The sequence below is a fragment of the Aspergillus brasiliensis genome (assembly GCF_001889945.1).
Source record: "Aspergillus brasiliensis CBS 101740 unplaced genomic scaffold ASPBRscaffold_20, whole genome shotgun sequence".
Lineage (NCBI taxonomy): Eukaryota > Fungi > Ascomycota > Eurotiomycetes > Eurotiales > Aspergillaceae > Aspergillus > Aspergillus brasiliensis.
In genome coordinates this window covers 1-258062 of record NW_027137461.1, presented here as the reverse complement: position 1 = coordinate 258062, position 258062 = coordinate 1, and the positions used below count along the sequence as shown (strand labels likewise).

Here is a 258062-nt window from a genome sequence, read left to right as displayed (position 1 = left end):
AGAAGGTGGCCCCGCACCAACAAGTCAAGAAGATCAAAGCCTCTGGGCTCAACGGGAAGCACGCGAAGCGGTCCTCCAGCGCAAGCGGTCGTCTCAAAGTCAGCGGGACAAAACAATCTCCATCCGCTGCTGGAGGAGACGAAGACGAGGACGACTCCATGCTCAGCAGTGCCGATGTCTCAGATTCCGAGAACGCTGACGAGGGTAGAAGAGACGAAGACATGGAGGACGAGGAAGAAGATGAAGGCAACGAAGATACCAAGGTGTATTGTACGTGTCGCAGTGTCAGCCATGGCGACATGGTTGCATGCGATAACGACAATTGCGAGTTTGAGTGGTTCCATTGGAAGTGTGTTGGTTTGACTCGAGAACCGGTTGGGAAATGGTTCTGTCCGCAGTGTTCGGCGAAATTGCAGGCTTAGTTCATATAGTTATACCCCCCTTTCCTTTTGTGTTTCTGTGTATTATAATGACTATATAGGATGTTATGACGGCGTTTGTCTTTCGGCTCTTGATTATGTGGAGTCAAAGCCTTTTCGGTCAATTCATGATGCATTTGACTTCTAGCTTATCAGTCTCACAGTACCATCTGATTATAGGCGCTGGGAAACAAGCAATACGTAGTACTAGTTGTTGTAAAAGTTTTTTTTTTTTTTTTTTTTTTTTTTTTTAATTGATGAGCCACAGCAGCCCATCCGAGTAATAGTAACTATATACTACACCAGGAGGACACAAGTTCAACCAAAAAAGCCAAAATACTAGTTAGTAGTAGTAAATAGCTATTTAGTAGCACCAGGCATTTGTCAAACCGTCATCCATCCAATCCCTTCCCACCACCGCCCTTCCGTTTTTTCTTAATCTTTTTCTTTCCCAGAAAAATAAAGCCCTAGAAAATTCTTTTGTTTTTGGTTGCCCACATTGAGAAAAGAAGACCGTTGTTCCATGGCCGATCCCAATATCAGACGTGAACGCCATCGCTATGCAAACAAACATCATCTGGTGCGCATGCTGCGCTAATTGTGTACAGGAATTGTGTGATATAAGGTGTATGAGTATGAGAGGTAAGAATGATGTGAGGTAGATGATAAGGTGGAAATTAATATATCTGGTCCCAAGAGGAAGTAGAATCAGAATCAGAATCCTAGGGCCTTTTCTAGCCAGGGGTCAAAGTATTCGCAGCTCTCGGGACTGACAGCCCCGCCGGGTGCACAGAGCTTGAAAACCGGACAGTTGCCGCAGGGCGCTTCGGTCATGCCGTTCTTGACTAGCCTGTCGTCGATGCCTGCGTCGTCGGTCCGGGGCTTGCGCGCTTGTTGAGATTTGACTTCTTCGGGGTTCTTGACGGATTTGTAAAATTCGCCGTTGTTCAAAGATACCAGTTTGTTGTCGTAGCAAAGCATCTCCAAGAGCTGCGTGATGCTCTCTTCGCCCAGGCGGACAGGTGTAATGCCACTCTCGTTCACAGCACCGGTCAGCATGGGTATAGTGGGATAGCCCTGATACCCGGCTGGGAAGGGGAGGTACTCCTTCGGAGCACCTTCTTGCTTGACAGCTAGGCTTCCGTCCGCGGTCTTCATGCGCTTGTTTCGAGGACCGTCCGAGGAGGGGACCTCGTACCAGCTCTTCCGGCTCACAGTGTACTCGATAAAACCGGCGACGCTGTTAATGAAGTTCTCGTCCAAGACACCGTCGGTAAACCAGGCTCCACCAGTCACGTCTTCACTTGGGGCGAGGTTCGCCAGCATGTACATCTTCCGGCTGGGGAATTTGACATTGTGGACGCTCTTGATGTAGCTTCTCGATTCCAGCGACTTCAGGCAGCGATCGAGAATGGACTTGTGGAGGTTGGTGCGGTTGCCGATTGCGCGGACCCAGATACCGGATCGTCCTGTCGAATGGATGACATTGTAGACCAAACTCTCGTCGGGGCTTAGGTCTCGAAGTCTAAACAGGAGGGTTAGTGGGTGGGGGTTCCTATAACAACTTCTCAAGAAGAAGAGTCCTACTTTTCAGCATCATCGCGCGAAATAATCTTCCAGGCCAATCGGTCATTCTTGCCCTGGAGGAGCCGAAAGAGCTTCTGGTCGACGAGCGACTGGGTGCAGTTCAAGAGAAGGGCGAGATCATTCTTAGGGACAATGTTCAGACCCAGGAGATCTTGCTGATAGAACAGATGATCGGAAGGGAACTGATTAAGACAGGCATCGTAAAGTCGGGAGGCCAATTCGTTGACCGAACTGCCTGACGGCCCCGCGGAGGCCATTTTCACCACGACGAGGGTAGTGGAGTCGTTAACAGGAAACTATCACCGGACAGGCTCGTGAAGGGGCATGATCAAGAACGCATCCCAGGTCGGACGGTCGCTGCAGAAGCCGGGACAAAGCGATGCCCGGGGAGTTGGCAGGGAAAGCAGGCGCAAAGTTGACGGTCGTCGGGAGGGAGAATCGAGTTTCGCAGGCCGAAAATGAAGATGTTTTTGGCGGCTTTTCTTTCTCTTTGGGTTAGCGGGCAGTCACTTTGGCCCGGAAGGGTTTAGGGCCAGTCAGAGCTTTGACAGCCTGGGTCTGCCTTGGCGCCTTGTTGCCTTGACACTCGGTTGTGGCCTTACTGCCTCACGACCTGTATTGTGGCCTCAGGCTGGAACACTGTCTCTCGGAAATTTCGAGAAGCTCCCGGCAAAAGAGAAGAAGCTCCGGTTTAACTAACTGATCTGCCCGGCCTAAGCTGCCCCCGTCTCTCACTTATTCCCCCAACTTACCACCACACTTCCATCCTCTCTTTTCTACATCATATACCCCTTGGAAGTTATTCAGCATGGCTGACGCTTTGAAAGCTGAGGGCAACAAGGCCTTCTCCGCAAAGGATTATCCTACTGCGATGTATGTATCTTTCTCCCCGGTTTACCCCGCTTGCAAAAAGGCCTGGGAGTGATTCCAGCCATGAACCGCCACTGATTGGTCTATAGTGAAAAGTTCACCCAGGCTATCGATCTCGAACCCTCCAACCACATCCTCTACTCCAACCGGTCGGCCGTCTACTCTGCGCAATCCCAATACGAGAAGGCTCTCGAGGATGCCAACAAGGCTACGGATCTGAAGGCGGACTGGTCCAAGGGATGGCTGCGCAAGGGTGCCGCTTACCGTGGCCTAGGCGACCTCTGTAAGTCGAAGAGGTGTAGTGCTGTGAGACTGGATCTGGGTTACTAACAGCTGTGTAGTGGCTGCCCACGATGCGTACGAAGAGGCCCTCAAGCTCGAGCCTACCAACGAACAGGCCAAGAGCGGTTTCAACGCCGTCAAGAGGGCTATCGAGGCCGAGGCTACGGCCGACGGTGTGACTGGTGACCCCATGGGAGGACTCGGCGGTATCTTCAACGACCCCCAGCTGTTCCAGAAGCTCGCCAGCAACCCCAAGACCTCCCCGCTTTTGGCCGACGCCGACTTCATGGCCAAGCTCCAGCGTATTCAGCAGAACCCGAACAGCGTTGGCCAGGAGATCCAGGACCCCCGCTTCTTGCAGGTTATGAGTGTGTTGCTGGGTATTGATATGAGCTTTGGCGCTCCCCCGGAGGGCGCCAGCTCTGCAGGTGCTGCCCCCGAGGCTGAGGAGGATGTGCCTATGCCCGATGCTCGCCCTGCTGCTGCCGAGAAGAAGCGGGAACCTGAACCGGCCCCCGAGCCCGAGCCCGAGGACGAGGAGACGATCGCAAAGAAGAAGGCACAGGAAGCTGCTGACGCCGAGAAGAAGATTGGTAACGACTTCTACAAGAAGAAACAGTTCGATGAGGCTATTGAGCACTACAACAAGGCCTGGGAGCTGCACAAGGATATCACATACCTCAACAACCTCGGTGCTGCCAAGTTCGAGAAGGGTGACCTTCAGGGCGCCATCGAGACCTGCCAGAAGGCCATCGAGGAGGGCCGTGAGCTCCGTGCCGATTTCAAGGCTCTTGCTAAGTAAGATACCTGCTATTGCGGTTGGCCGGCGCTGTTACTAATCCTTTTGTTTGCAGGGCTTTCGGAAGAATCGGTACTGCATACGAGAAGCTCGGTGACCTTGCCCAGGCCATCGAGTACTACCACAAGTCGCTCACTGAACACCGCACTCCCGATGTCCTGACTAAGCTGCGCAACGCCGAGAAGGCCAAGGTCAAGGCCGAGAAGGAGGCCTACATTGACCCCGCCGAGGCTGAGAAGGCCCGTGAACTGGGACAGAAGAAGTTCCAGGAGGCTGACTGGCCTGGTGCCGTCGAGGCCTTCTCTGAGATGGTCAAGCGGGCTCCCGAAGATCCCCGTGGTTACTCCAACCGGGCTGCCGCCCTCATCAAGCTGATGGCCTTCCCTCAGGCCGTGCAGGACTGCGACGAGGCCACCAAGCGTGACCCCAAGTTCATCCGCGCCTACATGCGCAAGGCTCAGGCCTTGATCGCCATGAAGGAGTACAACAAGGCTCTCGATGCCTGCACGGAAGCCTCCGAGCACGACGATGGTACTCACGCTCGTGAGATCGACCAGCAGCAGCAGAAGTGCCTGGAAGCTCAATTCAGCGCCCGTGCCGGCGAGACCGAGCAGCAGACCATGGAGAGAATCCAGAACGACCCCGAGGTGAGTTATGACCACCCATTTACAGAGCGTCAAGAATGTCTCGACTAACATCCATAGATCATGTCCATCCTCCAGGACCCTGTCATGCAGAGCATTCTGCAGCAGGCCAAGAGCGACCCTGCCGCTCTGCAGGAGCACATGAAGAACGCCCAGGTGCGGATGAAGATCCAGAAGCTGATGGCAGCCGGTGTGATCCGCCTGGGACGGTGAGAGCGAGCAGTATAAATGAAAGCCCACACATTCCTAGTAATGCAAATGAAAAAAAGCGGACCCGGATTGGCACGGCGATTTTCCATTGATTAATTGATGTTTTTGTTTTTTTTTTTACGGCGATTACGATGCATGTGTTTCTTAGTGACATGAGATGACATCCGAATTGATTATATATCAACATTGCAAGAGGATACTAATAGTAGCAATCTACGTAAGTAGAGGCTAAGCTCTCCCTAGCTTAGACGTTAGTTGTTAGTCTAGTAGTAGTAGCTGAAGACGGTGACGGCGATGACCGAGATAATCCAAAATAGCAGTCCTCCACGCCACATGCTTGCTCCCTCGCTTAACAGGACGGCGAAGCCACATCAGACTGCAGTGCAGTGCAATCGATGGATCCATCCAGATCTGGCTCTAGATCCGAATCGGATAGCCGATATCCGATCCAGTGATCCAATTCAATTCAACCTGTAGAGTAGATAGCAGACAGCAGTAGTGGTAGAAGTAGTGGGTAATCCCCGATCCCCGATGCGATCCTATTTCCTCCAGAATTTGTTCCTTTTTTCAGCGCATTCCAGCCACACCACACCACACCACACATCTAACTTGTCGAGACAGATACAATAATGCCGGATCAGTTCCGACTCTTCCGACAGAATCCATTCATAGTTTACTATGGAGCACTGTAGGTAAGATAAGATAGTAGTTACCTACCTTTCCTCCCAGCCACTTGCAAAAGTTCCAATGGTTACCCAAAGAGTAAAATTCCGCGGTAGGCGAAACCTCGGACATAAGTTACTAGTAGTTTGGTAGTTAGCTTCCCCCCACTGTTCGTTCCGGAGAAACCCAGCCTCAGTTCCAGTCGTCCCCAACCACTCGTGAATTTGAACCTCAATAAGGATAACTTAATCTTTCTTTTTTGAGTTCCGTGTTTGGGTTCAGCTCGTGCGTCGTCATCGGTTGGAGATAGCTTGCATTGATTCTATCAAAGGATGAAAAACTGGGTAGATATTTAGATATATAGTCTATATTTATAAAAGAGTTACTTATTCACCTACAGGATACTCTCTAATTTCTGTGTCCCATTTTATCTCCAATCGGATATAAAGGGAATTTCCTATCAGTTCGCTTTCCACTAATACGTAGGTGTGTAGGACTGTAGGTAGCACAATACGCCGTGAGATTGCATTGTGGCAAAATTCATTCGCATCTGAATTTTGTGTGGGTCCGTGCCGTTTGTTCGTTCCTGCTGTGGACTGTGCCAGGTAAGTAAGTAAGTACTTTTTAACTGGGCAGGGATCTATGATTGGTGGTACCGAAGGGTGAGAGTTGTGAGTGTGGCTGGTGAGGAAGAGAAGGATTTCTCCTGCTGGGCTGAGCTGTAGCTAGCACAAATTGGTTAGTTCAATTTTGTTTGTCTAGTTCTTAGGTAATTGTGGAAGTCATTTCCGGATTGTTTTTGTTTGTTTGTTTGTTCGTTGGTTGTGGATTAGGGTTGTTACTTCGTTTGGTTTTATTCATCGTGAGAGTGTTTGCTAAATAATCTCTCCAATTATTTACAAGTCCTAATTTATTAGGATATGATTACTGGGTGAGGGTGGTGAGATTCGCATTACAGCCAAGTAGATAGGTGGGTGGTGGATTCCCGACACGGGCTGACAACAGTTAAAGATACACAGTGACTGACTGCTTGAGAAAATTGCAGATCAGTTCAACCACTTTCATGTCAAAGTTTAACTAACCGACTGCCTTAAATCAGATTGGATCTACGATGATTGCGTAGACAGGGTACAGGGTTTGTTTCATTTTTTTTTTTTTCCATATTATTTCATATTCTCTGTTTTCTTCTGTCCCTGATTAATAATGTATTTTTAGTCTACTGTAATAGAAACAATTCAATCAGTGTGAATTGTGATGCAGTGTAGCATGCATGATGGTGTATACCTGCAGATTTGTTTTGTTGCAGCCTTGGAAATGGATGGGGGGACAGTTCACTGCATGCCACGTGTAACAACACCTTGCCACTCTTGCTGCATGGGATATCAATGTTGATGATAATGGATCCTTGGACTTTGGAGGTTATACTTAACTAGGAAGGGGTTACGCATGCAGTGTAAACTTAGAAGGATTTAATCCTAGTAGGACTAGAGACTACTGCCACTGCTAGTCTGCTACTGCTACTATCCTCGTTCTCTGGATGTTGGATATTAATTCTCCATAATACTAGTTACCAAAGGGGTGGTAGTCATATGGGTAAGTATGGACCTTAGGGCTACCAACCAAAGGTGCAGTTAATATTCTCTGGCCAGAATTGACAAATAAGATCGAGCATGACTCGTGGAAAACACCAATGCAATCAATGCTATCTAGTTAGTCCATATGTGCTGGACAGCACTAAGCCTTGGGAGGGTTGAAATTCCGGATCTAGGATGGCTAGCGAAGAAGCCAAACCAAAGCCCGAAAGAAACTGCGAACTACTAACCCGGAAATCAGAGGCAGAGAAATCCGCAATTGTGGCGGAAAACAGGAAGGGGGGAAAAGAGAGAAAATCCCCATCGGTGGCGGTGCAGGGCAACATCCACTTATCCAGAATGCCAAATTGCCAATAGATCGCAGACCGGCGCCCACTAGTCGATCGCACCGGGGATGGTCCGCTGCTTGACAGGATATCCATGGTAGATGGCGTTTCGGATCGTGCACTCGGCGGAGATACTTACTGTGTAGAATGTAGATACTTACTTGTTGCAATGGTTGTGATATTTTCTTTCTTTCTTTCCTTCTTTTTGATTGATTAGGAGCAAAGATGGAACAGACCACTTGGTAGATAGTGTGGGATCTCCTGATCGTTTGGGAATCTGGAAGGGGAGAGAAGTGGGTAATGCAGATTGCCAGATGGTGCCTCCACGAGAATTGGTCGCCTTGGAGGAGATCGGCGCCCGTTCCCTTCTCGAAGATCCTCTTTTTTTTTTTTTTGGTATTTTCTCTCTCTCCCTCTCTCTCTATGCTTTTTTTGGGAGCTCTTGATGTCATGGCCACATCTGCCGCACGGATATTAATTCTTTTATTAAATGAAAATGTCACCATGAATCCTGGTTTTCGCATCCCGAGTGGTACCGACATTAGGTCGTGCACCCGTCACCGTTTCGAGTCCCCTACAGGCAACTACTACTTAGTACTGAGACTCTTCGTATCTAACTGTAATATGCGATGATGATATTGAATTGTTTGATCAACCAAGAATAGCAAAGTGGCCCTCACCAGCCACGATTCTTTTCCCTTTTTTACCCTGACGCAAGTGGCTAGAGTTTTGCGAAACTCAATCCACTTCTCTTCTTCCCGATCGATCATCTTTCTCGTTTGGTGTCCTCGGTATTATCCCATCCCCTTCCCTTTCTCTTCCCCCCATTCCCCTCTCCTCACTACTAATTAATTAATCACTACTCCGGACGTATCTTTCTTTCCTCTTTCCCTCCCTTTCCCTAATCTCCTCCCCACCCATCATCACCATCACCTCCCGGCTTTAACCTTCAGGTAAGTGCTTCTCCCCTTAATTCACTCCTTTCCCCCATTCATTTACTCCTATCCCCAATCTGCCTATCCATTCTCCGACCATCCCCGACCTTTCTCCCAATTCCCGGAGCTGCCGTGCCTGAGCCACCTCCCCGCTGCGGAGGTCTTCCACTCGTCCCACGGCAAGGCAACCATCCAAAGACTAAGCGCCAGCAGTCTACTCCGTACCAACTAATCCACTCCTTCGGCGTGGTCCCTCGAGTCCTCTATCCTTATCCACTTTTTTTTCTTCTCTCCCTGTGTCCCTTTGTAGAACCTTTGTTTGTCTCACATTCTTATTATTTCTCGAACTTCCCCCTCCTCCTCCTTCCCCCCCCCCTCCCCCTTGATCTTTCCCCTCACCTACCCAACCCACCAAAATCGATTAGGGGAAAAAGCAGATTCCATTGACCGGATCATCCAGGTTGTACCGGTTGGGGATTTGTAGTAGGTGAATTCTTCACCCGAGGCTCGCACCCTCTCCCTCAACCCCCCTCAGAGCCATGGCGTCGCAAGACGTAGAGGGCAGCAAGGCCGAATTGAAGCAGCAGGGCGCCATTGAGGTCGCCCAGCAGGCTTCCCAGGACCCCCAGTCCAACCTTCAGCCCGACGTTATCGAAGAGGCTCTGGTCAAGGAGACCCGAAAGGCTGGCGTTCCGGCCTACCAATTCGATCCCGATGCGTCCCCGGAAGACAAAGGTGCCGCAGCATTAGCCGTACGTTCTTCCCCGAGGTGGACAGGTGTGTCGCGCGTGCATTTGTGAACTGACAGAGCTTCCGTGACATCTAGCGTCTCCCCCCGGGCTTTCATCATGACCATAAACCGAAGGGTGTGGCTGTCGTGACTGACAAGGTAAGCTTCACACCTCAAAAAACCCTGCATTTAGAGGACGACATCTAAGCTTTTTTTTGGTCTATTCTAGGACGACGGCACCCCTGATCAGTACGATTTACCCCCTCCGAGATCCGCCACCGACCTCCTGCAGGAAAAAGCCGATGAAGCCTCGGCTGCTCCAAATGGTGAAGCTCAAGTCGAGGAAGACATGCGCTGGGCACGCGACCGGACCGGTTGGGCCCCGCAGTTTGAACACCAGCCAACACAAGAAGAGAAGGAGGAAGGCACGCTGTTGGACCACCAGACATTCCTGGAGGGAAGACTGGACGACAAGTTCTTTGGAGGTGAGGGAATACCGCAGCTTTAGAGCCGCTCGAGGGAGAAACTGACATGACTGTTTAGATTGGTACCACAACGCCGGTGTCATCGTATTTGCCTGTCTCTCGTCATGGGTCATCGCCGTTCTAGGCGGAGGACTGGCCTGGATCTTCATTGTCATGGCCGCTTGTAGCACCTACTACCGGACGTCCATTCGCCGGGTTCGCCGCAACTTCCGAGACGATGTGAACCGTGAAATGGCCAAGCAGCGCCTGGAAACCGATACCGAGAGTCTGGAATGGATCAACAGCTTTTTGGTCAAGTTCTGGCCCATCTACGCCCCCGTCCTGTGTGATACCATTATCAACTCGGTCGACCAGGTCCTGAGTACCTCCACCCCGGCCATGATCGACAACCTGCGCCTGAAGACTTTCGTGCTCGGTTCGAAGCCGCCGCGCTTGGAGCATGTCAAGACATACCCCAAGACCGAAGTCGACACCGTCATCATGGATTGGAAGTTCAGTTTCACGCCCAACGACACTATGGATTTGACTGCCCGCCAGCTGAAGAACAAGATCAACCCCAAGGTTGTTCTGGAGGTCAGACTGGGTAAAGGTCTGGTCAGCAAGGGTCTCGATGTGATCGTCGAAGACATGGCTTGCACCGGTTTGATGCGCGTCAAGGTCAAGCTGCAAATCCCGTTCCCCCATATTGAGCGAGTGGATGTGTGCTTCTTGGAACCCCCCGAGATCGACTATGTCTGCAAACCCCTTGGTGGTGATACCCTCGGTTTCGACATCAACTTCATTCCTGGTCTGGAGACTTTCATCAAGGATCAGATTCACAACAATCTGCGCCCGATGATGTACGCTCCGAATGTCTTCCCCGTTGAGATCGCTAAGATGCTGGCTGGCAACGCGATGGACCAAGCGATTGGTGTTGTTGCTGTCACTCTGCATGGTGCTCGCCAGCTGAAGAACCCTGATGCGTTTGCCGGTACCCCTGATCCGTATGCAGTTGTCTCTCTGAACAATCGGGTTGAACTGGGTCGCACCAAGACCATCCACGATACCGATAGCCCGAGGTGGAACGAAACGATCTATGTTATCATTACGTCCTTTGCGGAGTCCCTGACGATTACCCCGTATGATTGGAACGAGTTCCGCAAGGACAAGGAATTGGGCGCTGCCACATTCCCCTTGGAGCGGCTCGAGCAGCAGGCGGAACATGAGGGTCTCTTCCTGGAAGTCATGGCAAGCGGAAGATCTCGCGGTGCTATTCATGCGGATATCCGGTTCTTCCCTGTCTTGGAGGGAACACCGCTTGAAAATGGTCAGACTCAACCGCCTCCGGAAATGAACACCGGTATCGCTCGTTTCGTCGTGGAGCAGGCCAAGGACTTGGACGCGTCGAAGAGTATGGTTGGCCAGCTCAACCCTTACGGTGTCCTCCTGTTGAACGGCAAGGAAATCCACATCACGAAGAAGCTGAAGCGCACGAACAATCCCATCTTCCAGAATGCCTCCAAGGAGTTCTTGGTCACTGACAGGAAGAGTGCGCGCCTCGGTCTTGTCATCAAGGATGATCGTGACCTTGGCCGGGACCCGGTGATCGGTACCTACCAGATCAAGATGAACGACATGCTGAAGATGATGGAGAAGGGCCAGCAATGGTTCCACCTGAACGGTGCCAAGTCGGGCCGCGCCAAGCTCATTCTGGACTGGAAACCGGTTGCACTTGCTGGCATTGCTGGAGGCTCCGGCTATGTTGATCCCATTGGTGTCATGCGTTTCCACTTCAAGAGCGCAAGTGATCTTCGCAACTTGGAAGCCTTCGGCATGTCTGATCCGTACGCAAGGGTGCTGCTCTCTGGTTACCAGAAAGCACGCACTGTTACTTTCCGGAATAACCTCAACCCCGAATGGGACGAGGTGGTCTACGTTCCCGTCCACAGCCCCCACGAGAAGATTACTCTGGAGGTCATGGATGAGGAATCTATTAACGACGACCGTCCGCTGGGTTCTGTCGACCTTCGTGTTTCCGACTACGTGCGAGAGAACGAGGAAGGCGGATATGATATTGACGATGAGAGGCAGCTCATTTCCAGTCCCCTGCGCAGCGGCCGCTCTCAGAAGGGTACCTTGAACTACACCGTTGCATTCTACCCCTCTATCCCCGTGGTCAACCCCGAGGATGAGGAGAAGGAGGACGAGAACCTCAATGGTGATGCCGAGGGAGCCGAGTTGTCCCGGAAGAGCACCGAGTCCAAGCGTGTGGGCGGCCACTCCAAGACTGCTAGCGTGGACTCCAAGGCGACCACTGCTCTTAACGGAACTTCTACGAATGGTGTTACTCCCGAGGCTCAGAGCAGTCGCGTCAGCTTGGACACGAACGGAACCCGGCCGCAAACTGCCAAGGACTCGGAAACCATGTCGGTCAAATCGATCAAGGAGGTTCCCAAGACCTACATCTCTGCGGAGGATCTTACCAAATACGGTGCGTTGTGCTTCGGTGTCCTGTCCATTCGGTTCCTCCATACTGACCTCATAATAGAATCTGGTTTCATCGTGTTCAACGTGCATGAAGTCCAGCTGTCTCGCCCCAACGTGCAGGTCGAAGTGCTCATGGATGATTACATGTTCCCTGCCTACTCGTCGCCCAAGGTCCGCACCAAGACGGCAAAGATTGACGATGGTATGTATTCGTTCTGGAATATTGGTAATACTCAGCTGATGAAACTATATAGTTGGCGATGCCTTTGTTCGTGAACTTGAATTTTCCAAGATCACTCTCCGCATTATCGACAAGAACAACACTAAAGATGAGAGCGATGACCACACGGTTGCTAAGCTGACGGGAGATACCCTTACCACCCTGCAGCGCATCTTGGTACACCCACCTTTCCTCTTGATTGAGTAGTCATTCAGCTAACACGAAGCAGTATACTCCCACGGAACTCACCCTCCGCTCTGCTCAGGGAGAAGTGAGCAAGGTCACCGTTAGTGCCCGGTATATCCCTGTTACCATGAAGCTCGACCCTACTGAGAGTATCAACAACATGGGAACCTTGGTGGTGCACTTCCTGGATGCTGCCGATCTGCCGTCCGCTGATCGGAACGGCTTCAGTGATCCGTACTGCAAGTTCCGCCTCAACGACAAGGAAGTTTTCAAGACCAAGGTGCAGAAGAAGACGCTTCATCCGGCGTGGAACGAGATGGTTGAGACCGATATCAAGTCTCGGATCAACAGCACTTGCCGGATTGATGTGTATGACTGGGATTTCGGTGACAAGGCCGACTACTTGGGTGGTACCCACTTCGACATTACCTCCCTGACTCCGTTCGAGAGCAAGGAGATTAGCCTCCCGCTTGACGGAAAGTCGGGTGCGATTCGCCTGAAGTTGCTCTTCAAGCCCTCGTACGTGGTCCGGTCACGTCAAGGATCATCCACGTTTGCGGGTACCTTCGCCACTCCCGGCAAGATTGTCGGTGCCCCCGTCAAGGGAGTGGGCTTCGTTGGTGGCAACGTGATCAAGGGTGCATCTTTCCTCAAGCACGAAGGGTCCTCTTTCTTGAAGAATGGTATCATGGGACGGTTCCGCGGAGACGATGGAGCCAGCCTGCAGGAGGCCGAGGAGGAAACTCCTGCTCCCCTCGCTCCTGCGGCCATCTTGGTCGAAGGAGAGACGCCGCCCGCTTCGGCGACGAGTAACAATCTGCAGCACTCCCGCAGCCGCAGTGTTGCATCTCACTACGGCGATCGACTTGGGGTTGCGGGTAAGGGCGAGACGGGAACGGCCACTATCTCGGTTGTTTCGGCCTCGGGATACCCTCCCAACGCCAACGTGCGAGTGTTCATCAAGGCCGTTGGTCCCAAGGGAGCCAAGGAGGTTCTGAAGAGTAAGGCTATCAAGTCTGGCGGAGGTCCTGTTTACTACGACCCGTCGCACGAGACGTGCCGCGTGCACAACACGACGGCAGATGCCCAATACCAAGTGCGGGTGGTTGATCATTCCACTTTTGGCTCGGACGGACAGCTGGGCGAGGCGCTCTTCTTTGTGGATGACCAGGGCTCTATGGCTGGTCAAGACAAGCAGGTCAAGATTGGCACTGGCACGGTTACTCTGCGCAGCAGCTTTGCGATGTCTGAGTCCAACCTTCGGCCCGGCACTGCTCACTCCAACAACGATGGAGCGTCGGAGGTGATGGACAGCCCGGACTCCAAGAAGACGGGTCGCCGCAGCTTCCTCAGCAAGCGGAGTGTCAGCGGCGCTTGATTGATCTCAGATTGATCCGCGATGACATGCCCATTGACGACTTTCACTGTATATTTTTATTTCCATCCTTTTTGACATTGTTACTCGGTGCTTCCTATTGTTGTCTCCATCCCTTCCCCCTTAACATCCACCCTACCCTTGTCTTTTTGATTAGCTTAACGTGACGAGATGAGATGTGATATCCATGGGGTTTGTTTTTTTTTTTTTTTTATTCGAGTTAGCGTAGTGTTGCTTGGATCCTCGCCGAATGGGGCGGGTGACAATCAGAAAAAATCTTGCTACGATGGGATGAGTGGTTTGTAGGGTTAGTGTAATGTAGGTAGATATTGTTGATCCGGATTTACCCTAGAGGCGTTTCCTGGCTTGTCTGTTTGTTCACTATTGTAGTGTGACTGACCTTAGACCGCCCACAGTCAAGAGGATCTAATCAGCGAGTCTAAACCATCAATGGTAATGTTGCATCGTGGCTGGATCGGCTATCAATACCCCCCCGTAGTCAGCAGGAATAATGAACTCATTTGACCGACACTCCCAGACAGTCATGCAGACGCCAGACGCCAAACACCCCTAGTAGAGAGAGGGGGAGGGGACAGAGGGGGAGAGCAGGTGCTTGAGCCTCCGAAACTCATTGGAGAGGGGCCGAACCGCCGACGATGTAAGACACCCGATGGGGGTCTCGACCTGAACCTGAACCTGAACCCAACTAACAAACTATTCCCTCCTAATACTTGATTTGAGGTGAATCAGTGAATGAATGAGTTGAGTGAGTCGAGTGAACTGGCAAGTGGCAAGATCCCCCCACTCGCTAATAAAAGTAACTTGCTATGTACCTAGATACTTGGTGTATACCTAGTTACCTACTACCTAGATAGCTTCCTTAGTGGGGGTGGGCTACTGATTAGTTTAGTATGGTTTCTAGTCGCTTCGATTGCGATCTGGCCAGTTACTAAATACTCTACTGTCACTCTGTGAATAGATACGTAGTAGTTACTTGCTTGCTAGACTAAAATAACCTGTCTTGTCTTCGTGTCTCGGCCTTCCTTACTTTACACTTAGCTACGGGCCTTTCCGAAAGGTGCTAGATAGTAGTGATGACGGGCGGATCTTTGCCGAGATTTGATTTCCACTCCTCTTTCTTTCTAGTTCGGAGGTGTAGGGATGAATGGTGAGTTTGCCAGGTGTTCATAATATTACTATCTAGTTATCTACTAAAGTTTTCAGTAGTAGTAGTAGGAGTAAGTTAACTTGTGTCGGGTTCAGTTGGACTGACATACATACATACATACATATACATGTATATGTATGTCTACATTCTGTAGACGGAGTTGAAGCTAGAGTTGGAAGGAATGAGAGGTAACTCCGTACTTGCATCAAGGAAGACAGACAGACAGACAGACATGGCATACATGCAGCTTGGGATTTTTAGTGTGGATGGTCTGAGCTTTCGTGGCGCGAGTCATCGGGGTTGCGTAGTCCGGAGAATACCCACTTAGTAGCTAGTTAGTAGCTATTAGCTAGATAGCTACTAAGTCACTAATCTGCTGGGAGCTGCTTTTTGAGGTGGGAGGTGATTAAGGGGGGTTTAGAACTAGTTATAGTAACTTCGGACAGTACTATCTTCTAGACTGGTGTATTTATTTAGGGGGAAGAAGGTAGTAGGCCGGAGAATATAGACAGTAAAAAAAGGAGGAGGGGTAAAATAGTTGAATTATAATTAGAAATGAACTGAGACTTATTGGGTGGAATACCGGACTATAGTCTGTGTAGTACGGAGTATGTGTGCCTAAGTCAAGTTTCTCAGTAGTTTCGTAGAGTTTCATTTTGGTAGGTAGTAGCTACTTAAGTATACTAGTTAATGTAGGTGGTAAATTGGGTGGCAACAAGAACACGAATAGCTGCATGACAGCCCTTCGTTGAGTGGATCGATGGGAATTCTGTCTGCTGTCTGAACTCTGAACCAGTATATACTTTGTAGCTACCAGGCATGACTGCTTTTGCAGGAAGATATGATGTGATCTGATATGTCGTATTCTAATAAGAAGTCATATTATTATTATTAGTATTATCCTCAGGCCAAGAAAGAGGAGCACATACCTACTTACATAGTTACTAACTAGTAGTTACCTACAAGGATTTATCTACAGAGTATCTATCTACTGCGTCCTCGGGAAGGCTTCTTCTCTCTGCGGATCTCGTGTAAAAAAAAAAAAAAGATATTTTCTGCAATTGTTTCAGGAGGTGGTTGTTTAATCTCCAACATGACGAGGACAGTGGGGCAGCGGTTTGGATTGGGATCCGTAGATTTACTATTGAACCCTGAAAAAGGGGGCACTGACTGACGGAGGGAGGGAGAGAGGTTCTAGACAGGAGACAGACAGCCTGTCAGATGATGAGCTGCATTGTGATCGGCCCGGGTTTGGCATGTTGCCATGCATTGCAGTTTTACTTACTACCTTGAAGGTAGATAACTGATGTTGTTTTGGGAATACAGAAGAATATCCAGAAGAGAAGTGAAGAAGAACAAGATTAATTTCATTCTTTCACTCTCCCTCTCTGTGTGTGTGTGTGGGAAAGATGACCATGGTTGTTTATCGAAAATAAAAAAAGAAAAGGAGGGATCGAAGGTCTCAGATATCAAGTAATTCATTGGCAACTTTGCTGGGCCAGACGGCGGATTCCGGGCCCAAAACGCTGCTAAGAATAACTTGGCTAAACCAAGGAATTTATGGGAATGTTGTTGGGCTGCCCTCTCCCCTTAAGTGGTCCCGACGCTGTGTCTTGTACGGTAATTTCTCTCTCATTCCTCCCCTCTTCATACCCGTTGGTCGTGGTTATGACACGGTATGGAACGGTACCTGACACACCACCCCTGCTGGGTTGGATGCTCCCCACTTTATTTTTGTCTGGTTTTATTATTTTTCCCAAGAGGGATGGCTGGATGGATTTCCATCGTCATCGTATTATTTATTCTCGTTTATCATTATGATTTAGGTGTCCAATCTGTCCCAGCTGTCCCCATCGTTTCCCAAGTAGAAGTATCCAGTAGTCATTAGATATATCTGGCAGGGATCCCCGTCGCGCTGCTTATCATCTGGCTGGCTTCTTCGCTTTCCTCTCTCCAATCTCTCCATCCCATTCTTCTTCCTCTTCTCAATACCCCCTCCATCTTCCCCTCCTCCATCCTCTCTCTCTCTCTCTCTCTACCACACTCTATCTCAACTACTGCTCCCATCTTGCCTGGTATGTATCTTCTCCCCTCCTCCTCTTCTTCTTCCCCTCTGATCCATTGTTTGCCCCCCTCTGTTGTCGTACCAATGGCCTGTCGCCGAAGCGTTGCCCATGACCGAAGCGATCGTCACTCGCTTGGACGTGGCAATTTGGCATACACACGTACCCCTCATTCCGATCCTCCCTCCCTCCTCCTCCCCCCCCAGCCAACGTTTAGAATTGTCCTGCTGGCCAATTTCACCCTCCCACCCTTCCCGTCCCCTATTTCTTCCCCCCCCTCCATTGACTTCCCGAGCAGCTGCTCCCTTTCCCTCAAGCTCCTTCTCGCAAGCTTGCTTAGCTCCGTGACTTTGACAGCGAAACTAACTTTGCTTCCCCGTCTCAAGTGAGCAGTTATCTAGCTACCCGCCGTCGCATCCCCCGTGTTTACATCCGGACACTTTCTCTCCCATAACCACTCCTCCATACAATGGCTGCAAAGGCTATCCCCAGTCACCTCAGAGCTCCCGCGAGCGACTCCGCGAGTGCTTCGTCCTTCGGCAAGCACCACGGAAAGTCCCAGTCTCACATGGTAAGTCTTGTCGCTGTGTGATCTTTCCTTCGTTGCACCGTTGCCCGCCGTCCACCCTGTCGCTGGCGCCTTCTACGAAACGGCTCCAACCCTGCCAGGAGCAGCTTGGAGGATGGCCTGAGGGAAGGAACGCGATTGCTTCAGGTCAGATCTAGACCCTCAAGAATCCACTGGCTTTTTGTTTCGCGCTCTTCGCTTGTCCATCTCCTCTGCCTCTGTCATTCCCGCACGTTGCAACTATCCACATCACAAATTATGGATGGGGTTTATTTTATCTTTATTCCTGGTGGAATTGCCGTCTCTTTGGCCAGCTTTTATCTGCCGCGTTATGCTGCCAATATACATAGCCTGGTGGGGGCCATATGCATGGTATTCGTCGTTCTCTATGTCTGCATATCAATAGGTTTGCAGGAGGGGACGGAAGCGAAGTTCAATCAATGCATGTCTCTCGTTACCCCACCGGCGTCTTTGGTGTCCTTGTCAATGTTCGTGTTATATGCCCGACTACTCAGCATCTCTGCCATGATTTTTGATCCTTTTCATGTCTCCCTTCCGGTGGCTGCGGGCGTGCTTTTCGAGTTACTGTACTTGGCGAAATCTCTTCCCCATCATGTTATTTCATGGGGTTGCCATCTTGTCTTTGTTCCGCCTGGCTTGGGCCGGGTGGTGTATCCACGTTATCTCATGGGGCTGCTCTGTCAGATGCTCATTTGGGACGATTATTATCGTTCCATATTTACAAGGTTGAGAGAAGAGGGTGTCCGCCTGCAGAGATCACCGTGGATACAGCGGCCACGGGGCACGGCAACTGCATTTCTTATGTTATCTTACTTTCTAACCTCCGTCATTATCCAGGCCTTCGAGAATGCCTCCACCAGCGTGGCTGCCTCTCAGATGCGCAATGCCCTGAACGCCCTCGCCGAGACCGTCCCCGATGCCGCCGAGCGCAAGCGCTTCGAGGCCGAGATGGACAACTTCTTCGCCCTCTTCCGCAGATTCCTCAACGACAAGGCCAAGGGCAACGAGGTCAACTGGGACCGCATCGCCCCTCCCCAGCCCTCTCAGGTCGTCAACTACGCGGATCTGGGCAGCGAGGCGTCCGTTGAGTTCTTGAACAAGCTGGCTGTCGTCAAGCTCAACGGTGGTCTCGGTACCTCCATGGGCTGTGTCGGCCCCAAGTCCGTCATCGAGGTCCGTGAGGGCATGTCGTTCTTGGATCTGTCCGTCCGCCAGATCGAGCACCTCAACCGCACCTTCAATGTCAACGTGCCCTTCGTCCTGATGAACTCCTTCAACACCGACCAGGACACCCAGTCGATCATCAAGAAGTACCAGGGTCACAACGTCGACATCATCACCTTCAACCAGTCCCGTTACCCCCGTATCATCAAGGACTCCCTCCTTCCCGCCCCCAAGTCCTTCGATGCCCCCCTGCAGGACTGGTACCCTCCCGGTCACGGTGACGTTTTCGAGTCCCTGTACAACTCGGGTACCCTCGACAAGCTCCTGGAGCGCGGTGTCGAGTACATCTTCCTGTCCAACGCCGACAACCTGGGTGCTGTCGTCGATCTCCGCATTCTGCAGCACATGGTTGACACCCAGGCTGAGTACATCATGGAGTTGACCGACAAGACCAAGGCCGACGTCAAGGGTGGTACCATCATTGACTATGAGGGCAAGGCCCGTCTGCTCGAAATTGCTCAGGTGCCCAAGGAGCACGTCAACGAGTTCAAGTCCATCAAGAAGTTCAAGTACTTCAACACCAACAACATCTGGATGAGCCTCCGTGCCATCAAGCGTGTGGTGGAGGAGAACGAGCTCGAGATGGAGATCATCGCCAACGAGAAGTCCATCCCGGCTGACAAGAAGGGTGAGGCCGACCAGGCTATCTACCAGCTGGAGACCGCCGTTGGTGCGGCCATCCGCCACTTCAAGAACGGCCACGGTGTTAACGTCCCTCGTCGCCGCTTCCTGCCCGTCAAGACCTGCTCCGACCTGATGCTGGTCAAGTCTGACCTGTACCGCCTGGAGCACGGTCAGCTCGTCATGGACCCCAACCGCTTCGGTGGTGTCCCCGTCATCAAGCTCGGTTCCGACTTCAAGAAGGTCTCTGACTTCCAGAAGCACATCCCCAGCATCCCTCGCATCGTTGAGCTGGACCACCTCACCATCACCGGTGCCGTCAACCTGGGCCGCAATGTGCAGCTCAAGGGCACTGTCATCATCGTGGCCACGGAAGGCAGCACCATTGACATCCCTCCGGGTTCCGTGCTTGAGAACTGCGTTGTGCAGGGAAGCCTGCGCATCCTGGAACACTAGATTGGTGCATCCACGGGCGGCCGCTTAATTCCTATTGCCGAAACAGGTCGTCGTTGCCCCTTTGTCTCATCTGGGATGATACCGAGGCACGAATTGGCTGGGTGGGCTTGATAGAGTTTCTGTTGTGAGCGGAGTCACTTTGTCTTCTGGGTTTCTGCTACTGCCTGGGATGTAGAAACCCCACTATTTTAGGCATCCTTCTTCGCCGAGGCCATTTTATTCTGGTCGTTTAGTGTTCTTTAATTGGAAGCATTCTGTGCCCTCTTTTCTCTCCTGGCCGCCGGAATGCTGGGTCAAAAAGGGGTCTCTCAGGAGGGATAAAAAAAGATAACTGCAGAGTGTGGGGGAGGGGGCCAGCGTTTAGCTAGGAGATATCACCGTACGTAATGTCCAATTCATATTATTCACCTTTGGATCCTTTGCATGGGTTGAGTTTTGGCCTAAATTGTAGGAGGAGGTAGATATTTGAGTGCAATGCGTGGTGGAATCACGTGCAGATGGCTCTCTCCATCCGCCGGAAGGAGCTTCCGCTATCTTGTTTCTAAGCTTGCCATCTGTTTTTGCCCCTGCAAACTTGCTTTGGCGGAGATCTAGTGACACGTTAGTTTCCGACTAGGTTGGCGTGCTTCAGTCGAGATCGCCGCGGCTGTAACGTTCATAGTTTCTATTCTGATGGCCATCATGATGGCTGCGGTTCCGGCCGCCGTCCAAGGCCTCGCCCCGTGTTCTACAGCTGCTCGGACATGGTTTCCTGACGCCTCTAACGTAGGTGGTGTCCGTATACTCTACGTCATAAGAAGGTAGATTATTTGAAGAATAACAATGGTACTACTCAACGGGCCTTTTCTTCCCCTGTTCATCCAACTATATTGGTTTCGCCACTCCGTTATCGTTGGTGTATGGCCACAACAGACTCTTTCTATCTAATCATCCACCCCCACACCCTCCTCAGGGGAGAAAAAACCATTTGATGACGTTCCACTGCTTCGTCTCTTTTTGAACATGCAACATGACTGAATTCGGCAGTCAACAGCACCGTCAGCTGGCGCCGGGTCCGTCGCCTACGACGAAGTCGGAAAGGTTCCCTCCGGGTGATAGTCCCCCTGGGGATAGCTTTCGGACCGCCTCGGATGCCACGAAGAAACGCGTGTCCATGGCTTGCTTGGCCTGCAAAAAGTCCAAGCGGAAGGTGAGCCTTGCTGACTCTTGGATTACCCTCCGGATGACAAAAAAACAGAAAGTGGCGAGCAGCCGTAGTTGATAGTTGCTGACTCTGACTGAAAGTGCTCTGGAACGGCACCATGTGACAATTGTCGCGCATTTAATCGACAATGCATATTCGATGAGACGCTGGATCAGCGTCGAAGAGTAGCGGCAAAGCGTACGGCTGATGAGCTTAGCTATCACCGGGATATGCTGAATGATCTCTTGAAAGTGATGCGTACAGAGGATCAGTCGCATGCTCTGAAACTGCTGGAATTCATCCGGAAGGATGCCACGGCCGAGGAGATTCGCACGTATATCGACGATACTCTGAGCCGGATTGAGGGATGCAGCAAGGTGAGTGACGCTGCGGGAAGGCAGCTACAGCAGGTTAGAGGCGTGATCGATGTCGAAGGAGCTGGGCCGTCATTTCGTCCCAAGGTTATGGATATCCATTACTTATGCAACGAAGTCCCTCACAGGGTCCCCGCAGAGCCCTGGACCACCGTGACCGGCGATGCTGACCTCGTCTCTCATCTGGTATCCCTCTACTTCACCTGGGATTATCCCTTTCATGCCTTTCTCGACCGCGACGTGTTCCTCAAGCATATGCGGAGGGGTAACATCAAGTCGGAGTTTTGCAGTCCATTCCTCGTGAACGCTCTGCTCACAAACGCATGCGTAGGTCTTCTAATCTCTTGTCCATGAAAAAATAAATTATCTCACATCTGTCGTCCAACCGGGTGTGTATACTGGTCTTCTTAGTGGAGGGTCATCGAAATGTCAGCTAAATGTCTGTTCACAGCACTTTTCGGACTACTCTGAAGCCTATGTCGAACCGGGAGATATAATGACGAAGGGGGCTGATTTCCTCGCGGAAGCAGAGCGGTTGCGGGAAGAAGAGCCCATGAAGCTCAGCCTGGCTAATCTGCAAGGCACGCTGTTGTTGCATGAAAGATATGCAATATCGGGCGAAGACGATCTCGGCTATCGGATGCTTCATCAAGCCATCTGGACCGGTGAATCTCTAGGTCTCATCGGCCCCAGGAAGTTTAGCTTGAATCCCGGACAGATCTCAGATGATATGGATATTTCGATCAAGCGGACGGCCTGGGGCTTGTTCCATATTGACACGTGAGCTTAAGCAAACACCAGCTATTGCTCAAGAAAAGGAACCACTGACGGTTTTTCTAATAGCGTCGTGCACGCCGATTTCCTACGGCCGAGCCTGATTGACAAGGTCAACCTCGAACGTCCCAATCGGTACAGCGCCGAGGACTCGAGTTTGTGGTACCCTTACCCCTCTCATCGATCTGTCCGGCCGTCCTACTTGAGCCATTACTTCAACGAGTCATGCAACTTGTGTGAAATTGCACGAGACGTATCACAGCGGCTCTTTGGGGTCGACGCTAATGCCACTTCTGCCGAGCACCTACGTCAGATCCAGGAATCCCTGTATGAAATGCTGCGTGGCTGGTATAGTAAGCTACCGGATATTTTCGATCCGTATCATAGGCCACCACCGTACATTATATTGCTGAGGTGAGTGACTTTACATGCTTCTTCCTTGTCCAGCAGATATCCCCGGATGCTCTGTGACAGCGGTGCGAGCAGCAGATTACTGACATGTGCAGAATGCGCTACCATACGTTAGTGATCAACATCTTCACCTTCAGGACTGAGCGGTCCAGAGATACTCCTGACTCCGAGGCCCCCAAAACACCCGAGAGCCCACCGGGACTCAGCCCGCTGCCCAAGTACAATACCGTAGGCATCGTGCAATCTGCAGCGCGCGCCATAGCGGCCCTGACAGTGCTCCATCGACAGGAATATGGCATCAGTCGGGCCCATCATTTTGCCATGTATGCCATTAACCTGGCACTATTCACGTTGCTGGAGTCCGGGACATTCGATGTGTTAGACCCCGACTTCCTTGCGCTCGCCAGCGCTTTCTCCAACATTGCCAGTCGATCTCCATTGGGGCGGTCCCTCCTCCACATCTTCCGACAGGCTGTTCATGCTAAGGGACAAGGCTGGCGGCTGCGAGAATCGAACGCGGTCTCGGATGATCTCAAGGCGATGTTCGACGAAGAATCGACCTCGGCATCCCGGTGGGATGGGTATGCCGCAGGATTACAGAAGCTGGAGATGGATGAACGCTATCGCGGAGTCTGGGATGGAGAGTACAGTCTCTTCGAAATGCTCGATCGCTACGAGAGCTTGAGCTTGGGCAAGGATGAAATTGCGCCTGAGCGGCCGCGCTGTTGACGGGAGAGTCGCTGCTCACGTCTCAAGCTCGATGTTGGAGCAAAATGAGTTTTGGTATCTTTTTACATGGCAATTACGAAGCGTATTGTGACATCTTGATTTTGTTGGTTTATGATTTTTTCTTGATTTTGGGCTTCCGTTGGACCAACGGTGATTTCCGTGGGCGAGAGACGCTCGGGCGTGCGTACGTTGTGCTGCCAGCAAATAATTTCCTATAACATAACGACAGGTGTTGACTTATCGCATGAACTCCCGTTCTCCGCCACAACTCTGGTCCGTGGAAAGTCTGTTACTCAGTCAGGTCAACTTAATAGTTTTTTGCCTTTTGAAGGGGACAAGCTCCACGTCAATGACGTCACAGCAGGTGACGCTCAACCGCCGCCCTGATTTTGTGGCTGCTTTGAACCAGCTTCTCTGCGATTTCTGTTCCTTTCCATCCCCCTGATGGGTCGCACTACTGTTTTCACCCCCTCAATTCGCGATGGACGACGCGCCTGGATCATATCCCTTCGGCGTCGCAGCCGCCGACGATACCCCCGTGCCAATTGATCCCGAGAACCCTGCCTTGAGGGGCATCAACGAGTGGCCATGGGGTCCGATGAGTCCAAATGGGATCCCCCCCGTGGCATTTCGTCCTTATTCCCTGCCCCAATTCATGGACCGCCCGGGCCCTTACTCCTATCAATCCTCATCGTCATCCTCCCGTGAAGTCTCGGGCTCAGCGGCCAAAGTCGCCATTCCCCGCACGACCAGCGCCAGTAGCCAGTCGCAGCGCCGACGGTCCGCGAGAGCCTGCGAGCCCTGTCGACAGCGGAAAATCAAATGCGATGGGAACAAGCCCGTGTGCCGACAGTGCATCGACCACAATGTCAGCTGCTTCTTCGTGGATGTCAAGCGGGTCCGTGACCAAAAACAGCTTGGGCTTCTAGGCAAGAAGGTGGAACAATATGAGCACCTGTTACAAGATTTGGAGAGGGAAGTCGACGAGAATGCGGCCCGGCGCATCCGAAAAGTTCTTAGGGTAAGTCTTGGTGCCTCGCGGTGTGGTCTGTGGATTTTCTAGGCCTCCTTGATCTTGACGTGGGTCATTTGATTAGGCAACATGCACATGCACATGCACATATCTAACTGCAATGGCTGATCCGAAAGGGCTCCGATATATCATCTCCCACCGATGATGACGGCGACTCCGATTCTACGAGTTCATCCATCGGTTCACTGGAGGCACTCGACCTAGTTGAAGAGGACTTGAATCGCAGCGAGAAAACGGTGGCTACGGGCTTCTTCGGGAAGAATTCGGAAGTCGCTTGGATGCAGAGACTCGAAGATGAAGCTGAAAGTCGCATCCGGAAGAAGGAGGATTCGGTCGATATGGAGGACGGGGTGGCTGGCGGGCATACACCGTTGCCGCAGAAGCAGGAAACAGCGATGGCGGCAATGAGTTATTATCTCGATGACATCGGTGTTCCCTTGCTGGACTCGGTTGATCCCTACGCTCTTCCCCCGAAGGACGTGGCTAACCGGTATTTCACTGCGTACATGGACTCGGTCCATCCGTCATTCAATGTCGTCCGGAAGACGGCCTTCGTGTCTCAGTATCGACAGTTCTTCAGCCAGCCGGCCCAGCCTCCACAGCGTTGGTTGGCTATCTTGAACATGATCTTCGCCATTGGATGTCGATACACCCGAGCCACGAGTAGCCGACCGGACGGTGACGATAATCAGGACCTGGTGTACTTAAACCGGGCGCGCAAATTGACTCTCGGCGAGAACAACATCTTTGAGCATGCCGATCTCCAGCAAATCCAGGTCGAGTTTCTGGTGGCCCTTTACTTTGTCAGCAGGTGTCAAATCAACAGGTGAGTCTAGCCCATGGAAAAGTAAAGAAGAGGTCTTGTTCCAATTTTTTGCTAAACCTTCGTTCTACATGTAGGGCATTCAAGTTCTCCAGTATGGCCTTTCGATCTGCCGTGTCCCTGGGAATCAACTTGCGCTTTGTCGATGACCGTACGCAATATCCCGCTAAAGAGGCTCGCGTTAGGCTGTGGTGGTCAATATTTCTCCTTGAGCATCTCCTCACTGCGATCACTGGTCGGGTCTCTTGCGTTGGTGAAAGCCTCAGCGCCACGCCACTACCGATCCCGTTCGAAGAGGAGGCGTTTGGCAGACCAGACGTTCTTCCTCTGCTGCAGGACTCCTCCCTGCGCATGAGTCGTCTGAAACTGACTCTCTTGCAGTCGGATGAGGAAGCACGCGCCGGTGTGACCTGGCTCGTGTCCTGTGAGCCCAGCCCATCACTATACTTCCACTGCATTGTGGACCTCGCCACCATCACCCAGGCCATTATCAACAAGATCTACAGTATTCAAGGCCTCCGAGAGCGTGGCAGTCAAGTTGAGCAGCGGATTCGGAAATTCAGCAGCATTCTAGACACGTGGCTCAGCAAGGTCCCCGAAGCCTATCGCTTTACCTCCGGGAATGGCGACCAGTTGGACCTACCCAGCGATGGCAACGGTTCATGGATGCGAGAACGCGTCTCCTTAGCCATGAGTTACTACAGCTCCCGTATCACCCTTTGCCGACCATGCCTCACACATACTGGACTGGGACCGAGTGGCTCATCCCCCGACCCAGCAGTTCCGCCGTCTACTACGCGTCACAGCTCGCGTCGCAACTCTAGCAGTCGCATGCACTTCAACTCCGCTATGGCTTTGACATGCGTCCGCTCAGCTCGATCTCTTCTCTGCTGTCTTCCAGAAACCCCAGACATCGCATGGCTAACAACCATGACCCCTTGGTGGTGCATCCTGCATTACATCATGCAAGCAACAACCGCCATCCTTCTTCACCTATCCAGCTGGCCCTCCAGGTCCAAAGACGACCCCCTACACCAAGTCACCGCCGACATCGAAGCCACAGCCCGCGAGACCAAGAAGTCCCTGCGCTGGCTGCATCACATGGCCTACAAGTATCCCGCCTCCCGACGTGCCTTTCGACAATGCCTCAGTATCGTACGACGAATTGCCCCAAGCCTAAGCATCGATACCAGTGATATCCCCGACGGGAAAGACCTACCTACTGACGAAGATGCGTATCATTTGCGAGATCTTGATGATACCCCGACTTCCCACAGTGAGATTATGGAGTTTGAACGATATCATAAATGATTAAACCTTTTCTTTTCTCCTTTCAGTCATTTTCCTTTTTTCCCTCTCAGTCTTTTTTCTCCTTCTTTTCCTATCCTGAATCCTAAACCTTGAAATCTGTGCACGGCGTCTCTTCGGGCTTATACCCCCCTTCGGCGGTCTTTACCTTATTCTGCGAATTTCTAGGATACCACCCTATCTTGTCGTCGTCGTCGTGCCCCTTTTCATTTTCAAGAGATTTTACGGCCGTGATGTGATATGATTCGATAATGGGTTCCACAGGTTTGTTTAAAATTGGCAAAGGAAACATGTATGACTAATGACTAGCTCTATCTATAGTACGTAGATCAAATTGATAATGTATTAGTATAGTAGTATATCTAATATTGATCCTGAAACATCGTGTCTCACTAGTATCGCCAACATAGTAGGAAGATAGAGAGAGGTAGCCTGCCCAACCTACTGACGTAGTTGGTTCATGACAGATTCAACAAGAACGAGAATCAAGTCCCGTTAAGTTCATCTCTTCGCCCCCCAAAACATGTAAGTCAAATACACAACACTCCCTAACTATGCTATATTAGTTATATACCACGTGCCGTAGTAAAGTCATCCCATGGTACATCCTAATTAACTTACATAAGTGCATCCATCAATCGATGAGAGAGTTTCATGGATGGATGAACTCTATAACTTATAGTATCTTTAGCATGTGATTATGCGTGCATGCATGTATGCATTTAGTGCCAACCAATTCATCATTTAATTATACCCGATTTCTATCTAAATCACAGAAATCCTGAGAGTAAGAGTTCTGTTGCACTTGCAAAAGTGGGTAACTAACAATTTGACCAAACCTGGCATATAATAGAATATAAACGTTGTGTTGTGTTGTGGATAGGTTTCAGTTAGTAATTCATATGTAGTAACTATTACAATGGAGTAGAGTGTAATTTAAATAGTCATATTAGCATTGAACGAACAAGGAAACCAGATCCATGGAATAGTATTATTATGAGTCAAGGGTAGTAATTATTGGTCTTAGTACATGCAGTAGACTAATTTGCTGAGGTAAACGTATTGTACGTACTTGTTATTTCATTGTCATCTACCTGTACTCACTACTTTACTTGCAAGGGGGAGGGCTCAAACGAGGAAAGAAAAAAAAATATAGAGCGGAAAAAGTATAAAGTAGATAACAAGACGCAAACAGTTCGGGAAAGAAAAAGACACATACAATGCAAGGGCTTAACATAACATGACTAAACTGAATTGGGGTTATTGGGTTACTTCAATCATTCATGATGGAAAATAGAAACAGACAACACACGCACAAGCTATTTGATGAAACGAGACTAAAAACTGATTGCCAGATAAGAGGAGAGAGACTCGCCAGAATAACGTCCACAGAAGCTGATAGATAATGTTGATTGATGATGATGATGGTGAAAAGCCAGAAATTAAACAGTAAACCATGGGAGTAACAAAGAATAATGGATAGAACGGCATCAGTGCGTTTTCGTAATATCTAGAGGGTAAAATCAAGGCAGCTCAACAGCAAAGCATGGTTCAGCTAAGAATCACATCTGCTGGGGCATCATGAAGGCCCGTTTGCGCGGGTCGTCGTCCACAGGCGCACCGCGCTTCTGGGGCGGGTTCAGAGTCATTGGCTCAGGATGTTGTTGTTGTGCGTGGGGATGGAGATGAGGGTGTAGCTGAAACTGGGCGTGGGCATGAGGGTGAGCCTGAGGATGATGAGGATGAGGATGACCCTGCGCTTGGGCGTGCAGCTGATGAGGCTGCAGTGGGTGGACTTGCGGGTGATGCATTGGTGCTTGTGGTTGGCCCGGGATGGGCATTTGACGGGGCTGTGGCTGTGGTTGCTGTTGCGCTTGTGTCTGTGGTTGAGGATGCATTTGACGGGGTTGTGCTTGCGCCTGGGACTGCGATTGAGCCTGCACTGACCGGGCCTGAGGCTGTGGCTGAGCCTGAGCTTGTATTTGACGTGGTTGAGGCTGGGTCGGTGTTTGAGCTTGGGCTTGAGCCTGCATTTGTCTAGGCTGCTGTGCCTGTGCCTGCTGTGCGGCCTGTCCGGAACGGGCCTGTGGTTGCGGTTGCGCCTGCTGTTGGTGATTGGCCTGGGTATTGGTGTGAGGTTGTGGTTGCGCTTGGAATTGATGTTGAAGTGCCTGGAATTGAGCCTGGCTCGAGGTATGCATCTGATTCGTGTGGGACTGCGCCTTAGACTGGCCTGGCATTTGCCCGTGTACCTGTTGAGGCTGCTGCGGGGTGACTTGGAATTGATGGAATGACTGGTATGGCTGTGACGGTTGTGCCGGTTGCGACTTGGGCTGAGGTGGATTTTGTGCCTGTGATTGAGGCGAAGACTGGGGCTGAACCTGCGAGTGCTGTGGCGGTTGTAGTGCCTGGCTCGGGCCTCCAGCTTGACCTTGATCGCCTTGAGGCTGACCACTTGCTGCTGCAGCGGCGGCGGCCGCTTCAGCAGCCTTTCGTGCTTCCACATCAGCCTTGCGTGGCCGTCCACGAGGCCGACCAGTGCCCGGCTTGGACGATGGCTTCTTTGGCGGTCTAGGCTTTGGAGGCACGTTACCCTGTTCTGACTTGCGAGGCCGCCCGCGACGTCGCTTCTGGGGAATGGGATTCCCGTCCGGCCCGATGATCGGTTGCGGAGGTGGTGCAGGGGCAGGAGCGGGAGCTGCAACCGCAGGTGTACCATCAGCATTCATTGTGGGAGCCGGGACTACCATCGTTGTGCCATCAGGTGCTGTTGTTGTTACCGTCTGGGCCTTCTTGGGCTTTTTCGGCCTGGGTTTCTTTTCTTCTCCTGGCACAACGGGTTTCCTCGGACGACCTCTCTTTTTCGGCGTCGGAGTCGCGGTATTTGTCGGAGCAGTGCCGGCCGTAGAAGGAGCGGCCCCTGTGGTGGCAGGTCCCTGGGCGGCACTGGATGTACCAGCGGGAGTGAAAGTAGGGCCTGAACCAACACCAGATCCTGGAGCCGGGGCGGCGGAAGAAGGGCCTGCAGCAGGTACAGGAGTAGCAGCTGGGTATCCAGCTTGAGCCTGCCCATTGACCTGTGTAGCCGACGCAGCCGGGGACGCAGAAGGCTTTGATGCCTTCTTCCGTTGCTTGGTTCCAGTACCCTCAGGCTTCTCCGGTACTGGAGCAAGGAGCTCAGGTCCGGACATGCTAGCGGAAGCGGAAGCATGTGGCTGATACTGCTGCTGAAGTTGTGCCTTTGCCTGTGCAGGTGATGGTTGCTGCTGCTGTACCTGATGTTGTTGTAACAGAGAAGGATGCTGCTGTGCTTGGGGTTGGTGCAAGGTGTGATGGTGTTGCAGGATGGGATGTTGTTGTTGTTGCTGCTGCGGCTGCGGCTGTTGAGCTTGTACCTGTGTTTGCGGTTGCGACTGTTGGTACTGGCGCTGATATGCATGATGAAACTGAAGCTGCTGTGGCTGAGGCTGGTACGGCGACCGTTGAGCCTGTTGCTGCTGGAATCTAGACTGTTGTTGCTGGTATGTTTGCTGGGCTTGCTGTTGCTGGGCTTGAGAATGAGCTGGTTGTTGGGTCTGTTGTACTGCTTGCTGCTGAGCCTGCTGTTGCGCCTGCTGCTGGGCCTGTTGCTGAGCTTGCTGCTGGGCCTGTTGCTGTGCCTGCTGCTGTGCCTTTTGCTGTGCTTGCTGTTGAGCTTGTTGCTGAGCCTGCTGTTGCGCCTGTTGCTGAGCTTGCTGCTGGGCTTGCTGGGCTTGCTGTGCTTTCTGTTGCGCCTGCTGCTGGGCTTGTTGTTGCGCCTGCTGCGCTTTCTGCTGAGCCTGCTGCTGAGCTTGCTGCTGGGCCTGTTGTTGCTGCTGCTGATACGTTTGATGGGCCTGTTGCTGATAAGGAGACTGCTGAGCCTGTGCCTGGTAGGGAGAAGGCTGATGCTGAGGCTGCTGATACTGGGCTTGCGGATACTGGGCCTGTTGCGCTTGGTACGGCGATGCTTGAGCTTGCTGGTACGGCGATGCCTGTTGTGTCTGTTGATACGCGGAATGATGGAAGGCATGCTGAGGTTGGGCGGTAGTCAGCATTGGCGACGCCGCAGCCGAGGTTTGCGTCGTCGGATGAGCGTGCGGCGTCTGCCGATGCTGGAGATGTTGCTGCTGCAGTCGGTCAAAGGACTGCTGGGGAGAAGCAAGACCCATTGCATGCGCATGCGGGGACATAGCAGCCTGCGCATTCATCGTGGGATGCGCACGGAAGTTGGCCATGGGGTTCATATTCCGCTGCAGGGTTTGTAAGGACAGATAGGGATCCTTCAGCTGGCCAACGGAGTCGGCATTGCGAGACAGCAGATCGGACGAGCCCTGTGGCGGGTAGTGTCCGGAGAACGGACTATAATGGCCGCCCGTGGGGAGGCCGACTACAGGGCCCGTGGAGGATGGGGTCATTTTGCGGAGATCTGGGGACTGAGCCGCCAATTCCACCTGCGATTGACCCCGAAACAGGGCGCCATTACTGGCCATTCCGGCAGCATGATGGGGATGGGCAGCAGCCGCGGCAGTCATGGACGGGGACTGCAGATGATGTTGCTGTTGGTGCTGCGGATGCGCATTTTGCTGGGGCGGGCGTTGTTGATGGAACGAATGCCCGTTATAGCCCATCATCTTGACGGGTGAGATGATGAGAGCGAGAAGAGAAAAAAATCACTCAATGGCTGACGTGGTGAATATTTTCAATGGCCTCTATTATTTATTATACTCTTTCCCTTTTCTTTTTCCCTGAATGAAGATTGATTGATTGTTAGGGAGACTTCAGATAGCGGGCATGTGACCACCACCACCGCGTCTGCACCAAACGAACGACACGCTTCCTTTTTTGGGGGAGGCGAGAGAGAGGGAGAGAAACAGCGAGGCAGGGAACACCAATTCCAAAGGGCAAAGAGCAGCAGCAGTCAGAAAAGACGCGCACTGAGGCGCGTATTTCTGAAACTGAAGAAGAGCCGTGCGACCGGCTGCTTTGCTACTGCTGCTGCTTTTGCTGCTTTGCTTGCTGTGATTTTGCTGGCGGTGGATAACACGAAATAATAATAATAATAAAATGAGTCGGATTCCCACCCCAAAGCGGAATCAGAGGGAAAGCGTGACTTGACCAGACGGGCAAAAAATGCGGGATTCGGTGCCTAGTTTTGCTGGCCTGAGGTATCCACCCACACGGAGAGAGAAAGGGAGAGAACAATACGGCGGACCCACAGCGACCAAGAGTGCAACTGTTGGGAGAGGCCGAAAATCCCAGGGGGACAGTCAGAGGGGGGCGCCCGACAGGCAATGCAAGGTTGACCAGGAGAACAGGAGCAAAGAAGACCGTAAATGCCGGGAAAAGACGCCTCAAACCACTCAGAAAGCGATGCCTGGATGGATCCTGAAGTCGTGAGATGGTCGCGCGCGATGATTTGTTTGGGATCTTGATGGAACTCCGTTCCTTTTTTCGTTATTATTATTTTTTATTTTTTAATTTTCGATTTTTTTAATTTTTTGCTTTGGGCTTTTCGGATTTTCGAATTTTGGATTTTATTTTCTGCCCTCCCGGAGCGCGCACGTGACTGCTCGCCCAGTGGACCACTCACAGCGTTTTTCACCAGGCTGGTCGGGCGGGGTTCATTATTTATTTGTGTGGAAGGCACCCATTGGGCACTCATGGCTACTTGACTAAGTGATGCAGCAGCACTGAACAGCTCTCGGTCAGTATCTAACTGACTTAATAGAGGAAAACGAAAGAAGAAGAGCAAGACACTCGAGAATACTCTCTCCAAGAGGAAGAGCGAATTAGGGTGGAAAGACAGAGAGCTGGAGCAACAGGGTACCTGACATTTCTGGCATTCTGCACTAAAGAGTAGTAGTCGAGTCCTACGTAACTAAACCAAAGTAACTTAATGAGGGGGTGTGGGTGGAAGACTAAAACGAGAATAAAAAAAAGAATGATGAAAATACAAAATAGAATAAAATAAAATCACCCATAATAATAAAAACCCATCCTATTCAAAGCCGAATACAGTAAGTCAAAATAAAAAATAATAATAATAAGATAACCCAAAATTCCTCGCCCCCTCCACCACACCCCCTTCCCACCACAAAAATTAAAAAAATCAAAATAGAAAAAATAATAAACCAAAAACCAAAAAATCCAAGTGAAAGTCCCCATCATCGAACAGCTAAAATCCACATTCCACCTATGATCATTAGCCCTTGCTGTTTAAGCTTACTTTTAGTCGACGATTCAGTCCGGATAGATCTGGCAGTTGCTGATGCAGTTGAGTAGTTACTCCGTACTTTTTCACTCTATGACGTCCCACACCCATTCTATCCCTCTGCAGAGTGGCTTGATTTAGATACTATGTAAAAGAGTAGTAATACCTCACAACCCTTTTTATCGTGTCATTTTTCGTATCGTTACCTCCCAAATATCGCTTCCCTTTCTGGATCAACCCATTACGGGTCATCATTATGGTTTGCCCGTGTTCAGAAAGATGTGTACACATCTGAAACAATTAAGACTACATTCATTCTAGAACTTTTCCCCGCACGAGCTCCAAAAGTACACTACACCCTTTCATTCAACTCAAGCTGCCTTGGTACCATCTTTATTCTCATCCTCCCGCGCCTTCAAATCCCCCAAACACGGTGCGAAGAATAACCGGCCTGACACCACTCCCCGCAATGTCCCAATACTCACCACAATCCATAAGACCACCACACAAAGGGAGAGAATCTGCCATGGATTAACATTCAATAATCAACAAAAGATCTTAAGAAGGAGAGAATATAACTCACCGTTCCCAACACCCGGAAAAACTCCGACGGCAACTCCTTGCCCATCTGGCACGTGCTCGTGGCGTACACCCCCAAAGGGAACGTGAATCCCCACCATCCGATATTAAAGGGGAAACTCTTACTTCTCGCAATCGATGCCAAGGCAAAGAATAGCCAGACCAGTCCAAAGGACCAGAGAATTAGAGCGATCATGAACCCCATGGTATAGAAGATCGGACCGGATGCTGCTTCGAGGGTCTGTGTCTTGGGGAAGATTTCCTGCGCTGCTTGACCCAGTTTCATAATACTAGTAGTATACTACTTAGTATGCAATGGTTATATCGGGAAACGGAAGCATAGGACTCACCCAAAGCCGCCCTGACCAAGTGGTCCTAGGGGGAGGAACACGCTCACAATTACCGCTTTAGGAGGTAATTTGTGCAGGGTCAGTCGCTGAAGGTAGATCACCATTACCATGAGTGCAAGCGGTAATCCGATTCCCCAGAGTACGTAGCCCACGAGCACGGTCCAGAGAGCGTGCTGTGGGTTGGGGAGCACATCCGCTACGATGGCACCTGACGAAGCTGCGACAATGCAGCTGACGATGGGGAGGAGCCATACGGCTGTCATGGACGAGAGTTGCATTTCGCTTCCATGGGCCATTCTGCGGTCATGTTAGTTGAATCCCATGCTTGAATTTTCTCAAGGAGTCTGAGAGAAAGGCTAGACGCACAGTAAGAAAGGTAAGGAGAGGGCGGTGATGACCGAAAAGATTGCATCAAAAATCCACAAGCCCCAGGCGAAGTTTCGCGTCCAGTCACCCCAGGCTGGAACACAGACGAAACAAAACATATTGATGATAGTCGCGAATCCCATTGGGAACGTGCCTATAAACATAGACTGGACTGGATGCTTGATCATGGCGAAGAAGATCTCCGGATACAGAGTATAGCGGAGGAAGGTGATGATACATCCTATGGCGAATAGAAGGACATTGAAGGCAAAGCAGACAACAGAGATCCAGTATAGCCACTGGCCATTGTAGGGGAGGGTGTTGAGTAGAATAGACACGATGCCTGTGCCCATGGTAACCGAAAACCAACTGTGCAGACATGTTAGCTAGTTCCACTTGGATGAGATCGAGTGCTGCGTACGACGGTGTAAAATGACGAACTACTCTTCGCCAACCCATGTCATGCTTGCAGACTTTGGGTTGGTTATTGGAGTCTTGTCCGTTCATCATGATGTTGTTGGCCCGAGTTTTAGTTCTTTCTGTCGCATGAACTCAGGCTGCTGGTAAGTTATACTACACAGCTATTGTTGTTTGTACTAGCTATGTTGACTTTTTATTTCCAAAACATAGAAGTTTACTAAGAAAACATTTTTTCTTCCATACATATTTATCCTTCGACGCATGAATTTGCATTCAAGTTTAATCGGCGACTCCTGTGAGTCAGTCGGCGACTGGATGCTTCCCGCCCGACCCGAAGAACAGTCATCTCGGCCGAATGCAACTGAACATGATTCCTCATAAGGATCAGGACTCTCCAGACCCTATATGTCTTGTCTGCAAAAGGCCTAGATGGTATTGACAGGATAGTAGAATCCAGTCATACTACTAAGGGAGGTGGGGGGTTCGCCAACATGCTGGCTAGGCATGGAACTGTATTGTTCCCCGGACGAACCGAAACTATCCGCTTATTGCACTGTCCTTCAAAAGCCAACGTTAGTAAGAGTATGGGAGCCATATACAATAGGCTATTCGTGCGTGCTTCTGATTTCACGAGACGTCGTCTTCGTTCCCGGCAGAGCTCTATTCCTCGAAGATACCATGATCAAGAGCAAAGTAAGCAAGTCATAGAGTGCCTGAAACAAATAGCTCATAGCTCTCCATGTATGCAGGAATCTTAGATCAAGAAGTATTCGGGACTGTTCTGGGCTGTGTGTGGCATGGTGACGAAGTACCCCTTCAAATGTAGCAGGATCTGACAACATTGAGCAGACTCGGTGGGATGTATAGGGCGAAAATATCGGCATTCCCAGTAAATCTAGCCCACGGCTTTAGCATAGTACATGGAGACCCAGTATCTGAGTGGAGAAAAGTCAGTCTCGCGGGTAGCTGCACAGCATCAGTAATTGATGGAGACAATTGAGGAAGTATATGGATTTGGGTAGAAGATGCTGAAGTGCTCTCTGCAGTGCCCTGTTTATTCATGCCATTTTATATCATCGATGGACCGGGGGTTGTATGATCTCGAGAGTGGTGTCATGTTCAGATCTGCAGAGGGAGGGTGTAGTAGTCATGGGGTGGTCATTGGTGATGTCTAGTGGCCGAGATCTGGTAGATGCCCTGTGCTCTTGCACAGGACTGTTAGCAGAGAAAGGATAGTGTTGGAGTACCTCTTGCCACATAGCAGGCTGGTCCTCACTCAATGGATGCTAGCTAGTTGCTGAAGTCCTGAGTCGACCGATCACACTGTCGGTGAAGCGTTGTGGAGGGTTGTCCGTTGTACGCAGTAAGGAGTGATATCTGATATGGCTGGGATTCGCCGTGCCGACTGAGCAGAGTCCCTATCAGCTTCATTCTCTGGATTCCAAGAGGCAAGTACTGATAAGAAGCGAGTTTGCAGGAGAAGGTCGATTCTCAGCGTTCGGGAAGAGTCACACCGAGAAAGGGAGCAGCTGATGAGCTCGGCGCTAACGAGTGCAGTGCTACCCCGCAACGGCTTAGAGCCTATCGCCGTGCCAGGAAAAAAAGAGACAATCTTTACACTGTAGTAGTAATTGGTTCGTCGATGATCAGTCTTCTACACGTATACTGCCTTTCTTAACATAAGTTGACCGGGACGACATCCATTCCGTGGGGACTTCCTCGCCCATGAGCAAGATGATATGATCTCAATACCGAATCACTCCAATCGTCATTCCCCAACTTTCCAATTTAATTGTAGGTTAGCCTTTCATCTTGCACATTTTGTGCCTTGGGGATAAGAGTAGTAGTAGAAATATCCGCAAATTGTAAGGGAACTAAATATACTGGTTTCTTGTAGTCGGGCATTAGCCGCTGCTGTCCACTCAGCTCTGGTTTGGGAGTATGTGAAATTCGTGACATAGACAACCAAAGAAGAACAATAATAATATAAAGTGTGCAGTTTGTTCGATAGAGAGAGAGGAAAGAAAAGGTTAAGTACTTGGTAAAGGAAAAAGAATGAAAAGAGCATGAAAGATATATTGCTCCGTATTGAGGTGACGTTGTGACATAAGTAAACATAGACATCGCATAAGGAAAACTTGGTGGATGGTACCATTCTTACCCCCGAGTCTTCGAAGGACGGCTCAGATAAAGGCGAAGAAATATGTTGATTGGCGCTCTTCTCCCATTTACAGCTGTATAGCGTTGATTGTCTTGGACCATACACGCAGTAGAGGTTCTTGTGTGGTGAGGAAGAAGAGAGGAGAAAAGAAGCACAGGCAAACATTCTTTATCAGGAAAACGTTACCAATATTATCTTCTGCCTTCACCATAATTATCCATAAGCCTCCACCTCTCTATCTCGGAATCTACCTTGCGCTGATTTGCACTGTATTCCATAAAAAGTATGAGGTTTTCAGAAATTAATTCATACTGCATCTTGTTCCACCCCTTTCTATAGTTCTATAAGCCTATCGCATGCTTAGCAGACAATCCTCACTGATTTAACGCTGTATAGAAGATGAATCGGGGATTCGGGACAGTGATAACCCCACAAGAACATGGACCAATCACCAGCCCAGGACGAGTAGACGATCTTTAGTCCGCAGTAATCAACTAATCTCCAATTCCTTTCATCTGCCTCAAACACACGATATACACTCTAAGCAAAGCAACTAGTTTGGACAAATTCAATGACTAGAAAACTTGCTACTTAGTTAGTCGGTTAGTCAATCAAATAGCCACAACAATGTCATCGTCATCCATCAACCCAGACGACATCAATCTGCTAGCGCAATTCCTGGCCCACGAACAAATCCCAGCATCATCCCACCCCGCCATCAACACAGACTGCATCGTGATATGCGTCTCGGCAGTGCTTTATCCCGCAGAAACCGTCTTCAAACACCTAGAACGCAACCCCCAATCAACTAAAACACTCGTTCTATGCGGCGGGATTGGTCATTCCACGCCTCATCTCTATGAGGCCGTATCCAAGCACCCGGACTACGCACACCTCGCTCCCGAAATCACAGGCAAGCCAGAATCTCACGTCCTTCATACCATCTTCACCCGGTGCTTTGATGCCACCTCCATCCAGAAGTCCGGCTGTACGGTTCTACTAGAAGATAAGTCCACGAATTGCGGACAGAATGCCACAGAGACACGGGCATTATTGGCAAGGAACGGTATCCCGGAACCTAAATCGATGATTATTGTGCAGGATCCGACCATGGCTCGGAGGACGGTTGCCTCATTTGAAAAGGCGTATGCGCCGAGTCCCCCGAACTTGCTCAGCTGGCCGATTATTGTGCCACGAGTCGAGGTCAAGGGGGGTGAGCTGGTGTATGATGAAGTGGATAGTATGCCAGGGGTGACTGGGGGTTTGTGGAGTATGTCACGCTTCTTGGGTCTGCTTCTGGGTGAGATCCCACGGCTGAGGGATGATGAGCATGGGTATGGGCCCATGGGGAAGGGTTTTATTGGTCATGTTGATATTCCTGACGAGGTTGAGGGCGCGTTTTCGAGGGTCCAACGGGGGGTAGGAGAAGATTTGGCGAAGAGATAGATTAATCTTTTCCAGGTCTTGTTGTGGCTGTGGTTTACTTTACTAAGGGGAGTCTTTGCGATCGGAACTGCCGAGATATCCACAATAGACCCATATCCTTGATACTATGCCGCGTGTATTGTACGCGTACTGACATATTGCGTGTAGCCGGCTTATAGCGTATAATGCTGTATATAACGGTATCAGCTTAGTAACATATTGTAATATATGATACAATACATAACCAGGTACGGCATCTCCCATCCGATGCACTTTCTTGTCTCTGCCAAATCTTCCATCGAACAACAAGCTTCAATGTCTGCAGGTACGTAAGCTTGACTTCGAACTCCGCGGTCCCGACTGAGGAGTGCACGTTCCAGCAATCATCAGACTCGCCAACGGTAGACCCTGACTCGTGGACTGCTTAGCGGTTCGACAGAACCGCTAAAGGAATTTAGTTCCTGCTCTTCGTCAGCTCAAACATGATCATCGCTGCAATATCCCCTTCGAAATAGCCGAGCACCCGTCAGCGTCATCTCGAAGCCGGCGGGGTTCCTGCTCCTGACTCGATTTCTCCGTGAATAAGGAATTGCTCTGAAGGGCCTGAGCTAAAGCTTGACCTCTTGATTCATGAAAAGACAATGATCGGCATCGGTCCAGGAACGGGAAACCAACGGGGCGAAACACCGATGCCAAAATTAATATCGAAGAACCGTGCCGTCTCTCACCGTCCTGTCAATCTCTGCAGCCACCTCATATGAGCTGAGCTTTTAGGAGTTATGGATTCTCCGGTGGGAGGAGCTGCGCACGGGGTATGTCGCATACTGGATGTCTATAAAAGACCGGCGGCAAGAGCTGCGATTCCTCAAGACCAAGCACAGAGAGACAGACTTGCAAGCTAGCTTCTCATCATGCCTGCTCTTCCCATCCTCGCTCTCGCCCTCGCCCCGTTGCTGGTCAACGGCCAGCTCTCCGGTAGCGTTGGTCCGCTCACTTCGGCACACTCCAAGGCTGCGACCAAGACGTGTAACGTGCTGGACTATGGTGCTGTGGCGGATAATTCCACCGACATTGGGTCCGCCATCTCAGAAGCCTGGGATGCGTGCTCGGATGGAGGTTTGATCTATATTCCTCCTGGTGACTATGCGATGGATACATGGGTCTCTCTCTCGGGAGGCAAGGCGACTGCGATCATATTGGACGGTACTATCTACCGCACTGGCAGCGACGGGGGTAATATGATCCTGGTCGAGAATTCTTCCGACTTTGAGCTGTACAGCAACTCATCCTCTGGTGCCGTCCAGGGGTTCGGTTATGAGTACCACCGGGACGGCGACCTCGATGGACCCCGGATTTTGCGACTCCAAGATGTTAGCAATTTCGCGGTACATGATATCATTCTCGTGGATGCACCGGCTTTCCACTTCGTCATGGACGACTGCTCCGATGGAGAGGTGTACAATTTGGCTATTCGTGGCGGTAACTCGGGCGGTTTGGATGGGATTGATGTCTGGGGTAGCAACATCTGGGTCCACGATGTATGATGTTCCACGCCATACCACAATGGAAAATCACTGCTAACCCAGGTATCCAGGTCGAGGTGACCAACAAGGATGAATGTGTCACGGTCAAGGTAAGGGTCCCTCTGTTATGATCATCCCTAGCTCGAATACTGACCATCCGCAGAGCCCTGCCAACAACATCCTAGTCGAAAGTATCTACTGCAACTGGAGCGGAGGTTGTGCCATGGGTTCTCTCGGCTCAGACACTGATATCTCGGATATTTTGTACCGCAACGTTTACACCTGGAGTTCTAACCAGATGTACATGATCAAGAGCAATGGCGGCAGTGGCACAGTCAAGAACGTCCTCCTGGAGAACTTCATTGGTATGTCTGACCCACTCGAACGAGGCATATACATGCTCCCCGCTAATATGTTACAGGGCACGGCAACGCCTATTCTCTGGACATTGACAGCTACTGGAGCAGCATGTCAGCCGTGGACGGCGATGGCGTGGAACTCAGCAACATCACATTTAGCAACTGGAAGGGCACGGAGGCGGATGGCGCCGAACGCGGCCCCATCAAGGTGGTATGCTCGGATACAGCCCCTTGCACCGACATCACCATCGAGGATTTTGCCATGTGGACCGAAAGCGGCGATGAACAGACCTACACCTGCGAGTCGGCATATGGTGATGGGTTCTGTCTTGAAGATAGCGATTCCACCACGTCGTATACGACCACCCAGACTGTCACCACGGCGCCCTCAGGATATTCGGCCACCACGATGGCAGCGGATCTCACCACGGACTTTGGCACGACCGCGTCCATCCCCATCCCTACCATCCCGACTTCCTTCTATCCCGGCGTGACGGCGATCAGTCCCTTGGCATCAGCTGCCACCACAGCTTGAAATCGAGCATGATTTGAATCCTCGCCTTGTTTGGCAGGAGTGGGAATAAGTACTGGGCAGGTGTGGACAGTGTGTAGATAGTTAACTAGTAAGTCGATGAGTAATTAGTAATATTTGACTGGCGGTGTATAACTACTACCTCTTCAGATGATTATCATTTCTTTTGCTTCACAGATCTGCATCCCACGGAAATCAAAGAATGCGCAATTTATGCAGATAAAGTGTGATTGGCTGGCAATGGGAAGAAATGAGACCATCGGCCCTGCAGATCCCGTCATCTTCTTAAAGTTCTTCCATTTCCTTTGATGCTCATCTCATCCTCGTGTCTTGTGTAATCATCCATCATTATTAAATTGACCGCACACATCCTCCGCATCCGGATATCTTGTCTCTTGTTCTATTCCCTTGTCTCTTCCCACGTCCCCCTTCAACTTTCATCCATTCACTTTCTTTAACTTCTGCATCATGACATCTTCTTGGCAGCCTCACTGAACGAGATTCTGCTCCCGATCGCACATTGAGATGCGACCAGAGAATTGCCGCCGATAAGCTTCACTGTTCGTCTGTCTCAGCCCCGCAATTCCCAACCCAACCGAACCAACGCCGAGGAATTCACTCTTGTCATCCTCCATCGTCGTGATCATGACGGGCGCATCCAAACCAGATGAGTCGGAGCCGGTATTATCGACGCTGGAAGGGGAGTCGAACCCGCCGACGCCCAATGCTGCTGCTGCTGCCTATCGCTACAAGGCCGATCTGCTCAACCGCGCCATCCAAGACATCGGAATGGGCAGGTATCAGTGGCAGCTGTTCGGCGTCATCGGATTCGGCTGGGCCAGTGACAACCTTTGGCCCATCGTCACCTCCCTCATCCTCGTCCCGGTGTCTTATGAATTCAACGTCGCCCAGCCGCCGTTACTTTCCCTGGCCCAGAACATCGGGCTGCTAGCCGGCTCGCTCTTCTGGGGCTTCACCTGCGATCTGTTCGGTCGGCGATGGGCCTTCAACCTGACCATTGCAATCACCGCCATTTTTGGCCTGGTCGCTGCTGGCTCACCGTCTTTCGCCGCGGTGGGAGTCTTCGCCGCATTATGGTCCTTCGGCGTTGGCGGCAACCTGCCCGTCGACTCTGCCATCTTCCTCGAGTTTCTCCCCGGGTCGCATCAGTACCTGCTAACGGTGCTGTCGATCAACTGGGCGCTGGCACAGCTCCTCGCCAACCTGGTCGCATGGCCTCTGATCGGAGAAATGACCTGCGCCTCCGCCGACCACTGCACCAAGGCCTCCAACATGGGATGGCGGTATTTTCTCATAGCGATGGGTGGTCTCGCCCTTTTCATGTGCCTAGCACGATGTCTATTCTTCACTCTCTACGAGTCCCCAAAGTACCTCATGGGCAAAGGCCTCCACGAAGAATCCGTCGCCGTAGTCCATGAAGTCGCGCGACGCAATGGCACCAGCTCCTCTCTATCCGTAGATGATCTCCAAGACGACGGACCCGTCTCCAGCACCGAAACAACCACCACCATCGCCATCCCAACAACAACAACAACAACAACAACAACAACAACAACAACAACAACAACAACACCCCATACCGGAGCCCTCAGCGCAATGGACAAGCTTCGCATGCGCTTAGAACCACTCTCTGCCCCCTACGTGCGCGCGCTCTTCCGCACCCCCCGCCGCGCCTGGTCCACCAGCCTCATGATCCTCATCTGGGCCCTCGTCGGCCTCGGCTTCCCCCTTTACAACAACTTCCTCCCCTACCTGCAACAAATGCGCGGGATCCAATTCGGTGACGGCTCGACATACATCACATACCGCAACTCGCTCATCATCGCCGCAGTCGGAGTCCCAGGTAGTCTGGTCGGCGGTGTGATGGTTGAGATGCCTCGCTTCGGACGCAAGGGCACGCTCTGTCTCGCCACACTATCCACAGGCGCGTTCTTGCTCGCATCCACGACGGCCAGCACCTCCGGTGCCTTGCTGGGGTGGAACTGTGCCTATAGTTTCACTAGTAGTTTGCTGTATGCGGTGCTGTATGCATACACGCCGGAGATCTTTGAGACGCAGTACCGCGGCACCGGGAACGCGTTGGTCGGGGGCGCGAATCGTATTGGAGGCATCTTGGCGCCGATTATTGCTCTTGTGACGAATATGGAGACTACTGTGCCGGTGTATATCAGTGGGGGGATGTTTGTGGTGGCGGGGTTGTTGGTCGTGTTGATTCCGTATGAGACCAGGGGGAAGATGAGTTTATAGTAGTTGGTGGGTGTGGGTACTACAGCAGAATGTATGTGCCAGGATTATAATTTGGTAGGGGGTTTATATGCTGTGCTTGTATGACGTGGCAGGGTTTATTGTAAGGGATGGATGAAGATACTTGTGACATTATTGATGTTGTCACTACTGGGTACAATCACTAATGATGTTACGCATGGATACGAAAATATAATATACATCGGACTTTGACATGGACCGGATCTAATGGTGTACTAGTAGTAACAACACAACACCATATGAAATGGGACAATGAACAGAGGCATTATCCCATCATTCTCACTCGCTCAGCTCTTGCTCTCGAATGATAGTATTGCACAGGAAAACGAGTGACAATCTACCATTCAAAGGGCTAGATCGAGATACTACTACTAAGAGACAGATGCATATAAAGACATAGTAGTAGTAAATATTTCCATGTGTATATGCAACATGCACATGCATACGCACATGAGCAACTATACTTACATACCAGCAATTAGAGTTTGCAGAAGAGGCAAGGCAAGGAATGTAAGGCATGTAAGGCTACTTATACTTCATATGCTTGTTCCCGCATGTCTGCTTATTAGCATAGTAGATGCATTCGAGGTAAAAAACTGACTAACTAGGTAGATGGAGATTACGCTTTAGAAGGATTAAGTAGTTGTTAGGTGCTAAAATGCTTTATTGAGTACTAAGTCATTAATGTTTTACTTGAGAGGGAGTACTAGTTACTAATGGAAGAGTCAGTTATCGTGTTTTATGTGATGTCGGCTTAAGCTCGTACTGGAGTGTTGCACAAAATGCCTTTAGCTGTACCACAACACGTCATGTCCTATATCAAATAGTAGTCTGTCCGTTAAAGGAGCACATATCAAGTCCGTTGAGATACTCCGGGATCCGTCCAATGTACCACCTGAGGATCCTATTTACTCTGGCGAGGTATGTAAAAACACGTAGATTCCCTAGATATTCCTGTCGTTGACCAACACCTCTCCAGGCCTAGTCCACAAGTGAAGAACACCGTAATGACCCGCTTCCGCTCACCAAATTATGCAGACCTCAGTCGATATGAAGATGTCCTAGGCCAGCTGCCCATGCTGCAGGTCTACACCCACATTCTACTCCTTTTCTCCATACACGAAGGCATAAGCCGTGACGACATCGTATCCGACTTGATATCGGCAGTAGCCATGATCCGCGAAAAAGTGCCATGGATGGCCGGGAAAGTGATTAACATTGATAAAAGTCCCGGTAACTCAGGGAAATATGTCGTTGTGCCTTGCCCGGCCCCTGATCGACTCATTGAAGTAAAGGATGTCTCGCGTGCGCTCCCACCATATCAGGAAATACAGCGATTGAAGGCCCCGAATCGCTTGCTGGACTCTGGTCTGCTAGCACCCACGACAGCATTTCCTCAGCGGTTCGAAGACTCCGATGAAGACCCCTCCCGTGTGATCCGCCTTCAGGCGAATTTTGTTGATGGGGGCGTGCTTATTGATTTTGTCACGCAACACAATATGACAGACGGCGGGGGAGTCTTTGGATTTGCCCGACTAGTTGCTCAGGCTATGCGCGGAGAGAGGTTCTCCGATGCTCTGCTGGAACAGGTGAACCGTGATCGACGCAATATTGTCTCTCTTCTCCGCCCAGAGGAGCAGATGCTAGACCACAGTCATTATCTGCGCCCTCCCATTGGGAATGAACTGCCTATGATGTTCCAAGAACCTGCCCAGTGGCATGTTACACGCATTGTTGCAGCCAAAGTAGCTTACCTCAAGACACAGGCCACTCCGCCGCCAGAGAAGTCAGATCCAGATGTGCCCTTTATCACAGCTGACGACGCCATTAGTGCATTTTTCTGGAAGAAGCTCACCATGGTGCGGCATCAGCGACGCAGTGCGCCAGAAGCCCGATCACGGTTCTCGAGGGCTATGGATGGCCGCAAGGTAATGGGAGTTTCAGCCGAGTATATGGGCGATCTTGTCCATAATGTAGCGACTTGGCTGACCTTCGGTGAACTGGTTGAGCTGCCACTTTACGCGATAGCACACCACCTTCGCCGGGAGTTGAACCATGCAAACACAGCGTATCATGTACGAAGCTTCGCAACTTTCGTTGCGCAGCAACCGGATAAATCGACAATCACATATGCTGGGGCCTTCAATCCTGACACAGATGTGGGAATGTCGTCGCTCTCGCGAGCGGATGTTATGCGCCATGAGTTTGGAATACTCGGCCGCCCCGACTTCGTACGACGGCCTAACTTCTCGGGAAACCTATTACCCGGCCTGCTGTATATCTTTCCAATGCGGCCGGAGGGAGATTTGGACATGCTGATTTGTTTGACTGATACTGACATGGGGATATTAAGACAGGATCCGGAATGGAATCAGGTGGTAGAGTATATTGGATGAGCTGGTGAGATCTCTGTGGTAGCTCAGCGGTTGAAAGGGCGATATCGAGACTTCTTTGGCCTGGGTTGTTCCACACCGATAAAGAGAAAGCACGAAAGAACCTCCGTAATGGTGTTCACAGGATCCTGTCCCTTACATAGGTCCAAGCAGCATCTGTATAAACCACTTGTCATGATTTCGTTATAGCTGTGGGTCTCGTGTTGAAGCTTGGGGATGAAGATGTAAATGCAGATGCTGTAGAAGATACTATATAACTATGTTGCTAGCTCGGTAAGTGACAGGCTGATTAAGGTTGCCGGATTGTGATGGTCCGATCCACCGAGTTCCTTAGTTGGCAGGAAGGGGGTACCGGATTGATTTGGTTAGGGTAATAGACTGTTAGCCTGTCTTCCTATGGATGGGCTGAACCGCGAGGTACAAGGGGCAGTGAGACTTATTGACTTAAGATTGGCCGCACTGTAGCTGGAGGTGGGCATGATCCTGCGAAATCCGTATAGGGTAAAATCGCCCGCCTGTCACTTCCCGCCGTTGACATTCATAAACTGATTGGACTGCTTCTCAATAAAAGACCTATGTAGCTAGTGAAAAAGTTAGCAGGATGCCCTGGCTGAGGGGTCAGATGGGCATTATTGGGACGTACTAGGGGCAGGATGTGTACCAAATGGCGGATGATATTGGGGTAATTGAGTTGAGTACTGCATGGTGACTGGCTGGAAATGAAGAGCGACGAATGCGAAATAGAGCAGTCCCAACTTACAAGTCTTGCTGTGCAGCTGGGAAGCAATAACTTGTTTGTAGCATAGCGTCCCACCAAAGAACGCAGCAAAGATACTTGAGCTGAATGGTTAAAGCAAGCCTGCTTCTCGGAAGGTTTAGGTTGAGCCTGTAGGCAATCCCTTCCGGAAAATGATCCGCAACTACCTTGCTCGTTTCAGTCGAACATGTCCAGGAGCTAACGACTGTATGACCGCGTCCACGTAACTGCCCAAGATGTAGCAATGAACCCATTATGAAGCCACCAGAAGCCACCAGATATAGTAACAGTAACAACCCACGGAAAGGCAGAGTCTGAGTGTACGTCAGCCCTGCTTTATCCCTGGTTGTCGTTGTCTGCTCCAATTTCAGGCGTACCAAGCCAACCATGCAGTTGGTGAACGCCCATGGTAATTGCTCGGAAGGTCCGAGATACGTCCTCCAGCGTTAACTGTAGCGGGTACGGCATGAGAAAGATCTAGGCGTCTGGCGTCAGTGGCGCTGTTGTTTATTCGAAACAGCAAATGAGACTCATAAAGCTTGGAAGGACGAGCAGGTGACAAGTTCCAGCCAGATACTCAGTGTTCGGTTCCAAACGCATTGGGAAGGTACCCCAGATCCCTGATGGCTAAACCACTATGATTAGCATGGTTAAAGCTTGCCCTGAAGCTTAAGCCTACAAAACCGGATTCGATTCAGCTGCCCACGGTTGTCTCTGAATCATGGAAAGTTTAAGTTCCAGATAGATCACTTGGCAAGCGGATATGGCAATGGTGTTTGGTTGAAGAGCGCACAATAGTCATGCTATGCTAGGAATCAATTCCGACTACTGCATGACACATTGGTTGATATTGTCCGTGCTGCGCACGCTCAGATCCCTCAATCATATATGGACCATGGCCGAGTGTCCTGAGGAATTGGCGCTTACGTTGACGTGCTTTTCAATAACCTGGGTAGTCTACCGTATCGGATGTAGATGATCCACTACATTCATTGTCATGGCCACAAAGTCATTGGATTTTATCCCTCAAATGACGCATTACTTTGGTCATTCTATTTTATCGGTTAAGATTGCCAACTAGGGTACGTGGTGCTTACAACGGGAATGCGCAGTCAATAATCACACACGGAGGCCATGGAATGGCAGGAAGGAAATGATCGTCAATATCTAAGTATGTAAGGCAGAATGGTGTCAGTAAATAGCCATATAGAACAGTACCATCGAAGTCATCATACAAAATGAGCATCGGAAGAGAACTTCTTTGTCAGAATCTTCAAGTCCTGCTGGACCGCCGTCGCGAGGAGGGGCGATTGTATGAGCCAGCCTCGCCGGACGAGTTTGAGGGGACAGTAGACTTTGGATCAAACGATACATTGTCTCTCTCAGCGTCTGGGATCTTAACCGAGGCCTTTCTGCATCAACTCGAAAGACATCCCCACTTCACCATTGGGGCCAATGCCTCGCGTGCCTTCGAGGGAACAAAGCAATATATAGTGGACATTGAACGTGACTTGGCTCATTTTCACAATGCTGAGGACGCTCTATTCTTTGGCTCTGGGTATGACGCCAACACCGCAATCTGGTCTGCAATCCCGCAGCCCGGAGACTTCATTGTCTTCGACGAACTAGTGCATTCTAGCATCCGTGAGGGGATGCGGCTGGGACGAGCTAAGAGCATTCCCTTCTGTCACAACGACAGCCTTTCCTTGCGAAAGCGCCTAGAAGAGCTCCGAGACCAGAATGTCGAAGTTGCAGAAGGTAGAAGCCTTGTGTTTATCCCAATCGAGTCAATCTATAGCATGGATGGTGATGTGGCTCCTCTTCACGAGATGGTAAATGTTGCTTATGACACTTTACCTCGCGGTAACTATATCCTTTCAATTGATGAGGCACATTCCAATGGCATCATTGGGCCAAGTGGCTCAGGAATGGTCCAATTATATGAACTCGAGAACGAATTTTCGATCAGGTTACATACCTGTGGAAAAGCGCTGGCCTCAGCGGGAGGTACGACGACCCCCCAATATCCATACGTTGGCGTTGCTAAATATAGTCGAATAGCGGTGGTATTGTGCAATTCGACAATTAAAGAGGCCTTAATCAACTATGGGCGGAACATCATATTCACCACTGCGCCATCTTTCACAACTGTGGCAGCTGTTCGCGCTGCCTACGAGATCCTGGCCACTCAGGAAGGACACATGGTTTGTCCTGTCACCTTTGTAAAATGTCAGCAATACTAATACCCACGTTGTAGCGCCAGGAACGTCTGCAGAAGAACATATGGTACTTCTATTGGACCTTAACGAAACACCCTCAGTGGGAGGATGTCAAAGAGCGAAACATCCTCTCACTGCCGATTGAGAAAACATGGTACACCAGGCCGTTCAAGTCCCCCATAGTTCCGATTATCACGAAGCCCAGACAAGCTCACAGTTTGTGCAAGAGGCTGCGGCGGGCCAGATATTGGGTAAATTCAGTTGATTACCCCACGGTGCCCAAGGGAACGGGTCGAGTACGGCTGATGATTCATGCGGACAATACTAGGGAGGAGATGGATGGAGTAATCCAATTGATCATGAACTGGGCTACAGAGCATTCTGAGCAAATAGAGCCAGTTCAAATCATGGCGAAAATGTGAGGTTGGTGTACATATCGGATGGATGAGGGAGGTGGTACTTAATTTTGGCAGGAGATGTGGGTCATGTGACGACTGCTTCCAGATAAACACTGAGAAGTGTAAAACTGCAATCAAGAATAAGATTACTATATGTCATCTCAAATCGAGCCCGCGAGATTTCCTGTTTCCGTAGCCGTCAATTAGAGTGTGGCGAGCGGCGAGGCCTTCAGGAGACCAGAGAGACATCATCGACAGCAGTATCAGGTGACGCTGTCTCCCTGCTTCTATCGTACCAGCGCTACATTATCTACACTCACTCATGCCCGGCTACATAGCTACACATATTATGACATGCTGAATCAAGGAACCCTCGCAGATCAGACAGCAACGGGAGAAGCTGATGCAAAGACCTTGTATAGCTTCACACCGAGTGTATTCATCATGCAATTATTTTCGGTCAATTACATAAAATCATGACTATGTCCGTGGCTATATATACATCTAGGTTCACCTAACTACTTCAACTAACCACCGCTAGCTGGCTCCTGACAGGCACGTTATGACGCATCTTGGGCGATGGGAATCCCTGGACATTGACTCCCTTCCGGAAGAGCAGACAATGTGTGGAACCACCGAAATGGAACATACCGATCTGATCACCCTTGGATACATGCTGGCCCTCGGAGACGGTGATCTCACAAGTTGAGACCTCGCACATGCCCACACCCAAGAACGCCATGAGCCCAATATCAGGGTTGTCGCACTCAATAAATATAACCGCCCGCGTTGCCGTGGCTGTCAGGTATTCCTGAGACATGACCTCACCAGCGCTGTCAATCTCATGTTGGTTGGATGGATCCGGGTCTCCGATACCCTCAAACAACGGCTCAGAATAGTACGTCCCATCCACAACATATGCCTTGACAATCTTTCCTGACACTGGTGCATGCCAGCGGTGATAGCTCAATGCACTCAAGAACGCCTGATAGACCGTTCCACCCTCGAACTGCTTTGCCAGCGGATCACATCCCACCATATCATACACCGAGTACGGCTGACTCTTGATCCAGAATTGGTCGCGCGCCTTGACATCGTATGCTACCTTGTATGGCTGCGACTCACAGGCATTTGCGATAACCTTGTCATCACTGGGGGAGGCAACGGGACGGATACCTTCCCGGAACAACCGAGTAAAGAAATGATCCCAAGAATTGAAACCATGATGCTCCGCAGAAGGATCGCAGACATACAGCTCTTCGAACGAATGATTCGTCTTCTGCACGTTGCCCACCTCTTCCAGATCAGATTTAGCTGTCTTCCCAAACCAGCCGTATTTCGAATCGTCCAACACCTTCGCCGACTCCGGTGACTTGAGGAAATCGCCCCATGCATTGAGCACCTTCTTGATCATACGGTTGACATCCGGATCCAGGAATGCCGCATATCCACTCGGAGTACCCATCGGCCAATCTAGGACCGCGTTGATGGGCAACCCGACCAGCCCTACACGGTGAGAAAAGTCATTCCATGAGGGCGCAGTGGTTATGAGATGGTTCAGTACACGCAGCATGTGCTTGTAGTCCTGCATCTGGGGACAACCGGTGGGATCAGTGGCGTACGTTCGGTTGCGTGGGAGTTCGTTAAACATGGCGGAGATGAGAAGGTATACGCGGGTGTTGTTCTCTATGAGGTCCTGGAATTCCTGGATCACTGGGTGAAGGTCGTGAGATTCCTTGCTGTCGACATGTGCGATGACACCGCCCAGCCACTCGTGATGGGCGTCGAGGGTAGAAGGCATCCATTTTCCAAGACTAACAGGACCATGTTAGCCAAAAACCTTCAGATATACTATACATCCACACTCAAGGGGGACAAAAACATACTGATGCAACCGAGGCGTATGATCCTTATACTTCGGCGCCATATTTGCAATTCAGATCAATTCAAATTAATATAATAAATAAACAATATAACCAAAATGGAGAGCCGATATCTTCTAACTCAATTCTTGGCGAAAGCTTGATTGCTATTTGCATCAACACCACAAGATTGGGCCTTTCCACCAACTTATAAAACAACCAGGATTCAATGTCCTAACTTGAATTGAACAACAATATGAGCAATTGCATCATGATGATGGCGGCGACAGGGGAGTGGAACCATAGTGGAGCCCGCATTTGGATCCGTCGTGAAGCTAAAGTCGAAGCCGATGCATCCATCCATTCATCCATCCTGGGGCCCGTGATGTCATACGAGGCCTAGGCTTAGCCGTCTCTCTCTCTCTCTCTGGTGCAGAACCATTGCCGATGGTGTATTGGCCTATATCTCGAAGTAAAAGGAATTGATAGTAGACGATTCAGAAAGATACAATCTGTTATCCCTTCAGGGATTACTGCATAGTTAGACAAGTAGACCACGAGCAATTCAGGCAAACTGCCTAAGCAAATAACCCGAGTCGCCTAACTAACTACTGAGTAGAATGATTCTGCTGCCCTCCGAAAGGCGGTAAAAAAGTGTCCAGTTTGCTGACTCATTTTTTCGGAGCTGTATAGAATGTATATCCGCTTATATCCGCTTATATCCGCACTTTTCTCAACGAGGTTCGCTAGGTTCTGCCGCTTCAAGCGGTCAGTGGAGCGGTCAGGCTACGGGTGTTCTGCCAGATTCTGCCAACAAAGGCGGTAAAAAGTGTACAGTTCGCTGACTCATTTTTTCGGAGGTGTATAGAATGTATATCCGTCTATATCCGTCTATATCCGCAACTTTTTGATCGAGGTCGACTAGGTTCTGCCGGGGAGGGCGGTCGGAAGGGCGGTCAAAGGATGCTCGGGTAGGCGGTTTGGGGGAGATCTATAGAGTATGGGGAATTGAGGCTAGTTATAGTAGTATATTGAAGGTCGCTACTAATACTATGCTAGGATGGTCTATGTATGTGCCTTTGTGCCTGCTTGAGAGGTAGTCTAGACTGCAACGAAGTCAAGTTAACCACGAGAGTATTTGTACGTTCTTGAGGGAATCTTTAGGTATTACATATCACCGATATGATGGATATAGCGATGCGCTTTCCTACTGATTGAGTATGGCTAGGATCAGCTGGTTCGGACACTCTTCCGAGTAGCTTGTACAGTACGGATTTGGTAGTATATCATTCCATGCTAACTACTATTTTATTAGATAAATGGTCATCTGAATGTCCTCAGAGCTAGTAGATGTACCTAGTTGATATGTCTGACTATACGTATAGGCTTCTGGCTCCGGGTGTTGTGTACCATGATTTTATTGACAACTGCTGTATGTTTCCCCCCGCAATTCAAGACGAAAATAAATTATTATATACAATCCAGGGTTCTACGCATCTAAAATGGCAGGTTAGTAGATCTCTACGTGGGGAATGATGCCTTGTCAATTCTCCGCTGTCGCTTGCTTATGTGGATATCCCAATCCATATATCGTTATCTGGTAAGTAGTCAGCTTTTCCTAAGTAAACTCGACCCAGACTGCCCATTTCACCGACTTACGGCTTGTTGTCTTGGAAGATCGATAGTCAATTCGTGATTGGTCAACCTGGACGTATCCTGCTCATAATGTTTACTGGCCACTCAGGAATTGCCCTCATCGTCCTATGTCTAGGCTGTCCCATGTTCATTCGTAGACTCTGGCTCGGATTCCTCATCTCCCTCATGATCATGATCATGATCGTCATCGTCATCATCATCCACATCTTCCCACTCCGCTTCAATGGCCTCCATCTCGTCCTGATCTTCATCGTCGAGCTCATCCCCGAGCAGGCTGACCAACTGCAAGAGCCCTGCCTGTGAGCGCCAGCTGTCCTCAGCCCGCTGTTGACGTGGTTCAGTGCCCCAGAGTCCTCCGCCTGTTGCCCGTTCGTCCTGGGGACCATCGATGGGGACCGACTTTCCGCCGGAGAGGTCGGGCGCTAGGCTGACAATGCGGATGGCTTTTGTGGGGAAAATGCGAGCAGGCCCCTCTTGTTGATTATCATCTGCTTCACCTGGAACATCGGAATGCTGTTGACGGAAGCCGAGAGTCTGTGATTACCTATTAGCTTGCTTGTGCCGTCTCAAACTTTGGCAAGGGGGCACATAGGACGCACGGTGTATGTAGTCATAATCGTATCATCATATAACGCCATGAAACTGACCGGCACGGCAAGCTGTGGCACCGAGCTAGTGAGCAGAGAGTAGGACGCCCGAGCAGGATTATTGACGTTTTGGATCTTGTTGTCGTCGTCGAGGGCGACAACATAGATACGATCCTGGATTTCAAACATCACGCGGTGGTTGCGCACCGACAACCAGCCGCCCAGATCAAAATTAGAACCATCCGATTCGCATTCGATGAGAGATCCATGCGTTGAAATGCCTCGTTCGGTCTGTAGAGCCTTCCGCCAGTTGGAGCATACGAAGACACGACCAGCGCGGGAGAAACCAACGAACAGATCCCCATGAAGCATACCAGCACCCCATTCGTCATCACCATGCCTTACGTGTTCAAAATCAGTCGGCGGTGGAAGAGGGCCTTTGAGAAGCTCGATTGGCACCAAGCAGTCTTTGCGAGGCTTGCTTAGCGCGACCATTTGCTGAGTCGGACCATGTCGCGCAGCAGCAGCTAGTGCAGCGATCGCAGACGGAGAGGTAGCGACCGGTGGAAGGATATGATACATGTCTGTGCAGCGGAATGGCTGCAGCGCGCCCAGGAACTCGCCGGTCGCCTTGTTGTAAATGTGATAGCCTCTGGGACCCATGGAGTAGATGACAGCGTCTGCGCTCTGATCCAAATGGCCGACGGCATCATTTTCGATAGAAATATGAGTGGTCAGCGTCGGAGGTCGCTGCGTCATATCATACACAAAGCCCTGTCCCTGTGTGGAGACCACACACAGCGTCCAGTACGACAGCTGGAAGCCTCTTGTCTGACAATTGTGGTCTAGGATCGCGATGCGCCGGAACTCTCCACGCTCAGCACCCTCCTGATCGGCCTGCCATACCTCAAGCGCATCTCCCTCACGGTCAAAGACCGCCATTCCGTCTTGATACTCCAAATGGGCATACGGGCGAACCGAATCCTCATCACGATCCAGCGTGGAGGGTAGCCGCCATAGAATTTTGCCCGTATCCATATCCGTAACATTCAGACCACCCGCATGTGATGTAGAAATGAAGAACCGGCGCTTGAAGTCTGCCCGGAATCGCCAAACAGGATTGTTGCCGACTTGAAGCACCGACTCGCGGGTCACTGGGCGCTCATCGGCCCAATTGCGGGCGAGCAGCTTCTGGCGCTTGCAGAGGTCTTTCCATGATGTAGTGTCATCGAATAGTTTCGTAAACGAGGTGGTGGTGTTGGACAGGAATGAAAAGTCGCGGGCGCCTCCCGGGGGTTGGGCGGTTTTAGATTCGGAACTGTAGATGGCTTCTCGATGGGTGATGTCGATAAATTGGTGCCAGGCCTTGGAGACGGCGGTCAGCGACGCTAAAGTGGAGACTGAGGTGAATTCCAAGACGCGCAAGACGATCTCGGGTGGTAGAACTGTAAGAGGGTCTGCCATGTATGAGGAGACAGACATTTTGGAAGAGAACGAACAGTTATGATAATAGAAGAAGGAAGTTGAAGAAGTTGCAGGCCTGCGGGGAAGAAGATTGTTGAAGCCCATCGTTCCATTCTGCCCCGCCGTACTGTTCACCGCCTTCGTTATCGCAATCGATTGGCGGTCGAGTTCAATTGGGCTTCAACTTTGCATTCTCGACCGAGAGAACTTCTGTCTGTTGAAAGGACAGCAATCTTACTCGTGCATGTGATTGTAAGGTGGACGTCGTCGGATGGCTGAGCCGACATGGATTTCTGTTCCTGAATTCGACGAAGTTGCAATGTTATTCTGATCATTTTTATTGAACTTGTCTACCTTGAGTGTCTAAGTATAAACTTGGCTTGGCAGGTGAGCCTTCCACGTCGTAAGAACTATACACCAACCATAGCATTCACAATACAATCGCCCTTCAATTTCTCATGTCCGCTCAGGCTACCCATAACTACCCATACCACCGGCTCACAACATCGCTCTCCTCGGTTGTAGACGCCACCCCCTCCTTCCGCGTAGCAAGTCGCTTTGCCACTTCATTCGCTTCGTTCAAGCTCACCAGCTTGCGTTTACGCGACTGGATACTGGCTCGCTCGCAGGCAATTCTATAAATTGCTTGCCGCTCACTCTCCGGTCTATCTGGATACCCAGGAAGGTATGACTCGGGTCTCCGGTCCAGAACGCATGCACTCCGCGTATGTTCCGCCTCGTACTGCCCTCTGTATGATAGAATCTGTGGCGGATTAGACGTGGCTTCGGTCACCCAATTGTCAGTAGCCAATTCTAATGGTGTGCTTCCAGTGGCGTTTTCGCGGTGCAGAAGATCAGGGCGATATCCGATCATAGCCTCGAACGTCCTGGGGTATTGATGCTTGACTGCTTCATGAACGGGGGTGTTTCCTGTACCGTCAAACATATCCAAATGCTTCTGGCCCGTTGACTGGGCAAACTGAAGGAAACATCGAATGATAGCCAACTTGCCATCCGTTTCTCGGCCACGGTCAAATTCCCATCCGCTCGATCCTCTTGACCATGCGCAATTACTCCGATGCATCCAACGAGCAAGTGGCGTCAGGGATCCCGGGTCATCAGAGGACCGCTCCGTCAGCAGCGATGGGGCCAACCGGGGGTCGAGCAGGGAAAGAAGCCTCTCTATATTGCCTAGCTCTTCTCGAGCGTTACCATTGATGTCACATAGCACTAGGTGAACCAAGTTGTTGCCTTGACGATCACGAGCTGTCTGATTGGCGCCGGCCTTGACAAGGATCTCGGCGAAGTCTATCTTGCCGAGGGAGAATGCTAGAGCTAAAGGCGTATGCCCTGAAGCTGATTTGGTCTCCATAAATTGTGGAAAGCGCTTGGCAAGGCTTTCAACTAGCTGGCATGATTCCGGCGTAGGCTTGGAGAGTACAGCACAGTGCAGAAGATAGTTGTCTGTTTGTGTCCGAGTTAGCATACGATTTCCAGAATATTTGGGTTGGTACGCACTCTTGCAATGAAGCCAGTTCAACACGGGCCTCTCCATATCTCTCACCGACTGTGAAAGGAGCTTCAACTTGTCTACCTGCTCATTGTTCTTGATAAATTCAACGTACGTTCTGGCCGAATCTGGGTTGAGAAACCATTCCATACTCGCCAATGAGCCTGAATGCGCCGCTGTGAGCAAAGGTATCTCTTGTTCTTCCCGTGAGTCAGGTAGTCCCCTTCCTGCAGCGGCCCAATCTGCCCTTTTCTTTCCCCGTATAGACAACCCTTGGTAATACTTCGGCTTCTCCTTAACATTGATGCCACACTTTCGGAGCAGATTGTCGACGGGAAGGTCCCCGCCAGTATACCTGATGATCACCTCCAGGCATTTTATGTGGCCCTTTGAGATTGCTAGTGGGAAAGCACTGGCGGCAAAGTTATGATCCCCGGGTTCGACCGTCTTGTCTCTTTCTGTCAGCTCTTGACCCAGCTCAAGCAGAAAGACCAGTAAATCCACGTTGTTCTGCCCGACGGCATAGTGTACCAGATCGATGTAATTGTCGGTCTTAGTCTCTCCGTCAAGGAACATGTGAGCTGGGCAGTACCGGGAGAATACTTGGAGGGGCGAAATCGAACATTCCACTTGTGTGGCTACCTCTCCTATGTTCTCAATGGTAAATCTGTCATCAACAATCTCCCTATATATGCAATTTTCTTCACCGTCATGGAAGGCATCGATGTCCATCTCAAATCTCTCACGAGCGTCAGAATCCTCGCGTTTGAATTGGGCCTGGACTATCTCTAGGATAGCCTTCGCCACATGGAGGTGCCCGCGAAGTACTGCGATGGAAAACGGGGAGAAATTGTCCTGGTCCCACACCGCAATCTGCAATGGCCCCTGTTGGTTTTCAGCATCAGATGCAACTAGCGTGAGGGCCTTGATGGTATCAAGGTCGCCGCGCCAGGCAGCCTCGAATCTACTTAACATTAGTGTTCTGAAAGCGATTTTGACGGGGCATTTAGTGGAAGATAACACTCACAGGTCAAAATATCTCTGCTTCTTTTCATCGGTAAGGTCTGGTACGCAGAAGTTTGTTTCGACCTTAAAAGGCTCCGGTTCTTGACTCTTGGAGTCGGAATGGCTCCTGGTTTCAGTTTTCTTCGACGGGTCCTCGAAGTCCGGATGAAGTTCGTAGAAGGACTTTGCACCTTTCTCCAGCAACACACTCTCCAGTGCCTTATAAGCGTCTAGCGTGGCTCGAGCTGCAAAGGCCTTCTCCTTCACACCTTCGCGCTTCCGGTTGGCATCGACTGTACTGTCATACCTTTTCTTGCCCTCTTCATACTGTTTCTTTGCTCGGCGTACTGCCCTTTCCACAGTCCAACGATGGTATGTGTCAGGCTGTAACCCATTCAGACAATGATCAGGTTTCACTAGTTGGCGAGGTGGGACACCTAATCCTTCGCCACGGTAGTTGTCCAATGCCCTGATTTTGTCTCGGACACAGTCGAGCACAGATTGTCCCACGGTATAGCCTCGAATATACTCGTTGCTCAATACCATATATCCTTCAGGGGTGAGAGTATTTGGGTCGACGCTATCGCTGCGGAGCAGCCGATCAGCAATTTTTGGTAGGTCGTTCTGGACTGCGAGAATGATAGGTTGGGTGAAATTATGCCGAAAGATCTCTTTGTTCCTCTCAGATGAGTTTGACTTGATTGCCCCATGGATACCCTGACCAGTACTCACGAACGATTGAAAGTCAATATGGGGCGTTGCACCAGCATCAATCAACTTGGTCGCAGCCGTGTCGTTTCTCATACTAAGGGCCAATGTAAGTGCAGAGTGAGCCTTGACATTCCAGGAATTAGACAAGGAGGAGAGTAAATTCATCGCTTTCATTGTTGCCGAACGGTTGTGAAGGAGATATGTTTCGAGGATTTCGGAAGAATCGGTGAAATCAGAAGCAACGACGTAGTGCAGTGGAGTGGTGCTGTTAATGTCTGCCTGTGTGGGAAGTGCACCAAGCTGCAGTAGCTTCTGTGTCATTGCGATTGACTTTTCAAGAGGCAGCCGAAGTGCCAGGACAAGGCATAGGATAGCAGCTCGCGGCTTATCCTGGCAGGGGTAGAGCAGCTTGACCGGAAGCGCCAAATCAGCTCCAAATGAGGTAACAAGCTCGTGAGCCACATCAATGTGGCCATGTAGAATGGCAAGATGAAGCGCTGATGTGGGTACATCCCAGGCGACTACATTGATGTCGTAGATGTCGGGTTCTTGCTCGTTTTCATTCATGGCCAAATCGATGCCATCCACACCAGCCTCTTTTTCAACATGAACGAATGAGTCGGAATCTATACATTGACTATCCGCATCAGACCGCTTTTCGAGCTGAGCCTGCTCTGCCTCATTCTGCTTGCTTTTGCGCAGAAGTACTCTAACCGTCTCCAAATCACCCCGAGCAGCAGCCAAATGCAGTGCTGTCCGACCGTCGGCCAGACGGGAGATCATTCTTGCGCCATGGTCGACAAGGCATTGTACAATGTCGCTTGTAGAGGTCAAGCAAGCCAAGTGCAATGGAGTCCTTCCAGTGTGGTCACGATGGTTAGGATCCATCATTTCTTCTGCGAGACACGCCTTCACGCTTTCGATATCGCCATCAACAATAGCATGGCACAGCCGCTCCGTGTTACCCACATATGCCATTTCTTCCGCAAAAAGTCAGCCTGCTCCTCGGTCTTTCACAAAGGATAAGGGGGCACAAACCAGTCCAGTCGGTCTCTGTGATCGGATTAAAGCTACCAATCTCTTGGCGACCTGGGTTGTCTCTGATGAAAGAGATCCTACCAGAAATATAGATTTTGCTTTCCTTCTCGGCTATCTCTTTCTCTTCAGGAGTCAGGGGCTGCGGGCAGCAGCCACAACAGTCTCCGATGACATCCGCGACATCGCCAAAGAACGCCGGATGTCGGTGAAGGTTAACTTCTCTGTCTTTGGGCTTATTCCACTCCGCATTGAGCAGGAGGTCCTTCGTATAAACAAGCTTTTCAACTTTTCGAGCTGTGAATCTGGGGCCGTAAGGAATAGTCTTGCCCGGGGAATTAGCCTTCGGACATGTGAATGGAGATCTCACAAGCTTACGAAGGTATGGTAGTCAGAGATTTCCTCTCCCTCTTCCCAGTCCGGGATCTCATCCACCCAGTCTTCCTTGATGTTACCGGACTGCTTCCACCTATAAGACCTTGAAGCTGGTCGTCCACGCTCCTGTCGTCTTTGCTCTATGTAAGACTCCCGGTCTGACGACTTTGGCAGCCTCTCCAGGACCAGGAGGCGCGCCAGGCCAACTGTCCTACTAAAGCTCCGCTCGAAAATTGTCTATGAATGGCATTAGTTAATAAAATAGTAAGATATAGAAAAGAAAGATACTGACGGGATCTATGTGCGACCGATCCAGCTGCGGCCAGTATATTTCGAACCCCCGATGAGAGTACTTTGAGAGGCGATTCTCGTAAGAAGGCGAGCGTCTAGACAAATCGATAGTGTTGATTTGGGTAATATAAGAAGCCAAAGCACGTGGGGAGACGAAGACTTGCTTCCCATCGAAAGCAGCACAAGAACAATCAACATCGAAACCAGTTAGAATCTCGGAGACAGACTTGTATATGCGAAGCACTATCTGCACGTGGCGTGTGGGATACTGCGAAACGATCGTGATGGCGTTCTTTGTTCGCACTGTGGTTGTCTCGTAAAGGATGGCGTTCTTGACCTTATCCTCAATCTGCTTAATTTTCTCAATTGCCTGCGCTTCGTCTAAGCCGTAGAGAAACAAATCAACATCCGAGGCCGGCGCAACTTTCTCATGATAGTACTCTCGCAACGACCGCTTCGAATCCCGATACTTTTCGGGGACTGGAAGCAGACAAGTGACTACTGCACTCCCTGCAACCACGACATTGCTCCAGTCCATGTCGCTCAATGCACCCTCGGAGAAGACGTTGAAGTTCTTTCGGAACTCGTCTAAGGTAGAAACCACTGCCGGAGAACCATTGGGACGCCGGTCCTCTTCCTTCAAGGGCATGATATACTGTTCCTTAGTCGTGGAAGACTCAGAAGATAAGTCTCGAGCCCGTACACGGATGTCCGTACTGCCGTTGGAGTCGTAGAGGGGCACGATGTTGAGGTGATTATCCTGAAGGGCTGCATGAGTGCCCTCTTGGGCAAACAGCTTGCGCGCCACCGCATCGTAGTCATTGTATGGTGCGATGATCTGCTCGAGAGGGGTGTTTGGGTGACTCTGGATCCAGGTCGGCAGGTCCCGATGCTTTGCGGGCAGTATCGGCAGGGTAAAGGTAGCCGCCATTGCTGTGATAGATCTATAAATCTGTTGATGAGAATGGGCGACAGCAACACATGGACAATTCAGAGATTGCAATGGTATGATTGGAGCAATAACTGAGGTAATCCTATACACTGGAGAGCTTTTCGAAAGATAAACCCCTCAGCATAGGAAAATTCGTCCAGTATTTAACTTTGTTTAGCAGTTGCACAGCAGCCTCCTGAAACGGCAAAGCGTAGGCCCCCGGGGGCAGAACTGCCCACCGCCCGCAGGCACGGGACCCACTGCCAGGCTCCGATCAGGCCCCAGGTGGGTGCCTGGGGCGCTAAAGCCTTTCTTGTTGGACCCTGAGTCGCCCATAGCGTGATCAAGTTCCCGCTTAATCGCCGATCAGGGGACTGCAGATAGGTTGCAGTTAGTCTACTTGCGCAACCTACATGATCTAACACTATCCAGGTCGGTGGCATCACAGAGCCATCAAGACTCATCACCAGCTTTCCGTTGAACACTAATTTCTAGTATCTAACGTCTAGCTAAGACAGCACAGAACTACGACTGCTTGAGTGTCGGACTGCGAAACATACTTTGAAATTAAAAACGAGACCATTATTGCCGAACTCATTTTTACTGTGGCTCGGCATACATATTATGCACTAATTACGTCCAATTGTGCACGCCAGAACCGATTAATAACCCACCCTTCGGTTCATCATACTTTTTGCCTCCTACCCAGCAAGCGGTATGACGACTCATTCCAATGGTGATAGATAGCTGTGGTCGGTGGCATCGATTCGAAACTTCCTTGATCCCGAGAGATCCCTAGCCTGAAAGCAAGGATTGGCGGTCATGAGAGACCCAGCTTTGGCTTAACAGCGTAGGTGGCTAATTAGAGTGGGACCTTACATTTGGGAATCCAGTGGATGCTGCTCCCCATGTTTCGGAGAACTCTTTCAGGGCAGATAGCTGGCTTGATATAATTCTCAGTACAGGTACAGCTACGTCAAATGTCCCAAGGTATCTAAGGATAGAGGAATCCTAACGTCGTTGCCACGTTTCTAGCTGTCGATAAGTCCGACCTAAACTATCTGTGTGACGCAACGGTGCCTTCCTGAAAAGTATAATAGAGGTGGGACACAATACGGGACAAAGGTCAAATGTAAATCGGATTCGTATCCGACAGGAGCGTAGGCATGCTTCAACTGAGTACAGTATCCACATTATATCATTTTAGCTGTGACCCGTGCCTGATTGGGCACTTCGCCTAGCTCACAGGCCTGGCGGGGATTTGATGTCATGTCGTGATTGGCCGTCATCTGCGCGGGGAGTTTGGTAGAGAACCCAGTCGTAGTAACAGAGCAGGTCTTAGCTTTATTCAGAAGAGGAGTGAGAACAGATAGACTCTATCTGTGGTTGCTTGATCCTGTCTTAAACTTTGCAAACCGGTTTAAGTCAATGGCTTTCTGTACTGTGATAGGTCAAAGCACGAATTAATGTCTGGTTGCAATGCGGGCTCGAGCCTTGGTTCAGACACTGGATAGGCTTCCAAGGATATGTATATAAGATAAGTGTATTTCGGAGTCCACCTCTCAGTCATACTCGCCTTCAAGGGACAGTCAATGTCAAAATCATGTCGAAAGCAGAAAGAAAACATCCGTATGCTCTTCTTCAGTCTCCAAGCAAACCTGCAACAAGCTAAGCATCATACATCAGATATCTAACGGGGAATTTCGCCCCCATCAGCATCCGACTTTCCTCCAAACCCTGTGACTTCGAGGGTACCATTCCCGAGGAGTTCCTGGGCGGCCAATATGTCCGAAATGGCACCAATCCAATCCAGCGCGACGAGTCACGCGGCTTCCACTGGTTTGACGGCGACGGCATGCTCACGGGTGTCTACTTCAATCGCATCTCTGGACCAGCCCATGTTCAACCCGTCTTTACCAATGAGTATGTTCTAACGGATATTTATTGCGCAACCGTGCAAGACCGCCGTCTCTACCCCATAATGCCTAGCGTTGCGGCGCTAACGAATCCCGTATCGTCCTCTCTACGGATTATATTTGAAATATTGCGGAGTCTTGGTTTGATCTTTGCGTCGATTTTTGGTTTGATTGCCCGGCCGATCAAGAGGGTGAGTAGTGCGAATACCAGCATTTTTCATCACGATGGCCGCGTCATGGCGACGAACGAGATCGGGCCTCCCATGCGCGTGTTCTTACCACTACTGAAAACGGTGGGCTGGTTTACTGGTAATATGGCGGAGGGCGAACCTGTTGGCACAGATGCGTGCAAGGAGGGTTTTGGCAGTCCCGGAGTGGAGGGAGCTTTGAAGGAAATGACAACAGCTCATGTGAGTTCATTGAAGGAGGGATATATATTTGTGACACTCCCATGACCCAGTACTGATCTGTCATAATGAACAGCCCCGAGTTGACCCCCAGACCGGAGAATTACTTCTCTTCCATTCGACATTTATCCCGCCATTTGTGAACTACTCCATCATACCTGCTAGAAGTACAGTGACACCGGAGTTCCGTCTCAACCGACCCGTGCCTGGCCTTGTTTCGGGGAAGATGATGCATGATTTTGGAGTATCTCACCGACATACCATTATCATCGACCTGCCTCTCGAGCTCGACCTGTCAAATATCATGCATGGAAAGCCAGTGGTTGAATACAATCCACGGGGCCAAACGAGGCTTGGTGTATTTCCCCGGCACGCCCCTGAGCTTATTCGATGGTTTACGACAGATCCCTGCGTGGTAATGCACACAGTAAATACTTGGGACGACATTACTCCAGGTGGAACATGGGTCAATATGCTCCTGTGTCGCATGAACAGTGTTGCGCCATTCTTCCATATGGGCAATATGGCTGCCCCAGAAGCCTTGAAGCAACCGGATCCCCAATGCCGCCTTTATTACTACGAGTTCCCGCCCAGCCATGAGGGTACAGCTTCGATCTCCCAGCAGTGGGCGCTATCAGCCATTCCGTTCGAATTTCCATGTGTACCCAAGCACCTTGAGATGGACCCCACAAGGTTTGTCTACGGCTGCTCCATGCGGAAGAGTAATTTTGCCGCCACTCACATCAGCTCCTTTAAGATTGACTGTCTCGTCAAGGTGGACGTGGAGCAGCTTCTCTCGCAGGGGAAGGCTAAACATCCGCCTTCAGTAGATGGCTGCGTGGACAAGCGCTCCATTGATGAAATTCTCGCTTCGGATAACCCCGACGACCATATCAAGGTGTTTGCGCTTCCCACGGGGTGGTATGCCCAGGAGTGTTCGTTTGTACCGCGGAAAGAGGGAAGGTATGAAGATGATGGCTGGCTCGTTACATATGTTTTTGACGAGTCACAACTGGATGGGAATGGCGAAGCCCCACCTGACTCTCGCAGTGAGCTTTGGGTCATCGATACTGCTAGTATGAGGGAGGTGGTCTGCCGAGTTATCCTGCCGCAGCGTGTGCCATATGGGATGCACGGTAATTGGTTCTCGGAAGAGCAGATTGTAAATCAGCGAGACGTGGAGACGTTTCGTAGCGAGTATTAGTCCCTGCCAAAGAGTGTTTCAATTCAACTTACTAAACGTGCTTTCCACGCGTTAGCCGGTATAGATACAGTCAGTATCACTTTCATCATAACAACATCTCTGGTGCTCCTCAATTCATCAAGGAGTCAAACTCAAGGTAACCTGCAAGACCTATCTCCTACACTACATTGCCACACTTATGAAGTAGGATACGCTGCTACTCTTCCCCAATGTAACATTCACGTAAGGTAGGTGCTAGTGAGTCATTCTCTGGATGATGACGTCCCTGGCTCCTACCGTCTGAGGCAACGAGGCAGCAAGCCCGGACCCCCGGCCTCACCAAGTCAAGATTAGCAGCAAATTCGAGGGGGAATCTTTTTCTGCACCTTTTTTCAAAAGCCTTTAGCAGCGCAACCAAGTAGGGGACATATTAATTAGAATAGAAAACAAAAAGCTCACCTCGTCTATGGGGTGCCAACCCATAGGAGGCTACGAAAACCGCTTAGTGGGTTTTTGCAGACGAGTTCTAGCCAGGCGAGAGCGCGTTCTTGAGCTTAGTGTCAAGGGCTGCTCGCAGCGGCGGGAATCGTACCCAGGACTCCCGAGCGTCCCTGGCTTACACGGCTAAGGGAGCAGAATCACGAGCCTGCTGTTAAGCCACTCGGTTACCCTGGGTTTGGTTACTGAATACTTCCCAGAACTTGCATTGTCTGCCCCTTTTGTCTTGTCTGAATGAGGTAACTCTGGCTGGCGTATTTGCCCAGGCATCGATTCTGGTGGTCAGGTTTCCCTTGGGGCGTGTGACTTGTTGGGCGTGGTGGGTTGTTGGGAAGATGAAGCTATTCGGGTCCTTCCCTTCTGGTCTATATCAGTCTTCCCGCTTCCGCACCCCATGAGACTCTCACCATACTATACCGGTCCTTGGATTTCCTCGATGCTATTCTCACTGCCTTTTCCTGTCACTGAATTTCTTTTCCTTCTACTAACTGTTCGAGTCTAATACTATAGTCCACCCGGGCGGACTAGCTGGACCCCCAATCCATCGGTGCTTACCAGTTCCTTCCGTGCTTCACTACCCCCATGAATGTTTGGAGTCATTGACGTGAATACGTTGCGCTACGTGCTGTCCACAAACCTTTCTTGTATATTGAAGCCTAATGTTCCCCGCCCTCTGCCTTTTCAACTGATAAGTCTGAGAAGCCTACCTACCTTATCTCTATCAACAGAGACAGATTCTACTGTGAGTATAACTCTGTACCTATTGATTTGGCGGAGAAGATAGAGTTCCACTACTAAAGCATCTCTATTGATCCTGGCTTGTGATACACTCGTTTCTTTACCTAACTCTTCATCCATCTGACTAACCGCACTCGCACCTTACAGTCATCATATTAAGACCTCAACCTTTCCTCTCCAAATAGCTCCTCTGGCTTCTTGAAAGGTTGGCTCTTTTCTAAGTATCCTTTCTCTAAGACTATTATTTTGCTTCTCCGAACAATATATACGTCACAAAGACGGTCACATTGGCCTGGGTGGTGCGATCAGCAGATATCTTACTATCACAGCCCCTGCTTACCACGTGCAGACGGCTGTCTGTATCCCACAACTCAAGTTGTTCAAAGATCAAAATTATTCAAACTACTAACACTAGCCTTCTACTCTAGTCCTCTTCATACTAGCAAATCGTCTTGGGTTCCTGTCGCCTGGAAGCCTTCGTTAAAGTAGTATCGCTTATACTTGGCTGCGCGATCGCTACGAGATCAGATCGGGATGTTTCGAAGACGCATTTGCGACTATGCACTTGCACCTGTGGATGGCAGCACAAAGAAGGCTTTCCGTAGCCCCAGATTTACTTACCTTGAGCCTTGCCAGCTAACAAAGTTGATGTGACTAGATATTCAATCCATTCAAAGCCCACCCGAGCACTTTATCAGAACGATCTGTCAAAGTTTTCGATTGACTTCGCGCTTCGAGTACCAGCGCCAATGTTTGGATCGCCACTATCATATAATGTGAAGGAACAATACTGGCTTAGGAGATGTACAACAATTTCAGGATCATTGTGGACTTACATGACACTACTTCCGATAAGCACAGTAGTGCCTTGACGCATACAATGCTAGAGTTTGTTAAATTATTAATTTGGTGGCACATCACGCATCCGGGTCCTTCATATCAGCTGCACACCAGAACATAGGGCTAGGACGTCCAGGAGCACTAAGCCGGATCTATGAGTAACGACGAAAATCGGTGGCCTGACTGATCGCTCGAAGCCAGTGAGCTCCTTTTCTCTTCTTTGTTTTTCTAGCCTCACCAAACGTTGATTTTCGCTGCCTCCACCTTCTAGTCGTCATCGTTGATCAACCGTTGGCATCCGCGTGCCGAGAAAGCAAGTTCCGGTCGTGGTTTGCCGAGAGAGCCATTCATATTGGCTGCCTCGGCTAGATAAATGGAATCTTTCTCTCAGGAACCACCGATGCCCCAGCTTCCGTAGTACTGGCGATTAAACAATTCAATGCACCCCAGCTTCCGCCAGTACCGATTTGGGTTGTATATGCTCCATCCATGGCAGTTTCCGTCTTTCGACTCAGACAGGATTGTTCTTCCGGCCATCCCGAATAACGAATTGCCCCAAGGCCGGATTTCTGGGCCTTCTCTTGGCAGCCACGAAGGTTTAAAAAGAGCTGCTGCCTTGCTGGGAGGGTTGTTCCTGCGTGCACTGGGTAGCCGACGTCTGTGACAATGCAGCTGCAATCCATCGTGGGTTCTTTGCTTCTCTTTGGCTCTGCTTTGGCGGCCCCAGCTCCGTCAGCAGACGTAAGGTCTCATCCCAGCATCGATTCTCTGGGTACCCTTCAGGCTCTAAAGTATAACAACTTGGGCCCAGGAAACAATGGCACCGCCGCAGTCCTAGTCTATGATCGGCTGCCATACCTTGGCGCAGAATCTCGGTGTGCATCCATCGGCGAAGCCCTCTATCCGCTGCAGGACGTATCCCAAGCCAACGCCACGGAACTAGGGTATCAGCTCGACTATCTGGTCTACACAAAGAATGTGGAGGGGAACAGCTCTTTTTGGATAGCCGGGAATTTACCAGATGGCTGTCAGGCATACTCTCAAAGTCGTAAGCAGGTCGTTTTCACTCCATGTGATCGACAACTGCCTGCCCTTTGCACCTCCAGTGTCCCTCCCACTACCGACAAGGACAGAGCAGCCGTGAACAAGTCAAAGATCTCTGTCTCATTCGACGACTACCACATGACTGGCTATCGTGACGGGCGCTCGTTCCGATTCCTAGGTATTCCCTTCGCAGATCCGCCTCTAAGAAACTTGCGATTCGCACCTCCACGCCCCTACTCCGGTCCTAAGACAATTGACGCGACTGAGATGGCAGACTCATGCATCCAATCGGTTTCGGGCTTTGGCACACTCGACAATGGTGGTATTTCGGAGGATTGTTTATATCTAAACGTCTATTCTCCTGTCCTGCCCTCTTCACATGACCGAAACTCTACCCGCAAGCCTGTCGCAGTATACTTCTACGGCGGTGCGTTCACTAGCGGAACCGCATCCATGGTCGACTACGATGGAGGAAATTTTGCTAGCCGTAATGACGTTGTTGTTGTCACGGTCAACTACCGAGTCGGTGCACTAGGATGGCTGACTACGGGCAACCTCACCACCGGCAACTATGGTACACGCGACCAAATTCTCGCACTGGAATGGGTCAACAAGTATATCGAAGCATTTGGTGGAGATCCAAATCATGTCACAATCTTTGGTCAATCCGCCGGAGGTCAGAGCGTGATTGCGTTGCTCTCCTCGACTGCAGCCCGTGGCCTATTCTCCGGTGCCATTGTGCAGTCCGCCCCCGTAGACCTTCCCTGGTTTACCCGTGAGGTGTATACCAAGATTGTTACTCCCAACATCGCCGGGGCCGTTGGCTGCAACGGCACGACATCGGAATCCGCCCTCATCTCCTGCCTTAGATCCGTTCCGGCAACCCGGTATTTGGACAACACTACTGAGTTCGAAGCTGCCATGACAGCTTCCACTGAGACCATCGCCAGCGACTGGCTTCATTCTTCCGAGATCCTCGCATCAATCGAGCCCCTGATGCCCATAGTAGATGACACTGGTAGCGGCGTCATTGATGACCAGTTCTACCGTCTTCTCGCTTCGGACAGGCTGCCCAACCGCGTCCCAACCATGTTCACAACAGTCACCACTGAGGCAGCTCTCTACGTTGATCAGTATGTCCCAAACCTTGGGGCAAGCGAAGCTGCCCTCGAGCTCGTCTACAGCTATGCCTACCCCACGTCTCTCATAAAGTCTCTCATCGCCACCAACGTGTTCCCTCTGAACGCCTCGGATCCTGACAGCGTCCGGAATACTGTTGCCGATGCACTTACCCACAGCGAGTGGAGCTGCCCACAGGCTTATCTCCTGCGCCACGGCGGCCGAGATGCATTCCCGCGCCTCTGGGAAGTTGAAGTCAGACACGGCCACGTCCAAACCACCGTGGACGTTCCCAGCATCTGCTCCCCCAACACTGATTTCAACGCCACGTGCCACTCCGCAGATGTGCTTCCCGCCTGGGGCACTCTCAACAGCAAGACTAAGAACGTATCCCCATACTACAACAAACGGGATATCCTGCACTCCCGTCTTCTCAATGACATCTTCGGTTCATTCTTCCGCACCCGCAATCCCAACCCCGATTTGGAGATGTTGAAGCTTCGTGGGCCCGCCTATGCATCGACGTACCAGATCTTCGGGCCTCGCGGATACTACATGCCTGAGTATGAAATCGCGGAGCGAAACGTGAGTGTTCTGGACATGCCGCCGTCAATTGTGGCGAATCCAGGTGTTACGCAGAAGTGCGCTGTATTCGAGGACTTTGGGTTCAGCTTCCAGAGGGCCAATCTTACGATCTAAGTGTACTAGATGCAGAATATATACGGAGATAGTTTCCAACACATGGAAGGGGAAGTCTGTGTAAATAACAAGTAGTAGTAATAGAAGGATATTATAGTCGAGGAGTGTAATGATCTGACTACTTGACAACATTGCATCTGCATCCACAGACCAGGAAAACGTATACGTCCCCATCAAAATAAGGTACTAATAGTAGGAAGATGAAAAGGACAGAACAGCACATAGAATTGTACTTCCCCCTTCAGTTACTTTCCCCTTCCCCCTTTGCGCACACAGATCGTAAATAGCCCAAGTAGCGAGTAAAACTACTAACCTCAGCAATACATACATGCAGATAAAACTACCTGCGAAATGAATTAGCAACCAGTGACAATTGCTATCAGGTAATATCAGACAGGAAAGGTCAACTTCACGTCATGTCATGTCATGTCATGTGCCACGCTACAATATCCCTTTGAAACAAATTCTAGTTAAGATAATCTAAACGCGTATCATAGGAGTATCATGTACCCATGTGACTCGCTAGTAGTAGGAATAACGGTGCATAGAAACCAAGTACTACTGCTAAAGTGAGTAGGTAACAAAATCCATCTGGCCAGGTGATGGAATAGATACTACCGTTCCGTTCTGTTTCACTTGATTATGGAGTACCTACTTTCTTTGATAACAGTAGTAGGAGCAGCAGTAGTAGTGTATAAGTGTATGTTGGGAGTAGAGAGTGTCTACTATGATATTAATATGGTGAATTGTCTTACCAGGTATTAGTTAGTATTCCTTGCTATGCTTGCCCCTGAGTCTCATATTGAATCAAACCGGGTGTGATCTGTGAGTTATGGAATAGGACCCCTCTTTGGTAGAGGGAAATATTTTAGTTTAGGTGATGGTATTCATGATATAGTGACTAGCGTTTACTAATAAAGAGAAGCTGAAATAGTACCCGTGAAATGGAATAAAATAATATAGGAAAACAGAGAGAAGAGTGAGACCCCGAAAGAAACAGCAGGACTCCAGCTAACTCTCTAAAAACACTCGTATCGTCGTTAATCGTAACATAGCTGATCGCCATTAGGGTCCGTCAGTTCATCATATCATATCATATCGTATCATGTGGCATTAACATCAGATGTGGGGGGTATTGGTCAGTCAGATAACCGCTTAAGCAAGCAGAACGCCGGTACTTCGTGTATTCCATATCCCGTTCCGTTTCCTGCTGTCCTCAACAATGGCTGTGCGGGGCGCGATTCTTCAGTGGTCGTCGCGCAGAGCGTGGTACTGTAGTCCGGGGTAGAATTTATTCATTAGGTAAGTAATGTGGTTTCCTGTCGCGCATAAAGGTGTAGTTTGAAGTGGGGTTGTCATTCTGGTTCGCAGATGTAGAAAGTTTGTTGTGTTTGTTCACCGGTCATACATGGTGGAGCGTCGGCTTCGTGAAGGATATTCCATGTCAGGCATACCTACTGGAATTCCTCGGGCTGGCGATGGCTGTACCGGATTAGCCCATCTCTGCGGGCGATAGCCACCTGAAGGGTAGCGAGAACGCTCCGGAGTGGCCGAGTTACTGTAACCAGTTGGGTTGGCGTTGAGATGAGGTCCCCTGTAACGTCGGCCGTCATCTCCTGCGCACAAGTCGACGTCAGGTGGGGGAGGCGGCCGGACTGGATAGGTGCCATTCCTGTTCACGTAGCGAGGGTGCATGTGCGTGTATACCGGCACTTCATGGCTGACTGGGACGGCTGCTGGGTCGCTAAATACGTGATCGCGGAATGTTGGGCCTGGGGTGCGGGGAGGGCGGACCGGCTCCTCGGCATATACCCTCGATGAACGTGCCCGACGAGGACCATCTGAGTCGTAGGGTCTGGCTGAGTTGGCGTTGTACATGTCCCGGTGCACGTATCGTCGCTGATCATCTGGAGAGGATGCTCGTTCGGGTCTCCTGGCGTAGGATTCATGCGAATGGCGGCGAGCGTGTGAATAGTGCGGAGTAACTGGACGCAGATGACGATGGTGTCGACTGGGAGAGGCACGGCGTACTGCACCTCCAGAATCCTCGGATGACGCATCGGATGCACTGTTTCCTGGTAAAGTACTGGGACTGATGGGGCGGGAATACGTCGGAGTGCGATCGCGGCCTCTTGGTTTGGGAGCAGACTTGGTCCACATTGGAGGTGAAGGAGCTCGACGAGGCGCCTCAACGTCTGGTGCGCGGGGGAAGTATGTGGACTGGACCCGACGGGTGGCTGACGGTGGGAACTCGCCGCTGCGGCGTCTCTGGTGCCTGCTGGGAGGGGAAAGTTCCTCTGGAACCAGGTGAGGGCGATGGGTTGTCGACCGACGACGCGCGGGGAGGCTGGTCTCTTCCTTCGTGAAGGGAATATCTTTGTTGGAGAAGTGAGATTGGTAGGTTCCAAAGTTCGGTGGAGATGCCCGCAGGATATTTCTCTTGATGTAGTCCAGCTCGAATCGTCGACTAACCGCCTCGTGCCATTCTATCATTTCTGGGTCTGGCCTATCTGGGAAAGCTTCCCGCGGAATTTGTTTGGGAAAGAACTCCCCGTTCGGGGTTTCAATGTCCCATAACTCGACCGCATTCTGGAGGTATCGACAATGCTCGTCCGGATCGAGAAGGAGCTGAATGGTCTGCCATCGCACGAAGCCATTTGGCTGCAGGGCGGGAATAGCTGGGGGTTTGTAGGGATCGGAGGTTGGCTGAATACTATGAAAGCATCCCAGGCGCTGGTAGATAAAGGAAAGTGCGGACGGCTTGGTCTCTAGGAAGAGGACGTCGTAATTGCCGCCCACCTTGCGATAAAAAGCTGCCAGTCGTTCTGGGGTGAGGTCGGTAGTAGCGTAGTCGTCAAAGGATGTCTTCGTAGGGGGAACAATTGGAGGTAAGCTTGGGGTTTCATCGTAGTCTCCACCATCTGGGGAAGAAGCTCCAACCATTCTCGACTTACGATTATGCGCGCAATTTCCAGACACAGCTGTTCCAGCAGCGGGGCAGGACTCTTGTCGGCATTGATCAACACTCCCCAGTAACTCGGGCCCTGATGATCATGGGCGGAAAACATGGCCGGGCTAGAATGGGGCCGGCAGGAGAGGCATTAGACAACAGCGAGAGCGGCCGGGACATCAATGGAAGCAGGAGGAGGTTAAAGAAGAGGGATTTAGGGGGAAAAAGCGAGGCTGGGGAGGAGGAGAAGGAGGAGGACGCGGTAGTTAGTTTTGGTGAGGTGCAGCACTGCAACTGCACGTTGGCCGCAGCACGTCTTGGTCCGTGTTGGTGAAGACCCGTGATTGCGGGCGGTTAGTGGCCTGTCAAGCGCAAGGCTTCGGCCTGGCGGTCAGGCACCCATCGGCACCAGCTCCACTGCGGGGGAGCCCAAAGGGATTCCGTTTGCTGGCAGCCAACTCAATCCGCCTCACTCCATCAGCTCCCGTTCATGTTATTGGTGTCGGACCATGCTGGCGCTGGACGCGACAGAAAGGAAAATAGAGCCCTGCACGAGGCCGCTTTTGGGTACCTGAAGGTTTCAAGGTTTCACAGTCTGAAGGTCTGAAGGTCTGAAGGTCTGACTTCCGTCGCCATCGCGGGAATCACCTGATGATGGTTGGGTTGGAGGGGTCCCCTCTCCATGCTCCATGAGAGATTATCTTCTACTGCTCTTTGATTTAACACACATCTTAAGACTGCCTAACCTATCCTTGATACAGCTCGCTCATTTCAAGCGACAGAGTTACAAACCATCGCCAGTAAGCCTCGGATGAGGTACTTGCTCCAGATCAGCGCCGCTCGTGACTCCAACCTCCAGCCCATATCTGAACGAGATGACATGAGCTAGCCCCCAGTTTAGCTGACCAACAAACGCTGATGGACGAAGAACATCTAATCCACCCAATAGTCCCGCACCGGGTTATCTTTCGAAGCTGCTCCAGGAAGACTGCCGAGGAACTGGTTTGGGTGTCGATTTTTCTGCCGGAACCGCTCACTGAAGTCCACGGACAACATCTTTGACATTAGCTATAGCCAGCTAGTGTTTGTTCAATACTGCCTTGCAACGTTTCCACCTCTGTCAATCTTTGCGGCCGATCGTTGGCGAGCAGTCCGGTTCTCGTAGGAGCTGTGATAAATTTCCCCCTGTAGCATACGCATAACTTTCTCTGTATTGTCTCGTCTCTTATTCATAAAATCACGCCTACCACCTTGAGATGAAGTCAAGCTCACACGCAACGATACCATCAACGAAGTACTGAGTACTTTCCCAGAGAGCTTGGTCTAGGGAGCTGAGCTGCTTGGGGCAAAAGGACTAGCTTCTGCGCCACCTGCTCGGTGAGAAGGCTTCGCCGGAGCTAGGACCGGCTGGAACGCAGGCGAGGCCCGCGCCACATGCCGTTGGAATTACTTCCGCTATGACCAGGGGCTCACCTAAAGGTGATGATCTCCGCCAGCCACCCCAAGGGATACTTCGAGTCTCTGAGAGACGAGGTCCCCTCGCGCTCCAGTGCCCTCCGGTACTAGGTGACGCCCATACCGAATCTCAGGATTCTCCCGGTGACAAAAATAGCGGTAAGAATGGTCTCTAGGTATTTCCAGATGATCTGATAAGATGAGTCGAAGCAATGCTTTATCATGTTAGAGGTAATTAGGTGTCGAGGCCACACTAATCTCTATGCAAGACTCTGGTGTCGTAAATGGGTAGTTCTAGCCGCAACAAACCGAAGCGCAATTACATGCATGAGTACTGCAGCAAGGATTAATGTGAGTGCATAGGGGTGGTTCGGTAGACCCAGTCTCTTCCAGGCCTTCATTATGAGCATGGTTCTGGTTGAAACGTCGATTCGAGCTGATGCCTTATGCCGTAGGGGAGTAGGGCACCAGAGAAACAAGGATCAGGCTACCTAAGGCCAGGTGGCCCAACTAATTCCGTAGTGAGTAAGCTCAATTCCGATAACCCAGTCCCAGCCAATGGCATCGACATAGCTGCCTGCCAGTGGTCTCTCACAGCAACCCCACGAAGGGCTGACAAGGTGAGGTTGAAACTGCTTATTCCCTTACTCGACTTGTGCTCCTCATTGCAGGTCTATTAATAGACAGGTAAATAAGGCTGTTGCTTGGCTGATCGGGGGTGGGGCATTTGCGCCTGGCCGCGCTTGCCAATATCTACTATGTACATATGGCCTCTGATGTGAGTCAAATCATGCATGCACCTGACTAGGGCGCATGAGGTCCTAGATGACTCAAACTTAGAAGTCGGTAGTGTACCTTCCTTCGCTATCGAAACAAACCCCAATAGCCATGGTATACGAAGAGGGTTGTTGCTTTCCAGTGTTCAGACACGGGATTGAAGGTACTTGGATAGACACAAGTCTAAGTACCCGTCCACGCCAGTACTTCGGCCATGGAGTAACTACCTTCAACAAAAGGTCTATCAGATCGATCCCTGAAGAGCCCAGTCAGATCGCACAGCATCCACGAGACGGACAGTCGAAGAATGTGAGCAAAATCAAGGTTTGGAGAGCGCATTCTCTCAAAGTACCCGGACAACCTTCGATATCGGGGACATACTTTGGGCTCGTTGGTCTCGCCGGGCCAAACGGCTGCGACGCGGTCGTCTACCGGACTTTGGGGGCTTTGTTTGTTGATAGCATTCAGAATACCTGGTCGCCATGCTTGTTGCTCGTGCCTGGCCAGATCAAGCCGACCGGCATGACCACGTACCTTAATCAATCGAACCGTGGGCCAAATATGCTCGTCTGATTGGGGCCAGGACGAGACCTGTCAGATTCCGGAGGTTGTGATTGGACGGCGTGCTGCCGATCCAGATTCCGCGCCGACCCTGGCCCGGGCCCGTCATTCCCGCCGAGCAGTATGGAATCCAAACATTTCGACGGCAGCATTGCAACGAATCCAGCTTCTGGGGCTGCTGGTATTCAGCAATAATGTCTTCGGCAGTCCATTCCTTAGCCACTCCCATGCTATATTTTGTTGTTTTATCTTTAATCCCCGTTATACCCGCGTTTGCGCTCCCTGTTGACGTCCCTCGTTATATGGTCGTTCGGGAGGTCGAAACTCGGTCCATTTTCTGAAGCCTTTATTTGTGAGGCTGATCATATCCTTCCTTCATTCTCTTTCGCTGGCGCTTCAGCCGTAAGCAAAAGTGACCCATTGCCTCTCATATATTGGTTGACTGTGTCAACGTAGCCGTGTCGATATTCCTAGTATTAACTATCCTTGACGCCGCCACGCTCCAGGCTGAGCCATAGTACGGCCCTCTTTTCAATCGATCTGGCAAAGACATCTTTTTATTCTGCAAACAGTGAACGGCGGCACCCCATGTCTCGCAACTAGTGGAGCAGCGTGATTATGGCACTTGTCCGGGACCCGGCGTTCTGGAGACGCTTCTCTGCCGCTATACACCTCGACGAAGAAGCAAAGACGGAAACAGGATCAAAGAAACCCACTATCTGGACGTACGTCAAGTTCCCTTGCATGTTTTCATAGTTCACTCGGCTAACCTCGAATGAAACTGGCACAGAGATCATTGGATTGAAGCCCAACGTCAAAAAAGAAGGCGGACTTTCATCTGTGGCATCCTAATCTTTCTCATAATAGCGATATTTGTTGCGGCCATAGTCATTGTTGTATTGTGGCTGAAGTCGAAAAACTGGCTCAGGCCTGAAACGGAAACAGTACCGATCTACGAGGGACAATAAGTGTCGATTTCATTGGCGCATACGAATCACCCACAAATACCCTGTCGCCCCGCAGTGTATAGATACCACAGTGGCCGCGATACTATCAACCCAAGGCTGAGACACGAAGCCTTCAACGGTACTGAAGATTCAATGCTCTCAAGGAATTTGTCGCCATCTCATCTCATATTAGCTGAAGGTGACGAGCGGAGACACTGGACCTCGAGGTCGAAGAGGCGTAAATTTGGAAAAACAGGCAACTCTGTGAATATCGACATCCGAGCTGGATATGGACGAGCAGGTCTCAGCAATGATAAATTAGTCTCTATACGGCGTTCAAGGTTGACTTTCGGGGAAGAATACCTGGCTTATGCTCGCGGACATTCTGGCATGTACTAGGCGCTGACTGAGTTTTTTAATGATCAACAATAATGCGGTTCACGTTGGCTCGAATCTCCCTAGCAGACGTTGGGGGAGCCTTGCCACGGTCCCAAATAATGAAACGGGTGAACATTCAGATGCACAGAATCTGGTGTCATAATGTTAGTAGCCGACTGACCCGACATACCATCACCGGGCTTATGATTGAACAAGACAAGCGGGTCGCTTGCAAGACTAGTAGCAACTGTCGAGCAGTAGATAGATAATTTGACGAGACTAGGAGATAAGAATTCTGTGTAGTGACAGTCTAAATCTCGTTTAACTACTTGGATGATACTAGGAAGCTTGTTATCCGCATGGACCTGCCGAATGGGGCAAAGCAAGCGCCGGCAGCCGGCCTTCGTATCAGTCACGTGTGGTACCTAGGATTATCAGTTATGAAGCTCTTGCATGGAATAACTATACTCGACAAGCTGCAACACCTTTGGATTAAGAGCAAGGCCGTCGGCTAGGTGCCAGATATATCTTGACATGGCCGTCATAGCTTATCGTGATGGGTTGGAAGCTCGCACAGCTCAGCGGGCGCAGCACCGGAAGGGAACAAGTCAGCTTGAGACAGTAGCGCTTATCAGCGGGTCTGGCTTATCGGGCTTCTCCGCACGTGTGGTGCTTCCCCCGCAATAAAAGGAAGGCGCCCCCTGCATTTTGCGACAGATCTCTTTTCCTGTGCGGAAAGTTGCTCTCGTCCTTTCTACCTTTCTCTGTCCCCTCGAGCTGCTCTTTTGCATAGGCTCTTAAGGTGGTGACACACGATGCTTCCCCCCTTTGATTACTTTACGTATCGTCGCATCCGGTAGGTTACCCCGGTGTGCCTCACACGCAGCAACCCAAGCAGTCATACATAGCCCGCATACAACCTATTAGGTAGCTGACTGACCACTTATAGGGACCTCAAGAGGAGGGAACGGGCGGCCCGATTCTCATCCTTATCTCCAGATTATCATGCGCCCTTCTCGGCTATCGACAGGGTTATCATTAACAAGCCAATCCAGGACTTGGTATATGAGGTTCAGAATGAGTCCCTGGCACCTTTAGATGTCCTCCGCACGTACGGCAAGGTTGCAGTCAAGGCCCACGAGAAGACCAATTGCGTGACTGAGCTTCTATTGCCTGAGGCAGAAGCATGGGCTCAATCCGAGGTAAACCTCAAGGGTCCCCTGGCGGGTGTACCTATCTCCCTGAAAGACTCGGTGCAAGTCAAGGGCTTCGATATTACTCTCGGATATACCAAATTTGCATGTAAACCGTATAAGGAGGATGGTCCCATGGCAAAGCTGCTGAAGGACGCTGGTAGGTGACCTAGACCACGAAAAGTCACAAAAGTATCCCTATGCTAAGCTTGGACTTCACTAGGTGCGGTCCCATATGCCAAAACGGCGCTGCCCGTGACGCTTCTGTCGTTCGAATCAGCAAACGCTCTTTGGGGTCACTGCCGTAATCCACATGTTCCAGAATACTCTCCTGGAGGCTCGACGGGTGGTGAAGGTGCTCTGCTGGCTCTCGGTGGTCGCATCGGTATCGGTTCTGATGTCGCTGGCTCGGTTCGCGTTCCCGCTGCCTGGAGCGGCATCTACTCCCTCCGCTGCAGTACTGGCCGTTGGCCCAAGGTGGGAGTCAACACTAGCATGGCTGGCCAGGAAGGTGTTGCTAGCGTTTTCAGCCCGATGGCCCGTACCTTGAACGACCTCACTTACTTCACAAAAGCCATTGTCGGCATGAAGCCTTGGAACTACGATCATACCGTCCACCCTATCTCCTGGAGAGAAGATGAGGAAATTGAAGCCCAGAATAAGAGGCTGAGAATCGGTCTCATGAGCAACGATGGTAAGTACTATGAGAGGGAAGACATGGGCGCTGCTTGGACTTTGCTGACCACGTGCAGGTGTCGTTCCCCCCACTCCCGCCATTGAGCGTGCTCTTTCCACCACAGTAGCTGCCCTCACCGCCGCTGGGCATACCGTGTCTGAGATTACACCTCCCGCTGCAGCTGACACGTTTAGCGGTCTCGCTCTTGCCTCGCAGCTGCTCAACTCTGACGGGTGCGTCACGTTTAACTCGCATCTGCACAGTTTTGAGCCATCGGACCCTGGTGCGGACCAGCTGACGCGGATTTGCAATCTGCCCCGTCCCCTGCGCTACCTCTACTATCTTTGGGTTCGGTACATCCGACGGGACGAGAAGTGGGCGACCCTGATCCGCGGGTTTGCCCCCAAGTCTGCGGCGGAGCTTTGGAAGCTCACTGCCCAGCGGGAAGCTTTCCGGGCGACCTGGCACAACTGGTGGGATGCTGAGACGCAGCAGTACGATTTCATCCTCTGCCCGGTCAATGCGACTCCGGCTCTGCCCCACAAGGCCATGCACGATGCGGTCTCCTCATGCGGCTACACCTTCCTCTGGAACCTGCTGGACTACACGGCCGGTGTGGTGCCAGTCTCTCATGTGGACGCCAAGAAGGATGCCCTGTCTGGTCCGTACAAGAAGGTGCTGAAGCAGCTGGGAGCCAGCAACGCGGTGGCACAGGGTGCCTGGAAGCACTACGACGCGGTGAAGATGGCGGGATTGCCTACAGCGGTGCAGGTGGTGGGACGCAGATGGCAGGAAGAGAAGGTGCTAGGATACATGGCGGCGGTTGAGGAGGCCTTGGAGCAGTACGAAGACCCGGTGACTGGGGACGGCGGAAAATACCCATTGATTGAGCTTGACTAAATTTTTTGTTTCCCCCCGAAGATTGATTGCCCAAAGGAGGAAAATGGACGAAGTATGTTACCAGTCTATAACTATTAGGTAGACAATTATCATCTGCATCGAGATTCAGATCGAACCATGGCCACACCCCCAGGTCACCCTCGAAGAACCAGGGGAATAGATCGAAGAGCGCTGCGTCCAATTACATCTAGCCCATCAATTAACTATTGGATGGAGGGATAAACGGAAGATGACAGGAATTTAGGTTATAAGCCGCCGAGCAGTGGTCTGAGTACGTCATGGGGGACCGTTGTTCATGTGATGGGGGTGCGGCCAGGCAGACGGTTTGCTGGGACGCCACCCATTCTCCCCAATTCTCCCAGGGGGCGAGGCGCATCGCCGCATTAACCTTAACAGGGGATGATGGCAATCAACAAGCTAACTAACTGAACACTCAAACACTGGCCGGGCCCCTGTCTGTGTCCGGCTCCCGGCTCCAGATGCCATCGTATAATTTAATTTAATTTACTGTATGTTATCTGCAGGTATTTCACTGTCTGTTGCTGGTGGTTGATCTGTCATGTCTAGAACGCTGATCTCGGACCAGTAATCAGCAAAGTCAGTCAGTCAATGAATGAATGCTGTCTGTCTGTCTCGGAAATCCAGCGAACGTCGCAGAACCTGCCTGATAAGAGAGAGAGAAGAAAATAAATGGGAAAGTACTAAAGGAAGTAAGGTGCATGCAGGATGATGACCTGTCAGGCCTGTGCAGCGGATGGGTCCGATAACTAGAGAGAGAGGGAGAGAGGGAGAGAGGCAAGCGAAGGGGATACTTTTATGGGATACTTTTACGGTCAACCCTGGGACTTTCCCCGCATTGACCGGCGGGTTGTTTGGCTAATTTGGCTGGTTGAGGATCCATGGATGGGGTCGGAATCACCGTGCGTTTCTTTGGGACTTGCTGTCAGTCAGAGAGAGACAGAGAGGGATTTTAGCCGGTGAGTGGGTAAGTGGGTGATTTGAGATAAGTGAGGGAAGAAGGGGGAGAGAGAGAGAGAGAGAGAGAGACATGGCGATAATGGTGTCAGTTCCCACGAGGGATAGATAGATAGAAGGGGGAAATGAAGAAAAAAAGAAAAGAAGAGAAATTGATTGATTGCAAAGGACTGAAAATAGGGAGAAAGATAGCATTCTTTTACGCCAACAGGAGGTGTGTTTGTGTGGAGGACTAGGGATATGATGGGAACTGCAGAGAGGATCGAGGGACTAGAGCAATTAGTGCCAATGTTAGTCGCAGAACTACGGAAGTACAAACGCATCTAAGTTCAGTCAGGATGGAGTAGTTGTTTGACAGGCACGAATTAATCGTTTGGCTCCTTCAATGGTTGGGGATTTTGCTTTTTTGGCTCTCTTCAGCGACGATCCGCGCCGCTTTTCCTGGACTTTTTTCCTGCTCTTGCCTGTCGCTTCTCCTTCTCTGTCTCTGTCTCTCTCTCTCTCTCTCTTGCTCGCTCTTTTTCTTCTCTTTTTAACTTAACTTTCTCGCCCCCGGACCTCTTGTCTATCTCTGTCTCGCTCCCTCTCTCTCTTTTTTCTCTCGCGGATAGTCTTCCTCCTCTCCCCCAAGTTTATCCGCGCCCCCCAATTTCTCCCCATCCTCTCCGTCATCCATCCTCGCCCCCTCCCCCCCCTTCTCTCTTCCGCCTGCTTCCTCTTCCTCTTCCTCTTCCTCTTCCTCTTCCTCTTCCTCTTCCTCTTTTCCTCGTCTCTCCCCCTCTTGCTTTTGCAGACACTTCCTCCGGCATCCAATTCCATTCAAACCCGCAGATCAGCGCCATACGTCGGTCCGATGATTCTCCCCTCCTCTCGCGTCTCGTCCGTCCCTCATTAATGCAGCCCAATCGAGCCGCCTCCGCCTTAACTACCACCACGACTACCCCTGCCATCCTCACCACCACCACCATCCTCGCCCCCCTGCTGCGCCTAAGCAACCTCCTCTCTTCGCTTTAATCTCGCCTCAGTCGGAAACAGAATGCTATCCGGGGTGTCCACCGTACTCAACCGTCCTCGTCGCATCCTGTGCTCTTGATCGGCAATGACCCTTAGCGGTGGGAGAAAGCGAAGCAGAAAAAGAAGAAGACAAAGCCCTCATGGCGTCTACCAAGAGTGTCGCCCCTGGGCGAAAGAAAGACGCCATTCACTTCGTCAATGCGCGCCCAGCATCCGAGACGGAGCGGATTAAAATCCAGCGGCTGGTCCGCGCCCACGTGGGCAAATGGATCTCCGACCAGACCAAAGACCGTTCGTCCGGCCCAGAATCGCCCGACAGCAATCTATCTCAGTCGTCTTCCTCGTCCCCGGATGCCACCAGTCAGTCTCCGCCGCAGGGTTCAGTTCCGCCCGGCCCAGGCCTCCATCTATTGACGCCCCCGAACGGCTCTCCCTCCCCCGCCGCTCTAACGCCTTCCGCCCTTCCCCTGGCCTTCCCCTCACACCACACGCCTCCATCCGGGACACGAACTTCATCGGATTCTTCCTCCCAATCTCCGGACTATGGATCGGCTGACTGTCCGCCCTCGGCGCACGGCGTGGCAGGCGAGTCGCATTTCTACTTTGACCCGGAAGAGCTGGAGTTATCCCCCGACACAGTCTGGCAGTTCCAGCAACAAACGCTCGATGACACACCCTATGACCAAAGCGAAACTACGAAAAGGGCTGCGACGACGTCTGATTCGTTCAGCGCGCCAGATCCCGCGTCAGCTACATCCATGGGGTTCATTGAGAATTTTGGCTGTGCTGCCGTCGACCCGTTTCATACACACCCAATGGATCTGGCGAGAACGGAAATTGCGGCGACAGAAGAATACTGTTCGTGCACATCTCCTTTTCGTTACCCTTTACATCCGTTTGCAGAGTACTGACATTTGGCGTTTCGTAGGTCTCTATGTCCTGTGGCCCGGTCTGACCCCCGTCTCTCCCGGTCAGGAGACACGACCATCCAGCACCAACTGGTTGCCCCTCGCGTTACAGGACCGCACCTTATTTACCGCTTTCGTGTTCGGATCTCTCTCACACAAGCGCCTTCGGTGGCTCAATGGCTGGATTGACCGGGAATCGTTCCTGCCAGAAGAGCAGCGGATCCTGCAGTGGTGTGAACTGGAAACCATCCAGAACGTTACACGGGAAGTCAGCAATCCCAATCGAGCGGTGTGCGATTCCGTGATTCTCGCTGTTATTTGCATGGCACATAATGTCGCCGAAGACCATGGGCGGGGCATCCATCGCACTCCGCCGTTCGATCCGCCGCTACCACGCTTGCAGTGGCTAGACGTATACGGGGCCCTTCCGCCAAACCTGGTTCATATCAAAGGTCTGATACAGATGGTGCGGTTACGGGGAGGTATCGAGAACCTGACTCTACCGGGGCTGGCTGCAACTCTGTCATTGTAAGTTCTTATTTACCTCGAGATTCCCCGACTCATGATGACTGACGATCCTGCTTCAATTCTCAGCTCCGACATCGTGACCTGCAGCACCTTCCTCATGCCACCCGTCTTCACCTTCATTCCCCTCTTCGACGAGCGGCGAAACTTCAGCCTGCAGAAAATGCTTGGCTTCACAACCATCGATGTGGAGCGCCGATACGCACCACTCCGGGACATCGGCCTCACGGCCGAACTGGTGGAAGTCCTATACGCCATGCATTTCTACATGAGACTCGTCGAGGAGCACCTCAAAGCCCACCTCGTCAACCCCGATTACTCCCTCATCTCCGACCAACGCAACCTCACCCAGTATACCCTCCTCTCGCTCCCGGCGGCCAGCCAACTCGACGGCTTTGCCGCCTACAAACCGCACGAAATCATCTACGACGCCTGCCGTCTCGCGGCGCTCATCTACGGCGTCGGCGTCGTCTTCCCCCTCCCTTATCAAAGTACGCCCCTGGGCCAACTCGCCAAGCTCATCCAAAACGTCCTCCAAATCTCCGACCTCGCCTCCACCTGGAGTCACCCGCAAGCCCGCATCGCCCTCTTCTGGGTCCTCGTCCTGGGCGGCATCGCCGCCTACGAGCGTCCCGAACGAGCCTGGTTCGTCCACGTTCTCAGCCAAGCCGCCGTCAGCCACGGCATCAGATCCTGGGTCGACGCCCGCAAACTTCTCGGTCTGATGGTCTGGTCTGATCGTGCCTGCGATCGACCGGGTAGTGATCTGTGGGCGGAGGTGAAACTAGCAATGGTCAGAATGGAGTGAAGTATCCCCCCACACACTCACTCCATGGCCATTCTAATGCATCTTTACCTTCTCTCTATCTACAATTGGTCTTTACACCCCCTATTAGGTGCCTTATCTAGTGGTCTATCCTCATTTTATTCTTCAATTTTTTTTTTTTATATTTGATATTTTAATTTGGCTTTCTATATACCCCGCTGGAAGGAAGTGTGGTAGATAAGTATGAGTTACGAGATTATGAAGCAGCAGCAGAAGCAGGGGAAAGGGTGTTTGTTTGTGAGGTGTTGCAGGGTTAACGGATACCTGCTTCGTGTGTTGGTCGTTCGTGCGGGCGGGCGTGCATTGTCGGTTGCTTGTTATCCAGTCCAGATGGTTTTCCAAGTGCAAAGTACATTAGATCGTTGCTTGAGCTGTGTAACTACAAGGAGTACATAAACGGTGGAAGGGAAGAGAACTGGAGGGAATATAGTAAGTAGGTAATGAATGAACATTATCATTTATCATGAATGATGCTCGTATTGGAATTGGTCGATCTGGACTGAGCTTGTTTGAGACTAAGTATATGATGAACATAAAAAAAGAATGAAAAAAACATCCTGGTGTTGTGGTGCGTCCCTAGGCATGACAAATCATCACATCCAAACAATAAAAATCCAAACTGCTGCAGCTATCTAGTATGCATCTATCTACAACAAAAGGAATGTATAGGCATGAACCAGAACCGCCGGGTATATGAAACCCAAACTGAATCAAAAAACCCTGTTCTCCGGGCAAGGCATTTTACAAAGACGGGCCCCCAGCTGCATAGGAAGATCGACGTAAGTCATCTATCACCCAGCAGCGGTGTCCTCTCATCCGCGAACCAGTCACGAGCATGTACCCGATCATCTTGGCCTGCCACGAGTCCACTCTCGGCGTTGGCCCCATCAGTGGCGTTTTCTGTGGCTAACTTGGCGGCGGCCAGCCTCTTGGCCTGCCATGAGACGTATGCGACCAAAATAAGACCAACGACGAATGTAAATCCTGTAAGTATCGCGTTGACGGGGATGGGATTGCGATGGAAGACGCGGAAGACAAGGGTGTCGAGGCCCGTCTGGGCGAAATTTCCCATTCCTGCAAGACAGATGATGAGGCCGTATACCTTGCCGAAGGTTTGAAAGCCGAAGACTTTAGAAGCGTAGTCAGAGACTGATGTATAGTAGAAGGGCCGGTAGATGACGAAGAGGATGATATTGGCGTAGCCGGCGAGGATGCTGGGGATGCAGCCAAGGAGGCCAATGACCGTGGCGGTCATAACGAGGATACCAAGCACGACTGGGGTGCTAGCGTTGTCGAGAATAGCGCCGGTGAAGGGGACGGAGATCAAACCGCCGAGAGGGAGTAAGACGTCGAAAGTGGAGTTCAGCGCTTTGGCACGCTCAGACGAGTGCAGAAGATACGCGTATTGTTGGCGAATGGTGGCGACAAAGTAGTTGATTCGAAGCATTTGAAGGACGGTAAAGAGAGTGATGAGCACGAACCATGGGGTGCGAATCTGCTGCAAGGCTGAGCGGCCATGCAGGGCACCCCAGACGCCGCCAGCTGTGTGAGGGATAGGCCCGGTCTGTTCTGCTTCGAGTGGTGACTGAGTGTCCTGCTCGGGCGCAGGTGTATGTAGCAAGTCCTCGATTTGATTGATGACAGTCTGCCGCTGAAGGCGACGGTCATTGCGCTGCCGTTCTCCTTCGTTACGGTCATCAATAGCTTCATCCACCCGGTCAGCTGCCTCCGCTACGATTTGGTCTTCCGCTTGCTGGACAAGCTCTCCTGCCGTCTTGTAGGATGTTGTGGGCATGACCGTTAGCTGAGCAGTCAAAATGAAGGCTGGTACAACAAGATAGATAAGGAAGAATCGAGATGAACTGAAGACGCCATCGGACTTTTCGTTTAACAGCCGAAACACGAGAAAGAGTGCGCTGGAAGCGTCGAAGGCACCTGTGAGGGTGGACAGGATAAGACCAGAATGGGTCGGAAAGGTGTTGGACAGTTGATATGACGGGACGAATATGAAGGGTCCTCCGAGGGATAGAAAGAGATATCCTGATAAATAAGCGTCAAAGGAAAGTTTATGGGCGAGCCCGAGTAAAAGACTGCCAACGGTTAAACAGATACTGCCGATGATGCCACACACCCGTGGGCCATGGGTGTCTAGTATCGCACCCACGGGCAAGGCTGACACATTTGTTGCAACGGCGGCTACCGTAAACATTAAGTTTAGCCTGGAAATAACCCGTTAGTATCTTATAGGTTAATAAGGATCGGTCTGCTGAAATGACGCACCTAAGGTCCTGACGATAGCATACATCTGAGCCGCTATCAAGCTCGTCCTTTGAGCACAGGTTGCGGTAGACTCCTTCTTTGACCAGGACAGGCTTGATTGCCGCAAATCCGAAGACGATTCCTGCAGAGAACAAGCAGTATACAACTGCGATACATACCTGCACTTTAGGACAATATCAGAGTTTGCATAGTCCCACTGAGACAGCCAACTTACAGATTCGTTTCGAGCGGCCAACCTCAAAGGCACCCGTAGTCTCTAGGCCCACCGATTGCTGTGGCCTCAATATATCACCTTCTTCTGGTTGATCTACGGGTTCGGCTTCCTCAGCCGGGGGGCGCCTGGGGGAGGAAGTCCTGTAGGGTCTATCGGGCTCATCCACGAAGGTCTCGTTCCAACCGGGTCCAGCATAAGGATTAAAGTTCAGTCGATCTCGGAAGGTAAGACGACTACTAATGTTGGACTGAAAGGATGATGACAGTGAAGGCTCCGGGAGATCATGATATGCATCATCATCTTCGGAGTCTTCTGGTCTCGGTTGCCGGCGGAATGCAGCAGGGTTCTGTTCCCAAGACTCTAAGAAAGAGATGCGATGGAGAGACATTTCTCTACTGGGTGCACTGAGAGGTTAGGCATGGCTAGACAGATATTTGCTTTGTTTCGGTTGGGTTACCTTGGACAATCCCCCTACCCCGTATTTCTGGTCCGCCGAGCGTCCAGATATATATAGTTCAGCTGTTACTAGAGTATATTGTGGTAGCAGATATGCGAGGTAGTATTCGTAAGGGACAAGCTATGACGATGTCTGGTTGGCTGTGGAGTCCGACCCGTTTTCGGCCCGTCGATCAGGAAAAGGAGGGGCGGAGAAGCTTCAAAAGCCGAAAGGATATGTGGAATGGGGTAGTAGATAGGGCAGATAAAGCGTTGAACGAGGATCCCTTGCTGCAGTGGAGGATCAATTGCATTTGGGCGCACAGAAAGAGTCAACGTCGGACAGTGATTGAATGCATCGCCGATCCGGGACTTCTGTGCTGCGCCGCCCAAAGAAGAAGCGGCGATGCGCTTGCCATCAATCACCTGACTGCTGCTTTCCCCGCGCCTGCTGTTTTCGGTCACGCCTTCGTTCCTTCCTTTTTCTCTTGTTTGTTTGTCTCTTTGTTGTCCCCAATTTTGGGGGGGGGGTTGGATGAAAAACTCTATTGCCTTTTGGCTTTTTGGCTTCAAGTTCCCCTGCTCGTCTTATTTTCTCTGATCATGGTTCTCTCCAGGTTTTTACTATTTCCTGCCATTTTTACTTTCCTCCGACCCGATTTGTGCCCGAATATATAATTGTTTGGAAAGCTTATCAGATGTCAATTGGCTCGCGTAGCTTTATGATCTACAAGCCCCCCAAGGCTTTAGACCCTCCAGTCTCCCTGAAGGCTCAGCTGCGCCAAAAGGTTGTATGACTACCCTATGTCATTGGCCTGAACCTCCTCCTTCGGATTTCGGATCTGAGTAGCGGCAGACTCGTGTGCTGGGTACTTGCGGGAACCCAAAAACTATCACAAAACGGGGTCCTACTTAGTGCCGCTGGATCGGTGGTGCCACCAGGGAGAGCTTTTTTCATCAGGAGACTACTACGTCTAGACCACCTTCTAACCATACAATGGGCAATTGCCATGTCCCCTACGCAGGCAGACCGCTGCCTCGATGGGTTGACGAGTCACTGAACGCCTCTCACCACCACTGATGCGCTGTCGTTTGCTTTTCTTGCCTAGTAACTCTGTCCTGAAAATATTCCGGCCCTTCTGATTGGCAGTGGCCACCATACCACACTAGATACAAGCGGAGAAACTGTGTTCACGGACCATCCGGAGGCTGGAGCTGCGGCACACCCCTCACCTTGGTGAATCAAACAATTCGCTCGACAGCAGCAATGTCAAAAGGGGAAATCAACGGACATAGGCCTAGGATCTGCGTGAGCAACAGATAGGTTCAACAGGGGGCCTCAGGTTCCCTCGCCAATGGCGCCGGCAGTCACAATCTAGGCCCGTCGAGTGGCAGGGGTAGGGGGACTTAGCAGTAAGCCTCTGTCGAATGGTCATTACCGGTCAATAGCGATGTATCCGAAATGCTCACTAACAACCCACAGGCTGGCTAGGATGATCAATACTAAGGTCACCGTGGCTGGTTGTTGGCAGCTGGAGCCCACCGGGGCCATGCACGGCTGACACCCTAAAAAAGTCCGTCACCTCGCAGACTTTTTTTTTGCCCTTCCCCCAGAGCTCCAAGAACATAGTTGCTGGTAGCTGAAAGTTGGATGGAGCTCCTGACGAAAGGTGCAATAAAAAGTGTCCATTGCTTTCCTCGCTAGGCTAGCTTGAACCGAAACGTTCCGGCGCTGGTGGACTTCCCATTTAGCTCGTGAGGATTTTCTGCTTCGGGCAGTGATCAGAGGCGGGCGTGTGTGTCCATCACCATGCGCTCGTCGGAGAGAAAAAGTAGCGACAATCGAAGCAGCAGCATCATTTCCCGAACCCTGGCTAGACTTTCCCCCCATATTGTATCCAGGGAAATTAAAAACGGGCGCGCTGGCTTGTTTTCCGGGTGTGATGGGGAACCGTTTTGCCGGCCATGTTTTGGGTTCGGTTTGGGCCCCTGAAAGGCTGAAACCTGGAGCGACTGGCAAAAAAAAGGTCGGGTCTGGTGTTCACGCTAAGGAAGAGATCGACTCGAGCCGTTCTCGTTTCTGTATAGGGTTCTTTTTCCCTTTTTCTCGCCCCCTCCAATCCTTATTTGCTCTGGGGGCTCCATGGCCATCACGCCGGCGCTCCACTCCGCATGAACCATCCTCCATTGGGCATTTAACCGTTGAACATTGTTCTGCCCATCCTAATCACCGTCGCTGAGGCGGTCGCTTTTAGCTGCAGCCGAGTAGTCAAACATCGACTCGGCCTGACTCCCCTTTCTTCTGCTGCTGCTGCTTCCTCTTTATCTTCGCACATCAATGGCTGCGTCCTGCCGTTGATGCCTCTGCCCCTCCATGGCTACTGTTGCGACTGCCTGTCGAGGACCGACCTGACAACAACGTGATGAGGGGGTGGTAAGTTCTGATGACCCCTGGTGCGAATCTTGTTTCTTTCTTTCTTTCTATCTTCATTATTGCCCAGTTCTTTGGGATGCCATTTGGGCGGCATGCGGCCGCTGCTTTTCGACCAAGCTAATGCAACCATTTACGTTCAGTCTCACCTGCCGTCAACGCCATCTCAAATGTAATTCGCTTTCTCCTGCAGCAAACCGGTTTATCGGATGGGCATGGCCGGCTTTCCAATCCAGCAGATCTAACTGTGAGATGTTTAGGTGACAAGACGGGGTCCTCGTGCTTGCGATGCCAGCGATCGGGACGACAGTGTATCCCGGCACCAACGAAGACAGAAGAGGTCACTTTCCGACACGGGCAAAATCCATCGCTGCGTCCAAAAGGCCCTCCTCGCTACGGCGAAAGCGACCTCGCGTTCCCTCCCGATCAAATATGGGTTGGAATGCCTGCGCAAGGTTGGTTCCTCGGCAAGAACGAAGGTTTAAGACACCGTACTGATGAAGGCTCCGTAGTCTCCTTCGAGGACGAAACAGATCGTACAGCGGCCGACTATCATGTTCTCCCGGTAAACCCTCCAACAGCATCTCGGAAAGACGCAATCAAGCGTCGGTCTCTAACTTCCATGGCAACTCCCACGTCATCGCATGCCCTTCAGCCTGTACTGTCTCCAAGTGTCACAACCCCTTCCACGGCCTTTCCGCCGCAGCGCCTGGAACCAGTCACTCTACCTTTTGCATTTGATGAACTCCGCGATCGACAGAAAGTAGCGAGTTTCAATGAGGCGTTCCTCCTTCGGCACTTCCGAAAAACGCTCGGCCCATGGGTGCTTTACCCCATTCTTCGATCACGATACGGTTGGATTAAGGCTAATCGTCGCTTTTTAGTTGGATGTTTGCGATCATGAGAGACATTTCTCCTTGGATGTGGTGGAACGGGCACCTACGAACCCCCTTCTACTCTACGCATGTTTGGCTATAGCAGCCCGTCATCTCTCCCATACAAATCATAATATTCCCCCGAATACCGCAGATGAGTATCATGAGCGGTGCATTGGGATTCTGTTGCCTGTTCTGGAAAACAAAGAGATTGAGATCAGTATTGATATCCTTCTTGCCTCTACCGTGATATTACGCTTCTTTGAGCAGATTTCCTGTATGTTACCGTTGGATCAGCCCTCTAATCCGATAGAAAACATCCTAATATCATTGACAGCCCACAGTCCGTCGAACGACCTCCAACGACATCTCCTGGCCGGTTCAGTCTATATCAGCTCTCAAGTCGAATGCGCTACTTCAGGGGGGCTCGCAGAAGCTTCGTTTTGGGTTTTTGTGATGCAAGATATTCAATTTGCATTGGCATATCAAAAGCCACTGCGGTTGACGCTGAGTCCATTCGGGGATAGACTGTACCTCTTGTGGCAGCACGACTCGTCTCGAAAGGATCTTGATTGGACGCATAGGGCCATTTGGCTTCTTGCAGAGACGATCAATCACTGCTACGGGGTAAATCCATCGCTGGAGATGGAAGTGGTGAGTAGGAGTACCCTGAAACGAAGGATCCATGCTTGGGATTTGGAGAAGCCGGATAGTTTTCGACCACTGCATTATTCCGCTGCAGATACAAGAATTGGCAGACCTTTTCCAGTGGTCTGGTTTACCAAGTCACTTCATGGTATGTCAAAGATCTTTGGGAGTATGGTTAACCCGACCGTTGACGCCCCTTCTAGCGATCGCAGTACAGCATATTTGTATGGCCAGAGCTTTGATCTTACAACACGAACTCAGGGCCCTCTATTCGGGCGCTAACCCACAAGATATCCAGATGACCGAGGTACGTTGCCACAGACTGCAACTCCGCAGGAAGTGACCTAATTAGTGCTGTTCAGGGAAATATGATGCAGAGTCTGAGCATTTTGTTTGGAATTGCACTGTCGGTTGATGACGAAATATCTCTGCGCATCATGGCGTGTCACGCACTGTGCGCCTGTAAGTGATAATTCCTGCCCTAGGCTATGGCCCACCTGCTGGATACGGAAGCCCACTAACTGGTGAATTGGTCCACCAGGCGGCTCTTGGATTCGTGACCCTCTAGCGCAGACATGTTTGTTGGACCTTCTTCGGAGGACCGAAGCTGAAAATGGCTGGCCATGGACATATATGGTTCAGAAGCTAAGCCAAGAGTGGCGCTTGACTGTCCGGTGAAAGCTAATGATTGATCGGCTAATTCAAGTCATTCTGCGCGTGCTTCTCAACCGCGCCGTGATGATCATTCACTTTGTGACAATCCACGATTGCTTGAACACCACCAAAATCCCCGAAAGGGTCTTTCTCGCACCTGACCGCTGTTTCTTTACTTTATCCGATGGCTCGCTACGAATCATGATCAGTAAGTGGGGAAGAGCTCCAGCCAATGCCGGAGTACACCGGCTTGCAGACTGGCAGTCTGGCACGCCGATCAGCAAGCCAGCTGTTTCCTCGCTAATGCAGCCTCGGCCGAATGGACTCGGCTCCTTTCGCACTTTATCACAATAGTGTGTGGGACCCGAGAGGAGGCTGTTGGGATTCTACCTCGCTAATTCGCCGTGGCGCGCTGAGTGAGGAAGTGGGGCTTATGACCATACCCACTAACTCCAATGATAAGCCTCTTGACTGGGTACCGCACGTGAACGGTTTGGTTGATGTTACCGGTCTGGACGTTTGGCGAGGAAGCCGATCCTCAGTGTTGGAGCGCGAGTCGAGGAACATATATCCGATCATCTACACCAGCGGACGAACACAAAAATAGCTTAGTTTCATGACATTTTCCTATGTATACAACTACTATACCCAGACCTGTACTCGAATAGTATAGATACTACACATCATAAAAAAATAATTGGCCAAGAAGAGTTGGGATATCATCAAGATATATATATACACAAATTCAACCACTATATTCAGTCATCCGCACCGCAAAACACAACCTAGCCCAACTCAATAAAATCCCATGCCCCCATCCGCCTGAAACGGCAGGTTGAGAATCTCATCCCCAAGCATATTCCCCAACATAAAAAGATTTTCTGGATCAAACCCCATCTGCATTCCCAGCTCAGGAACAAAAAGTCCCTGTATCGGACCTCCCCCTCCCCCTCCTTCTGCACCACCACCAGCACCACCAGAAGGCACCACCATTCCATTCCCACCACTCCCACTATTCGGATCAGCCCCGCCAAACCCCTGTAAATCCTGGTACCCGGGGCTGAAAGCAGGGTAGAACTGACGAGGTTGAGGAGGGGGATACTGGACCCAGTTGGACGACGAGGGTGGTGGTTCGGTGGTGGAGTCGGGACCGGAGCCGGGACTGGGGTTGAGAGAGTGAGGGGGACCGGTTAGGTCTGATGATGATGATGTTGTTGTTGTCGTGGAGTGTTGTGGTTGGTGTTGGGTTGTGAGGAGGTCGGGGTAGCTTGTTGATGTTGTGTTGGTGGGTGTGTAGGAGATGGGTCTGCTGGTTGTTGATGTTGTTGTTATTGATGCTGTTGTTTGGTTCGGAGATGGGTTGTTGGTGGTTGTGGTGCCAGCGGTAGAGCGAGATTGGGGCTCGCCCATAGCGACTTCGCTGAGGAGGTGGAGGGGGGTTTGGCCTGGTTTGGGAGGTGGCTGGTAATGGTGAGCGGGTGTGATCTGATAGTGGAGGATGAAAGGGGAAAGAAAGAAGGGGTAAACGAACCTGAGGTTTATCGTCATCAGAAGAGCATTTGTATAGTGACAATGCTTCCTTGAGGACGGGTCCCTGGTCTTTGCGTTTCATGAACCAGTTCCGGAGTAAGGTGAGGACGACGCTGAATTTGGCCGGGGTGCGGCCGCCCGGGGTTTCGCCGGCTTTGGTGTAATGACGAATGACTTTGTCCAGGTAGAATTCTGTTTTGAGGCTGCTTAGGTCGATGACTTGGGCCATGCGGGTGTCTGGGCTCGAGACGATGGAGTAGATCTTGATGAGGGCGACGATGGCGAAGGATGTTCGGGCCAGAGCGACGGTCGGTACTAAGACTAGATCTTTCGTTTCGATGGAGCAGAGGATGTCGATAGCGTCGTGGATGGAGGTGAGACAGGTGCTTAGGGCGTTGATGTGAGCTGGGCTGGTGGGGCTGGCGAGATCGTCGTTGGCTGATTTGGGATCATCCTTGTTGAATTCTACGTGCATTGCGTTTTCGTGTAAGAAGAGGTTGATGATGCACTCGGCTTGCCTCATGATGGCTGGAGACTGCGGTCAGTAAGTGGAGTCTACGCCTGGGGATGCGGGAATTCCAACGTACGGGAATGATGCTCCGGCGGAGTTTCTCGCCGCCATTGGTCGAGTTGTCTCTCGAGGACTCGGAGCGTATAGAGGAACTTCGGATCCGAGAAGGATGAGACGGTAGGGGCGTCGTCGCTAGTGAACTGGACGGCGATATCTTCCAGGATATGGGCCAGCTTCGCCCATTGAATCATGGCCTTGTCGGTTGGAAGCGCCTCTGGGGACTTCTCCAATAACTCCACACATTCGTCCATATAGGGCATCCATCGGACTAGATTCACACGCCTCAAAGAGACGGCGACCCTGTATGGATTGTTAGCGACCAATGAGCACAATCAGTAGGGGAAGACTGAGAGGCGTACTGTACGGCGATGAAATAACAAGCAAGCCAAGTCCGTCTTGCCTCGGGTGAATCCAGGTCTACGACGATAGATGACTTCTTCGAGATAAGCTCCTTGACTATAGCGAACGGCCGCGACTTGGGGATCGCCTTCCGATTGAGACCCAGATCCATTGCTATTGAGACAGCAATGTTTGACAACTGATAGAATTTCACCTCCTCGAAGTTGTCTGGTGGCGAGTACCAGTTGCAGCACACCAAGATCGCCTGGACTAAATCCAGAGACTTTTCACCTTTCACCATGACGCGTTCTGCAAGCACTTTGTAGAAATCATCCAGCAGAGACAGCTGCACCTGCGGTTGAATAGTACCGATTGCTGCCGCGACTATAGAGTGGAAGAGCACCGGCTTCTTCTGCCGCACCTCATCCATTGTTGTGCCTGGGGGGAAAACCACCATAGGTATGAGGTGGGCCATACGGTCTGTATATTTTGTGAATGCCTCCTGAGCCAGCGTCTCACTCACGAGGCCTCTGTCAATCAGATCACCCCCTCCCTCGCTGGCCGTATCCTTGGGTTGGGACTCCGGTCCATATCCCATAGCCCGCCATTGTTTGAGAGCCTTGTTATACAATGATTGGTCGTCGGAAGGGCTCGACGTGCGAGAAGACGCTCGAGCGGTCTCCTTGATCTCCCCACTGTGCCGCCGCTTGCTTCCCGCCGTGCTAGATGGTGACCTCAGGGGTATCGACCCGTTAGCAGAGGCGTGCGTCGTGGATGAAAGCCAGCGCCTTCCCGCATGTTCCTCGCGGGGCGGCTCAAGAGGGGCGGGTGGCGGAAGAGGGTGCGGTTCGTGGCCCTGGGAGGCCTGCAAGCTTGCCGTCAAGGCATCAATCTTTCTCTCCAGCTCCGCCACCCGACTATCGGTCTTCTTCTGGCGCTTGCGCGTGGGAAGGGTCACGACGCAGTTTCTGCCGGCCTTGGCGCACCGTTTACACGTCCCATTGGGATGGCTGAGATCGGGCTCGCATCGGACTTTGAGTTGTCGGCATGCTTCGCAGGCGCGCGGACGTCGTAGTTCGGCATACGGATCGCTTGGATCGACCGAATCGAGTCGAGAGGACGTGCTGGGCACAGAGCCAGGTTCAGGCGCGCTTCGGTATATAGATGGCGTCGACTGGGAGTGCGCGGCGCTGCCGTAGTAGCCGGGCCCACTTGCAGACGAGACGGCGGATCGCAGCTGGTCAGCGGGAGAGTAAGGGGACGGTGGCTCGGGGTAATCGCCGCTGCGTGCCAGAGCGGAGGGACCGCCGGCATTGGGGTCGGGATGATGTCTGGAGGCCGAGGGAGGGATATATGGACGACCGGCTGCGGTGCCGCCGGCAGGAGAGCTGTCACTGCCAGCACGCAGACGCGGATCGATCTCCATCGGTTTGCGGGGACTGGGTTATGTATGGCATGTCAGCCTGCGTTGCACGACGGGTGGATGGTCGCCATGGCCAACGGATTATAGCACGACCGGCAGGATTTTCCGGTCGCTTGGCCGCGTTAATCCTAGAAGGGATAGTAAGGAGACCGAACTGAACCTCAAGCTTACTTTTTTTTTTTAATTAAAAGAAAAGAAGATGATGGGATGGAAGGCAGAACGCCAGACTCGCTTTGGGAGGCTTGGAGTTGGGCGAAGGTCGGAGAAACGGACGGTCGGTGACCGACAGCCGACGTGGAGGCCTCAGGCGAGTGGGTGGGTGTTGCAAGCCTTAAAAAGGAGCCTCCAGGGGATTCTGGATCAGATGCATCAGATATCTGGAACCACGTTCGAAGGAAACGGAGCTCCACTGCCGGGTTTGATGCGACAGATCGTGCAAGGCGAAAGAGATGGTAAAGAAGAAAAAAAAGAGAAGAGAGTGAAAACGCGGAGACGCGAAAGACGAGCGAAGGAGCCTCAAGTGGAGGGGCGGCTTCTGTTCGCCTGCGATTTCTTGTTAACTGCGACTCTCGCCCAATCTGGGCCTTAAGGTATAATAGATATAACACTGCCTCAGATATCATTGATTTCAACTGCAAAAAGCACCCAAGGATTTAAGAATCCTCCTGTAACGCACTTCCATCCTTATCTGGTCTCTGGACAACTCGACATTCGCTCAGGCTGCCATTCCTATCGCTGCTTACGTGTGCACCAACTGCCATCCCATCCCCCTGTTTGTTTCTATCTATTACTTTCGACTCGTGTTTCTGATCGATGGGTATGTAAAAGGTGTAGAATTCGTGAATATCCAATGTGCTGTAAAAACAATAGTCGCTCTAGCTTAAATGGCCAAGAATCACTCACACGCCGAACTGTTGCATAAAAGCATGAGGGGGGGGGGAGAAAGAACATCCAGAACACACAGGGAGAGCCTCGTAACTCTTCAAGCAAGCACAAAAGCCCCGGGTTGCTCATCAGCGACAAAAAAATAAGAAACAACAAGGCCAGGACGCCGGCTCATGAAAAATGGTGTTTGGAAGGGACATTTGCCTCACCAAAAAGGAAAAAAAAAAAAAAAAGAAGCAAACCCACATCAAACGACAAGAAATAGGCGGGAATCCAGCCGCTACAAAACTTGCACAGTACAAAGGGCCGCTATGAAACGAGAAAACAACAACAAGAAGAAGACATCGGGCTCATTCAGGAGACTTTATGCACCGGGCACTCCTTCTTCCGCTCAAACCACTCAACGATGCATCGCTTGTGGAATTTGCAGAGACACTCCAGCCGCACCAGCGACTGGCCAACCTCGTATTCTTCCATGCAGATAGTACACTCCTGTAACCCGCCGTCCTGTCCAACACAGTCTTTCTCCGTCGCCTTGAACACGACAAGACGAACTGGAACGGGTGAGGACGCCGCTGGGCTACCGCTCTGTGGGGACAAGCGACCCTGTCGACCATGGCTCTCAATACAATCACGGATATGTGCCTCTCGACTAGCCTCGTCCCCATTATTACCCAAAGGTGGAAGCTCTTGGTCACAGATCGGACAAAGATCGCGCTCTTCGACCCGAGGCCGGCGCCACGGCGCTATTCCGAGGGATGAAGATCGGGCTGTCGACGACACGGGCAATGAACTGGCACTTCCCCCAGCTGGATACGGGAGCGGTCGAGAGGACGCACCGGAACCCGTTGAGACAGGATGGAAGCGGGAACTAGATAATGAGCCGTAATCAATGGGCCTGGGCCGTTCCTGCAGCCGTGGAGCAAAGGCGCCGCCCAGTCCTCCACCAAACGCCGGATAATCGCTTGAACCCACGGTCCGTCGTCCTGGCCGTGAGGGAAACGTACCCGACTGCTTCAAACAATCGCATTAGCGGGGGAAGATCACTGAGAGAAGGCATACGTTGAAACTCACCAAACCTCCACTGTGTGGATGTTGGTTAGCGGGCGATGACATGGAATGATAAGACCGATGTCCAGATTGATTATATGAAGTAGCGTAGGCCAAGCGTGATTCTGCTTCCCCGCGGCCCCGAACCGTTGCAAACCCTCGGGGCGGTTCTGGGTTGGGATCTGGGACGCACGGGTTACACAGCCGCACCTCCTCCCCGCCTCCCAGCGCCGGATTGAGGGCAGTTGGGGACATGGCCGCATCGTCACCTTCCAAGCTGACAATCGAGTCCACGCGCGGGGGGATCAAAGAGGAGGATGCATAGGAGCGATTGGGGTCACGCACGATGAACTGTCGGGGAATGGTGATCCGGTGGGGGGAACATGACGCACACACAACCCGGCCACATTTACGGCAGTGATGCTTCCTGTACCAAAAGCTGAAAGTCGTCCCGCAGATGGGACATTTCGTCACCTCCGCATCAGGCTGCCATTGCGGCCGTGTATACTCCACGTAATCACCCGTACCTGTACGTGACCACGATCCCCGACGATAGTGATCGGTCGAGCCAGACGAACCCTGCGGCCGAGACTGCTGCGGCGGGGAGGATGTTAGATCGATGGGATTGGCATAGGACGAAAGGGAATTCTGGCGCGTCTGTGCCTGAAAGGAGGAAAACCGGGGGATAGACCTGCTATCCATTGCTGCTGCTGCTGCTGCTCGACTGCTGCTCGGCCCGGGTTCCGTCAACGGCTCGGGAACTGCACGCCTCGACCACGCATCCGCTTCCAGACTGACTATCCGTCGCTTACGATCCGACCCGCTGAGAGTGGATCGCCGTCTCTCAGTACGTCTATCTAGTGCAGGACCGGCCTCACTTGTCCGTAAATGCTCCGAGCTCGCATGAGGCCGGAGACCAGCAGAAGGCGGTGGGGCGGCGAACGCGGCGGCGGCGGTCCCGGCAGCGGTTGATGAAGCAGATCTGGAAGACGCCGGACTCGACAGGGACGACATGAACTGAGGGAAAGGAGCAGGCGTAGAGAAGGTCGATGATGATGAAGCTGACAGTCTGCCGGACGCTGCAGAGGAGACTAATCTCCGCCGTTTGGACGACGGTCCGTCATTGACTGAGTGGCGCGACGAGGCCAGGATTGGGGGTCAAGGGACAGAGGCAGAACCGCGTTTCCGGATAGCGTGTAGAAGGCTGTATATGACGGGGGAAGACTGATGCTGGAGTGCAGTCTTTCTGAGAAGAAGACGAAGGGGGAAGAATTGGAAAAAGCAAAAAGCAGATAGATAGTGGACACAAAAGGTTTGGAAAGAAAAAAAAAGGAAAAGGGAGTCAATCGTTCGTTCGGACTTTTGGGCGTCGAAGGCAAATCTTCGGCCAGGAGGGGGGTCTCGTGACTCGGGCTGGATCTGGAGGAGAAGCACGCGCGCCCTGAAGAACACCAGCACCAGTGCCTCCCTGCTGACAAGCACTTTGATCAGGAAAGGGATGACCAACGCGGTTGCAAAAGGAGCAAGATACTTCCAGCCGCAAGAGGGTGTGAGGGCGTGATGATCAGGCGCTTTGGCGCTGGCTGACGTTCAACAAGCCGAGGATTGGCCGCGGGGCAAAATGGCGGTCCGAAAGATGAGCTTCTTCTGCCTTTGTCTCTCTCTGTGTGTGTCTGTGTGTCTGTGTGCCTCTCTTATCGTCAACCCACGAGGCTCGCACCCGATGATCCCGGTTCGAGAACGATCAGGCCAGCCAATACCACCTGGGAAAGCTACTATTTGTGTTACTGGTTAAGTGCCGGAGAATCTAGGGACACTCTGCATACGGACGACTGATCTGGTGGATCTGCCAGCTCTGACAGTCAGGCCACCAGGAAATCTTCTTTCTTCAGAAATGGGCTAGTGCTCGGATTATGCTGCCGTTAATAATTCACCTGTCTTACCCTTATCCTCGTGCTTCGTACTCGGTTTTATGTCATTGAGCTACAATCGCTGTGTTTACTGGGTATAGGTGTAACTCTTTCACTAGCATAATCGCTTATTGTAGCATTATTAGCACTCTCGTAAACGCCTGGCCGCCAATCTCCGTCCACTATAGTTAAATGAAATTATTGCCTAACAGTCCATACACGAAAAGAAACCGCCAACCTATACAAGATGCGACGCTGGGATTGCAGAACACAAAAAAAAGAAGGCCGTACCCTTGCCTGACTGGCTGGGCTACAGGAGCTGAAGGGGATCATCGAGACCGTGGCTGCGGTAACGGGGACCACGATGCAAGAGCAGAGGGAATTTAGACAGAGGAGGTAGATATAAGACAAAGATGGATACAAGAATGAAAACGAGGAGTGAAAAAGAAAGGAACAAAGACACACGCTGGCCAGCAGAATGCTGCAGAATCCGGAAATCCAAACCCATATATCACAAACTCCTTGCACATAATCCTTTTGTTGACGAGACAGTTGGGAAAAGAAATTTGTCCTCCCCACAGCAATGCCATTTGAAAACTAGCTTCGCTCATGCTTCCGATTGACAAAGCTGCCTTCAGTGTGCCTCGTCGTGGTGATGCGCTTCATCCACCAGTTCGGCGGCGCTGCCCGCAAATGATGGTTCATCCGGACTGGCTTCGTGGATATTGTCCTGAGTGCGGTACTGCGCAACGTAACCCATACTGGATGGACGCTCAACACGAGTACTTCCATCGTGTACTCGACGACTTGAAGTTGTGGATGCAGTCGTGGAGGCAATGGAAAAATTGCGATCTCGGGAGGTCGAGCTAGTAGCACTAAACGGTAACCGACTCGTGACTGAAGCTGAGGGATGGAGTTGACCAGGATTAGGAACAGATGGTTCCCCTCTCTGACCGGGTTCCATTGATTGCAGGGCGGCTGTATCCGTCACCACGGAGAGAGGGTTCTGCGACAAATCCAGCTCTTCCGGAGCCAGAGAGTTTATAGAGCCCTGGCGTCGGGCACCCGATTGAGATGGCGACTGGGAGCTATGCTGAGAACCCACACGACTCGGAAGCTCAATGTCGCCGCCCGTTTCGACCTTGGGCAGAACAGTCTGCGTCTCCGTAGACCGCTCGTTTCCTTCACCATCCGAATCACGGTATTGAGCACTGGCCTCCGAGGCCTCGCGGTTCTGCTCCGTGGCAGCCTGCTCGTCAGGTTCATCTCGATAGGGTTCATGTTGGTCATGGAACTCTTCACTTTCAGGGAAGAGTCCAGGCGGGGGTGCTCTGCTGCTGCGTACGACCTCGAAGCCCTTCCCCTTCTCCTTGGTTTTTCCGCGGAACAAACTACGGAAGAAGCCAGTGGCAGAAGAGACCGGACCAGTGGGGTCAGCTGGACCAGTCTTCAACTTGCGAGTACCCGACTGGGATAAGGGAGGCCCCCGTACTCGGTAGTAGAAGTCGACTTCACGAACCGCGTAGTCCTTACGTGACTGCCGGGGATCATCGAGGTCAAGGTCATCTTTTGGTGCCGGAATATACGCGGGGGTAGGCGTGCCCCTTCCAGAGACCGACGGCCCTTCAATGATGTCATCATCGATCTCTCCATAACTCAAGGACCTGTGCGTGTGCCGGGATGCTCTACCCTTCTCTCCGGCGGCTCCCATATCCACGACCTTCTTGCGAGGCCGCGGTGGTCGATAGTAAGGGTCATGCGGATGCACCGCAAAAACGGGACCGCTCTTTGGCGAGTTACTTCCTGGGGTATGATACCCGGCAGCAAAGCCACCCGGGGTTGAGGGCGTAAAGAAACCGCTACTGTTTGCCCGACTATGGTTTCCACCGTGCGCACTTCCTGAGTCGAAAATCGCGCTAGCCCGCCCTTCACTTGCACCGGCACGGTTCAAAAGCATGGCTGAGCTTCCTGATAGACTGCGAGGTCTCGACCCGTCGAACTGGGATGACAGTCTGTCATCGGTGTGCGCTAGCATAGCAGCTTCAGATCCCATGCTTTGACGAGTGGCGACGCTTTGTCTGGGCACACGCCGTGACAGTTGGCGCATACCGAAAACCTTGACAAGGCCACCCCGAGTGATGCCTCCTTCGTAGCCTCCCGCACCTGCAAGTCGTGCAATGACTTCGATAAGGGTTTGCAAAGCGTTCAGAAAGAAACCGAAGACCATCACAAGCGCATGAAGGAACAGAATAATATACCCGATCCAACCTCGAGCGGCCTGTGAGATGCGCAAGGAAGGAACGAAAACGACGCTGAGCAGGATCGTGAGGAATCGAACGATGGAGAAGCATGCATGGTAGAGATTCATCGAGGTTGGCGACGGAAATGGTTTGAAGGCAATCAGGGTCAAAATGAACACCACCTCGCAGATGGCCAGCAGCACGATCTGGGCAATGCCGGAGGGCTGTAGCGCTCCAATTGCAATACCACGAACGAACGTCAAGAATATTGGCACCAAAGCAAATGCCGCTGCATCGTCACAGAATGTGTTGTAAAGGGGGCCATAGAGCAGGACGGTTGAAAGATCGTCGAAAAGGTAAGACTTGGGACGAGTGGTTGCAATGAGCCGCACTGTCCACAGGGAGAAGGCGGCGAGTATCAAGATGACCACCACTGCTAGTGCGACAGAGTATGCTGGGGATTCGCTGGCAATGACCAATTGGAAAAAGGATATCGATATAACCGGGAGCAGTAGATAATTGAACACGACCCGGACAATATTCCCAACGGTAAAAGGCATGTTCTTGGATCGAAGGTCCTCCTCCGGGTTATTGGCGATCTTGCGAGTGATTGAACGCAAGCCGAAAACCACCTGAATCAATAGTGTGACGGCGACCAAGATAACCAGTAGCCAAACCATCATCCCCGGCCAGATGTCACGCGCTGTAGGCATGCCGACATATTGATCCAACCTATCCAATCCGTAGGTAGCATTAACGGCATAGACACCATCCTTGACGGGATTTTGCTCGTTCCCGGGGTCCAGGAAACTCTGATTGAACATTAGCACAGACCACGCAACCTGGCTGATAACGGGCTGATAGAAACCAGGGTAGTTCAGGGATAGAGAGCCGGTCAACACTGCAAATTGGATATACTGTAGGCAGTCTCCAAACCCGGGCGTCACTAGTCGGAGCACATCTTCGTCACGACCATAATTACTAGTCCAGTGGAAGGGATCTGTGGTACCCCATGGGCTATATATCGCAGCCGTTACCGTGGCAATTCCGACCAGGACAAGAATAACCAGGGGGATGTAAGACAAGGTGCTTCTCAAAGACGACCCGAGATCGGGGGTGACTGCGATAGATACACAACCGAGCTCCGTATCAGCAGCGTCGCCAGATCTGATCACGAACCTGGACGACAAGGTCGAGAAGTAGTATGAAGAAAGCATATCGTGTTCAATCGAAAAGGCGCGCAAAGCGGACAAGTCCGACCTATATGCCGAGAATATTATGTTAGCCAGTGCGCAAGACCAGAGGAAAACAGCGCCGAGGAAAACAGGGAGTGCCCTTACGAGTTGACGTAGAAAACAGGGCCCAGGGGACAAGACCCCTGGAAGACCGAGTCGCAGAATCTTGAGCGTTCATGGTAAGGCGAAAAGCTCAGAACGTCGATTGAAGAAAAAAGTGTCGAGTATACATTATTGGCAGTATTTAAATCCACGATCTTTCCGACAGTGTCATTCGGGTTCGACCACTGCGGGTCATCCGGCGATGGGTAAGACTCCCCGTTCGCGGTTCCTGAGACGTTGCCATACACCGATATGTTCAGAGGATGCAGGTCGTCATGCTGTTTGAAGACAACGGACACGTCCAATGGAACGAACTGCAGCTGTCGTGGGTTCGATTGAATTACAGCGGCATCCAGACAGTTCTCGAAGTCCAGCAATACCGCGGAGGCAGGAGGTATCCAAGATATCAACAGCACAACCAACATCAAGCCAATACCACTGACCCACGATCGATCTCTGCGCCATCGCCATCGCCGCGTCGTTTGCTGCTCCTGCACGACCCCGAAACTTTGGATCCCCTGTCTTCTGGGGACAGCAGCGGATGCCGCATCATGGTGCCATCTCGCGTCGCAACGGACAGACATTTCGGCCATCGATAGCGAACGGGATGACCTCCTCGGGGAGGTCAGTCCCCCCGTAAATGATTCAATCCACGTTGTCCAGGCGGTATCGGAGAATGCCAGCAATTCCAGGACCTCAGGTACCTGATCAGGCTCCAAGTCTAGCGAGTGACGGTTTCCCGGTCGAGCTTCAACGAATGAACGGACGGCAGGTAGGATAGAAAAACACACGGGCGAGACGGCGAGGGAAGGGGAAGCTGGATGGGAGGAAATGGCAGGGTGGCTTGTGGATGATGGGCTATCCGAGAACAGGAGTGGATTACTCCTCGATCTCCCCCAGGTTGGTGATGTAGGGGATGCGCACCATCACTTCGGGGGTTGGCGGGGAGGGGAATACCCAGGTCGGAAGGTGAGGCAGTAAACACGGGAAGTCAGCAGCAAGCAGCAGTTGGTTAGTTAGTGTTGAGAGAACGAGTGGGAAGCCCGATACGATGGGCGGTTTTAGACTTTGTGCAAGAAAAAAGAAAGCACCACACTTGTGAGAATCTGCGATAAGGCAAAGGGGAAGAAGGGAAAAAGGGTCAAAAAGAAAAAAATGAAATTGTAAAAGAAAAGAAAAAAGAAAAAAAAAAAGTTGGCATGAATGGTATGCGAGGCCCCCCAGCTCGGGCTGAGCGAAAAGGCCCATCGATCCGATGCATCCACCATCAACGGGGGGGTGGGCTTTGCTTGCTTGCTGGCTGACTGACTGACTGCGCCGCCATGTTTGTTCTCTTTGCTCTCTTGCAGCCGGGGAGCGACGGATTCAGTTTGGGGCGGTAGTTTAGTGGTGGTGGGTGGCAGTGACTGTGGATGGTGGCTTCTAAACTTGGCAACGCTAAACCTGAGGAACCAAAGTCCCCAAACTCAGCCAAAGGCAACCCACCCAAGTATCCGCACACAGAAACCTGATCTGCCCGGCCGGTGTAGTAGTACGTCTCCTTCTTAGTGAGTATGATCTAATGATCTAAGTCTAACTGCTAACTATGGAGTAGTTAGTTATTTGGTTAGTAACTAGTCTTGTACAGTTGTAGCTCCTACGGAGTATCTACTACCTGCTAACCCAAAAAAGGCACATGCTGAAGGTAGTTGTCTCACCCCCCAGTCACTAAAATTACTCCAAGTATCATAGTCAACGAATTACTTGACAGCTATTATTATGTATCGTTCATTTATATTTGCTAATACCGTCTATCTTGCGCTTCCTTGATTCGCCGCACACCGTGGCCTGAGATCACCCTAGCTACTACTGATCAAGTTAGGTACTACTCCATAGGGATGATGACTGATGAGATGGCAGCAGCCCCATGAAGGACCAAGTTGATTCGGCAATAGAATATGACGGGCGCGCAAAAGGTCAAATCCGGAAACAGAGCTGGGGAAACGGTGTCGGCTCTTCCCTGACTGTGTAACATACCACTCACTCACCTCACCCATTGTGAAAGCCTGGGAAGAAGGCCGGAAAAGTCTAAGCTCCCTTACTTGTCACTACCGATCCAATGCCAATACAACCCTTAGGTTGCTTTCCCCCTCCCATACTGCACATAATGGGGAATCCGATCTTCAGTACTATTTCATCACAACAAATAAATGATTCCTTTACTGGGTTCGTGTGCACAAATTCTGGGATTCCAGTTCCCTTGGGTCTCACTGAGACTTCAGTTTCTAGACCTTTCTACAAGGTGGGCTGCCAATGAGCCAAGATTCTGAGAAGCCGAGACAGTCGAACAATGTAGCCCTATACAACCGATATACATAATGACAGGTGGGGATCCGGGCGTCGGGATTCAGCCATGTCCCAGTCTAGTGCACAGTGTCGCCACTGCTGATTGCACTAGCTATTCATCTAGGTGAATCAGTAGTAAAGGATCATAGTTAGCTGAGTACTGCCTAATTGGCAAGTATCACTTCAGCCGGTAACTAATAAGTAGTAGTATAGTTATAGCATGGGAGAAACAACTACCATCCGGAAAAGGATAGCTTCACTAGCATGTTAAAGCTAGAGCAAGAGCCCAGAAAAGCTGCCATTATTAGTCGGCATAATCAGAAGAGATTCACCATGAAGTTCTCTCCCAGCTCTGTGAGATCGATTTCGACGTCCGGGTGGCTATGGATCTCAAATCGTTGGGTAAGCTATCGATGGTTGATCCCCGTGACCGGTCCTTGCATCTTTCGGAGGCTGTGCCACCGAAGGATTTAATGGCTAGCGATACAGAGTGATATCGTTCTGCTCTGTTATAGATCTGCTCGTTTATTTCTTCTTCAAAGGTCCAGTGACCTTTCATCTGTAGCTAATAAGGGGCGGAAAAAGGCCATAAGAAAAATAGAAAAATAAAATGTAGTTGCCTAACCCCGGTAGATTGCCCCCTGTAGTGAACACTCGACACGTTGCGCCAAAGCTTAGCACGAGTACTGCCATCTGAGACAGCGTCAGCAAGAATCCCGTATGAAGCTGAATCAGAAGTTAGCAATCCTAGATAAACCACTATGCAATTAGTTGAAAGCAAGTGTTGCGCGAAGCACGTGAAGGCGAAGCGCGTCACCATGACCATGCTTCTCAGAGGGAAGGGTCGCAAAAAGGGGAGGACTCGTTGGTATGTGGGGAGAGCAGACATCCCACTCCGGACAATCTATATTTTCAACCCCTTCAAAAATCCATATCTCTGGAAGAATTAAGGGACATGGATATGAAAAAAGAAAAAACGTAGTTATACTTATCAACAAAGTAAAAGCGTGAAGAATTGGCCATTTGAGCTCCGATGGGCGTGAGCACTGAGGCTCCGGAATCGTAGAAAAGTTCCTGACCAATCCCAAAGGTGCACCAACTAAGTATAGTAAGTACTCGGATCCAGCTTCCCTGTGCTTCCCTGTCTATAACAGCGACTGTGTGCTACAGTAGTAGTGTCTAGTAAGGTTGCATTGGATGATTTTAGCCTGCTACCTTATTTTCTAACAGAATAGTACAAAGGGTCACGTTCTCCGGGCGGTGATTGGCCGATAAGGACGATGGATCTCACAAATCTTTACTAGTATGAACTAAATAGGTAACTTAGTAGATAAGTAATCAGTTCCCTGGCAGCCCGTGAGGTTGTACAACCGGTCGCCATGCACGGCTACATACATGCATGCGAGGTGTTGGCCGGCATCGATGAAAACGGAAAGCCGAGGCTTGGGCCCCCAGCCCAGCACAACTACGTACTTGATCTGAGTGACTACAATCTACACCAAGGCGCTTGGGCAATCCTTGTAACCTCGCCTTAATATGTTTCGGTTGTCTAGTGAGTAGTAACATTCAAGGGTGGACGCGCCATGTTATAGGACAAGGATGATGGAGGGGGGAAACAAGATGACACTTTGCAGGTTCATTTAAGTTTAGTTCGCTATAGTCGTTTAGATTATTCATGTCGTAATGTTCGGAGACAATTTTCGATGCATCAGAGATACTTTTATAGTGGAGACGTGAGATGATTGATAACTGTCCAAGATATGATGCCACTCCGGCAAATGTAGATACCGTTCATGTCTGAACGTTTTATCCTACTATGCACTAGTCTAGTACTAGCTTCGCGTACATATTATTGCGTGGATACTATTTATTATGTTGTGATATCTGGTTAATCGCTTAGTAGTACGTAGTAGAATATAAGTGCGGAGTACCTAAACAGAAGCGAGCTTCCTGCGCCAAGAAGTCGATGGGGGCGCGGAAAATAGTGCTGTCAAGCTTTCATCGTTGTGGGATGTTGTTCCAAGTATATAGGTTCATTAGTTGACTAGTGGATGATGGTGTTGACCCATAGATAGTCTGCGACGGCTGGGTCGTTGCCGCTCGCCCTGAACATCAGTCCCTACAATGAAGCTCATTCGTTGATGTGCGTGAGCGGCAAAGGATTGCTCAAATAATTGGCTTTGCTTTGATCGACCGAGGGACTCTCAGGGACTGGGGATAGCGTGACGGTGCTCCGTAGCGAAGACGGGAAATGATTGACGGGAAATGAGATCATTAAATGCCCCCCTTAGGTGAGGGTCCTCAATCTCCAGTCCTCTAGGCAGTAGTAATAATATCATATCCGTGGCTCTGTCAATACCTCTGTGTAGCTTCAAAGGGGGTTACTAGTAGTAGTTATTATCTTGCTGGTACCATATATATATATGGCGACCATCAATATATGACTATGAAATACATGCTGGCCCGAATTTCATACCGAACAAATAATGATTACGGAGTACATCTGTGGCATTTGAATATCTTGGCTGGCAGTCCTGCATGTCCGATTAGCTGATCGTATACTTGTTGGGCTCCCGCCCCCTGTTATCTACATGCAGGTAAGAAGTCCAGTTGCCATCCATGTAGGGTAAGTAGATTGTAGATAGGTAGTGAAAAGAGAAAAGGTCCGTCTTGTGTGTGATTGATGAACGACACTGCTCGAAACCGCTAGCTAAGTTTCAATTTTGCCACCGCCGGCTGCAAGGTTGAGAATATCAACTGAGATGTCGGAAAATAACTGCCAGTACAGTACGGAATAGTATGGGATCAATCTCCTAGCAGAGGCCGCGGTGATGCCTTTCTTCTCACCACCACCCCCCTAGCAGCGGGAGGCATCTACCTATCTACCTACTACTTTATTACTCTTGTCCGGCTTTACCCAAAACCTCCCCCAAGCGGGCCAACCGTGCAAGGTTCGCCGGGGGCTCGTCAGCGGCCCACCGAGCAATCAGCAGCCTCACCCAAAGCGGACTAGGGGCGCGCGGGGCCAATCCCGAGGGGGACTAGTGGCGTTTCAAGCTGAGGGTCGGGGCCAGCCAACGGAACGCACTGGGGGAGTGGGCTCCAATCACGCATGCCACACCAGATTGATCGTTTTCTCTGATAACAGGGGGTAAGTGTTTCTATTCGCTTTGATTCATCTCCAAGTCCACGTCAGTTTCAAACCTGCTGTGTTTGGATAATAATAGCAGTATGATGGATGGTTTTACCGCCAATGTCTTGTGGATGGAGTATCTTTCTGGGCAGTAGATACTAAAAACAGTCCTCGGCTGGGATCGAGCATTCTCTTAACCGGATGGCTGTAACAGGAAAATAGCCGACCGGAGAGGCGGTGCACCAAGAATGTTGCCAGTATTTCCCAAATATTATTGAGGACCCAGTTGTGGCCCCTGCAGTTATAACGATTAGTTAGTAGATAGCTGTTGACCTGCCATTCCTTCCTTCCTGCTTTATGCCCCGATTCCTTGTCCCCCCCCCCCCCCCCCCCCCACGTGATCGACCAGTCAATGGTTCGCTGCTCGTCTCAAATACAGTACTACTGGCTGGCTGATTTATTGACTCCTTGGGAAGGAATGAGGACTAGTATAGTAGTACGTAGTAGTAACCATTCGCCCCCATCAATGTGGCATTCGTAAGCACCAAGAGTAAGACAGAGAGAAAGTGTGGAAAAATAGAGAAAAAGAAAAAAGAAAAAGAAGAATCAAGCATCCATTGACAACGTTTATTTGACAGTCTAGAACTCTGGAACCCATACAACCCCCAAAGGGCGGGTACCGACCACGTTGGCCGGGATTCCTGATGGTAGCCCAAGGATGGGTGAGGTGGATTGAAGAATCGCAACCAGTGGAACAAGTAACAACAACTGCGGAGATCCTCCTCTCCCTAGCCTGCCTGAGGTACCCGTCCCTCGGTCGGAGAGAGGTTTAATAGCACGGGGTCGTACCATCACTCGTCCACATGTTCCTGATTGTTTGTGATCTTCTTCTTCTTCTTCTTTTTCTTCCTTCTCTCTTCCCTCCCCCTTTCCTTCCCTCTTCCTCTGACTGCTCTGTCCGTGGCTGGAACCTTACTCTCCTCTCCGTATCTCGCAAACAGCTGCTGGAACAGCTTTGGTCCCTAACCCGTCTCTCCCTTGCTACAATCTCCCCGTTCCTTCTGCGGAGTACACACACAAACACTGGGCGGGCTGAGCTATAGTTCCTTACTATCACCCATTACCGTGCGAAATTGGGAAGCGCCGAACCCACTCGCGCTGGCGTTTACAGATACACCACGCTACAGTTGCGTTCATTGGTTAGTTTGGCTACTGCCTTATGCCCCTCTATCTAACCCCTGACGCTTCCATGCTCAGATAGCTCCCCCCTTTGTTGCAGCGCCGTTTCTGAATGGTCATTTAATTGGTCTTGGTAGATCGCTTCTCTCCGAGTCCCACTAGACAACGCAGGCAATCGCGCCGGTCCTGCCAGCAGTGTCATACAACCAGCCCCGTTATTTGGGTAATTGCTCTGCACACACCCACTGCTAGTGTTTGTTATCCACTGGCTTGTTCCTTCTCGCGCCGCGCGTCTCTTTCGCATATCGAGCGTTGTGTGCGAACACTAAGAAACCCGAGCGAGGTCACTTGTCCCACCAGCCGCGACTTCCTCCCTTCCTACTGCGGTATTCGAGCTTCAGTCTTGCCTTGCCGACTACCATTACCTAGTCACTCACGATAAGGTGTATTCAATCACGCTACGCATTTACACTTACGGAACTATCAACATTAGGTCTGCCTTTGTCGATCCACCTGCGCACGAGCACCTGCGAGATTAGGCGGGGAATACGGACAGACAGGAACCGCATATACTTCGACCAACCCCATCCCAAGATTCCTGCGATGCTCAATAGCAGGACGCATCGTATCTCGGAAACGTACCTACTCTAAATCCACCGATATGTCTACATCTACTGAAGATCCCTTTGCCTTCATCGCGAGCGAACAGAAGCCAGCGCCGGCCAAAAAGCCGCATTGGAGAGAGAAATTGTTCTCAAAGGACAAACGGACCAAGGGCTCTACAGACCAGCAGATCGAGGCTTTCCTCGCACCTACTCGCTCGAAGTCTGTATCCTACGGAGCAAGCCAATCTACGCCTCCGCGACTGGACGCCAGCCACAAATGGCCGTCTGCCCACGATGTCCTGAATGCCCCTTCGTTGACTCCTGTTCTTCATGATGCTCCCCCACCCGTGGACTTCACCAAGCCACCCTTCAAGAGTCGCCGGAGGGGGTTGACGGTCAAGTTCAGTGCCCAGACTCCCGAACTGATCGGAGAAGGGGGTGATGAGACTGACAGGCCGACAATTGAGATCTCTTTATGTCGCAATAACCAGAAGAGCAGTGGTCCCAGTATGGTGGTGGATGAGTTTGGTGACCGCCAGCCAAAACTTCCTCAACTTCGCCTGGACACTTCGTTTGGTGATTTGAATGGCCCCGCGCCGCAGCAGAGAGATGCGCAGAAGGGTACACGTTTAGAGGACTGGAAGCCGCTCTTGCTACAGAACCCTCAGGATGCTGATTTCCTCATGACATTGAACCTGGGAGAAAGAGGGTCCCGCTTATCGTTTCGTGCTTCGCCCGAGTCCCATTCATTTGCCCAACGTATACGAGACAAGATGCAAGCTGAGGAGGGACGTGCTTTGCAGCACCGACTGCCAGATCCACCCTCTCCTGCAGATGAAGCAGGTGTGCAAAGCCCGGCGGAGGTTGTTCCTGACAGTCCCAGTTCGACCTATGAGACGCCTCCCCTTTCCGAGACAGAACCCAGCCCGCCAGAGAATCCGTTTCGAGAACCCCAAATCCCTCCTCACCTTGATCGCAGTCCAGTCGATCGCAGTCCTGAAACCCCGGTCCTTCCTTCTATACTCTCTCCTGGCGGAAGTGCCCAAAGCCTTTCTCCGCCAAAACGGCAGATCATACCCAAGATTGTGGAACAACCCGACGCCCCTACGCCTCCTCCAGCTAATAGGGATAACCGCGATACTTCGCGGAATCCCCAACCTCCAAAGTTTTCATTGCGGTCCGTTGCTAATCAACTGGGTGATACGGCTTTCACTGATCTGAAAGCGTACATGGCGCAGTTTAGAAGCTTGATTCAAGCCTCTGCAGAAGATGCCAGGCCCATAGAGGATATCTCTCTTTCCGAATGGGTGAGAGCTGCAGTGTGGTGGTTTCTGCGGGGGAAGAAACGGCTCGAAGTTTATGCACGGTCACGCCCCTCCAGCTCTGGCACGCGATCACCCCTTCTTAGTTCGACGGACAGCGCGAAGCAAGCCATTGTGGATCTTGCTAAAGCTCTGTGGATTAATGAGAACATTGTCCCACAACATGATGAGGTGACCCGCTACGGGGCAAGGAGTATTGATGCTGTGATTGCAGTAGCCAACACAACTGGGAACGCACAATTGGCCGACCTCCTTAGCCTACACCAGGCCATTATGAACCATTCTCGCTCATTAGCCATGTCTATCAAACGAAACAACATCCTCGTGGCTATCTCATCTCAAGGCGATTCAGCCATACCCGTTGACACTAGTGTTTGGATGCGATACCCATCCTTCGCTCTGGACGTGGCTGCAGTCCTCTCAGGTACAGCATCGAGCTCACTGCTGGCGGACACATCAGGGAAGGGGCCTACCTTTGTTCAAACCATGCCACTCAGTGATACCAGCCGCTACTTTAGCTTTGGGACCATGTTTGTCAATGTTCTCGTCAGCTCGAATGAAGATGACATGCCGAAACTGTCCATGCCGTGCGCATTGTCTATAATACGTGATCGTGCCGACTGGTATGTCTTCGCCGCGATCACCAGCCAGAATGAACTTGTCAACGTCATGATCCAATCGGACAGGAAAAAGGGCCCGACATGGGAGAGCGTCGACTGGCTCGTCCGGTCACACTCGATCAGGGTGAAGCTGCCACGTGGGTTTGAATTGGAGGTCGCGTTTCAGGAGGATGATTTCAAGAACATCTGGAACATTGTCCAGTACACCCGCAAGACGGAAGCAAGCCTGCAGGCTGAGTCGGGTGAAACGATGATTTTCGAAAACACTCTAAAGTCATTCCAGTATATGGACCCTGGAACGCCCAAAGCCTTCCCAGCTGATCCTATTGAGCGGTGTCGGCTTCGATTATTCGAAAAGACCGTGACTCTGACTGAGGGTACTGGCAGTAGAATTGTGCATCAAGGGTTCCGCCTAGCAGTCCTCACAAGCCCAAAGGTTAAGACACTTAGCAGTGTGCGTCATACTCTTGGGTCCAGCGCACCAATTGTTTTCGGCCTGCTCCGAGGCGAGGATGGAGCACCAGCCCTTCTACTCAAGGTCAAGGAGGAAGGGAGAACCCGATCTATGGTGATGACGTTCTATGAATCTGGAGATCGCACAAGCATGCATTCCTTGCTTCTAGGTATCCAGCCTAAGGCCAATGAGGTTAAATCACCCGAGATCCCTATCCGTGCATACACCGTCCAACAGCCTGCCGACCGTAACACTGGGCAGCCAGCGAAGGAACATCTTCAATTCCCTGCCGGTACAGTCTCCATCATTGACCGGGAGCATACACATGTTGAGCATGGGTACGGTCCAACGGTGCTGTCGGAGAATCTACGTGCTTTCATCGCAACCGAATGGGGGTCTGTTACGGATCGGATCAATCTCGGTATGGTTCCCAGGATTGCTATTGAAAAACTCCACTGACGAAGTTATAGGGCCTGGTGAACTCAAACTGGGGCTTGATGTTAACAACCGGACGGGGCTCAGTCTGTACCGACCTGGCCAGAAAGACTGGACTGTATCCGTCGCTGAAAATCTAGTACTTCCAGAGATGCCGGATAAGATTTCTGAATTTCTGAAAGTCGCCATGGCTAAACCTATGATCCGACGATTTGACTTTGCATCTGTTCAAGGTAACATCCACCGCTCCAGATTACATTGGGTATGAAAAGTAGTTGCTGATGTGCGTCTCAGATCTTCATATGTTCCAACGAGCTGTAACGGGCTACCAAGTGCTTTTTGACAGGTACGCATGAATGAAGATTTTAGTTGCTGGAGGGCTCCATAACTCACCTTTGGATATAGTGTGGCTTCCTCCTTCGCCATTTCACGACGCCGGATGGTTGTTCCGATCACCAAGAAGTGGGAATCCAGCCTGGCTCGGATTCAGGTGATCCGGCGCGATAGGATTGTGCAGTTGGTGGTCTTCTTCAGTGACTTCCATCATGGCAAGTGCATGAACTTTGTTCTCAAAGGCACAGACACCCTGGAGAGCTTCGGCAAAGCTGGCAAGTTTGGGGTTCGGATAGTGGATGCCAAATTTGCTCTGCCGAAGACTGAAGATGACCCGGCATCGGACTTTGTATCGCTGGACTCTCCGGAGTATCCAATGGAGCATGACGATATTTCGATTGCCTTTGACTCTGAAGCAGGTATGTCCAACAAAATCCTTGCTATTGCGTATGCGCTAGTTTTGATGCTGATACGCCTTCTTAGATCGGACGAATTTCCATGCGGCTGTGCCCGGATCAGTCCGTGAGCCGTCGAGGATGAGCTCACTGCGTCGTTAATCTGGAAGCCGAACACGCGACCGCCATCGATTGTTCAGTATCCAATGTCCTTTCTTGTGCCCTCATCCATCCATCCAACCATGTTCACCTCACCCACACTCTGTGGTCGGCCCGTACGTCACGTGCCGGCTATTCGGTGCGGAGCAGCGTCTCTCCCCCCACTCTTTCCTGAGTCACGACAGCAAATCTCCGAATGGCCGACATTCCCGGTTGCGTCCGCGCGGCCTGATGTTTCTTTTTCCTATCCTTTTCCTTTCCATCATTCACCATGGCTCCCGCTAATCGAGAAATGGGCGCCTCCACGCGCGCTCTACATGTCGACGATGCCCTGAATGTCGTCACGGATGTGGCCCCGCCAATTCACGTGGCCACTACTTTCCGGTACTCTGACAACCCCGATGATTTAGTGCCCTGGGCCGACCGCAGTGGGGTATGTCTCTCTCTCCCCCGACCGAGAGAGTTCGGTGCTAACCGTGTCCCCCCGGTGTATAGGATACGAATGGAAACACAGCTCACGTCTATTCTCGGCTGTCCGCTCCCAACCCCACTCGCTTTGAAGCTATTTTGTCTTCCCTCCTCAATGGACAAGCCATCAGCTACTCTTCGGGATTGTCGGCCTTGCACGCGGCGCTAGTCCTGCTTAAGCCCCGCCGGATTGCCATTGGAAACGGCTACCACGGATGTCATGGTGTCATTTCCTTGTTCAGTCGCCTGACTGGGCTTCAGAAGTTAGATCTGGATTGCCCGGCCGAACAGCTGGAGGCTGGCGACGTGATTCATCTCGAGACCCCGGTCAATCCCGAAGGAACCGCCTTCAACATCGAAGCGTATGCCCAAAAGGCTCATTCTCGAGGCGCGTACCTCATAGTTGATGGCACATTTGCCCCGCCCTTCCTACAAGACCCCTTCGCATGGGGCGCCGATCTGGTGATGCACTCGGGGTCGAAGTACTTTGGCGGACATAGTGATGTTCTTTGCGGAGTCCTTGCCACACAGCGTGAGGATTGGGCGAAACAATTGTTTGAGGACCGGATCTTCCTGGGCAGTGTCATGGGAAATATGGAGAGCTGGTTAGGCGTTCGCAGCTTGCGGACTCTGGAAGTCCGAGTGCAGCGCCAGAGCCAGAATGCAACCAGTCTTGTCTCCTGGCTGAACAATGCGCTGCGTGCGCCCGGCCCCGCTCCGGAAAGCGATGAGGCTGTGGTCCAGCGTGCCCTCGAACAGGTGTTTCATGCCAGCTTGCAGAAGGAGGACGAGTCCTGGTTGTTGAAGCAGATGCCTAATGGGTTCGGACCGGTTTTCTCGATCACCATGAAGACGGAGGAGTTTGCGCGAAAGCTCCCGAGCAAGTTGGCATTCTTCCAGCATGCCACCAGTCTGGGAGGCGTGGAAACATTGATCGAGTGGCGGACAATGTCGGACGCGACGGTGGATCGCCGGTTGCTGCGCATCAGTGTTGGGTTGGAGAACTGGGAGGATCTCCGGCAGGATCTGGTGACCGCGTTCAAGGAATTAGTCGAGGGTAAATAATGACTTGAATTGAACGAGATATTCCATAGATATGACTGATACTCCATCATACTTTGGTATTAATGTTGTTGATTTCCTACGTAGTATTTATTGTTGGTTTAAATCAATCAACCAACTGGACAATCCCGCCGCCCCTCTTATCCTTATCAGCACACCCCGCACGGATTTGTTTTCTATCTCTCTCCCTCCCCTCTCCAATCCTCCTTCCCCATCCCACTCTCCAACCAACCAAGGAAATACATCAACCTTTTCCCCCTTGATATTCTCTTTCAATAAGAATCAACTCAAACAATATGTCCACAACAACAACAGCAACAGGAACATTCCAAATCCACTACTTCGCCTCTGCCTCCTCCTACACCGGCAAACAAACTGAACGACTCTCCGCCCCCTTACCGCTGTCTCAACTCTTCGATACCTTGGAGTCCATGTACCCCGGTATCAGGGAGAAAGTGCTGACTAGCTGCGGAGTGAGTCTAGGGGATGAGTATGTGGATGTAGAAGGGGGTGGTGATGATGGAACGGTGATTAAGGCCGGGGATGAAGTTGCGATTATTCCGCCGGTTAGTTCGGGATGAGAATATTAACAGGTTCACATGGTATGTAAGTAGGTAAGGTTCATACTGGATTTGTATTGTTGGGTTTTGGTTGGCTGATTATGGTAGATATAAGATACATACAGGTGCTGGCTGGGAGAAGTCTGGAGTATTAGGGTGGACTTGAAGAACATAACATGAATGGAGGATGAATCACATAGGAAAGATTGGAATGAATGAACAGAGTGGATACGGGGCATATTAAGGGAGGGTAGGGGGTGTGGAAACAAAAGCATGTCGAGTCGATCTGGATTATCATCACCACCATCAGCATTATCGTCATCTTCATCTTCATCTTCAACATCAGCATATCTCGCATCAGGCACTCATCAACCATCCAACTTCTCCACACCCGCCGCCTTCTTCTGTCTCCAAAGCACGAGTCCGCAAACGCCCGAGACGAAGAACATGACACTGCCATGCACAGCACAATTATCAGCTCAGTTTACCAATTTTCAGCAGGATATAATCATTCACACTCACCACATAGCAATACACAACCCCCAGATAGACTTCGCCTCCAAACACACCGACTTACTGGCCCCAATCCAAGCTGTATAGTTCACCGTGCCGCCGCCCAAGTCCTCCAGGTAACTGCTCAGATGCGTGGCGAATGTATACGCCGACGATCCGCTTCCAGACCCGTCACCGCTTAGCTTGTTGCATTGCAGATAGGATAGCGGCTTCCCGATGATAACTGACACCACGATGACGGCGATGAGGAGGAGAGTGTCGAGAATGGCTGATATCAGGAAGGGCAGGATGTTGTCGAGGAAGAGGATGGCTGTGATGAAGCTGTATATTACTGCGATGCTGGTCTGGATTCATAGAAGGGAGGTTGGTTAGAGTTGTGGATGCTTCGTAGGTAGGTAGGAGAAGGGGGGAGACATACCACTGTGATAGTCCCGATGAAGATGGCTGGAGGCGTGGCGCCGTTCGAGACGATTTCGGCGATGAAATTGGCTGTTAGTCCAATGATGGCGATGAGTGAGCATAGCTGGATGATGCGCGCGCAGACAAAGGTTGCGCCGAGGAGGCCGTGGGGTGCCATTTTCTTTTCTTTTCTTGTATTCTTCTTGATGGCAGTGATAGCTGCTAAGCGAATAGACGAATATTAGAGATTATAGCAAGGCGGCTCGATGCCGGGCACGTCGCGCGAGAGAATATTAAGTCGAAAAAAAGAGATTGTAATGTGGTATCACTCAAACGACCACCGAGAATCACAATGACCGTGATTAATACGTATGCAAACACAATAACTTGATTTCAAACAATGATATAAAGGAGTGTAGTAGTAGAACAATCCCAATTCAAAAAAGGAATGTATAAAGACAATGGCAAAAGAGACTGAGAGAGACCGTAAGATTTCGCTGTTTGACTTGAGTGTAGACAAAGCAAAGAGAATAGACTGGAAGCACAAGAACTGACCTCTTTAAATACCTCTCCCATCAAGCATCTATTCAGACTATAGAGCTATGCGAGAGTCCACGGTCAAGTTCCAGACCCAGACAAATTTAGCTACACTCGTGCCGTGTTCTAGATCCGACCGACGATGATCCATCTGGATCTTGATTGCTGAGCTCTCATTGCGTGATGAAGCGCCGACGGGACGGTAGGGCCTTGTCCCGACTTGTTTGAGGTGCACTTTGTTTGGAGAGAAGGTGAAGCGAGCGCCTACTTGGTAGCTAGCTAGCTAACCAGCTAACCAGCTAACTACCAAAAGAAATGAGCTCAGACAGGTGCGCGGTAAGAAAGCTAGGGCTGCACGGGGATGGGTCTTCCCTTGTTTCTACTCCACACCGGCGCTTGGAGATGCCATAGCGGGAACGTTCCTGGCCAACGACCCACGAGAGCTTAATTGAACCTGAGACGACTGGCGTGTGAATGATTGGCGCGGGGGTATTATTGGGGTTTAATTGCATCGGGGAGAGGGAGCTGCTCAGCCTCATTCCGTCTATTACTATCAAAGGGTCAGTACCCTAGTATAGGGATGGGAGGCGCCTGCAATGCAGATCGCACTGTTGCTGTCCAGCCTCTCGGGGGAGTTGTCTGTGGCGTTTTCTATATTAAGGATATGCGAATCGACTGATTAAGAGCGTTTCGTGGAGAAGCGCATTAAGTTAGGGTATGTGTCCCGTACCTGCAGTGGAAGGATTGTAGACGGGATGTTATGGTTCTGGGTATTGGCTGAGAGCGAGCGGCAATATTCGTCTAGATGATCTTGTAGTGGGCTCTGTTGCTACTTGTCCGGTCTTGGTGAAGTACTCAACATTTTAGTATTGTCGGCGTCTGATTACTCTTCGGGCTTGTTTTATGGCTTATAGGTGTTTGGTAAGTCTGCGTGTACGTAGCAACGTTCATGTATAGAGCTGCTAGGCTTCGGGTAGTATGTCTCTGTTAGCGAGATTGCTGCCGTGGATGCTGAGTAAGGTAATCTTGATATTTGCTTGGACCTGTCATCGTGTTTGGTGAATCGTAGGAGAAGCAGTGCTCGGCCATGACGTAGAATCCCAAGTTGTCACTTGCAAGTTGCTTGGACAATTGATCTGATCCTGCGCCACCCCTGCATTAGCTGATTCCAGTGGTCGTAGTCAGACCACTATTGACTGCGCCTCTCGCCTTGTTCATGCTATGGGTCACTGCGAGCATCGAAAGGAACTGGTCCAATTATACTGAGGGTACAACTCGCTGTCTTGGTGATGACGTGCCAATGTCGATAGTAGATCCTTGCGATGCCCCACGCCAACGTTTTGGTTGGGGAGAAGCGTTACCATAGTAGAAATATTGTATAGTTGCCAATGCTTCGATGTGCACATATTGTCTCCCATCGAATGGACAGGTCGTTGTTGAGCTGCACCGAGCTATTCATGTCACGTCCAGAGACTAATCCCGTAGGCCGCAGATGAGAGAGGATTGGCACTCGATGGCTAGTAGTTTCAAGTATGACAAGGTCCTGATATCTAGCAGGTTGACCTCGGCCGTCCACGCAATGGCTGCTTCGTCATCCTGGTAGTACTTCTTAAAGTCCCGTATTTCCTTCAAGAGCTTGCTGGAATTGATATAAAATACCCCATTCAAATCTAGCGGGATCAGTATGATGTAGCAAGCTAATGACCATGAGGGCTTGTAATCCTATATATGCATCAAAGGAGTACTCTCGTTGATGATACAGGGGCGTTTATGTTGTCCTTCAGTGAGACGAAATGAGTTCACAGTGAGTTTCTCAGCCAGAGCCTACCAGCATCCACGCTTTGACCCCTTCCACGATGGCCTCATTCACAAGAATATGCTTTGAGCTGGCTGATATATGTAGTATGTTCTGGCCATAAGGCATGTGTCTGTAGTTGCCTGTAGAAATGAATTGATGCATCATCCGGGTGTTGGTGGTATGCTGCTTCACGAAAGCTTGAAGCTCGCATGGACCTGAGTTATAATGAGTAGACTGGGTGGACTAGTTATTTCTGGTGATATTTGATCATCCGTACTATGAGGGTAGATATATGTTGTTGATGTTGACTTCTCAACGAAGATATGCCAGTAACCATTTCCGACCAAAGGCAGTCAGTTTTTAAGCCAGTGTATTAGAGAGATATGTCGTAAATTCGCGCCAAAGCAAAGCTCGATGCAGATAACGTTAGCCAATACTGAAACACTCACGCATCAGATTTCCAAGCACTTTGCAGTCTCAGTTGTGGTAGACAGCCCAACCATCATTACGGTGAACTAAGATAATAGTTTCAAACAGATAATAGTATGTCGTCATCAATCTGCAAAGATAATTGGTATGATTGTCTTTCGACCTTCCGCAAGGACACTAGAAACTCGCAAAGAATTGCATAGTTCGGCGGAAGTTCGGAATCCGGAGAAGTGTCAGGTACGTAGTCTCACCGCCCCGGCGGTAAGTGGCAACTGCCGGCAGTATATAGATTTTACAGCCGCGGAGATTCGCCGCAGCTGCTTCCACGCCTCTCTTGCTCCCATCAAGGAATTGAGCTCAAGATTGTGGGCATGTATGATGGGTGGTCCAGAATGCCTCTGTTACTCCCAAAGACGAGAGTATTGCAGAGAGCGGCTGGTGTGAATTATGCGCTCACGCCGAGACTTGTTTGCGGAGCTGCCTCGCGCGCGCCACCTATCCTACGCCGCAGCAATCTCTCAGACTACTCGCAAATTGTATCACGAAGATGCTTCAGCGCAGGCTCAAAGGTACGAACCCGCTTTATCTTGTCAACTTCTGCTGGTTAACTTTAGTTTCTCTGTAGTATCTCGATCAGGACCTGCTAAACTCGTCGACCGAGGTTCTCAACCTCCGTCTCAAGCTTGAGTTTGATGAACACAAGGACATCCGAACCTACCTGCGGAAATGGCAGCAGTCTCATTCCAACGACATGGATCCTGTTCGAGGTCCAGGAACCTCGAACTCCCTGGACGCGTCGGCACCTTGGGTGGGAAATATGCTGAACGACAACCGTGAGGCTCGCGATGCCGGAAGCGATGCTCTACGAGCGGCAGACGATTCTTTGGAATTCACGAACTCGGCGGATGAAGGAGAGGGACTGCATCAATACTTGGAGCCGGGTGATCTGGTAGCGATGACTGCGTAAGTGCAAGAAACCTACCTTGTGCTGCTGTGCATATCATGACCGCTAACCCTTTGCGAGAACAGCGTCGACGGTATCCTGACATTTGCCATCTACATACGCTCCATCCATAAACAGCAACAATTCTATACGGACAGAGGGAAATGGCGTATTGCTTTTGCCAAGGATCTTGACTATGTCGTCAAGGGATTTGTGCCCCCAGAAATGGTTGCTCCCCTGCTTCCGCACGTCCCTGGCGCTGCCGCCCAGATGAAGACAGAGTTCCAATCTGTGATCGAAGGCGGGGTTCCGAGAAATGTTGGAGCGGACCTTCTCAAGAAAATGTACACGTTCGATCAAGATGCGCAGGAGCTGTACCGCGCAAATGCAGCCCGATTGGATAGTATCCATGACATCGTGGCCGATGAGGAAAACTACCGTGAATATACGTTGGAGGAGTTAACCTGCAAGACGCTTGATATCGAGAAAGATCAGCTGAACGATGTGCTCTTGTTCCTCGTCCATCGCGTCGCTCACACCAATTCTTTCTTCGTCGAGAACGATCGGAGTTCGCTTTTTGCCAACCATTACCTAGTCAAACCGAGACGGATCGCCAAAGTTTTGGAGACGGTCACCACATGGGCTCACGAGCATCAAGATCACCTTTACCAGAATGTCAATGGTAAGGGGATTCCCAGCTTGAAGGACCATCCTTTACAGCAATTCGTTCAGAAGGCTCAGCGTCTCATCAAGCGTAGCCGTAACGCGCGGGCTCCAACAACCATGGCTTGCGTCGGCCCAAGTGCTCATCGATTCGCTCCGGACCAGGATGGCAAGCATATGGTCTATCGTGAAATGGTCACAGAGAAGTTTAGTGACACCGATCGTATGATCATCGAGTACTTACAGCTATGGTGTCTTCCGCCGCGCCGAATGACATCTGGCACCATGCGCTCCGCCGGTTCGCATATAATGCGTAGTACAGGCATGTATGGCGCTGTGGAACTGAATCCCTTGACGGCAACTCTGTTCCTACAAGAACTGGGTGTCTTCTACCCCTGGGAGAATCTTCGCCTGTTCGACCAAGGCCTGGCCCTCCCCGGTCACGGCATTTCTCCGAGCTCGGATGCCGCGTGGGAGGAAGTCCAACAGGAGTGCGAGAAGCTCAACTCGCAGAAGCTTTCTGATAAGATGCAGGACGTGCGTACTGACTGGGGTGACCTACCGGTATACTGTGTTGATGATGCCACCGCCCAGGAGATTGATGATGGTGTCTCTCTTGAGCGCATTCCGGGAATGGACGATACATTCTGGATCCGCGTACATGTGGCCAACCCTACTGCGTTCCTTGATCCCGAGGGAACGGTTATGCAGTATGCTGCTTCGCGCCTCCAGACAATGTATGCCCCGGAGCGTACATATCCCATGATCCCGAGCTCCCTCACGCAGAAGCATTTCAGTTTGGCCCCAGGTCGTCCAACTCTCACCTTCAGCGCGAAGATGAATCTGCAAGGCGAAGTCCTCGATACCGACATTACGAATGGAGTGGTTAAGAATGTCATCTATATAACACACGACAAGCTACGCAGTCTTTTCGAGCCTAGTTCTGGAAAGACATTGGAACCCTTGAGAGTAGGGGGAGAATTGCCGAAGCGGAATTTGCGTGCGGAGTTACAGGAGGAGGTGGATGAGAAGGATGAGTCTACCTTCCGTACGCTGAGACAGTTGATGCTGGCGTTCCGGGAACACCGACGCAAAAACGGCGCCATGGAATGGCCTTCGTCGCCAGATATCTCTCTTTCAATGGCCGCAGGGACAGAGCCTTTGGCCCCTTCCAATATGAAGGTGACGGAAGGGCGTTATGTTCTTGGCGATCCCGTCATTGAATTGGCCCAGCAACAAGTTGATCCTCACGAGGTTCCTGACATGACGAAGCGCAACCTAATCTCGACTCTGATGAACCTGGCCTGTTGGGTCTCAGGAAAATGGCTGGCCGAACGCAACATTCCCTCTATATACGACGGAACGTACTATCATCCGGAGTACCCCAAGGTGACTAATGAAAATCTGTCCGAATACGGAGGGCAAACTTGGCTGCAGTTGGCAGCCCCGAAGGGGGTCTCTTCGTCTAGTCCCCTTCACCATACGCCTCTGGGACTTGACGCCTATGTCAAAGCAACCAGTCCCCTGCGGCGGTACACGGACGTCCTTGCTCACTATCAAATCGAGGCTGCGCTTCGTTTCGAACATGAGCATGGTCGCCGCCTGGACGCCCAAGCAGATGAGTCTGCTCTGCCTTTCTCTCGTGAACATGTTGATGAATATATCTCCCGGTCCCGGTGGAAGCGCAATCGCATACGCGAATGTGACCTAGCCTCGAAGCAATTCTGGGCATGTATGCTTTTGTTCCGCGCCTTCTACTTCTCCGAGTGCCCACTACCCGAGACATTCGAGTGCTTGATTCAGCGTCCATATAGCAGCACCTCCATGGCTGGAACGCCATACGGAAACGGATATGCCGCTGTTATCACATCTCTGGGAGTCCGCTGCCAGGTCTTGATTCCCGAAGAAATGTCTGACGCGCCTGATCTGGATATTCTCAGTATCGTGGAAGCCAAGATTACTGCTGTGGATATGGCACGCTCGCTTGTGGTCATGGAAGCAACGCGGGTCATTAAGCCCTTTGAACGGGTAGGAGAATGGAAATGATGCATCTGTACAGTCTAGATATCTCGTCTCTGGCCATGGGTGTTATTGGAGTTCGGTAAGATAGCATCAAGTTTTTTAATGCTCTCATCTCTGGTTAATATACGAAGCGTCTGGGTGTCTATCTTATATTGTACCATAGCCTGCAAATAAATACCATTGTCAATATCCTAAATGGGCAAGTGCAACTATACTCATGTGACTTTCCTCGTCACGCCTCACTGATTCCCACGACTCGAACCTTGAGCGTCCAAACTCCCTTTTCCGGACGCTGTACTACCATCTCACGCGTAAATTCCATATCTTCGGGGCGCGTCCCGCATAATTCCAGGTCAAAGCGACGCACAATAGCTGCCAACGTCATATACAATTCTGCATAGGCCAGGCTTGTCTACAATGAGCTCACATTATGCATCAGAAGTGGAAGGCTCTGTACTCACTTCATGCCAATACAAATCCGACTGCCCCGTGTGAAAGGGACTAGGTACTTGGTAAGGTTGTCCCCCCCTTCAGCAGCTTGAACCCACCGCTCGGGATTAAAGCTTTCAGGGTCAGGGAAGATCGCAGGATTACGGTGAACAAAATAGCTGATTGTGCTGACCGGGGTCTTCATAGAAAAACGGTGTCAGTTCTCTATCATCCTTTTCGAACAGTCACGCTTACGCCAGGCGGGATCTCGTATCCGTTATAAGATAGCGCCTCTGTTGGTGCCACTCGCGCTGGTCTCAAAGCCGCTGCCCCAAGTCGGAGAGCTTCATTGACGACAGCCGTCTACCAGCCATAGCAAGTCAGTGCTCCGTGTATGGTACTCACGTTAACGCGGGTCTTAGTTACATACCAAGTACGGCAGCCGCTCCAGCTGTGCCCAGTCCGCTTCACTGGTTGGCTTGGGCATGACTTGCTGCAATTCTTGCCGGAGCTTGATATACATGTCTTTGTTTCGCAGAAGATGATATGTCGCAAACGTCAACGTCGCTGCCGTGCTTTCGGTGCCCCCGAGGAGGACAATGAAACTCTCATCGCGCAGGCGAGCTACAGACCGCTCGCTCGCAGGCACAGAAGGATCACTCAGAGCATGGTAGATTGTCTTTTGTTTTGCAGCGCCTTCACGGGATAGAGCCTCGTCTGATTGACGGGCAATCTGTTCTTGCATGTCATAAATATTTGACAATTCAGGACGAACAAGGCGCATGAGCCGTATTGGCAAAGCTTTCGTTAGGGTTGGGATAAATGGGAAAAATCGGAACAAATGGCAGGCACTAGTGCCTTTGGCCAAGATGTCCCAGACTATGTTTCTTTTCACCAGGTCTCTGTCTCTCAGATACCCGTTGTCTTTGCCATAAATATAGTGTGTGATGATGTCTCCCGTAAGTGCAGTGAAGGCTGTACTTAACGCCAGCACCGCTTGTTCGGCATTTACCCGTTCAAGGTGCCATGCCAAAAGTGAAACCTTTTGCTGAACGACTCCGGAGAGCTCAATTACAGCCTTTTTTGAAAAGAAGGGATTTAGCGGGCCTCGACGAGCACGGTGGAGGTCGTGGTCGACAGTTGCCAGCGCCGCATACGATGATGCATAAGATGACACCATGCACGGATCCTTCTCACGCTTTCGGCCACACCCAGCATAGATCTCGTCATACATGGATGGGTCAGCGATATGAACTTCTCGGGGGTTTATTCGCACAATTGGGCCTTCAAGATAGTTCAGCATGGGAGTGAAAAGAGGTCCTGGCAAATTACCATATTCTCTATGCATCTTCTCAATTTCCCAGATGAACTTTCCACCACGAATAACATCGTGGTAAAACTCATACAGGTGAGTGGCAGCTGCTAGTTTGGGTCCTGGAATTTTGCTAAGGGGATGAAAGTAGATACGGTGAATTGATCTCGCGGAGACACAAAAGACAAACAAGATGGGTAGAAGAAGGGTGAACATTCTGAGAAACCAGCAGTTTATTCTGAACTCTCGTCAAGAATCGCGCCTTGTTGTGTGGTATAAAGTGATATACCAGCTACCTCATATATAGTAGCATTTCCTGCACAGGGGCATGCACCCCTATTGCGAAATCCTCTTGATGGGCAACGCTAAGAGGCTTTCACTTTTCACATCTTGAAGTCGGGAAGAAAGTCCGTCCAATGCATTGACTCGTTGAGGTTCGGCGCAATCAGCCAGATCAAACTCGTGTTTCACGATAGACAGCCATCCAGCAAGTACCTGTCATGAGGGCTTTGCCTCCATTGCAAGTTTGCTGCTAAACAAGCTACACTGATCCAAGAAAATGTTAGACATAGGACTCGAATGAGAGTCTGGATACATCGAATTGGCGTCAGGGAACCACCCTAGTCGTTGGAATAGTGTCACCGGGAAAAGCAAATGGTTGTCGACGATCCCAATTTTGAGTAACCCCACTTGTCGAGGAATATGTTGCTATTTTCCAGTCCTACTGAGTAGAAACATGGTGGCTGAGCGAACAGACATCTGGCTTGCAGTTGTGCTAGGTGAGCACTTCGTAAGTTGAACATGATTGGGAATATGACAACCATGATGGTCTGACCGACAGTGACATTGTTGTGAGAGAAAACTGCTATATTGTTATCTTTCATCCATGACTTAGACTTTAAGCCTAATCGTGCATCAGTATCGCGAAATTTGGACCGGCAATATTATACGAGGCATGCCATCCCGTCCTTCCGGCCGATCTCAACATAATACAGTTAACCTACTAGCTGACCATATAAGGTGCAGGAACTGTGTTATAAACTGCTCCAACATCAGATTTGCAATAACTCTAGGGCTTTGCGCCTGTCTCCGTCGTGATTGTAGCGGGCATCCGCTGTACCCGCCACCGCATATTCTCGGAATACTGTCCAGAGACATCCGACGCAGGTTTGCTTCAGGACTGCATGGTTACGAGCAGAGACCAATAGTACTGACATAAGATACATGCGCGGAGGGCTATTTTATGACGCACATACGCATGCCATAGTCTCCGATTATCTCAGATTCGACCTGTTGTGTGGGATTTTCGTCAGACCGAAGCCTTGATAGTCATCCTCGAGAGTAAGGCTCTGAATCTCTAGTCAACCAACACGGACTGTGTATTATGTTTCTCTTTCTTTGGCAACCCTAGTCAATTATATCATGGCTCACTATAACAACAAATCACTGAGGGGGAAAGAAGATTGTCTTGTGCAGGGCAACTGCAGCAAATACGCCAACGGGCGGCCCATTCCAGCACCGTTGATATCGACGGGTCTTCCGAGTGGCCATGGACTAACCCGGATGGGTAGAAACAGCAAGTAGCGGTAAAGAATTAAGGCAACTGGTGATGAAGAATAGTGTTTGCCATGACTTCAAAACATTAGCAAACGCCTTCGCAGGGACTTACCCTACTCGGTTGGTGCTCGGACCAAGATGCCGTGCTAGGCCGAGATGTTACCAGGTACGGACGGCACTACAGTATACCCACCGATTCTTCTCTATCCGATGGACCAGGATTGGAAGGTTGTCACCTATAGAAGCATATCTAAGCTACAGGGAAGTAAGCCAGACAATCATCATTCAAGATAAATGATTGGTTCTAGGTTCGCTCGAGGATGATCTACATTCTCATATTTCTACAATTGCTGGATTCAGGTTGAGTTGCCTATGGCGTATTCCTTAGTGGATGGTAGTAAGGTCAAGGTCCTTTGGCATCAAACAACACGACGCACATCAAGTAGACTCGTCGTTATGCAACATACCGCTCCTTATCACACCAAATCCCTGGACTAGGTTGTTACACATGGGTTGTTTATACACACGCTCTCTCTCCCTCAATGAAATTCTCTAGTCAAATAATTCAATTGCATCCGTTTATGTTCATCCTCAGATAATACACACAGTTGTTCTCTCTCCCCGGATCCAAACCTACGTACTCCGTACTATGTATCCCTTCCCCCCATCTCCATAAATCACAAATAACACCCCTAAACCCCAAAAACCTCCTTAACAAGCGTCTTCTTATTAACTAAACACCAGTCAGTGAAACCAGACCAAAAGAGTAGCTGTTAACCGTAACCAAACAAGTAAACCACTACGGCCCCTTGAAAAAAGAAAGAAAAGAAAAAAAAGAGAGAAAGGAAATAAACTTACCCTTCCCCATCGCATTCCTAGGAATCACCCCCTTTAGAACCTTCATCTCCTGCGGCATCTTATACCCCGCCAGGCGATCTTTCAGCGCACGACGCATATCCATTGCGCCCCAGGGCTTGTCGCCGTTCCGCCCACCACCGGTTTTCGTATATTCAGGTCTGAGGACGACGATCGCGGCGACTTTCTGGCCCCATTGCTCCGAAGGGAGGCCTACTACGGCGGCTTCGGCGATTTGGGGACTATACATATTTTCCGTCAGAAATCAACTGATTTGTATTTAGGGGAGGTGGGGAGGGTGAACTTACAGCGAAAGCAACTCCCTCTCGACTTCCAATGCACTAACCTTCTCACCACCCGTCTTGATGATATCGACGCTCCGACGGCCCTGGATGAAGTACATAGGGCCTTGAGCCCACTCACCACTCGTTCTGGTACCCGCGGTGCTGACTTCTCTACGGACAGCTACGTCTCCGGTTTTGAACCAGGGGCCTTTGTCGTCGTTAGTTTCGTCGGCGACGAAAGACTCCTGTGTGGCTTCCTCGTTGGCCCAGTATTCTTTGAAGATGGTCGGACCGCGGAGCTGGATCTCGCCCTCGCGTTCACGACCGGTAGCAGGGTCGCGCTCTTCGCCTGGTTTTATGACTTCGTTCGTTTCGGTGTCGACCAGTCGGGCTTCTACGGAGGGTAAGGGCCAGCCGACGCTGCCGTCGACACGGTCGGCGAAGTCTAGGCCGCAGCTAATGGCCATGCCTACTTCTGTCATGCCGTAGCGTTCGAGGAGGACGTTGCCGTTGCTGAGGTCTTGCCAGGCTTGTTTTGTCGGGGTGGGGAGGGCGGCGGAGCCGGAGATGTTGAGGCGGAGGTTTTGGGGGGAGATGCCCTTTCGGGCTGCTTCTTGGGTGGGAGGGGGAAGGTTGGGGAAGGAGGAGAGGAGGCGGTTGTAGATTGTGGGTACGGCTGTGAGGAAGGTGATTTTGCTGGGTGGCGTGGATGAGGAAGTTGAGGTTGAGGTTTGGGGGAGGAATGGGGCTGCGAGGCGCGTCCAGACGGCATCGGTGTTGAAGGGGAACATAAATTCGATGGAGGAGCCGGCGAGGATTGGCGTCACGATGGCGTTTACGGTGCCGTGGATGTGGTGTAGGGGGAGGAGGTGGAGGAGTCGGTCTTGCGGGGTGTAGTTCCATGCTTGGAGGAGGGAGGCAGCTTGGGCTGTTAGAGCGGATTGGGGGATGAGGACGCCTTTCTGGGGATTGGTTAATTCTGTAGATCTGTGAAGGTATGAAGGGATCATACTGGTCTGTTGGTGGTGCCGGATGTATAAAGCATCATGCCACCGCGCGATTCCACTTTGATGTCTTCCAATGACACTGAACTCGTGTTATTCGCGCCCACTTTGATCTTCTCCTTGATATCCAGCACAGGTTCCCGATCCAGGCCCGCTTTGACCAGTTCTTGGGCCTTCCCTGCATACTTCTCCGTCGCAAGCAGCACTTTGGCCTGGGAATTATCCATGATATACTTCAGTTCGCCAACGGGGAAGGCCGGGGACAGCGGAAGGGCGATGGCATCGCTAGCAAGGATAGAGAGCAGCGTCACTAGTACAGTCCGTCAGCGAATGGCAGTCCATTGAGAATCGCAGGACGGGAATCACAGTACCTACGTAGTCGTAGCTATTCTCAGCCAAAAACGCGACCCTCTCGCCAGACAAGCCATCTTGTCCACCCCCAGCAGACTGAACAAGCCGTTCCTTGGCTTGAAGCACATCCGCAACCAGATTCCCGTATGTAAACGATCGAGCAGACGCGCTGTGAACAACCGCTAAATTGGATGGATCATGGTCCTGGAGGGCGCGGAAGAGAGGTAGATTCGGCAAAGAGGACGAGATCGATCGACGGATAATAGGTGCCACTAACGACCGGGAACGACCAGTAGGACCACAGGATCTCCAAGCTAGAAGGGTCTGGAGCGGATGTTGACGAGACGGAGAAGCAATTGAGCCCCGGGAGAGGAGCGGCATCAAGGTGCGTCCGGACATGACTGGAGAGATGCTTGAGGACCGTATGACATGACCCAGCACCCGTCAGGATACTCGAGAGTTTATACCTCGAATACGCAGGGTAAAACGGCGTCAATCAATTGATTGATTGATACCCAAGGCAAAAGATAAAGGCGGATTGCGCGACGGAACTGATGTCATTTGGGGAAGGAAGAGCATCGGAGCTTTGCGGTCTCGGCAAACGGCACTTGCTTCGCTCCGGCTATCGGTGCTTGGGACAACATGTTTAAGGTTGAGAATGGTGCTGATAGCTAGCTATGCATCGGACCAGTCAGATTTGCAGGTGCCCATCTTCTCCGGAAGAAAGAAAAACACGTCTGCGGTCTGCCAGGGTGTTCGTTCATGACTGAAATGAATGAATGCATTGGATGTTTGCTGATGAAGCAACGGACAACCCCCAACTCATGACTCTCCGCACCATTCCCAAAGCAGTAACCCGCCCAACTCCGTGGCCAATTGCGGTCTTCCGATTCTCATCGCTCATCAAGAATCCCCTCCGCGTATCTCAATAGAATCAAGACCAGGACCCTCTTTGCGCACAGCTTCATATCTCATTCTCCCCCTTATCTTTGAACCTCCTTTCCTCCCCCTCAATGCTCCCCCGCACCACCTTCTCCGGCTTCCTCCCCCGCCGCGTATTCTCCCTTACAGCAACCAGAATGGCCTCCACCTCCGCAACCCCCGTTGAAGATCTCATCCGGGAGAAGGTACGCTGCACTCCCTATTACTACGAATTCATACTTTATCATTCTCATACTAATATCTACATATGAAATATATAAAGATCACCACCGCCCTCACCCCCTCCACCCTCATCATCCGCAACGATTCGCACCTGCACGCACACCATGCCCCGATGCGCGGATCAACGTCGAGAGAGACCCATTTCCAGTTCGTCAATCCCTTCCCTTGGTATATATGGTACTTTGTTTGGAAATACAGCTTGGGTCTAATTCATATTTTGTTGTTTGTCTAGTGTGACAATTACCTCTCCCTCGTTCCAGTCGAAACCCCAGCCTGCACGCCATCGTATGGTTTATGGTTTGTTGAAGGAGGAGATGAGTCGCGAGGATGGAATTCATGCGCTGCAGTTGCGGACGAAGACGCCCGAGGAGGAGCAGCGGGAGGAGGAGAGGAAGGCGGCGAAGGCTTAATGCAATATCAATATACAGCATACAGCATACATACGTGATACAGGGAGGAGTTGGATGTTGTTTCGTTTGACTTGGTCTCTGCGATACCCATGAATTACACGCATTATACAGTCAATCGAGTTTGACTCATACAGTCGTACATACAGAAAGGAGATAATATTATTAAGGTAGTCGGATTATTACATATTCTAGCGCCAAAGGTAGGGGCAACGAAGAGACTCTAATATATACACTGCGATAGCATCAAGCGCATCCTAGCCAACGTGCAGCGACAGTCATTCATCAGGTCGCATACGCCCCAAGACGCAGAAACTATACACGACCGATCAGTGGATACAGACAAGACAGCGACGGGCAAAACAAAGCAGACATAGGAGACGATTCAGCAGGTGGGTGCTTTTCCAACCAAGACAAGGCAAAAAAAAAAATGACAAAGTGGTATAACAACGGGAAGAATCACAGCAAGCGAACGATCCTCGACTGGCTCGGCTTACCGTAAGCGTAGACAACAGAAAGAGAGCATCGGGACGAGATCAAGGTACACAAACGATAAGAGGTTCGTTACAGCCTTGCATAAATTTAAAACGGAAAGCGAACAGAAGCAGGACAAGGTTGAATACCTCGGAGGGTATCTGAAGATATGAAGGGCATTGGCATGGCGAAGCATTTATATCAGCGCAAGGTCGAGTCATCAGGTCAAGCCAAGTAAAGCATATTGCCACAAGGTTCACGGGCTCTATTTCTTGTTGGCTTCCGTGACACCGACGGCGACACCGACAACAATGGCGATGATGAGAACTATAGATCCTGGTCAGGCCTGGTCTCTGAATTGGGTAATGGCATTGGGACCACTTACTGACGACAAGCAGAGCATACCACTTCCACTTCCTTGCCCGGCGAGCGCTGGCGATGGCTTCCGTGATCTGGTTGTTCGCGTTCGAAACGTTCTGCGCAACATTCTCTGCATCCTGGTTGATCTGCTCCACAGCAGGCTCCTGCTGGTGGACAAGCTCCGCCACTTCCTGGTACAGGCGGCCAAGCTCCATCATATCCTGCTCAATCTTGCGAATGGCGGCCGATCGTTCCAAAGCGGCCTGTCTGGCGTCGTTGGCCTGTCTAGTCCGGCTACCAGTAACCTAATAGAAAAATTAGCATGAATTTGCTGAAATCTCTCCAAGGACGCATACCTGGAAGCTCTGCTCCTGGCCCAACAAGACATTGTCGACACCCTGCTCAATCTCCTCGGGGGACGCTTCGGGGTTGGCGATCTCATAACGTCTGCGAACTTGCTCCCTCAGGCGCTTCTGGAAGTCGGACTGGCATCTCTGGTACTGTTCGATCTCTCGACGGAGGTTCCGGCTAGTGACGTCGATCTGGGTCTGCACACGGCTGTCTCCGGAGCCGGGAGTCTGCTTCACCTTCTTCAGAAGGTCGCGGAGGTAACGGAATCCGTTGTTCACTTCATCCTCGATGTAGTCCAAAGTCTGGCGAGCGACCTGGTCCTCCTTTCCGGTACTCGAGTCGAGCAAAGCGTTCTGGGCGGCCGCAAGCTGGCCCTCGCGCTTGGCGCGGAGATCCGCAATACCATCGTTGATCTCTCTGCACTTGTTCAACAGCGTCGTCGCGTCGGCAGGCTGGTTGTAAGAGCCCATTTCTAAATGTGCGAACGTATGTTAGGCAATGGTCGGGTCGGGACAAGAGAGCACTGGACGTGGTGCGCTTACCGTAGTTACCGTTGCCCTGCTCCATGGCATTGGCGTCGCTGTAGGGGTTGGCATCTTGTTGGCCATAAGGGTTGTACTGGCCGTAGCCACCCTGGTTTCCACCGTACTGGAATCGGCGAGTTAGCAGGGCAGTTGACGATGCGCAAGTGGTGCATAATAAGGGGTGGGGTAACGGAGAGGGTCAGGATCACGGCGTTCTAGGTCACGACATACACTCATGGTGATTTAAATTCTTGCAGTCCTGAGAATCTTTCAAGTCAAATGGTTCGTACAGCCGTCAATTCAGACACTTGAGGTCGTTGATGCAGCGTGGGTCACTGGTCGCAGCGAGTAATTCCGACAGGTGGACGTAGCTCGGGGTTGTACGGGAAACGAGAACGGCAGGTGAACGAGGACGCGCGAAACGGCGATGAATTGCGACTACCGCAATAGCGACGAGAATAAGAGTTCGGTGGGTAAATGAAGTCGGAGAAGATGAGAAGGTGAAGCGATAAAAGGTGGAGGGGGATAAGGAGCAAACGAATACGAGGAGTAGCAGGCAGAAAAAAAAGAAGCAGTGAGGGAATGAGGTGAGAAAGAATGGGGGAAGGACGAAAGAGTGACGGGTGAGACAAGGCGGCTGAGCCACTGGCGGCTGCAAATCCAAAGGGAAGCGCTCGACGGTTGACTGGCTCTGGCCCGCAGATGGCAAAAATGTCACTCAACTTGAACTCTCGACGGAGTAACTGTCCAATTGCGCCCGGGTGAAGAAGGGTAAAGTAAGGAACGACTGGGGGTGGGAAGGTGAAGGGGAAGGGGAAAAAGAGGAAAGTGAAGCTGTTTTCTTTCTTGTCGCTCTGGTCAATCAGGGGTGAAACCTCGCACTGATGGGTTTTCTCGATATTATTAGTAGGGGGCGTCTAGCTAGAGCACAGACCGGCCGGCGATCCTCGAGTCCCCTTTTTCCCACGATGATGATAATCAAAACAGTGACCGTCTACAATCCTCTTGAAACAGCTCGGTCGGGTTGAAAAAGTGGAATGGGAATACTGGGCTGAAGGCCCTGGATTGATACCACGAGTGATCGAGGTAGATAAAGTGCTTTTTCTGATCGTCGGACTGCACCTGAAGCTATCCACAGTACTTTGCTCATTAGACAGCCTCTGCACCAGAAATCAAGAATCTTACTTGCGACAATCTTTGCTTTTTATTGCCAAGTTTGATTGTGAAGCTAAGATTTGAGAAAGAAGATCTCAAGACATAGCAAAGGGACTACTCAGCAACTATCTACCCTGTGTCTTAAGCTATCCACTCAGTGGGCTGCTCATCCAACACTCGCAACAATTGTGTGTTCACAATTTCGTCCCCAAAGACGAATATACATCCTTGACCATAGCACGAGATAGATGCCGTTGTTGAAGCCGTGGAGTGGCAACCTGCACGTCACTTGTATGCACTCCATCAAATGTGATCTCGAAAGTCGAAACCATGATCTGGACCCTGGCAGGGTTGAGCTTTAACGGTCTCCCCACCTGCCACCCAGCTTTTCCATCATTCCAAGACTACGCACCCAATCTACCCCATACACATCCCGACACTGACAACGAAGTAACCCAGCGATCGGACTTGCAATGAATCAAATCTAATAAAGCTTTTGACTAGTTACAATATGTTAGCTCAATTTCCCCTGATGCCGCTACCCCACTTCACAATCTCCAGCAACGGCAGAACCATCCCTCAAATTTCACCTCATTTCCTTCTTGTTGGCATGCATATTAATTCCAACATTCCCAGACAGTAGAAATACTCATACAAACAGCTGCTTAGTACCTCAACACCCCAACCCAAGGCGTAAGCAACTCAGCTCATCAGCTCAGCTCAGCTCCGCGCCATCTTCCAGGCTTCCAGCATGGAATATTCCACCGCAGCTCCACAGCCGCGAACTTGCTTGGCCAGCGTGTGTCTGTCCAACCCACAAGCGAGCGTAAATTTAGCAACAACGAACTCCATTCCCGGTGCAGGTGCATGCAGCCATTCTTCGAATCATGCCCTCAGGAAGGGAAATGTCGGTGTCTAAATGGCAACGTGCCCACTGCCACAAATCAGAGTAGTAGTTTAGCTTAAGCTGAGCCTCAAGTGGGCGGACAAGACACTGCCCCAGTCCGTCGGTCGGTCGGTCGGAGCCAACATTTTAAACCTCAGGCAGCCGGTTTTCCACTCTTCGTCGAGGTCACATGTTTACCAGGCAGTGAACACTCCCGTTTTATCCCTAACATGGTGTCGCGTGGTCCAAATGCTTGATCACTTGAAGAATTAAAACGGTAGGTTCATGCGACGAACCTTAAATCTATCATGTCGCAGCAAGGGATGTGGAATATATATCTTCTTACATAGCACCTGGTCCTACATAAAAGTACATGAAGCAGGCATTGATCACAAGGTCTAGATGGAATCACAAAGTCGAATGTCTCTTCTAACCTTAATGATTAACACTGTATCACTTAGACTAGTACTACGAGGCATAATACTCCCAAGCTACAACTAATAGGCCAATAGGCCAATAGTCCTACCAAATATAAACTAACCAGACCAGACAATTCTACAAAGCCTGGAGACATATGAAAATAGCATCTACAATAATACAACCACATACAAAGTAATTGATGAACGTCACAGTCCATCATCAATCACCTTACCCACGCATTACCACAACCACAGCTGCCCGAGCCAGTAGCCACAGACCCAGTGAACCCAATTCAAACCAAGTCTATCTATCTGCCTATGGTCTAGAAGCCTCCCCATCCACAGAACACAAGTTCCTGAACCCATGGAACTGAGCAACCAAACCTTTCCATGATCCATCCATCAGTCAAGTAAGGGTCCATAGCTGCTACTGCTAGCAGCAACTCACTTCAAAGTTTGCAGCACAGTGACGACAACCGAGATTTCCCCATACTAGACTACTAAGCGACTGACTTGCACTTTGCTCCGTAGATAGATACGGCATAGAACCCGACTTTTCCTTCCATCCGATTTCCGTTTCTGGTCTGTGGGGATGGAATAGTTAGTTAGTTACTAGTGAGTCATTCGCACCACCACCACCACCACCACCACTGCAAAAAAAAAATAAAAATACAAATAAAGAATAAAAAATGAAAAAAAAAAAAAAGTGAAAATTTTCTGTTCTACTCTTTGCATTATAGGATTAATTAGTCTAGTCACTTTCAGCAAGTTAATATTATAATAATTTCATCATTGTCATTAACCAACTGCAAGAGATCCTCGCTTGCTGTGGACGACTTAACTAACTAGTCAACTAACTAGTAGCACACAATTTTCTGGAGGCTGGTAACTATCCATTCCCAATTACCTAAAACCCTTTATTCACAGCAATTAAATTGTCTGCAAGGCTAGTAGATAAGCAAATATCCACTTGTCCACTTCGTGAGTAGTCTAATTTGGTGTGGTGTGGGTTGTTCGAGAATAATTTCGGGCACGGGTCGACCGGCTTGTGTGTGTGGACTGTGGGCACTGCAGGGTCTGCTTGACGGACGGACGGACGAGCTCCGCCGGTGAACAATGAGTAAAAACTACTTCATGCATGGAGGTAATGGTCAACCAAAATTCTTAGCCAGGCAACGCCATAAATTATATTGCTATGCTAATCATGATAATACTAACTAACGGGAAATAATAAACTATGCATAATCCGTACATCGTATGTACACCCGCCCTTCCCACTCTCATCTGCTCTGCAGGTGCTCTTACGCGGGCCTGCGCGACTTCGCATATATCACGTTCAGCGTGTATGCACGAGGACTGCGGGTCAAAATATTAATGTACATTAAAGAAAAAATTGTAGAGGGTATCGAACGGGAGTAGAGTTCTTAGTGCTCTTGCTCCTTCTTCTCCTCATAAGCAGGGGGGGAGGCAGGAGCATCCGGGTCGTCTGCGTCGAGCGCATTCAACTGGTCTTCCTGGTCGTTCAGGTGGTGGTACACCAACCAGAAGATGATACCGGCAACGAACGAGGCGCAAGCCAGACCCACGAACATCCACATGATGGCCGGGTCATAGGCAGCCGGGGTCAGTGCCTCAGCCAGGGCGGAACCGAAAGCGTTGGTGAGGAGATACATGGACTGCACGAAGGACTTCATCGACGGAGGAGCCTTGGTGTAGGCATACTCCAATCCAGACACCGACGCGAAAATTTCAGACAGACCAATGAAGACGTAGGCAGGCGTCTGAATGGCAATGTGCACGTGGTTGCCCGTAGCGGACCCATCAACTTCCGAAGCAGCACATCCGGGGTGCTCGTAGCAGGGCCCAGCGGAGTAAATGAGGTGCTGGACAATGGCGGCGTACATCATGGCCAACGAGGCAACAACGAAACCCAAGGAGATACGGGTGATAGGCCGGAAGCGAATGCGCAAGCGACGCAGCAGGGGGTAGACAAGGGTCTCCAGAACAGGGATGAAGACAATGATGGAAATGGGATCAAAGTTCTGCATCAAGTCATTGGGGATGCCATGACCCTCCATCTGGCCGGCCTGAGTGACGAAGTTGCTGGAGAATTGGCCGTAAACAACCCAGTAGATCGGGTAGAAACAGAACACACGGCATGCAACCAACGCACGCTTGAGCTCGTCGATGAAGTGATCGTCCCAGGGCACATTGGTCCTGGTACCGTTGTTGGCCGCCTGCCAGCTGGGCTTGGGGGCATCCATGTTGCGGTTGACAATCATGATCCACAGAGCCTTGAAGGCGTCGGTGATAATGGAGCCCTGGGGAGGGCGAACGACGTAGTACTTGCGGCCGAAGATGAGCACCATGGTACCGACAGCGAACATGCACAGGCAAAGCAGATAACCAGACCAGAAGCCAATGTACTTCTCCATGTAAGGAGTGGCCAGCAGAGACAATGATCCCACGTTGATACAACCGTAGAAGATCATGTAAATGCGCTGGATTGTAAGGGAAGGATCAATGACAACCCGCTCACCCTTCTTGGTGGTAGACATGGCCATCTTCTTGCGCTTGTACTGGTCGGCAATCAGAGGAGCAACGTTACTCTTGATACCACCAGTTCCCAGACCAATGATCAAGATAGACACGATGAAGCCTCCAACACCAGCCCCGTGACTAAGAGCGGTCGGGATGGACGTGCAAACCAAGATGAGCAGACCGATAAGGTAAATGATACAGAAAACCACGATGGTCTTGTATTTACCGAGGTACTGATCCGCGACGATGGCACCGATGATGGGGGTAACTTTGGGTATTATGTCAGTCGATGGTCCCAAGGACTTAGGGACTAGTGGACGAACCATAACACCAGAACTGGAAGAAAGTGGTGAGACCAGTGGCTCCTTGATGACCCATGCCTAGGGCACCGCGTCCCTCACTTCCGTCCAGAGGACGATCAACGTAGTTCTGGAACATGCCAGACATTCCGTAGTAGGTGAAACGCTCGCACAGCTCGACAACGGCGACAAGCCATGCGGAGATGGGCAGATGTTCCGCGACATGGCGAAGAGTGGCGACTTCCTCGGCATTGGGCTCTTCGCCGTCAGGGGTGGGAGCAAGAGCCTTTTCGCTAGCCTCCGTGAATGCCGCCTTTTCGTTCACAATAGTTTCGGTGCCGTGGCCCTGTTGTTGCGGCCTGAGATATCAATTAGCGCTGGACGGAGGAGGGCGGCAGTTGGGTGAGCAGCGACAGAATAGTGACTCATTGAGTCACGAGCGACGGGAGATGGAACAGCCCACAGGAAGGGTAAAAAATAAACACAACAAGAGCAGTGGACACTTACTGAGCGATCTCAGCCTCATGATCTCCAGACATGTTTGCAGGGACCAGGCAGGAAAATCCCAGGGGCGAGCGGGAGGACTTGAAGGCAGATTTTCCTCTCGAAAGATGGGGAGACACGAGATACTCGCGAGGGAAACGGCGCACACCTTATATCTCCTGGTGGTGGGAGATATAGAGAGGTAGCCGAAGCGGGCCCGTTCCTGGCCCTGGGACCAATGGCCACCAGGAAAGGGCCCAGTTTGTGGTCAAGTGAGGAATCTGAATCACTATAACCGAGGGATGAGTCCGGGCGCAACCCAAAGCCCGGAGGCAACATCGATATGACAATAACTGACAAGCAGCGTTAAGCATCAGCCGAGATGGCGAAAAATCTCGGTGATTGGCCCATCGCGCGCAGAGCCCGGCGACATCTTGGGACGCCAAGAAGTCGGAGTTTGCCGGTGAGAGGCCGATTCCTTCCAAAGTTTCCACTCCCTCGTGGCTTTCCCCTCACAAGAATTTCCTAGATTCCTGCGTCCCTTTTCTTCCCCTGTTCGCATGTTCATGGTGATCGTCGGAGTGCTTCAATCCTCGAGTGATCCGTCAATAAGCGCTATCCCTTGCCTTGTATGCAAGTCTCCCAAATCGATCGCATGCTGAACGGCCGCAGCAGCAAAAATTCCACCGTTTGTCTGACGCCAAGCTGGACCCAGGACTAAATCGTTCGTGCCGTCGGTAGGACCACCATATGCGGAACATGTTAGGTAACATAAATCATTAAGCAGCTAAACTTGCAGATAAGTCTGGCGTGTCTCATTCGTAGTCCGACGGAGTACGACTCAAACTCCGTTGATGTTCTCGAAAGGCGCATGGTCGGCTCATTGTGTGCAATTTCCCCCGCTCATGAGACAGACGATCAGCAGCAGACGGTTGCAACGTCGGGCTTCCCCGCGCCGTGGTCGACGCGATGGCGGATTCTGTATGGAGCGCATGTAGATGGGAGACCCATCAGCTCATTGTCCTTCCCTGATAACCGTAGGATGTAGCGTGTCTTGGCCACAGCTGTGCTTATCTCCCTCGATTCCTGTCGGATGTCCGGTGGGAGGATGTGGCGAGTGAGGCAATTGTGCCATTCGATCACGATGCGCGAAAGGCAGGAATCCTAACTGTGACCTGGGCAATTAGTTCATTAGACTTCCACTGAGACTTGCAGTCCAAGTCCAGGATGTAGCTAATAGCACGGTCGCAAGGGCCTCTAATGCGACTGCTGCTGCTGCTCACGGCGCGGCAGATGAGACTCTCGAGACATTCCTAGTTGGGGGTGGAGTTCATAGCCGACCGGCTCAAGCCGCCCAGAACAGGTCAGAGGCGGAGTTGCCTGGAACGATCAGCCGGGCTATCGTATCGTATGGAGTAAGTGGCATCAGGCAATCTCTGGGGTTGGATTTGTAATGCATTTCCCAGAAGTAGATACTTCAACTCTTCTGCTGTTGAGACCTGAGAGAAAGTGAACAACATCACTTGTGTCTAGTTGAAAGGGGAGAAATGCAGGCTGCAGGCAGCAGGCAGCAGAGCGCGGAAGGAGCGCGCCCCGTTCAGGTTAAGTATCCTGACCCCCTCCGGAGTCCGACTTCGCCCTCCTCCCAACCAGTGATTCGTCATCCACTGGCTTTGACCTTTTCCGCCCATGTTGACCGATGGACAGCCAACGATATCTCCGAATCTGCTGTGATTGCCCTTGCAGCGTCGCCTTATCTGGCCAATGCCATGCACTAGAACTCCAATGACTCCAATGCCCGTCCGACCTGTCGGCACAATTAAGCTTAGTCTGGATGACGTGCTTATCAATCTCGACATTGAGACCGGCAATTGGATGTATTGCATTCACAGCTGGCGAGGCGAAAGGCGATCTTAATATGTGTCAAGATCCGTCACCGATTTTGGTCTAATGACTCGACACTAAGGAGCACTTGCAGCGGACTCAGTACGGAGTACAGTTTGGCTCCAAGACAATCATCCCGCACGTGGCTGGTCGCTTCCACGGGCTTGGCTCGAGAAGAAATGGCGGGAGACATCTGCGGCCATAGTGGTTTTGAAGGGGCCTTTGACTCATAGTACTAAAGTGCGAGGGGGAACTTCAGTCAAAGAGAACCTTCAACTCCTACTTGACCCTGGGAGTCATTCAGATTTACATTCTAGCGACCCCCGATGCCGCACGACCTTGGCCAAGAGCCAAGCCATATGGATGCGAGGCTCTTTCAATCAGGATGTCTGAAATGGTGTGTACGGCAGCTTATTGGGCATCAAACAACGCTTTATTGCTCTTAAAGTAGACGATCATCCTTGTCCCAGCTCCACAACTCCACACATCGGTGCGAAACACGAGCCTGTGAGTCAACACCGTCTTTTTCTTTACTAAGGAGTTATGATGCAGAGTCATGCATGCTTGAAAGCGTTTGAATGCAGGAGAAGATGTGTGAACCGGTGGATATAGCGGTGATATTTCGGCGATATTCCGTTGCAATGGAGGTTTTACCTTGGGGACTACGACGGCTAAACTGAGCGCCGCAGAAGAAGCACCTTTTGCATACACGCTTTTCACACCTATCAAGAAAAGAGAAAAGCAGATGAAAGAGGAACGTATGAATGTAAACAGAAGGAAGATTCCTAGTAGCAAAAAGGCCACGATTGCTCCTTCGCCGGAGAACAGCAAGATGTCCCCGGCTCGGACTCGAACCGAAGCCGCATCCGAAGTCTATAATGAATAGGATGAGAATAATGGGTATAGGTGAAGCTCTGACCAGTGAGCTACAGGGTTTTGCTCCACTACTTACCTATAGTGGCTAGTGTGGTACGGACAGACAATACCTTGTTGAGGCTGGTCACCGAGCAGCTCGGATACTCAGCAATGGCCTCGGAGACTGTCCAGGAAAATGCTACGTAGATGATTAAAACTGGCTGCTATGGCCCGGGGGGGAATCATGGCACAGAATTTGAACCATGGCACTCTCATGGGAGTATTGATGTAAGGATAAAAATGTGAGCCTCTGCCGGAGGCTCCGGTTAAATGACTACGGAATGACTCGATATCCATGGAACCAGCAAAAGAGTTTGCCTCTGTTTTCATTGGCTGCCAAGGAGGGAAGAGGAATACTAAGTAAACTAAGGTGTGTGCCACCCGACAAAAATGAAAAATGAAAAAACAAGTGCCCCCACGCGGGATTGAACCGCGGACCTCTTCATGACAGTATTGGTATACGAGTGAAGCGCTCTACCACTGAGCTACAAGGGCTGACTTGTTGAAAAACGCCTCTCAACATTAAGCTATATTCTACATAAGCAATCAGTAGCTCTTTACCCCGTCAACTCTGCGCCCACGAGGTAGGAATATGTACAACTTAGGCACTACTATCCTGCAGATGACCTTGCTAGCAGGAGGGAAACGCTGGAATGTTATGCAGTTTTGCTGCAAGACATGTCTTTCATGTGGCAGGGTTCCAGCCTATCAATGAACAACATAGGTCATTTCTTCTTTTCTTTGTACTCGGTTCACTCGTGGACCTAACCCAGTTGATTGAACTCATACGATAAGGGATTTTGGGATAACCTCGAGCCAGATTTCCCTAGCATCTATCTTTTGCAGGTAATTACATAGTACTGGGGTTTATCTCACACACTAAAGTCCCTCTGCCATAGCAGTAGTACAAAAGACACTCTTCTATCCCTCGCCATAGTCAGCTTCCCGGAACGCTTACTACTAGTAGCCTGAGTAGTTTGTACAAATATATATTGACAATACACACTCATCCGACAACGAAATGGTCATAGTATGGACTCCGTGTGATCCACAACCCAGAAGAGCCTGGCAATCTAAATAAATTACACGGGAATATCAACGAGGATAAATTCAAATCCGCCTGCCAACGGAGGGAAACCAATTAACACTCAAAATAGAGTTTACTATGTATTTGCTCGCCCCAAAACATACGAAACTAGAATGAGAGGAAAGCAAACGAGATAGAATGCAGAAAAAAAAAGAATCGAGCAGATTATCCAGAAGTGTGCAGAATGCCCCCATTCAGGAACGACCATCGATAGCGAAATAAATAGCCAGCTACCCAGCCATCCAGTAAGCTCTGCATTATAAGTAGGTACTACTTAGGCTACTCAACATATATACATACAAACCAACAAACCACATAGCCTAATCCTCGACTAACCTTCCACACAAGCAATACAAGCAAAGCAATTCGCCATCCAACGATATCCCTGCACATAAATAGAGCACAGCACCTCTCACTACTAATTCTAGCGCGAGTAGAGCATTTGACGAGTTCAACACGTCGCGTTGAGGAAATAGGATGTATACAATGCAACGAAGAGAATATATACTAGTATCAATTAATCTGATCAAGAATGTATAGCTGTAAGGGTGGTAGTACCCATACCCGATAACGGCAGAGCTGCAACCTGGAGATCCCCAGATAGTAGGTAGTAGATAAGATAGTCAACGACAGATAGATAGGTAGATAGATAACAAGCCAATCGATCTCCGCGCGTTCTGTGCCTAATCTATTTAGTCTATTGCCTGCATAAGCTCTTTTCTTGGATGAGATTAGCAGGTCGATCTAAAGTTGGATTTAGGGACTTTGAGTTCGGGCTAATTTGCCTTTTTATTTTGTAATTAGTGAAGCTTAAGTGCAGGGGGGAAATTTAAGGTTATCGATGTAAGGTTATTTGTAGATCATTAGTATTTTAGAAGGTACTTAGTAAACAGTATACTCTAAAGTATTCCAATAATTAGGAAACGCAGCTGGAGAATCTCACATATATCGCAATTTTACACTCGGTGTTTAAGTCTCTGAAGATTCAGCAACAGAACCGACTCTTCTTATAGGTATAAGAATACTAGATTTCTAGTGTACTGCTTGTTTCTAAAATGTTCCATGAGTGCGTAAGTGGATAACTTTTATCATTACAGACAGATGGAGTCGGCTCTAGGTACACGCCGTAGTGCAAGAAGCAATTACCGCCTGCTGTCTCGCTCTATCATTAATCCATAGGCATCATCTATGTGCTTTAATTATAATATGCATCCTTCACATATCATGTCCGTATGCTTCATAATACCCCTAACAAAGAGCAGATACTACCCGAAGGAATCCCCAGGCGAATATTAATCATTAACCCATCGAGACCCCGTCCGTGACACACTAAATCTTATACTTCAAGACCTTGCCAGTTCTCGCCAGTCGAGCCGCACAGAGCAGACAGAATCCGACGAGCATAGAGCATGCCGCGAAGAGCTGCGCATAAACATAGCGGCCATTGTCTCTGGTGATCAGAACACCAGCGATAGGCGGACCTGTCAATACGGCGAAACTGACGATTGTCTTGTCCAAAGTTAGTCACCATTTCCTAGAGCATTCTGGGGATGGAGAAAGGTCTTACGAAAATCATGCCCATTCTGACGCCCGCTTTCTGCAAGTCCGTGGTCAAGCTGCTCAACGTAGCGGGAAACATTCCCTGCAGACCGTTTCCTACAATACCATAAACGACCGTCCAGGCATAGAGCCCCGATATAGATGTGACAGCAATCATGGCATACGCGCAAATAATCGAGAACAACGTGACCACAAGGAGAATATTCATGGGGCCGGTATACCGATCAGCAATGTAAGCAGGGACCGGACGACCGATAATACCCAGGCCGTTCAAAATCAAGGTGAAGGTAAGCGATTCTTCCTGAGAGATATTGATAATCGCGACACCGAACGAACTCAAGTAGTAAAAGGCGAAATAAACACCCCAGAAGGTCAAGAATATGCCGACCGCGAACAAGGTGTAGGATGGTTCTTTAAAAGCGGCGAGTTCAATGAGAGGGCCTGTTTTCCGCGGCGGCACTCTCGGTCTGGCTAGGATGTTGCAGATGATTAGACAGGCCAAGGTGAAAAAGCCGAAGACTCGCATGGTCCATCCGTAGCCGATCTGGGGGATCAGGTGTTGGAACATGACGGTGAAGATCAGGCCTCCTGTGGCGCTGCCGCAGGCGCAGATGCCGACGGCTAGCATCTTGCGCTTTGCGAAGTACGTGGATGTTACTGAGAGCGCTGGGCAGAAGAGACATCCGTTTCCGATACCGCAGCAGATTCCTTGGGCTAGGAAGACTTGGTAGTATTCTGTTGATATGGAGGCCATGAACATGCCGAGGACACTGAGCAGAGTTCCGACCACTGCAGTAATTAGCACATGTGGAAGCCATAAACCTGAGAAACATCTGCGGAGAAGAGATACTCACCAAAAACCGGCCGAAAGTAGCCCGCATCAGTCAACCGGCCCGTAAAAGTACCAATGAAGAAGACAATGAAGACCTGAACACTGCCGATCCACGAAACATCCGAATCCGAGCGGTTGAGATAGTCGACGTAGTACGTTTGAAAGATACCAAACGAATTCATGTAGCCCCTGACCCGATTTCAGCATACGTTTTTCTTCACGAATGACCCAGCACGAAGTGTAACCACGCTCCTGGAGGAACCAACTGAGCTTTCATACATGCGAAAGCAAAACATTGGAACCTACCAGGTATTCATAATGATCAAATGTCCCACCACGACTTGTGTCCATGCGAGAGCTCCGCCGTCGGGAGGGGGACCTGGATCTTTCCAGCTCGCGACGCTTTGTGATTTTGACAGGATGCCCCATTTCTTTTCTTTGACGGTCTCATTGTTGATTGTCTTTTCGTCGAGCTCGGTTATAGCATCGGGATATGCCTCGACGGTGCCATTGTCGGTCATGCTGGCGGGTGATGGTGAGACCGTCGAGTTCAATTGTCAACAGATATTAGTTTAGATGTATGAGTCGCACAAATTGCTTATTATTCAGTAAAGAGGTGATTTAAAAGAAGCTACACCGTACCTGGTCAGCATTTAATGTTTCTGGACGGCAAGTCAACGTACCTAGTTATTTCGCATCTCAGTACATCTATTAAAGAATTGACCGTCACAATTGCATAGATTATGAAAACAAAGCCATGCGGACAAGAAATAAATACCAGTAACAAAGAAACAAAGAAAAGAAAAAAAATAAGAAGAAGAATAAGACCCAATAATATTGGGCTCAATTCGGCGTGGCGAGGATTATTTCCTCGTAGTCCGGTTTCGGACTAGTCCATGTTGCAGGGCGCGGATTGACAGAATTTCCTGAAGGAGCAAGTCAGCAGAGACGCTTGGATCCGACGAATAAGCAAATTGACGGTGAAGTCCTTGAGACTTGGTGGACACTAAGATCGACTAAGATATAGTCTATAGTCTCGACACACTAAGATCAGTCTAGACACGTCACCGTAATCGGCGTGGGGCATGTACGGAGTAGACTATCTGCTTTCCGCGATGTTACTCTACCATCCCACTCCGTACACTAGTTAAGACTGCGGACTACTCCGTACAAAGGAGTAGATAGCATCTTGCCACGATAAGCACTAAGCTGTCGATCGACTGCATCCGTGAGTTACAAAGAACAGAAAAGGGCTTAATTGAGGGGTAAATTGAACAGGGATCAGGTACCAAGTCGGAGCTCAACTGATAAGGGAATTGTGCTCTAATAAAATGGGCAAATGCCCTGGTAACAAACCTAGGTAGAGGACAACTCTTCATCTTGTCCCTTGTGAGCATAGGAATTCTCTCTATACGCTTCGAAAGGAAGGTGATTCTCTGAAATTATCTGGCTACTAGCAATATGGCCTCCCCACAAACCATCTACCTGGCTGTCAGTCAAGCGCACACGCTCTCCAGCACCCCCGAGACCCTTCAGGCTTTGTCACAGCAATGCCGAACAGCAGCCAAGCAGACCCCATCTCCCGATTTGATTCTCTTTCCGGAAGCTTACATTGGGGGCTATCCTCGTGGGGCGACCTTTGGAGCCAAGGTGGGATCTCGCGACGATGAAGGCAGAGAACAATACCTGAACTACTTCAAGGATGCGGTGGATCTGGGCGATACGCCTGAAGGAGCGGGGGAGAAGTGGGTGAGGAGGGAATTGGAGGGGCAGGACGGGAGTGGAAGTGGAGTCCGAAGGGGCGATGGAGTCCGCGAGGAGCTGGAACTAGTGGCTCGCGAAACGGGAATCTTCATCGTGACTGGGTTGGTGGAGAGGGCTGGAGGTACTCTCTACTGTGCGGTGGTTTATGTGTGTCCGAAGTTGGGAGGTGAGTATCCAGCATGTAACTAGTAGTACTTTTGGATGTGGAAGCTGACATGATGCTAATTACCGTCTAGTGATTGGCAAGCGGAGAAAGGTCATGCCGGTAAGTATCCTTCAGAGAATGGTATCTTTGTATCGGGTAGTATGTATGGTATGATGGCTGAACATGACCAGACAGGAAGTGAGCGTCTGGTTTGGGGCCAAGGACAGCCTTCTTCGCTCCGTGCAGTGACCACCACCATTAAAGGCGTGAAACTCACCCTAGCAGCCGCAATCTGCTGGGAGAACTACATGCCGCTGTTGAGACATTCCCTTTACAGTCAGAATGTCAACCTCTATCTCGCACCCACGGCTGATCAACGCGACGCTTGGGCCCCCCTCATGAGAACCATTGCCTGCGAGGGCAGATGTTTCGTCTTGAGTGCCAACCAATGCCACAGGAAGAAGGACCAGCCCGCCTGGGTGTACGGGGAGAAGTCCGAGAGTGAGGAGTTTGCCACCAGAGGGGGTTCTTGCATCGTAGCTCCGAGCGGAGATATGCTTAAGGGACCGTTGTGGGAGGAAGTAGACGGCATGATGATGGTGGGGGTGGATTTTGATGATTGTCTGAGATACAGATTGGATTCGGATGCTGCTGGAAGTTATTCGAGGTACGGAAGTATCCTGATACCTTTTTGATGTTTTGCTAATGTGGTGAACAGAAACGACTCGTTCAAGTTGATTGTGAATGGACTTGATATCAGTCCTCCTCTCTAAGTGTAAGTATGAGCTTAGCTTACATGAGCAATACACATCCACGATACTCTGTATGCACGGGGAACTCACATGAAGGACACGTAAATCTTCGTAAGAAATAAAAATGACAGATTGGCAATGGATGTTACCTGTCTAATACTGCTGGCCGCGCTACAATTGTGTCCCCCGTAACATTGAAACTATACAGAATTTGATGCAAGTTCACGCTGCCTATATTCATCGTATGCTCCATGCTCAATCATCATCAGTCTATAACTTCTAACCTCTATATACTTCACCCCAAGCTTATGCAACAGTATACGACACCCTACTAACACCCTTCGACCGCGAAATCTTCTTCACCTCAATCTTCCCCACGAGACTGCAATCCGTCACATGCGTACCACCACAAGGATAACTACCCAATCCCTCCATCTCGACCACTCTCCCCAGCGTCTCACCCTCGGGCAAGGCAAACCCCTCGGCAACATAGCACTTCTCCTTCAACTCCTCCATGGACCACCAATGAATCCGCACCGGACTCGCCGACCGCACAAACTCATCCGTCTTGGCCTGAATAAGCTCCTTATGCTTACCCTCCAGCGTGCCCTCAAACGAAACCGACGCCGACCCCGGATAATGCGACGCCTTCGACTCCTTCACCGGAGGAAGCACACCCTCTCGACACAGCGCATGAATGGCCAGACTCATGACATGTCCAGCGGTATGAAGACGCGAGTGCAGATTACGCTTCTCAGCGTCCACGCGCTGCTGGACTTCCTCCCCGGAGTCGAATTGGGTAGTCCCGACCGGGACGAAGCGGCCCAGATGGAGGATCTGGTTGCCCTGAGCTGGTTGACGGACGGACTTCACTTCGAAGATCGACTCCGCTTTGGGGGCTACGTCGGTGGTCATGGTCCCAGTGTCAGATGGCTGACCGCCGCCTTGGACATGGAAGATGGTGGAGTCTGTGACCACGGCATGCTCGATTTCGGCGGAGTCCTTGGCGAGGGCTTGGTCGGCCTCTGGGAGGCTTGATACCGGGATGATAGAGAGGATTTTGGCGCCGTGCAGGAGCAGCTGTCCGTCTTGTTGGTAGACGAGTTTTGTTGATTCGGCCATCTATTGGATTTTGTTAGATGGATGCCCCGGATTCTGCTTACTACTTACTAGTAGGGGGTTTAGACGTACTGTGATTGGGCTAGATCTTGAGATGTTCCGGTGGGTACTGTAGAGTCGTGGAGAGGATGCACGCTGGGGTATGGATAGTCAGAAACGTAGCTGACGGTGCATTGGTATTTGGATATCCAAAATCTTATGGTAGAATTCTGAAGATAGGTTGTGGAGTGGTGGGTGCTGAGCAGCCTATATGTACCTGATAGACGGGGGGTGGTCCGAGCTTCCTGGCTAAGGTAACAACCGTCCACCAGCCCTTGTCACTGTCAGGGCGTGTTTGCGCTAATGTATGTAAGATTTGTAACAGATCATTATCGGTTTGGTCACACTTTCAAGTGTAACCATAGAGAGGCGAATTACTCGATTCCTTGAATACCATAAAAATCATTCATTGCTAAACAAAATCTCCTGAACTAAGCAAAATTCCATTTTCATACTCGTTATACTCTAATCGATACCACAATGTGACTCTAAATCCGCCAAAGCAACTCCTGCCCCTGTTCCCATTGGTCCCGATCCCTGATATACCGAGGATTCTTTGCCACAATGGAGCAAGGCAAGAAACGCGTGTGGTCAATGTCGTAAGTTACGCTGCCACTGACACCATCCAGGGCGGCCACAATAGCGGCGTCGCACATGGTATGGCAGCGATGTCCCCAGCGACCGGCAATCGCCTCCCGGATCCATTTCTGCTCCAGCTGCTGCTTCAACTCCAGCGTGTCCGTCTCCAGCGTTGCCAGCTCAAGGTGGCGAAGCGCATCCATAATGATAGCGGCAGCGGGGGCCTCGCGAATCTCCAAAGCCTTGTCATCCGTCGACAGAAACTCGAGACCGACGAATCGGCCCAGACCGAACTTGCCCACCTCCTTGTTCAGGAGTGCAATGGCGTCGATGAGGGGGAGTTCGTCGCCGTTAATGGAGGAGAGGTTGCCATTCTCGAAGCTCAGTGTGAGCTTCTCCGGGGCGTAATCGCCCCTGCGCCGTGTCCATTCATAGGCTTCTTCCGGGATGCAGAAACCTTCCGGGTCACCTAGCGGGCCGTCTTCGAACTCTCGGCACCACAGGTTCTCATCACCGCTGAGCTTGCGCTCAGCCATGATGGTCAGGCCGGCTGCGGATAACTCTGAAGCTTTCTTCTCGCGCGAGGTGACGGAGTGGACGTAGGGGCTTCCGAATTTCCCGGAGAAGCCGTAGAGACGAATGCAGTTGTTGAGTCGGGGCAGGCTGTTCTGCGACAGGTTTGCGGTGTGAAGGAGCAAACCCGCATTCACAGAATTGGCATAGTCCGTGATCAGACGAGCGATGACCGGACGGGTCAGGGAGCTGCTGATGGGGAACATTCGCATGTACGTTGCGTGAGCGCGAATGGCGGGCATGACACCCTCTTTGACGAACAGCTCGCGGCCATCGAGGCACTTGAATGTGGCTCCGAAGTGGGCAGCGTGTTTGGTCAGCCCGGCCTCGTCTACAGGGGCTCCAACATCTATCGCCACGGCGTGGACGTTGGTATACCCGAGCTGCTGGAGCTTGAGGAGCAGGTAGGTGCTGTCCAGGCCGCCGCTGAACATGGTGACGACCGGTGCATCTTTCTTGTCGAAGTCTGCAAGGTGACCAAAGCTTTCAATGGGTCTTCTTTCTTGCTGGGAACGGACCAGCGCGGCCTGAGCCGCAACGGCATCAGTGGCACCCCCGTGGTGACCGTTGGTTTGTACAGTCATTGTGATGAGATGTGTGTGTGTGAAAAGAACAAGAGGTAAACAGGAAAATGAAGGAAGAATGTCTTGAATGCTGCTACTGAAGTTGCTATTCCAGCAGTGGCTGGCGGTTTATATCATTACCACGATGGGTAATTATACTATTGCGAGAGGTACTTCTGCCACATACTGTCCTTACTCTTACACTTCCCATTTAGTCACCCCGTGGCCAATCCCTTTCGATCTATTAGCCGCATCAGAATACGAGTCTGCTCGACTCAACAAGTCCAGATCTTCGGAGATGGCAATCTGCAGCAAGCATCTAGGCTTCATCCTCATCTGCAGGCTGCTGTAGCCTCTCACTAGCAGATGTAACCCATAATACGGACATTTCCGCCTCTCCAAGTGAATGCCGTTTCGTGCTATAGATACTACGTACCGTGCTAAATTTGGGGGCCGTTTGACTGCAGAGAAGTGGAGCAGAGGATTCTAGCCCGTTACTGACTACTCCTAAATCATATTAATATGAGGTATATACAGTGCACCGACATCGGGTTCCTCCCGGTACTTACAGAATAGATTTACGTGTTCGGCTTTTTAGCTGCTAAACTACTCTCTGATAGGATTATCAGCGGATGCATGTGATGTGGAGAGAGAAATGCAGGGGGTGAATAGCTTATACATAGCCTCAAAATGGGTTAATCTGTTAACTAAATTAACTTAGTATGTAATTTATGGAGAGTAAGCCCTAAACTGCATTGGGAGATGTTGGTTTTGTGGCGAGAATCACTGTGGGGTAAGACGGTAGATAGATGCACAGACTAGTCCCGAGTGGTATCCAGATTTAGTCTGAAGAATTGTATTACTATTACTTGCAGACTTGTCGTCTATAGCCTCCTGGTCATATAGTATTAATTGTCTTCTAGGGGCCTCGGCTCTATCAACCTATCATTCATTCTAGATTTCCGAGCTAGAGGCTTCCTTCCGGGCAAAAGCACCAAATACCTGCTACTTCAGTGTCTACTGAGTAGAATCCGTCCGCGCTTTGACCACGGATCTCCGAATCCTGCAAGCCTCTCCCTTTGTAATATCGAAAGGTAATCTCATTTGCCTCCTTGATATCTCCCGAACAAGCTCAGATCATTACTCTAGAAGGAAGGCGTTGTGTCTGTTACAGATGTGCCGTTTAGTAGATCAACAGATCCCGCTCACGATCCTTCACACTCGACAAAAGTACTATACAGTAGTTATGCCTAGCTGCTTAGTAGTGCTTACGCATAGTACAGGCTACATTTGGGGCAATAGAAGCAAGTAACCAATCAATCAGTGCATCGACTAATCCTTTGTATAGCTAACTAACATGCGTTTCATGCCTCCTGTCTCGCTGAAGAAGACAACTTCCTCTTTGAGCAAACATCCCGAGCACGTCGTCGTCTCATAGTCGCCATCTCCAAGCCGTAGATCAAATCCTGAAGATGTTTTTCGCGATCTAGAACAGCTAGCAAGGTAGTATCAACACTTTAGCGAACACGAGAATGGACTCGTCCATCCTTCTACGGGTTACATCGGGATGAATCACGCCATCTCAATGCCATCTCTCAGATTCTAGCCCTCTTAGCCATCGGTGGACGTAGGACCGGCACCAGAGGTATCTGTCTACATCGGACAATGATGTTGTAGACACTTGCCGTGGCCCGTCACGAGAGAGCCAACTCCAGGGGCATATAAGATGCTTGAAGTTGCAAGTCTGGCTCCAAAGTAACAATCCAATTCATCTTTCTCTAAATCCAGAGACAATCTCATCAAGTGTTTTCTCTTCTGCTTCAAAAGTTTCAACATGGCCATCACCGAGCCCATCCTCGTTGCGGAGTCTCTCCCAACCATCGAGCTTGACCTTCTCCGAGCAGACAATGAAACGGAGAACAAGAGACTCCTCAACGTTTGTCAGAACTATGGCTTCTTCTATCTCAACATGACCAGCGACCCCGAGCTCTGTCAGCTCTGGGCAGACATGCTGTCCATTATGAAGCAGTACTTTGAGCAGCCACTCGATGTCAAGATGCAGGATGCCCGTAACGATGACAACTTCGGGTAAGTCCATCACCCGCTCAACCTACATTATTATTACTATGACCACTAACCATCCCAGCTACGAGCCCATGGGCACTGAAGAAGGTCCCAAGCCCAAGACCAGAGACGGCTACGAGTCCCTCAAGGTACGATCCTCCTCCATACCTACACCCCATCAACACATACTAACAAACATCACCAGTTCTCCCGCCGCGAATACCTCAAAGGCTCAACCGACCTCACCACCTCAATCCGCACCAAATCCACCCCCTTCTTCTCCTTCATCAACCAAGCCCACACCATCACCCTGATGATTCTCTCTCGTCTCTCCACCCAACTCGGCCTGACCGGCTCCTCCCGCTTCGAAACCTACCACGCCGACCCCGGTCCGTCAACCTCCACCCTCGGCATCCTGCGCTATCCCAAGCACGAAGCTGGCACCAACGAACCCACCACCGTCGGCCACAACCAGCACACCGACGTCGGCACGCTCACCTTCCTGCTCGCCGCACAATGGGGTCTCCAGTACTGCTCCCCGCAGACCAAGCGGTGGGAATTCATCGAGCCTCGTGCCGGCCACGCCATCATCAACGTGGGCGATAGTTTGCGGTTCCCGTCTGGCGGGGAGCTGGCCAGTGTGGTGCATCGCGTGGTGCCGTTGAAGGAGACGCAGGAGGAGGATCGCTATAGTATTGCGTATTTCCTGAGGCCGAATGATGATGTTACGTTTAGGGATGCTACCGGGAAGATGTGGTCGGCGAAGGAGTGGCATGATTTCAAGTTTGATGTGTTTAAGAGTCCGAGTACGTTGGATGCCAAGGGCCAGTTTTTGACGGGGATGATGTTGGAGGAGGAGAAGAGGAAGTGGGTTGGTGTTGGGATGGAAGGGGGTGTGGCGGTTGCTGTTTGATTTTGGTTCTTACTTTTGTTTGTTAGTTTGTTAGATAAAATATGGGGGATGGATGTGTTGATCAAGAATGTATATCTCGTGAGCTGCTCTTCTAGAACAATGCTATACTATTAGTATTAAGATTAAGAAGTTACCAGTGCAAATATCAGTATGATTCGAAAAACATATCTCTAATCTAATATACCCGTCCTTGGGGCCAAGTTGGGGCTAAGTTGACGCTTATGCCTCTGCTTTGAATCCTTTCCACCCAATCAAGGCATGACGCGTAGCAATCACTCATAATATCCTCAGGGCTATCTCCCCTCCATGCCACATCCAATTTTTTTTTTTTTTTTAAACCAAGTGGAGTCAACTATATGCCTGAACTACATTTGGAACTCACCTATTAGACAATTTTTTTTTTTCCCTCTCCTTTGACAGAGTCTCCGATATGAAAGATCTACCTGCCATGTCGGGACCGTACAGTGGTGGCGGTGTGTTTCATGGCCCCGGAACTGAAGAGCAAGGAGATCAAGAAGAAGTTGAAGAGACATGTTCACTTTGTGATTGCCTAGAAGATGTGCAAGTTAAGCACGAGTTACCGTCGGGAGGATGTTTTTATCCTTGCCTCAGAGAAGGCAGTCTCGATAAGCATAAACTGAAGATCCTGAGAACCTATTTCCACGAAGCTTGCCATCAGTGCCCCGAGATATCTCAGGAGTCACTCTGCGCGGAATGCAAACACATGAGGCTCGGGCACCTGGTACGGTGTATACTCCTCGCTGACTCTCCTGCTGAGAAATATGGGCTGAAGGGCTCTATATCGTTTTCAATGTCACCGGCACATATCGATCTAAGATTAGGGCGCGTTCAAGATTTAGAAGATCGGTCACTTTACTGCGACACGTGCCGTATGCTTTTCGGGGCAGCTAAAGAGGTGATGGAACAAACAGGATCGTTGCCTGATGCAGCGTGCCGTTTAACACTTGAAAGAGAGAGCCTTTTCTATGGAGAGACCGTTGGGGGCGTCAAATGCGATTTTACGATCAAATTATACGTGGGGGGCTCGCCAGAAGAGTGGACGACCTATGAGGACTCGCTGGGTGCGTATTCTTCCTCTCGACCAGTATACGGGGCCTTCACTATAGGGCGGGGAGTGATAACTATCTAAATGCAGGGGAGAAGGCCTTCCGTGGAACAATAGAGCCCACCCATGGCAATTACCTCATTTCCACACCTATACCACAGCAGACAGTCGACTGGTCAATAATCTCCGAGTGGGTGAGACATTGCCACTGCTCTGCTGAGCACAAGGAATCCTGCCAGACCAAGCTGGATGGCTCACACATCGCTGGCCTTCGTGTTATTGACACCAGACAACGGTGCATTACAGTTGCCCCTGCGACATGTCGATATGCGGCCCTGAGTTATGTGTGGGGGGCCACAAGCAGCCTGTTGCAGGCAACGACGGCGAATATAGACCACCTGCTTACTGAAGGCTCTCTGACTAGCGATATTCTACCACAGACTATCGAAGACGCCATTATTGCCTGTAGGAACATCGGAATAGATTATCTGTGGGTTGACCGCCTCTGCATATTGCAGGATGACGATCCTGATACGAAAGCTTACTGGCTCAATTCTATGGGTGACATATACGCACAATCATATGTAACAATTGTCGCTCTGGCTGGCAACGATGCCGAACACGGCCTTCCCGGGGTAAACATGGTGAAGCGACCAGGATACCGGGTCAGAACAACACAGGGCATATACCTGATTGACCAGGGCCCCGACTATGCTGAGATTCTACAGGGTTCAAGATGGGCTAACAGGGGTTGGACATTCCAAGAGGCAGCGCTCTCGACGCGACGGCTTGTATTTTCGGACATGAGGGTGTTTTATGAATGTTATCACTCCGAGACCATGCAGGATGAGGTATATGGTGCCTACTCCAAGCCCTATGAAACTTCCGTTGCACCACTATACTCTTATGGCCAGGCGGTGGAGGATTTCACGAAGAGGGAACTAACATGGGAGTCTGATGTACTTCGCGCATTCTCCGGCGTTCTACACACGGGATGGGGACCACACAGCTATTATGGTCTACCCCTGAGTATCTTCCGTGATGCAGTTCTCTGGAAGGCCTGGGACTGGTTCTATCCTACGCGGAATGCAGCGTCCGGTGAGGCGTTCCCCACCTGGACGTGGGCTTCTATCAAAGGCCCCATATCCATCATACCAGCAGGGATATCCGAGAGTGAACGGCACAAAGTGCGGGCATCTTTAGCAATATGGGCAATCCCCAATACGCTAAGCCGACGACCAGCTCTGCGGGTCATTTCCAATACACTGGGGGAGGCAGGGGGACTTAACGAACGGGATGAGCTGGAGTTGCTCAACATAAGGCACGAGGAGACAATCGCAGATTGTGGACCTATGGACTATGGTCCTAGATCGTTTTCTATGTGGGCACGACTTGCCGTGGTGATAGCCTGGAGGTGCGGATGTTTCTCCGGATCTCTGCCAAGTATACTCCACACTCAAGCTACATGGACGGAATACGAAAAATTTGTTAGTAACTGGAAGTCCCTTGCCCAGCTCTGCGATGAAGCCCACGCAATGCCAGGGGGCAACATGTCGGAAGCAGACATGGCCGTACGATTTCCGATGAGCATACGTCAAGAATGTCCTCCTCCTCCTCCTGGATCCATCTTTGTCTATACTCAATCACTCAATGTCAACCCACTCCAGCTGAGCCTGAAGCGTGAGCATTACCACCGCGATCAGTATGCCATTGAACTTGGCGATGATTTTATGGCCCAAGTCATCCCGGGATCCCTCAACCTGGAGCGAATCAACCATGTTCGCCAACAGAACCCGGATTCTGTATTCCATTTGCTCGCACTCTCTATCCTTCCTGATGATCGCATTCGACCTCTGGGACCGGTACTCAAGGATGAAGACTTTTGGTATGATTCTGCAGGAATGAAATTGCGCGGTATTGTTCATCGCCCTTTCGAAATCGAGCTCATGCTTGTGGAGACGGAAAATGGCATCAGTCGGCGTGTTGGACTGGCATGGGCCTATTTGAAGCATTGGGTTGACCAGAAGCCTCAATTTGGTACATTTCACCTTGTATAGGATAGAAATTATTGATAACCCGGAAGTGTGAACTTTGGGTAAAGTTGCCATTGGGGCCCAGCCTTGATACAGGGCCACACAAGTAACTACATAACCCTCTCTGTGGTTGTGGTATCTCAGATACCCGACTTTCTCTCCCTTAGAATGGTGGCTCGGTATACGAAAAGGAATAATGGCCATTCTGCTGTATCGTAAAATCAGGTAATCAGGATTTACAAGCATAATACCATACCTCATATTTCTATCGTTCTACGCCATACGAATTTACCTTTCACACTTTCGCATGGTTCTAAACGAGGTTGCCAAAACCGGCGATGAGTAGTCCATTCCATTTGGGGATGGATCATCAGCAAGTATCCACCATGAAATAGCCACTAACTTAACCTATTATCTCCGCCTAACCTTCCTTCCTCTTCCCCGCTTGGCGGTTTCTCCACTCATCTAACTTCCTTGCTCGTTGTACGTAACAAGTAACAACATAGATAAGGTGCAGCACCCCGATTTCTGCACAACGCCGAATGGAAAATACCAATACCCACTCAGCCTCCATATTAGTAGTCGAGAAAGTGTTGTGATAATGTACTTTCAGTCTGTGATTGGTTGGTTAGTGACCTCGGGCCGAGCCATCCACTCCCGCTTTGATAGGTTACTTTACAATTTACGGTAATTTGCCAAATTCGCCAAGAAACACTAGCATAGATGTGATTATTGATTAGAGTATATGATATCCCGGTGTAGTGTGTAAGTGTATAAAAAGCCTAAGCTACTATGCTGATACTTTTGGATTCTGGATTTTCTGTGTCGGATGGCATAGAATTCCTAGAACTCTGGAGGAATTGAGCCACATGCTCTTGTTCACAATAGATAGCCCAACCACACGCTGTTCGACCGTACGGATCTAAGATCCAAGGGTCTCCTCCTTTCTCCATGAGGAACTTCACAGAATCTAGGGACCCGACTTGTGCAGCGTAATGCAGTGGAGTCCCGAGTCCCGCCCGAAAGTTCATCTGGAAATCCGCAGGAGTATCCTGGTCCAGCAGCTTGTTGATGTTCGAAGCGTTTGCCTCTGGGTCTTTGTTGTAGATATATTCCAGAACTGCGAAGCTGTCTCTGGTCTGGCGCATGGCTGCGTAGTGTAACAACTGGCCCTGGGCAGATGATGATCCTCCGTGCTCGAAGAGTATCTTGATGGCTTCGAATGGACCCTCCAAAACAGCCAAGGACAATGGGGTACAGTCACGGATGTAACACCGTTTGTTTGGATTGGCACCATGCTTCAGAAACCATTTGAGAAGTGTCATGTCGTCTAAGGCGTACCTAAGGGTACAACATCAGTCATCGAGGACAGATATCTATCCGGTGGACCTCACACAATCGCTGATGGTATCGCTCTATTGACGTCAATGTTTATGTCATAACCGCGATCAAGAAACAAGTTGAGGATGGCATATCGCTTCTCTTGTGTTGCAAGAGTGAAATGCTCGGGGATCATTGGTGCTCCTTCGTCTAGCAATCTGGTGACACTATCAGTGTTGTCATCAGAAATAGCAATACAAAGTTCCTTCGTTAGATTTCTCATCATTAGAAACAAAACAAAAGCGTAGATATTTGAAGATACATTGATATGAAGTCGCTTTCATGCAGGAAGTTACCCCTGAAGTGATCATGATCAGGCGACGTACCTGATGTACCCAACGATAGGCTTACTCATCCCCTTACTCATCCGTCCAACCATGCTTGACCTTAGAAGTAAGAAGTAGATATATTGTTTCATTGATACTGCTATTTATATAGCTCACTTAAAATGGATGAAGTAGCTATTGATCGAGCTGAGAAGTTAGCAGGGAAATATATTACTAACTAGAATCTCTGGCCAGATTACCCCTCTTCAGAACTGAATATAAGTAGGACTCAGGTGGAGGAGTCGGTGCAACTATGTACGAGCCCCTTCGTCATACCCAATTAATCCTTCAAAATGTCCACTAGTATATTCGTTCAAGCCATGGCAGATGGGGAAGCTGTCGAGGTGCACATGAACAAAGCCGACTTCGTTTCTTTCGCAGATGGACAACTGAAAAGATCCATCGGGACCCGGAACTTGAATAGCTGTACCGCTGTCGCGTTGGTTTCCAACAAAGGCGCCATGTTGGCCCATATAACTCCTCTACCCGGCCCCACGAACGACCCCTATGCTGGCGAGAATCATGTGCGGGAGAGAATGACGGAATTCTTGGATCTTTATGTGGCCCAGAAGGATTTCCGTCTAAGCCCTGACGTCAAGAAGTCCGGGGTAGTTTGTGGAATATACATGGGACAGGTTGCCCTTCCAGATCAAGTGATATTCATCGAGTCTGTTCTTTTAGAGAACTTGGAGGACAATCCGCGGCCGAAGCTGATCCCTTACTCGATTGACCTTGGTGGTCACAGCCGAGCTGCTGAAGGCACTGTCTTCATTGATGGAAGGCATGCAACCCCGAAAGTGTATGTGGAAGATGAAGATCAGGACTGGTTTTGAATGTTCTTCCAAAGTTCTATCACCTCGTTGTGCTGCAGAGACACAGTTACTGCCACTTTCAGGGAATAAAGTCACATAGTCTTGCCTTCCATGTAATAATGCCGCGAGCTGTGCAGCAGCATCACGTGGCATCATTAATTACCCCGAACGGCCCTTGCACAATACCGACCATCATCTAGCCTCATGCAATCGACCTGCTTCCCACCTGCCAACTAAATACTCCCCAATCAGCCTTTCTTCTGCATTAGTGTGATGTTATGTTTTCCCTGGCTCTTTCTCATCGCTTTTCACGCGCCAGGGATCCGTTTCACGCACAGTGAGATGGTTAACAGCGTCCTTGGGGGCCTCGCGAGGCGCGCCCAAGTTGGGTGGCCATTGGCGAGGAACCCATTTGCCGTGTCTTGGTTCAAGTCGTGTGAAAAGTGGTAGAATATCTATGCAGGTAAGTATGGTTTGCACCATCACAGAGAGATAAAAGTACAGCAGATGGAGAGAAAGAGAGAGAGAGAAGCATGCTTACCGAGAATCCACCAGAAGATTACCAAAAAGAAAGTCGCTCCCCGATTGAACATGAGCACTCATGTGGCTGTTCGTGCTTTTCCGCACATCATACGCTGTGGTTCCTGTTACTTCCTTCCCAGGAAAGACATTCTCCCTTTCCACTGCGTCTGCAACATTGAGCGTGAGGAAGGATAACTTGCTCTCTCAGTTCTCATTTATAAAGGACCCTACAGCATCCGGCTCAAGTGGTATGTCAGACAAAAGGTTGAGATGTCCAGGAGCCTGGAGCGAAACTCCAGCCTCCTTCCACATCAGATGGTTTCCTGCAAGCCGGACTTCCTGCAGATCTACTGACATGGGCTTGTCAAGCAGCACCAGGGCAGGCTTCAACTTGATTCTACGTTCTTGAATCGATACAACTTGTCGGATGTGCCGAGCCGCCGGACTGATCAGGTGTTGGTGCGACTTTCGAAGGAAGGGGATGGCAATTTCTCTCAATGCAAGAATAATGGCACACCTCTTCTGCCTGGACTTCAAGAAGCTGGAGGGAATGAATATGGAAGCATGAACGCAGCAACATCTACAAACATCTCATATATTTTCGCACCTGGGTCTTCGACTGTAGCCGATATGGCGAAGGTTTGCTGTTTCACAATAGTCGAGGGAGTTAAAGCGCCTCTTGGGCTGGTTCGTGATTTTCATTTCTCTGTCAGAAGTGGCACACTTTCTTCTTCTGACATTACCTTTATTCCTAGGTCGCCGACGTCCTACAGTATTACCTCCGACCGGAAAATATCGACCACTAATGAGATTCAGAGTCTCGCTTGCCAGCCCGATAACAGTGGTTCCGTCGACAAGATTCTCCGACAGTACGTGCTCGGAGCCTGACAATGAACCAGCATGGGTTGCACCGTTCGCGTCTGCAGAGCCCACCGTACCACCAATGATCAGAAATTCACGCCAGGCGACAAAGTGATCAAGCTCCTCGTTAGTAACCGTTTCATATCATATCCAAACACATCTCACCATGAACGACCTACTAACGCCACTCAGGGACCAGCGCGTCGAGACCCGATCAGCATCCCCGAACCCGAAACATTCAAGCTCAACCGACCCTCCAACGCATACATCCACTTCGACTGCGGCGCTCTCGAGTGCATAGGCAAGGAGATTGCTTTGACATTCAGTGTCTCCATGCTCCATGTCCTAGCAGGATTGAAATACCGGAGACCAGCGCCAGGTGATATGGGAATGCTGAAAAGTATCATCGTTGATGGGAGAAGGGTCTACCTGAATGGTAGTTGGTCTTGACCAGTGAGTACTACCGGCCCAACCATCAACTAACCTTGTTAACAACTCCTCACTCATAGCATGGGAAATAGTTTTAACGGATACGGCCAAGGCGTATACAAAACCCCAACACCACCCCCGCTGGCACCATCCTTCCATAGCGTCGACCAGAATGACGATGGCGATGATGTTGACGAGGACGGTGTTGGCGATACAATCTACCCTACTATACCTATACCTATGGCTACAAAGCACCAGCACCACGGATCCTATCCTCGCGAACGAGTATACAAAACAGGAAGGATACATCATGTCAGAAGACGGAGTGAGCATGTCAAACCAGTATACGTACAGGCAAAACGACCATCATCATCATCATCATCATCAATATGAGGAGGCAACTAGGACGTCTTCGTCGTCTTTCCCTTCTATGCTTGGGAATGATGGAGATTATGATAGGGCTTGAGAAGGACATAACTGATGTGTGGAAGAGATGGCGGTGATCCATCATGAAAGCAAGGAATCTCAGACATGAAGAGATGAATTGTGAGAAACATCACTAGAGACTGTAGTAGGAGTGCTGGTGACCCAGATGGAGTACTCAAGACCTACTAGCTGATATTTATAGCTATGGATATTTGATAAGATCTAAACGACTTATCCGCAACAGCATCCACCCACCAGTCAACGGTAGAATCAGTTAGAGCTATATGGATACTAATATGAGATGAGTGTCGCATTATTAGTATACCTTGATGCAATCTACTCTACTTTCCCCAGGATGTACCAGCCATCCCGTGGACTTGATCCATGGAACCGTAAACTCTAAATAAAAAGGGGTCGAAAAAAAAAAGAAAAAGAAAAAAAGAAAAGGAAAAAAAAAGGGAAAGAAAATGGAGAAAGGAGAACAGAAGAAAAGAAGAAAAAGGAAACAAGAAAACAAGAAAAAGGGTAAAACGAAAGATAGAAGAAACAAGACAGTAGAAGCGAGGAAACTAGGAAGCAGAAAAGCAGAAAAGCAGAAAAGCAGAAAAGCAGAAAAGCAGAAAAGCAGATAAACAGGAAAGTATGAAATTATAGGGTAGATGAAAAGTAGAAGATAAGGGAGTAGAAGATAGAAGAGTAGAATAGAAGAGAGTAGGAGAGCAGGAGAGTAGAAGGGTAGAAGGGTAGGAGAGTAGGAGATAGGAACAAAGTTGATAGAGAATGACAAGCGGAAGCAAGGAAAGAAGGGAAAGAGAGGAGATAAAAAGGAAAAGATAAGAATAAGGAACTATCTAATAAGAATAGAAAGGATAAGAATAGGAAACTATCTAATAAGAATAAGGATAGAATAGAAGACTATCTAATAGGAATAGAGATAAGAATATGAGTAGGATAAGAATAACAGAACAAGCACGCAGAACAACCAAAGCAATGTAGGGCAGGGAAGGGCAGAGGAAAAGACAAAGAAGGACAAGGCAGAGCACAGTAGGGGAAGGGCAGGGGAAAGGCAGGGAAATAGCAGATATGGCAGGACAGGGAAGGGAAGAGGACGGTAGGGAAGGGGAGAGAGAGAAGTGCAGGGAAGGGCAGGGCAGGGGAAAGGGTAGTGAATGGCAGGGGAAAGGAGGGATAGGGGGAAGGGCAGGAAGGGCAGGACAGTGTAGGAATGGGAGTGAGCAGGGCAGGGAGGATAGGGAAGAGAAGGGGAGGAGATGGTGATGGTGATGGTAGGGGGATGGCAGAGAAGGGCAGGGCAAGGAAGGGGAACGGACGGCAGGGAAGGGAGAAAAAAGCAGCAGAGCAGGACAGGGCAGAGGTGAGAGCAGGGTAGGGGAAGGGCAGGGTAGGGAAAAGGGCAGGGAAGGGTAGAGAATGGTAGGGATGGGTAGGGGATGGGCAGAGAAAGGTAGGGGAAGGAGATGATAGTGGAATAGAAGGGAAGAGGATAGAAGAGGGAAGGGAAAAAGGATGACAGAGGATGACGGAGGAGATGGTAGAGAGGGCAGGGCAGGGCAAAGTAGGGGAGAGGAGGATAGGGCAGGCAGGGGGCAACGAAAGCAGGCGGTAGAACGACCAAAGCAGAACGAGCAACGCAGAATAAGCAGGTAAAGCAGAGCAGATAAAGCAGAACGAGCAGGGCAGGTAAACGATGGGAGAGGAGGAGTGAAGCCAAACGGACGCAGATAACGCCAGCAAAAGCAAGTAGACAAACAAGCAGAGTAAGCAATAAGAGTGGACGCAAAGATAAGAATAAGACTATATAATAAGAATAGGAATAAGAATAGAGGCAAGGATAAGAATACGACTATATAAGATAAGAATAAGAATAAGAATAAGAACAGAGGTAAGAAGATGAGTAGGAACAGAAGAAAGGATGGGAGAAGGATGGGAGGAAGAAGGGGAGGAAATATCGGAAGAAGAGAAGTAGGAGCAAAGACTAGGAACAGGTGAGTAGGAGAGAGTTGTAGGAGGGATAGTTCTCCAGGAGACAAGCAGGACTTGCGGCCCCCTTTTATAGTCGTCCCTGGAGATCGTTGGCAACGTGACGAGAATCTGTATAGTTCAGAGAAACCTTAGAACCAGTCAGAGCCCGGTATAAATAGACCAAATGAGTCAAGACGTTGTCAAAGTGACTTCAAGAAGGCAATCAGGCCAGTCTGGTGCGGTGCTCAAACCCCGGACGCCTTCAGGATTTCCATGAATAGATCTGCATTCCATCATGGTGATCAGTAGACTCACCTGGGAGCCGTGGATAAGGAAGAAAGCCGAGTCATATTGAGTCACCTTTTTACAACAGGGTTACGTCGGTCAAGTTCAGCCTCGATTCCAGCTTGACGAAGATGTAGAGTTGAGATGAGTAGTAAGTCTTGGGCACCACAGGATGTGAAAATAGCAAGGCCGGAGGCAGCGGAATGTCTATTGATATTGATGCATGTACTGGAATAAGATGTTTAAAAGTGTTTTTCGTTATTTTTGAGAGCCACTAGAGGCGTAAAACTATAACTCCATGAAATATGGTATAAACCTCGTCAGAAATACGTACTGAGGAAAAGATGCATGCCATCAGTGCCTATAACCGAATCACCACTGTAACTGCAAGTGCTAGCAAGTCGGACGCGCATTTCCTCATGCCGGTCCATTCGGATTCGTTATCAACCATCGTCACAAAGACTTCCCATTATTCCGTAGCAAAGAAACAGATCCGCCATGAATACATCGTAAATGGAGTCTGCACATCATGTTCTGTACCTTAGACGGTGTACTTGGCCTTGGCTCTCGTGCTGCCACTGTGTGCGCTGTCCGTGTGACCCGAGAACTCAACAGCATCAGCCTCCTTGAGACGAAGGACTTCCTTGAAGCGCCGGCCAATGTTCTCGAGGATCTCCTTGCCCTGTGCGGGCGTACGAGAGTTCTTGTCTCCAGGGATACTCTTGCCAACAGTCCGAGTCCACAGACCAACACGGTAGAAGCCCTTGCGTACGTTCACAACAACACCCATAACCTCGTTGTCGCCATCGTTCTCAAGAGTCTCGCCAATGGCGGCCAGTTGTGCGTGTAGCCACAGGTCGTCGATAGGCACGGAGCGCTTGTCCTTGAAAGAGTATGACCACTTGCCTCCGTGCTTGTTCTGGGGGTCTTCCCACTCGGGACGAACGCCCTTCTTGAAGAGATGGTAGTCGGCTTTGAGGCCCAACTCGGATGTCGGCGAAATGTTGTTCTATTGAAGTATTGGTTAGCCAGGGCAAGACTCCTGGAGGGAACCAAAGGAAGACACCTACGTAGATACCCCAGAATTCCTCAACAGAGTTGAAAGTCACAACTTCCTTCAACAGATCATTCCAGTTATCGCCCTATTGCGGAGGAAAGGTTAGTGGTCTGATCAACTGCTGCGTCTGATTCGGCGATAATCCGTACCTTGCCGCTAGGGGGCTTGGTAAACCAAAGAGTCCACTCGTGCATCAAAGGATGCTTCACGTTGAAGTTATCGGGGTCGTGGAATACTGTGACAGAGTCTCCATTCGTCTTCTCGGTCTGTTCCTTCTGTTCGACGGCGGCAGCAACGGGGGCGGCGTTCTCGTCAGCCACGGGCGCGTGGCCGTTCTCAGCAACAGCGGCCATTATGAAAGTTGAATGAGGAGATAAGGGAAAGTGAAAGGTGGTTATCGGGGATGCAACGGCGAGATTGTGGTGATGAGAGGGAAAGCGGTCGTGTCGGAGGGGAAGAGACAAAATAGCGCGGATGGCAAATTTTGTGTCGGAGAGAGATTTGGCGGAGGAAGGAGCAGCTTGGTGGTGACGGGGCTCAAGAGTAGGAGCGGGGAGTGGCGCGATCGGGTTCACGCGAAGTTGAGTCGTCTGCTCCAGGCAGAATCACGGCGAGAGAGCAGTCGTGATAGAGGGGGGATTTCTTGAGGCGACGACGGAAAATCACAACTTGAAGTTTTGATGGTTTGGAGAAAGCCGCAATTGGGGACACGCTGAAGCCTTACCCTTTTGGGCCACGCCGCTTTCCAGTGCTTTCATAGGCTGGCCGCTGCCCAACCCCAGCCCTAATCGCCGGGAATGTCATCTTGCGGACATCATGACATACTATATTGATTATAGTCTATTATTTTCATTTGGATGATACTATATGTTAATGCCAGTGCTTATTTATTTACTATCCTCTCATGCTGTCAAGTCTTTCCGGGTTAGCTTTGAATATGATGCTAGTAGTAATACTACCACTACTGCTGCCGCTGCCGTAGTACTTACTAGTTGAGATATATATATCCGGCAGCAACAACATCACTATCAGTAGAAACCGACCCCGACATACCTACTACCAGTAGTATTAAGTACTAAATGTTACGGGATTCCACGACTATCCCAAACAGCATACAGTGCAATTAGTAGTCTCAAATCAGTCTATATAACATTGCGCAAAAATAACATAAATCAAAGGTATAATAATCGAAAGCAAAACCATTGGACCAGATGACATCTAGTATCTATAAACAGTTTAAGGAATCTGCAGAGAGTCTACAACAGACAGGGTATTGGGTATTGATAACCAATCAAAATCACTTCTCACCGCTGTTAATCAAGCTCAACAAGCAGTTCCAGCCTAGTGGCGTCAGCAGCATTCGATATTGAAGAAGACTGGGCTACACCTACCCAAAGCGACTAGATTGACAAAAAGCACACGGTACTCAAGTGGCACGATGGCAAAATTGACTCCTTGAACGAGAGGCCAGATTGCAAGATTTGCTTTGAAGCTGGGAACGAAGCCATTGCGCCACTTCTCGATGGGATCGGTGCCTTCCATGATAGCCATGGAAGACAGGAAACAAGTTAGGTGTGCGGGAGTAAAGACACATTGGTCCGCGACGACGCGGGCAACCAGAGTAGTTTTGGCGCTATTCAGGACGACGTGACGCTGAAGGACACCGTACCAGGTGGTGGCAGCCGGGCCGAAGATCGCTGTTACGCGTTAGCTTGCCCCCTTCACATAGTATGCGATGAACGGGGTTTCTAGGAGTTGCAGGGATAGAAGGGGGACTCGAATAATGACAAGGCATTATATTGTAGCTCACCTCCACCATAAAGGGCCATGCGCCCCGTTCTTGCCATGTCATGCTTATCAAACCCCTTACGATCGACTAGTTGTTGGGCTAGAACATCTCCACTACCAAACAACAGCTAGTACACATAGGAAACAAAGGTCAGCTCGAACTGGTGTCACGTCGAGGAGGAAGGAAAAGATAATAGAAAGTAAAATAATGAATAAGTAATGGAACGCGATCATTAAGTAGGAAAATCTTACAGCACTCGTCACACTAGCAGTGAGGATAGGCTGCTTGGCCAACCTCGCCTGATACCTGTGTCTGGATTTAGCAATAGGAATATTGATCATCAGGATGGACATTTAACATACCACCGGAGCATTATCGGGTAATGATTATGACTATATATTTGGTATAACTAATTATAATGCAATTGTCTGTGGTCGGCGACAATGATCTTAGGACCCCAGATTAATCAATGGTTGGAGAAGAGCAGAAGAGGGCCCAAGGGGGAGCTATGATAACTTCAAGTAATTGGATCAGATCCCCAGACCACCCGATAAGAACAACGGCGGGCTGAGATTTGAGGAAACAAAGCACAATCATTGGAAGAGAGCCGCACCCAATGGGGTATAATCCACTTGTCACATGATGATACGGGATGGGGGTTCCCAATCGGGTTACCTAATCGGGAGGACGGCTTAGGGCACAGGGCTGCGGGCTCGCTTAGCGCACCCGCCAGCGAAATTTCCCAGGTGCCAAAACAGTTGTGGATAGCGAGAAGAAAGTCAACCTCGACGTCGACAACCCCAAACGACACCTCCCGTCCGTTACCTCTTCCCCCCGACTTTCTCAATCGCCATATATATCCAACATGGCTGACGCTCCCCGTGGACGTGGAGGATTCGGCTCTCGCGGTGACCGTGGTGGTGACCGTGGCCGTGGCCGTGGTCGCCGTGGTCGTCGCGGTGGTGCCAAGGAGCAGGAGAAGGAGTGGCAGCCCGTCACCAAGCTCGGCCGTCTCGTCAAGGCTGGCAAGATCACCAGCATGGAGCAGATCTACCTGCACTCCCTGCCCGTGAAGGAGTACCAGATTGTGGACTTCTTCCTCCCCAAGCTGAAGGATGAGGTCATGAAGGTACGAACCGATCGCCCGATTACCGAATTGTCGACAAGGAAGATCTACGGTTGTGCGCGGGAATTGAGAATGAATGCGCCGGTGGAATTTATACGTGGATCGGAATTGCGGACATGATGGGGTCAAAAAGGAGGATATGAGGGAAAATATCAAATGGGAGGTGCTGACGGTTGGAAAATTTTAGATCAAACCCGTCCAGAAGCAGACCCGTGCCGGTCAGCGTACCCGCTTCAAGGCCGTCGTTGTCATCGGTGACTCCGAGGGTCACATCGGTCTCGGTATCAAGACCTCCAAGGAAGTCGCTACCGCTATCCGTGCCGCCATCACCATCGCCAAGCTCAGCGTTCTCCCCGTCCGTAGAGGTTACTGGGGTACCAACCTTGGTGAGCCTCACTCTCTGCCCGTTAAGCAGAGCGCCAAGTGTGGTTCCGTCTCCGTCAGAGTATGTCGCGACTCTTCTTCGATTTTCGATTTCGCGTTTCCATCCGGCCAAAATGCTAACGCGGTTATAGCTTATCCCCGCTCCCCGTGGTACCGGTCTCGTTGCCTCCCCCGCCGTCAAGCGTCTGCTCCAGCTTGCCGGTGTCCAGGACGCCTACACCTGCTCTTCCGGTTCCACCAAGACCCTCGAGAACACCCTCAAGGCTACTTTCCTTGCCGTCGTCAACACCTACGGCTTCCTCACCCCCAACCTCTGGAAGGAGACTAAGCTCATCCGCAGCCCTCTGGAGGAGTTCGGTGATGTCCTGCGTCAGGGCAAGAAGTACTAGGATAGTGCTATGATGGGAATAACCTTGCATGATTGTTTTTGAATCGAACTATTTTCCTACGGGTTTTCAAAAGTCTCTTCGGTTGTAGGATCGGCAGTACCGGCAAATCCTGACTTTTCGCGCTATGCTACGCTATATACGGTATCCATGGATGTAATGAACACGGGAACAGTGAACAAGAAAAAACAACGTGGTGTCGATCCAAGCTCTCTTTCGGCAAGCCGACAGTACTCGAGGTGGATGACTGACGGGTTCCTGCATTGCTACCGGCTCACCGGCAGCGTATAGTAGAATGAGCTAGGCCTTCAATCAGGGATCCATGCGATGTAGTGCTCGGTTTGACGAACGGTGGCTGCCATCTAGGCCATGCCATAATATCAGAATCTCAGTAGTGACGTAGTTCAGCCCAACTTTCTTTTTGATCTATCGACAGTGTAGTGGAGAAGTTGTGCCTGGATTGTGTTCCAGATTCCGCACGCGGCTCCGCCTAAACCCACTGCTTTGCTTATCTCACGCGCCCCCAGCCATCAACAATCTCGACCACCAGCCGACATTCCCCCTCAGCTATCTTGTCGTTCCTTGCATCCAAGTCAGTTACAATTTGTGCAGTCTGAGTAAGCGGATTCCTATTCGCTTGATGCTATCGAATAAAACGATAGCAAATTGCCAAACCCGTGGCGCTTGATCCACCTCCCGTCCACAACCACGCCTTCAGCTGCCGATCGAAGATATCGGAGGCCCATGTAATTTAACTACTCGCTTGACAGACATGTCATGATCCTCTTGCCCTTGTTGGTGCCACCTTCAATCAGCCACCTGCAGGAAGTTATCCCTTTCCCTCTTCGTCCCCTTCCATATCTTCATAAGCGCCGGAGAATATTGCGGTCAACTACCTGACCAAACTTTAACTCAGTGCGACTCAAGCTGAGCACATGTCAGCGGCGCTGCGCTGCTGACAGCCTGGCACTTTTCAGGGGGGAAACAATATTCCGACAGGATTTGAAGGATTGGTGTCGGTCGCTCAGCTGAGGCTTATTTAGTATGCGTGAACTCCTCCATTCCTGCTGAGTGAGTTGTTTCTGCTGACGCGAGCACCCGCCCGAAGTTTGGCCTTCCCTGCGCGATGATCGCGTACACCCTCGTCTTAGGCTTCATTGGCCTGGTTGTTTTTGATTATTTTTGGGGCCTCATCAAGAATATCCGCACAGCACAGCGGACCAAGCTTCCTTATTTCGTGGCCCCGTACGCGGTCAGCTTACTATTCATAACTCTGTTCGGCTGGGTACTTCCGTACCTTGTAGAATATTGTCTTCCCCAATGGTTGGGGGATATCGTGTATGACAATATCGGAACCTATCGCTGGGCTGTCAGGAATCGCCAGGTGAAGAGATATGGAAAAGTCCATATGCTGGTCAATCCCCGGGGCGTGCACTGCTGCGTCGCGGATGCCTCTGTGGTCTGTCAGATTGTCAATGCACGGCAGGACTTCCCAAAGCCAGTCAAGCTATACCGTGAGCCTCTATAACCTTTATCAGTTGTGCAAATTCAGATGTTAATGATATATTAGGCATATTGGATATGTATGGGCCCAATGTTGTGACGGTGGGTACTCTGAGAAAATCTAGAGAGATTTTGGACTGAATTGTTTAGTGTGAGGACAAAGAATGGTCCCACCACCGTCGATACACAGCAACAACGTTCCACGAGAAAAATAACGCCCTGGTGTGGAGAGAGTCTATTCAACAAACGCAGGACATGATCGGGCAATGGGCGGACGCTTCCCCGCTAAATCCCACTCGTGGATCTGGATTCACGGTGGAGAGTACTCGGGACGATATCCACAAGCTTACCTTGAATATCCTCTCCGGTGCTGGGTTTGGTGTAAATGCGCCCTTCAAGCCGGCGCCCCAGGACTCGCTCAAGAATCCGGACGACATCTTTAGGGACAGTCCCACTCCACCACCAGGATTCGACTTCACGTTTCGATCCGTCGTGGCTTACATGAACTTGAACATCCCCACTATGGCTCTGGCGAACAGTATATTGCCTAAATGGGTCCCGAGAGTGTTGGTTCCATTCTTCAAGCAGGACTTTGCAGCTCACCGGGATCTAGACCAGTATCTGCAGAGGTTGATCACTACCACAGAATCCAGATTAAGCGGAGAAGAAAACCCCTCGAACCTCATCGAGGGCATGCTAATCTCTAGGAAGCCCGGAGACACTAAGGACGCAGGTCTTACTGACCGAGAAGTCATCAGCAATATGCATATATTTACCATCGCTGGACATGAAACTACAGCGACAACCTTGAGATTTGCTCTTGTGCTTCTTGCTCTCCATCAAGATGTTCAAGATTGGGTATATAACGACATATCCGAGGCAACCACAGATGAACAGCCGAATATTGAGGATTGGAACTACGATGACGCTTTCCCTAGGCTCGTCACCCCTCTTTGCGTGATGGTACAGTGGAAAAAGAATTCTCTATAGCTGGTGACAAGCTAACTGCATTGCAGCTCGAGACGATGCGCCTTTACCCTCCGGTTATCACGGTACCCAAATTCACAGGCAACTCTCCGAGCGTCATCCACTACGAGGGCAAAGACTACGTCCTGGAACCTGGCACCCACATCAATTTGAATACGAACGAACTTCACTATTCCGAAGAATACTGGGGGGACGACGTCACGCTGTTTCGACCGCAGAGGTGGGATGCGCGCAACAAGGAGAGCTTCTTGGCCAGAAATGACGATCTACCCGGACTCGCTGGCCCCGGGTTGGAATATCCTACTATCCATAAGCCCGTCCGAGGTGCCTACATTCCATTTAGCGACGGGTTCCGCGCTTGCTTAGGAAAGAAGTTCTCACAGGTTGAATTCGTCGCTGCACTTACGACAGTTCTCCGAGAGTACCGGATTGAGTTGGCCGACAGTAGCGAAGCGGGCAGGCAGAATGCCGAACGCGTGTTGAATAAAAGTACTGCGATTATAACCCTGGCTATGAGGGAGAATGTACCACTGCTTTTCCGGAGGAGATGAGTTCTTGGAGAAGCTTATGCGTGATGGGGGATTGGCAGGCATAAAGCAGGATGAAACTAATGTATGCCAGAATAGCCAAAACAAAGCTTGACAAGGATAATCTATATATAAAGAACCTGTAGCAACTGACAATGGACTATCTGCAAGCTAAGCGTCTGGTGAAAGTCTTTGTCATGTAGGTGCTTTGTCAACCCGCTATATGAAGCTGTAGTGTTTGAGGCGGTTTTGTCTTTCCGGCACCAAAGAAAGAACGTTTACTTGTGCACATAACGCCGAGCTACTCCACCTTCAGCATCAGTGAATGACTTCCTGGCGGCAGCAATATGTGTTCGTCCGCTTGTCGCCGTCGTTCTCTCATTCCCCTACTTTCACCACTCCTCACCTGACCTTCCACGGAAGATCTCGGCGCAAGAACAATCTGTTCAACTAAGGTCTTCTCCACTACAGCTCCTCTACTGGCGGAGACCAACAGACTCACGATGGAGAACTATCCGGCTCACTGGAAGGCGACTCTTCTCGGAGAAGAGTTCTGGAAAGATGCTGAAGCCTACAATCAGCCTATCCACGACGGCATCGAAGCAGGTCAGTATTGAACTTACCCTGTTCCCACCATCACAAAGGTCCGCATCTCCTCACTCTACTGACTACTATCTCTATCCAGATAAAGACAAGCCTCTGCACGAAAGATTCCCCTTCAACCAGGAACATGAGCGAAACCCCCATGCCCCTGCTGCCAGCAGCGCCGACACCACAGAGAAACGCAGAAGTCGTCGGTTTAGCATGAGCGATGCGGCATTCACTGGTACTCCGCTAGCAACAGCTCGTGTTGCTGAGCTCTCCAGACGCCCTCGTTCGCAATCTCGCACGCGCTCCCAATCTCTGGTCCGAGGCTCCAGCATCACCTCTAGCCGTTCGAGCTCGCTGATCCGCTCCGCCCTCCACAAAATGGCTAACATGATGCGGGAAGAGTCCGAAGCTGACACCGAGGCGGAGTCTATCCAGCTTTTCTCCGCAGATGAAGCCACCCCCGAGAAGCCTCTCATGGAGTTCCGCGGCGGCGAGACCTGGGAACGTCTTACTGATGACCGTTGCTCGCTCGGACTTGATGTGTTCTGGCCTAACGACGTGGAGAAAAAGGACAACATTACTAAGAACGATAATAACGAGACCGAGAACAGATCCGAGTCGGGTCTCATGATGCTGGATCTCGAGCAAATGTCTCCCCTTTGCCTATTCCATAATCTCCGCAGTCTCAAGATAACTGGCATGATGCAGTCGTACCAGAAGTACGTCTGGCAGGCGGCTTGGCTGAACACTGACCTCGAGGAACTGGAGCTTGGCATGGCTTTTCATCCCCGTATCCGGAAGAGCAAGACCGGCGATTGGCCCTACATCAAGGGAGGCTGGACGCTCAGCAAGGCTCAGTATGCTGAACCCGTTTACTAGTAAGCATTCCCTCTAATTCTCCATCTCTTTTGTTAGTTGCTAATATAGAACTCAACTAGCGGCGACGGCACCGGCGCGCTGGACCACAAACTCGGCCAAGCCGAATACCTCGACAAGATGGTCATCGAGAAGGCCAAAGTCCGCGCCATGTCTATGGGCCGTACGCGCCAGAAACTATCCATCCGCACACTGACTCTCTTTGGTTTCATTGTGGACGCGGATCCGTTCCTGCATTGGTTTGACGCCAAGAGACTGCAGAGAATCCATTTCAAGGATTACTGCGTGGATGCGGGCTTCTGGCTTTGCAAACCTATGAAGGAGGTGAAGGTGGACTTTCCGCGCCAGATGCAGGAAAAGGCGGCTGTTGCCAGATGGGTTGATTTGTCGTCAGAGCTGAAGGTCATCGAGCTGAAGGGAGGCAAGAAGGTCAGTGAGAAGAAGTATACTGGCCCGGAGTCACTCAGTGAGTTTTCCTTTCCTGTTCTGGTTCTGGTCTGTGGCTGATGTGTTTGTCAGAATAGGGTGACATGATGACCTGAAGCTTTGCTCGAGATCTCGACGAGAAACGATTCATGACTGATATGATATTCGATGACACAAGTTGATGTTTCCTATGTTGATATGACCTCTTAGTATTCGAATGACTGCCCGTTGCAGCAATAAGCATCACCGCGATATGAGATGCGATTACCACTACTTAACCGATAATGTGCAAAAACATGTATCAGGAATAGCTCAGACAGAGTTAATATGATAATAACTACGTTACTGTAATCATCCCTCGTGCATGAGCAGAATAAATAATACCGCTTCCCAAGTATTCATCTATCGCCAACAACTCACTTGGTCAGGAGTAGACAGAGCATGGGATAGGCTGATGAAATCCAATTTGCCACGCTGCTTACTAAGTCAGCACCGGTGGCTCAGTGGTAGAGCGTCGCACTCGTATTGGTGGTATGCGAAGGTCGTGGGTTCAATCCCCATCCGGTGCAGACATCTGTCTCTTTTTTGTTTTTGTCGATACCACCGACAATTAATCTTACCGATATCATATATCCCTTGGCTAGACGTCTCATGCAGGATCGAAGATGCTTGCTAAAAATCGGACGAAGCTAGTAGCCACCTGCTGGGAAATCCCACCATATCCATGGCCACTCGCCCACCAGCGGCGTAGCATAGTGTAACTAAATGGTTTCCCTAAAAGGAAAGAAAGGTTGGGCTAGAGAGTATCACGTACTCAACAATCGACAACGTAGGAGCTCCTTCCTACCTGGCACTGCATCAGGTGGTACTTTCCTCATAGTTATCCAACACTTCTCACCAGCACTGTGGCCGAGACATCTTCATCCATCCTTTATCGTTGTCTCGCAAACAATTTCTCTGCACAAAATAATTACCAACGCGTGTTGGCCAGCAGTCTATAAATGATACATCGATTTTGAAAGACATGCCTCAAAAAGATTCTAATAGCGATGGCTTCCCAAAGTGGAGAAAGGTCTGTACCTAGTCCCCTTCTCTTTCCAGTACCGGGATTGCTAATATGCGTGCTTTGAAAACAAGGCCCCCTTTGTACCTATTAGTTGCAACGCATTCTGAACTATATCAATAGTATCGGCTCCGTTCCCTGGCCTGAAGCTGATATTACAACCCCCTCATCATTCCACTTACGAGCATGGATCAACCGCCAAGGACCGCCGCAGCTGTTACTTATTCGGATGAAACTGCATACAGAAAGACACTTCTCCATTGAAACGTGGCCGTCGCCCCGGCGACTCCTTTGTCATACACGCACCGAGGCTTCTGGGAGTACGAGAAACCCTCTACATTGAAAGTACCTCCAGAGGTCGAGATTCCCTGTATCATGTGATGCTCATGGAGGATTTTGCTGTCAATGAAACAGCAAGTGGTGCGGTTCTGCTTCCAACGAATGGCTCGCTGATATGCCAAAGTTGAGATTTGATGTACTAATGTAGCGGAAAACAGGGTAGAGTGCTTTCGTATCAACATTCCGGGACTCAGCTTTTACCCCGTTGAACGCGGTTAATCCCGGTGATTGAGATGGGGAAGTACATCTTTTATTCATGTACTTCGATCGATGGTGTTACTCTTGCGAACTGGTATGTTCTTCCTCAATTGACCTCTCGTCGCGCACAATTACCAACGCTTTGACAGGTAACCGGCGAGCAATTCCCTAGAGCATCTTGAGATGCCAGCGATAGAGTCACGACCTCTCAGTATGCCGAAGCCGGATATTATCATTGGCTATAACTGGCGATAGCTGCGCGGAGATTATGTTCCAAGCGACAGCCAGCAAGTCCCAAGTTTGCGTTCCCTATGCCTGGGGAGGCCAACATTGCTTTTCCCATTATTTCTTTTGAGACGGGATTCGAGATAGAGCAGGATCCCCTCCAGAATCTCCACACAGGCGCCTTAATGCTCAGAGATCTGCGAACCCACTGCCGATAGACTAACAATGAGCTAGGCAACTTTGATGGGAAGGTTCGAGTATTCACAACCACCATTACCCGCAGCGAGGTGAAAGTATTTGGACACTGGATACGCAGCCGCCCAGGAAAGCCGAGATTCCGTCACGATCATTTTCTCAATGAGGCCTGGTAATTTCAAAGAAAAAGAAGATTTTATGCGGTGCGGCAAGGTCTCAAGACGCTCTGCAGCTGGGTAGTGGAAGAGAACCGAGAGTGGATGGTTTCTGGTCTAGAAGGATTGGCCACCCTTTAATGTGATTTAGTTAGCTTTCTCTTTTGCTTGTATCTCCCTTTCCCTTTCCTATTGTTTCTAAGAAGGGATAATCAGTATAATCAACCATTCCATGAGAGGTTGCCATGCCAAGTAAGTACCTGTAGCATTCTAGGAAGTAGAACGATTCGCGCAAAGTGGGATCTTCCTGAACTACGAAAGGAAATCGGTCAGCAATGTCACAACCATAAGCGACTCGAGTTATTTCACTATGATACGGTTTCTACGTCTAATTGCTCTGTGGAAGGCCTTCAATGCTTGCGTCTACTTCTTTCTTACTCCACCGGGCCAAGCGATCTAAAATGCGTATTTGTCATGATACTGGCAGTAATTGAATATGAAATAGAGCGTATCTTACATGTATGCTTGGTTGTCATGAAGGCTAGAACCACTACTTAGCAGCCTACCAGTCGGGGGTGCCGATCACTGTGCTAGACTACCTGGTGAAACGCTCTCTACTGGATGACTTGTAGATAAACAGGTATTAAATTTCTGATTTGCAAGGAGAGAGAGGTGTATGGAGCTCTCTCCCGGATTCATTAAAATGATTCATCCCCCATAATTCACCTAATTTGAGACCTACTCACTCGATAGAACCAAATTCACATATCGCCTTAACTGCCGCGTTGAAAATGCCCGCATAATTTGATATATAGTACGGATTTGTATAGGGCTTGGTGAAGACCTGCTTCAATTAAATGTGCCCTATTACCTATAACCCTCCTCATTCATATCCCGAAGCTGTATGATTCACGGTACATTCCGGGGGATTTCACTGCATCTTCCCCTCCTCGACGTCTATAAAAGGCCGGGACTCTCCCTGCCAATCTCTTCTTCTTCTTCCTCCCTTCTCTATCTTCATCCCAACTGAATACGAGACATTTTGTATATATCTTTATGCCAAGAATCACGAAGATATCTCCTCTACTGAACGACTTCAAGATATACGTTTTGATCGTCAAGCATTATACTATACTTAGAAGTTTATGATCGATGTCTTCGTTTATTGAACTATATCGTTAGTATCAATATCGTGAATTGACTCGTTGATCCGAGGGCACAAGTTGTCAGCAACCGCTACAAAACTCGGGAATTTCCGATGTAGTGGCATACAACTTGCACTCACATAACCGATGGTCCTGCGCTCTTCAACTGCAGTCACCTTTGAGCCTTGCCGCAAATATAATGGCATACACCTCTAAGGGCGTATCATTCTTCGCCTTCGCAAGAGCCAAGTTGGCGAAGAATCCAGCTATCAGGGAGGTAACATGGTGCCTAGCCTTCTGCATTGCTTCAGAAGAAGAGCATATGAAGTTACCACAACTGGGATTGGATCTTTCTATGCAAACAGGGATCAAACACCATGGCAAGCTGGGCTGGAAACACAACCCACAGTCTAAGACCGGAACTGGCAACTGGGACCGGTTGGTGGGTTCTATACCGGCCAAAATGGAGTTCCTGGCATCATGCTGGCAAGTGCGCACACATTCAACAGCAAGGGTCGATTGAAATTGACCGAACAGTTTTCGGCTGAAGCTGTTGAGCAATGCGATGAGCTACTCAGTAGGGAAAAAGCTCTGATGATAAGGAAACAATGAATTTCGATGCAACGCTGAAGATCCCACCTATCGGGCTGAGACTATCTGGAAACTCCGAATGCGTTGTTGGAGAAAAGGATATTTAATGCGGTCCTAGGGCCATTGAACGATGTTGGGATATAATTGCATCTATGTGAGTGTTCCCTTTCGGCCTAACAGATATTCGCAGTCTTTAGGTACATGATTCCTTCTGATGGTGCTGACTTCTACTTATAGTAGACTTAACCTACTTCAAAATCGCAGCAATAGAGTGGATTCACATATATACTATGCCACGCCATCACCAGACAAATTTATCAAGATCTGAAGTATCGGCCCTGGAGGCAGTCGGGAGGAAGACTACCAGAGACAAACAAAAAGCTCAAGACGTACTCGACCGTCTCATGGCAGCCAACTGCGACATTGTGGACAGTTCCTACACAGTAATTAAGCCTGCCCTGATGTATGCTTTCGAAGAGCATTTGTGCGACTTTCCGCTATTGATCCGCCGGAGCCATAGCAGCGTGCCATTGGTCATCCCTACCAAGTCCTCGTCACTTACCAAAACGACAGAAGTCGTCAATGAGAGACAGCAAGGCTTCAAACCTAAGTTGAGAAGTCTACCAAGCGGTGTCGTGAGTCAAGCTTGGAGGTGGACGAGAACCCAAGAAGTGGTGAGGCATCTCCTATTGGAGTCTTGGATTTGCCTAAAAGCCCTCACTCTTGGTTAAAAATCCGACCACGAGTAGAGTCCTTCACGGGCGCCAGAGTTAACTACGTCTGCCATATTGCGGAAGACAACACAAGTGCTCTTTGGACAGTGGATGCAGGGCAACTCGAAAAGCTCTGACATTCGGCCTCGTGTGCTTCTGGATTCGGGCCAACAGCCTGGTAGAGACCTATGGTACTATGCATGCATTCGTTGAAGATATCTGGGCGTGGCATATCATGGCGTGCAACGAATGCGATTCTCTTCTTGATATGGCAGAGCTTTCTTCGAAACACCGCGAAAGGTGTTGGCCTGGTGCGATAGATCACCGCCGAGCATCGCCCATTGGCGATCTCTCGTGCGGTCCGCCAGCCCCATGGCGAGGCGCAGCCCGTTGCTGCAGACCCGTCCTTCTTTACGCGTGTCTGGGGCGCATTGTTCGGGTATGTACAACATGTGGGAGTCGTGATGAATGCAGCTAACTGCAAGATAGTCGTCAGGTTGTTGCTTGATGTGCGTGACCTGGGTTAATGGGCTGGGTGCGCTTCAGCGCCTTTCTTTTGTTTGTTTAAATCGACTGCGCACGCACATAATAGGAAGGCTTTGGCCAGGAGGAACGGCAAACACCTTGATATCGCCAACTTTTGCAATTGATGTCTGTGATATTACGTGCAAGAAAGGTGCTAAACTTCAGGTTCAATGCGAAAGAGGAACTTCAACGGTGTACAAACAGCGACACTACAACTGTCTCCCTCTTATGGACAGACCGGGATCTCTTAGGGCAGGCAAGGACGGAAGCCACTGGCTGAATGCCGTGGAATCTTCTCCCCCGTTTCTAAGCATCCTTATTATATGACCGGGAAGCTCCATCGGATCTCTTTGATTGCGGCATCTAATGATATTGTCGGTTCTTCAAATGGGCATGAACCGGCTGCAAAAGGCACTGCCTCTAACAACGAGAAGATGAACCCGAAGCTGTTGGTCGTCCGCTACCATCAGATAACTACATATCGAGATATTTATATAAAGACAGTTGGAAATGTCTCCATCCAAGAAAAGCAGGCCGTTCATCGTTGATACTGACTCAAGTCATTGAGGGAGAAGCTTAATATAAGGAATATTTTTCTGGGCTCCAAGAATTTGCTGCCGCTAGAGTGTTGGAACATGCAATGGAACCCAAGTACTATCTTCAGCAGGAACCATATTATTACCTGGAAACTCGATAGCCATCACTCCATATAAGGTTTTCACTCAGGATCCGTACTCCAGCTTCGAGTGTACAGAAAATGTGGCAATACACCTGTGAAGGAGACATACAGAGCCTTCAGAGAACTCCACGAGAATGCACAGCGCCACATGAATACGATATCGGAGACACATTCCACTCTTTCCAGGCACTTTCACTAAAATTGTGATAGTCAAACCACAAGTCAACTGAAATCCAGAAAAAAACGAGCCGGTGACCGCCTGGGCACCATCCCAAACAGCGATTCTCATCGGCGACCATCATCTCCTGTGACGGACAGTCTAATTCTCGACGACCTACAATCTGTGAGATAGCAAACCTACTTAGGTTGTCGCTCCTTGCCTGTTTCCCTCGCTTGCGGGAGAAACACAACAGCCGCTTCTAGCTTTTCCTCTACGACGGCACGGGGCGAGAGGAACAAGGCTACCACGGCCATGCCCAGACCGAGAGGATAGCATCAAGACCGAGTGTTCATGGGTATAATCTTACAACCAGTACTGGTACTACTCTTACCATTGTCAACGCGCCATGGCCCGCGTTGATGTTGTTGAAGAGTATGGCATCTACAAGGTTGCAGCTGTCGATTGGACCACGATATCAAGCCAGACGAGTCATGATAGGTAGCACAAGCAGTGACTACTCAGGATATCTTTCGAGAACCACTTCGGCTCCGGCAATTATTCCAAGACCACTTAGGGCAGCCGGTTGGAATAGAACAACAAACGAAAGACACTGCCAGGGGATTTTTTATATATATCAAATGCTCTGGCGAATCCAGATACAGCGACACATGATGACAGATGCTATACGTCAACGTCGCCCATCTAGAAGTGAGCCCCGGTCAAGAATCCGGGGGCTCACATATGCACCCAATATCAAAGTTCTTTGCCTATTCTAGGCTACTGTACCAGTAATAGGACGTGGAGTGAGGAGAACCAGAGGGCTTTACAAAATCCTAGCCAATTCTACCTGAAAAAGAGAAATCGACATGGATACACCAACAAAGAGACCCCGAAAAGCGCGATGGGGTTAAGACCCTCAAAGGCTAAGGCAAACAGGTGCCAATATTGAAAGCGTGACATCGGAGGGGGCAATTTCTTGATACTCCTCATGCTAGTAAATCCGCGCACAAAATGGGATATTCTTGGTTATGGCTTGGATAAATCTCCTTGTTTTGTGCACCGGCCTCCACATGGATAATTCTTTCGGTCTATAACGGAAAACAATGGTCATGCTGCCTTTATCTATCTACCTGGCCGGAGCTACATTCCATATCGGGTCGCGAGAGGCGCTGGATAGCGCTCGTTGAAAGCGCATATTTTCCGACTAAGTCGTTCAAAATCACTCACATAACAATGACTCCCCTACCATCGATTGGCACACACAGTGTACCCCAAAACTCAACAAAGGCCAACATGGAACTGATAGGGGCAGGGATTGGAGCACCGCTGGCCTGGCCCTGGTGGTTCCTTTTTTATTTTCGTCGGCGTGCTACCCTCATGACTAGAGCTGATCGTCTGCCTCACTGTCAGGTGTGTGGCGCATGCCGCATGGTGAGCAAAAGTTATCAACCGCTCCCCTTAACTCCGAAGTAAATTGGAGAATATAACAGCGAGGCATGAGGCGGCTACAAAAATACTAGCTGTGATCTTCGATTCATTCGTACCGTGGAACGGTGCGTGCCTGAGGATTCGAAACCCCCATGTTGGGAGATAGCAGACAAAGCAAACTCCATAGCGCTTGGCAGAATATTCTGGCGATTCGCGGTAAAGATGGAGGTCGCGGCCAGAGGTGCAAGAACTGGTTGCAGACTTATCACAGAATCTTAACTATAGTACCGGGCTAGGCCGTGATCAACTTGAAGGCATTATCCAGGGTCGATGAGAGAGGCGTCCTGGTAAACTTCCGTGATGCTTCGTTCTAGGAAGAATAGGGAACGAATTGAATTCCCGGTACAATGAAGGCAATAGGCTATGGGTTTTGAACCTTGTGCCCGCCAAACGGTGGGTGTCCTGGCAAGGGTTCGACTATTGTCACACCCTACGTGGCTTGGCTGGCCCGGTATAGACAATCGCTATCGAACTACCAAAACCGTGGATATCATGGCAAGGATGTGACGATGGTCACTCCGTACATGGCCCAGGTAGTTCGGTACTGACAATCGTTTTTCGAACTGCACAAGCAGGGTAGCATTCCCAAATCGGACATACCCAAACTCGCCACGCCTGACTCGATGCAAGGATAAGAGTCGAATGTTGTGATATAGTCAGGACTGAATGATCATCCAACTACAGAATCGGTGGATATCCTGGCGAGGATGTGACAATGGTCACTCCGTACATGGCCCAGGTCATTAGATACAAGCAATCGTTTTTCGCTCTCCACAAGAAGGGCAGCATCCTCGCGCCCGAGGTGCCAAAAATTGCAACAATCGACTCAATGCAAGGCAAAGGGTCAAGAAAGTATTCATCTACGACTGGGTAGTGACTTCGGCCAGTCGGTACGCTGACATGGGCTTCACAATCTTCCAAAACCGTGGTAATGTGGGAATGAGCCGCATGACGGAGGTCATGGTCAACATCCTCCCAGCCTGCATGGGCTCAGATGCGAAGGGTATGCCACCTAGCTCGCGGCATGACTACTTGGGCGATAGGTCAAACTGGATGTACCTTACCCCTATGCCTTCGTCCAGTGGCATCCTAGAAAGAAGAATGGTGTCACATGTGATACCAGCAGGTTGGCAGGCTGGTATGGGCTTCACAGTTGATAGCAACCGTGGCAATGTGGGTATGAGCCAGATGTCGGAAGTATTAATCAACATACTTCCAGCATACATCGGCTCTGATGCGAAAGGCATGCCACCTACTTCGCAGCACGACCGCTTGGGTGAAAGGTGAAAGGGTCAAACTGGCTGTCCCTATCCCTGCGCCTTTGTTCAATGGAGCTTTAGTGAGAAGAACGTCGTTACGTGCACTTGTAAGTCTCAAGTACCTGCTCAGCTTTTGCTCCGCATACTAATCCACTGTAGCTCCCATTGAAGAAGAATTCTTCGAAGGAGCCGAAGCTGTTGAAGGATTTTGCGGTATGATGAACACGCCCTAATAAAAGGAGCATGATACATAAAATCGGTACCTCGAAGATACCTGATCATCGGCGACGAGCGCTAGTTGGGTCGGGTGATGGTTTCCACGCCTGAAAACAATCCTCTCTATGAAGTGCCTATCACCTCCTTGTTCCGGCGTATGTGTTCAAACGGCATGCACTCGGCCATGTTGGATGTGCAATGCCGGATGGGACCGCAGTTCGGTGAACCGGTAAACCAGATATCTTATTACGGGCTTCTGCAGTCGGCCCAGCGACTTCCAGTCCCCATCGAGGAGAATTCAAAGGTGATAAAATTGCCTAACTACTCCCTGTTTGGCGTACGCCAGCCCGATCTTCCCCATGGGTATGAAAGATGGTCAAGAGGCCAAAAGTCCTGGAAGTCCCGGTACAATAATATGTACTGTCTGTTTGCTGATTGCCTTGTGCGTTGGATTATCGCCCAACAGCTCTTGCAGCCTGATAACATCATGATTGTTGTTCTATATAACGCCCAGCGCGACAGATGACTGGTCAGTTAGAACAGTCTACACCTTAAGGACCACACTGTTGGATACAACAGGATTCGGGTGAAGTCTGGCGATTCATTCCAGGGCGGCGAGGCCCCTATCGTTATTTCTGATATGACGGGAACTGATAGCCCAGGCTTCCTGAGCAAACGCAGCCGCCTCAATGTCAGCCTCGGTTATATTAGGAGCATGCTATATCTTATCCTTAACATTTTCCAATGGAACAGGGTGGATGCCAAAGCCCACGGCTTCTATATAGGACCAGTGATTGACTATTTCAAGAACGCTGGAGCCCAAGTCCTGGTCCCTATAATCATCCAAAAGAGGTGAACACTATGACCATTGCAAGACGAAGTGAACCGGTTCACAGGGCCGCTAAGCCAATAATCTGTCGAATGAGCATGTTACGGTTGGAGAGGACGAATGGCGCCCAATGATGGCTTAACCAACACATAGGACAGGCTATGGGGGAGGGGTTGCGTCTTTCACTCTCACATTCTGAACGTCAAATGTGATGAAGCACACACTCGCAGAAACAGTAATCCTGCCTAATGGACTGCAGCATTCTAGGTGGATGCCACGGGGACTATTCTAGCATCGACCACCCTCATATTTAATAGTTTCAAAGACTTTGGGGCCTTCTACCCTTTTATTGTCAAATCCGACAATGAGACTCTTTCAATATATCTCAATGAGTTTGGTGGTGGGAGAAAATAGAGAACTAGCTTGATGCTAGAGAAGTTTAAGGAAACACCAGACACACCAGTAGTGTCATCCTGACTTATACATCGCGTTAGGCTCTCTGTATATGTGGTGTCCCGAAACACAACATTACACTCGGAATTTGCGAATAGTGAGCGTCATGATAACGAGGATATACCACCGAAGCGGCCTGGAGCGAGTGGAACTATGCATGATTTGTACTGGATGAATTGCGAATAACGAGGAGTGTCTGGTAACAGAAACTAGACTTCCTCCGACAAAGGACGAACAGATCGTGACTTTAATGTTGAGTTCCCCATTACCGAGGGATACGTCCATAGACCGCAAGATGGGGGTATATCTACAGACGATTAAAAATAACAATCGCAATATCTAACACGGCGCTGAAAGTCAAAATGAATGTCGTTACCACTATAACAGTATCATGAATATTACATCTAAGTTTTTACTCTCATGACAATCTTCTTCGTATGCCTCCTCGCTCATTTAAAGAGCTGTGACTGAATTTATCTTAACTCTTACTCTGAAATTTATAGCTCCCTCTTTCCTGGTTGACATCTTTGTTTGGTTCTAATGTAACGGCCTTCCCACACAATGATGGATATGATTGCGTACCAGGCTCACTGGCTTTTTCCCTATTCTCTGTAAGTCCGCCTAGCGGAAATCAAAGAAGTACAAAGCTAACATGGTATACGGTAGTTAGCGTCACCGGCGTGTTCTTCACTGTAGCCATTTTTGCGCCGTTGCGGGTTGAGGCAGCCCAGAACTGGATGTACCATCGCCATAAAAATAGAAGATGTGGTTGCTTGCAAGAGTATGCGACTTGTAGTAGTTATTACTGTTAGGAAACTTGAGTACTTATAGCAGCTTGACCTCTTATACTAGTAAGAGGGATGGCTCGAGCTTATATCTTAGTTGTACTAATAATGATTATAATAAATTAGTAAGAACTGGAACCATGGCTCGTCTGCAAAGATACTGGCGGAGACATGCTCAAAGGTCTCGCTCGCTCAAGTCTCTAGGGGGAGGAGGGCACGAGTAATACAGATATATAGTTGAACCTGGCTGAGGGTCTTCTGGACTTATCAAGGATACAACATCGTCCCAGCCGCCACAGGCTTCAGGATCCCTTGGGCCTCCATCTCCCGGACCATGGATGCCACCATCAGGTCACACCCGCGCGCGGCCACAATGCTCATAGTGACTGGTAGGTACTCGGTCTTTCCGGACTTTGTGCTGTTGTACGGGATTTCGCCGACTTAATTTCCCGCGTTAGCAAAAAGGGGGCACGGGCCAAGATACAAGGGGGGGATTTAACTCACTGGGAACAACTAGGTCAGGAACGCCGGCGAAGACCGCAATGTTGCTGTCGGACATACCCCAGTACGGAGGGCTGGGAGGTCTATATATATATATGATTAGCGACGAATTGGTGAACTGGATTGGGCCACCACTCACCCAACATATTCGTCTCGATAAGCCGGTGTCCCAACACTGTTGGGATAGATGTATATCCCCTCTGAGCAGGTTTCGTTGTTGTGCGATCCGAATCCTGCCGCCCCTCCACTCCACCAGTTTCGGAACACGGTCTTGTTCGCCCAGGCTTCGTTCCATCCCGTCTGGCCCCGTTCGCGGCCAAGATTCCACCGGACAAGAGGCCCCGGATTGATATACGGAGTGCGACCGTCGTACTTGGCCGCGTAGTCGCTGAAGAAGGGGACGCCCAGGTGCAGCCATTGGTAGACCGAAATCAGGGTTCCGTATGTCTGTCAAATCGTTAGAATCGGTAAGGTAAAAGAGCTATGAGATCAAGGGGGCATAGAAGGTACGTACATATTGAAGCATCTCCTGCAGCGTGTTTGGCGCATCAGCCGGTTTCGTCGAGGTCCAAGTTGCATCCACATCGACATGGGTCCGATTCGCGCCCAGGAACCTCTCCAACCGGGACACAAACTGCTCGAGGACTCTTCGAGCATCGGTACTGGCCACGGCATCTTCATTGAACGAAGCGGTCGGATAAAAGATCGTATCTGGGTACGAAGGGTAGTCGGCGTGGAAGTCTTGATACCACACGCTCACTACGCGAGACCAGGTCTCTGCACTCCTTGCAAAGACGCCCGTCGTGTCGAGGCCATCGCACAAGGGAATCACTTCGTCGAGAGCTACCGCGCCGGTACTGGGTCTATTTCCGTATAGACCCTGCGCGCCGGCAGGACCACGCATGGATCCCCCAGTATCGCTGCCAATGGCGATATCCAGCCAGTCGTAAGCGCCGATTCCGGCGCCGGGGCCAGAAGAGGAACCACTTGGGTCTTGATACCCATCGCCCTTTGTTTGGAGATATATATCAGTTTTGGAGACTCCTAGTGGGAAAGTGGCTTAGGAGTGAGTGTGACATACACGAGGATTGAAAGGACAATGAAAATCCACCCAATCCGCGGTGGGACGGTCCCCGTTCGCGAACTGGACCGTACCCATTTTTCCAACAAACACTGCTCCGAGATCAATCAGCCGTTGGATTGCGGTGCCGGTTGCGTTGCGAGGTTCGTAGAGGGAGTAGTAGGCCCGGTTCCCGCCGCTGGTCCGGAGACCTTTGACGTGGAAGATGTCCTTGACGCCCATTCGAAGCTATGCCCTGATTTAGTATTCGGAATGGAAGTTAGGGTATGGAGGAGGTGGAAATACCCCAGCTAAAGGCTTCTCGGGAGTGACGGTATAGTACAGTCTGGATGGGACGGCAATGCTAGGTCCAAGGACACCCTGGACATGGAATCAGCCAAAGGGGTCAAATGACTATAGTTAAGAGTCAGATTATGCGGACCAACCTCGGTGTTCGCTGAAAGTGCCCTATAGCCGCCTTGACCGTCGCTGACAGCCGGCTCGAGGAAGGTATAGTGAGTGTCTTCATACAATCGATGAGCTTCAAAGACTTCCCCTGACTTGGTCGAAACAAAGTATGGTCCGTTCGGTAGAGCCTCGGTTAGACATGCTTTAGTCATGCTTTGCGATACATTGGCGGCGTATGTAGGGGACACCAAGAATAGGGATGTGTCATGCTTGTCGGCAGCACTGGGGATGGAATCATCCTCCAGGACGGGTGTGCCATTTCCCGTATAGCGCAGGTAGACGGCTGCTTGAGAAATCAGAATTTATTCCATTTTATCTTATGATAATTTGATCTGAATGTTGTCTTTCGTACCACCCAGAAATGAAGAGCTAAAGACATCATCACGAGCCCGATAGTCCGCAATAATCCCTTCAAACTCGGAACTAGTGAAGGACGAGGAATTGCTGGAGATGACAGTGATAGGCATCACATCGACATCGGGCAGCAGGTTCGGCGCAGATACAGCAACCTCTGGGATGCGTGCCACGGCAACGTCCCCGACATAGTATGGAATGCCGTTGAGGACGGTCACCCTACCACGGGCTGTTTCAGCAGCCACCGACGCGAGCAGATCAAGGACCGGCAGTGCTCCTAGGAGCACCGCTGCTGAATTCGTGAACTTGACCATCTGGACTGTCTGACGATTATCGGCGTGGTTGTGATCAGCTACATCAGCTATGAATGGCCGGGGGCGAAGAGCATGATTTATATGTTAAGTAAAACTGTTGGTTATCATGGATCCAGGCACGTTTGGAGTAAGTTGACCCATAACAAATCTTGCGGGGACCTGCATATTGCGTGGGGCCCTTATCTTCAGGAGCAGGAATGTTCTTGTTCTTCTTATCAATTCTGACAGAAGCATTCTTTTACTTGCCTTGTGATGAAGATTTACTGGCGGCTCAACATGCATGCAACTAAGTTTAATCGAGGGCAACCAAGAAAAAACACAGAACGCACAAATCCAAACGTATCTCACTCTCTTATCTCCTTTGGGGTCGGTGGAGGCTAGGGTTCACGCTAATGCAGGCGGCTTACTGGTCCACACGGGGTTCCAGCTTTCCTGTCAGCAGCAGATCTGCTCCAGGAGAGGGTCGAAAGGACACCTCGCTAAGAGATTCTTCCTCTGCAATTCATGATAAGAGAGCCCAGCAATATAAGTCTCCAGGCTCCGCGACTGGTAGTCTGTCGTAAGCAATTTCCTATCCATTATGCAAGCAATGCTCCACTATCGTCCCCGAGCCGCTCTCCTGGCCGATCGGAGCTCTCCCAGGCGACTTCCGTTGCTTCCGGGATACGATTCCTCCAGAAAAAATTTGGCCGCATCGGCGGTAGGTATCCTTGGCATGGCATCCAGTGAGTAGGAAGCATGTCCGGGGCCTTGCTTGGCGGCATTTTCTATCAGCGTGCAGCCAAGTGGCTTGCAGGTCTGGACTTGCAGCTGGAATCCTTGCATCAGGCCTCCACCGCAGTCTATATGCCTCCAGAAGAATACGAAACCCGGAAACATCTGTCCACACGCATACACCGGCAGACCCAGTGGCACCGGTACCCTCGAGCGGTTGGCGTCTAACCTTTCTTTCTCTTGCTACGGTCCCTTCGTCTCTGGGTAGTGTCCTGGGCGGTTATTGGGTTAAACAGCGCTCATCTGGGCAATCCTTCAACACCGTCCTTCCCATGTTCGTAGAAGACACATTCAGATGGCAACAGATGGGACAAGGTCTATAAGCTTGGTGATCAGCCATCTCCCGCGGAGATTAGAACAACTTGCTATATACGGCCAGATGCTGGCATGGATCGTCAGATACGTTGCCAGTGTGGAAGATGAATTATATGAGATAGTCTGCAATGAAAGTTATTCTTTGCGCGGATGATTCATGATATTTCGGAACTCGATGACAAGAGGGCACCAAAGCATACGATTTCACGGCGGTAAATATTACTCGAATATATGTATACTCAATATTGCGCAGCGTGGATTCGTTCATTTGCATTGGCGGGTTTCTGACTTTCATGATAACCCTACTTTAACCCAAATAGCATGGTTCAGGATGATAATCTCCGATATTTATTTTTTTTGTTCTAACACCAAGCGCAGCGAACGATTAGCTAACAGAGACTGGGCCAGCTGGGAACGTCGAGGATGGGATGTGGCATTGGTGCACTACAATCCAAGTCAGCGAGGGCTCGAATGAGGCTTGGAACGAACCATACTTGAGCGAGAACCGTAGCTCGATGGGAAATCAATCGAACTATGCATGACCTCCTGAATGCCGAGGGTTAGTTAGCGCGGTGGGCTATATAGCATTTGCAAAGAGAGATGGACACACCCAGTTGTTGAACATGACGATATCGCCCTCCTCGTACGTCGGTACAAGGATGTTCTCCGGCTTGATGATGCGATCAATGATCTGGTTCAGGAACGTTCGAATTCGCTCGCCATCCTCGACGACTTCCTCTTCATCGTCCGGCCCTTTCTTGAGATAAAACGTCCGAACTACATCCGGAAGCACCTGAAAGGAGCGAACGCCTGTCACGGGATTAACCCAGACCATTGGAAACTGGTAGACCTTTTCCGGCGTCCAGGCAGGGAGCTTTTCAAGCGGCACCGTCTCTCCCCCAGGGGCCATCCCCAGTCCCGAGTTGCGGATTTTGCGCGTGCCTGTCCAGACATACGGCTGCGGTGCTGGCTCCCAGCGACTATGGTCTGCGATGTTCTTTTCCTCCTCGGTCAGCATGGAATACATCTGTGCACTGTCGATAAACGCTGTCAAGCCTGGCTTCACGGTCATGGTATGGCCAGACCCATCGTCCCACCGGACAGTGAGATCTGGCCCCTTGGGTGCCCTGACGCAGCGAAGGGTGGTAACGCGCGATGGATAGGAGCCGTAGATGACACCATCAAAGTGGAAGGCACCGAAGCGAGTGGCTCCGTTCGCCACATCAGCCAGGGAGAGGGGCTCGGCATGCGCGTCAAAATGGGTGGTGGACTTGGCTGTAATCCCTTTGAGCCCGTAGTGGTCATCTCCCTGGTATCCTTGACCGACTAGCGTCACGCCGGTGGACCCGGGGATAATGTTGAATCTTGGCTGCACAGGGGAGGTCAGCAATGGCTTTTGGAAACTTGATTGATAGATATCAAGACAGTTGACATACCCCAAGGACTCCACTCGTCTCGTCGGTGACATCCTCCGTGTCGAAGCCATGGACACGCTCCGCGGCTGGGTCGAGCCGATGGACAAACTCGAATTGCTTAGCTGGGAGCAGGTCATGTTGGCCCTTGACGACAACCACCTTGTGGACGTAGATTGCGTTGCGGATCATCTGGAAGTCTTCCTCAGTGAGAAAGTTCAGGTCAACCCCTGTGATCGTGGCTCCGAATTTGGCGTTGGAGCCGGGGGCTGTCGATAGGGGGGTCACCACAATGGCCATGGTGAAAGCTTTGGTTAAGATTAATGACTTGGAAAGTGGGATTTGCTAGCTAGCTACTGTGCAGTGGCCGGTGATTGACACCGTTTATATTCCCTGGATACCCCTCAGGTTCTGGACGAGAGACGCCGAGACGCAAGCCTCGCTAAGAGCTGCCAAGTTGGCTACGACGGACATGCCTCCCTCCTTGATGATAAGCACCAATGTTGGGGGTTGACGTGATAAGAGACATCCTATCCCTCAGTCCCTTATCTGGGGGCTCGCTAAGAGCTTCCTAGCAAAAAGTCTGCTCCGAATCCTTTTATCAGAGATGAGATAAGATACAAACTGAGCCAAGTTACTCCGCAGCTTCATCTGCTCTGCACATATAGCTTGCTTATCTATCGGTTGTGGATTGGACTCCAACGCATGCTGAATATAAAACCTGCTCATCATGGTAGATTCAGGTGAGGATGCTTCTTCGACTTCACTTCTCTGCACTTTACTTCCTCAGACGAGCCAACCCCTTTATACTTGCTCAACATGGAACGTGCATCGGAAGGGGACCTCCAGCAATGGCCTCCCGGCACGGTGCTCTTGCAGACCAACCAAGACCACTCCAGGGAGATGGTACTTCAGCCGAAACCAATGAATGATCCCAACGACCCTCTGAATTGGAAGCCCTGGCGCAAGAACCTCAACTTCGCCCTGACCTGCCTCTACGTCCTGCTCATTACCGAGTTCCTCTGTGCTGCCACTCCCACCTGGGGCCCCGTGCATGAGCAACTTGGCTTTAGCTGGGCCACCTTGAACAATAGCTATGCAATTGGTTGTGGGTTCTTGGGAATTGGCGCTGTGATCCTCACACCTCTTGCTCTCAAGTTTGGTCGGCGACCCCTGTATCTGAGCAGTATTCTCATTGTCTTCGCCGTGGGCATCTGGAGCGCCAAAATGCAAAAGACCGTCGACATCATGCTGGTCAACGTCTTTTCATGTGCATCCGGGGCCCTGTCCGAAGTCATGATCCAGATGACGATTGCAGACGTCTTCTTCGTGCATCAGCGTGGAGTCATGAATGCGATCTTTATCTGGACGGCCCAGATCGGCGGCTCTTTGGGTCCGCTTGTTGCTGGCTTTGTGACGGTGTCGCAGGGCTGGCGATGGGTGTGGTGGTGGAATGTGATCCTTCTAGGTGTGTGCTTGGCATTATTTGCAGGCCTCTATGAGGAGACCAAGTACATCTCTCCTCCTGCAGCGCTGGTGACAGAGTCTCCTTGCACGGGAGACAACGACGACGACGACGACAAGATGACCAAGGTTGTCATCACGAGATCCCTGGATCAACCCGCCACACGGTTTTCATCACCCATAGCCAGCGGCATCATCCCCCAAAAGACATATCGACAGCGTCTGACCCTGATCACATCGACACCAGGCGAGTGGTCGACTTTTACCCGGCATTTGGGACTTCCATTCGTGATGCTCGCCACAATGCCCGCCATCCTCTACAGCGCCCTCAGTTACGGCGCCCAAGTCGCGGTGCAGAATACCCTCAGCACATCCATGTCCAGCCAGATGACACTACCGCCGTACAATTTCACCTCGGACCAAATCGGTCTGATGAACCTGCCGCAGTTTATCGGAGTCTCGATTGGGTCCCTGATTGTTGGTCCTCTGAGCGACCGACTCATTCTGTACAGCGCTCGTCGCAACCAGGGCATTTATGAGCCCGAGGTTCGCCTCTGGCTACTGCTCCCCTTCATTCCCTGTGTCCTCGCAGGTGCTCTGCTGTACGGTATTGGACTTCAGAAAGGTCTCACATGGCCAGTCATCGCAGTCGCCATGGGCATTTGCTCCTTCGGAATTGCCCCGATCAACATTGTCCTCCTAACCTATATTTCAGATGCGTATAATGATGTGAGATCCCTCCCATTCCCCTCTAGAGTTACAAGCAACCCTAGTAATCGCTATTATTCATGGCCTTGCAGATAATCGGCGACGCGATGGTCGGAGTCACTTTTATTCGCAACGGCGTCAGCACGGCATTCATCTTCGCGCTGGATCCATGGTTCGCGGCTGTTGGAATCCAGAATGTCATCATCTCCATGTCGCTCATCGCAACCTTTATCCTGTCGTTCGCGGTGGTACTTTTGAAGTGGGGGAAAAGACTTCGGGGGATTACTGCGAAGCGATACCAGAGACTTGCGATGCTTAGTAGGGACCAGGCGGAGAGGATCTAGCCGGAATGTTATTCCCGACGTAACTATCTATTTCTCTAGCTTTTGGGCGTAATCAAGGCCTCTTAGTCTAAAAGCATTGATGAATGTTGAGGCAGTAATACTAGTAGGCTTGTTCAGGTGGTTAGCTAGTACTATACTATGCACCGCCGCACCTCTTCTACGCGCCTCTCGCTGTGCTGCCCGTGCAATTCCTAAATAGTGATATAATACTTATATTAGGATTTTAATAGTATTTAAAATCTTATAAATAAATTAAATTATCCATTTTTATTATATTCTTAATAAAATCTTCAATCTTAAGAAATTAGATAAACAAGAGATTCTATTTAAATGTAATATTCTATACCCTTATAATATAAGGATAACATTATTACTCTAGTTTATAATTACTCATATAGTCATATTCCTCTGCGTCCTTGCTTCCTACTAGTAGAATGCTCCTAACAAATATATCATTGGATCATGGATGTCAGCATTTCGGAGATCTGATCGTACGTGCTTAACCCCGAATCCACCTTCTCCACTCCGGGAGGCCCGCGAGATAAGCAATGAGACATTTGATACGTGGAAGACAGAAGGGCGTTCCCTAGCTGGTCCACAGATATACTATCCGCCTTCCCCATTGTCCCGTTGACTCCAGGTGCAATTCCCCGGTCCATAGATTTCAGGCCATGAGTGGCAGTGCCTGTCCCAAGAGTAAGATCCGGAGGGTTCGGAAGTCTCCCATCCAGAAAACGCGCACATTCGAAGGGTTTGGTCTTCCTTCCCCACGTCGCAAACTTGTGCTTAGGGACATACTTAGCTGCTGGACCTGCCGTCGAAGAAAAGTCAAATGCGACCAAGGCCGGCCCGTGTGCAGACGTTGCACAAAAGGAGGCCACCATTGCGATGGGTACGGAGTACTCCTCCACTGGGCTGAGGCCAATTCCTGCACGGGAGAAGACAACTTTTACCTGGTTCGCGGAAATGCAGTCAAGCGCAAGGTTATGCTGGCGCCGAGTATCACACATGCCATGCTGGGAATCCTGAGAGGGGATACTAACGCAACCGCTAGGATCTGCGTCGTGGCATCTCGCAATGGACAGGGTGTCGGAGATACTCACACGAATCGACGAGAGAATACAGCCCGGCGACGACCGAGTGATCGGCCCCTTTTCCGTCTTCCAGATCTGTCGGGGCTCCCCAGATTCAGTCTCATCCCTAAACCAAACGAGTCACGCAGAGACTACTACCACCCCTTTCTCAGCTGCGCCAGGGTCACTCGCCTCCAAGTTGTCACTTCACCCATGTCCCCAGATGCAGATTCTTCCAGACATGATTGCGTCAGGCTCAGCGTTGCCATTGGTAGCCCAACTCTTTCACCACTATACCAGCCACATTACGAACCTTCTCCAGCCTGTTCTACATGCTGGAAACTTCTACACTGACGTCTATGTTCCTCGAGCAATATGCGGAGCGTGGGACCTTGCTTGGAATATGAAGTCAACATCCGAGGCGTCCTGGAGTACACGCTCGATCTTCTTTTCGATCCTTGCGACTTCGGCATTCCATCTTCGAGGAATCAACCATGCTTCCGTAGGGACGCCGCCCTATTCCCAAGGGGAAAAGGCAAGGACAAGGGACATGGATAGGATCGGAAGGTCTTGTCGGATGATGGCGTACAGGTATCTTCGCTCTGCTTTGGCCAAGGGCTTGAATTGCCCCGAGGCTCTGGAGGCAGCCATGTCTGCCGTTCTATCATTTATCAGCATAGACGTAAGTATCCCAGCGGTTTGGTCCCTTTTCTCGAAAGATCTTACTGAAATACAAAACAAACAACAAAACCTAGGTAATGCACGGTTCCATGTCTGAATTCCCAATTCACCTTTCCGCATTCCACGCCTTGCAAGTGCAATATCGCCAACAGCGCCAAACTAAAGAACTGGGCTCCTTAGATGATACATCGTCCCCAGTGGAACGATATCTCAATACCGTGTTCTTCCTCCAGTCAACCCTCTCCCTGTCGACAAACTGCGACTTCACCCCCGTCCCCTGGCCATCGGACCCTCGGGGTCCGCCCGTTGCGACTGTCCTCGATGTAGCGCACTGCGGGATCGATGAGGATTGCCTTCAGTATACATACGGGACGACGAAGCGCCTCACCACGTTCATCCGCGCTATTGTGACTCTATTCCAATCGGCGTCATACTACACGCTCACGGGGACTGAAGTCCCCAGCGCCCTGCAACACGCGATCCAAGTCCTGGACCAGCGGCTTCACACATGGACTCTCGAGTGCGAGAACATCATCAATCTGCCCAATGCGCACACGACAGAGGTCATGAAGTTACACATCCTAGCGTTTTATCATGCCGCGTGCATATTCCACCTCACTCACCTTGTGCTCCCCCTGCTTGCGCATGACGAGGCGCACCGGCCTAGACCACAGGAACTACTACACTTTCATATCTCGCAGGTTTTATCCCATTTACAGAACATTGAGGCGATCAAGCGACAGAACCCTCGCATCTTCAGCAGCCAGGCGGCCTCGATCCTGTGGCCAGGGTTCATTGCGTGCTGCGAGGCGCGGAGGGAGGATAGGCCTAGATGGATGGAATGGTGGGAGCAAATGCTGACCTACCGCATCGGTAACATCGCATCGCTGTACGAGACCGTAAAAGAAGTCTGGCAGCTGCACGATAAAAGGGATCACGGCAGCAGTCTGCAACCGGCGTGGAGAGTTTGTTTGAGGGAAAGGGAGAGGCTAATTATAGCGCTTTAAGGATCAGGGCAGTAAGCCTGAATCGTGGAAGTCACTGTTGTCTCAAGACAAATAACGAGAGCTGTTCGACTCGAGAGACACATCTATTGTTACTCAGTTTTTGCAGGATCCTATGCAGATGCCGAATTTTTGGCCTATATCACTATGAACATGAAATCTTCAATGTTGATAATCTTGCAGGGAATCTTAAGGCGCCAATTCCAGATATAGAGACATAGCATTCCCAAGATGTTTGCCTTTCCTACTGGGCGGGAGAAATGGCGCATGTTATGTGGCAGTGCCGGTCATTTTTGCTCTTTCGGAAGAATGATCCCTTCTGTGAGACCACAAAGCAGGAACCTGAAACTTACATGGCAGCATTCACTTACTAGTATCCCTTGTTGATGGCAGCAGCTTGATTAACGGCGTCCCTAATTGCATGGAGTTGAGTTATTAGTCTCAAGGGCGGTATGCTCGTTGTTTTGGGTTTGCGATGGAACATTTCTGTTGGCATAGCTGTTTTAAAACCAGGAGTGACTTTTATTTTTATTTTTATTCTGAAGCTACAACAAATCATCAGAACGTGCGTGGCCTCCTGTACCGGATTCCGTTCGTCAGCTGGACACCAGCAAATCATGGGAAGGTCAACCTTGATGTAGTTACGGATGCTACGGGCGAAGGCCGGGTTATGGAAAGATAAATTCATGCAGATTGCTGACACCTGAGCGCTGTATAATAGAATGAGTACAAAGTATAGGAAAGTCTCTATATTATAAAATTAATATATTTCTAGTTATGGTTCTACTTCTACTTTCTACCCTGTCTCTGTCAATAATATAGCTGTTATTTTTCTGATATTATAGAAAAAGGAAATACCGCACACTATAATATTCTTTTTAAAAAAGATAAATAAGGAGTTATACCTTTTAAATCTTTATAAATATATTAAAGATATAAAAGAGTAAAGATTAATATCTATTCTAATTAAGCTCTCTATTGTATAATACATGTGAAATATTTAAATCCGTCAAAAAGTTTTAGCCAGTTGTAAATCTACACGTGAAGATATTTTATCTATTCTATATCTTTATTATATATCTCCTACCTACATTACTTCAGTTCTATATAAAAAAAAAGGATCCTTAGATGTATCTTTCATGGCTATAAGATAGTTAAGATACAGCGTGCTTTCTTCTAGAATTAATTATAAGCTGGAAGTAGCTCTCCTTGACCACCTAACAGGAGAAGAATAAGAAAAGAGTACCACGGAAGCGAGAACCACATAAAGAAGTGACAGGTGCCCGATATTTTGGCCGAGAAACCCACAACTAGTCGTTCGTCACCCAGGGGTCCCAAGAATAACCATTTTGCGCATCGACCGAAATGGAATCACAAGTCTTATCGCCACCACGTTGGACTTAATGAGCCCACTTTTATCGACGACAACTGTGAGCCGCCGAATAGGCAAGGGAACACACCTCATCAGTTGGACAAGAGCTCCCAAGACTCAAGATGTACCGGACTTGACCGGGACATTCTGCTGCAGTAGAGGTGTTCTGTGTTTGATCATTTGCTTCTATAGGATCAGACTAGATAAAGAGTGAATGCTATTAGGTGTTCATCATTGAATCCAAGTTAGCAGAATGAGACCCTTTCTTACTGAGAGACGGAGGTAACTTATAGAGCTTGGGATACAGGAGATGATTTGGGGAATTAGGAATGTGGGCTGCAAACTACTTGCTTATTTAATGATAATCCTGGTCACATGGTTTACTATTTCGAATGCAGAATGTTCAATTTGGCTTGGTCGGAGTTATTTCTAGACCGTCTTGCCTGAGCCGCTGCTCAAGTGTTGTGATGGTGTTTCAGAAAATATTCAATATCATCCAAATATGGAGATGCAGTGGCTCTACTCCCCACCGCTTCATTGCTGATAGATGTGCTCTCTGGCACACTTGACGGTAAAGATCCAGATGGACGAGCAGGCTCTGCGGTAGGAACATAAACTTCGGCACTGGTCACTGGACTTTCATACGTGTCTTCCGAAGGTTTGACATCCCAGATATATTCAACCCTGCCGTCTGGATTGACGAGAAGCTGCATCTCTTCGTCCTCATCGGTATATATAATATCACAAGCACGACCGTCGATTGGATTTCCGAAAAGATCTTCGAACTCATAGTTATCATAGTCGAGGGTGCTGCCCATCTCGGGGAGTGTGTAGCTGCGGTCACCGGCGACATTGCAGGTCAGTTTGGATGATAGATCTTGACTGTCGCCCTCGAATGGAGTGCTTTGGTTCCCGTAGGACGTCATTGGGAGGCCTCTACGCATGAAGTTGGCACTGTTCATTGAAGTCGGGCGATTAGCAGCATTAATGGCTGGACCAGGATCGACTTTCCAGTTCTGCCGACCCCAGTTGTATGGGTGGTCGTATAGCCTGTTGAGAAGTGAGTCAAGGTGTGGTTAGACACTCACTGTCTGTCTTCTTCGGAACTGGGAGCTTACGGATCATCATCCAGCACACGGAATCCATGGTCAGGGACCATGGTGTTTTGGATTTTGCCCTGGCCGTCGGTATAAGTGTACGAGGCGAAGCACAGTGAGTTTGCAGTCTGCGAGTCGAAGCCATATGCGGTGACGAAGTGAGCACCGGCACCGATTCCACGGTTTCCATTCAAAGGGCCAAATTCCCTGCCAGAACACAATGAAACTTGTAGTAAGTATTCATACGTTCTAGATTATTACGGTTAATGCTTTCGACGTACCATGTTGCCGGAGGAGCAGGTTTATTGCATGTGCCCACGCGATATTTCGAGCAAGGCATCCACTGAGCCTCTTTCCAAAACTTGAAGTCATTCCCTTGCCGTCCGTTGGCAAGGCCATTGACCAATCGACAGGCCTGGGGGTTGTCATTTGCGGATTCCCAGAGATCGCCCATGGGGAATTCATCCAGCTGACACTGGGCATGCGCATCACTGGGCTGCGTACGAGCAAGTTGAACGAGTGTACGATACTCCGGAGACCGTTGGTTATTAGCCCACCATCGATACATCCGCGAATATGGTCGGTTTGCACCTGGTCGGAAGACGGTCTGTCCATTGAGTTTCTTGGTGATGGCCCATCGCTGATTATCGCAAACCTCATCCCAGCCCATGCCGTATCTGCACGTATAGGTGACAGAGCAGTCACAATGCGCGTCTTTGGTATAACTCAAGACGGGCCAGCCACCGATTTGCGTCTTCGGCTTACTGCCTGAGCCAACCTTGGGTTTCTTCGGCTTGGGTTGGCCCTTGGGGGGCGCCTGAGCTGGTCTCGATGGCTTACTAACGAAGCCAGAAGCAGTTACCGCAATACCGGCCGCAGCACACAACGCGATATCCACTGGGATACCAATCAGGGAGAGACCAAATGTCCAGGGCGCTTCCGCGATGAGAGCCACGATCGCGGCGGCACAGATGGAAGCCGTGACAACCGTTCCAATGGTGCCACCACCAGTACCACGGGGATTGAGAACTTCAAGAGCCTGATCGACTCCTCCCTCGGGTAGGCTGCGCTTGCTGAAGACACCTTGGCCGTATAAGAACATGTTTCCGGTGTTAGTCTTCGACGACGGAACGAAACCGGTGCAACAGTACGCTTGGAAACCGCCCGTGCAGGTGAGGTCGGAGGTCAGACCATTCTCGTCCACTCCATAGGAATTACTGTTCTGAGCAACGATGGTGGCATCAGGATCCGCGCAAACTGGAGTACATGGCAGTCCTACGCCACGGAAGCCCTCCCAACCACATGTGCCCATTGTGGTCTGTGGCGCACAGCATAGAGTCTGATATTCGCCCGGCTGACACACTGAGTTCTGCTGGACGTTGGCAATCTGACCGCGGGCTTCCGTAACATCGAAGTAGGTGCTGTTACAGGAGGCGCCGCAGAGCGTCCAGTAGCATGAAGCGGCGATGGAGTTTTGCAGCGTAGCATTTCCCAACTGGTTCTTGTAATCGGTGGCTTCGGCTTCAGTCACCCCGTTAGCTTGCCCGATCCCCAGCAGATCATTCATTGCATCCCCATTGGTATTATCCATGTCGATTGACCAGATCATGACGCCCCCGAGACACAGATTGTTCGCCGCTTGAATCTTTTGTTGCATGGTCACACCATCATCAAAGCTTACCCACTGGTCACCGTCCCAGGTGATCCATTTGACAGCTGCAGTAGCATCATATTGCTCAGTTGCGACGCCCGATGCTTGAATGGCCTTGATTTCCGCCATGGAAAGAGTTCCCGCTGAGTTTGTACAAGAGCCGGGGTTGCCACCTCGGGTGAATTGACAAACTCCATTGGGAGACGTACAAGACGAATCCTGAAGCGTGAAAGACCGACCATACCAACCCAAGCCCAGGACGACTTTGCTTGGTTCGACGCCCGCCATCCAAAGCAAATCAAGTCCTTCTTCAATCTCGGTGAGGTTGGTATGGGGACGGATATAAGGCCCCGTGTATTGGTTTGTCGCATCCCAAACTCCATGGATGTCGTAACTCATGAAATTAAACCAGTCCACGTAGGTTGACATCGTAACGACGTCGAAGCCCTGCAAGTACCAATAGGAAGAGGGCAATGTCACACTGATTCCGTACGAAGTCCCCCAAGAAGATCTCATCTCAGCCAGTAGTTCAGCGAAGTTGCCCGTGTCGGCGGCTTTGCCTCCACGGTCAGTTGCTGCAGGATATTCCCAGTCAATGTCCACGCCGTCAAAGCCGTATGACTGCATGAAGTTTTGCAAAGCCGAGATAAATTTGCGGCGATTGGACGCATTGCTGACCATATCGCTGAAAGCCGTGCGAGTGTTGGGGGTGTTGCCGTCATCGTTAAATGACCACCCTCCCAGCGAAATCCACGTCTCAAGATTCGGGCTCTTCTTCTTGAGGCCGGTAAAACTCTTATATAGATCGGCAGCTGCGGAAGTCATGGGCGAGATTTCAAAGGTGGAGGGATCAAAGAAGGTGAATGCGAAATTGAGATGCGTCAAGCCGACCAGCGCAAGATCATCTGGTGATCTCTTATCACATAACCGAGTACTCGAATCATCAGCCCAGCTTTCATAGTAGCCAATGCGTCGACCGCTTTCAGCCGAGCTGCCTGCACAGGAAGGTCGATTAACCGGTCCACAGGATCCGTAACCGCTCTGGCAGCCGGCGTCACAGAATAGCGAGGTCGTACCGCAGAAGCCATATTGCGAGCAACAGACATTCAGAGGACAGTTTCCCTCACCCGCGGCTGCATACTGTCCGCATGGGGCAGTTGCATTGCAGTTGGATATGCAAACATCTGGCGCACAGCTTGATGGCGCATAAGAGCAGACGCCGGTGTTACTGCAGCAGGCACCATTGTCGCAGGGAGAGCCGGGGGCACAGGATCCAGTGGGGAGACTGGCGCGCTTTTCGAGAGCGCTGCGGTCATGGAGAGATCGTTTGCTCGTTTGATTCTGGTTTCTCTGTGTTGAAAGCTCTCTGAGCAGATTTTGGTCCTTGAAAACTGGCGTATTGGGCGAGTAAGGCTGGAAAAGCGCTGGCAAAGACTTAGAGGCGTTCCGAGGAAGCTGAGGAGTCAGGTTCCACGTCTTGAGCTGAGCCTTTGATGAAGTTGGCGCGACTCCTGAGCTTGTAGACGAAGATGCGCTGGTGGCATGGACAATGGAAGCTGAGTGGGAGATTGCCACGAGGCAATAAAGGGTCAACAAACAGACCCAGAGAGCCGGGGGCCACATTTCGCTGCTCAGATTCGATAAAAGAGACGAAACGGATGATGAGCAAGAACAGAGTATGGATGGTCAGACTTGTGGAGAAGAATCTTTTGCGAACCTCTCTGTGTAATGCTGTCAAGTGACAAGCAGCTCGTTTAGTCAGGAAATGATTTGTTTTGGGGATAAGTTGCGATACAGCTCGTTCCATCCAAAACGAACTATACAAGTCGCTCGGAAATCCTTCGCCGTCGGGGTCTTTCCCTCATGCAGATTGTCCCATGACGATACGCTGGCTCATCATTCCATTGTGGCGCTTAAGATACAGCGAGACTGTTAAGCACTGCTTTGGCTCAAGAGCTAGCCTAGTAGAGTGCACAATCCCCTGAAAAGTTGGAGGGTTGCAATGAGAATTGAAACTAGACAGGGTATAGATCAGTTGAATTCCCGAGAAAGTCCGAGTCCATGTGAGCTTATGCGCCACCAACATGCCCACAGAGAACTTTGGCTGAATAAATTGCGAAGGGTTATTCGCAGGGCTAATCTCGCCTATGCAGTCGAGGCTTTGTGGTGAGATTTCAAGGCTAAATCTATAGCGACAGGACAATTCCCCTCAGTTGCAGGCTCGGTCCGAACCCGGAGGACAATCTAACGCACACATTCAGCCAATAACCAGGTACTGAAAGCTTGATATTGGCTGCTTTCCTGCATCAGCTGAGGGACGCAAATCCTCTAAGCCCCCCTACTTGAACGATGGCTGAATGCAGGGCTATCGATCTGAAGGGCTCGTGACACTCCAAGTCCCAGGGAAGAATTATCCAACTAAATTCACCAGATATAATTCCGTAAGTCAGAAGATATTAGGAACCATTGATATCTATTTTTTCATGCATATTGGAAGCTATACAGGTCTATCAACACGCATGGTGTTCCGCGGAGTTGCACCTCCCCTCGGGCCGGGCCTTGCGAGCCCTCAAACTTCGATAGGTGAAGTGGTGTATGAAGAGATATTGCCAAAGCTCGATCACACCCTGTGGCGGATATGTGCAGGTGACATGTGGTGGACGATGTGGTTGTATGGACCAGAGGTATTTAGGCGCCCCATCACCTTGCAGATAAGGGACAAAAATGTGAGACACGGAGCCGATATCATTGGTTTAGGACATCAAGATTACGCTAAGCATGCTCTAATGCAGGGATTGTAGGCTTGTGCTTTAGGCGAGGCCCTATCACGAGGCCCCCATCGTCAGGGCCAAGTCGGCGATGACTCCGGAGTAATCACCGAGTATTATCTATCTGTCTGTCTCTGTCTCGTTCATACATGGTATCCATACGGAAAGGTGACTAGACCCCAAACAGGATCTATCATAGGCGATGGCCCTGATAGACAATTTCCCTCCAGCAGGTGGTAGTTTTGCTCAGCAAATTCTGAGATTATCACCACTGAATCTTCTTCTTCTGCATGAATTTGGAGTTTTACTTTGGGTATCACGGAAAGACAATGTTGAAGATGCTGTGCCCACTGAGGCTCGTGGTCACCACATGTGTCGCATTAGCTTCACTGGTTATGGCCGACTTCCAGCTGTATACCTATTATGATAGGGACACTTTGTTAGCATCATACGGGGTGACCGACTCATGTCTTGATGCATTGTAAGTGCAAAGTCTCCGTATCAATCGTATTGTTCGTGTTCGTCTACTGAGCAATCAAGAAATGCTACAGTCGCTTGCGATCAATCCGTGTCAACATTGCTCGGCGGAGGGGTGGACTATAATTGTATGTGCTTGCAGATCAGGTCCAGATATTTGATGTTATTTGTACTGATCTTTGACATGCAGATTGGTACATGGACAACATCACAACCCTGTGCACGACGACCTGTCAAAATTCGCTCCAAGCATGGGGCTCGAGTGTGGAAACCGCGTGTGCAGGGCAGACAGTGGTCGAGCAAGGCGTGGTGGTTCAAGCCAAAGCTTTGTCTCTCTCATTGACGTATAATGCCGAGATTGCTTGTCTGCAGGACAGGTAATGATCCATTCGCCGCACTGGAACGGGAATCATAACTCGCTAACAGTCTACAGCCAATCCAATTGGTGTTTCTTTGATTCTCAGGATTGGCAAGGCAGTGATTACATCCGATATGACTCCTTGATGTGCTCTGATGACAGCGATAGTCCTGCAATCTGCAATCAAACGGGCTTCGACCTTAATTCAATAACCCCGGAAATGCAGGCTATGACAAACCTGTACAATTCCTCTTTTGTATGAGTGCCCTGGTCAGCTGTTTCTAGCTAAGATACTGACGAGTCTTAGTTCTGTAGCGAATGTTTCCTGGAGCTTTATCGAAAGCGACTGCTCGACCCGTGGTTGGCACCCACTAATTTCACGGGGTATCTGATTGATCAATTCGACAGTTTGCAGCAGAACTGTTCAACTTCGCTACCCTATACCACGTCCTCCTCCACATTGTACGTCAGCGTCCAAACAGCCACAGCTACTACCACAACAACTACTACCGCCGCGACAACAGCAACAGTGACCACCACCGCCACACCAACTTGTCTGGGACAGCTGGTTCAGCCTATCACGAATTGGCTAACATGTAACAGTCTAAGTGACTTGTGAGTAACTCTCCTCTCATGACACTATACTGAAGAAAGAGGGTCTTGTGACTGACAAATCTTTTCCTAAGATATAACGTTTCCACTGGTGATGCTCGTTCCGCAACAGGCAGCGCCGATTGTTACTTCAACACTCCCATCTGCCTACCACAACCTTGTCCAATCACCACAGTATGGGATGCACCAAGCTGGTAAGAAACGAAACCCAATTTTCATTTGAATCGAATTACACTGACTATGAAACTAAACAACATCAGTTCAGCTTTAGCCAATCTCGCCTCCAATTCCACCTACAACGTATCCGAAAGCCAATTCCTCAGCTGGAACCCCAACATCCTCGGCAGCTGTGACGGCGTCGCCAACGGCCAGCGAGTATGTCTACAAGCTCCGGGAGGAACATGGGCCACACCACCAGTGGCCATCACCGCACCCACGGGGACAAGCGCCTACTATACCACCGCCATCCCCGCATATCCGACCCAGAACGGCACGACGAGTGACTGCGGGAAATACTATCAAGTCTCTACGGGCGATGATTGCGCGACGGTGGATCTCCGATTCGGTCTGAATTTTACGACCTTGCAGTCGTTGAATACCTTCCTCACGGAGACTTGCTCGAATCTGTGGTTGGGGTATGATGTTTGTGTCGCGACGGTCTCGACGCCGGTGGTGTCGACTGATGGATCTTGTGGGTTGGGGGTGACGTGTACGGGGAGTACTTTTGGATCGTATGTCTGCCCAAATTGTCAAGTATATGAAGGTATCGCTTGTGATAATTATATGGGCTAATATGCTGAATTCAGATGCTGTTCATCGGCCGGTACATGCACGGATGACTGTGGCTCAGCGGGCAATGGAACCATCAGTACCAACGGTCTCTGTGGGCCAGACAATAACTACATGACTTGTCCAGGCTCGGAGTTTGGCGATTGCTGCAGCAGTAAGTGAGATACTTTATTTAGTTATAGCAAACAGCATGGCTGACATAAAAAAAAATCAACAGTCTACGGCTATTGCGGAAACAGCACCAGCTTCTGCGGCGCCGGCAACTGCTATGCAGGAAGCTGTGCCACAGACAACGGAGGCCCATCATTGAACGGGGAATGCGGCCCCAATTTCGCCGGAAACAAAACCTGCACCGGCACACAGTTCGGGAGTTGCTGTTCCACCAGTGGGTATTGTGGAAGTACGGAGGATTATTGCAGTCCGCCGAACTGCTACTCTGGTGCGTGTCTGACATCAGGGTATACTTCCACGAATGGAGAGTGTGGGCCGAACTTTGAAGGCAATATGACTTGTCCCGGTTCTTTGTTTGGGGATTGTTGCTCGGTGAGTGGGTATTGTGGGAATTCTACGGCGTATTGCGAGGGTTCGAATTGTTATAGTGGGGCTTGTACGTAGGATACTTTTCAAATTCCATTGATGTTGCTGGTCACTCTTGGTGCAATTGTACTGTCTGTCTATCTCACCAGGATGGGGCAATCCAGTAATCCTCCCAGGCGCCATGATCTGCATCTTGGAACATGTCGATGTCTCCCTCGACGCCATGGTCGTCTACGGTCCACACGCCACACTCGACCAATTCAGTCCATCGATCAAACAGCCTCTCCAGTCTCTGTGCGCGGTGCTCTCCGCCAAATGGATGAAAAATGCCATGCTGGAAAAGCTGCGTGAATGAGCCCGATGGCACTAATGTGCCATCACTCCGCCTGGCTCCATCCTCGTCGGCAGGATTCGGTCGGAGTGCGAATGGCAGTAGAAGGTGGAAGCCAGTTTCTTCAGCATCGTATTCGAATCGATTGACTGATGGACTATATACTCCTGTGGGCACCGGATCACCTTCGTTGAATGGCACATCATTTCTCGATCCAAAGAACAGACGATGAAGTTCTTCGTTGAAACCGATCTTGCGGCTATCATCCGCACATGCGAAGAGTAGGAATGACGGCACATCCCTGCCTTGACCTTCCGCGTTGTTAAACATCTGACGCGCTGCGAAGGCATCATTGTCATGCGGAACCTCCAGCCCCGGCGCGATTCGCTTAAAGCGTGGAGTCCTGACTCGAGTCAGAAAAGACCGAAGAAAGCATTCCTTTGGCACTAGAGCCGCGTCGAGCTCTGCATCGGTGAATAATGGTGCATCCGGGGATAGTATCGGCAAAAGAGACCGCTGCGGCATGCGTGATTCGATCGCGTCCGTGTAGCGGTCCATCGCAGCAACGGTACTATCGATCTGAGCAGGGCAGTAGGGGTGCCAACACCATAGACCAAGTTGATGTCGCGAATTCGCTTCGTCATCGGACAAGTCTCTCGGATTCCGTGGATCAGCCGTGATTTTCCCCATTCGGAGCATATGGATCCATTGGGTCAGAATGGTCTCGAGAGGAAGCCACATATCCCAATGTTCAGCCACGGGCTCGATACTTTCTGAATTCTCGATGGTCAATGGGAATGAGGCACGGTGGTTCACCTGGTCGTAGAGAACACCCAGACAGTGGGGGCCTAGATCGGGAGATGTGTCGTAGATGACCACAAACCGCTCTTTACCCTCGGAATCGTTCTTGTCTTCCAGGGGGAACGACTCATCAACAAGGTCCATGCGCAGCCTGTTCACCCAGTAGAAGAATCCTGGCGGCGGATCATAGATGGAATCCAGGAACGAGTTTAAGGATGGGTCCAGCCGGGCGCGAATAGCCTCGATCTTCTCGGGCGGCTGGTTGAAGAACCATGATTCGCCGGCTAGGGCGTCGAGATCGGGCGTAGTTGTTCCATTGCGGGCCATGTAGGCATATGCGACTAGGTAGTTGTGCAGTCTGGCGCAGCGTTGATAATCGAGGGTATCTTCATCGCGCGCGGGATTCTCGTCGGAAACGAGAGCATCTTCGATGTCAAGGATTGGTTCGGGTGTGGTGTTCATGATGAGGTCGAGGGGGGGTCTAGGAAAGTGTAGTAGTGTATGAGCGGATGCTGGTTTTATAATGAAGATGGCTAATCTCACGCGCCATGTTAGCCCGATTAGGAGTACTAATGCCTTAATCTTGATGCCTTATTATCTCTTCCGTATCCTCTTCTCCCTGTGTCCCCCCGTATATATTATCCTAGATTAATAGATATAATGACTGATATTATACCTTACCATTTTTAAAAGCAGCTCATCTATTTATATTTCTTAAAACTGTCCAAGCTATAGGGAGGCCCTAAGGGTGCACCCCACTGATAGGATTCGCCAATCTCCGCATGAGTCCAGCATGCACGTTCCTTGAGATAACAAGGGTCGAGATTCGCAATTTCGGCGGCGTGCATCGCATCCTCGCGATAGTAACGGATCACCCGTCCACACTCGTCGTACCAGATGATGAGGACCGTCCCGGCGTCAGGGCCGCCTTCGGAGGCCAACGTCTTTTCATCCACGATGTAGATGTGTCCCGCCGCTAAACGGAAGAGGTACTCCGAATAAAAGCAAATCCAAGGGTTGCCATCCTCCTCGGGGTCATAACCACTTTCCTCGGCACGCTGGGGATCTGTCTTCTCGGATTCAATTCCCTCCTCTAGAGCCTCCTGGACATTCTCTTCGTATTCTTCGAATAAACATGTATTATCCAGTAGCTGGGGAACACGCAGAAAGATCTTCTCCCAGTTGGAACCAAAGTTATACAACGATGAGTCGTTGAACACGGTATCTGAGCCGCCGCCGACCTTGGTATCGATGTACTCTTGAATCCGGGCCCACGAGCCTTCTGTCGAAGGGTCGTAGCAGGTGCGGAGCCAACATGGATTCTCGTTCAAGTCACGCTCAGCAGGGAGGCGGATACGATCCAATAGCTCTTGACTAGGTACTGGAAGGCCTCGAACAGACCTCTTCTCTAGTCTTCGCTGCTTATTTCGATATGGCTAATCCGATAGGTTAGTTTCTTTTTTTTTTTTTCTGGTTGGAGCAATGAGGGGGTCAAAATCAACTTACTTCACGACCGCAGACTCCGAGTGCCACATATTTCGCGAAAATTTCCTCGCGTTGGGCATCAACGGAGAGCGGAGAGTCTTCTTGCCAATGCTCCTAGATTATCGTCAAACCATGCGTAGTTATAATCGCTGAGGAATAGGTCTTACTAGAAGGAACAGATCAGCCTGCCAGGCTGTAAAGGTTGACATCTTGCAGAGTATTGTGAAGGATGCTGGTGGGACAGAGTGAGAGAGTTATTCGAAATCGTCTCGGTACTTAAGCCCTGGAGATGAGATGGAAATGAAATTGGGGAATCAGATATGAGGGGAAAGAAGAGAAAAGAAATGAGAGAAAAATAGGATGTAAGATGGGGTAAGCTATCTAAACCCATAATAAAGGGTCCGCCCCACTATAATAGTGCGGTCCGCTAACATTAGCTTGATAAACCAATAATTTACTAGATTGATACTGTAGAGCTCGGAGTCTGCTGTCAGTATATTGAGATAGAGCAACCTAGACCACACCGGGGACTGACTGAAGGAGAGGAATGGTGTCAATCAACCTTATAGCGACGATCTGTGGGGCTCGGTGGAGATTCAGGAGCTGCCAACTCCATCCAAGTCAAAATAGACAGTCATATGCCCTCACGGATGCAAGGGCTTAATACTGAACAAGGCAACCGTATGTTCTATCTTGGGAAAGATAAGAAGATGGGTTGATGTACCAGATAAGAGATATATCTGTTCTATATTCGTACGTGCTGATCTCAAGGTTTTGAAAGGAATCTATAGTACGGGATAGGACTTCAAATTGTAAATTGGAGCTAGTACTGCATGACCTGTAGAAGTTGTCGTGATGGACTACAGATCGGTTTGAAAGTATTCAATCCCCATCCAGACCAGACAGGGGCTCAGAACTAGGAATAATCCCTGCTGTGTTGATTTATTGATCAGATGACGAGAGTGATGATGGTGGTGGTACAGAGATCAATAACTTGGTCGAAAGGTGGTTGGTTTCGGAACCAACTACTGCTATCTGCTATCTTGATTTCTGTTTGTACTCCAATAGAGCTCGAGTTTATTGTCATCACATTCTGATCTTGTGGATACATTGCTGGACTGAACTAAGACCAGTAAACAGTACAAAAGCACACAGATGTCGAAAGATAGATAAACATCCAAACGCCCAATATCAGACTGAGGTGAAGACAGCTATACACAATGTGCATTGAACTTGTTCAAAAAGACAGTGGACCTGCAAAAGAAGTCGTATTCATTATTATCCTTCAGGTGAATGAGTGCCACCATTCAAATCCGAAACTTTTCCACTGCGTAGTATTCGGGGCATATTAGTGTTATACTTGGTTTCATATGATGCTGCAAGTGTCATGTCATGTCGTGTCATGTCGTGATCATCAAGGAGTGTAAATGGAGGGGTGAGATCGTAGAAGGAAAGTAGATGTGGAAGGACTGTAGCGACTGGCACATTGGTTGGCGGGCCAAGACAATGTATCACCGACGACGCATCACCCTGCACCTCCAAAACAGGGCGGCTTGTTTATGCTCCGTCTTCTTCGCTAATGCGAATGGCACCCTCGTTACCCACGCCGTGGGACCAGAAGCCATCAACGTTGAGGGTACTGATGTGGCAGTTAGTATAATGCTAGCGTTCAAGACCAATGAGTTGGTACATACATTCCAGGAGCGCCGTCATGCGCAATAAGCAGCCAGTATCCGAGAATACCCTGGGAGAAGATATCGTAGATGGCGAAGAGGATGGTCTCGACGTCGACGTTGATCTTCAGAGCCAAAGCTCCAGCAGCGAGGGTCCTAGTCCACATTAGTACATCGCTGAATCATCTTCGAGTTAAGGGAACATACACTGGGTACAAGAGCTTGACAAACAACATGACGCCCGACAGAGTTCCGAAAAACCGCTTGGTCTGATTGTCCTTGTTGCTGGCTGCCCGGCTTCCATGGACACTGATGTGGTAGACCGTTGTCAGGTAGCCAATGGCACTAATAGTGAACCAGACCCATCTGCGCGAGGTATGGCCCGCATAGGTGCCCAGAATGCCCGAGCCCAGCATGATAAAGTCGGCCGCGATGGCGATGAGCAGGTGGGCGCCAGGCAGACCGGAGAGCAGCGACAAGCTGATGAGACCCAACGGCTCCGTCAAGAACCAAAGGACATAGCGGAGCCAAAGGACCTGGCGGTAGTATTCCTGGGTGGTGTTGGGGACGTGCTTGTTGTGCTCTTTGAGGACGTCGAGCTTCCAGTCCATGCCTTGTCCGGTAGCCAGAGCGAGGTAGACGATAAAGGAGATGGTGCTTGCGAGAGAAACAAGAACGTGGAACACGCGTTTATTCTAACGAGACCATGATTAGTTGCTTGTTTTGTAGTCTCGTTGGGATCTCTGCAGAGAACTTACGATAGGAACCCGAGCACCTAGAACGTAGAACACCAGAGACGAGATACCCATGAGCACGGTAACCACCCTGTGTAACTCGACATTAGCTTTACTGGTCAGCTTTGCGTGAACAGCGGTCCTACCATAGTGTCCGCTTTCCAGTGTCATGCAGCACCTGGAAGATGGGGTCACTGCCGGGAACGACGGTGGGAATGGGCGCCACCGACGAGGTGGGCGATGGCTCAGGCCAAGGGAGAGTCGGAGTCTCCTTGATGAAGGACTCGATCATGTTGACAGATTTCGACAGAACTATCGACACTGATGATGGTATAGAGACAGTCCGATGCAAAAAGGTTATTGCGGGGGGGGGAAGAGAGCCTATATGACGGGGATCGACTGGGTATTTAACGGGAACCGGGAGAGCCGAGATGCAGGCTGGCCATGATCCACTGCCGTGAAGGAAAAGAGGCGCGACGATTGGGGGCATCACCATTGCCCAGCGACGAGCGTCATGCTGACCTCGATGCTGTCGTCATTGAGATTCGAGAGCGGCACGGAACCAATCACGGTGAATGCGACCGCGGACTTGAGGGGGAACCGTGTAACCGGAAGGGAATCGGGGCCGCGTCCATGTTTTGTCTAGAACTTGGAATGCTGCCTGGTCAGCAGTTGATTGCATGATACGAATGCGTCTCCGGTTTGGTGCAGATGGGGAGATGGTGAAGCTGTGAAGAGGTGAAGAGGTGAAGCTCCACCGAGACGTTGCACTCCCCGCGGAATGACGCCATTCCCAAATCCGTCATGACTCAGCTACAAGGTACCAGCTTGTTAACTAGTTAACTATCCATTTGATGGAATTCTCATTAATTCTAGATCAATGTTGTACTCCTAGTTTTATAGTTAATTCAGAAGATGAGTGATGATGGGGAAGCTCTGGTGAAAGTCTAATATTGTAAAGAGGTCTGGTCACTGGGATTCATCTCTGGTCCGGCCCCAGTTACACATGGTGATCCCTTGATCCACCAATGCCTAGACTGCCCGACATCAACTGGTTGCAAGTCACTGCACCAAACAGGCTCGTCCACGTGATGTGCAGAATCCTGTAGATCGAGCTTGCATACTCCAGTAACACCTTCCGATTCCCCAGAATCTTCCCCCACAACGGACGCCCTGTGCTCCTCATCTGAACCTGTTCACAAATGAGCACATAGATAAGCCACAATGACCTTTTCTGTTAAGAATGATATCTGTACTGTGATATCACTCACACATATTCTCCACCAAAAAGACTTATTGGTTGGAATTAGCTGACTGCCACAGCCCCTGAAGAAGCATAATCAATGGAAAAGTCTACTCTAAAAGTCTATCGGAGCTTCCTTCATCCCACTTCTTCCTGATCGCGCCGTCCGGAGGGAACGACACCACCGTATCTGCAGTCTGGATGACCCAAAATAGCACGCCCAATGCACGGAACTCCCCCTGCAATTCCAACAAGCGGTGACCGATGATGGGGTCTGCTTTCATTACTCGCCAGTCGGACCCATTGCCACCGACTCCGCGTATACATCTTTCTCCATATGCATACTCTTTGGCAGCATACCGAATATAAAGGGTCTCGAGCAATGGAAAGGTCATTGACAAGTCAACTAGTAGGGATTCGATTTCCGTGCACAAGGACAAGGAGCACTGCATCAGACAATCATCGATCCAAAGATGTTGCAGCGAATAGGGTAGCACCTTCCGAAGAGATATAGTGGGGTTGTGGACCTTCTTCTTGAGAAACGGCATCAAGTTGCTCCATCGCATGTGAACGGTCTGAAGATTAGCAAACTCGGCCAGACTCCCGAAGAAGGCAGGCGTTGGGATGTCAGCCTCTTGCCAGGTCTGGTGTTCTTGGAAAGTCAGGTTGAGGTGACGCAACGAATCTTTAGACCGTTGTAGGGGCCGATGCAGGGCAGAGTAGTCCAGGTAATCGTGCGTTCGATCTTCTCCCCAATCACCCATCTCGAGAGTCAATAATTGCAGCTTGGGGCATCTTTCCAGAAGACGGGGGAGATGAGGGAGGCCATCATTGGGCATCCGAAGATCCAGATGGGTCAGTGGAAAGACCAAGCCTTTGGGCAAGTGGAACTGGGCCCGATCACACACGTCCTTTACACAAAGCTTTCGCACGGAGGGGAGTCGGATAAAGGGAAGTATTCGGTTCAAGGAAACAGCATTTACGGCAGTCCCTCCTTGCCAAAACGCCGGGCCATTTGATAGCGAGACGTGCTTTAGGCGTGTTAGAATCCCCAACTTTGAGTTGCTCGCCCATTGAAGGACCCTTTCAAAGTGGATAGACTTCTTGAGTCGGACTTCCCCTTCGTCAACATTGTGGTCCCATTCCTCAGCCAAGGCGATAGCAAACTCCTCCAGATTATTCAGCTGCACCATGAGCAAGGCGAGCCAGGCATCTTCATATCGGTGGGTCTGATACCCGTCCTGTCGTTCGGATGAGTGTGTCAAATCTCGTTGCCAGATGTGGAACTTGCGACGATGTTTGCGTCTAGCATCGCCATAGGGCAACATAAAATGGCGGTACGTTGCTTCTGCCACTGGCTGCAGTGGGGATCGATATTGCTGATTCCCCTCGCCGTCGCTAGCGTATAGCTTCAGGGAGCGGATGAAGGGAGCGAGGGCCGGGTTGTTGAGCAGGGCGGTGGTAAACCGACGCACAGGAAGATCTTTGCTCCAGCGAATGGAATCATGTTCGGTGTCACAGTAATCATGCAATGGAAGCATGACCTGGCGGTACAGCTGCGAGATAAACAGGTTGTACCACAGCCTGGACACCAGCACCATCTGTGTGAGGTCATGCTGTGCCAGAAAGGGCAGAAACTCGAAAACAAGTTCAGCTGGGAGTCTGTGGAACATCTTGTTTACCAGGGGGTGTGACAAGTCAGGTGTGTGTGTGTGGGCAGGGAAGATGGTTTGGACAAGCCGCCCCTCCAGGACGGAGTCGTAGTGGGCAGCCTGAGTGGCTGTCAAGTCCTGCAGGAGAAGCATTTTTAATGTAGAGAAATCTTCATCAACCATGCTCTATAAAGCCTAGAATCTTGTATATGACTTATATATACCACATATAATTATGACATTATTTTCTCACATTTTTCCTAACAGTGAAAGATCCAAAATATACAATATATAATCAAACCACTATACTGATATAGCACTTCCCCAGAAAATTCTCGAAAAATCTCCATAAATATGTTACTATCTTACATAAATGTATACACATTCACAATTTACTAGCTACTACTGTTCCTAAGATACCTCAATCCAAGACTCAAAGCCATATTTTCCATGGCATAACATGTGTGGCTGCCCCGTGACTAGTACTAACGTGGCGCCTCGCACGCTTCATCCACGTTCGAAAGTCCCTACACACAAACAAACCAAGTACGAACTACACACTGAGCAGCAGCGTCTCTTCGCTAGTCTCACATCTTCGTTCACGATGGAGTCTGATCGTTTCTTAGTTGTCTAACTGGTCATCACATGGTACCATGCAAGCAGCGAAGCAGGCAGATGAACGTCGCGGAGGGGGCTGCATGATACTGTGTTCAACCCGGATCATCTCCTGGATCATCTCCTGAATGGCTTTGGTGAGTTGTTTCACTGAGTTCAGTTGGTCCCGAATCAATTATAGGACATACACTTCCAGGTTTACCTCTGCTCCGGGCTTACAGCGCAGGCCAGCGGACAGGGAATGTTGCTCGATCGACTTTGCAAGGATCCTAACTACTATGTATGTATGTGCTACAGATGCCGCTAATGCTGGCGTGCCAGGGAACACTGACCCGAATATATCCTATTTGTTACTATTATATTATACATGCAGCACTGGCTTGTACGATTCAAATGCTAACAAGGAACTGACCACTCAGCTTAGGTCGATGCATCCAACTCCTGCACCACCTCCTCGCAGCGCCCACACACCGATTCTTCTTCCTTCGCTTCTGTCTCGGGCACTACATAACGCCAGCAGCGCGGACACTTGCTCGCTTGCGGGGTATACACATGTACTGTGCCTGTGCCTCCGCTCGGCAGCTCGTACTCCTCACTATACTGCCACTCCGCGTTGCGGATGGCCTCCGGGATCGGCTCCTCGTGCGCTCCGAGGCTAACCGACGAGACAACAAACACATCAGGTAGCTCGGACTGGAGGCGCGCGAAAACCGATTCGCTCGTGGCGCCGTTGGGAAGAACGATGTGGACGAACGATTGCAGGGAAGAGCCCATCTGCTTCTGACCACGGGCCTTTTCTTGAATCGCCTTGACCACGGAGTTGACGGCCACGATATCCTGGTAGTCGGCATCCAGAGCCTGGTTCTGCCATTCAGAGGCGGGCGCAGAAACAATTCGTTTCAGCGGATGCTCGCAGTGGGTCTTGATGGCCTCGGGCGTGTGCTCCCAGGTCTCTTCTACCAACAAGGGGGTGATCGGAGCTAGCACCTCTTGGAGGTGGTGGTAGATGTGGAACAAGGTGGTCTGGGCAGCTCGTCTGCTGGTGCTGTTCTCCGCGTAGGTGTAAAGACGGTCTTTGATGGCTTCCATGTAGAAAGCAGAGAACTCCAGGTTGGCCCAGCGGTTAATGGCATTCACGGCCTTGTAGAACTCGAAATTCTCGCAAGCCTTCTGGCAGGCCAAGACTGTGTCGGAGAGATGCTTCAAAGCGATGCGATCCACCTGTTGCAGCTGGTCGTAGGGAAGACGATCCTCCAGACGGAAGTCCGACAAGGCACCCAGCAGCAGCTTGAACGTCACACGGTACTTGTGCAGACTCGTGTTGACCGTCTGGAGGACTTGCTTGCCAATGACAACATCCCGCGTGTAGTCGCTGCTCGCAACCCACATTCGCAGAGCATCCGGGCCAAGCGCGTCGTAGACAGGTGCCTGGTTCTCCGCCTGCTTCTTCCCCTTGCCCTTTCTCGGCTTCAGGGGCGGCAAGAGCGTGCCATCCATGATCGATTCCGGATGGATCACGTTGCCGATCGACTTGCTCATCTTGCGTCCCTCCTCGTCCAGGGTGAATCCATGAGTGACGAGGTTCTTGAACGGCGCGCGAGGGGAAGCGGTCTGTCCGGAGGCGAGCTGGTGGGCAACGAAGGTGAGGAGTCCAGACTGGAACCATCCACGGTGTTGATCGGTGCCCTCCAGGTAGACGTCTGCGGGATATCCACCGTCGCGGTAGGGGAGGTCGATCTCGGTCCAGCTGGTGCCGCTGTCAAACCACACATCCATGGTATCGGTTCCGCGTCTGTAGCCGGGCTCGGAGGCATCTCGGAGAGCTGGTGGGATCCATGCCGCGTCGTTGGCGTCGTCTGTCCACCATGCGTCAATGCCACGCTCTTCGATGACGCTCATGATATGGGATACGCTGTCCTTCGTGAGCAAGGCATCGCCTATACCGCGGTGGTAGAGCGCCGGGATAGGGACACCCCAGGCGCGCTGACGTGAGATACACCATTCGCTGCGGTTCTTGACGAAGTTCTCCAGTCGCTGTCTTCCGGCAGTAGGCACGAAGTTGACATCCTCCAGTGCAGTCATGGCGCTGCCACGGATGTCGGCGACGTCGGCGAACCATTGCTCCGTGGCACGAATGATGATCGGAAGCTTAGACCGCCAGTCGTAGGGATACTTGTGCTCATACCGGTGCTTCGTGATCAGCAGGCCTTGAGATTCGACGTATTCGAGAACAGCGGCATTTCCATCACCCAGGACGCTCTTTCCACTGAGCCTGGTCGGGTCACTGGGCATAGCTTTGTCGGTGAATCTGCCATTGTCGTCCACGGGAGCGAAAGCGGGGATGCCTCGCGACAAGCAGGCTTCGTAGTCCTCCATACCATGGCCGGGGGCGCAATGGACAAGGCCCGATCCAGAGTCGGCAGTGACGAAGTCCGCGGCAATGATCGGTTGCGGCTCCGCATCGGGTCCCTTGAACAGTGGCCGGTACGTAGTTTGGTCAGCCAACTTCGAGCCAGGGATAGCCGGCACAATGACCGACAGATCCTCCTTCAGAATGCCCTCAAGGTATTCTAGCCGAGACTGCGCGATGAGGAGATAACCCTGCGTATCCGAGTCGACGATCGTGTAATCCAAAGATGGGTGAACGGAGATAGCCGCGTTGGCCGGAAGAGTCCAGGGAGTCGTAGTCCAAATAACAGCGCTGATTTCCTTATCCTTGAGTAGAGGATCCTGTGCCAGATGCTCCGGGATGCTAGCAAGAGGGTATTTCACCAAAGCAGCCGTTGACACATGATCTTCCTTGTATTCCAGCTCCGCCTCCGCCAGCGCCGTACCAGTAGACGGCGACCAGTAAACCGGCTTGAATCTCCGATAGATCAATCCCTTGTCAACCATTTCCCGAAAAACGCCAAGTTGTCTCTTCTCAAACGCCTTGTCCATAGTCTTCCAATGGTTCTCCCAATCCGCCATGACCGCGAAGCTCCGGAATCCCTTCATCTGCGCTTTGACTGTCCGATCAGCCAGTTTCCGCGCAGCCTTCCGTACCAGCGCCGCGCTGACGGGTCCATTGTGTTCCTGTTGCTGTAGTTCCTTTTGCGCTTCCAGAGCCTTGAGCTCTATCGGCAAGCCGTGACAGTCCCATCCCGGTACGTATCGTATCCGCTTTCCCAGACCGAGTTGCACACGACAAATAATGTCTTTTAGCACTTTGTTGAGGGCATGGCCGATGTGAAGATCGCCGTTTGCGTATGGTGGTCCATCGTGCAGTACGAACGGCTGGCTGGCCGGTCTTTCACGCTGTTGCCAGGCGTAGAGGTCGTCGGTGCATCGCTGCAGGTATTTTGTCCGATCGGCCGGCGTCACGCGTGCAGGAAACGTCGATTTGGGGAGCTTGAGCGTCGACGACCAGGACCGAGCGAGCGTCCGTGGCAGGTCCGGCATACTACCGCTGTATCATATCCCACTGTCTGAGTTGGTGGTGATTGACGAGAGGGTGAGGTGACTCTTGGTTGGAAAGCGGAGATTCAAATAATGTCCACCCATCTCCGATGCGCCGCAAAAGGCGGGTATTTGTATTACTGTAAGTTACATGGACTACCAATCACAATCATAGACTATTGGAGGAATGGTCATTCAATACGGTAGCCAAAATTAGATACACATAGTAAACCCGAAAATCAACTTCTCTTGAAGCAACATTGGCTTGAATTAGTACAATATTTCTATCGATGTATGCAATACTCATGCTGGTACTGATGCCTTGCCAGAAGATACACCACCCAAACTCCGGTCCACCCTTGCGATGAAACGATCAGATTAATAGATAGTCAAGCAGCTCACCGCGCCATTCTTCATCACCTCGAACAGCAGACCGGGGAAGCCGAAAAGCTCCGTGTTACCAAGTCCGCCATCATGCCCATCATGGCCCGTCCGCTGCCCTTTGCCCGTGCTCTCTTCCCATCCGCCGAGAAATTCAACGCTGCTCTCTGGGCTGTCGCCCCACCCTCGGTTCAAAACCATGGGCCGTTGTAGAGCCCGTTCCTCCGCAGGGCTTGCATAAGATCCCTTCCAGGTTGCCCTGAGACGCTCTGAGACCTCTTCATAACGAGTCTCGGAAGTGACGAAATCATCAGGCGAACTGAAAATGATCCTCCACCGGCTTCGGCGGTGACGATTGAAAGGATATGAACCCGGCACATTTCCATGTAGAATAATCTTGGTAACCACCAACTGCGAATGAGGCGGTGGTGGTGTGGGGTCTCTCTGGTCAGATTCTGGAAAGGCTGGGCCTGGCGTGGTCGGAAAGGAAATGAACGCATCAAAGCCATGGTGGAAGTAGTTGAAAAAGCATTCTGACGGTAGTGATGAAGGATCCGATGCGTTCGGTTGGAAGAGTTCGTCATCCGAATCATCAGAAACACTGTTGTTTGAAGATTGATCGATGTCAGTAACATCTATCGCTCTGCCCGGAGAAGCGCCTATGTGAAGAGCATCCTCGCCACCGCTACGGCCGGCAGCTCGATGAATAGCTATTCTCCGGTCATGTTTACGGTAGATGGCATCGGGTGGCCCAAACTCCGCGACCAGGTCCTGAGGAGTGGTTTCTGACAGCGTAATAAGTGCAGGTGGACTCGATCTTCGCACCACTTCGATCTTGCCGGCGCCAAGTATGAGAAACTCCTCGATTTCATCCGGAACCGATTCTCTGCTCTTACTTGCCAACGCCGGCGAACGCGGAAATTGCGGTTGCTGCGTGAATAATTTGTTTCGAGATTCAGGCCAAGATGGGCCCTGGAAAATGGCCATAGAGGTTGCTGGCAAGGCTGCTGAGGAGGAAAGCAATGCTACAAAATCACATTGATCGGACCATGCCGAGTTCTGCAGTGGGAAGGAGAATGCTACTCCAGGGTATGAGAGCACGTACGTGCCGTATGGCGACTGGGGGCTATCCGGAGGTATATACTCTCCAGGATAAGAAGGTCCAAAGAGCCGGTTGTAGACATGGCGAAAGTTGGGACCTTGCTGTGTCACCGACTGCTCCCCGGGTTTCACGCCTTTCAGTACTTCCTGGTTCTTGTAGACAAGTGCGATCTTGGAGAAGTCCAGCACCTCAATCAGGCGAAGTCGCTGGTCGGGACCATCAAAGCGTAGGCGAAGACCGCTCGACGGCAGTTGCAAAGTTACTGGTTTGTTCAGAGGCTCTGCAGAGGAGTACGCAATATCAATAGCGGGGTATATCTGGGGATGGGCCTTGACGCGGCTGAGGACATTATGAAGGGAGGCTCCAAGAGCTATGCGACACCGATTAGCCATGCCCAAAACTGAGGTGGTGACTCAACATGCTTATGAATCCCAACCCTTTCCCAGGGTAGATCTGAGCCTGCGGCGAAGGTCTGGAGGAAGTCATGTTGAGTTACGGCCGATTCTCATACTGAGCGGCCGACTGAGGAGGCGGTGGGTGTTAGTAGTCGGCAAGTATATATATGTTAGAAGTACTGTATGGGGGATGGACAAAACACCACCCAAGGGTTCTAGTTTACAAAGAAGCAGTATCCCAAGCTAATGACAAGCTGATGCTCTGGAACACCGAATACTGTCTGGGAAGAGTTGCGATAGTCAGGAGGGAAGCAGCAGTGGGGGGAAGGCGATGAACGCATAGGATCATGTGAGAGGGGGGAATGACCGGGGCCGGCACGTGGGCGGTGTGGCGGGTTTGTTTACGTTTTCCGTTTTGAGAATCCCGCAACAACATCGGTAAATACTCCAACCCTCGACCTCCTTATCCGACATCCCCCACAGTCGCCGCCAACCTTGTCGCCTCATGTTGCGCATTTGATTTGATAATATACAGCATTGACACTTGCTGCATTCAACCGACACGAGATCTGTTACCTTCTATTTCATAGTCCACTATGGCCGGCCCACAACGGCCTGCCTCTGGGCTGCCAACAAGACGTACGACGACTACGACTACACGCCCATCGACACGACGAGCGGGGTCGACGGTGGCCTCTTCGACCAGAGCCAGTACTCCAGCAGTTACCGCGAAAGTGACCCCTAGTAACTCGCGCGCGGTGAAATCGCCGACCGAATCATCCACCACCAGTCTTATTGCGAAGCGCAAAGAAAGAGACTTCGAGCGTGAAATCAACGAAGACACCAGTATTCATGTTGTAGTACGGTGTCGCGGCCGCAACGATAGAGAGATCCAGGAAAAGAGCGGAGTCGTCGTGTCTACTCCGGAGGGAGTAAAAGGCAAATGCGTTGAATTATCTATGGGCCCAAATGCCTTGGCCAACAAGGCTTACACATTTGACAAGGTTTTCTCAGCAGCTGCTGATCAGGTCACTGTGTATGAAGATGTTGTATTGCCTATTGTTAACGAAATGCTTGCTGGATACAATTGCACAATCTTCGCCTATGGACAGACGGGAACCGGAAAGACCTACACAATGTCAGGCGATATGACGGATACCCTGGGAATACTATCAGACAATGCTGGTATCATTCCGCGTGTTCTCTACTCATTATTCCACAAGCTCCAGGAAACAGAGAGCACTGTGAAGTGTTCCTTCATCGAGTTATACAATGAAGAGCTTCGCGATCTGCTTGCATACGAGGAAAACCCGAAACTCAAGATCTATGAAAACGAGTCCAAAAAAGGCCACGGAAGCACGCTTGTGCAGGGAATGGAGGAGACATTTATTGACTCTGCGTCGGCCGGAATCAAGCTGCTTCAGCAGGGCAGTCACAAGCGGCAAGTGGCAGCAACCAAATGCAACGACCTGAGTTCGCGGAGTCATACTGTCTTTACTATCACCGTCCTTACGAAACGAACGACAGAGTCCGGCGAGGAGTATATCAGCAACGGAAAGCTGAACTTGGTCGATTTGGCAGGTAGTGAGAATATCCAGCGCAGCGGTGCTGAAAACAAGCGTGCGACCGAAGCTGGTCTCATCAACAAGAGCTTGCTCACGTTGGGTCGCGTGATCAATGCCTTGGTCGACAAAAGCGCCCATATACCGTACCGAGAATCCAAACTCACCCGCCTGCTGCAAGACTCTCTCGGAGGTCGAACCAAAACGTGCATCATTGCTACGGTCTCACCATCCCGCAGTAACCTGGAGGAAACCATTTCCACGCTGGATTATGCATTTAGAGCGAAGAATATCCGCAACAAGCCGCAGATCAACTCGACAATGCCGAAGAAGACGCTCCTTCGTGAATTCACGGCAGAAATCGAAAAACTGAAAGGAGAGCTTATCGCTACGCGACACCGAAACGGCGTGTATATGAGCGTCGATTCCTGGGAAGAGATGCATATGGAAAGCGAATCACGAAGGATCGTCAATGAGGAACAGCGTGCCAAGATCGAGTCGATGGAATCGAGCCTACGACACAAGGTTCAGGAACTGTTCACACTCACAAGCAATTTCAATGATCTGAAGAAGGACAATGAAGAGACACGTGCTGCTCTCGCTAATACCAACGATTTACTTGAGCAGACCGAGATTGTTCTCAAGGATACCAAAGCTCAGCTTGAGGAAGAGGAGATGCTGCGAAAAGCGCATGAGGACACGGAAGCGAAACTTCGCGATATCGGCGCCGGTCTGCTCTCTACTTTGGACACTACGGTGGAGGACATCAATGGCCTGCATGCCAAGATACAACGCAAGTCTGATCTCGATACCACCAACAAGCGGGCCTGGCAGGTGTCTACTGCGGAGGTATCCAATGTGACCACTGTCATTGATTCCAAGGTCGAGGCGTTCCAGGAGCAGCATTCCGAACTGGTGGAAGCTATGTCCGAAAAGATCAACGAGTTTGTCACACGTGAACTCGGCAATATCGAATCAAATCAATCCCAATTGCTCCAATCTGCAGGCTTGTTCGAAAAGGCGGAGCGTGAGGCAAATGCTCAGACCTCGGGCGCCCACGATGAGATGAACGAAGTCCTCGAAGAGATCAAGGATCTACGCGAGGAAGTGAAGCGTAAGGTTGGCGAAGGACTGAATGGCCTCTCAGCTGCAGCCGCTCGCATATCCAAAGAGGTTATTGGCGAGTTCTCCGAGTTCCACGCTCAATTGCATTCCTCTTACAGTGCTCTGGGCAAGGACCTGAAGACCGTGTTTGAGGATATGGTCACGCATCTCAATGGACAAAAAGAAGAGATCCATAAGTTGCGATTGGAACTCCAGGAGGCTAACACCAAGGCGGTAGAGGCCAACCGCAGGGCATCTTCCCACTTGGCACAGACTCTTGAAGAAGAAAGTGCCAATGCTGACGCCGAGCGTGACCTCTTGCTGTCGCAGATGAAATCATTGATTGAAGAGTCTCGTCAGAGGCAATTTGGCCGCTTGAAGGGTAGGGTGGAGACAATGCGCACAGACCTTACATCCTCTGGCGACTTCCTAGAGCACGCCACTACGCAGTATGACCGTCACGTTGATGAATGGGTGTTCAAGTCGGAGCAGTTTGCAAAGGATGTCACTGCATCTAAAGACGACATCAGATCACGGATGCAAAGTGACTGGGAAGTAAGTTTTGCTCCATGGATACTTGTGCCCACTTATGCTAATATTGTAGGTCTTCGATCAACGCAATGCTTCTATCCAAAAAGCAACCGAGTCGGTTCACGAAGAAACGGTCCGTATTGTTGACGCTCAGGTGAACAACATGAGCAAGCAAATGGAGGCACTGGATGATTTCGTCGCCAAGGCGCGCTCCCAGAATGGCCTTTACCGTGACGCTCACATTTCGAGCCTGCAGAACATGGCATCCAATGTGCACCAGTCATATGATTCGGTGAACACACAGTTCATAGAGCTTGGTGGCCGTCTAAGCGAGCTCCAAGAGGGCGCCATCCAGCAACAACTCAATCTGCAAGAGTCGGCGATGCCACTGTCGGATGAAGTCCGGAAGCCGTTGACCGACCTTCGGGAGAACATCAGGAATCGCGTATTTGAGGATTACGTCTCTACTGGCGTGACTCCCAGGAAGCGCGCCTACGACTACCCCGCTGACCTACCCCGGACGGAAGGCCATGATTCCTTGAAGAGCCGGATGAGGACTTCAAGACAGTTCACGGCACTGCCGTTCAGTGGTGAAGACCAGCTTCCCACCCTTGATAGCTCTCCCGGAACGCCCCCATCTAAAGGGTTCGTTTTTAACGACACCTCGGACGAGGTAGGATCTGTACCACCCAAAACCGCGGTTACTCCTTCCAACACGGGCCTTAGGGAAGTCGATGCAAACGTCGGAAAACCGCGCGCATCTAGTGCTGGAGACCGCAAGTCCTCTACTGCCAGCGCAGAAACACCTCGGACCATCATGGACCCCACACCGGAAACCGAGGACACCGACCAACCGCCTGCGAAAAGACGCTGCTCCAATCTCACCTCGACTGATACCAAGCTCTCGCAGAGGAAGCTCACGAGGAAGATGGCTGGAATGATGGAGGGACCGGAGAATGTTCCTCCCCCTTCCAGCGCTAGAAGGCTGAGAAACCAGCCCTTGAATTGATCTTGCATGCTCACCCCCTCTTTTGTTTTGCTCTGTACATGAATACCACATGTCTCGCTTGATGGTGGCAGGCGTTATGGGATACCCGATACCCTGGGATTTGGCCGATATGAAGGAACGATAGGTTGCTTGGCATTGTATTTTGGCTGGATGGCTGGAGACGGACACTGGCTGGGTACTTGATTTTTAAATGCAGGATGGGTGATTTTTCTGAGACTTTGCAATCTGGTGTTTGGGAGTTTGTGTTACAAATGTTTCGTTACTGGTATAGATACCTCGTCGTTTGATACCATGGAGCTTAGCTATTCGTGGCTATGAATGCGTCACAATATTCTCATAACATAAGACCCAAGGATAAGTAATATGGTGCCTAAGAGCGCACTCTCTAGGAGCCAAGTGCATTTAATGTGTAATTGCGAACTGGATGATTCCGTGACTAGTCCAAGGCCGTGTACACTCGCCAGCTCAACTTTCTGCAGATTGTCCTTCATTCCCACCACCCTCAACATGAGTCTGGTCTCCGATCGGCTCTTCAGTATCAACCGCAGGAGCACTTTCAGGATCTCCTTCCTCAGGCAGTGTCACGTCGCCCTCTACTTCCCGTTCCGCATCTTCCGCCTGCTCCTCCGCACCAATTACTTGTCTCAGTTCCGTTAATCTTTTCGCGAATTGATCCATCATATCCTCCAACCGCTGACTACTCCTCTCTCTATCTTTATCCTTCCCCGGCATATTCATAGGCAGACCGGCCGTGCCTTTGATCTTGAGCATCAGACTCCCGTTAGGCGGTTGTCCCCCGGTTGAGTTGTTATTCTCGAAGGTAGGAGCCGGAACCAGTTGCGTATTCAGAACCTGCCATGCGGGCGATAAACTATGTGCAGAGGTCACGGTGTATTTCTGCGCAGATGATTGATTCTGACCCTGCTGTTGCTGTTGCGGCAGCGAAGGTCCTGTTCCTTGGGCTTCGTGAGCGCTGGCCGCGCCATCGGGGTTCGAGCCTGCCGTCTCGGTCTGTGCACCGTCTGGGGACGCATAGTCTATATCGAGGATCACATAATTATCACGGACGCCTGGGATAGGGTCCGGGAGGAGGGATTCCTTCCTCTGGTGGGCGTATTCCTCGTCTTCCGGGTATGTGCCCTGTGTACCGTCTGCTTCGTGCGGGTGGTGACTGGGGTCTTGCGTCGGTTTGGATTTCCGCTTTCCGTTGGTTAAGAAGGGGTCGGCCTCTGATTCTAGGGCGCGTAGGGCCGCTTCGGTTACGATGTCCGTGTCATCGTCGGAGAAGATGTAGTGGACTGTGGGGTGGTGGTATTCGGAGGAGTTGGCGTCTTCGATTAAGGTGAAGAAGGGTTGGAAGGTGGGTGTTGTCTCGTGGGGTCGTTCGTGCTCTGCAGGGGGATGTACTTGTGGAGTTGGAGTTGACGCTGGAGCTGAGGTTGGTGCAGGCGCAGCTTCGTGAGTATTGTGCTCCTCCGGAATGTCGGTGACCTGCTGGGCGGTGCCGGGCCGGTCGATGATGCTCTGGGGGCGAGATCCTGAGGTACGGCGGACTGATTGGCGGGAGGGTGAGGAGGATAAGGGAGATGGAGAGGTGTGTTTGGGCAGAGACATGTCTGGGGGGGGAGCTACATGGTTAGAAGGAAGTTGACAGGGAGGGAGACAAAGAGGGAGAGGTGATGGAACGTGAGCGTGACAGGGCAGGGCCGGTACCTGAGATGCTCGGGAGTGGCAAGCAAAGCTTCCCGTAGTTAACTAACATTAAGTACTTATCTCTGGGGAACTCGCCGCATTCGTCGCGGATCATCTGCTGCCTTATCGATAGCGTCAGGTGACCCCGATCGGCGGTAAACAGAGGTTGTTTATGTGCACGGATACTCGAGTATCCATGCTCAAATATATATTTAAATCATGAGTAGTATAAGAATAATAGTTCTATATTAGAAGAAGGAATACAGTCGCAGGGTATCATAGTTTGCAAGGAGCCACCAACGCCTTCAATAGCCCACTTCGCTTGGAGAGTACTGAAGTTGCTATTCATCTTCCTCGTCGTTTTGCTTCCACTCGAATTCTGCAGCCAGATTTAGCACTCGTCGATAAATGCAGGAACCTCCTTGACATACTCTGTCTGCACATGGGACAGAGTCCCTTGGAGGACTCTTGTTGGATCCAGGTCATGAGGCAGTGCTGGGTTTGTTAGTGTTTCGTCTTCAGGATGAGAACATCAAGATCCACAATCGCACCATATGAAAAGAGTGGCCACACTTTCCCAGTACTGTGGAAAATATCCGGTTAATAACCATGGCAGCTGAAAAGGGAGACTGTGGTTGACATACATAGCGAGCAATCATCACCTGGAAATTTACAGGTCGGACAGGTACCATCAAACTGCACCCGACAAATACCACACACTTCATCGTCGGGCATATCCCAGCGCCAAGTAGCAACGGCGTTCCACTCTTTGATGGTGACTTTCATGGCTGAGGATGATTGGATTGCAACTGGGGGTTTCTCGTTTAGTGTCGGGACGAAGGGGGAGTCAAGGGAAGGTGGTGGAAGTGGACCGGGGCGATAAGCGGACAGACTTTCCCGAAGTTCACATGGCCACCTCCGCATTTGCGAGGAGACGCACTGATAGCGAAGCTCCCGTCATTGTCCATTGATCTTGCGCTTCCCACTAATTCCTCTTCCTTTCTTCCCCCCCTCATTCATCTTCCGGACCTGCAGGTGGGTTAATCAGACATTACGGTCTGAGCGGAATGTAAATAATCCTTGACAAGTTTATTCCCATAACTACTGCATCTCCCCCCCGCCTCGCAATATGGCGTTTGTAACTCTTCGGAATTCCATCCCTTCACCGACTCGCCTAGTTCGGTCCACCATGTCCATTGCACACCAAGCCCGACAACCGGCCCAATGTCGCCAATTCTCTTTCTCCTCATATTTGATTACCCCCAAGGAGCTGGATACCGCGCTCAAGAAGAACCCGCGCACGAAGATCTCCACCTCGCCTCGCGTGGTACCACTATGCGCCGCCTGGTTCATGCCGAACGACCCTGAGGGTCGCAAAGGCATTGACATCTTCCGCAAGCATCGCATCCCCGAGGCTCGCTTCTTCGACCTAGATGGAGTCAAGGACCACGAGTCGCCCTACCCGCATATGCTTCCTACCGCCGAAACGTTTGCCGAAGCCATGAGTGAGCTTGGCATTCGACGCGACGATGAGGTGGTGGTCTACGATACAGAAGAGCTGGGCATCTTCAGTGCTCCCCGTGTCGGATGGACCCTGCGGGTCTTTGGTCACCCTCGAGTTCATCTCCTCAACAATTACAGGCTGTGGGTTCGCGAAGGATACCCGACGGAGACTGGGGAGCCCTCTCAGCCGGAGAGGACCAACTACCCGGTACCTACGTATGACTCGAAGCTCGTGATCCCTTACCGGGAGCTGAAGGAGATTGCCAAGGAGCATAGAAAGGAGGGCGCAAAGGAAGTGGAGATCCTGGACGCACGCTCGTACGGCCGCTGGGCGGGAACTGATCCGGAGCCACGTCCGGGCCTGTCGTCGGGCCATATTCCTGGATCCCAGAGCTTGGCCTTCCAACAGCTCCTGGACCCGGAGACCAAGACCTATCTTCCGGGGCCTGAGCTACGCAAGATCTTTGAAGGAAAGGATATCGATGAGTCCAAGTCCATTATCAGCTCGTGTGGCACTGGTGTAACAGCGACGATCATTGAGACGGCACTAGGTGAAGCGGAATTTGGAGAGCCCAACCTACGGAGAGTATACGATGGCAGCTGGACGTAAGTTCTTACCCAATCCCTGGCGTTCTACCAAGGTGCAGTGGCTGACATTGGCGACAGTGAGTGGGCACAACGTGTCAAGCCGGAGGAGGGTCTCATCAAGAAGGCAACGTAAGGACGGGAGGATAGGACAGCTGACGTTGGGGGTGAAGATGAGGAAATTGGTTTGGCCTGATGATCATCGGGTCTTGTATGACATAGCGTTCTTCCCCTCCTCGATTTTCGCAACCGCAGTTATACCAGATATACCAGATATAGATCGAACCGTCTAGAATGTACACGGGGAAACCCAAATAAGATAAGCGTGTAGTAATGGGTAAACATGATGATCACTTCCGGGCGACCATTGAGTCATTGGGGTATGACAGCGGCGTGTTGTGTTCTGAGGGAACAATCGATGGTGGTGAATATGACGATGATGACCAGAAATTCGGTCGAGTCCGTCTGGCGCTTAGTCAGGCCCAGGCGAATCCCGCGGCTTTCAGTTGATCCGCTGATGGATTCATTCCTCGCTCACCATCTCGCCTCGATTCTTTGCCATCGACGATCGCTTTTTTTACACCCCAAAATGCTGCAGATGATCTTCCCTAGTGAGCGAGGTTTTCATTGTAAGTGATTCATCTCTGTTACTCGGGCATCTGGCCGGTTATCAGAGCCGTGAATGGCTATGGTTCTGGTCCTCGAGCCAGGGCCCCCACATTCCCAGGCCCTCCGCCTCCATCAATCCCAATCCAAACCTCCCTCGCGGGCTTCCAGCACCACGCTAACCACGCCTGCGGCTCGGTCGCAGTCGTTACAGCAAGCTGTTCGGTCTAGGGCCCTTTGTGGCTTTCCAGTCTTTTACCCTTCACCTACGCGACCGGTCCTGTCGACCTTACCTGAGCCCGCCATGTCGACCGGACGCAAGGTCTTCCACTGTGCCGTCGACGAGACGGCGTTAACCACCAATATCAGCGAAATTAAAAAATGGACCACTAATGGCGCCATTACTCTTATCGTTCCTCTCTACAGTGAGTGACTTGATGACACGCAGCCTATATCTGCTGACCCGATGCCTCCTTAGCCCTCGAACGCCTCCACGCCTTGAAGAGAGCCGGATCCCAAGTCGCCATCAATGCCCGGGAGGCTGTCCGTTTCCTCGATCGTGTTACCTCCGGCAAAGATAACATTTCCGCCGAACGAGTCATCCTACAAGGCCCCATGGAACAGTATGAGAACTGGGCCGAAGCAGAGAAGTACTTCCTCCCGGAGTTTGAGGAGGAACCCGAGGCCACCAATGGAGTTCTTCCGGACGACCAGGTGGCGCAGCGGAACCGCGAGGATAAGACCAAAGAGACGAAGAAGAACGGCGCCGTCCCCGACGATCTGTCGCAAATGCTTCTCAACAAGTTGAATTTCAAGAAGGAATCCGATGCCGTCTCGATCACGTCCAACGGCACTCATAGCGCCCCTGCATCCCGACCGTCCTCCAGGAGCTCCCGGACCAGCCCCGAGTGTGCGAGTTCTCACGTTGTCAATGGAGTCGGCAAGGATGCGAAAAAGAAGCCAGAGAGTGGGCACCGTCGTTCTGCGTCGGGGTCCACTATCCCGACGGTTCCTTTGATGCTCCGACCGCTGCTCAGTGCCCTCTTGTGGCGGTTGCACAGCGGCCCTGATGCAGCCAACGCAGCAAAGACCTGTATTCTAATCAGCAACGATCGGCCCACTCAGGTCTGGGCGCAGAAATTCGGTATCGGAGTCAAGAACATCCATCAGCTGCGGACATCTATCCAGTACGAGGAGCGGGAGTACAAGAACCGGTGCAAGTACGTGGAGAAGACCCAGACGACTACCACCGAACCGAAGTCTCTTCTCTCTTACGAGGATGAAAGCGATGAGGATGAGCTTGTTTTCGTTCCCCGCGGTCGCGGCAAAGGATCTACGAGAGGGGGTGGCTCGCGCGGCGGCACTACTCGCAAGGCCGCTGCGTTCAAGTCTGTCGCCCCGCCGGTGGAGGCTACGATGGAGATTCCCACGCAGCCCATTGACCCCAACTCGTTTAGCCGATCGCTGGGTGTAACCAAGCAGCAGCCCACGGTTGATCTGAGCACCCAGTCTGGGGCCGCACGGGGCATGGCGGGGGCATCTCGGAACTATTCGAACAGTCGCCGTGGTGGTTCTCGGGGTCCTTCGCGCGGTAGCAGCCGCGGCCGTGGTAAGCTCTGGGTTCCTTGACCGGATGGTTGGGTCCGTCAGTCTGTGCAGATGGACGGATTGAATATTTCTCAAACTTGAAATAGACCATTGTGGTTGTTACACGAAGCAGAAGGAATATGTTCTGCCATTCCCGGGCTGCCTAAGGTCAGGCTTGGTGTCGGATTCGACTGGCTACGTTGATGGGCGACAGGTCCTGGACAGACGGCATGGATGCGAAAATGCGGTAGACGCGAGGAAATCGAATACGGGACTTTCGATCCAGCATGGCCATCTTCCGGGTGAAGTCTCTGGGCGTCGCTGAGGCTGCGAGAGGCGTAGTAGATGCTGGGTTGCTCACTGGTCCTCATCATATGGCGTTGCTTTCCGTTCAGGATGGAGGGACAGGCGGTTTGCTTTCAATTCCTTCCAGCTACTGGGAGAATTCGAGCAGAAACTTTTTCTCCTAGCCACGTTTTGTGGTGGGCAATTTCTCAGGCCGCTTTTCGACATTCTACTCTGCAGTTACAAAACAGATATAGCAGTCATTCTTTGCGTTACTTTGTTGGACATGTTTTCGATTGCTACGGAGATAATTGGGAGGAAGCAGATTGGCGATATGTTAACGAGCTTACCTTAACTGCAATGCAACTTGCTTTGCTGCTTGCTACTTGCTACTTAGCTAACTAGTTAACTATCCTCGTGCAGTACGAATGCAACAGTGTGACTGACTGAATCCGAATCCTGAATGTTGTAGTGAAGATCAGGTGTGATGACATCGTCCAGTGGAGCCTCGGCGGCAGTCCCGTGGATTCGTCCTCCGCACGCATCACTTGACCTCCCCTCTTAAATCCCCTGGACAACCACCATTTCTTTATTTCCTACGTCAGTCAGCCCACTCACTCTGCCTCCTGCTGTATATATACTAGCCCCATCTCTCAGCGTTCTACCCACAACATAGCATACTTGATCCCACCCCATCCCATAACTGCAGCCAAGATACAGCTACATAACTTTACCCCCGCAATGGATACCAACACAGCTACCAGCATCGACGAGACCCCTCTCTCCGCATCCCCAGAACGTCGCAGTTCCTTGGAGAAGCATCTCCAGAGACGGCCCGACGTGCAGGATCTCAAAGATAGACATATTCTTCTGAATACGAATGTTGCTCCGTACGCTTCCCCTCCCTATCTATATTTATACATACGTCATATCTACATGATCTTCAAGAGGAATACCTAACAGTAGTAGCTCCCTCCAAGCAACCCAACAAGAACTCGCCCGCCAAGTCACCACAGACACCCTCAAGAAACATCTCGAACACCGTCCTGAGCGTGAGGAGCTGGTTGAGCGTATGACCATCATCTACCTTATAGGCTTCGAGAAGAGCACTACTGACTGCTGGTAATGATATTGATACAGGAAACATCCTCCCGACTACTCATGCTGCCCCCGCACTGCAGGCGAATGCTCGTGAACTCGAGAAACATATGCTGGCTGATCACCTTGACCAGAAGATTCAGAATCGGCCGAATCCTGAGGATCTGATCTCGCAGGGCATTTTGACGGAGGATGAGGATCCGAGGGTTCCGACTGTTTAGGGGACGAGAAGAGATGATATGATTGATGGATGGATATGGTGTTTGGTGTTTTGATTTGATTGATTTTATTTGATTGATTGATGATTTTTAAGATAATGAGTACCTAGTATACTCGTACACGATTGATGAGTAAATGTTCATGTTCATGTTCATGCAGTGGTTATTTTCATGATTTTGTGGATAGTTCGATGCTCAATGTACATCGTACATACATCATTATGGATACTCATCATCCAGTGTGTAGATAATCACATCCCCCAAGACCATGGATCAATACTCATCCTCCCCACCACCACCAGCAACTACCAAATCCGGTCTCCATCCCTTCGGCCTCTCCCTCCCTCTGACCAAAATCCCATACGCCGCGCGTTCCACCTTCTCCACACTCCCCTGCATGACATCCACCTTCTTCCCCATATCCCTCAACATAACCCCACGATGTCTCCCGGGCACACTCAACCCTTCAAACCCGCACCTCATCTCCCTCAAATCCACCACGATACCTCTCTGCTCTGGTCCCAATCCACCACCACCACCTTCACCATCCTCAGAAGTAGAAGTACCAGCAGACAACCCCGTAACCGCAAACCGCATCATCTCCCCGGTTAAATCAAACAGTCCTAGCAGATAATCCTCCTCGGTGACCAGAATCCCTTCAGGAAGCAGCTTCCTCACTTCCTCGAGAGTAATCAGTGACTGCGTGGTCAAGTAATGGTGGAAGGATACCGCTTCGATAAATTCCTGAATTGCCGGGCTGAGTTGGCGCATGTACCGGTGGGTGTTGGGTGCCGGGGTAAGGTCCGGGAGGAGGGAGGTGAAGTGCGTGGTTATTTGGGTGAAGCGGGTGGTGGTTTCTTTGGTGAGGGAGGGGGGGAGGGGGGTGTTGAGGGTTCGGATTCTATGTAGTATCAAGGGGATGTTAGTAGGTGTATAGGTGTGTGTGTGTGTTAGTGGTGGGGAGGAGGCATTGGTGGGGGCATACCTCTGCAAAGCAAAGATTATCTTCTTGCTGAGGGCGGTGATGTCGCGACTGGCTTTTATTATGCGTTCGCGACGGTCGTGGTGTTCGTCGAGTTCGTCACGGAAGGTGGTGAAGATGTTGATGAATGGGTTGGGTTGTTGCTGCTGCTGCTGCTGCTGTTGTTGGTCTGTGGCGGAGTCTGAGTCTGCCATGGTGGGTGGTTGAGGGGCGGTTGTGGTTGTGATGGTGGTGGGTGATGGTTGTCCGTCCCAAGTGCGTTTGGTTCCAGCCATGGGATAAGTTCAATGGGTGATGAAATACGGGCTGTTGTGTGGGAGGAGAGGAAGAGGGAGAACTGATGCGACGGAAGGAAACTGGGCGAGAAGATGTCATTATTGGCGCGGGGCTTTACTGCTTTGGGGTGATCGATATTGTTATCTTATCTGATCTGGCGGCGAGATCACTTGGGGTAGATTGAATATGTGTTATTCATTTGCTATGGATGTGTTCATGGTGGGTATTCACTATTTACAGTGATAAGCCAAAATGAATACATTGCAAAGTAGTATTTACTCAAACTAACTACGTTAAGAGTCCTTCACGCCCGCTCAACATGCTCTGCCTCCGCCCCCATCCCCAACTTCGCATCCTCCCTCTCCACACGAACAGCCTCACTAGACGGATATGCCACCCGATACACCGTATACCAAGGACGCTGAAACAGACTATCCAATGCCTCCAATGACCGTCCTGTCGTATCCTGTATACCCGATTAGCTCCCACTTCAACCCACCCAAACAATAGGGTATACTCACCGGCATAGCAAAAAACACATACACCAACCCGACCACACAAATACAACCAAAGAACACAAACGCACCCCACCGATGCGTCGCAGCCAACAAACTCGGCATGGCCCTCGAACACCCAAAATAGAATGCCCAATGGAACGCCATCGAAATGGACACATTCAACGACCGGATTCTGATCGGGAAAATCTCCGACCCGATCAGATAGGGAATCCCGAACCACCCAATACTCCACGCCACGGCATGGATGTAAATCGCCACGATAGCTGCTGTCGAAGCACGCGAGGCACTGGGTGTATTGCTGATTTGGACTGAGGTCATGTCCTTCGTAGCGCCGAGGTAAGCTCCCACGTAGACTAATGTGATTATCTGCAGGGAGATGCCTGTAATGAGGGATCGACGTCGACCGATAAAGTCAACGATGAACAGGGCAAAGGCGAGTGTACTGGCGAATTTGACGACGCCGTAGATTCCCGTTGCTAGAAAGGTGGACTCGTCGCCGGATATGCCGAGGTAGCCGAAGATAGTGGGTGAGTATTGCGTGATGGCGTTGGCTCCGGACCATTGGGAGAGGAGGTTTGCCATGAAGATGAGGAAGAAGCGACGTCGGTTTTCAACTGGGATGAGTGTCTCCTTTAGTAATTCCCATATTGTGGCTTCGCCGACTGATTCAGTCTCCAAGAGAAGTTGGGCGTCCATGCCTGCTAGTTCGGCTACGATGATGGGGTGATCGAGTGGTAGGTGGCGGAGTTTGACTAGGTTCGCGGCTGCTTCGTGCCGTTTGCCTTTGTATAGTAGCCACCGGGGTGATTCGCAACAGAGGAATGATCCAAGTAGCCATATTGTGGCAGGCAGAAGTTGTAGTAGTGTAGGGAGCATCCATTGTTTATCACCGCCAGGGTAGCTTTTGGTCACTCCGTAGTTGATGAAGAAGCCGAATACAACGCCTAGCTGCTGACAGGCAGCATGCTGCAGTGTAAGAAGACCACGGATCGTCTTAGGTGCAATCTATGACTGTTAGCACGATGCAGACTTCATTGATTTGGGGTGTATACCTCCGAAATATAGATAGGCGGCACAATAGTAAGCACCCCCAACCCCAGTCCTGCAATAAACCTCGAAGCATACAACCCTGAAAGATTCCCATTACACAGTCCTTGCCCGAGAATTCCCGCAATATAGATGAGAGTCGAGAGCCGAAAAGTCCATCGTCGTCCGAGCTGATCATTAATTCGAGGACACTGCACCACGTTAGTGCTGCCAGACCACAAACGTATATCGCAACGAAGCATACCCCGAGACATCCGAAAACCGCACCAGCAGTAGTGATAGAGACAATCCACCCTTTCGTGTTCGCATACTCGTCCTCCGCCAAATGATCAATGCCGAATTTCCCCTTGAAGTGCGGCTGGGTAACAAGCGACGCAATGTTTCCTATAAACAGCAGACAACAATTAGCTATCCAACATCCCACACGCTGAATGTTGTAAATACCTTCATCAAACCCCTTAGCTATACCAGCGAACGCAAACACACACGTACACATCAACACATAAGCATTAAACATGCCCTTCGGAGCATCCTGAATCGCCTTTCTCGTCTCAGTAATCAGACCCATTTTGACAACTGATTGAACACTCCACACGGCACAGAGACGAACAGATTCCCCAGACCCCAACAACTGACTAGCACGGGGTAACCCCAGATCTTCAATTTATAAATAACCCTAGCACCTCCACAACATACCATCCCAAATCGGAGTCCACCATCGGGAAATGTCCGATCCGGATCGGATCCAGTCCTGTTGCAACGAAATGGCACTACTACAGTAGTTAGTATATAAGCGAGAAATTGCGGGAACCAACGAGACTCGTCAACACGAACCAGCCACATCATAATAATCAACCCATTGAACACTACTACACTGCAAAATGAACTTCTATCCACCACCCCCAACCATCCAAGCGGAAATCTACGTCCGTATCCCCCCACATCTTCGCTGCACAGGCCAACCAACCGAGTGGCGCAGCGGCTCGGCACGTCCAGCATCAGATATCTTCCTCGAGGGGCCGGTCTACACCCGGGACGGTGATCTATACGTCGTAGAAATTCCCTACGGGAGGATCCTCAAGATAGACAAGAACAAGGAAGTGACCGAATGTATCCGCTACGACGGGGAACCCAACGGGCTGGTTGTTCGAGAAGATGGATGTTTAGTGATTGCGGATTATAAGCAGGTGCATACCCCCATCACAACTCCCTCCTGCACATAGTTTCGAGAAGCAAAGTGTTAATAAAGTCTAGGGCATCCTCCTCTTCAACCCCACAACCCAAACCCTAACACCCCTCCTCACCCGACGCAACCTCGAACGATTCAAAGGCCCCAACGACCTAATCATCTCCTCCCGGAACGAGATCTACTTCACGGACCAGGGCCAAACAGGGATGACGGATCCCTCCGGGAGGGTATACCGGCTCTCACCCGACGGGAAACTAGATTGTCTCGTATCGAACGGGATATCTCCGAACGGACTGGTGTTATCTCCCGATGAGCGGTTCTTGTATGTTGCTATGACGAGGCAGAATTCTGTGTGGAGATTACCCTTGAATGGCGATGGGAGTACGTCGAAGGTGGGATTGTTTTTCCAGTCGTTTGGATGTGCGGGCCCGGATGGGTTGGCGGTGGATGAGGAGGGGAGTTTGTTCGTCTGTCATCCGAGTCTGGGGTGTGTGTTTGTGGTGGATAGGGAGGGGGTGCCCAAGGCGAGGATTGTCACTGCGAAGGATGGGGGGAGGAATTTGACGAATTGTACGTTTGGGGGGGAGGATGGGAGGTCGTTGTTTATTACGGATAGTTTGGAGGGGAATGTCCAGGTTGTGAGGTGGCATTGTAGGGGGGTGGTTGGGGGGAGGGTTGCTAAAGCTAAAATATGATCTAGTTACTCCGTATTATGTAGTATTATGAAGAGAGAAATAGTATTGCATCTATTGTGTAAACTATCACAGACACGACAGGTACTGGTGCAAATTGTCAATCGCCGCGGTAGCACTCGCTAATTGTGCCCTCGACGTGGCAGCTCCAATGTGCGGTGTACTGATCACATTCAGGTTCTCCCACAGTTGACCGTACTTCTCAAAGCTAGGAGGCTCCTGTTCGTGGCAGTCTAGCCCGGCACCCCGAAGGCGGCCTTCTGATAGTGCCCGGGTGAGGTCCTGTTCGTTGACAATGCCTCCCCGAGCCGCATTGATCAGGATGGCTTCCGGCTTCATCATGCATATCTGGTCGTAAGAGATCATGCCTCGTGTTTCGTCGGTGAGAGGGACATGTATAGAGAGGACATCTGCTTGGGTAATGACTTCATCGATGCTGTTGGCGCGGGTGTGCGGGATATGCGTCCATATATTGTCCGGCATATAAGCATCATATGCGATGATGTCGGTCTCAAAGCCGCCCCGGAATATCTCGGCGACGGTGCGTCCAATATTTCCCATGCCGATGATTCCGACGGTCTTTCGGTACAGCGTCAGTCCGTTGCAGGTCTCCTTGGGGACGGGCTTGGACATTTGGCGAGTTGTGATGGACCGAATGCCACGAGCAACCGATAGAGCAAGGGCAATGACCAGCTCAGCAACATCTCGCGCGTTTGCTCCAGGGGTGTTGAGGATCTTGATACCTCGTTCGGCACAGGCATTTTGGTCGATCTTATCAATTCCCACTCCGTGCTTGCCAATGGCAATGAGATTCGGGCAACTGGCAACGTCCTTGGCGGTAAGATATGAACCTCGGATCAACAAAGCTCGTGCATTCTGTCTCCAGTCTTGAAACTCTTCGTCTTGGGGCTGGATAATATTGAATAATGTCTTGGCGTGTTCGATTGCCTTGGGAGGGAATGTGTCAAGGACATACACTGTTGGTTTATCCGCAGCAGATTGGCAGGAAGAAACCAAGTCATCGTCTCTGCTGGGTGCCATGATATCGAGAAATGAGTAGAAACGAAGCTCTCAGATAAACAATGTAACTAGTTGTATTCCCCTCATTGATAGGCATTTGTTGCCATAATATATGTTCGAGTGATACGGATTCTGTCCGGCGGGCATTCTCCGAAGGCCAATCCGCAAGTCAACGAACTGCGCGATTACTGCGGAATGCACCCTCAATCATTACTTGGAGGCCATGAGGGACTATTCCCGGTAACTCGTCAATTATCTGTGACTCATTTTGTCAGTTCTGAAGGTCTGATGCAAGCGCTATTTGATGATACTCGTCACCTACCATGTCTGCCGACTCCTGCAAGCACCATAGTACTTTGCAAAAAGCTTTCAGTCCCGAGAATCTCTTTCCGAGAAGAGTCAACAGAGCAGTACATTTGTTGAGAACGCTGGCTGCGTCTGACGGCCCAAACGATGGCGATATTCTTCTGAGGCAAATAATCACCACACCCGCAGAAAAGATATCGAAAGCGTCGACAAACGATCCTGTGAAACAATCGTTCTCCACGGCCATATACTCGTTGTTGATATAATCATTACAAGTATTCATTACATCTTGTCGAACTGTACGGGCTGTCCCAAAAAGTCCTATTGTGGTTCGCTCGAAACCACTTACTTGCGCTAAGCAGACCATTGCCCTACAGGTGAGCTGCCGTATTGCTCGAGAGCAAGCCGGTGATATAGTTGGCCCCATCATTCCCCTTGGTATGTCTCTCCAGTAGGAGAGGCTTCCGTAGCGGAAGATTGACTGCTGACGTGAAGAGCCTCGCATCTTCGACATTAGTCGAGCGTGCATGACAACGTACGCCGGGAAGTCAAGCGAGTCTGACGAATGAATACCTCCACCATAGGATGGGTGCTTCAATGACGTTAGCACACGTCTGAGGGTACTTCCTGAGACGTACCTGAAGCGTGATGTCTTCATCCTCGATGCTGAATGGCCGATCCATGGCGCAGCTAATAGTCCTGCAGATTGTAAGCCACTGCCGATGGAAGCCGAAGAAGCACATACCTATCAAGTATGTATAAATTCCAAAATATACTTCGTCTCCGATTGAGCTTTTCCTCGGGTATGCTAAGGTCGGAAAGTGGCTCTTTGTGAAACCTGTACGATATCGCCTTCTTCATGGCCAAGCCAACAAGATGCCATGTGGACCCCCCAGTCGATGAAAACATCGAGTAAATGATCAACAACACCAAAGAATGCAACATGTTCATGTCATCGTTGCCCCCGAGTATACTAGGGAATCTCTGCATGGCTGCGCTGTGCAAGCTACTGGCGAACATTTCAACACTCGATTCGGGAGAAAGTAGGATCCCAATCGCTGCTGCCATATACACGTTAAAATCTCGGAAGGCGGTATACGACGTCTTTTGGGGTTCCTGGCTACTATTGAAGAAAGAATCACGATATCCTAGCAGTTCTCCCTCGTCGATATACGGACAGAGAGCTTTGGTTCCGTCGAAGAAACGATCCATACAATCAACCGCAATTTCTCTGGTGAGTGTAGGGGCCTGTCCCAACATGGCTGTGTAGCTTGGCTTGGGGGACAAAGAACATAAGGACCGTGTTGGATCTCTCCCTGAAATAGCAAGGGAAGCTTTGATCATACTTCCTATCGCCAGTTCCTGGGGAAACCCACTTGCCTCACCACGAGGTTCTGCCATAGCATTGCGGGACAAGAATTCGATTTCCCCCATCGCTGCCTGCACCGATCTTTCAGTGAGACTGGATTGCTCCGTCAATGGGGTGTCATGAGAGGTTTGTGGGCTATTTTGTGCGGCCTCCGTCGGGTTGTTCGGTGATTGTGATGTTCTTCCATCGCTTGTGTCGGTTGCAAGACGAGGCCGCTGGCGCCGAGACTCACTCTCCAGATCTTCCACCTTCCTCTTAAGCGTCTCAATGTAACTGAATCATGTCAAGAGGTGCTATGGAATAATCCAGACGATGGCAGAGTCAGTGGGGGCGCTTACTCTGGAAGCGCAGCATTCGATAGTCCGCTTGCATCTTCTGCGGTGCCCCCTAACTGGACGCTGCGAGGACAGCACTTGGCCTTCGCTTCAATGCAGGCTGTGCATACAGGCAACAATCTATCGCACTGTTATACCGGCTTAGCAAAGGCTTATGCAAATAGTTGAAGTGGACCGATCACCTTCTGCTTCCGTTTCCAGCATCTCTCGCAGGCCTGGACTCTCCGTTGTGCCGTGGGACTCCCGGGCGTAGGACTTGTCCGACGGCCTTCCTCCATGGCTCAATGGCTAGACATGAAACATTAGAGCATGTAAGATGGCCATTGTGCTATAGTGGTGGAAGACGTGCGCTATTCCCGGGGAGTATCCTTTTCTTGGATGCGGGGAAGCTGTGCGACGGAGATTTTCCGAAGCCTCAAAGCGGGTGATTGATCCTGCGGACATTGTCCGATGCAGAGATGTGCGTCTTGACGGCAATAATTACCATATGATCTTGCCATTTGCTGCATTAGCTACTTCTAATGATAATAATATGCATGTAACACGCCTAAGCGGTACAGTAACCAGTACACTGCCTGTAGACCAGTCCCAGTGACCTACGGGAAAGGTGCAACGCATGGCCAGGAGATAGCCGAGGCTATTCACTTCCCCAGATTATTTCCCCACAGTTTCTGACAGTGGGTTTCTGGGGGTAAGAAGATGCAGTAGCAGGAAGAAGGGAATAACTAATCGACCGATTTTGATCTCCGTAGTGGTAATGACCGTCAATTTTATCCCTCCCAACTGCCTGAGCAATATGACCAGCGAAGTTGGAAACAGGCAACTCCCACGACTCCCAGCATGTCAGTCGTGCTACACAAAAAAGGCCAAGGTAATGAATTTGATAGTGTAGAAGTGAATCTCATCAATAGAGCTTGGGATCTGACCAAGGGACGGCATTAGTGTGACAACGCTCGTCCAAAATGCTCACCGTGTATGAAAAATGGCCAGGCTTGTTTGACCGTGAGCCTGAATAGCAGTGAGCCAGTTTCGCGCGAGTAAGTCGCCTCCATCTACCTTTAGAAGTAGATACTGACTTTCTTAAGGTATATATACGAATTGGAACAGAAGGTTCTAAGCCTTCAAACAGGAGCTATCGACATAGAACCCTTGACGCATGATACAGAGCATCATTCGCCGGAAGACAGCAGGAATCTAGTGTCCACTTCATATAGCAGCTCAGATCGGATTGTTGAAACCGAGAATGCACACGACACACACGACACAGATACAAGCTTGTCCCCCAATTATACCGAGGGCGCTGGAATTAGGTAGGGGTTCATAGTCCTTTGAAAGCATGGACCGCAAATTGACATCAACCAATAGTTTCATGAGTTTCCTATTCACCGATCCTCGATGGAGGGAGCAAAACCAGAAGCTGTTACACAATTTATCCAAGAGGGCTACAATCCTAGAGACAAGTGTGCAACAGAATCCACTGCCATCAGCCGAAGAGGCCTTGGCTGTGTTTGATAGTTAGTATGCATCTCTGTTGATTAGAGACAACAATAACTATCACGCTGACGACCATAGCTTGGGAGCATCTCATGTTCAGAACCCGTTTCTGCTGCGCCGATACGTGCAAGATCTATACAAAGCACTATTCTCGGAACGGCAGAATGGACATACCAGTGGCAGCCAAGTATCAGAGCACCAGCTATTTCGGGCATTTATGATTCTTGCCATTGGTGCCATCCCACTTTACCGAAATGGCAAGCACCAATACCATCCTTACGGCTATTTCCTTGCTGCCTTAAATCATCTTGAAGCGGGCTTCCTCCTAAGAGGCCTGGAGTCTATCCAAGACCTCTTGCTTGTAAGCAGGTTTGGCATTTACTATCATATTGGTGCGGTATCCCACTCCCCAGAGAGGATATAGAGGACTGACACACGCCACTGCAGGTACCTCTATATGGGAATTGATCCAATTGAGTACCAGAATGTGTATCGAGCAGGGTCTACATAGATGTCGCACTACAAAAAGCCCAGATGGCCATCTGCTAGATGAGCAACTGCGGAGACGGGTATTCTGGCAGTGTTACATGATGGATAGATATACCTCGGTGATGCTGGATCGCCCGCCCGCTATAGCTGACAAAGATATCCAGGTTGGTTTCCCTGTTGACGCAGATGACGAGGAGCTCGACCTTGCGGGTGAGTCTGGTGTATTTGCGGATCTAGATTCTTTCTATCGACTGGGCACAACGCAGCTAGGTGCTAGCCATACGACCGAGACTTCTGTATTCTTACTATGCCTGCGACTGCGCAAGATCACTTCAAAGATCCATACCAAATTCCAACAAAAGACAAAGGAATCGGGCCAGCAGATCATGTCACAAATGGAACTTGCCACAGCCAGCGGAACCATATATTTGGATCTGGATGAGCTACTGAACGAGCTAGAGGGTTGGAGAAGCTCTGCTCCGGTCTTTCCTAACCCGAAATGCCTCTTTGAGAGGCAGGAGTGGTACGATCTGCTCCTGATGCGAGAGCGATTACTTATTATCCGCAAAGCGATTGATCTCGTCCCCAAGCAGAATAATGTACCCCCGCGGGACCTTCTCAACATCTGTCTTGAATATTCTGTGGGGACCATCACTACGTTTTGTGCATTGTTCGACCAAGCGCTTGTGACATACACCCGCAGTTACTTCCAAACCTTGTTCACCGCGGGCTTGTCTGTCATGTTCTGTGTTTCAGTTGTGGAGGACCTTGATTACCATACTATCAAGGACGCTTCTGATGCAGTAAAGAAGGGCGAGAAGACGTTAAAGCTGATGGTTGAGGGATTACCTGATGCAGTCCACTATGTTGCTTTGTATGAAGCATTGCGAGCGGACATTCTGCGCAAAACAAGAAATCAACGACCAGACGCAGTGCATAGCGAGCAACATATCCCATCAAGTTTCGCAAACCAAGGTGGAGACAGCAGACAGTTTCAACTCGACGGTATTATGAATCCTGGAGTCGATGTTCATGGACCAGCCATCCAGCATGACTCGTGGCCCATACTGACGCCTGATGGGACAGCAAACGAGGTACATTCGATACAGATCCAAGACACTGCCATGGAAAACCAGCTATTATCCTGGGATATATTTGGAGACAATATATTCTGGAGTATGGAGGCCGGCATGCTAGGGGAGTACGTGTATGGATCATCCGTCGCTGGTCAATTCCTGAACGACATATAAAGTCACTATAAACATAAAAATCTATATACAAACAACCCTCCCATCTACTCCTTCTCCAACTTCGCATTAATATCTTCATACCTCTGACTCAACTGCCTCATGCCCGCCTGCAACATCGCCCCATCCTGCCCACCCAATGACCACGTCGCCCCCAACCGAAACCACATCTCCAAAAGATCCAACCTTCCTCCAATGCCCCCAATACCCACAGGCTTTCCAACATCCACACAAGCCTTAATAACCCTCCTCACAGCATCCTGATACTCAGCAGTATCATATCCCCCGGGGATCCCCAAATCCGAACAAAGATCATTCGAGCCCACCAAGATTCCATCTACCCCCTCAACCGCCACAATCTCCTCGACTATCTCCACCGCCCCAGGCGTCTCAATCATGGGAATCAACATCGTCTGCTCATTTACCACCGCATTCTGCACCTTCGTAGACACATGTCGGAACCCAAACGCCGGCTGATTATTCGTACAGCCGCGCTTCCCCAGCGGAGCGTACTTCCCATGCTGCACGATCTCTTTCACTTCCTCGACGGACTCCACGTGAGGGATCACCACGGCGGAGGCGCCGGCATCCAGGATGCGGCTGATGTGAAAGTGGGATTTAGAGGGCGAGCGCACAACGGGCGAGATGCCGGCGCAGTGGCAGGCGAGGATTAGTTGCGAGACGGTGCGCATGTCCAGGGCGGAGTGCTCCATGTCGATGAAGATGGCATGGATGGAGGTGGTTTTGCAGAGGAGGGGGAGTTCATTGGTGGTTAGGTATTTGGCTGTAAGCAGGGGGGTTATTTGTCCGGAGAGGATGCGCGTGCGGAAGGGATTGGAAATGTTGGTGGTTTGGGGGTCGGATTGGGTCATTTTGAGGTAGCTTGGTAGAACAGGGGGTTTTAGTCTTCTTTGTTGTGCAATTATTTTTGATGAATGTACTTTGACTTGTCTCTTATATGTTGGCAATTATGAGTCCTTGTGAGGAGTCATTCTGTTGTCTCGACGTAGTCCGGAGAATATCCGCTAGCTGGAAGGTGACTCTGCTGGTGGTCTGCCATGGCATCCGGAACTTGTCCTACATCCCGGAAAATGTCCACTTCACAATATTGAACTAGCCCGTAGCTGCATTTATGAGTCAAGTGTTGAATGAAATAGAGCTCGCTTAGTTGCAGGAAAGGAATGTTGCACATTAATTTATTCTGTACTAAATGCCAATATGTATAATTCTGACGTTATCGATTATTCACAACCCAGTGATACAGACAGACGATACGCATGCCGAACAAATCTATCATCAAGTTATAAAAAAAATATTTAGAATACTCCAGGTGTGATAATAGTACTAGCATAGAATACAAAGCCATATAGCAAATAATTAGATTTAAAATTAAAATATATAACTTTAACCCTCAACTTTCATCTGTAGGACTTATAACTTTTCCTTTTCTTTGAGGGCCACTCTGCTTCACTCTGGAATCTCCTATACCTCCTACTCTGGTCCCGTAAACCCCGTAAGTCCTTATATTTCATTTGATTTCTAAGATAATGTTGTCTTTGTAGACAGATACAAGTAACAAAAAAAGAAATTAAAAAAAAAAAAAAAAAAAGAAGAGATAAAAACATACAACAGGATTACTATAACTGTGCTCACCCAAGACTACTTATGGGCGTCTCACCGCTCTTACCAGTCCTTCAGGGCCTCTTTCAGGGACCTACATATTCTTTATCTAAAGAAAGATCCAAAAGATACATTTCAGCATTTATATACATTATCCCTGCCAGAAAACTCTTTAGTATATAATCTATTACTCCCTAATCTTATCTTTTATTTCACTGCATCTTATTCTTAAGTATATAATAAATATTCTTTAACTATCTATTATCTCTCTTCTAGCTATTACTTCTCAAACTCGATGAAAGGAAGGGTATGTTACTATGATAAGCCTTCTCTTTGCAATTTTGATGCAGTAAAGAGAAAATTGCTAAATGGTTGCATATAGCTGTTCGCAGGGAAGCAGCCGCTTGGTGATGATACTTGGAGGAATCTAAACGTGGCAGATGAGAGAGCTGGACGGGCTGGGATGAATGAAATACGAATGGTACGCGAAGTCTCCTTCAATCATTTATTTATGTGCTAACTTCATTCGCTAAATTCAGGTTATATCTGTGTTTGAGTACTTGGACCAGCAGCTTCTTAACCGTCACCTTGTTGACACATATGGCGAGACTATTTACGAATTGGGTGTGTTCCAGAAAGCAGTCAACAGTGTGTTCGGGCAAAGAGACTTCAGTGCGCCTAATCTGTTCAGAACTTTCATGATAAATTTCATGCGACGAATGGCTCAGTGGGCCTCCAATTGGCTTAATTCGCGTATTGATGAGCTATTTGTCACATGGCAAGCGGTGCAAAATGCAGCTACCCCGGGATCGCACGCATATCAGGTCGCAACAACCTACATGGCTGATCTGATGGAGTTCAGAGAGTTGGTTCGACTAAGAGTGATTTTTGATGAATCAATCTTCGTTTATATGCAGACACCAGGTAGCTAGTTGCTTCAAGTTGGTTTTTAGCTGACAAAAAGGAGGGAAGTGGAGTATTTTCTAATGATATGACTAGAAAAGATGGGCGGAAGGAAGAATACATTTTCTACGGATGATCACACATTTTCAATGTTTATATAATGCTCACTACCTAGTACTATGTACATAAAAATCATCAAGGACACACATGCATCAAATCAATTGTATGGCCATTTGGATTTCTCAAGTCGGGTAATGGCCCAGGAAATTGGCTCCCGCCAAGAGCTTGGGTACAACTTGTTAGCATTGACGTAATGGAAATCCTGCCAAATTTCTTTGAGCGAGAAACCATCAGACATGAATTCGTAGAAACGGTAAAAGATCTGGGTGATGCTGATTTTGAGGCGGCCATCATAGCCATCCTCATCTGGCCGCGACAGAGGCCAGTCCGGATCAATTGCCCATATCCATCCATAGTACATATCTGGGCCATATGTGCCACAAGCTGAAAGGGCCTCGTCTGTCAACAAGAAGAACACATTTTTGAGAACACCGGGCTTTAAGTCACCCCTCTCGCGGCGATCACGAAAGTCTCTGGCTGATTGTTAGAAATGTCTTTAATATTATGTAGGAAAACTCACTGCTGTAAATGGCTGATATTACTCTCATCGGCCTCAAATGGGACAAATTGAGCGAATTTGTGATCGTGTATCTCTTCATATCCCTTGAAACCGAAAGACATCTCAAGGACCTCGGCAAATAGCGCCCTAAACTCATCCAATCTGGCCATTCCTTTCTGATGGTAAAAGACATAGCCCCAGCTCTTATCATCTTCTCGAACGACAATCCTTCGCACCCAGTCTTGCAGATCTGGGAATGGTTCTTGTTTTCGCTTTTCATGCCTTGCCTTCAAGTCATCATACTTTTTCTGAGGAAATACCTCATTCACAGCTTGAACGGCCTGAAGCTCTATTGGTGAAAGAGCTGCTTCTTGTGCCTGTTTCAGCTTATCGTAAAGATCAGGACGCATCTGCAGCCACGCGAATTGATCACCCTTGTCAAGAGTTGGCGTAATGCGGAAATGATCGCGAATCAGACGACATTCCGCGTATGTGAGGGATTGACGGTCCGTAGCTGCCTTTTGAAGCAAGTTTTCAAGTGACATACCCAAGTATTTGGTTGTGTTGGCCTGCATCTCTTCTAAAGGCGGCCATTGCATCAGCTGGTGTTTTTCATCAGGTGAAATTTCCGCTGGATGCTGGATTGCCTTGTCCCAGAGAGGCTCTAATTGAGCAAATTCTTCTAGTGTTTTGGCCATGGTGGGCAGAAAGGGATAGCTTTGCCAACGTCTCCAAAGTTGTTGTTCACGTCCACGGCTGGATTTCCGAGGTTGGTCCTATGAAACCAAAGCGTGGAATATATGCGGATGCGACCGGTCTTTATACCCATGCATGGTTTTCAAGCTATTGGCCCTAGTACAACGTTGGAATACGCGACAAACGCAGGTCTCACAGGGTCCACGGGCGTTTTTGCGGAAACGCCAAGGTTTCCGAAAAATACACAGGAGGGTAATTTACATGAATCTTTACACAACCCGCACGAGATGTATTATATCCGCAGTTCACACTGCGACATACTATCTGCAGTTTATCTCAGATGTTCAACCTTGGAAGCTTAGAATTATCAATGATTCTTCCATCAGTAGCGGTCGAAAATACTTTGGGACGGTCTCCTTTATATCATCGGTGCTACCGTTTAGAGAACCGAGGGTAGAAGCTAGACATAATTGGCTAAATAAGGCCGTCCTCCTTTGGAAAATTCCTGTCGGAAAGCTGAATGTATCTGTCTAAGCCCTGGTAGTTAAATTAAGGCTTCTTGGCTATACAACCAGTCCTTGAATATGAATTTAGCTCTGTAGGGAGGACCTAATAATTTGTTTAAGTGTATCAGCGCTGTCTTTTGTCATGGGTATATATAGGGCTCCAGGAGGCCTTGAGCTCCCAGTCACTCTTTTGACGGCTTTAGCTCTTGAAGTCCTGTCAAGTGGATCGGCTGTTTGGTGAAGGTGGAAGGAATGATGCTGGCCTTAAGTGGGATACACAGGATGCAGGTTCAAAAGAGGACTGGAACCAGCTCCTGGAGGTGAGTCACCGATCAAGACCCAACTGTCAAACCCTAGGATCGCTCCCCTGTCCCAGTTAGCTTAGCCCCGTTGGTATACGTACCATCGAACTACGTCGAGGAGGTATCGACTGATGACTATCTGAGAGACAACTAGGTCGTGGACAAGAGAGGAGAAGTAGGGCCGAATAGTGCCGCGCAGCTATCCGTAAGTGCGGACGAGCGTTCTGTAGCTAAGCTTCCAAACGTATGGCTACTTAAAGACAGTTGTATTGAGCACGAAGAATAGAACTAGCTAAGTACATGAGAGAGTGTCCTTATATATCCTTATCCCCTATGCCGTCGTCATGATATGTTATGCCACCGGTATGTTATCTCATGTCACTGCCATGTCCTGGTCGTAGCGTTGACATAGTTGTAGCTTGGCGGTGACATGCTGTTGTGGTCACGTAATGCATGGCCGTTCTGGGCGTCGTATTGGCAATCGGCAATTGTACCCAATAAGAGTTTGTCGATTGTTCAAGTGCTGCCTTTATCAGTGCTTTCTGCCTGGCGAGTCCACCTCGCTAGTAGCTTAACTAGTAGGGGTCTATGACAGAGTCCTAATAAGACCAGTACAAATGATATGCTTGCAAAAATAGGAATGTTTATAATCATTGTGATATGCATATTTCTAGATAAGATATTTAAGGCTATTTATATTATTCATTACTCATGATTATTAAGTACGGCTGAGCGGACGGGAAGCCCTATTTTCCACACCCTGTGGTTATATGTGCTGATTCTTTCTATCACAGAGAATATATAGTGAGTCATAATAGAAATATACCAAACATTCAAGTGTTATTCAATCCCGCATCCCACCCAAACATGGACTATTCACTATATCCCATTGAAACCAAACCACACTCACAACCTCGCCACCAACCATGTCATCCCCTTATAACAATCCACCATCAGTAAAGCTCTACCTGGCTAAGTAACATACCTCCACCCCGATCCATTTCCCTCCACGTCCGCCCTCTCCAACTCCCTATTCCTTCTCACACACCACCAACGGGTTCCCAAGCACAGCAGCACCGTCAGTCCACACCCAGCAATCAGAATCCCCCCGCCAGTTTCATACCTCGGCTCCTGCGACGTGAGAAAGAAATACGGCGTGAACCAATGCGAGACTGACGACACACAGTTCGCGATGGCCACTAGGGCGGCTCGTTTTGTGCGTGGGCGCGGAACGACGCTTGTTTCCCAGGATATTTGGATCTAGATCATTATCAGTTGGGTTGTGTTAGAAATATTGGGAGAACGTGTGTCAATAAATAAAGAAAAGTGGGATATAGTTAGAGAGGTGCTTACGTTGAGACCAACGAACGGCCCTGTGCAGAGTAAGATGAAGCTAAAGTACCGCGCTCCGATATTCAACGTTGAGATCATGATCACTGTCCCCGCGAGGGTGACGAGGATAGGTCCCACGATGTGCCAGCAGTGTGTGAGGTATCGGCCACAGGACCAGGAGAGGGCTAGAGTGGCGATGTAGGCGATTACCCATGGCGGGGCTTGGACGAGGTATGTTTCGACTTGGGAGAAGTTGAGGGTTGCGACGATCTATATCACTAGAATTAGTATTGCATTAAACATGAAAGTAGAGAGAGGATACACACCGAAGGAAAGAAATCCTTAAACGACTGAGAAATAATAAGCGCAAAATGCATCCCCGAAAATAACCACGTAAACGGGTCCTTGACAGCGAGCCACACTCCCGTCCAGCGACCACCCTCATTATCTTCGTAGGTACCCCCAGCAGAGACACACTGTCTGTACTGTGCCATCTCGGCTTCCTCTTCGCTGAACCACCGTCGACTTGTATTATCGGGGAAGTTGGGGAGGAACCAGAACGCGATCAAAGCCACCAGAATACTGACGATTCCTTCGAGTAAGATAAACCACTGCCACGCGCGGAGATGGGCAATGCCGTCCATATTGGTAAGAATAGCGGCGGCGAGAAGTCCCGAGAATACATTGGAAATGATGTTCCCCGCGTGCCAGATACCCATGCGGAACGGGGATTCTTTCTTCGTGTACCAGGACGAAGTCATGAGGGAGACGGCGGGGATAAAGGGGCCTTCGGTGACCCCGACGAGGAATCTGCAGAGACAAAAGCCCCAGGCGGAGGTGAGGGCCGGCATGCAGATCGTCACGGCAGACCAGGAGAGCATGATGCCGGGGAAGATGATGCTGGGCTTGCCTTTGGCGATGAAGACGCTTGCTGGGACTTGGGAGATGATGTATCCGACGTAGAACAGGGAGATGCCGGCCGACCATTCGGTGTCGGACATGTGGAGGTCGTCTTGCATGCCGGCGAGGCGGGCGTTGGACACGTTGATTCTGTCTAGGTAGCTGTGGATATTTAGCTTGATATCACGAAAATCGAGATGATGAATGAACCTCATGAGCAACATCATTGTCACGCAAGGCAGGAAGTAGTAGTCGAGCTTCTTTAAAACAGCCCTGTTCAAATCTTCGAGCTCGGTGGCTGTCTTCTCGCGAAGGAGAGGAAATTGGGCTAGCGAGTGTTCTGAATATGAGACATCCTCAAGATTCTCCACGACGACTTTGGAGTCCCTGTCGTCTAGGGGATATTCGTCATGTTTGGGTGCCATGGTCTAGTGGAAAGGCGTAGTGGATAAGTGATCAACATCGTCTGGTACTGGCCATACTACCACGCTTATATGCATTACATGGTCCCACCTATCTTCCCCGGATTTACCCTCTGGGGTCGTTGATCCCCCCCATGGGGTCTCCGCACGCAACGGACACATCCGACTTGGCGAAGTTGTCGGACAGGATCCGGAGTTCCTTTCAGGTAATTCGCCTTCCTGCTGGTGCATGATGGGCTGTGACTTCTGATTAGGGTGGTCTAAGCGGTGGATAGTTGACACCATGGGACTAAGAACAACACATGGATTAGGCTTATATCGGTTATTACAGAGAACAAGGTATTATACTGCCATTCACGGGCATAGAGGGTATGTGGGAGACAACTAGTTATGTTTTCTCCGCAGGCATCCAATGCACCGAGATTGGATCATGCTTGCTCCGGATTCTTTCTCCCTTGGACCACAACTGGAACGTGAGGTCTGCGGGTCCAACGACAACCCTCACCTCGAAGGATGTCCGCCAGAAGGCAGGCTTCGAACTGTACCAATGGCGATTCTTCAACTTTCTATCCACGTTGTCGGTCGCGATGTCGAGGTTGCAAACAGTTTGCCAGCCTTCATGGTACAAGCTGCGTGGGAGCTTTTCCGGCAACTCGGTCGACATGACAATCTCAACTTTGTGGATGCCGGCTTCCAAACCGACGTCGGTCCTCAGATGGAATTCTTTTGTGACTCCACTCGGTGGAATTGGCCTCCCCTACTCAAGGTTGCGATGTCAGCGTGAAAATGTGAGAAGTGAGAGGCACATACAAACCTTAACTACGAGCCAGTCAATTTGGTCCAGGGCATACAGACGTTTATCGCGGTTGTCCATCTGGACTCGCTCTCCTATGTGGATGTCGCGGTTGTAAACCTTGTGACATATGATTCCGTAGCTCACCGGAGCGCATCGGAACCCGAATGTCAGAATGCCGCGCTTGAGCTGTTGAATCCGGTCCATGACCAAGCCGTGGACGACAACTAATTGCCTGTGAATTGTAAGCCATCTCACAGTTTATCAGCAGAGATCAGGAGTAACTTACGGTTCATCGGCCATGAGCACCTGCATAGCTCTTGTCTGAGTTGCTTTGCTCGCGCTATTGTATCTCTCCTGGAGGCGCTGTCTCACATATGGCGAGCTTCCCAGGCCACCAGACAGCACCAGGTATTTCTGCAAATATGTTAGCTCAGACGTATAAAGGTAACTCTGCATGCTAAACACACAATATCGTCAGTCGAGCATTGGGCATGCAGTTGCTGGATATGTGTGTCTATGAGCCGGAGTATCCCATCAACTTTCGAGTCGAAGCATTTCTGAATATCTTCCCTTATCGGTGTCAGCGTCTACCACAACAATGTGCTCGACTAGCCTTACCAAGCAATCTGCATCTGGCCATTGAATATCCCCACCTCTGGAAAGTCAAGGTTGGGGTCTAATCCTGGCACATCCAGCTTCAGCCAGGGCGTGACGGTCGCCTCTGTGCCAAAAGCGCATTTATATCGCTGAAACCGTCCGAATGTCATTCTCCACGCTGTCGTATTTGGAGATGAGTTCAAGTGTTGCTGAATCACTTCAAGTCGCTTGCACATGAGACGATGCATTTCTCTGTCAATGAAAACCGAGCCGATAGGGTGTCCTGCATGCTGTTAACCAAGGACGACTTGATCACATGATGGTTTCACTACCTTCGACATGACCTAGTTGAGCCAGTTGCGTAGGCTCACCCTGTGCTGATAGAAGCTTGAGAACATTTACGTCCTACGATCAATGTTGGTGCAACATTCTACAGGTCAGGGAAGCGGTCATGGGGCACGTTACTGTCGTCCCTCCCCCGGAATCGCAAACCAAAATAGTATCATCTTGCTGTACAATGCGTCAGTTCCAGTGTCACATGACTGAACATTCGTATATAATGGTGACTAACTCCATAATGCTCGTTACCTGCGTAAACAGCCGCAGCTTCCGCTTCCGTGAGGCCGATGCAGGCACGATGGTTAGGATTCCGCGCATCAATGACTTGCATTAACAGCCTCCTGATTTCTTCGACCATGCGCACATCCTTCCACGTAGTTGGAACACTGAAAATAAATTCGACACGCTGCATGACGAACTGTGGGATCGTGGTTTCAAAGTACGACACCACGTGCCGATAGATGCACCGAATGTAGTCCTGGAACCACTTCTGGGCTTCGGTCAGGCTGGGGCCTCCGTCCCGCGCATACTGAGGCGCCAGATGAAGCTTGAAGAACTCCTTTATCTCTGCGTCGGAGTTGTCGATATCACATTGGAACCCCCAATGGCTGACAGTTTTGGAATCAGAGCTATACATAATACAGGTGGGCACCTTATTTGCCAGCTCGCCAGGCAACTTCCCTGGCCATCGTTGGATGGTTTTGGGAGGCGGCCATTCTGGTCCGTATGAGTATGCGACACCTAATCAGCAGTAAGCTTTCGTGTCGGCCAACTGCCTTGCAGCAGGCACGACAAATTGTTTAACTGCATGTATACATACCAGTGTGCGTCATACCAAAGTCAACACCGACCACAATGTTCGGATGCCATTCCTCATTCTGGAGCACGCTTTTTGTTGGAGGACCCAGGGCTTCTTTGTCGCTCATGTTGTGACGGTGGGAGGTAGCAGCGTTGGTAGAGGCGCGTGCGAGCGAGACAGAAGCTGGCCTCCAAGCCCCTCAAGTGAATTTCCCGTAGGACTCTAGTGGATGCAACTAAAATGCCCGTTACTCCACCCCGACGAGGCTGTGACCTGCGCGTGGTCTTTAATCCTGGCAAGTCTGGTACCGGGGTGATAGCGCAAACGTTAGCGTGGTACTTATCGCTATTCTGCCTCACCAAACGGTTTATATGATAATATTTGTAATATGCATACAATAGCAACCTTGTTAATTTGATTTGAGCTTAACAAAATTAATCATCGGATGTTTTCAAGACTTCTCCATAGACACTTCTAAGGGGATGTATTTCACAGCTACTTTGGATGCCGATGTTGATCTTTTCGCCATAGCCGCTAACCACTCCTTAGTCTGTATACCCCTGTTGGCAACCTCCAATCTGAATTAGTTCGGCTAGAGCGGACTAGTGCATTAATAAAATGAGCGTTGGAGGACTCTTCCAGGTTTTCAGGCTCATATCCTCTTTTTGTGGGCGTTTCTCCCCTCATTCACAATGGAAGCTTTGATTCAAGCCCGCCAACAGCAAAATGGTGCAACCAGCTATGGTTCATCATCGGTGCCCTTGTATGGCACTACGACCAGCGTGACTTCGCCAACTCTAGCCACTCCAGGCTCCTCAACAGCTCTATCCTCTCAAACCACGTCGGCAACTGTGACAAATTCGTCGTCCAGCACCCCTACCCATACCGCATCCAGCCTACCATCGCACAATAACGGCGTCAGTAAAGGCGCTCTAGCAGGAGCAGTCGTTGGATCCATTGCCGGGACAGCTCTTCTAGCCATCCTGGGTGCTGCACTCTTCTTTCGCTCAAGGAAGAGAATCACACCTCAATCCAGCAGTTCTGGTGACTCCGACCGGGATGCCGTGGAGTTGGTAAAACCGCGGGCCAGAGTTCAAGCATTATCTAGTCCCTCTACTCTTTCTCCAACAGGAGGTCAAACTTCACTCCTGGATTTGCTTCCCTTTATTCCGCAGCCAGCCGACGACCAGACGGTCAGCACACGCATTCAGACACTCTTCGACCACATAGGTCTGCATGTCGACAACTATTACGTGCCGGCGAGATATGAGAGCATATCACCAACCCCGGAGCAAGCTCTTCGCATAGAAAGCTATTCTTCTTCGATCCCCGGCTCCCTGACCACCGCTTTGGGTAGCCGCCGTGCCCGTCGACCTATTTTGAATCATGTCTTGGCTCAAACCATCTTACAAGCTATCCAACCTGGAGGGTCCCTGTATCCTCCGTTTGTTGGGTCTCATGGAGTTGATTCTGGTTCTGCCTCTAATTCGACCCGTGACATATTCGCATGGCGCATGCTGACAGCTCGCCTGCATAGCGAGTACCTGGACTCGACTTCGGCAGCTGCACAAAGGAACATCGAGACACTCGCAGATGCGTTTTCGGAAGCTTTTGCGATATACCGGAATCCCGAACTCTCCGATGCAGATTGCAGGCGTCATTTGGTTAGTGTTGTGAGGGAGGCAGCTCAGCTAAGCGTATGGCTATTCACCCAGCCGTGCTCTTTCGAGTTTAATTGGACTGCGCCTCCCGGCTCTATTGCTGTTCTACCAGCTGTGATGAAGATCAGTGATGAACGGGGAGTAGATCTTCCCGTTTCTCAGAAAGTGGTGGAGGCGACGATCGCTCAGATATGATCGTCACAAGCAGGATGAAGATATAATAACAACTTTTTATAATAGTCCCATGTTCTGAATACTTGAAATCGATCCTCGCCCAAGAGCCAATATCATACGTAATCACCATCTAAACACCATTCCCCTTCGCCTGTCTCCAACGTAATAAATCCCGCATCTCATCCCCAACATCTAATCCCAACCCTCCTCCTGTACCCTTCATCCCCAAACCTGCCTCACCCCCAGCAGCACCACTCCCACAACTAGAGACCTCACCCTCCCCAGACAACTCCTGCACTTCCACCTCCACCTCTCCTAACTCCATCACCCCGTCTCCCCTTCCCACGCTTCCCCCCTCATCACCATTCACCCCCATCAACCTCTCCAACACCACCATCAAACTCGAATAACAAACCATCAACCTCCCCCTCTGCACCTTGGCCCTCTGTCCATCCCTACACACCCACCGCAACTGCGTCCCCAACCCCATTGTCATCCGTTTACTTTTCCTCCTCGCCTCCTTGTTCCCATCACGATATTGTGTATGATTATGTTGATTCCTCACCTCCCTCTCCACACGCACCGGCTCCACCACCACCGCTAAGGCATGTACTGCGTCTGCAGTATCTGCCATTGTAGTCTCGATCCATTTTCGTTCTGAGATGTCGAGAAAGACGGATTTCTGGGTGTAGAGGTGCTCGGCGCGGTGAAGGTGCGTGCGGATGTGGGTGAGGGTTTGGAGGAGTTCGGTGGTTTCGTGGTGGGCGGAGGGGAAGAGGAGAGTGGTCGGTTGGGTTGGTAGTTGGGGAGTGGTGGGTGAGTGGGTTGTGGAGGTAGATGTGGATGTGGATGAGGTAGACATGGCGAGGGTAGGTGTGTTAGACGGATAGGATAGGACTGAAGGTTGTGAGAGGAGGAGGAGTAGGTAAGTAGCTGTAGTGTCCGAGGGTGATTTCCGTGTTTAGGAACTGCTGTTACTACCCTACTAAGGATAGGCATATGGATGTGTGGATACTGGATAGGTTATACATTGGTACGGAAGAAACGGAAGCAAGTCTTACGAGTCATTAGCTGCATAAGTACTCCTCCGTGATTTTGCCGAAATGCGGAATGCCCTATACACCATCGCGAGTAGTGCCTTTGTTAGCGCAGGGATACTGATTGCATTCACCAATAGAAACCACCGTCCTTCATGCATCCTGACTGCGCCGGAAGTTGAAGCATTGGCTAAGAAGCCCGGCTGGATAAGCACCGGACAAGGTTTCTTAGCACAGGTACAGCCGTTCCCCGACTTCTTGTGTCTGATTTGTTGTGTAATATGTGTCAGTGGGGACCCGTGCGGGTACGAAGGATGAGCTAAATGATTGCGTCCACGGTTGTTATCGTTGTTGCGCGACTGCTATTACTCACTTTGGTGTAGCTCAGCCTCGTCCCGAGCGGCCCGTTCTTGATGGATGTTATTTCTGATTGGATAAATCAGGATCAATCCAATGGCGACGCATTTGCCCTTGGATAGGGGTACTTGGCAGCTATGCTACAATACAATATTTTAGTTGTTTTCGATGTTGAATGGAAGAGATTCCCTTATCAGTCAGAAGCTACGTACACAGGTGCTCATACTTAGAATAATGTATCAGCTTTCCTAGCTCCACCAGCTTGGTTGAAGGGATTCATCCCCTACAATGAGGTACCAGGGACCTTCATTTGTTGGCTAATGGGACTTGCCACGTGAGCCAATATCACCCTCTCCGCCTTCACCTCCGCCCTGGTTGTTGCTCAATATGTTTCTCATTTAAAGCCGCTCGCAGTCAAGCTTGAGTCCTGGCGAAAAGACCTTCAGCTTTCACTTTTATATAGATATACAAAGTCGGCTTAATGATAATCAAGTACTCCTCTGCTCTAAGAAATGGCTTGTCTCTGATTAAACCTGATCAGCTTGTCTCACAAGCAGCATTATTCTATTATAAGTGGGCAAGGTGTTCTCAAGCGCTCTCCCATTAATCTAAATTTTATGAAGAAGAGAGGCTCCCATTCTATTAACTAGAGTAATTTTATCCCATGTATATTGTGAGACCTCCGCCTCCCATGCTTCTTACGTGACCCTTAAATCAGCTGTTACATGACCTAACCCGCTCTAATAATTATAAATGGCATTTGCTAGCAAATATCTAAAGAGTAGGAAGATCCTAATAACGAATAAAAAAAATTAAAAAGATAAAAAAAAGATATTAAAAAAAAAGAAAATAACCAGGATTCTAAAGAAAGTTAAATAAATAAACTAAAGAAATATAGAGAAGGAGAAAAAAACTTATTAAATATTTAAATAATTATTTAAATATATAAAGCTACTAGAATCTACTATTATAGTTAGTCTTTTTCTTTTTTTTTCCAGATTTCAAAAATTCTTTATAGTAAATATATAAACTTCTATTAATTATATTATTATAGTTTCTAAATTTTTATATTATTTTTAAAATCTTGCTTTATTCTTTTCTTTTTTTTATAATATTTAATAAAGGAATTCTCTGAAGAAATTTTTTTAAAAAAATTTACTAATTATTAATTTAATAAACTTTTAATAGTACTTCTAAACTATTTAAATAACTAATTAACTGAACTAGTAAATTCTTAAAAAAACTTAATAAGTTGATTTATAATACTTCTGCGCCAAGAATGCTTGGAAACATCGAATTACTTTCACAAAATGGGAATTTTATACGAGAGTAAACTGTCCTTTGAGAAATTAAAAAAAAAGACATGAACCAAGAAAGCAGAACATCATTGGGCAAGGTTCTGTGTTCTGTGTCAAATTGTATACGTTTATCACTCGACAATACTCCGCAATCAGACCTGTGCAGGGAGATGGTAATCATGCTCCACGAATCTTATCAATCATCGACAAAGGATTATCACACTGAGATCCCTGCCAAGCTATATATTGATCGGGTCTAATGATCGTAATCTCCGCTGGATATTTAGTTCGAGCAATTGATGTTGACAGTTGTAACCTCTTCAAAGGCATTCCAACATGACCAGCAGCGGCGAGTATATCCTGGACATCCTCTTCCACAGCTCCCACGTCCAGAAGTGTAAAATCCGTTCCAAGATGATCCAATAAAGGCGACCCATCGGGAAGCCAAAGATGCGGTGCACGATGACCAGGCGATGCATGGGGCCAGAGTGCAGTGCCATCGTATGGTGCGCTCTCCCAATAGTCTCTAATGATAATAGGCGATGTATCATAACGCTGATCTAGTGCAACCCCGATGATGTTCCATTCTGGATAGCTCATTTCATAAGCAAGCTGACCTCTCAAAAATCGTTGCTCTTCACTTGCGTTGGTTTCTAGAGGGGGTAGCTCTTTGAAAACCTCAGCCACCCTTCTCAATGAATGAGAGTTATTCATAGCTGATTGAGAAACTCGTTCTCCGACTGGCCGGCGCTCAATATCGTAAGTCTCCAACAATTTTGGTCCTCCCCAGCCGTCTAAAACCGCGGCAAGCTTCCAAGCAAGATTAACTGCATCTCCGATACCAACGTTCATGTTATGCCCCCCTGTCGGAGGACACAAGTGAGACGCATCGCCAGCAATGAAGAGCCGGCGAGTTTGATATGACACGCTCACACGAGTAGACACCCTATAGGACGATCGGCTGACGACTTCAAGCTTCGCTTTCACCCCTAGGATATCTTGTCCAACTGAGAGAGCTTGATCTTGAGTGAGATCGTGTCCATTAGGAACCATAATGCTGTAGCCCCAATTCTCATCCCCAGGGATGCTGATTATTGACGAGGCGCGAGAATTCAGAACCAGGAGCATTCCCAGGGTGTCGTGAGCGGGCGAGCTGATCATATCACTGATTCTATGACCTTCTGATCGCACCACATAGCTCAATGTTTGTCCAATGGGACCGACGCCTTTTTGTTTGATCCCTGCCGATTTTCGGATCAGGCTACCCGGACCGTCACACCCAATGGTATAGTCCGAATTAATACAATGAATACTGCCATCAGGAGACTGGGCCTCAACCGTGACATGCTTGTCATCCTGTCGGACCGATACTGCTTCCCAACCTCGGAAAATACATACCCCCAATTCAATGGCACGATTTTGCAGAACGCGCATGGTGATAGGCTGGGGCACACTGAGTGACGGTTCTGCGGCTAGATCTCGCGACTCTTCCACATCCCTGCCATACTGAAGTGGATAGGCGCCAAGTGGCCTTTCCACAATGGATTCTGTGACAACCAGCTGCTGCTTGGGATTTGGTGGCTGCCAGGCCCACTTGCGTAATTCATCACTGACGCCCCAGCGACGGTAGTGCTCCAAAGTCCGGAGGTCATTTGAGCGGCCCTTTGGATGTCCATCGACAATCTCGAGATCTTTTTCTATGACTGCAACCTCGATACCATGCAATCGCAGTTCAATGGCTAGAGAAAGACCAACGGGGCCAGCACCCACGACCAGTACAGGGATCGACTCTGGGATGAGCTTTGTTGTACTAATCACTGTCATGTCAGAGTTCGAACGGAGCTTAAATTGTGTTTAGAAAGGATGGGCGACAGCTAGGAGATGTTATACTTTGGTTACACTGGCTAAAACCTCCGGTATCCTCATTATCCCCGCATATCACGCAATTACGCTCAGGCAATACTGTCGCACCCCAAATTTTGGAATTCCCAATAAAACTTCAATTGGACGTTTTAGGTGATTTACCCAAAAGCTATGCGAACATATCATTCAGCAGATATCCCGAAACGCATTCGGAAATACATTCAGAAACAGACGAAGCTGAACCATCAATGCTGGGCTTTTTTGGTGGCACTTGTTTCAAATTTTTGAGGTGCCACTGTATGCAACCCTTTTTAGCTCATTTTTTACAGCCATCCGTCAGCTGGAGCAAAGAGTTCCCTGAGGCCGTTGTAACATCCCCCCGGAAGAGAAAAGTGGCATATTATGCTGAGGGAATTGAAGGAGGCCCCAGTTAAGTATATTTCAGAAACGAGAATAGTTATCATGTAATCCTTCTACTACAGAAAGTAAATTCAAAGTAGAAATTTTAAAAACATACGCCTATATCCTCACCGATTGACAACAGTTCTATCAAAGCCACCGTCTCATTTGTTAAGGAGTTGACTATATCCACGCTTCTACACCGTCCTTTTTCCGCGACTCTCGAACGGAAGCAAGAGACTCGTGATGATCAAACCCCCATACAGCCCAGCGCACACCCACAGGGGTGCGACTGTGTTCACATTGGCGTAACTCCCAACAAGCACGCCTATTACCCCCCCGACCCGATTGAGCACCACACAAATAGCATATCCAGTCGCACGGTGAGCAGCGGGTAGGATTTCAGGAGTATATGCATAAATAGTGCCATAGTATATATTGGATGCAGCGCTAATAGCAGCCGAAACCCCCACGTTCTGTGCTGGGGTCTTGATCTGCGTATAGCCCAGTTGGAGCGCAGTGGTAAAGGCTGCGCCGATGGCCAGCGTTCCTCTGCGGCCAAACCAGCGTGTTTGAACTAGAAACCCGGCAATTACGGGACCAACAAGCCCGGCGACTTGGTTGATCGCATAATTTCTCCAGGTAGTATAGTTCGAGTCATCGCCGGTCTGTGCGCCCTGCGATTTGAGATAGAATGGCAGGAAAAGACCGTAGAGTGGCGAGACCGTTCCAATGAGTAGCCAGTTTATAATAATTACTACAGTGGAGTAGCCAAGCCGGCGCGTACTGAATAGGCCAGAGAAATGACTGACTAGCCGAACCTTTGACCAAGCTGACTTTTCTGTGTTTATAACTTGTCCCTGCGATTTAAGCTGTTCGAAGGTAAGCTTGAAGGATCGGTTGTACTTGTCGGACAGGCCCACGAGAATCTGATAGACTTTATCGTCGCGGTTCTGGCTGATCAGCCATTTCGGCGTATGCACCATCCGAATGAATAAAACTCGAATAATACTCATGACTATCACGAGGCCACCGCAGGTAAAATGGAGGTACCGCCATCCCATGTTCTGCGCCCGGTGACATGTTTCCATCGTGGCATCGGGATCACAGCTGAAATTGCTCATAAACGCCCACGCCAATAGGCCGGCGATCGTATATCCCACCGCCCACCACAATGCCATGGCAGTCACAAGCCATGAATAGGCTACTGGAAGAAACTCCAGGAAGTTTGTTGCATCAAGGATGTAATTTCCGCCAGCTCCAGCTGAGTAAATGGCAACCCTAGTTAGTGTTAGTAGTTTGCATCATCTCTCGCGGCGGAACGGGGCGCGAATCACATAGCGCAGAAGGATACGTAACTGGGCATCGCACCGGCAATCAGAACGAATATTGCACTGACAAATAAACTGGTATTGAATGCAAGCTTGCGACCAATTACATCCGCAGAGAAACCCCAGATAGCAGCACCCACAAGCAACCCGACTTGGGATGCCAGTGAGACGCCTTGTAATTTCTCATCGGCACTTCGGTATTCCTGATCCACAGCAACCTGCGAGATATTTTGGCAAACTACCAGGAGCTGTCCCGCCAAATTAGATAAATTCGTTAGAACACTAACTCTGGCTAATACTCACAGAATCCACGGCGTATCCAAATCCGTTCAGGAAAAACAACCTCCAATGAAACGGAGTCATACCAATCTCATCAATGGCAGCGTTTACCAAAGCCATTTTTCTTGCAAGAACTGAATCAATCTGAGATAGATTGATCAATTCCCCCTTTAGGTCGATCGGGCTATCCAAGTCATGATGCGTTTGGCCATCGCTACTGCTCGCGGTAGCTGTGTCGACTTCTGGAGCTTTGTCCGAATTTGCCATGATGATAGTTGATGGATCCTGGAAGACACGGGGTTTGGGTTGTTCGCTTTTGTTGTCAAAGGAGGCATATTCCGTGCTGAGCCCGGAAATGGCGTCATGCATGTCGCGACGGGTCCATCAAATTGATAAGAACCCAGCGTAGTGTTAGACTATGAAGAGAATGGTCTCGAACCCTATATTCAGCTTTGGAGCAATTAGATGTCCTGTTTATAAATACCGTAAAGCGTCGTAATGAGGAGTGAGGTCAAAGCGATAGGGTTTGTGTTTGTGTCTGAAATGGACCGTTCGCTTGCTTCGGTCGCCTACAACGAGACAATACAGTGGTAAAATCACGACTTCGCTTATGAAAGGATGTAATTATCGCACGATGCTTTGACTCGTCACTATACATAATAGGGCGCTGGCATAAGATACCGAAAGTTGTAGTCGGTTGTACAACCATTTCTAATAGCTGCTAATTAAAGTATATAGTGGGCATTCTGTTATGTTGCATATAATATATTATAATTAAATTAATTAGTATGGTTGGAATCCTGTGTGATTATATTATAGTCAAGATCTATAAATTATAAGATTATTGATAGTATCTTGCTACTGTTCAGTCTGTTCTAATAGTTGTATAAGATTATAATCTTTATTCTACTGATTAATCTTCTAAGGATTAGTCTACTATGTAGATATAGACTATCTTTGTTAATTCTAGATGAATCTATAGTGTTTCGTG

At 50.4% G+C, this 258062-nt stretch overlaps 93 protein-coding genes and 2 non-coding genes across 95 annotated transcripts in view; 46 read left to right on the top strand and 49 right to left on the bottom strand.

Annotated features, from left to right (window-relative positions):
* The window catches only part of ASPBRDRAFT_48857 (putative PHD finger domain protein), a 1559-nt gene extending 918 nt beyond the window's left edge, over positions 1-641 (top strand). The window contains exon 1 of the mRNA XM_067626174.1: positions 1-641. This exon is cut by the window's left edge and continues 918 nt beyond it. Coding sequence (XP_067473812.1) covers positions 1-422 — 422 coding nt within the window. The 3' untranslated portion in view covers positions 423-641.
* A 23-nt stretch (positions 642-664) lies between these two features.
* Positions 665-2449, bottom strand: ASPBRDRAFT_48856 (RPC34 RNA polymerase subunit family protein). Its single transcript, XM_067626173.1, has 2 exons — positions 2007-2449; positions 665-1944 (listed from the first exon to the last, which is right to left on the bottom strand). The coding sequence occupies exons 1-2, from the start codon at positions 2261-2263 to the stop codon at positions 1134-1136; spliced, it is 1068 nt and encodes a 355-aa protein (XP_067473811.1). The 5' UTR covers positions 2264-2449; the 3' UTR covers positions 665-1133.
* A 717-nt stretch (positions 2450-3166) lies between these two features.
* sti1 (Hsp90 cochaperone STI1) lies at positions 3167-5022 on the top strand. The gene is made up of 3 exons (XM_067624722.1): positions 3167-3956; positions 4025-4604; positions 4662-5022. Exons 1-3 carry the CDS (start codon positions 3349-3351, stop codon positions 4812-4814), a joined length of 1341 nt encoding a protein of 446 aa, XP_067473810.1. The 5' UTR covers positions 3167-3348; the 3' UTR covers positions 4815-5022.
* Positions 5023-7036: 2014 nt separating this feature from the next.
* ASPBRDRAFT_420328 (uncharacterized protein) lies at positions 7037-8400 on the bottom strand. Its single transcript, XM_067624720.1, has one exon. It carries the CDS (start codon positions 7932-7934, stop codon positions 7248-7250), a length of 687 nt encoding a protein of 228 aa, XP_067473809.1. The 5' UTR covers positions 7935-8400; the 3' UTR covers positions 7037-7247.
* A 466-nt stretch (positions 8401-8866) lies between these two features.
* ASPBRDRAFT_34995 (putative membrane bound C2 domain protein (vp115)) lies at positions 8867-13792 on the top strand (the record flags this gene model as incomplete). The annotated part of the gene is made up of 6 exons (XM_067623301.1): positions 8867-9079; positions 9154-9216; positions 9287-9542; positions 9601-12210; positions 12263-12405; positions 12458-13792. The coding sequence occupies 6 exons, from the start codon at positions 8867-8869 to the stop codon at positions 13790-13792; spliced, it is 4620 nt and encodes a 1539-aa protein (XP_067473808.1).
* A 3162-nt stretch (positions 13793-16954) lies between these two features.
* ASPBRDRAFT_48853 (uncharacterized protein) lies at positions 16955-17592 on the top strand. Its single transcript, XM_067626172.1, has one exon. The coding sequence runs from the start codon at positions 17107-17109 to the stop codon at positions 17407-17409; it is 303 nt and encodes a 100-aa protein (XP_067473807.1). The 5' UTR covers positions 16955-17106; the 3' UTR covers positions 17410-17592.
* ugp1 (UTP glucose-1-phosphate uridylyltransferase) lies at positions 17490-19910 on the top strand (the record flags this gene model as incomplete). The annotated part of the gene is made up of 2 exons (XM_067628090.1): positions 17490-17591; positions 18447-19910. 2 exons carry the CDS (start codon positions 17490-17492, stop codon positions 19908-19910), a joined length of 1566 nt encoding a protein of 521 aa, XP_067473806.1.
* Positions 19911-20919: 1009 nt separating this feature from the next.
* ASPBRDRAFT_137881 (Zn(II)2Cys6 transcription factor) lies at positions 20920-23381 on the top strand (the record flags this gene model as incomplete). The annotated part of the gene is made up of 5 exons (XM_067618939.1): positions 20920-21099; positions 21195-21794; positions 21919-22247; positions 22311-22655; positions 22748-23381. The coding sequence occupies 5 exons, from the start codon at positions 20920-20922 to the stop codon at positions 23379-23381; spliced, it is 2088 nt and encodes a 695-aa protein (XP_067473805.1).
* A 481-nt stretch (positions 23382-23862) lies between these two features.
* Positions 23863-26548, top strand: ASPBRDRAFT_59657 (uncharacterized protein; the record flags this gene model as incomplete). The annotated part of the gene is made up of 3 exons (XM_067628089.1): positions 23863-24402; positions 24531-25240; positions 25315-26548. The coding sequence occupies 3 exons, from the start codon at positions 23863-23865 to the stop codon at positions 26546-26548; spliced, it is 2484 nt and encodes an 827-aa protein (XP_067473804.1).
* A 1559-nt stretch (positions 26549-28107) lies between these two features.
* ASPBRDRAFT_59656 (uncharacterized protein) lies at positions 28108-31197 on the bottom strand (the record flags this gene model as incomplete). Its single annotated transcript, XM_067628088.1, has 1 exon — positions 28108-31197. The coding sequence occupies one exon, from the start codon at positions 31195-31197 to the stop codon at positions 28108-28110; it is 3090 nt and encodes a 1029-aa protein (XP_067473803.1).
* A 1951-nt stretch (positions 31198-33148) lies between these two features.
* On the bottom strand, positions 33149-34579 carry ASPBRDRAFT_137605 (TDT family transporter; the record flags this gene model as incomplete). The annotated part of the gene is made up of 5 exons (XM_067618916.1): positions 33149-33298; positions 33361-33646; positions 33707-34003; positions 34073-34441; positions 34494-34579. The coding sequence occupies 5 exons, from the start codon at positions 34577-34579 to the stop codon at positions 33149-33151; spliced, it is 1188 nt and encodes a 395-aa protein (XP_067473802.1).
* Positions 34580-34765: 186 nt separating this feature from the next.
* On the bottom strand, positions 34766-35539 carry ASPBRDRAFT_420034 (uncharacterized protein). The gene is made up of 2 exons (XM_067624714.1): positions 35112-35539; positions 34766-35050 (listed from the first exon to the last, which is right to left on the bottom strand). The coding sequence occupies exons 1-2, from the start codon at positions 35374-35376 to the stop codon at positions 34950-34952; spliced, it is 366 nt and encodes a 121-aa protein (XP_067473801.1). The 5' UTR covers positions 35377-35539; the 3' UTR covers positions 34766-34949.
* Positions 35540-36131: 592 nt separating this feature from the next.
* ASPBRDRAFT_420005 (uncharacterized protein) lies at positions 36132-36956 on the bottom strand. Its single transcript, XM_067624713.1, has one exon. It carries the CDS (start codon positions 36816-36818, stop codon positions 36300-36302), a length of 519 nt encoding a protein of 172 aa, XP_067473800.1. The 5' UTR covers positions 36819-36956; the 3' UTR covers positions 36132-36299.
* Positions 36957-37280: 324 nt separating this feature from the next.
* ASPBRDRAFT_34989 (YdcF family protein) lies at positions 37281-38099 on the top strand (the record flags this gene model as incomplete). The annotated part of the gene is made up of 1 exon (XM_067623299.1): positions 37281-38099. The coding sequence occupies one exon, from the start codon at positions 37281-37283 to the stop codon at positions 38097-38099; it is 819 nt and encodes a 272-aa protein (XP_067473799.1).
* Positions 38100-38698: 599 nt separating this feature from the next.
* ASPBRDRAFT_420000 (uncharacterized protein) lies at positions 38699-40816 on the top strand. The gene is made up of 4 exons (XM_067624712.1): positions 38699-39616; positions 39673-39711; positions 39765-39966; positions 40023-40816. The coding sequence occupies exons 1-4, from the start codon at positions 38990-38992 to the stop codon at positions 40493-40495; spliced, it is 1341 nt and encodes a 446-aa protein (XP_067473798.1). The 5' UTR covers positions 38699-38989; the 3' UTR covers positions 40496-40816.
* Positions 40817-41137: 321 nt separating this feature from the next.
* Positions 41138-42760, top strand: ASPBRDRAFT_34987 (putative sugar transporter; the record flags this gene model as incomplete). Its single annotated transcript, XM_067623298.1, has 1 exon — positions 41138-42760. The coding sequence occupies one exon, from the start codon at positions 41138-41140 to the stop codon at positions 42758-42760; it is 1623 nt and encodes a 540-aa protein (XP_067473797.1).
* Positions 42761-43757: 997 nt separating this feature from the next.
* Positions 43758-45174, top strand: ASPBRDRAFT_211422 (uncharacterized protein; the record flags this gene model as incomplete). The annotated part of the gene is made up of 1 exon (XM_067621927.1): positions 43758-45174. The coding sequence occupies exon 1, from the start codon at positions 43786-43788 to the stop codon at positions 45172-45174; it is 1389 nt and encodes a 462-aa protein (XP_067473796.1). The 5' UTR covers positions 43758-43785.
* Positions 45175-47166: 1992 nt separating this feature from the next.
* ASPBRDRAFT_137800 (aminotransferase class I/II-fold pyridoxal phosphate-dependent enzyme) lies at positions 47167-48569 on the top strand (the record flags this gene model as incomplete). The annotated part of the gene is made up of 3 exons (XM_067618932.1): positions 47167-47935; positions 47990-48132; positions 48186-48569. 3 exons carry the CDS (start codon positions 47167-47169, stop codon positions 48567-48569), a joined length of 1296 nt encoding a protein of 431 aa, XP_067473795.1.
* Positions 48570-48973: 404 nt separating this feature from the next.
* Positions 48974-50747, bottom strand: ASPBRDRAFT_163377 (phosphatidylserine decarboxylase family protein). The gene is made up of 2 exons (XM_067619514.1): positions 50432-50747; positions 48974-50359 (listed from the first exon to the last, which is right to left on the bottom strand). The coding sequence occupies exons 1-2, from the start codon at positions 50470-50472 to the stop codon at positions 49069-49071; spliced, it is 1332 nt and encodes a 443-aa protein (XP_067473794.1). The 5' UTR covers positions 50473-50747; the 3' UTR covers positions 48974-49068.
* A 1427-nt stretch (positions 50748-52174) lies between these two features.
* On the bottom strand, positions 52175-54132 carry ASPBRDRAFT_137758 (F-box protein; the record flags this gene model as incomplete). Its single annotated transcript, XM_067618926.1, has 2 exons — positions 52175-52597; positions 52663-54132. The coding sequence occupies 2 exons, from the start codon at positions 54130-54132 to the stop codon at positions 52175-52177; spliced, it is 1893 nt and encodes a 630-aa protein (XP_067473793.1).
* Positions 54133-54595: 463 nt separating this feature from the next.
* On the bottom strand, positions 54596-59972 carry ASPBRDRAFT_200862 (ankyrin repeat protein; the record flags this gene model as incomplete). Its single annotated transcript, XM_067621484.1, has 6 exons — positions 54596-55578; positions 55633-56588; positions 56652-58320; positions 58379-58700; positions 58754-58987; positions 59043-59972. 6 exons carry the CDS (start codon positions 59970-59972, stop codon positions 54596-54598), a joined length of 5094 nt encoding a protein of 1697 aa, XP_067473792.1.
* A 1603-nt stretch (positions 59973-61575) lies between these two features.
* On the top strand, positions 61576-63499 carry ASPBRDRAFT_211417 (carotenoid oxygenase family protein; the record flags this gene model as incomplete). Its single annotated transcript, XM_067621926.1, has 3 exons — positions 61576-61601; positions 61659-62298; positions 62372-63499. The coding sequence occupies 3 exons, from the start codon at positions 61576-61578 to the stop codon at positions 63497-63499; spliced, it is 1794 nt and encodes a 597-aa protein (XP_067473791.1).
* A 2381-nt stretch (positions 63500-65880) lies between these two features.
* On the top strand, positions 65881-68546 carry ASPBRDRAFT_48839 (putative cholinesterase). Its single transcript, XM_067626171.1, has one exon. The coding sequence runs from the start codon at positions 66221-66223 to the stop codon at positions 68414-68416; it is 2196 nt and encodes a 731-aa protein (XP_067473790.1). The 5' UTR covers positions 65881-66220; the 3' UTR covers positions 68417-68546.
* A 1265-nt stretch (positions 68547-69811) lies between these two features.
* ASPBRDRAFT_137862 (uncharacterized protein) lies at positions 69812-71484 on the bottom strand (the record flags this gene model as incomplete). Its single annotated transcript, XM_067618937.1, has 2 exons — positions 69812-71328; positions 71367-71484. The coding sequence occupies 2 exons, from the start codon at positions 71482-71484 to the stop codon at positions 69812-69814; spliced, it is 1635 nt and encodes a 544-aa protein (XP_067473789.1).
* Positions 71485-76216: 4732 nt separating this feature from the next.
* ASPBRDRAFT_188405 (putative acetamidase) lies at positions 76217-78417 on the top strand. Its single transcript, XM_067620129.1, has 4 exons — positions 76217-76340; positions 76434-76837; positions 76901-77371; positions 77430-78417. Exons 1-4 carry the CDS (start codon positions 76300-76302, stop codon positions 78251-78253), a joined length of 1740 nt encoding a protein of 579 aa, XP_067473788.1. The 5' UTR covers positions 76217-76299; the 3' UTR covers positions 78254-78417.
* Positions 78418-80382: 1965 nt separating this feature from the next.
* Positions 80383-82483, top strand: ASPBRDRAFT_34977 (uncharacterized protein; the record flags this gene model as incomplete). Its single annotated transcript, XM_067623296.1, has 3 exons — positions 80383-81100; positions 81171-81678; positions 81745-82483. 3 exons carry the CDS (start codon positions 80383-80385, stop codon positions 82481-82483), a joined length of 1965 nt encoding a protein of 654 aa, XP_067473787.1.
* Positions 82484-83160: 677 nt separating this feature from the next.
* Positions 83161-85815, bottom strand: ASPBRDRAFT_419519 (putative MFS transporter Fmp42). The gene is made up of 4 exons (XM_067624696.1): positions 85453-85815; positions 84996-85390; positions 84782-84944; positions 83161-84720 (listed from the first exon to the last, which is right to left on the bottom strand). Exons 2-4 carry the CDS (start codon positions 85381-85383, stop codon positions 83286-83288), a joined length of 1986 nt encoding a protein of 661 aa, XP_067473786.1. The 5' UTR covers positions 85384-85390; positions 85453-85815; the 3' UTR covers positions 83161-83285.
* Positions 85816-87587: 1772 nt separating this feature from the next.
* Positions 87588-90210, top strand: ASPBRDRAFT_419812 (Zn(II)2Cys6 transcription factor). The gene is made up of 9 exons (XM_067624704.1): positions 87588-87864; positions 88005-88033; positions 88122-88316; positions 88374-88684; positions 88746-89013; positions 89074-89532; positions 89588-89691; positions 89747-89846; positions 89926-90210. The coding sequence occupies exons 1-9, from the start codon at positions 87854-87856 to the stop codon at positions 90060-90062; spliced, it is 1614 nt and encodes a 537-aa protein (XP_067473785.1). The 5' UTR covers positions 87588-87853; the 3' UTR covers positions 90063-90210.
* A 129-nt stretch (positions 90211-90339) lies between these two features.
* Positions 90340-94096, bottom strand: ASPBRDRAFT_48829 (putative C6 transcription factor (War1)). The gene is made up of 4 exons (XM_067626170.1): positions 92499-94096; positions 92156-92439; positions 91570-92096; positions 90340-91499 (listed from the first exon to the last, which is right to left on the bottom strand). The coding sequence occupies exons 1-4, from the start codon at positions 93902-93904 to the stop codon at positions 90834-90836; spliced, it is 2883 nt and encodes a 960-aa protein (XP_067473784.1). The 5' UTR covers positions 93905-94096; the 3' UTR covers positions 90340-90833.
* Positions 94097-95140: 1044 nt separating this feature from the next.
* Positions 95141-96850, bottom strand: ASPBRDRAFT_200853 (phosphatidylinositol-3-phosphate-binding ubiquitin-protein ligase; the record flags this gene model as incomplete). Its single annotated transcript, XM_067621483.1, has 2 exons — positions 95141-95797; positions 95861-96850. The coding sequence occupies 2 exons, from the start codon at positions 96848-96850 to the stop codon at positions 95141-95143; spliced, it is 1647 nt and encodes a 548-aa protein (XP_067473783.1).
* A 1524-nt stretch (positions 96851-98374) lies between these two features.
* ASPBRDRAFT_419179 (uncharacterized protein) lies at positions 98375-102059 on the bottom strand. The gene is made up of 2 exons (XM_067624691.1): positions 101327-102059; positions 98375-101246 (listed from the first exon to the last, which is right to left on the bottom strand). Exons 1-2 carry the CDS (start codon positions 101914-101916, stop codon positions 98381-98383), a joined length of 3456 nt encoding a protein of 1151 aa, XP_067473782.1. The 5' UTR covers positions 101917-102059; the 3' UTR covers positions 98375-98380.
* Positions 102060-103934: 1875 nt separating this feature from the next.
* Positions 103935-104656, bottom strand: ASPBRDRAFT_419138 (uncharacterized protein). The gene is made up of 2 exons (XM_067624689.1): positions 104637-104656; positions 103935-104374 (listed from the first exon to the last, which is right to left on the bottom strand). Exon 2 carries the CDS (start codon positions 104205-104207, stop codon positions 103977-103979), a length of 231 nt encoding a protein of 76 aa, XP_067473781.1. The 5' UTR covers positions 104208-104374; positions 104637-104656; the 3' UTR covers positions 103935-103976.
* Positions 104168-104678, bottom strand: ASPBRDRAFT_419136 (uncharacterized protein). Its single transcript, XM_067624688.1, has one exon. It carries the CDS (start codon positions 104535-104537, stop codon positions 104214-104216), a length of 324 nt encoding a protein of 107 aa, XP_067473780.1. The 5' UTR covers positions 104538-104678; the 3' UTR covers positions 104168-104213.
* A 3765-nt stretch (positions 104679-108443) lies between these two features.
* ASPBRDRAFT_418906 (uncharacterized protein) lies at positions 108444-112420 on the top strand. Its single transcript, XM_067624684.1, has 5 exons — positions 108444-111382; positions 111432-111629; positions 111691-111742; positions 111802-112148; positions 112213-112420. The coding sequence occupies exons 1-5, from the start codon at positions 108622-108624 to the stop codon at positions 112284-112286; spliced, it is 3432 nt and encodes a 1143-aa protein (XP_067473779.1). The 5' UTR covers positions 108444-108621; the 3' UTR covers positions 112287-112420.
* Positions 112421-112554: 134 nt separating this feature from the next.
* Positions 112555-113816, top strand: ASPBRDRAFT_200850 (cystathionine gamma-synthase; the record flags this gene model as incomplete). Its single annotated transcript, XM_067621482.1, has 2 exons — positions 112555-112716; positions 112779-113816. 2 exons carry the CDS (start codon positions 112555-112557, stop codon positions 113814-113816), a joined length of 1200 nt encoding a protein of 399 aa, XP_067473778.1.
* A 189-nt stretch (positions 113817-114005) lies between these two features.
* Positions 114006-114566, top strand: ASPBRDRAFT_48823 (MoaD/ThiS family protein). Its single transcript, XM_067626169.1, has 2 exons — positions 114006-114419; positions 114481-114566. Exon 1 carries the CDS (start codon positions 114110-114112, stop codon positions 114392-114394), a length of 285 nt encoding a protein of 94 aa, XP_067473777.1. The 5' UTR covers positions 114006-114109; the 3' UTR covers positions 114395-114419; positions 114481-114566.
* On the bottom strand, positions 114346-115853 carry ASPBRDRAFT_79124 (uncharacterized protein). The gene is made up of 4 exons (XM_067629442.1): positions 115841-115853; positions 115305-115759; positions 114896-115230; positions 114346-114826 (listed from the first exon to the last, which is right to left on the bottom strand). The coding sequence occupies exons 2-4, from the start codon at positions 115461-115463 to the stop codon at positions 114742-114744; spliced, it is 579 nt and encodes a 192-aa protein (XP_067473776.1). The 5' UTR covers positions 115464-115759; positions 115841-115853; the 3' UTR covers positions 114346-114741.
* Positions 115854-118441: 2588 nt separating this feature from the next.
* Positions 118442-121701, top strand: ASPBRDRAFT_34970 (exoribonuclease II; the record flags this gene model as incomplete). Its single annotated transcript, XM_067623295.1, has 3 exons — positions 118442-118618; positions 118675-119012; positions 119079-121701. The coding sequence occupies 3 exons, from the start codon at positions 118442-118444 to the stop codon at positions 121699-121701; spliced, it is 3138 nt and encodes a 1045-aa protein (XP_067473775.1).
* Positions 121702-121909: 208 nt separating this feature from the next.
* On the bottom strand, positions 121910-123842 carry ASPBRDRAFT_69666 (cytochrome P450; the record flags this gene model as incomplete). Its single annotated transcript, XM_067629039.1, has 6 exons — positions 123439-123842; positions 122537-123390; positions 122362-122469; positions 122226-122305; positions 122139-122178; positions 121910-122089 (listed from the first exon to the last, which is right to left on the bottom strand). Exons 1-6 carry the CDS (start codon positions 123632-123634, stop codon positions 121910-121912), a joined length of 1458 nt encoding a protein of 485 aa, XP_067473774.1. The 5' UTR covers positions 123635-123842.
* A 60-nt stretch (positions 123843-123902) lies between these two features.
* Positions 123903-124382, bottom strand: ASPBRDRAFT_48816 (uncharacterized protein). The gene has a single exon (XM_067626168.1). The coding sequence runs from the start codon at positions 124300-124302 to the stop codon at positions 124057-124059; it is 246 nt and encodes an 81-aa protein (XP_067473773.1). The 5' UTR covers positions 124303-124382; the 3' UTR covers positions 123903-124056.
* A 1285-nt stretch (positions 124383-125667) lies between these two features.
* ASPBRDRAFT_200846 (acyl-CoA synthetase) lies at positions 125668-127868 on the bottom strand (the record flags this gene model as incomplete). Its single annotated transcript, XM_067621481.1, has 5 exons — positions 125668-125708; positions 125834-126072; positions 126139-127076; positions 127127-127428; positions 127490-127868. 5 exons carry the CDS (start codon positions 127866-127868, stop codon positions 125668-125670), a joined length of 1899 nt encoding a protein of 632 aa, XP_067473772.1.
* A 307-nt stretch (positions 127869-128175) lies between these two features.
* ASPBRDRAFT_418681 (BolA family protein) lies at positions 128176-129310 on the top strand. The gene is made up of 3 exons (XM_067624677.1): positions 128176-128596; positions 128674-128780; positions 128866-129310. Exons 1-3 carry the CDS (start codon positions 128483-128485, stop codon positions 129041-129043), a joined length of 399 nt encoding a protein of 132 aa, XP_067473771.1. The 5' UTR covers positions 128176-128482; the 3' UTR covers positions 129044-129310.
* A 111-nt stretch (positions 129311-129421) lies between these two features.
* Positions 129422-131364, bottom strand: ASPBRDRAFT_418688 (syntaxin). Its single transcript, XM_067624678.1, has 5 exons — positions 130981-131364; positions 130768-130873; positions 130231-130697; positions 129900-130179; positions 129422-129841 (listed from the first exon to the last, which is right to left on the bottom strand). Exons 1-5 carry the CDS (start codon positions 130984-130986, stop codon positions 129780-129782), a joined length of 921 nt encoding a protein of 306 aa, XP_067473770.1. The 5' UTR covers positions 130987-131364; the 3' UTR covers positions 129422-129779.
* Positions 131045-132756, bottom strand: ASPBRDRAFT_59630 (uncharacterized protein; the record flags this gene model as incomplete). Its single annotated transcript, XM_067628087.1, has 5 exons — positions 131045-131120; positions 131371-131471; positions 131748-131909; positions 132138-132308; positions 132670-132756. The coding sequence occupies 5 exons, from the start codon at positions 132754-132756 to the stop codon at positions 131045-131047; spliced, it is 597 nt and encodes a 198-aa protein (XP_067473769.1).
* A 1877-nt stretch (positions 132757-134633) lies between these two features.
* On the bottom strand, positions 134634-136588 carry ASPBRDRAFT_59629 (peptide MFS transporter; the record flags this gene model as incomplete). The annotated part of the gene is made up of 3 exons (XM_067628086.1): positions 134634-136018; positions 136074-136408; positions 136557-136588. The coding sequence occupies 3 exons, from the start codon at positions 136586-136588 to the stop codon at positions 134634-134636; spliced, it is 1752 nt and encodes a 583-aa protein (XP_067473768.1).
* Positions 136589-136914: 326 nt separating this feature from the next.
* On the top strand, positions 136915-138867 carry ASPBRDRAFT_59628 (uncharacterized protein; the record flags this gene model as incomplete). Its single annotated transcript, XM_067628085.1, has 7 exons — positions 136915-137032; positions 137238-137298; positions 137400-137526; positions 137574-137702; positions 137759-137973; positions 138100-138158; positions 138734-138867. The coding sequence occupies 7 exons, from the start codon at positions 136915-136917 to the stop codon at positions 138865-138867; spliced, it is 843 nt and encodes a 280-aa protein (XP_067473767.1).
* Positions 138868-139741: 874 nt separating this feature from the next.
* Positions 139742-139826, bottom strand: ASPBRDRAFT_t260. The gene has a single exon. It is a non-coding gene; the product is annotated as a tRNA-Thr (tRNA).
* A 1785-nt stretch (positions 139827-141611) lies between these two features.
* Positions 141612-143722, bottom strand: ASPBRDRAFT_48808 (uncharacterized protein). The gene is made up of 5 exons (XM_067626167.1): positions 143494-143722; positions 143117-143441; positions 142833-142999; positions 141986-142767; positions 141612-141927 (listed from the first exon to the last, which is right to left on the bottom strand). The coding sequence occupies exons 2-5, from the start codon at positions 143329-143331 to the stop codon at positions 141748-141750; spliced, it is 1344 nt and encodes a 447-aa protein (XP_067473766.1). The 5' UTR covers positions 143332-143441; positions 143494-143722; the 3' UTR covers positions 141612-141747.
* A 549-nt stretch (positions 143723-144271) lies between these two features.
* Positions 144272-145492, top strand: ASPBRDRAFT_137732 (uncharacterized protein; the record flags this gene model as incomplete). The annotated part of the gene is made up of 4 exons (XM_067618924.1): positions 144272-144740; positions 144811-144839; positions 144911-145386; positions 145438-145492. 4 exons carry the CDS (start codon positions 144272-144274, stop codon positions 145490-145492), a joined length of 1029 nt encoding a protein of 342 aa, XP_067473765.1.
* A 285-nt stretch (positions 145493-145777) lies between these two features.
* ASPBRDRAFT_59625 (putative alanine--tRNA ligase) lies at positions 145778-148365 on the bottom strand (the record flags this gene model as incomplete). Its single annotated transcript, XM_067628084.1, has 3 exons — positions 145778-146593; positions 146663-146725; positions 147250-148365. The coding sequence occupies 3 exons, from the start codon at positions 148363-148365 to the stop codon at positions 145778-145780; spliced, it is 1995 nt and encodes a 664-aa protein (XP_067473764.1).
* Positions 148366-150018: 1653 nt separating this feature from the next.
* On the top strand, positions 150019-151402 carry ASPBRDRAFT_48805 (uncharacterized protein). Its single transcript, XM_067626166.1, has 3 exons — positions 150019-150432; positions 150491-150557; positions 150614-151402. Exons 1-3 carry the CDS (start codon positions 150179-150181, stop codon positions 151319-151321), a joined length of 1029 nt encoding a protein of 342 aa, XP_067473763.1. The 5' UTR covers positions 150019-150178; the 3' UTR covers positions 151322-151402.
* A 679-nt stretch (positions 151403-152081) lies between these two features.
* Positions 152082-154676, top strand: ASPBRDRAFT_418464 (HET domain-containing protein). The gene is made up of 2 exons (XM_067624669.1): positions 152082-152403; positions 152486-154676. The coding sequence occupies exons 1-2, from the start codon at positions 152308-152310 to the stop codon at positions 154442-154444; spliced, it is 2055 nt and encodes a 684-aa protein (XP_067473762.1). The 5' UTR covers positions 152082-152307; the 3' UTR covers positions 154445-154676.
* Positions 154677-155171: 495 nt separating this feature from the next.
* Positions 155172-156079, bottom strand: ASPBRDRAFT_48801 (ankyrin repeat domain-containing protein). The gene is made up of 2 exons (XM_067626165.1): positions 155815-156079; positions 155172-155761 (listed from the first exon to the last, which is right to left on the bottom strand). Exons 1-2 carry the CDS (start codon positions 156021-156023, stop codon positions 155203-155205), a joined length of 768 nt encoding a protein of 255 aa, XP_067473761.1. The 5' UTR covers positions 156024-156079; the 3' UTR covers positions 155172-155202.
* A 185-nt stretch (positions 156080-156264) lies between these two features.
* On the top strand, positions 156265-156999 carry ASPBRDRAFT_48800 (uncharacterized protein). The gene has a single exon (XM_067626164.1). The coding sequence runs from the start codon at positions 156420-156422 to the stop codon at positions 156957-156959; it is 540 nt and encodes a 179-aa protein (XP_067473760.1). The 5' UTR covers positions 156265-156419; the 3' UTR covers positions 156960-156999.
* Positions 157000-157539: 540 nt separating this feature from the next.
* ASPBRDRAFT_34955 (uncharacterized protein) lies at positions 157540-159143 on the top strand (the record flags this gene model as incomplete). Its single annotated transcript, XM_067623294.1, has 6 exons — positions 157540-157641; positions 157694-157708; positions 157833-158329; positions 158360-158700; positions 158762-158774; positions 158831-159143. 6 exons carry the CDS (start codon positions 157540-157542, stop codon positions 159141-159143), a joined length of 1281 nt encoding a protein of 426 aa, XP_067473759.1.
* Positions 159144-161985: 2842 nt separating this feature from the next.
* On the bottom strand, positions 161986-162854 carry ASPBRDRAFT_34954 (eukaryotic translation initiation factor 4E; the record flags this gene model as incomplete). Its single annotated transcript, XM_067623292.1, has 3 exons — positions 161986-162453; positions 162515-162586; positions 162651-162854. 3 exons carry the CDS (start codon positions 162852-162854, stop codon positions 161986-161988), a joined length of 744 nt encoding a protein of 247 aa, XP_067473758.1.
* Positions 162855-163602: 748 nt separating this feature from the next.
* On the bottom strand, positions 163603-164804 carry ASPBRDRAFT_211390 (Mpv17/PMP22 family protein). The gene is made up of 5 exons (XM_067621925.1): positions 164653-164804; positions 164542-164596; positions 164312-164417; positions 163893-164198; positions 163603-163842 (listed from the first exon to the last, which is right to left on the bottom strand). Exons 1-5 carry the CDS (start codon positions 164661-164663, stop codon positions 163799-163801), a joined length of 522 nt encoding a protein of 173 aa, XP_067473757.1. The 5' UTR covers positions 164664-164804; the 3' UTR covers positions 163603-163798.
* A 351-nt stretch (positions 164805-165155) lies between these two features.
* On the top strand, positions 165156-166189 carry ASPBRDRAFT_137768 (40S ribosomal protein uS5; the record flags this gene model as incomplete). Its single annotated transcript, XM_067618927.1, has 3 exons — positions 165156-165419; positions 165604-165861; positions 165932-166189. The coding sequence occupies 3 exons, from the start codon at positions 165156-165158 to the stop codon at positions 166187-166189; spliced, it is 780 nt and encodes a 259-aa protein (XP_067473756.1).
* A 1123-nt stretch (positions 166190-167312) lies between these two features.
* Positions 167313-169227, top strand: ASPBRDRAFT_34951 (cytochrome P450; the record flags this gene model as incomplete). Its single annotated transcript, XM_067623291.1, has 4 exons — positions 167313-167700; positions 167757-167791; positions 167840-168652; positions 168706-169227. 4 exons carry the CDS (start codon positions 167313-167315, stop codon positions 169225-169227), a joined length of 1758 nt encoding a protein of 585 aa, XP_067473755.1.
* Positions 169228-169706: 479 nt separating this feature from the next.
* Positions 169707-171177, top strand: ASPBRDRAFT_137791 (uncharacterized protein; the record flags this gene model as incomplete). Its single annotated transcript, XM_067618930.1, has 3 exons — positions 169707-169809; positions 169889-170672; positions 170733-171177. 3 exons carry the CDS (start codon positions 169707-169709, stop codon positions 171175-171177), a joined length of 1332 nt encoding a protein of 443 aa, XP_067473754.1.
* A 408-nt stretch (positions 171178-171585) lies between these two features.
* Positions 171586-171665, top strand: ASPBRDRAFT_t262. The gene has a single exon. It is a non-coding gene; the product is annotated as a tRNA-Thr (tRNA).
* Positions 171666-175297: 3632 nt separating this feature from the next.
* On the top strand, positions 175298-176370 carry ASPBRDRAFT_34948 (uncharacterized protein; the record flags this gene model as incomplete). Its single annotated transcript, XM_067623288.1, has 3 exons — positions 175298-175642; positions 176041-176159; positions 176313-176370. The coding sequence occupies 3 exons, from the start codon at positions 175298-175300 to the stop codon at positions 176368-176370; spliced, it is 522 nt and encodes a 173-aa protein (XP_067473753.1).
* A 3102-nt stretch (positions 176371-179472) lies between these two features.
* Positions 179473-180064, top strand: ASPBRDRAFT_200828 (uncharacterized protein; the record flags this gene model as incomplete). Its single annotated transcript, XM_067621480.1, has 3 exons — positions 179473-179855; positions 179913-179938; positions 179991-180064. The coding sequence occupies 3 exons, from the start codon at positions 179473-179475 to the stop codon at positions 180062-180064; spliced, it is 483 nt and encodes a 160-aa protein (XP_067473752.1).
* A 2248-nt stretch (positions 180065-182312) lies between these two features.
* On the bottom strand, positions 182313-184917 carry ASPBRDRAFT_188330 (glutamyl-tRNA(Gln) amidotransferase, subunit A). Its single transcript, XM_067620128.1, has 8 exons — positions 184496-184917; positions 184122-184426; positions 183982-184056; positions 183697-183924; positions 183130-183624; positions 182755-183062; positions 182619-182698; positions 182313-182554 (listed from the first exon to the last, which is right to left on the bottom strand). Exons 1-8 carry the CDS (start codon positions 184809-184811, stop codon positions 182382-182384), a joined length of 1980 nt encoding a protein of 659 aa, XP_067473751.1. The 5' UTR covers positions 184812-184917; the 3' UTR covers positions 182313-182381.
* A 1368-nt stretch (positions 184918-186285) lies between these two features.
* On the bottom strand, positions 186286-187612 carry ASPBRDRAFT_200826 (TauD/TfdA dioxygenase family protein; the record flags this gene model as incomplete). The annotated part of the gene is made up of 4 exons (XM_067621479.1): positions 186286-186344; positions 186395-186446; positions 186511-187269; positions 187337-187612. The coding sequence occupies 4 exons, from the start codon at positions 187610-187612 to the stop codon at positions 186286-186288; spliced, it is 1146 nt and encodes a 381-aa protein (XP_067473750.1).
* A 371-nt stretch (positions 187613-187983) lies between these two features.
* On the top strand, positions 187984-189828 carry ASPBRDRAFT_69646 (uncharacterized protein; the record flags this gene model as incomplete). Its single annotated transcript, XM_067629038.1, has 2 exons — positions 187984-189505; positions 189577-189828. The coding sequence occupies exons 1-2, from the start codon at positions 188132-188134 to the stop codon at positions 189826-189828; spliced, it is 1626 nt and encodes a 541-aa protein (XP_067473749.1). The 5' UTR covers positions 187984-188131.
* A 1825-nt stretch (positions 189829-191653) lies between these two features.
* ASPBRDRAFT_48794 (uncharacterized protein) lies at positions 191654-192739 on the top strand. The gene has a single exon (XM_067626163.1). The coding sequence runs from the start codon at positions 191672-191674 to the stop codon at positions 192587-192589; it is 918 nt and encodes a 305-aa protein (XP_067473748.1). The 5' UTR covers positions 191654-191671; the 3' UTR covers positions 192590-192739.
* A 1674-nt stretch (positions 192740-194413) lies between these two features.
* On the bottom strand, positions 194414-198329 carry ASPBRDRAFT_59613 (uncharacterized protein; the record flags this gene model as incomplete). Its single annotated transcript, XM_067628083.1, has 4 exons — positions 194414-195008; positions 195077-195262; positions 195337-198262; positions 198305-198329. 4 exons carry the CDS (start codon positions 198327-198329, stop codon positions 194414-194416), a joined length of 3732 nt encoding a protein of 1243 aa, XP_067473747.1.
* Positions 198330-198970: 641 nt separating this feature from the next.
* ASPBRDRAFT_418209 (uncharacterized protein) lies at positions 198971-199831 on the top strand. Its single transcript, XM_067624664.1, has 2 exons — positions 198971-199432; positions 199508-199831. The coding sequence occupies exons 1-2, from the start codon at positions 199064-199066 to the stop codon at positions 199712-199714; spliced, it is 576 nt and encodes a 191-aa protein (XP_067473746.1). The 5' UTR covers positions 198971-199063; the 3' UTR covers positions 199715-199831.
* Positions 199804-201872, top strand: ASPBRDRAFT_200823 (uncharacterized protein; the record flags this gene model as incomplete). Its single annotated transcript, XM_067621478.1, has 8 exons — positions 199804-199955; positions 200015-200079; positions 200142-200328; positions 200385-200565; positions 200617-200924; positions 200996-201115; positions 201182-201652; positions 201728-201872. 8 exons carry the CDS (start codon positions 199804-199806, stop codon positions 201870-201872), a joined length of 1629 nt encoding a protein of 542 aa, XP_067473745.1.
* Positions 201873-201880: 8 nt separating this feature from the next.
* ASPBRDRAFT_417979 (uncharacterized protein) lies at positions 201881-202357 on the top strand. Its single transcript, XM_067624662.1, has 2 exons — positions 201881-202110; positions 202160-202357. The coding sequence occupies exons 1-2, from the start codon at positions 202028-202030 to the stop codon at positions 202323-202325; spliced, it is 249 nt and encodes an 82-aa protein (XP_067473744.1). The 5' UTR covers positions 201881-202027; the 3' UTR covers positions 202326-202357.
* On the bottom strand, positions 202311-203857 carry ASPBRDRAFT_48789 (uncharacterized protein). Its single transcript, XM_067626162.1, has one exon. The coding sequence runs from the start codon at positions 203839-203841 to the stop codon at positions 202390-202392; it is 1452 nt and encodes a 483-aa protein (XP_067473743.1). The 5' UTR covers positions 203842-203857; the 3' UTR covers positions 202311-202389.
* A 223-nt stretch (positions 203858-204080) lies between these two features.
* Positions 204081-205073, bottom strand: ASPBRDRAFT_137912 (uncharacterized protein; the record flags this gene model as incomplete). Its single annotated transcript, XM_067618943.1, has 3 exons — positions 204081-204815; positions 204886-204978; positions 205032-205073. 3 exons carry the CDS (start codon positions 205071-205073, stop codon positions 204081-204083), a joined length of 870 nt encoding a protein of 289 aa, XP_067473742.1.
* A 1348-nt stretch (positions 205074-206421) lies between these two features.
* On the bottom strand, positions 206422-207563 carry ASPBRDRAFT_200820 (opsin family protein; the record flags this gene model as incomplete). Its single annotated transcript, XM_067621477.1, has 5 exons — positions 206422-206503; positions 206559-206693; positions 206745-207232; positions 207296-207362; positions 207418-207563. 5 exons carry the CDS (start codon positions 207561-207563, stop codon positions 206422-206424), a joined length of 918 nt encoding a protein of 305 aa, XP_067473741.1.
* Positions 207564-208410: 847 nt separating this feature from the next.
* On the bottom strand, positions 208411-210411 carry ASPBRDRAFT_48786 (uncharacterized protein). Its single transcript, XM_067626161.1, has one exon. It carries the CDS (start codon positions 210347-210349, stop codon positions 208625-208627), a length of 1725 nt encoding a protein of 574 aa, XP_067473740.1. The 5' UTR covers positions 210350-210411; the 3' UTR covers positions 208411-208624.
* Positions 210412-211081: 670 nt separating this feature from the next.
* On the bottom strand, positions 211082-216200 carry ASPBRDRAFT_188306 (uncharacterized protein). The gene is made up of 4 exons (XM_067620127.1): positions 216116-216200; positions 214622-216072; positions 214452-214483; positions 211082-214229 (listed from the first exon to the last, which is right to left on the bottom strand). The coding sequence occupies exons 1-4, from the start codon at positions 216186-216188 to the stop codon at positions 211202-211204; spliced, it is 4584 nt and encodes a 1527-aa protein (XP_067473739.1). The 5' UTR covers positions 216189-216200; the 3' UTR covers positions 211082-211201.
* Positions 216201-216693: 493 nt separating this feature from the next.
* Positions 216694-220303, top strand: ASPBRDRAFT_200816 (putative kinesin family protein (BimC); the record flags this gene model as incomplete). Its single annotated transcript, XM_067621476.1, has 2 exons — positions 216694-219318; positions 219368-220303. 2 exons carry the CDS (start codon positions 216694-216696, stop codon positions 220301-220303), a joined length of 3561 nt encoding a protein of 1186 aa, XP_067473738.1.
* Positions 220304-220768: 465 nt separating this feature from the next.
* Positions 220769-221917, bottom strand: ASPBRDRAFT_137898 (uncharacterized protein; the record flags this gene model as incomplete). Its single annotated transcript, XM_067618941.1, has 1 exon — positions 220769-221917. One exon carries the CDS (start codon positions 221915-221917, stop codon positions 220769-220771), a length of 1149 nt encoding a protein of 382 aa, XP_067473737.1.
* Positions 221918-222194: 277 nt separating this feature from the next.
* On the bottom strand, positions 222195-223020 carry ASPBRDRAFT_48780 (anaphase promoting complex subunit 11). The gene is made up of 4 exons (XM_067626160.1): positions 222640-223020; positions 222547-222578; positions 222427-222490; positions 222195-222374 (listed from the first exon to the last, which is right to left on the bottom strand). The coding sequence occupies exons 1-4, from the start codon at positions 222917-222919 to the stop codon at positions 222337-222339; spliced, it is 414 nt and encodes a 137-aa protein (XP_067473736.1). The 5' UTR covers positions 222920-223020; the 3' UTR covers positions 222195-222336.
* Positions 222714-224477, top strand: ASPBRDRAFT_188295 (sulfurtransferase). The gene is made up of 2 exons (XM_067620126.1): positions 222714-224104; positions 224165-224477. The coding sequence occupies exons 1-2, from the start codon at positions 223125-223127 to the stop codon at positions 224217-224219; spliced, it is 1035 nt and encodes a 344-aa protein (XP_067473735.1). The 5' UTR covers positions 222714-223124; the 3' UTR covers positions 224220-224477.
* A 516-nt stretch (positions 224478-224993) lies between these two features.
* On the top strand, positions 224994-226318 carry ASPBRDRAFT_137793 (uncharacterized protein; the record flags this gene model as incomplete). Its single annotated transcript, XM_067618931.1, has 2 exons — positions 224994-225114; positions 225168-226318. The coding sequence occupies 2 exons, from the start codon at positions 224994-224996 to the stop codon at positions 226316-226318; spliced, it is 1272 nt and encodes a 423-aa protein (XP_067473734.1).
* A 984-nt stretch (positions 226319-227302) lies between these two features.
* ASPBRDRAFT_137571 (RPEL repeat-containing protein) lies at positions 227303-227880 on the top strand (the record flags this gene model as incomplete). Its single annotated transcript, XM_067618912.1, has 3 exons — positions 227303-227451; positions 227531-227631; positions 227702-227880. The coding sequence occupies 3 exons, from the start codon at positions 227303-227305 to the stop codon at positions 227878-227880; spliced, it is 429 nt and encodes a 142-aa protein (XP_067473733.1).
* A 270-nt stretch (positions 227881-228150) lies between these two features.
* ASPBRDRAFT_188287 (translin family protein) lies at positions 228151-229122 on the bottom strand (the record flags this gene model as incomplete). Its single annotated transcript, XM_067620125.1, has 2 exons — positions 228863-229122; positions 228151-228778 (listed from the first exon to the last, which is right to left on the bottom strand). Exons 1-2 carry the CDS (start codon positions 229051-229053, stop codon positions 228151-228153), a joined length of 819 nt encoding a protein of 272 aa, XP_067473732.1. The 5' UTR covers positions 229054-229122.
* A 314-nt stretch (positions 229123-229436) lies between these two features.
* On the bottom strand, positions 229437-236229 carry ASPBRDRAFT_79090 (uncharacterized protein; the record flags this gene model as incomplete). Its single annotated transcript, XM_067629441.1, has 15 exons — positions 229437-229601; positions 229657-230658; positions 230706-230891; positions 230945-231084; positions 231145-231287; positions 231627-231724; positions 232077-232237; positions 232275-232585; positions 232781-233649; positions 233924-234499; positions 234546-234606; positions 234653-235549; positions 235615-235731; positions 235787-235891; positions 236096-236229. 15 exons carry the CDS (start codon positions 236227-236229, stop codon positions 229440-229442), a joined length of 4962 nt encoding a protein of 1653 aa, XP_067473731.1.
* Positions 236230-236573: 344 nt separating this feature from the next.
* ASPBRDRAFT_59600 (fungal specific transcription factor domain-containing protein) lies at positions 236574-238844 on the top strand (the record flags this gene model as incomplete). Its single annotated transcript, XM_067628082.1, has 6 exons — positions 236574-236613; positions 236635-236648; positions 236722-236921; positions 236977-237129; positions 237184-237497; positions 237553-238844. 6 exons carry the CDS (start codon positions 236574-236576, stop codon positions 238842-238844), a joined length of 2013 nt encoding a protein of 670 aa, XP_067473730.1.
* ASPBRDRAFT_48769 (HpcH/HpaI aldolase family protein) lies at positions 238793-239802 on the bottom strand. Its single transcript, XM_067626159.1, has one exon. The coding sequence runs from the start codon at positions 239711-239713 to the stop codon at positions 238889-238891; it is 825 nt and encodes a 274-aa protein (XP_067473729.1). The 5' UTR covers positions 239714-239802; the 3' UTR covers positions 238793-238888.
* Positions 239803-240135: 333 nt separating this feature from the next.
* ASPBRDRAFT_417666 (uncharacterized protein) lies at positions 240136-240513 on the bottom strand. Its single transcript, XM_067624652.1, has one exon. The coding sequence runs from the start codon at positions 240464-240466 to the stop codon at positions 240260-240262; it is 207 nt and encodes a 68-aa protein (XP_067473728.1). The 5' UTR covers positions 240467-240513; the 3' UTR covers positions 240136-240259.
* A 243-nt stretch (positions 240514-240756) lies between these two features.
* Positions 240757-241393, top strand: ASPBRDRAFT_665485 (uncharacterized protein; the record flags this gene model as incomplete). Its single annotated transcript, XM_067628731.1, has 3 exons — positions 240757-240768; positions 240844-240942; positions 241001-241393. 3 exons carry the CDS (start codon positions 240757-240759, stop codon positions 241391-241393), a joined length of 504 nt encoding a protein of 167 aa, XP_067473727.1.
* A 97-nt stretch (positions 241394-241490) lies between these two features.
* On the bottom strand, positions 241491-242752 carry ASPBRDRAFT_188273 (uncharacterized protein). The gene is made up of 2 exons (XM_067620124.1): positions 242005-242752; positions 241491-241957 (listed from the first exon to the last, which is right to left on the bottom strand). Exons 1-2 carry the CDS (start codon positions 242679-242681, stop codon positions 241582-241584), a joined length of 1053 nt encoding a protein of 350 aa, XP_067473726.1. The 5' UTR covers positions 242682-242752; the 3' UTR covers positions 241491-241581.
* A 1707-nt stretch (positions 242753-244459) lies between these two features.
* ASPBRDRAFT_59597 (uncharacterized protein) lies at positions 244460-246144 on the bottom strand (the record flags this gene model as incomplete). The annotated part of the gene is made up of 4 exons (XM_067628081.1): positions 244460-244747; positions 244841-245089; positions 245146-245881; positions 245930-246144. 4 exons carry the CDS (start codon positions 246142-246144, stop codon positions 244460-244462), a joined length of 1488 nt encoding a protein of 495 aa, XP_067473725.1.
* A 385-nt stretch (positions 246145-246529) lies between these two features.
* Positions 246530-248799, bottom strand: ASPBRDRAFT_59596 (Hsp70 family protein; the record flags this gene model as incomplete). The annotated part of the gene is made up of 9 exons (XM_067628080.1): positions 246530-246898; positions 246956-247169; positions 247224-247351; positions 247405-247507; positions 247556-247817; positions 247867-247939; positions 248000-248040; positions 248102-248614; positions 248694-248799. 9 exons carry the CDS (start codon positions 248797-248799, stop codon positions 246530-246532), a joined length of 1809 nt encoding a protein of 602 aa, XP_067473724.1.
* A 565-nt stretch (positions 248800-249364) lies between these two features.
* On the top strand, positions 249365-250528 carry ASPBRDRAFT_34920 (uncharacterized protein; the record flags this gene model as incomplete). The annotated part of the gene is made up of 1 exon (XM_067623287.1): positions 249365-250528. The coding sequence occupies one exon, from the start codon at positions 249365-249367 to the stop codon at positions 250526-250528; it is 1164 nt and encodes a 387-aa protein (XP_067473723.1).
* Positions 250529-250582: 54 nt separating this feature from the next.
* On the bottom strand, positions 250583-251790 carry ASPBRDRAFT_417493 (uncharacterized protein). The gene is made up of 2 exons (XM_067624646.1): positions 251569-251790; positions 250583-251521 (listed from the first exon to the last, which is right to left on the bottom strand). Exon 2 carries the CDS (start codon positions 251367-251369, stop codon positions 250638-250640), a length of 732 nt encoding a protein of 243 aa, XP_067473722.1. The 5' UTR covers positions 251370-251521; positions 251569-251790; the 3' UTR covers positions 250583-250637.
* A 1379-nt stretch (positions 251791-253169) lies between these two features.
* On the bottom strand, positions 253170-255061 carry ASPBRDRAFT_48763 (uncharacterized protein). The gene has a single exon (XM_067626157.1). The coding sequence runs from the start codon at positions 255021-255023 to the stop codon at positions 253377-253379; it is 1647 nt and encodes a 548-aa protein (XP_067473721.1). The 5' UTR covers positions 255024-255061; the 3' UTR covers positions 253170-253376.
* Positions 255062-255577: 516 nt separating this feature from the next.
* ASPBRDRAFT_188263 (uncharacterized protein) lies at positions 255578-257351 on the bottom strand. The gene is made up of 3 exons (XM_067620123.1): positions 257096-257351; positions 256799-257040; positions 255578-256742 (listed from the first exon to the last, which is right to left on the bottom strand). Exons 1-3 carry the CDS (start codon positions 257336-257338, stop codon positions 255659-255661), a joined length of 1569 nt encoding a protein of 522 aa, XP_067473720.1. The 5' UTR covers positions 257339-257351; the 3' UTR covers positions 255578-255658.
* Between the last annotated feature and the right edge of the window lie 711 nt (positions 257352-258062).

Coding starts and splice junctions, on each gene's coding strand:
- ASPBRDRAFT_48769 (XM_067626159.1), bottom strand. CDS start 239,713: ATGACCCAATCCGACCCCCAAACCACCAACATTTCCAATCCCTTCCGC.
- ASPBRDRAFT_188405 (XM_067620129.1), top strand. CDS start 76,300: ATGCTTCCCCCCTTTGATTACTTTACGTATCGTCGCATCCG. Junction 76,838..76,900: donor AAAGCTGCTGAAGGACGCTG/GTAGGTGACCTA, acceptor GGACTTCACTAG/GTGCGGTCCCATATGCCAAA. Junction 77,372..77,429: donor CGGTCTCATGAGCAACGATG/GTAAGTACTATG, acceptor GACCACGTGCAG/GTGTCGTTCCCCCCACTCCC.
- ASPBRDRAFT_48839 (XM_067626171.1), top strand. CDS start 66,221: ATGCAGCTGCAATCCATCGTGGGTTCTTTGCTTCTCTTTGGCTCTGCT.
- ASPBRDRAFT_79124 (XM_067629442.1), bottom strand. CDS start 115,463: ATGGCACCCCACGGCCTCCTCGGCGCAACCTTTGTCTGCGCGCGCATC. Junction 115,231..115,304: donor TCATCGGGACTATCACAGTG/GTATGTCTCCCC, acceptor CTATGAATCCAG/ACCAGCATCGCAGTAATATA. Junction 114,827..114,895: donor GGGTTGTGTATTGCTATGTG/GTGAGTGTGAAT, acceptor TGTGCATGGCAG/TGTCATGTTCTTCGTCTCGG.
- ASPBRDRAFT_48816 (XM_067626168.1), bottom strand. CDS start 124,302: ATGAAAGATAACAATATAGCAGTTTTCTCTCACAACAATGTCACTGTC.
- ASPBRDRAFT_48801 (XM_067626165.1), bottom strand. CDS start 156,023: ATGAGAAATCTAACGAAGGAACTTTGTATTGCTATTTCTGATGACAAC. Junction 155,762..155,814: donor GCGATACCATCAGCGATTGT/GTGAGGTCCACC, acceptor TTGTACCCTTAG/GTACGCCTTAGACGACATGA.
- ASPBRDRAFT_417493 (XM_067624646.1), bottom strand. CDS start 251,369: ATGTCTACCTCATCCACATCCACATCTACCTCCACAACCCACTCACCC.
- ASPBRDRAFT_48829 (XM_067626170.1), bottom strand. CDS start 93,904: ATGGAGATCGATCCGCGTCTGCGTGCTGGCAGTGACAGCTCTCCTGCC. Junction 92,097..92,155: donor TCCGCCGGAGCATCATTCCC/GTACGTTGGAAT, acceptor CGCAGTCTCCAG/CCATCATGAGGCAAGCCGAG. Junction 91,500..91,569: donor CTGATGACGATAAACCTCAG/GTTCGTTTACCC, acceptor CACCATTACCAG/CCACCTCCCAAACCAGGCCA.
- ASPBRDRAFT_418681 (XM_067624677.1), top strand. CDS start 128,483: ATGCTCCCCCGCACCACCTTCTCCGGCTTCCTCCCCCGCCGCGTATTC. Junction 128,597..128,673: donor AAGATCTCATCCGGGAGAAG/GTACGCTGCACT, acceptor AAATATATAAAG/ATCACCACCGCCCTCACCCC. Junction 128,781..128,865: donor TCGAGAGAGACCCATTTCCA/GTTCGTCAATCC, acceptor TTGTTTGTCTAG/TGTGACAATTACCTCTCCCT.
- ASPBRDRAFT_419519 (XM_067624696.1), bottom strand. CDS start 85,383: ATGTCTCTCCATCGCATCTCTTTCTTAGAGTCTTGGGAACAGAACCCT. Junction 84,945..84,995: donor TGGCCGCTCGAAACGAATCT/GTAAGTTGGCTG, acceptor ATTGTCCTAAAG/TGCAGGTATGTATCGCAGTT. Junction 84,721..84,781: donor TGCTATCGTCAGGACCTTAG/GTGCGTCATTTC, acceptor GGTTATTTCCAG/GCTAAACTTAATGTTTACGG.
- ASPBRDRAFT_418906 (XM_067624684.1), top strand. CDS start 108,622: ATGTCTACATCTACTGAAGATCCCTTTGCCTTCATCGCGAGCGAACAG. Junction 111,383..111,431: donor TACGGATCGGATCAATCTCG/GTATGGTTCCCA, acceptor ACGAAGTTATAG/GGCCTGGTGAACTCAAACTG. Junction 111,743..111,801: donor TACCAAGTGCTTTTTGACAG/GTACGCATGAAT, acceptor CTTTGGATATAG/TGTGGCTTCCTCCTTCGCCA.
- ASPBRDRAFT_419812 (XM_067624704.1), top strand. Junction 88,317..88,373: donor GGTTGGAATGCCTGCGCAAG/GTTGGTTCCTCG, acceptor AAGGCTCCGTAG/TCTCCTTCGAGGACGAAACA. Junction 88,685..88,745: donor GAAAAACGCTCGGCCCATGG/GTGCTTTACCCC, acceptor GTCGCTTTTTAG/TTGGATGTTTGCGATCATGA.
- ASPBRDRAFT_48789 (XM_067626162.1), bottom strand. CDS start 203,841: ATGAACACCACACCCGAACCAATCCTTGACATCGAAGATGCTCTCGTT.
- ASPBRDRAFT_188263 (XM_067620123.1), bottom strand. CDS start 257,338: ATGGCAAATTCGGACAAAGCTCCAGAAGTCGACACAGCTACCGCGAGC. Junction 257,041..257,095: donor TTGGATACGCCGTGGATTCT/GTGAGTATTAGC, acceptor TTGGCGGGACAG/CTCCTGGTAGTTTGCCAAAA. Junction 256,743..256,798: donor TACGTATCCTTCTGCGCTAT/GTGATTCGCGCC, acceptor AACACTAACTAG/GGTTGCCATTTACTCAGCTG.
- ASPBRDRAFT_418464 (XM_067624669.1), top strand. CDS start 152,308: ATGGAGAGACCGTTGGGGGCGTCAAATGCGATTTTACGATCAAATTAT. Junction 152,404..152,485: donor GACCTATGAGGACTCGCTGG/GTGCGTATTCTT, acceptor GCAGGGGAGAAG/GCCTTCCGTGGAACAATAGA.
- ASPBRDRAFT_419179 (XM_067624691.1), bottom strand. CDS start 101,916: ATGGCCGAAATGTCTGTCCGTTGCGACGCGAGATGGCACCATGATGCG. Junction 101,247..101,326: donor CCTGTTTTCTACGTCAACTC/GTAAGGGCACTC, acceptor CTCGGCATATAG/GTCGGACTTGTCCGCTTTGC.
- ASPBRDRAFT_48823 (XM_067626169.1), top strand. CDS start 114,110: ATGTCCACAACAACAACAGCAACAGGAACATTCCAAATCCACTACTTC.
- ASPBRDRAFT_188306 (XM_067620127.1), bottom strand. CDS start 216,188: ATGACTTCCTCCAGACCTTCGCCGCAGGCTCAGATCTACCCTGGGAAA. Junction 216,073..216,115: donor GGGATTCATAAGCATGTTGA/GTCACCACCTCA, acceptor GGTGTCGCATAG/CTCTTGGAGCCTCCCTTCAT. Junction 214,230..214,451: donor CAAGAGAAGTTGATTTTCGG/GTTTACTATGTG, acceptor GATATGATACAG/CGGTAGTATGCCGGACCTGC.
- sti1 (XM_067624722.1), top strand. CDS start 3,349: ATGGGAGGACTCGGCGGTATCTTCAACGACCCCCAGCTGTTCCAGAAG. Junction 3,957..4,024: donor GATTTCAAGGCTCTTGCTAA/GTAAGATACCTG, acceptor GGCTTTCGGAAG/AATCGGTACTGCATACGAGA. Junction 4,605..4,661: donor GAATCCAGAACGACCCCGAG/GTGAGTTATGAC, acceptor TAACATCCATAG/ATCATGTCCATCCTCCAGGA.
- ASPBRDRAFT_418209 (XM_067624664.1), top strand. CDS start 199,064: ATGCAGGGCTATCGATCTGAAGGGCTCGTGACACTCCAAGTCCCAGGG. Junction 199,433..199,507: donor TGCAGATAAGGGACAAAAAT/GTGAGACACGGA, acceptor CAGGGATTGTAG/GCTTGTGCTTTAGGCGAGGC.
- ASPBRDRAFT_48800 (XM_067626164.1), top strand. CDS start 156,420: ATGTCCACTAGTATATTCGTTCAAGCCATGGCAGATGGGGAAGCTGTC.
- ASPBRDRAFT_420005 (XM_067624713.1), bottom strand. CDS start 36,818: ATGTTTGCCTGTGCTTCTTTTCTCCTCTCTTCTTCCTCACCACACAAG.
- ASPBRDRAFT_188273 (XM_067620124.1), bottom strand. CDS start 242,681: ATGGCCAAAACACTAGAAGAATTTGCTCAATTAGAGCCTCTCTGGGAC. Junction 241,958..242,004: donor AATATCAGCCATTTACAGCA/GTGAGTTTTCCT, acceptor ACAATCAGCCAG/AGACTTTCGTGATCGCCGCG.
- ASPBRDRAFT_420328 (XM_067624720.1), bottom strand. CDS start 7,934: ATGTCGGTACCACTCGGGATGCGAAAACCAGGATTCATGGTGACATTT.
- ASPBRDRAFT_48763 (XM_067626157.1), bottom strand. CDS start 255,023: ATGACAGTGATTAGTACAACAAAGCTCATCCCAGAGTCGATCCCTGTA.
- ASPBRDRAFT_419136 (XM_067624688.1), bottom strand. CDS start 104,537: ATGTCTGCTCTCCCCACATACCAACGAGTCCTCCCCTTTTTGCGACCC.
- ASPBRDRAFT_420000 (XM_067624712.1), top strand. CDS start 38,990: ATGCCTGCTCTTCCCATCCTCGCTCTCGCCCTCGCCCCGTTGCTGGTC. Junction 39,617..39,672: donor GCAACATCTGGGTCCACGAT/GTATGATGTTCC, acceptor CCAGGTATCCAG/GTCGAGGTGACCAACAAGGA. Junction 39,712..39,764: donor ATGAATGTGTCACGGTCAAG/GTAAGGGTCCCT, acceptor GACCATCCGCAG/AGCCCTGCCAACAACATCCT.
- ASPBRDRAFT_48780 (XM_067626160.1), bottom strand. CDS start 222,919: ATGCGGAGGTGGCCATGTGAACTTCGGGAAAGTCTGTCCGCTTATCGC. Junction 222,579..222,639: donor AGGTGATGATTGCTCGCTAT/GTATGTCAACCA, acceptor TATTTTCCACAG/TACTGGGAAAGTGTGGCCAC. Junction 222,491..222,546: donor GTGGCCACTCTTTTCATATG/GTGCGATTGTGG, acceptor TAACAAACCCAG/CACTGCCTCATGACCTGGAT.
- ASPBRDRAFT_48794 (XM_067626163.1), top strand. CDS start 191,672: ATGTCTGAATTCCCAATTCACCTTTCCGCATTCCACGCCTTGCAAGTG.
- ASPBRDRAFT_48856 (XM_067626173.1), bottom strand. CDS start 2,263: ATGGCCTCCGCGGGGCCGTCAGGCAGTTCGGTCAACGAATTGGCCTCC. Junction 1,945..2,006: donor TCGCGCGATGATGCTGAAAA/GTAGGACTCTTC, acceptor CCTCCTGTTTAG/ACTTCGAGACCTAAGCCCCG.
- ASPBRDRAFT_419138 (XM_067624689.1), bottom strand. CDS start 104,207: ATGAAAGGTCACTGGACCTTTGAAGAAGAAATAAACGAGCAGATCTAT.
- ASPBRDRAFT_188295 (XM_067620126.1), top strand. CDS start 223,125: ATGGCGTTTGTAACTCTTCGGAATTCCATCCCTTCACCGACTCGCCTA. Junction 224,105..224,164: donor GTATACGATGGCAGCTGGAC/GTAAGTTCTTAC, acceptor CATTGGCGACAG/TGAGTGGGCACAACGTGTCA.
- ASPBRDRAFT_48805 (XM_067626166.1), top strand. CDS start 150,179: ATGGCCATCACCGAGCCCATCCTCGTTGCGGAGTCTCTCCCAACCATC. Junction 150,433..150,490: donor CGTAACGATGACAACTTCGG/GTAAGTCCATCA, acceptor TAACCATCCCAG/CTACGAGCCCATGGGCACTG. Junction 150,558..150,613: donor ACGGCTACGAGTCCCTCAAG/GTACGATCCTCC, acceptor AAACATCACCAG/TTCTCCCGCCGCGAATACCT.
- ASPBRDRAFT_188330 (XM_067620128.1), bottom strand. CDS start 184,811: ATGGTCAAGTTCACGAATTCAGCAGCGGTGCTCCTAGGAGCACTGCCG. Junction 184,427..184,495: donor TAGCTCTTCATTTCTGGGTG/GTACGAAAGACA, acceptor TTTCTCAAGCAG/CCGTCTACCTGCGCTATACG. Junction 182,555..182,618: donor TCCTGACCTAGTTGTTCCCA/GTGAGTTAAATC, acceptor CGGGAAATTAAG/TCGGCGAAATCCCGTACAAC.
- ASPBRDRAFT_417979 (XM_067624662.1), top strand. CDS start 202,028: ATGCGGCCCCAATTTCGCCGGAAACAAAACCTGCACCGGCACACAGTT. Junction 202,111..202,159: donor CACCAGTGGGTATTGTGGAA/GTACGGAGGATT, acceptor TGGTGCGTGTCT/GACATCAGGGTATACTTCCA.
- ASPBRDRAFT_48786 (XM_067626161.1), bottom strand. CDS start 210,349: ATGGTTGATGAAGATTTCTCTACATTAAAAATGCTTCTCCTGCAGGAC.
- ASPBRDRAFT_48808 (XM_067626167.1), bottom strand. CDS start 143,331: ATGACCGACAATGGCACCGTCGAGGCATATCCCGATGCTATAACCGAG. Junction 143,000..143,116: donor TTGATCATTATGAATACCTG/GTAGGTTCCAAT, acceptor AAATCGGGTCAG/GGGCTACATGAATTCGTTTG. Junction 141,928..141,985: donor TCAGAATGGGCATGATTTTC/GTAAGACCTTTC, acceptor ACTTTGGACAAG/ACAATCGTCAGTTTCGCCGT.
- ASPBRDRAFT_211390 (XM_067621925.1), bottom strand. Junction 164,199..164,311: donor CATGGCCCTTTATGGTGGAG/GTGAGCTACAAT, acceptor AACGCGTAACAG/CGATCTTCGGCCCGGCTGCC. Junction 163,843..163,892: donor TGTCAATCTAGTCGCTTTGG/GTAGGTGTAGCC, acceptor TGACGCCACTAG/GCTGGAACTGCTTGTTGAGC.
- ASPBRDRAFT_48853 (XM_067626172.1), top strand. CDS start 17,107: ATGGCCTGTCGCCGAAGCGTTGCCCATGACCGAAGCGATCGTCACTCG.
- ASPBRDRAFT_418688 (XM_067624678.1), bottom strand. Junction 130,698..130,767: donor GCAGGGCAACGGTAACTACG/GTAAGCGCACCA, acceptor TCGCACATTTAG/AAATGGGCTCTTACAACCAG. Junction 129,842..129,899: donor GTATGCTCTGCTTGTCGTCA/GTAAGTGGTCCC, acceptor CAGGATCTATAG/TTCTCATCATCGCCATTGTT.
- ASPBRDRAFT_417666 (XM_067624652.1), bottom strand. CDS start 240,466: ATGTTTTTATCTCTTCTTTTTTTTTTTTTTTTTTTAATTTCTTTTTTT.
- ASPBRDRAFT_420034 (XM_067624714.1), bottom strand. CDS start 35,376: ATGCCGATATTTTCGCCCTATACATCCCACCGAGTCTGCTCAATGTTG. Junction 35,051..35,111: donor GACGTCTCGTGAAATCAGAA/GCACGCACGAAT, acceptor TGGCTTTTGAAG/GACAGTGCAATAAGCGGATA.
- ASPBRDRAFT_163377 (XM_067619514.1), bottom strand. CDS start 50,472: ATGGCGCCGAAGTATAAGGATCATACGCCTCGGTTGCATCA. Junction 50,360..50,431: donor CATACGCCTCGGTTGCATCA/GTATGTTTTTGT, acceptor TGGTCCTGTTAG/TCTTGGAAAATGGATGCCTT.